Source organism: Ascidiella aspersa, chromosome 3 (genome assembly GCF_963924565.1).
Source record: "Ascidiella aspersa chromosome 3, kaAscAspe10.2, whole genome shotgun sequence".
NCBI lineage: Eukaryota > Metazoa > Chordata > Ascidiacea > Phlebobranchia > Ascidiidae > Ascidiella > Ascidiella aspersa.
This window is the reverse complement of record NC_139449.1, coordinates 17,464,364-17,701,146: the sequence shown is the minus strand read 5'-3', so window position 1 is coordinate 17,701,146 and position 236,783 is coordinate 17,464,364. Positions and strand designations below refer to the sequence as shown.

The window sequence follows — 236,783 nt, the reverse complement described above, 5'->3', positions numbered from 1 at the left end:
TACGACCCAAGAGAGTTAGACCGCGGGACGACCATATGTTTAAAATTGTAAAGTTCAGTGAAAACAACTCTGATTGGAATTTCTACACCGAGATAGAGGAATGACGTGTTAGGCCATGCCAGACCTTTGTCTGCATAGGGTTTATGTTTACTTAACCGTTTAGGACCTACAAAGAACGCAAGGGATTTTTCCATATTAACTGCGCAATCTGACATTTCAGTAAACAGATTAATAACACGAAACACCTGATTAAAATCAATTTGGTCGCCTCTGAGAAATATTAACGTGTCATCAGCGAGGAGCGACACTTTAAATTCGGTGTTGTTAAGTTTTATTCCTTGAAAGGCATCATCGCGCAGTGCCTTTGCCAGACAATCTATACATAGTAAAAACAGTGTTGGTGATAGGGGATCACCCTGTCTGGCCCCTCGTTCTATTATAATCTCTTCTGATAAAAAAAATTGTTATTTGTTATTCTGCAAGATGGACGAGAGTAGCAACATTTTATCCAGTTTATTAATTTATTCCCAAACCCAAACGCGTTTAGAGCAGAATAAATAAAATCCCAACTTATTGTATCGAACGCTTTGTAAATGTCCGAGCTAAGTACCGCTCGTGGAGTTTCATAAAAACTGCAGGAGTCCATGATGTCAAAAAGGATACGGAGATTATCGCCTATGTCATCCCCTTCATAAAACCATTTTGGTCTTGACTAATCAAGAGTTATATATGTTTTAATTCTGCTGCTAATAACTTTGGACATTATTTTATAATCAGCGTTTAATAACGAAATAGGACGGTAATTGGTTGTAAGTAAGGGGTCTTTCTGTGGTTTCGGTATTAAGGTCACGACCCCTTGTGCCTGACTCTGGCTAAATTTACCAATATTCTCAGTGTAGAACCAAGCTTCGCAAAACAAAGATTTTATATCTGGCCAAAACGTTTGGTAAAATTCAACTGGCAGTGACTTATTTTTTGGCATTGTGTTAATTGCAGACTTAATTTCGGCCGTTGGGATAGGCTCTTCGGTCTTTTCTATAGCTGGGAACGGGAAGCGTTTAATTTCGGGAGGTTCGGGTTTGATAGGTTAAGGTCGATTTGTGATTGGACGCATTTCGTATTGCGTATTTTGTATAGGCCTCCAAAAAAGCTCGATAATTCTGTTAATATTGCTTTTTGTCAACGATTTTATGGTCAGACAAAATACCTGTGACAATGCTGGCGTCTATAATGTTGGTCAATAGTGATTTTGAGGTTAGAAAGAAGTCTATACGAGACGCTGGTTTTGTTTGAATTCTCGAGTACTTTCTTTTTACCTCATGCACATGCCGAAAAGCATCATACAGTTCGAATGAATTCATGTGAGCCTGCAGAGTGGCCCGTGATCTTTTGTTTGTATGCGGGGCCCATGACTTTTATCCAAACTCGCATTTAGAATAATATTAAAATCACCTCTTACAACCATGTCGCCGTCAGTATAGCTGTGATAAGGTCTGCAAAAAAGTTGTCAAAAAAGGCTGGTTTATCATTGTTTGGCCCGTAAATATTTGTTAATGTTAATTGCTTATCACCAAGTTTAATGGTGAATATGAGATACCTCCCGCTTGGGTCAGCTGTCAATTGATTAATAGAATACGTTAAGTTTTTGGAAAATAAAATGGCTACCCCCTTGCTGCGATTTGTACAATGTGACCAAACAATTTCTTCTCCCCATTCCATCTGCCAAAGTTTCTCATCCCCAAGGGTACAATGTGTTTACTGTATTAAGGTTATATGGCATTTTTTGTCTCTAATATACCGTTTGGACGGATCACAGATTCCCGCAACGTTAAATGACGCAATAGTAATAGACATTAGGCAAAAAAAATGCACAAAAAAAGGAGATTCACAAAAATAATACAAATACAATTGGGCTATCATTCTATTCCGCCCCAAGTTCTATGTCACCGTCATATTCCAGTCCACATGGGCATCGAAACGGTTTACTTGGTTCGATACATTCGTTGGATTTTTTCCCGCAACTACAGTTGATTAATTTATAGTAACATGAGCTATTGGAGCACTCTTTGCTCATTGCGAGATTCGGAACTGAATTAAATGTATTACACACACATGCAATTGAGTACCTGTTACATTGAACGCATTCAAATATGTTGTCCTCAGTGGCGTAGCCAGCCGAAACTTTTTTTGGGGGGGGCCAAAAAGTTTAACTTTTTGTTTAGCTTTTGTCATTGTATTTACCGCCGTAACGATCACAATAACAATGTTAGCAAACCGTTTCGAGCAGCAACTGACTGAGTGTTAACGCAATACTCCATTTCCAAGAAAACCATTCAAACAGCAAAAACTGACTTTTAAGTAGTAAAACTACATTAATGTATAGCAAATCTAATATTAACTACATCGTTTGTGACGTAACAGTGCATGACAATTGAAGGTGTGGCATGCCTGTGATCGACTGTTGTGGTACTGCTCACAAATGCTAAAAAACAAAGTATTAACAGTAAAATATTTATAAATTTGGGGGGGGGGGGGCATGGCCCCTCAGGCCCCCCCTGGCTACGCCTATGGTTGTCCTTCGTCACAAACTCCGGTTAAAATTGTTTGCAGCACGGCATCCAACGCATCACCGCTGTACATTTCGGGCAGCTGATAGCCTTTTCCTGGGTTGGCACCAAAATTGTAGTTTCTTCGTCGCAGCATGCTTTGGATATGTTGAACTCATGTTTGCACTTGTAGCAATAGAATTGGGTTGCTTCTGGTGCCAGGCAACTTTCGGTGTGGCATTCTAGGCATACAAGTGAGATCGGCGTTTCACAAATGCTTTGTGATTTGCTGTTTGGTAGCAATTCGGGACTTCCTCGAACTCTCGTTTTAGGATTCGGGCTATTTATGATTGGTTTACCAGTATGCTCAATGCTAGAACGGCCCGGTGAAAACCTTTTTTCGTTGTCGGAGCTGTTTTCTGGGATTTCAATGTTGCTTAGGGTATCCTGGTTGTTTGTCTTATCTCTCCCCGCTTCTCTTCCACTGCTTGGCAACTTCTTATCAGTAGCTGGTTGCGTAGTTTGGCGCGCCGCAGGTGAACTGGTTCTGATGAGCTTTGACCTGTTTTCATTTTCCACTCTTCCGCCATTGTTTCTTTGTAGTTCTGGAAAATCATTTTTTCTTTAAAATTGGGCAATTCGCTTGCTTGTGTCCAGCGTCACCACAATACTCTCATGTAAATTGTTGTCCATGATAAGTTACGTAAAATTCTAAGCTATTAACTCTTATGTAGCTTGGAATTGGGTTTTCCGACAAATCTGTCTTGTTCATAGTGGCTATACGCATTCCCGATAGCAATCCAACCTTGTCTTTTTGGTGTATCATTTTTTTAACTTCTCCATAGTGTTGACTCAATGTTTCTGCGATTATGTCATCTTGAAACGGTATTGGAACCCAACCAATTCCCACGTTGATAAGGCCACTCTCATAAAGTCGAACATTTTTAATGTAGGATATTCCAGCCAGCTTTACTTTGTAATCGACTTGTGCAGGTCACGTCCACCTGCGTTCCTTTCATTTCTGCAATTCCAAGTACTTTACTGATAGGAAAATCAGCCTCTTTCAATAACTCCATAACTCGTCTCGTTTAAGCATTCTTTCAGATTTAAAACTTAGACAGTTTGGCCTTTTCACCGCACTCCCTGCGCTTTTTACTGCCGCTTGTGCATAGCTCGTACTCGCCTTCTCCATTTAAATGTGCACTCCTCAAGTGTCTATAGTGGAATGGGGTCAAACAGACAGAGTAGGACCCTTTTTTTAATTTATTGCGGCGCCGCGAGTGTTGATTATAGTTTAAGGGCGCGGTTACCCAGAAAAGTTTGGGAACATCAGCTGGGCTAAGACATAATATACACCTATTTCAGATTTGCGATGAGCGCAATAATTTTTGCATTAACGTAGTTGAAATAGACAAAAATACAGTTTGGGAGGTGGGCATGGTCACGTGCTCCCCCTTGGATCCGCCCCTGCATCGACCCATGCGCTTTGACTAATAAGAAATAGCTAAGAAAGTGAGATAAAACGTATAGTCCAATAAGCCTCGCATCAAAATAAAACATTTTAAACACATGCAAACGAAAACAGATTACTTTACGAACACAGAAACTATAACCTAGTTTTTGAAGCTAGGTACGGTAGTCGTTCAAGCGAGACGAGTTCGAAACACCTAACCTGGGAACTGGCAAGGATCGATTTATTTGTCAATGAAGTTTGGAGTTGCTTGGCATGTTATTTTGTGGTTGCCAAAGATGTAAAACTACAATGTACAATATCGAAACCGGCGATGGTATAGAATCCTACCACAGCGTAGAAACAATTATTAAAGCAACGCACAATATTTGGGTTGAGATGTCGGTTATTTTTTGGGTGAGGATGGGTCAAGTATTAATTTTTAATAATATTGCTTAACCTACCCAAACGCTAACCCGCATCCTAACCCAAACAATACGCGTTGTGGTAGGATTCTAGACCAGTGCCTCGAAACCTTGGAATCTAATCTAATTTAGCAGTTTTAGAATCGCTATAATTTTTGTGTTTTATTGTGAATTGTTGCACCTAATTTAAATACGCAAATGATAAGTTTGGATAAAGGCTTTTCGCTGTGATGACACATTCATAGTACTTGCTTTAAATTTAGCAATGAATTGTGACGTCAGCAATTTTTAGGTGACCAATTACTTAGCCTGAATTGAGTTCATTGTGGTACATTGCAGTTGCACTCACTATGTTGCAAAACATTTGGTTTTGGCAAAAACCTGGTAATTGTATCATGTTTTTTTAGTTATACATTATAGTTTGTAACACAACTGCTTCAAATTGTAGTGGTTTAGAATGTTAGGCAGCCTTTAAAAGATTGTCTTTAAATTATCATACATATATGTTCTGTGATTAATTGCTCTCATTATATGGTGTAATATGAATAATCCCCACTCAAAAAATAAGTTGAATAATTATTAAAAAAATTGCTAAAATTTGATATTATGGATTCTTATTCAAGATTTAAAACCTATTTTTGTATAATTCCCCTGGTATTCTACTTTTCAACATTTCCAGTGGTAACACTTTGGGTAGGTCAAACCAAAGGTGAAAATAGCTTATAGCATCAAACTAAATCGACTTCAGTAGTCACAAACTCTTTTTTGCAGCTTTAATCGATTTAATATTATTCTTAACCAAATTTTAAGTAACTTGTAACTTTAAAACAAAAATAAATTTCTGGCAACACATTCTGTTTTCTTTACTTAATATTAGGTTAGATATTTAATGCAAGCAATTTAATGCAAGCAAAGGTGATATGTTGATCCTCTACTAGTGATCCATAAGAAGTCCAATCTGTTTTTTTGTCTTGTGTGATTATGACGTCGAAAATGCAGCTAGAATCCGCAGGTGATTTTAAATTACACAGTGATGTAAGATAATGATTAGACCACACTTAAGTATTTACTTCTTAAAGTATGACAATGTACCCAAGTTTCTTTCAATAGGCCAAACCTGCACAATTTTTTTTATTTTTATGTGTACGTATATCTTAAATAAAACTAAATTTGGCCACTGATTTGTTGACCTAACTGTTTAAAATTTAAATCATAAAAGTAAAAACATTGTTTTGATGCAAGACTGAAAAAAATCACTAAAAAGCATCAATGTAATCCATGTTATTTAGCTTGAATTCATATTTTGCGCTGGCTTTTTTCATCTTTTTTATAAACAAAAATTGTCATACAGGACTTGGTTATTAACGTTAAGGTTATACAACAGCAATGCTTCTGTGGTGTATTATGCCATTAATATTTGGAGCTGTTTTTACACCAGACTGCCTTTATCCCTCATCTAGAAATCATGCCGGACAAGTAATTATGTTTAAATTGTCAGCTTACGCAAAAATGTTACAGGTGAATTGTTACGCCTAACTTTTTTCGGTGCCTAACTGCACAAAAATACAGACAAACCCAAAATATAAATACTATAAGCACCATAATAAATATGTTTTCTTTTGATGCTAGTGCTGCCTTCCATCTGTCTAGCGAATTCGTAACTTTCTGTTTAGATCTTCTAAATGATTTTGCCAAAAGCAGTAGAAGTGGAAGGAGGCATGCCATTCCAGAACTTACGATTGACGGTACAATTGCAACAAAGCTCTTATCTGACAAACTTGCAACAATGAGCGTGGATGGTAAGTAAAACTGTAAACTTTGTGGGTAGATGTACATAATTCAGTGGAAACATTCCTTGTCTTCATAAACTTTGAGTTAATGACCAGAAAAATATGAATAAAACTAAAAAGGTTGGTTAAGATTGTATTTAAGTTTTTTAAGATGTCCGGTGTTTATTATTACATTCATAATTTTTTCCTTTTTGTAACAAAATGCAAAAAATATTAGCGATCGTTTTGGCCTGTTTAGAGAAATTTTGTCGGCATAAAAGCCTGAAAGGCTTTTGTCGCCCTACCGTTGAATTTATTTATGCCTGATTTCCATTGCGTATTTGTTCAAGGGACCTATTTTATGGCACCAGGTGTTTTACTGTGTCCTTTTTTACAAAACGGGATTCACGGAATCCACCCATAGTCATCCTATTCCTTTTCGTAGAGTCAAGTCAACAGATTTTAGAAACTTCTACAGTGTGATGGCATTTATACAGTGAATAAAAATTTGATTAAATGTAGTCTTAGCAATATTGTTAGTATGCCAGATCTATATTAAATCTATCTGATATCGGATGAAAGGTGTGTAAGTGAGGAAGAAAGAGGGTTATTTTCATTTTACCAATGTGTAAGGTGTGGCTTTTTTGTGGCAAATCACATAATATGTATTGCTTTTGGTCTCTGACTGGTTGGCCGCCCCTGACTTAGTGGGACTGGTTGAGCAACCTTGTTTTGACACTATGTCTAAAAGCAATAGTTCAGCAAAAAATAAGTTTCCCTATTGTTTGGTTATAATGATTTATTAAATGAAACTTCAACACCAAATTTTTTGTTGAAGTGTTGACCAGACTTTTGCAAAATGGTTTTGGCCGTACCTATGTCCATCTATAATTGTTTACTTTATATTTATTTGTGCCTAAACGTAAGAACATTGTTTCTGTAAATCTGCGTCAAGTTTCCTCCGAATTTAGGACTAAAAGGTTTATAGTTGAAAAGCTTTGAACATGGGTTAACTTATCTGCATTTTAACATTACCAAAATTTTTATTTAGAACCATCCAAGGCTAAAGACAAAAGTAATGAAGATAAAAGTAAAGCATCGTAAGAATTTCAACACAAATGAAAAACACTATTAAACTTCACAGTGGCAGAGATGCCCATTGCCCATACCACAGCCCTCTTCAAACTTTTAGTACAATAAGTACAATTTTACATTTTTTTTATTGCTGGAATTGTTTATGCAATTACTTTTGTTGTACTTCTTTCTTTGTTGATGTAAAGACGGCAAGGTTTACAGTGTTTGGCTTTTATGTAGAGTAGTTTACTGCTAAACAGAACTGTGTTTAAAACTTTGTCTGCTAAAGACAATATACATTTGTTCTTATCGTAGTAAATACTGATCTAACTAGGCTTCAATATAGAATTTGTTTAACTAATTAGCAAGTGCCGCATTATTTGCTAAATTTGGTTGGAAAATTAAAGCTTACAGTAAAATAATCCACCAGAACATAACTCTTTATTCTGAGATTTTTTTACATAAATCATCTTGCTTGGTTGTATTTCTAAAACCACTCTATGACCCATTGGCGATTCCTGTCTGTAAATTTGTTTTATCCAGAAGTGACAATGCATTTTTAATGATGTTGCTCTAAGAGTCTTGTCTTACATCCAAGTAGTACCAAAATGCATACTTAACACTATACACACATATATCAATTGCTTGACCTATTTTTATTTTTTTGTCAAGTTTTATTATTGTGTTGATTCTTCACTACTTTTTTCCACAGCTGTGAAAGTTAAGTTGCAAAGTCAAATGTTACAAGTATTCAAGCTTATTTTGCAATTATTTTTATGTTTAATTTATGCTGCTTTTTTTTACAGTGTTTTATTTAGAAATGCCCTTACTGTATTGAACGTTATTTGACTGTGAGTTTGATTTTACAATATACACCGCCAATTAATAAAATAGAGACCAAAATACAGTATGCAATTTTCTAATCTATAGACCAATACCAAATGCGTTTAAGCACCCGCGAGATATTGTAGTTTATATAATGAATAAATATGGCCTGTGTATTGTGTATTGATGGTTGGCTACATCCCAAGTAAATTTAGGTTTTAATCGATTGGCCAGTCGCACGTGGGTGGAGTCCCAGCTATACCATAGCATAAAAGATTGGCTGCATTGCATGGTCTGGTCCAATCGATTTATCGATTAGGGCCTTACGTTTTTTTTTCAGCCATGTGCCAAGTAACGAAAAACGTGTGCTGGGTGGCTCATAAGCCGTTTTTTTCGAGCAGACGAAGAAATGAACCGCTCACGTTTTCGCAATCCGTTTGCTCCCATGTAAGTTTTTGGAAAGAAAACCCATGCCTCAGGCGCCAATGTGGTTCGTAACTTGCTCTACGGCGTACGCGTTAAAAGCCTTCCACTCATCGAGACGACAACCCTTTTACAATTGCTGATTGTCGTGTCCTTAAACTAAAATAAAACTTTTTGATGTTTGACTGCTGTAACACAGTCAACGGAAGTGAGGCGAGGTAAAGTTTTGGTCAAAACGGTTGTTTGTACCACGTTTTTTCGATTGCCTGGTTCGCTTCACCGCAACAGACTGTAGGCTATATTACAGTTCACGATAGCCCCACGTGTTTTCACATTATTTACTCAATGCTGAATAAAACGATACAGCGGTACCAAATCGGAAATGGTTTGTGTTTCAAGACAACAATACATCACCTATAAATATATATTTGGCTAATAACAGAGACCCTTGTACTGTATGGCTAGCTAGACAAATGTAAATAAGCATGACGTTAACCCAGGTTAGGTTAAGGTCAAAAGGAGGACACGCCCCAGTCTGGTGGGCGACGTCATCGGGGATTCTACTCGGAACTATTCCTTTTTCTGATATTGTACAATTGTTTTATCGATTGTCACAAACCGGTACTTTTATCGGTCGAATGTACCTATTTCTGTGATACAAGATCATTACACTGGGGCTAAGCTTCAGCAATTGATTAAAAACAAGAATGTTGGTGACGCCATAAACACTACTGGTTTACGGAGGCAAATTTCAATACCAAAAGTGTTGGATTGGTTCTTGCTCATCGTTCTACTAAAAAATTTAGTTAACATTGTTTGTTTTTTCGTTCAACAAAATATGAGGCCTACGTTTTCGTTTAACAAGTAGTAGGTCTACACGTCGACTCCTCAGAAAATCTCTTGCGACTTCCAGGTTTGAAACCACTGCATTAGAGTAGATAGCTATAGAACTAGGCTATATAAAATATGGATTTCCAATAAAGCCACCACATGAGTTGAAATCGCATTGATCGTGGAAGTAAGATTCTGTATGTCTATAAATAATGTCGTGGCCGTCAAACGAACTCATACAAATCAAATTAGAAAATCGCGTAGGCCTACTTATACTTTATGGATTGGTATAGCAGTCTAGCTGGCCGTTTTATTAAATTATCATGCTTATGTTATCTTGCATTTTAATTTGTTGCCAAGAAACTTTTAAATAAGAAAATACGATAGGCGACTCTTCATAAAGCATTTCAGCTGCTGCGTATTCGTTTGACTGGGATTGGGGCGTAAATTTGACTATAAACCAAGATAATTGCTTCTGGGGTTAATAGGCCTAGGTCATATAATAACCTACTTCTCCACCAGGTTCGTCACCTTGTTTGTTTTGGGGGCATGTTTTTTCAGAGATTACGTCACAAGTTACGCCGTAACGTGACGTCACAAAGTTACATATAAACGTAGTTAATAAAGAACTAACCTTAAACACACCACACAGTTCAATTATTTTGTTTAAGTTTTAGGTTTGGAGAGGTGCTAATTTCAATAGAAAAGCTATTGCAAAGATGTTATAAACTCGCGCAAAGCAACAAAACAATTTTAAATATTCTAAGTTAAAAAACTTTAATTTTCGATTGACACTTTTTGGCTAAAACGAGCTTATCAAAATGAATAAAGACCTACTACAATCATAACGCCGATTCACGAGAAGCGCGAGAATTATGCAAAATAGGCAAAAATACAGTTTGGCCGGGCATGTCTACGCTCCCCCTCACCTGGATCAGCCTCTGTTATCTACATACGAAAGAAAAAAAAACTTGCTTCACCTCCTAAATAAATATATCTAAAGTTCGTAATAAACCTTTTTTCCGTTTAGTGATTAAACTTCACAATTTTCTGGTTGTAGGATACGTTTCTTTAAATATAATCACCCTTGTTATTCATGATACCGGAAGTCATCGCAGATCAACCGAATCGGTCAATCAATGATGCAAGCAAGGCAGCCTAGAAAAACAACCAGCCGCTGCATTGAGGTTAGAACTTACGACCTCTGGCCACACGGGGACAGTCGCTCTACCAACTGAGCTGCACAGGCTCAAAGGGAGCGAGTCGAGAAATACCATGACGCCAACGCTTTCTACATGGTGTTAGTTTCCTTTGTACTATCATACTCGAGCCGTAATGGTTGCTCAAAAATCATCTTCAGAAAGGCTAGATCACAGTTGTTGAACACATATGTTTGTGTATTTTTCATTCATTTTTATCCATGACGATTTAGTTTGTTTCAAAGATTAATTGCACGTGCAATGCTATGCGAGTCGAAGCACAATCTTAATTATAGCTAGAGTATAGTAAGCCTAATTCATTTATTTACAATAAGATGATACTAATTTCTCAAACAAGGCTAGTCAAACAATAATAACAAAAGGTGTAAATGTGCCAAAATGCCCAACACTACCGGTATGAATAATGCAACCAACCAATCAGGCCAGGTTCACGTTATGATTTATTTAAAAACTGTGAATGGCATAACCTACATCCTTTCGTTCAAGTAATATTTGAATTTACAACGTTCAAGTGTCTTTTATTGCACATAATCTCCCAGTATGCCTTTTTGAAGATAATAGACTACTTTCTTCAATAAGTTTGTACTCGATTTTATTTTCTTAAAAAGTTAAACTAGCCTAATACCCGTGTAATCTACAAGGAAATTATAGGTTTTTCTGACTAAAAAACTGGTCCCGTCAAGTCATTCACAAAATGATGTTAAGTCAAAGTCAAGTCATTTTAACAAATAGCAAGTCAAGTGCCAGTCCAAGTTAGTAGTTACGAAAGTCAATTCCAAATCACAGCATTGGCATAAAAATAATAAAATGGCGAACACGTCCCATTCTCACCAATATTTCGCACAGCAAATGCAAAATCCGAAACAATTGGCAGGTTAACATTTTATTACATTTAAAAATTGACCCAATTTTACTAAAAGTAATCAATTAAAGCACCTTAACTTTATCGAGTTATTTGTTAACTGACTTATGTTAAATCATCTTAAAACAGTCAAGTCATTGACTTATATCATGGGTTGTAAAACTTTTTAGCGGAGCATCCTTATCATTTATCTGCATGTATGTCGTAGCACTTAAAACTAGTAAATTAAAAACACAAAACTCGAGTGTTTGTAGATTTGGAGAACACAACTTTGGTCCATCTGCAATAAAAGTAGAACTGCGAAAATACACTTTCGGTTGATTATTCACTATAGTTGGCGTAATACAGGGTTTCCTAAACTGGTGATGGGTGAACCAACAGATAGGGGTGAATAAAGGTTGAATGGTTTGTTTCAATTTGTTGTTTGTACGTATTGCAGTCTAAAAACATATGCATTTTAGAATAAAATTTAAAAAAAAGTTAAAATTCAGCTAAAAATTAGTTATACGGAAAGCAACTTTAAATATTGTTATAGTAAGCGTGTGATTTCCATTTTTACTAATTCTAAATATTCTGTCGGGAACACACAATAAGACTTAAAAAGCAACAATGCCTAAAGCAGAAAAATCAATAAAAATATAGTATTAAGACCAACGACATACCGGTAATACAGTCAAATACGCAGTAATTAATATCCACGACAGAATAAAAACTTATTCGTCCGAATAAGATATAAACCTGTCGGAATAAGGCCTAAATGTCCAATATAACGCCTGAAATTGTAGGGAGAGGGTATGGGGCGATTGGGGGCCATCGGTCTGACATCGACCGTTTTGGTGTCGACGGTTGGGCGCCCTAGTTTGAAAAGCGCCGCTGTTATATCACCGGATTTTTTGTCTCTGTTTGGGGTTATTGGTGGGTAATATGGGTTGGGTTAAAAAATGAGTTAAGAGTTGAAACTATTAGGGGAGTTCGTGATGAACTTAGGGTTGGGGTTAGGTAAACTGTTGTGTAGGCCTGATGCTGGCCATTTAGCTCTTATTACGACGGGTTTAGGACTTATTCCGATTAGACGGTAATACGACTATAATATATTACACCTATTTTGGTTTTATTCCGAAATATGTTTTATTCCGGCGTTTATGTTGTTCTTACTTTGGTCTTATGGCTGAAGTGGAGTCCATTCTGTTTAACCGTTTTGTTGTTGAAATTTAACCGTTTTGTTTGTTGAAACAGATGATTGCGTTTGAAGCTTTATGTTGAGGATGGTTTTTATTGCAATACACAGCTGCACAGTATATTGTGAGATGTATACACTATTATCATACACATCATGGGCATATCCAGGGGTGCCGAGGCGATGCCACCCAAAAAACTATACATTTTTCGTATATTAATTGGATAAATGCAAACAAATACTACATGCCTTTGTAGTAATCAAAGTAATCTTTCGAATAACAAAATCTGCCTGAATCCGAATGGTGAAAACAAACGATTCTGGTTGCACATCAATGATGAAGATTAAACTAAGTATAGAACTTAGCAAACCGAAAATCAGTTTGTTTGTATGTAATAAAAAGATAAATATATTTCGCTATAAAGCATCTTCAGTATCTAAAAACATAACACAACATAAGTCAAGAATACGCTATAAAAACCTAAACCAACTGTTCTAGGCAAGTGGTGCACTACGCAAGCCGCAACTGCCAACTAAATGACGATGCAATCAAGAGGCTTTATTGTTTGTTTTAGCAAAACATACTACGTACCTAGAATCCTCCAGAAAAGATATTGCTAACTGGTAATATACTGCCTTAACAACGTAGTGACGCAGAATGGCAGTTGTTTTTACAATCAACGAGATGGCATAACAACCGGCAATAACCATTCTGTTTCCATAGCCAACATCACTATGCACTACGTTATACAAAGTGCTTATAAGACCCTTAAGAAAGCGCAATTGTTCAAAAGGTTTGTCGATGACATAATTTGGCTTTCTTTTGGTCAAGAAACCACTGATGAAATACGTTCATGTTTGGAGCAGGTATTCGAGCAAAACAACTTAAAGCTCACTTTCAGAACAATCAACACTGCTACTGATGGTAATCAACTGGAGTTTTTAGATGTTCTCCATGTTACAAAAACGTCTTCACCATGTGGTTTCATCACAAAAGACTACACCAAACCGACAGCCTCTGATCGCTGTTTTATTAACGGCAGATCTCATCACCCACCCTCTGTTTTCAAGGGAGTAGTTTTTGGGGAAGCTACCCGCCTAAGGCGACTGAATGAACTCGACGACGATTATCAACAAAGTTTGCGTCGCCTTCAAACTAAATGCTTAAAATCCAATTTTCCTAAGGGTGTAGTGCGTAAAATTATAGGTTTGGCAACGCTTTGGAAGGAACGTTTCGGGCCTTTGAAAAAAGTTAGAACTCCAAAGAAAATTCTTTGGGCGACCGGATTTCCCAATTAACAAAGAAAGAGAGGTCTTACCAACAGAACGTCATGGTGACGTACAAAAGGCCTCATACCCTCGCCAACAAGTTCACAAAGTTCCGCATGCTGGCGCAAGCGTCATCTAACATCGTGCAAGACAAAGAGTTGCCCAAATCCAATGGATGTGGCCACTGTGGTCTTTGTGGTCATCACGGCAAATTACAAACAATGGTTTTTCCCACAAATAAACTGATCACACAGAGTAAAACCATAAAACTACATCAATGTTTAAACTGTAAATTTTCGGTATTTACGTGGCGTCTTGTGTTATATGTAATGAACAATATGTTGGCCAAACTAAAAATTCGTTCTCCACCAGATTGAATAGGCACAGATGGACGTGGAAAACCTTTTCTTTGTCGAAAGACGGGGACAAAGCTGCTCTTTTAAAACATTATGCTTCCTACCATGCCCACATTTTTGCCTCCAAGCCACCTTTAAGTAATTGTTCAAAGGTGACTTTTGTAGAGCAACCCGAGATCAACCAACTAGACCTGTGCGAGGACAAATGGCTAAACGCACATTTCTTCGAAAATGTTTAAAAGCCAGGGTTTTACCAGTGTTGTAAACAAGTCATTTTGAAATGACTTAAGTCCCAGTCAAGTTATTTGTAAAATAACTTAAGTCCAAGTCAAGTCTTTTCAAATAAATAACAAGTCAAGTCCCAGTCCAAGTCATCAGTTGCGCAAGTCAAGTCCCAGTCAAGTCATAATTAGAGCAAGTCAACTTCAAGTCATGTCTTTGTCATAAAAATAAAACGTTAAACTATTAGAATTTTTAAACTTGCATGATTATTAACAATAACTCAACTAAAAAATAAGAAAAAAGGAACATATAGCGACAATTTGTTTTTCGTGCAAAAATTGGACGAATAGCTCAATTTTATAAAAAAAAAACATACTTAAAGAAATGCTTTATTTCAACCCAAGTCATTTGTTCAAAAAACTTAATTCAAGTCAAGTCATTTGTCCGAAAGACTTAAGTCAAGTCAAGTCATTTTGCCCAAATGACTTAAGTCAAGTAAAGTCATTTAAAAACAGTGACTTAAGTGCACTTCAGTCAAGTCATCGACTTAAATCATTACAACACTGGGTTTTACTGCCTTCCAACAATAAAATAGGCATAGACTTCGATCTGCTGTTAATACAACAAGAACGCAGAATCAGGAAACAGCTTGCAACTTCGCCTGTAGAAGCAAAGAAGCCTATAACACACAAAAGTAGCAATGTGCCCAAGGTGCTTCAGAAACGTTTTAGGCAAAATTTTATCTTACATTATGATAAAAAGTATTACCATCTTTGGCTTAAACAGAAACAAATGCGACAAATTTTCTGTAAATGCAAACCTTCCGCAAGAAATGACAGAAACAAAAGAGATACTCGCAGATATCGCGCTCGCAAAGCGTCCAAGAAACACCGATGTACTATTGAGAGGGCTTCAAACTCCATTTTAAACAAATCTGATATTGTACTGACAGCCAATGACAAATTGCTTCTGCTCAAAGGATTAAACTTTGTGCCAACGCCAAGGTGGTCACAAACGATCGAGGAAATTGAATGGGCAAGCGCTATGCAGCATATTCGAAGAATCGAATGGTCCTACGGTTTTCGAAATGAAGAAGAAAACGATCAGCATTCCCCCTTGTGGATATACCAAGAAAACTTAAGATCGTAAAAACATCTCGACCGGAATCATCCCTACTGCTACTTGACGAGAAAACCATCGCCTACACCGACTGTGTCAAAGCCAAGGTTAGAAACTTAGGAACCCTTGTTAATGAGTTTTACCATAAACACAACAATTTAAATCAAGCGCTTCGCATAGGCGTGCAAAAATTACAAGCATTGGTTAATAATTGCGAAATAGTTATCTGTAAAACGGACAAAGATGGGAAGATTGTTATCCTAAGGCACTCCGATTATGAAGAAATTATGAAAAAGGCTTTTAAAGCATTCGACAAATTACCAAGCAGTTACTACTTTGACTCTGGGTAAGCATCTTGACAATATTAGAAAGCACTGCGATGCAATTCTTATACGTCTTCATACTAAAGGTATCATGAATGACGATTTTTTATACCGGACAGCAGGCATTAAAATGATACATGGTCGATACCAACATGTTCCGGGTCTCCACGCCAAACAATTTTGCAATATAAGTCCTGCTTACGCCTACCCTCTTTTCAAATGCCATAAATACCCCCTGAAGATCTTCCGTACATTTCCATACATAATATACAAGTGCGATTGCTAGTTTCAGCTGGCAATATTACCACCTCACGGGTAACAGCGTTTCTAGAGTTTTTGTTAAAACCGATTAGCGTTGTGTTTTGCAAATCCAAAGTGGATGAGTATTGCATGCTGGCGTAAGCGTCCTCTAACATCGTGCAAGACAAAGAGTTGCCCAAATCCAATGGATGTGGCCACTGTGGTCTTTGTGGTCATCACGGCAAATTACAAACAATGTTTTTTTCCACAAATAAACTTATCACACAGAGTAAAACCATAAAACTACATCAATGTTTAAACTGTAAAAATTTCGGTATTTACGTGGGGTCTTGTGTTATATGTAATGAACAATATGTTGGCCAAACTAAAAATTCGTTATCCACCAGATGGAATAGCCACAGAGGGACGTGGAAAACCTTTTCTTTGTCGAAAGACGGGGACAAAGCTGCTCTTTTAAAACATTATGCTTCCTACCATGCCCACATTTTTGCCTTCAAGCCACCTTTAAGTAATTGTTTCAAGGTGACTTTTGTAGAGCAACCCGAGGTCAACCAACTAGACCTGTGCGAGGACAAATGGCTTAACCTTATAAATGCTAGCATAAACATCCAAAAAATGATTTTACCTCGTTTTAAATAGTGTTTTATTTTGCTGTTTTACTTTGTTTTGTTTAGTTTTCTCTATTTGCCCTCTCTTTTTTATTTTCCACCTCATGGCGCGCATTTATCTGTCTTATCAGTTTACGTCACTTTACTGATTGCATCGTCATTTAGTTGCAGCAGTTGCGGCTTGCGTAGTGCACCACTTGCCTAGAACAGTTGGTTTAGGTTTTTATAGCGTATTCTTGACTTCTGTTGTGTTATGTTTTTAGATACTGAAGATGCTTTATAGCGAAATATATTTATCTTTTTGTTACATACAAACAAACTGATTTTCGGTTTGCTAAGTTCTATACTTAGTTTAATCTTCATGCCTTTGTAGTATGTTTTAAAAGGGGTTAATGGAATGCAGAATTCTTTAATAGGGAAAAAAAGTTTAAGAAACGCTGCTGTAGTAGTTGCGGCCAGTTAACGTCACAAGGAAAAGTAAAACTTATTTGTTACAAAAAACGGCTGCCAAAGGCCAAAAAGTAGTGTCGAAACAAAACGTTGGTAATGGTGAAAAGATTTAATAGTTTACTACGTATAATAGCATTCCAAAAACAGTGATTTTTAATGTTTAGCAGCAAGTTATAAACATGTACAGCATGGAGGTTTTAGCTTAAACGCGAGACGGGGATGCGAGCATTTTTTGAGCAATTTATATTTCAAGGTATCACTGCCTTTGATCCCCAATCATTGTTGAAATTCCTATATTATTTTTGGTCTCTGTCACCAGTCAATATTGTTCTGCTTTTTAATGTTAATTAGAAATAAAAAAAGAGTCCTGCAATTTTTCTTATATATTATTTTAGAATTAAAATAGGTAAAAACTATAAAAATGGCTATTCAATATAGATATCTGCATTATTTGAATTTCAATTTTTTTTTATCTATTTGTCTACGATATTGACAAGTGTTGGAAATGTCTGCTAGGTCAAAAAATTGTTCGCTCAAAAACCAAGATTTGAATAACTCAGATTTTGTCTACACGTATTTTGGAAAGATTGATAACTGGTTGTCATAATACAGTGCTCATAATAGTGCAAAATCAAATTTATTGCATTTACTTTTAAATTGAACGGAGTTAAATACTGCGCAACATATTTAATTATTGTTATTGCATACGTAAAAATGATAAACGCAGTTTATTAAACTTACACTGCGATGGTTTCATTACCACAATTATATAACATTTTGATCGATAATTGGTATTCTACAACATGCCAAAAATTATTGCGTTTTAGTAACTTTGTACGTGTTTTCTTAAATACTTCACTTGCCATGCCCACAATATTATAGCGGATTAATTGCCTTGCTCTGTTATAGTAGACCTGCAGTCCCCGTTGGTAAATCAGGACTCTTTCCATTGAGCGTCTTGAGGCAAGCTGTAGCCTATTTGCTGACGAGCTTTCTGCAGTATCTCAGCAATATAAAGGGTAGCCTCGTGTGAAACCGCTGGTGATTGCTTGAGTCCTGTCAACACAACACAATTTAACTCTTAGCTTGCTAGTCACACAATCCAGACTCGTAAAGCAGGGCTTTCGTATTGTTGTCGTTACATAGCATTTAGGAAAAGTTGCGATCGACATCAGATAATGATAGGTGAGGCCAAAACATCCAACAAACTGATGTTTTACCGCACTTATTAGCACTTAAACCGGCTACTGTGTTTAGGACAAGGCAGTGGTGACTAAACTTGCAACTGAATGAGCGGCGAACAATAAGGACGTAAAACACATTGTCTTTATTATATGTAAAACGTTATCTAAATTCTAAACTTCTAAGAAATTTTCTAAGAATTAGCAGAAAGCGGATTGTAATTAAATTGCAATCAAACCACGTTCATGTTGTGCGTGACTGCGCAAACGTTCAAGCATATCTTTCTCTTTAGGCGAAAAATTTCGCATCCAAGTTTTGAAAAATACACTCATGCAAGCAACATCTTTCGAGCTTGAGAAACAAATCGCTCATTTGCTTTGATAACCGTTTTCTAACGGATCGAAACTATATGTAACCTAAGAATATTATTAAGGCAAACCCAAAAGGCTTGGATTTTATCACGATTTTATCATGTCACCTTTTTACACTAAAGAATGGCTACAATAACATTATGAGAAATAAACACAGTCAAGTTACTTTCAATTAACGTGGTCAGTTAGTTTTAACGAATTACGTGCAATCTACAGTGTAGCTCTTTGTCCAACTTTGTTGTAAAATTTTGTAAGAGCCTCTTCATGCTAGGGTAGAGCAACATGTCCCTGTCAATAACTAATAAAACCCTGTTGGTATAACCAGTGGTATCGATGATATAGATATTGCCACCATATACTATTTAACGTTAACAATTTACAGTTTGCTGCCTCATCAGCGTCGAAATTGGTACTGCGCATGCGCACACGTCGGACTTTTACCTAGTCTTACTCGAGTCCCGAGTCTGACGCCATGTGGTATTGATGTAACAGTTGCACTTTGTTAAGGTGATATAACGTACACGTTGAATCATTTGGCGTTCCTTGAAAATCATCCAGCGTGCCAGGGGTTTCCGACCCCTGGACTGTAGGCCCACCATGTCGTTAAACCCTTTGTCTAGACGTAATGGCGATAATATTGATAAGGCCCAAATGGATCTACATATGTTGCTAGAAGTTTATATATGTGTCTGAACTTTAGCCCTCTGACAAAAAAGCAGTGCTGGACTACTCACCTAAATGCTTGTGAAGGCGGGAAAAACATTTTTGCAGCGAATCCTGCGTGCAGCCATTTGGTTGTAGATAGTACAGGGAAATTCGCAATCATTTTTACTATTTGAAAAAGGCCACTCACTCCCTTCTTGGCGATGTAATGTTAAAAAGAGTGTATTACAGAGTTTTTGACCATGCGAAATTGTAGCTTATTGTGAGATAGCTAAATAACGTTGTACTAAATGATAAGTTTTTGCAAATACTGCCCGTGTACCTAAAAAGACGAGCAGGCTACCTAAATATATTAATTGGATACATAAAGAATAATTTAAATTTCCCCTATTGCCCTACACTAATAAGGTTAATCAGAGATGCCAAACAAGTGCTAAAGAAAAACTGATGGAAGGTGTATTAGGAATTTTGGTTTCAAGCTGTGATGTATTTTTAACTTACGGCAAGCAATTTCGTAGTGCAATGTCGAATCACAAACAACAAACATAAAAGGCTATTCGAGTTATACTTGGATTGATTCACATCGCGAGAATTAGGCTATGTCATACGCACTGATTATATGGCAGTGCTCCGCAAACTTTTTTACATGGGATAATATCTAAACCAGTCGAAGGGCAATTCAATTGACCATGGTTATAATGATAGCTATCGCAAAATTATTCTCTTTAAGCATATCCCAAGACAGGAGTCGGCAACCTACGGCCCACCAACGTAATTCATCTGGCCCGCCGCCTCTTTGACAAACTAGGCGCGACTTCATTTCAAATACTTTGTGACCATTTTAACTTCGCAAGTGCGAGTTCTATTACACTTTCCATTTCTATTATGGCGGATTATGTGTGGATTTCAATTTTAAACCACACAAACTCTTTTTTCGCGCTTGGCGCCAACAAAGTACTGCCTCTTTGAATGTAATCAAACACGTCTTTAAGTGCACAAAAAATCCGAGGCCCGTTGTTTTAACATTTTAATGACACAATTCTGTCTTAAGACAATCCTGTCTTAAGACCACGTGTTTAGTGTGTGCACACTGCTCGGCGCAGATGTTGCGCTAATCGTGGAATAATAACACCTGGGAAAAACGATTTTCGTTTAGTATTGCAGGTAGCGAACCACGTGCTTGTAATTTAACGTGATAGCTTACATTGAACTTAGGAAACTGCGCTGCTAATAGTACAAACACGATTCTACCAAAATCCACCACACATATATTACCGTCTTGGTTGAGTTTTTCGCCCGAAGTTAACGATTGCACACTAAGCGGTTTCGACGCACGTGTTGGCTTTGCGTCTGACGTAAATTATGTGTCTGATTATTTTTTTACTACGTCATTATGCATTATGGTCATACGGAAAATAGGGGAATTCCCCCAGTTGAAATTTTTTGTCAGTATTTATAGCAACATAGCAAAACTTGCGGAGAAAATGACACATACCTCCTAGAATACAGCTTCTCACAGTTGATGCTTCATATTGAAGACCCTGACAGTTTGTGAAGTGAAACGAGCCTTTAGTTGGTAAGTCGGGAAGCTTAAAGGCAAATTCTTCAGATTTTTCGTTTTGCAGATGAAGGGTCATCTTTACTGGACACCACATCGGATCATGTATCTGTAATAATTAACATACTGAGAGCTAAAGTGACTGGCGGTTTAGAAACCCTGTAGAATATGTAATACAATCATAAGAATCTATAAAACCAAATATACTCCACAATGGCTTTCATAAATGAGAAAAACAATTGCATACATTTCATTCAATAGGCCAATTGTAATGCACATTAGGTAAATAAATATTTCACAAAACTACTATATTAATTGGTCTCTTGTGTAGGCATTGGCGAGTTACAAGGGGTTTTTTTGGTCTTTTTCTCATTTGTGGGGCGCTGAACGCACATAAGGGAGCGTTACGTAAATGCACTTTCTGCAAAATTTTATCAGTACACTTAAAAATAGAAGTTACCAGTACTGTTACATGTAACATTTAAGCTTGTCATGTTTTATATTGTTTACCGGTGCTGCTAAAAAGTCATTTTGAGTACCAGTCAAGTTACAAAAATGGCTAAAGTGTAAGTCCACCCTCCATCAAAATGGGTAATTGGACGTAGCCTAGAGCCCTGGACAATATCATGCAAGCTTGTACCTTTGGCTTAAAATAAGGCATTTTGAAGAATATTATAGCTACAGAATTAAAATCTTACATCCAAACAGTAAAATCTATATTTGTGCAAAAACTCCAGGACAATGAAAGAAGTACAATAGTTTTTAATGTACGAACAACTGCAATTAATCTCATCATGAGGCAAATAATAACAAATTCCTTTTGGATAAAAAATCTCTAAAAAAATATTGTACTGATGTTAATATGAAATTAGTAGAATGTCTTAACTTGCTGTGTTTTTGCTTACTTCTTTTTTATTACATTTTGTATAATCGGACATATACAAAAAACAAACGCATGACAGAAACCATCCCATTGGCATTGGGTTCCTGCTGAACTTATTTAACACTAGGTGTGCAACCCTTTTTTACTGGCGATTGAAATGTGTTTTTTAGGTACAACATTTATTTAATATAAATACATATATAATCATAAATATGCATTTTGTTTTTTAATACCATATTATGCGAAAATTAATAATAAGTTTCAGTTTACACCAATTTTACATTTTTTTCCCTACAATTTTATTTATTTTCATATAATAATGAAATTTTTAATTGGGTAATATCTAGTAAAAAAGTTTACCAAGAAGTAAAACTATTTTTTTTTAATTAGTAAACAAAATTACCCTAACATATCCTTTGGTACCACACACAAGAGCTTCCCTGGGCATATGACTGCGTAGGGTAGTATTTAGAACAGCAGTCCTGTTGTTGCTGTATTGCAATACTATGTTGGCTTCTGCATCAACGCCAGTCTACGAAACACAATAAAATGCTTTAATAAAATCAACTAAATAGTTCATTGCTGAAAAGCAAACAATATAACAATATAAAACCAGTATTTTAACAAACCTAAATAACTTACAATCATAAAGCACTTCAAAACTTTAATGGGAAAAGTTTTTCAAAATTACCCCGAGAAAAGGTTTTTAAACTTCCCCAAAGCAGAAGTTGGTAAAATTGGTTTCCAAACTGAAGTTTAGAGCTACATTATTATAAATGTGTTCATAATATATACTGCAGTAATATTACCTCCAACAAACACCCGCTTGTTGTTTGGCTTAATGGCTTTTCATCATTGTAGATAAACTGAGCAAGCTGGACTGGATAAATACCTATACAAAACTTGAATATTGATAGAAAAATGCATCAGTTTTCCAAATATATACTAATACATGTAATTTTCAGTACCAAGGTCCAGTAGTGCACCACCTGCTGCTTCCTTTTCACGGACTCTTGGAACTGGTGTTTCAAAATAAGCACCAAAAGAAGCCCAAACATAACGCACTTCACCCAGTATGCCATCATTAATCATTTCTTTTAGTTTGATATACAGTGGGAATGTTCTGCTCCAAATAGCCTGTATATATATAAATGCATAAAATAAAAATTAAAAAAATATAATTATACATTAAAAGTAAAGAGCCATTATACAAACTGACATCCAGTTTCTTTCACATCTGTATTAGCATTAGTTGTAACAATATGATAAATGGTGGTTTACATACCTCCATAAGAAAAAGGTTTTTTGATTTGGCCAAATCTAGCAATGATTTTGTTTCACCAACATTGACACACAATGGTTTTTCACAAAGCAAATTCTTTCCATTTTCAAGAAACATTTTACTAATAGCATAGTGAGAAGTGTTAAATGTACCAACATACACCACATCTGAAAAGACAAAATGTATATACCAGAGAGTGCTGGGTACCAGTAATACCATACAATTATCCGCCTTTGATTAGAGATATTCAAAGTAAAATATTGGATCCTTAGAAGTGAATCTAAATTAAATTTGAAACAATTTTGAGGTTTATATTGGGCAATTCGAATCAATATAATGTTTTGTCAATAAAATATACCTTATTTTTAAGTGTCAATCAAAAGTTATAAGGCAAGCAATCAAAGTGTAATGCCAGGTGCAGATATTCACAATTTCCTCATGGGCGTTGAAAGGCAAAAGTAACATTCTATAGTATAACGTTAAAAGTCTGCTATGGGGTTACTTCAAGGTCAACCTTAGGCCAATATTTAGCAAGGTTACACCACAGCATAATTGTCAAGTAATTTTTATGCATTACCAGAAATAGTAAGTTCTATTCTTTGCAGCATAATGCTTAACTGTTTTAACAGATCAGTTTGTAGTAGCAAAACTAAAAGACAGTAATATTGTCTTAATAAACAACTAAATTAGTGAAGAGCTCATTGTGTTGCACTGCTCTTACAATGTGGGCAAAAAATTAAGTTTGGGCAACAACCTGATGACCTGTTGCTTTGTTTTGTGTAGATATGCATAAGGTAAACAATTCTTAAAATGGTAGTTTTAAATAATGGTAATTATTTGAAATTTAATTTTATTAATGTTCCAACTACAATATAACTAAGTTAGCACATAGTTTTGCAATTCATTTCTGTGCTTTGAACATCTCTAATTTTGATACATGTTGTTGAACTTGATAATTAATTGCAAAGCCAAAAAGGTTAAGTAGATTAACATCAACTTGATTAAGACACAATTCAAGCTTCATGTTAAGTTAATGTGTCTTAATCAAGATGATGTCGATCTACTCGACCTTTTTGGCTTTGCAATTCATTATCAAGCTACATTACAGATCCATGCATTGTGTACCCAAATTTGTTGAACTTAACTGCAATAAAAAATTTATGTTTAAACTTTACGGTTGTAATGCTTGCTGAAGATTAATTTCATTAAGCTCAAAATAGTTTAGTTAAATTGTGTTTATACTTTCATTTATCAGTTATCAAGTTGACAACGTTTGACAACAATTTTTGGCAAAAAATTTGTCCCAGTCCGCAATTGACAATATTTACACTTTCAAGTCGTTTCGACCCTTAATTTAAAATCTTTGGTGCCCCATGATTTACATATTTAAATAATTTTTTTCGAAAAGAACCATTGGATTATTATATAATACTAAATAACGGTTCAATAAAAACATAACTACTATATATTTACCAATGGAATTGTCTTTTGCTAGCTCTTCATAACTCCCATAAGCTTTTGGAATGTCATGACTTTTTGCAAATTCTTCTGCCCGTTTCAAATTGCTTGCAGCAATGGCACCAATCTAACAAAAAAAATTAAATTTATTTCTCCTTTTACACAAAAAAATCACCAAAATCTTACTGCAATTTTACGAATGTTTTTAATAGCTTGCAATATATTTCATTTGCTTTTTTTATCTCAAGACTTGGGATTTTTTATCTGAACTAGATTTGAAAAAATAGTTAAAGTAAAAAAAAAGTGAAACCATTTGCAGTACAACTAATTGAGAAGAAATTGCTATACAATTCTACATGAATCATTAATGTTGGTATTTTTGGGGCAGCGTAATAATATAAACAATATTTATCTGTATTGGCTTAATAAGAAAATTTTTATTTATTTCTGTTTAAATGGCCTAATAATTCACAGTAATTCAATGTGGAATTTGGTCTAAAGTTGTACATAAAACAGACAATATTTTTTTAGACATACACTTTTTGAGATGAAATGTCACTTTGGAAATAAAAGTTTTAATGAGGCAAAGGTTGATGAAAATAATTCACATAAAATAAGTTTAATTTAGACCCAACAGCAAGATGGATTAATGGTAGAAACATGCAAAATTAAATGTTGGATTTTATGGAGCAATTCTCAATCTGCAGTTTTTCTTTGTAGTTCAGTGTGGTATGTGTTCAGAATTTGTATAGGTAATAGGCTGAAAAGCTCTGCTTGCAAATTATGACAATAATGTTTATTGTTTAACCAGTTTACCATATAAAAACTCATTTTAGGCTTTTATAATACTTGTAACCTTATCTAATATTATTATCGTTGATATGGTGTAAGTCAAAAGTTATGGCAAACTACCAACATGTCTTTGGCCATTTTCCTTTTCTCCTTTAAAATGAGTTACAATCTGCAGTAAAAGTGCATTAGCCTAGAACTAAATATAATTATTCCACGAGTTATTGCTCAAGTCAACATGTGAACATTGTAAAGTATGACACCAAGCCTAATTGTCAACAACAAAATTAAAGAAATATTGAATAGTACATTCCTTCTTTTATGATCTGTCTTGTACAAGATGTGAATTGCAACAAAAACAAACAAAAATGTATGTAAACAATTCAGATTAACCAAATCGGAAATTATTATTTTTAAAGTTAAATACCAACTCAGTCGGTTTGGCCATAACCTTTTGTCTATACACTAAGGTTTACGACTATTTAGGGTATACAACTTAAAATTGCCTTAGCTTCGATTTCTTAAAAACTACTAAGTCACCTATTTATACACACCTTGTGTTCTTCTTTTGATAAAGCATTTAAAGCAACAACAAAGTCATTGGAAATTTTTCCGGCAGCACAAATTCCCCAATTAATAGTTTTTCCACCCATTATATTTTTCCTTTATAATATAAAAATAATATTAATTATTAACCTTGTTAACTAAAGTGTAACCTGGCAATGAGCGATGCAATGTCTTGTGTTTACAGAACTATTTAAGCATTACAAAAAATATGTAGGTTAGGATTTACTTATAATAGCTCCTGGCAAACATTTATGTAATACCACAACATTTATACCCTACAAAACTTGCTTATATTCGCGTAGGGTGTTACAGAAAAGCTTAGCAGAGAACCAATGAAGTTTAAGATTTAGGGTATTACCCCGATAAAGAAAATGGAGGAAAAAAACGTAACACGACTTGTTTTATTTGCACGAAACTGATAATCCGAGACTAATCACAAAATGGGTTAACAAGTACTATTAGCCCTGCTAATACGTCAATGTTTTTGCTGTGTGTTTCCATCAAACTGTCAACATACTGACAGACGCGCAAATAAGTTGTTTCGTTTTTAACGCATATGGAAACAAGAAATTACTTATGAATTATTTCCTGATGTGGACCGTATAATCGCATATATATATAAGGTTAGCCAAAAAAATTCATTGGCTAACATAATTATCAGCACGGCGAGTAGGTAAACTGAGATTCGCGGCAGTTATTGAATTTGAGCTAAGGAAGGTCCAAAACAATGTAAACAGCTCATTTCTTACGAAATTAAAAATCATGTTTCCCAAGGGCGAGAAAATAATGTCAAAACGAAACGTTGGTTATGGTGGAAATATTTAATTGTATGCTCCCTACTGAGCCATGAAATTTCATTGGTCAATACTGTGATCAGTCCTACTAAAGTAAACGTTGCCCTTGTAAGTTTAAATTTATTTCTCTCTCAAATAAACGTCTGAAACGATTCTTTTAATCAACCTTACAGAATATATCTTCTGAGTGCAATTAAAATGAAATTGATCGCGAATCCCCCGCATTTCTCACGGGTTTGCGTACATTGTCTAAACAACAAAAATGCAACGTTTTCTTAAATCAGCATGAAGTATTTTGATTATTTTTTTGCGATTTTGCAACGTATATCACTTTTTTCAGTTAAGTGAGATATATCTCTCTTTAGCAGCCTCTACCTTATTTTAGATTATCAGTGTTGTAATGACTTCAGTCAATGATTTGATTTTTTTTGACCAAAATAACTTGTCTTGACTTATGAAATAAATAAGTTGCGTATTCGTTATTTTAGTTGACTTATTGCTCACAGTTGGACGAGTTATGAGTCGAACCGAATTCGAACCGGAACTTTATGAATCGCTTTTGGGCCATCTTTCCCGAATATGAACCGAGTCAAAGTATAGCGATCGAAATTTTATGAGAGAAAATGAATATTTAATAATTAAAAGAATGCTTTTGAATTTTTTATATAGCCTATTTTAATAATGAGCTGCTTGTTTTTTATTACATCACGAAACTTAGATTATATGGCCGATACGATTCAATAGTTATTCTCTACATTAATTGACCTACATTTTTAGGTTAAACCACGCAACTCATATTGTGTCCGAACAGGAACTTTATAAACCTATAGCTGTTTGAAAATAAATTTTGTCACACCGGAACTAACCTGGAACTTTGAATTAATTGCTCCGAAACGAAACCGGATTCCGACAAAATGTTTGAACCCGAACCGAATCTCTGAACCGGAGCAGTCAAACAGTTCGACTCCCTGCTTTTATGTCAATGACATGACAAACTCAGAAAGGTCTTTGTGGGCCGCACAAAATGTTCACTGAGAATTGTATTATAAAAATGTTAGAACAACTTTTAATCAGGCGGACCTCTGATCTTTTTTTTCACTTAAAATCGTGTTTAATTACATTTAAGGAGGCAGTAAAGTGCTGGCGCAAATGAAAAGTGTAATAAAACTACTTTGAAGAAACGTGATAACTTTAATAGCTAATCTTGTTTAGTGTTTAGTAACCTTTCTAAGTCAGGGCTCACGTGGCGAGCGAAGCGAGCGCGATTTTTTTTTTTTGGTATACCGGTATTTCTTTTAAATTTCTTGCAAGTTTTTATTACATTGCCGAAAATAAAAATTGTTAAAAAATATATGTCCAATATTTTTGAATACGTTTTCCGGTAAGGTAACGTTTGAACATGACCGATATAGCCTATACCCTTTCGTAACAAAACAGCAATTAATCATAAAACGCTTTCTAAGATATAGCTATAGAATCTAGCAGGGGTAGCCAATCAAGTCGATGGCGATTAACCGGTCGATCGGGTCGAAAATGTGTTACGTCATTCCAGTAGCTGTCGCACACAAGCGGAATATTAAAATTACCAATTGTTGTCTGTACAAGCCTATAAAGTTCTTTGACGTAACAAATTGACCTCCATCGCTGAAATAAGGCCTAAATGACCCAAATAACGCCTGAAACTGTCGGGAAAGGGTGGGACCATAGGTCGATCGGGGGGCGTAGGTCGGCTGTTTTGGTGGCGACGTTTGGACGCCCTGGTTTCACCGGCACAGTCAGGGCGCCGCTGTTTCGGCACCGGATTTTCGGCCATGTTTGAGGTTACAAAAGGAGTTAGGGTTGACATTTGTAGGGGAGGTAACGATGTACCTAGGGGTGGGGTTTGGGGTTGTTGTATAGGTCTGATTCTGGTCATTTAGGTCTTATTCCGACGAGTTAGGGACTTTCAAATTTAGACGGTACTGTGACATTTAGGTATTAGTCCTATTTTGGTCTTATTTCGAACTGTGTTTTATTCCGACATTTATGTTGTTCTTATTTAGGTCTTATGATTGGAGTCTAGACATGCTATTTCTTTGGGGAAGCTCTTGGCACAGTTGCAACTAGTTTAAAGTTTACGCCCTTGAGCAAACGTAGATACAAATGCTATATTTAGAAACTAAAAACAAACACACTAACAGTAACGCAGGATTCTGCGGTCTAAACTTTAATTTAAATGGAATGACGAACGCATGTTTTTCGTCCCCTCGCTTATTTTCTATCAATGAACAAAACGACAACCTACCGACAAAAATAAATAATACATTTATTGAAAAATGTCATGAAATACAAAATAATGAACTTTTCAGCGTCTTTTCAGCGTCTTTTCAGCGCCGGGCGAATGGTTGTGATCCGTGTGATCAAATTGTCTTTAGAGAAATATCTCAAGATCACTCAAAACAAGAGTGGATTGACTTGCAACTGGTTGGGGATGTTGCAAGTGTGCAGCCAAGCTTCCACCTTCTGTTCCTCTTGGTCAGTCAACCTGTATAGGTGCGGGGTTCGACCGCACAACTGACGGATATCTTCGTTTGTAATCAGTGGCAGGTCGTCTGTAAACTCGTCAACAAAATCCAGCAGTTGTGGCACCAGATTGAAAAAGCTGACATCGTCTGACTGAAAATCAAAGAAGAGTTTAATGCCATACAATATTGAATTAGCACTAATGAGTGAATGTTTTACCTTTATTTTCCCTAATCGCCGTGCACCACCGAAAACGCACGGGACAAGGTTAAAAGGTTTCGCCAGTTCCTTTATTTTATCCAGGAAATCAACCTCTTTCAAGATTCTCTTCCGCATCCTTGTCGGCTTCCTCATCTTGCCGACGACCGAGGATGAGGTGCAGCGATGCTCAGGGTCATCCTGGATCTTGAACAACTTCTCCCTTGTCAAGGCTCTTTGCATGTTTGCCATCCAATCTTCCACTTTTTTCTTATCCAGTTTTGGTATATCATGGAAAGTTGGAGACTCAGAAATTGGAGTCGGCGTAATTTTGGGCACCATTTTAAGCGCAGCACACAAGTCTTTCGGTGTAATCTGATGATTGGGTCCACAACGCTTGGACACCGATCATTCTAACTTGCTTGGCTGTCGCAGTTTTGACTGGTTCTTTACCACAATTTGAGCCTTGTGATTGATTGGCGCACCAGGTTTCGAGGAAGAATCAACTTTGTGTGGTGCAAGTTGGTGGACAAAGTTTAGAAGTAGAACCACTGGGTGCTTTGTGAGAGCTGGCAGCTGACAACTGAGACTCACTTTTATCACTCTCTTAATTGTGTTTGGTGTCCACAGTTTGGAGTGAGATCCAGCAGCAGCAAGTTTTTTTGTCTTGGCTGTCTCCGCAAGATTTGACGAAACAATAGATCTATCTTCTGTGGATTTTTTAGATCTTGCCTTCTTCGCCAGCCGCTGTGCATCCTCTTTCGCCTGTTCCACCAACTCCTCTTGGTAGTACCGCTCCCAGTCTTCTTCAGTGGGAGACTGGCGAACGCTTTTCTCCTTTGGTAGTTGATTAATAGCTTTCATAATGTCATCAACCACAAGCAGTATATCTTTGCTCGTTGTGTCTCCGGGATTTGAACGAAATAAATTTATGTCCTGTCTTTTGCAATCTGCCCTCTTTGCCAGTCGTTGTGCGTCCTCTTTCGCCTGTTTCGCCAACTCCTCTTGGTAGTAGCGCTCCCAATCTTCTTCGGTGGGAGTTGTTTTAACACTTTCCTCAATCGGCAATTTGGTAATTGCTTTAATAATATCGTCATTGCTGAATTTTGGAATTTTTACAAAATGGTGCTTCCTTTTGGACCATTCCTGAAGCCAATATTCGTGACGACAATATGGGACTTACGAAGTACTGGGCGCAGTCGTTTTGCTACTACGGAAAAAGTTATCAGTTTTATTTGCTTTTTTCGAACTTCTTTGACCAGCCCTTGCTGGAAGAGTAGCAGTTTGTGTTCCTTTGTTAAAACTCGACCTGGGTTTTCGCGCCGGCAACATTCGAACAGTTCCAAAAATGGTTTGAGTGAATGTGGTTGCGCTTTGTCGTTTTTTTAGGGTTCCAGTGTCCGATGTAGGTTGATCACTCGGCTGAGTTTGAGTTGTTGTTTGTGTGCTTACAGGCGAGCTGTCAAGTTCTACAGTCTGGGTGTAAAGAGTCATAGCAGCACTTTTGGAAGTCTGTGTAGACATTGACGCTGAGATCATTTGATGTTGGAAGGTCTGAGTTGAAGTGGACACAACAAGTGACTTTAAACTTTTCGAAACCTGTCCACCAGTTTGGGTGGAAGTAGGGGCGGTTTTCGAAGTAGAAGTCTGTGTGGATGCGGGTTTAACAACGGATTGGGAAGTTTGGGTTTGAATTTACTTGAGAATCGGATTTACGGTTTGGATGCGGGTGGGAATAAAACATTTTCTGATGGTCTGCGTTGGAATTGGCGTTGCAACAAACTGCAAGGTTTGACTGGCGACGGATAGGGATTTCAACGATTTAGTCTGAATAGAGACGTGTGTCCTTATCGCGTTGACCGTCTGGGTTGAGCAGGTTTGGGTAATTGGACGTTTCATGGACGATTTGTAAGGTTGAATCGTGCAGTGAATGAAGACCTGCTGCGGTGTTTTAGATACGGCCTGGATATTTTGGCTGCTATCCGGTGATGGGATTAAGATATCCTGTGCCCTACGCTGCCTCAGTTTAGTTAGAAGAGCATTAGCCTTGGTCGAGACGTTCCTTTCAAAGTGAGCAAGGAATATTTCAAACATGTCGGGGGCGATGATCAAACGCACGCGTGGTCCTTTGGTCGGGATTCCTGTTTGAAGAAACACAACCATGGCAGCAGGTAACAGGAACGGTTCGAATGGTAACTTCAGAGCAGGTTTGTCAATGGACTTCACGGTGACATTTGATATACCTGTAAATACACACAGATATATTTATTTAAGGTTTACACCTATGACTTATGCAAAAATTAAAATAAAATCCCCACGCAATTACCTCGCAATCCTATATATTCGAATTTCTTTCTTGCCGGAATGCAAATTGTCAATATCCTATCGTTGTTTGGGTTGCTTGAAATCTTTGTGGAAAAATATGGTAGGTACAAATCAACAAACTTAATTAGACCAATTAAATTAAACCAAAAAATGGTATTCCTACATTGAAAGTCTAGTCATAGCAAATGCTTACGCAGAAACGTAGGGGAAAAAATGGTAAACCATCTATACATGTGCCACGCTAACTGTTAGGTTCTAAACTCACGGTTGGAAACAATAAACTAAAACATCCATTTTTTGTTAGATTCCAAGTCAATTTTTTCATAATTTCTAAGAATTTAAAGTAATATTATACTTTAGTTCGAACTTCAAACATTAACCTTAAGGCTTAAAACGATACTTCTGATCAGTGCTGTATTGAAATGCTTTATTATTCTAATGTTATCAAGGGTTATAGTTCTTTAAAATTAAAATGAATGTTTGCCTCGTATATAAATATCGCAATTTCCAAAACAACATATTAAATCGCAGTAAATTTTGTCATTAAAACAAGACTTTTAAAATATGAATAGGTATTCAAGACAGAAGCACGACATTACATTTTTTTCTATCACTTTTTACAAGTCGACATTATGATTTTGCGTTTAGTTTCGTATATCCTAGCAGGCCTACAGTTGGTTTGTCGCTGCCCAAAATACTCATTTTGAAGCCACTGAAGGCCCACTACGTAAAACAACTACAAAACAGGGCGGATCCAAGATATTTGTTTTGAGTCGGAGGCATTAGAATGACGTCATAAAGGTACGTCATGAAACTTTTTTTTTCTACCTTTTGTATTAAACGAACTCGTGCGCAAGCATGAAGCTAAAATCCAGATGGCGAAACGTTTACCTTAGACCAGAGGTTCCCAACGTGGGCGGTACCGCCCGTGGGCTTTGGCAAGTTACAAGGGGGCGTTTTAAGTTTTTGTCTTATTTGGGGGGCGCTGAACGCACATAAAGGGGCGTTACGTAACATTTTATAAACAGTTTAAATAAATCGTAACAAACAGCACTGTAATACCCTATGTAACATTTAGGCTTAAATGGCAACTTTCGTACTGCGAACTTGAAGAAGTTTTCCAACCATTGTTAACTTCTGACGTAATAATTGGCTTTCTTGTAAGGTTGTTGGTTGTTGTTGCGTTTCACCATTTTATACGCCGCAAAATTGTTTTCTTTATTTAAAGTCTTGGTGCAGAAATTTCCAGTGCTCCGCAACAGATGTGCCGCGTAACCATGTCAGATATGCCGCGACGTTCCCGGAGGTTGTGTTACTTGTTATTTGTAAGGGTACTGTTTAATAATCAATTGAATTAACGTAGGTATAGCATATCAAGGCCGTTTTAATATTATGCGATAATCCCCAGGTGTAATTTTCTGAACTTTCCATAATATTTAAAACTTTTTGAAACCTGTTATCTTCTATCACCGGAAATCAAATATCAAAATATTTTTTTCATTGACAACAAATATTCGAAATTTTACACCAATGTCAAGATTAACCATACGCTCAAAACCCATAAAATACAACAGTCGTAAATATACTATTGGCATTATTGTGCAACTAGCCTTGGCAGCTGTTTCGAATAATAAATTATGCCAAAAAATAAAAAAACACCAGGGCCAGGTTTCATTTTTCGAATGCTATTAAAAGCCTTCTGTTATATAATCAGTTGGGCGAATATTTTTTGACCTAAAAATTAAGAAATTTTGACCTGAAAAATAAAAAAATTGTCAAATTTTGACCTAAAAATAATTTGTTTTGACAAAATGTTTATCTGTTAGAAATAAATTGATTTAAATAACTTAGGCGTCGTTATTCACACGTTTTTTATAACGTATATTGGTCTAATGAAGATTAATACGGTTGAAAAGACTTTGAATATAAATCAAAACTATTTTTTTTTTAAACGACTTTTGATAAAAAAAATTTGACAAATTTTGACCTAACGTGTAGATTTTGACTTCTTTTGACAAGTCAAAAAATATTTGCCCTAATAATCAGCTATTACAAGGGGGTAGGCTACAGTTTTGTAGAACTTTGGCCGGCTTAAGAAATTTTAGAGGGTCTTCAAATCCGCGATATCAGAAAACAAATAGATTAAATAGATTAAATTTTCGGAGCCTCCGGCGCGCTCAATCATCATTCGCTTTATTGTTTTCTCTCTGTTGGTGTGCCGCAAGTGAAAAAAGATTGCGTAGTAATATTCTAGACCAGCGCAAGCAATCTTTTATGTTGAGCTAACGATAAAACTAGATTGCATTATCAAGTTAAATTATCCGCAGTGTTGTGTTATGTTTTAGTATATGCATGAAACAAAATTATATTGAATCGTCAGCCATTTTAATTGCGGTAGCGCAGACTGCACCAGTGTATACCTTAACGCAATTATTGTTGTATGTAAATTATATGCCTTAATTTTTTAAGTTATCTACCTATACGTCAATAATTTAGGGGGGGGGGGGGCGATATGAAATAATATGAAGCCCAAGGGGGCACTAGTATAAAAAAGGTTGGGAAACACTGCCTTAGGCGCATAAAAGATTAACACTATATCATCTCCACAGCTGAATGGCGGCAGCCGCAATCACGCAAAAAGTTCGAACGAAACAAATAAGCAATAGGCTACATTATGTTAATCTTGTAGTAAAATTTGGATAAGTGCTACTTACGATACAATAGCAATATTACAAATTTGAATAAAAAGAATACATTAAGTAGGTCAGGGTGATCCAAGGTTGACAGCATTGAGGGCCACAATATTTCTTGCACCACATGTAGCCCGCGGGCCTAGGTTTGGACCACCGTAAACTATGGTAAATGTTGAAGGTAAAAATTGTATTTTGAAGGGAGTCTAAGTCCACACAGGCTGTTGACACCGAGAAAGGGTGAAATTTGACATGGCGCCTTGATGCCGAAAACACTGCACGCAATAATGTAAAACATACTACAAAACGATAATATACGCACGATTCGCGAAAAAAATTGCGTTTACATATAATTAAAGTTGAAAAATATAGTTGACAGGCCCTCAAAGTTTACCACGCGGGTCTGAACCACGGTGAGACAAATTGTTAGCAACACTCAGCCAAATCAAAGAGATTATAATAATCTCTTTGGCCAATAACAATACAATATATGCACAGCATTCACGCGGCCCACAACTACATGATGAAACAAAAAATTAAAAAACAGCCCGCGGCCCACTTAAAAAACTCTGCGGTATAGATGGTGAAAATCTAAAATTTGTGTTCGCTGCCCGTCCCGCAATTTAATAAGTTGTTCGCAAGCTGCGCTGCACCGCAAATTATTTTCGAAATCTTAAGCAGCGCTGAACTGCAAAATTTGAACACTATAAGCAATATATTCCTACACCATTACAAACACCTAAAAAGATAGTTCAAACATAAAGGTACGGACAAAAGCTTACTTTTTATTGATGAAACATCCATGTGTAAACTGCTTCCTATTTCACTTCAATTAACTAAAACAACAACATTCGCGGTATGAGGCACGACAAAGTTGTGTTTTTACTTAATTGTCGCGGCAAAATGCTTAGACTTAATTATTACGCGGCGCTGTGCGGTAATTTGACCAAACCGCGCAAGCGGCCGCATACGCTGCGCGATCGACATCTTTACTCTGCGGCCCACATTTTGCCGACCACTGTCCTATAGTAGATAACGTTTATTTTCAGAAGGCTATAGCTAGCAAACATCTCATTCAAAAGTTTAGCCGCATCCTACAATCATACTCTTTTTTAAAGAAACTTTAAGGTAAAGCAGCTAATTCGATCAAACATCTGAAACACTGGTGTAACTTATGCTCTACCTTTAAGTCTTTTTTAAGTGAACCGTTTCCGAGAGGCACAATTCTTCGTAGAAAGGATACAAACCTAAACAACGAATTGTAACTAAAATATCGCTGATCAAACTTAAGTGTAGATTATGTGAAATTACATGGCTATCGCAACAAAAACATGCAAATATATATAACGTTTGCGTTAAGTTGAAATATATTTACCTTTGTACGAGAACACATCCACATCCACCCTCAAAGAGTGCAATGAACACTACAACACTGACCAACAACATAACGATGTTAAAAGCTAGGTTGGTCTACAGTTTTTCCGATGAGTCCGGGACCATTGAATAGAAACATTTCTGCAGAACCTGGAAATCATTCGCAGGCTGCTTTGGTTCGAACGTATTGCCGAACAACCCATTGAAGGGCGCAAACAGTTTCGAGTGGATTCGAATAAAAAACATAGCTTTCGCATCTGCCATAAATTTCTGTCGTTCCCGACAAAAGACACTGAACGAATATGTAAGAAAATGTAAAAAAAACTTGCCCTGGCAAAAGCCATTGTTTCAAGTCGCTTGTGACGTAACAAAATCTTTAGGAAACTACCGAATTTAGACAACTTTTCAGAAATTTCAGTTAAATATTTTACAAATACTGCATAACACAACAATTAAATTAAAGAAATAACACAGTTTATTATTTTGGGAATTTTGTGGTACTTGTGCATCGCAAGAATAAAACCAGGCACAAGTAATAAGTTATTGAGCGCTGAATAAAAATATTGGCACGCTGTTTTTAAAACTTGCATACTGCATTTTTGTTAGTTTTTTGTTTTGTAGTTAACACAGATTGGCTGAAAACCTCAGAAATGGTCCGTTAAAATTGGTTGTAATTTTTACTAATTTTTTTTTACCAATTATTGAGTAGTAGCCTACGTCAACAAAAACTCACCTGGCCTGCTCTATAGTAGCCTATACAGATGTGCCATTTGTAATAAACTATATTGAGACGTTCTGCGATGTCTCCTGATACTCGGCGCCCAGGTAGTAATCGAAAAATTAAATAGTCAATCACTCCATTCACTGGGGAACAATTTTGCAAAAAAAATTGTTGACTTTGATTTTGCACTTGATTTAGGCTGATTTCAAAAACACCGCCAGTTTTCCTCTACCACGTCAAGTTTTTGCTCTACAGCATATATCCAAAATAAGCTAGTTTTTACGAATTTAGCCGTATTGCTTTTGGATACGTAATAGGAATGCACAAGCTAATCATATAGTAAGTCATATACAAGAAGGGCCAAATTATTAAGGAAAAAAGGCACAGGAATTTATTTAGGTCGATACACGTTTAAAAAGCTCGTTAAATGCGCAACATGGACACACAAAGTTCCCCTGCTATTTGTGTATGTGCGAGAGCAGATCACGAGATCAGCACTGTGTGGAGAAGAACTGGCCTCACAGATCTGACCTTAAACCTGGTCATCCCATTGTTCTACATGAGCCACTTGTTGACATAGATGTACATAAAGCTCGGACCAGGGACGCCGGATCGATTTCAGGGCAAGGGGGCGACTTTTTTGGTTAAGGGCAACATAGACCGCAGGCGAGCGTAGCGATCCGAATTATTGGGGGGACTCCGGGGGCACTCCCGCGGAAAATTTCTTGCGGCCACGCTCTCTAGATTGGCTTAAAATGGTACCAAAAATGTTTTAACAAATGTCAACCATGTCATTTTTTTATGATTTCCGTCGCATAATATTTAACGTTGTGAAAACAATATATAATTTTTCATGAAAAGGGCACTTCACCCCCCCCCCCTATTGGTGCCTAGCTCACAAATTTGACCTGATAGAGAAAATTTGATGTCATTATTAGATTCAGCGCCCAAAAGTTAGTTAACAATTGTTAAATCGAAGTCAACAAAAATTGTGTTCCCCAGTGAATTATGAACAAACACCATGTAAAGCAGTTCGTTAACTTTTCGTGCACAACTACACAAAACAACACTTAAACATGATATAAAAAGCAGGTTTCTGCCCCAACTTAACTTTTGCCCATATAGTAAGAACACAACGAACTCTTCACAAATTGAGTTCTTTTCAAGGCAGCCTATACTGTTGCGTTTTAGTTTTACTTTACTCTAAACCAGTGGTTGTTTACCTATGCTACCCAGTCGAGCCCCTATGTTATTCTGCCAGCTTTCACAGAACCCCAAACTTTTGCTCAGTATCCATTTTCTTTCTTTCCAAAACGGAGAAGATCCAGGATTTTGTTTTGGGGAAAGTTGAAGGTTTTTAAGGATAAAGGTATGTCAGATGTGCTGCCATACAACAATTAATCTGGAAAATACCTATTGTTCTCTAGCGAACCCATACGTAAAAATGCAGCTGAAACTTGGCATAATAATAATTTTGCGTTTATTTGGGTTAAATTGACAAAACATTTAGTTCAACGGATAATTATAACAAGGTTAAAATTTAATTTGAAATAATGGCATTCATAGTATAACTTAACACAATTTGCATCGTCAGTTTTATGAGTTGCATAATATATAAGCTCTAAGGGACTGAATAAATTCCCTTAAAATAGGCAAAAACATGAAAAAAAGATCGAAAGTTCGCACAGAGTGAAAAAATTATATTTATACATAGGTTGGCAAAAACATAGTTTTGGCATGACCATGGCAGATTTCAAAAACAAATTGTGATATAGGTTTAAGTAAGCTGTGTAATAATGTTTCAGAGGACGTTCCCGTTAAACCCCTGAAACAGTTCGACCCCAGGGGTTAGATCAAACCCAGGTTAAAAACACTGCTCTAAATGGATTCGTTAATAAGCCGGTCAAATTATTTATAAGAATACCGAGTTACTGTCAATAATGCGCTACCATAATACCTAACAATTACGTTGTTCGTAAGTTCGACAAATATTTCCATTCGTGCATATATTCCTCGCTTTGAGTTCGGGGTTGACCTTGGAAAAAGCCTGTAGCCCATTTTGTCCAGCACGTTTTACAATGGAATGTTTCTTTTGCAACTTTACGCATTTGAAGGAAATTGCGAAATCTCTGCACCTGGCATTGCACGTCGGTCGCTCGTCCAATAACAGTTGATTGACTAGCCCAATAGGAATCCACCCATAAAACCGAGATAAGAACAACATCAACTGCCAGAATATGACCAAAATCGGACTAATACCTAAAGTCGTAGTATTGTATAAATCGGAATGAGTCCTAAACCCGTCGGAATAAGACCTAAATGACCAGAATCAGGCCTAATCAATACTTTCACCTAACCAAACCACAACCCTGAGTATATCACTAACTTACCTAATAATTTCAACCCTAACCCACAAAAACAAAAATTGGATTCGAATCTAATGATCCGATATTCTACTTTGAACATCCCTAACAAGTGGACGTATACAACAAAAACTCTAAAACAAACATTATTATAATCAATGTAAATAAAAAGTGCACCTTGTACGTATTAAAAAACTTGTTTACTGATCAAAAGTTTTTATTCATTTTCTCCTATGTTTCTGTTTTCGTGGAAAACATGACCACATTTGCATTAGGGAGCGGGCAAGTGCGAAATCTTAGCATGACAACAATTTTGTTTGTTAAGTTTTTGCGCACATGTTCGGGAGCAGCAGATTTGTTAAGTTACTTGTTTTACGACTTAATTTTGAGACGTCGTCTCTGAAAATTTCCCCGGTTTAACTTTAAAACCAATTTTTATGATTACCTTGTTATGGCATTTTTGATGACATAAAACTTGCTCCACACAAACACCACTTTACAAATCAGAAAGTTTATTTACAGATATTGCCTTTTTACATTACAACGATTTTAAAAACATACAGACCTAACCATTTGTCGCAAACATTGTGCAAGATTGACAAACGACTCTCTATTGAAAACAATTGAACAGTGGATAAAAACAACCACAGCGCTATTGACAAATAGAGTCCTGACAAAGCCATAGAGCGACGTTATCATATTTAAATGTGAATCTTTAAGACCTGGATCTGGAACGGGACTTTGAAACACTTCGTTTGTTGACACTATCACCGTTTACTGCAGAACGCTTCTCGCTTCCCGATTTGCGACCCCGCGAATCCGAACGTGAACGCCTGTCTCGAGATTTGGAACGGGACCGCGATTTCACACTCCTTGAAAAATATAATTAAATTAAATTTCCAAACATAAGAACTAATGGGTGAAGTTTCATTTAAGGTATACTATCATAAATAAAAATGTTTATCGTAATGGTATGCTATGACAGTTTCGCAACAATCTTTGAAATATTAAAGCCTTATTTTGCAAGATTTCGTAATTTTAATAGCAGGAGGCATAAACATAGTCACTATAGTTTTTTAATTGAATTATTATAAGCGCACACGTACCGAGAGCGGCTTCTTGATGCACTTCTGCGTCTCGGAGATCGACTCTTGGAACGCGAATAACTTCTGGATCTTCTTCTTTTGTGTGAGCGTGATCTTGATCGAGAACGAGAGTTCGATCGCCGACTTCTACGTCTATCACTTCTGAAAATATTCATCAATGTCAGACATTGTGACCATGAAATACTTGTTAGTTGTTTACTTAATACGAAATTATTAAAACTGTTGCATTGGATAAAACCACTTTAGGTGAAAAATTCTTATTTAAAGTTTTGCATTTCTCATTGCATAAGTGCTTAATTGCCTTGGGAGCAAAGTAATGATATAGGAAATAAATATTTTAAATTACAAAAAGTATGTTGTTCAACTTAATGAATATATCTATTTCTATTCAGGAGTAAGCCAGTCAGCAGTCTCAAGTTTCTCAATCATCGGAGAGAATCTCTAGTTCTCCAAAAGAGTCTCCAATCTCAATATCGCAGATCTCAAATTCTATACCCTGAATGACATTAGGGCAAGCCTGTCAGTGTTTTGTTTCTTTTGTTAATGTCAAAGGCAAAGTCAAATTTTTGCAAAATTATTACCTACAGTATTTTTCTTAAAATCATACTATACACGATGCAACTTTCTAAATATATTTTCAACAGTTATTAAGCAGCAAGAACCACATTTAATTTTAGATGCACCTATTTTAATTTTACATGTTGAGCAAAATGGTCTACTTTCTACTATTAAAGGATAGAAAGTTTGCAAAAAAATGTTTATAACTTTTTTAACAATTACTGGTATAATTATTATTCGAAATACCGTTTAGCAAAGAACATTTACATTTATATGTCATAAAACTATCATACCCTCCTCGTGAATTCCTCCTATGATAAAGGTCACAGTCATATGCATAGTGGCCAGTTTCTCCACAGTTATAGCAGCGGTCATTAGGATGAAAGGATCTCCTGGAACCCCTATCACGCTCCCTGCCTCGTTCACCAAATTCCCGTCCTCCTCTTGGGCCACCATGGGACCATTCAACACGGATGCGTCGACCATGCAACTCTCTAAAAAGGAATACATATACAATATATAAATTCTAAAGTAGACAAAAAAAGCTTTAATGCGATATACAATAAAATAAGCTCTTTGGGTACTTATTTATTTTCTCCAACTTTGCACCAGAAGAGCTTCTTTTAAGTATACTATGCCTAGTAGCAGCATATTTATCTAACAAAGTATCTTCAGAATTTTGTATAAAGGTGTATCTTGTAAAGCAGGGAATATCCGACATGTGTTAAAATGCTACTTGCCACAAGCCCGAGGTAAGGTATTTAAATAACTTTTTTGGTGCTATCCTATTATGTTGTGGCTCCATGTTAGTCTCTTAATAAAAAAGTGCTATGGATATAATGCATTTACCAACTTACTAATAACTTTGTATACCACACAAATAGAAAATTCAAAAATACATAAAAAAATGCAAAACAAATTTATGCCTTAACATGAGGCAATAGAATAAGTAATATTGCTGTTTTCGGTCAAACCTATACATGCAATTTTTTTCACAAGGATTCTTAAATTGCTCAACTATTTATATAGAGTAGAAATTTCTTAATATTAATATGGTAAACAATTCGTATGCCATTTAGCCAACAGGTGTATGGTTGCACGTAAACCATTGTTTACGTCTGTGTATGCAGGGTTGGGCTTAAGCACTCGCCCACTCGCCAATGCGAGTGCAAGTCACTCCGGACGAGTGCTGATTGACACCCACACGCACGACTGGCGAGAAATTTTGCACCACTTCTTACCGAAATATTACTTAGCGCGGGTTATTTTGTTAACCACTAAGGAGCAAATACATTCAACACTGCACACATAATAAGGTTAATCGGAGTCACCTTTGAAGCTCTTAATAAAGATTCTTTGTCCCGTTGTATGATCATAATAAAGACTCATTGTCTCGTTTAAAAAATCGTTTACCAGTAAACAATCAAAGACGTTATTGCTGCAGTGGTAAATAGTTATAAAGTTTATTGTTTAACTTGAACGTTGTTAATTTTTAAATGTTTAAGCCAGTCGTTGACGCCTTTGGAAAAGTTTACTTTACCTGCGATGTACCCAGCGATAAAAAGTTTACTTTTCTGAATTGTTTGTTAAGAAAACAATAAGCAATTGCTGCAGTTCTTGGTAACAATAAGTTTGAATGCAAATGTATAATATTGTTTGTAAGCAGTGATTTTTAAGATGTTTTGAGGGACCGGAATGGCCTACTGAGCACTACGGTATTTTAAAATATCGTAACTACAGCTGAGAATCAGCAATAAGTCTCTGTAAGTATATTGTTGCGATCTCTTAAGTTCATAACGGACAACCAAGCCAAAGATTAAAAAATACTTGTCTGTAAATATTTTATATCGCGATTATGTTTAGATACAAATCGAAACCATTGCGGCCGCCCTTGGAAAATTGAAACAACCCACGTCGCACAGCACAGAACCTTTGGTATATGGTTGTTAACTGTGCGAAAGAATGGTTTAGTTGTAAATTTATAATTATTTTGTGATTACTTGCTGTTCAACCAGTAACTATATAGTGTTAGGCAAAATGTGGCGTTTTGTTTGTGAAGCAAAGCAACCTGCGGTGAAACGTCCTTTAAGCACAGAAAAACCTGAATACGAAAAAAAGAGCGCAAGCATTTAAAAACAAGGGAAAACAGGCAGGCAGTGGCTACTAAATTGTTAGTGTTCTTTTTTTCATTAAAGACTGTACAAAATATCTCGGCTAAAAACATTGTTTTAAGAGTAAACTGCTTATGGGTCATTAATTTGTTTATCCATGTAGGGAAATAAACGATCAGAATTTTATAAAAACTAATGTTTACATATAGAAACCATAAGACAGGTTAACGACAACCCAAGAAATGACCGCGATAGGGCAGTTATTTGTAGACAGCGTGCCAACAAATTTGGCGAGTGTTATTTCATCTGGGCGAGTGCTGATTGATAGCCGCTCGCCACGCTGGCGAGTGTAATTTTTTTCTTAGGAACAACCCTGGTATGGTCGCACGTAAACCATTGTTTAAGTTTATATATATATATATTGCTATTTCCCAAGTTTGGAATGCACAATTTAGCTTACATATATAAAGTAGTCTTATTTTTAAGGCTCCAGTGTTATCATGGCATTACTCATTTAAAAAAAACATTTGTGTGATCATTCAATTCTTGTCAGCTGAATCTTTATTATTTTGTGTAAAATATCACTAAGAAAATATGTAATGTACTTCATATTGTTTTATTAAGGTAAGTGTTGATTAACACAAGGTTGTGTGAAAATCTAATGTCCATAATAAAATTGGTCTTTATGCACTTTATATGCAAAAAAGGTATTTTTTTTCAACTTGGGCAGTTATGAATTTGTAAATGAAGCACCAATTCCGAATTGAAATCAAACTTGAATGATGACTCTTTTGAACAGAGTGCAAGATTTTTTGAATTGTCCTCAATAGGTTAAATCGGTTAAATGTGAACCTGTTAGGTCGACTTTTAGAGGTAACTATGACTGAATATAAATATTCAAGTATATAGGTATTAATATTTTTACTAGTGTGCGCTGGATATATGAAGCAAGCACAAGGATTATGTTAAATATTCACAGGCATAACTTTGGGGCATTAAATTCTAAAAAGTTTAAAACGCGAGGTCTATATCCCCCATGCATGAGCATTGAGCAGTGTGGCCAAGGTCGTAAGTTTTAATATTTGCCACATAAACAATAACTTAACTGGAGTATTTTTATTTCTATGAGCTAGAAAATGACTTGAGTCATTTAGACAAATGACTTGACTTGGACTTTAGGCATTGCATCAAATAACTTAAATTAAGTGTTTTTTAATTTGAATACAATGAAACATACCTCCCATCCAAACCCTTTATCGCATCTTCTGCATCGCGATAATCATCAAATTCTACATAAGCAAAGCCAGGTGGGCTTTTGGCTACCCAGACATTTGCTAGTCGCCCATAATATTCAAACTCATACTCCAGATCTCCTCTGGTTGTGCTGGAAGAAAGATTGCCGACGTACACCTTTGTATCACGATGGGACATATTGATTTACCCTGTTTTTAATTGCAAGAAATCACAGGAATCTGCCAAACAATAATTACCGGAAGACTTTAAGAGGAAGATGAATTCAGGTCAGTTTTTTAATATATATGTGTTATAATACACCAAACGCATGAAGTTTTATGTTATAGCCCAGGTTGGTCCAAGGTTGACAGAATGGTGGGCCACAATATTTTTTGCGTATTGTTTGTAGACCAGGGCTGCGGACTCGGGAGAGGGATATTGCATATATAGTTTGCATCTGATGAATAAAATTTAGCGGTTAAAGGCTCTGGACTATTTGGCATTTGCTTGCTTGTACCATACAGCAAGAAGTTTAAAACCAACAGTGCAGCACACTAAAATCGTACAGGTTGAATAGCAGAGAGTGGAAAATTGTCCTCCCATCAGTGGATTGCTGTATGTCCACCCTATTTTGGTTACAAAACCAGACATGACACTCACCAAACACACAAAAAATCTGCGAAAATTTGGCAAATTTGTAATTTAGAGCAGTGTTTTTTCAAAGTGACACAAATACTAATATGAGCCATGTCTTCGTGTTGCATCTGTGTTTTTAAAATTCCGAAAAAATTGGTACTGCAGAGTGCGAAGCAAACACATCAAACATACCTAATTTTAAAGTTGTAACTATGGATCAAGTTCCACTGTAGTTATGTGACCATTTTATCTTTATTTAGTCTATAGCAGGGGTTGGCAACCTATGGCCCGCCGCCTCTTTGACAAACTAGGCATGATTCCATTTTAAATACTTTTTAACTATTTTAACAACTTAAGTGCAAAAAATTTTTTGAATGATCCTTTTCCATTCGATTTGTTTATGTTTTGACGCTTTCTTTTGAAATATAGATCAGCACTTCTTTACCGTTGTGCCGTGAAAGGCTGCAAAGTGCGTTACGGACAAACGGAAAACGTATTCACAAATATTGGACATATATTTTTTAGCATTTTTTTATTTTTTACTGTCAGCAATGTAGGCTAATGAAAACTTGCAAGAAATGGCGTTATACCAAAATAAAATCGCGCTCGCCATGTGTGCCCAGGAATTAAAAGGTTGACAAACACTCAACTAGATTAACTAATGTTATTGCGTTTCCTCAAAGTAGTTTTATTACACTTTTCATTAGTAGTATGGATGACGATGTGTGGAGTCGGATTTTAAATCAAACAAACGCATTTTTTTTCGCGGCCCGCGACTACAAAAAGGTTGCCGACCCCTGGTCTATAGTTTCACTATGCTGATATGCTTTGCACGCTCACTTCAAGTGTCACCCTAGGCAAATTCTATGCTGTAAATTAATTTAACCTATTGGAAGAGGCTATTTGCCGGGTAACATTAGTGCAAATTTTAAACGTCATAAAAGGGTAGAAAAACTTTGGCGCTGGTCTAATATCTTAACACAATAAACATTATTTGGGTTAGGATGTGGGTTGGCGTTTAGTTAGGTTAAACAATATTGTTAAATAAATATTAAGCACTGGTCTAAAATCCTACCACAGGGAAGATAATTTGGGTTAGTGTTTGGGTAGGTAAAGCAGCACTATGAAATAATAAAGATAATAATACTTAAAACACTAACCGACAGTCGACACCTCAACCCAAATATTGTGCGTTAATTTAATAATTGTTTCAACATTGTGGTGGAATTCTAGGTGCTCTTTCACTATTGTACGTGAAAAGTTATGCAGAAAAAAATAATAATAATATCGCATACCACAACGCATATTGTTTGGGTTAGGGTTAGCGTTTGGGTGAGGATGGGTCAAGTTATTATTAATAATAAACATAATATTACTTGACCCACCCTCACCCAAACGCTAACCCGCACCCTAACCCAAACAATATGTGTTGTGGTAAACGGCATTTGAAGAAAATTTTTTTTTTATTAATTTTTACGTACAATAGTGAAAGAGCGCCGAATTCTAAACCGGCGTCTTGGTTTTAGTTGCAAACTAATTCTACAGTCATTTATCAAACTTTGAATTTTGTACTTCGGAGACCGGCTCATTCTTCCATAAATGTAAAATGGATCGTTTACCGTACCGTACTTCGAATTTAAGTTTTGGTAAATAGCCACTTCCTAAACTATTTTAGTCGGGTTAATGGTCTCTTTCGAAACAAGCAATGTATTTTAAAATTCCATACTTTGCCCCGTGCTGCTTGGCGCGACAAATTGCATATTTAATTTCGCGTTTGGCCCCTGGAAGAAATCCAACACCGAAGCTTAGTAGACATTTATTAGTTCTAACTTCTAACCTCGTTTCGAGATTTTTCTTTCAACCTGATTAATTGTCACAATTGGATGCTCTCACGTGACAAAGATATCGTTTGAAAGCGGGAATACCAGAAAACGTACAAAAATATTTTATTGTTTGAACTTTGAATATTTGCCATTTTATATGGGTTTAAATACAATTAATTTATATCTAAGTTAAATTCATATTTATTGAAAGGAAAGAACTGTTACTCAGTTTTTGCTATATCTTGAAAAGGTGTCATCAATGTGGTCTGTAAGAATCAAAAATATGCTTTTATTATGCGATAAAGTTAAATGTAAAATATGTTTTAGTTCTGAATTAATTTTGCTTTCATTAAAAACTGATAATATATGAATTATTCCAAAGTTGACTGAGGTCAAGGGCGACACCAAGCCTATTTGTTTCGAATTTCTATGAGCCATATAATACATTTATTTTCCAACATCACAGCGAAGGATTTAGGATTAGGAGTTTGATTTTGTGTTTAAGCTTTGTAATTCAGATTGTTTCTAGACACATTTAACATTATACTGCCTGATTTTTAAAACTGGTCTAGAATTCTACCATTTTGTTTTTTTTACAGTAAAGAAACGAGTTGTGCAAATTAAAATTGTAAGGAAGAAATAAAAAAGGGAGAGTAAATATAGATCTCACCAAATAACCTATGTGTATCCTGATGCTATTTACATAGATTTATGAAATAAATCTTTTAAAATAATGCAAATATGGAAAATTAAAACTAATTCAAATCAAATAAATAATTGCGTGGCGATTCTGTCTAATAACTTGTTCCTAATATTAATAATAAATACTTGACCCATCCAAACTCTAATTAATGCTAACTAGCAACCTAACCCAAATAATGTTAGCAATATAAACACCCGGGCGAGAATGTGGTACGATTGTAGACCAGCGCAGAGTTTTTATATTTCTTTGTAGAAGTTTTTCCTTGCACAGTAGTCAGATTTTTTGGCCAATTATGATATATATAAGGATGTTTGTTATAATGCAGATCCTAACTTTTTAAAAAAAACATTGTTTTTATTTCAGTATTAATTTTTAGTATGGGTGCATGCACTTAATGTCGTGTAAGTTTATTACATTTGAAAAAATACTGCATTTGTTTGCATTAAATCTTCAAAATGCCTGTTCGTCTATGGAAATGTTTTCCAAGCTTTCGCTGCAACAGGTGGGTTACCTTTATCCAATACATATGCATGAATCCTTTCTCACTATTATTTTTACCATCTATGTATTCTACATATGCAGCAGAATATTTAGCTTTATGTTTTAAGCCCCATTTGCATGCCAAAACTTGATAAAATTGTTAAATTGATCATTGGCAGTCTGCATTTCATGGCACTTCACGCTGAGATTTTGGGTGTGCAGCACCAAACTTTGAGGTGTGCAGGTGTGCAATTAGGGTTTTATGTCCATATTAATTTTGGAATCTAGTACAACTCAACCTTTTTCAGGAATTAATGTGTGAAAGTTGCTAATAAATGTATGTGCAAGTTGCTAAAAGTGTGCACACAAATTTTTTTTCAAAGAATATTAGGTGTGTACCTGCACCAGAAAGGCGACTGCATTTATGGTGATCAGTAATCAACTACTCTTATATTTTTTAGGCAAATTGACAGCATTGACAAACGCCACTGTTCTTTAATGGTTGTACCAGATGATGTTTTGCGATACTCCCGGACACTTGAGGAGTTACTTCTAGATTCAAACCAGATCAAAGATTTGCCAAAAGTAAATTACTATTTATTAATAATAACCCTTTTTCTAAATCCATTCTTGAACTTTGAGTCATTAAGATCTCTTTATGTCAGTACACCAATATTCTGTTAAAAGTCTGCATCATAAATTCATATATTGTGGTGAACTCAGTATGTTTGTAGTACAACTGGTGTCAGATGAGTTCAAAAATGCTGATCAGTATTGAAACTCTTTATTTATTCTACAGAGTTTCTACCGCATGAACAAGCTTCGCAAACTAGGATTAAGTGATAATGAAATTCAAATTCTGGGACAAGATGTTGCACTTTTTGTTTGCTTAGTAGACTTTGACATAAGCAGGAATGGTATGTATTCACTTAAAAGTGTATCATTATTTCACAATGTTTAAATGCAAAATATGATTACCGGTATTTAGTGTGTAAAGTGTACTGTATATATATAGGAGATACTAGAAAGATAAACAAAACTGAACTTTTATTGCCCACTATTAATGATAAACATTTCAGTAGACCCACTATGTTTTTTGAAATATGCTCACTTTGTAAAACTTTTTTTTGTCAGATTTGGCTGAAATACCTGAAACAATTAAATTTTGTAAATCTTTGGAGGTGCTTGATCTTAGTGGAAATCCTCTAACCAAGTAGGTGCAATACACTATTTAATTATATATGCTACATAAAACTGGAGATTATATAAAACTTATTGCAATGTTTGGTCTAAAACTGAATTAGTTAAATCCTTAGAGGCCATGATTTAGATTAAATAATGTTAATCTGTGTTAAAAAAACCTTATTAAACATGAAAAATATATTTGTTTTCTAGTTAAACCTTTTGTGTTAAACAGTGGTTACATCTTTAATGTCATACATTTTTACATTAAGACTTCCGGATGGAATCTGTGACCTATTTAATTTAAAACACCTCAATCTTAATGACATCTCTCTCATTCGCCTTCCCCAGGATGTTGGAAAGTAAGTATTGAAAATTCAGGCTAGTCATATAAATTTATTTGTCCAATAGAAGATAAGTCAACTTCTAATTTTCCTAAATCTAAATTGGGACACAAACTGCTCTGTCTATAAACAAATCTTGACAGGTTATCTAGAAGTTGGTGTAAGTTTAGACTGTATTAGTGTTTTTAAGTGTTAGATAGAACACCAATACCTTTACAAAATTTATGTTAATTTTGTTTCGAAAGCATTCTCCAACATTTAGCTTTAAGAATTTTAATTTGTTACTTAATTGACGGCCAGTCCCAATAATAATCCTGTTCATTTTCAATGGTTTAAAGTCTGACCAAGCTGCAAACCCTGGAGTGTCGTGAAAATCTACTGCCATCAATTCCCTACAACTTGTGTGGCATTGCGGTACTAGAGCAACTCGACCTTGGCAACAATGAACTTGAGGATTTGCCAGACAGCATCAACCAACTTAAAAGCTTGCGTGAGCTCTGGCTGGATGGAAACCATCTTACTGTTTTACCAGAGGTTAGTTAAGATTCATAGTTCTATCTAATTGTGAAGCAAAGTTTTGCAAAGATCTGTTTAACCTTTTTTGGCTCACTTGAAGACAAGGGATAAGACCGGCTGAAAGGATTAAGGCAATTTAGAAAAAAAACTATTATTGATTGTTTAAATTGTGTTTTATTGTTAGAAAATGTTTGAAACTCTTGTGATTGTAACTGTGCAAGTTTAAGAACAGCCATAGTATACCATAAAATTTGTCCCTTTCAAGGTAAGTGGCTGGTCTTTCATTTATCATTAAAATGACTTTATGAAAAGATTTTCTGTCAAACAGATATTTAGCCATCCAAATATGCTTTTGTTTGTGGGGAGTTGGTATGTGTTGTATCTTTCTGGCATAACAATATTATAGAAGCACCATTATTTTTGAGAAACTCAAGTTTGTTATGATAATGATTTACTTTGTAATCTTTTGTGGTTTTACTTTGTGTATATACATATATTTATCACCTGACCCATATAACCATCTTCCTGTTGTAGTCGTAACTGCCAGGTCTACTCCAGGGTTTACTAAACTAAGGCCTGCAGGCTGGATTTGACCCGCAGAGTTCATTTTACCGGCCTGCTGCATATTTTTTATAGAAATAAACTACCGTTGACGATACAATTCCACACTAAGATTAACAAAATTCTAAACTGAAATTAACAATTTATTAAGGCTTACTACAGTTTTTGTGAAAAAAGTTTTATCGGTCTATTAAATTTTCCTATAAAGCTAAAATTGGATTATCCAATATATTATTACAGTTTATAACCATTAAAATTGGCTTATACTTAATTAGAGCATCGGAAAGCTGCACAACCTTGTATGTTTGGACATCAGTGAGAACAAACTTGAAACAGTACCAGAGAGTATTGGCAATCTGAGCTCCATCACAGACCTTACGTTGTCGCACAATTTTATCGAAGTACTTCCAGAATCAATAGGTGGGTATTTCTAAATTGTTGAAATCCAAATAATTATTTCCTCTATTTATTAACAAGTTTTGTTTACATATAGGGCAAAATATTAAAACATTTCTAAAGAAAGCAATCGGTAGTTGCAATTTTTATCCAATTACATAGTGTCAGCATTTTTTTTTTCAAAATTGTGTAAGTAGATATTTCTAATTTTGCATTTTATATGTTTTTTTTTTAATTTCTATTTTGAATATTATATGAAATTGTCGCCATCTCTTATGTTAGATGGTTAAAAGCGCTCATTTTGTTGGTTATGTCACAAATGTCTTCTACCCTTCTAGTATTTAAACATGTCCGGTAATTCCTGATTATGTGTTTTGCTGTATAACCTGTGTAGTATTTGCAGCAGCACTTTGCTGAACTGTTGTACATATTACAATAGGGTGACAGCCTGGTTGCTATCCTTCATAATGACGCAGGTTGCAATAGGTTGATTCATTATCTTGTGGATATATTTGTGATTAAACAATGACTGTTGTAATCCCAACAACTGTGTGTCTTTTTAATAACTAATGATGATAAGTTAGGCATTTCATTTTTATTTCTCCATTAGTTTAATTTTTTTTAAACAATTTCCTGCATTTTAAATATACCAGTTTTTATTATAAATCAAAAAAGAAAACTGTGAATTCCAAAATATTCTAATTTACTATTTTCTGAAGAACAACTTTTCTGAAATGTAATTTTTAAATAAACAAGATGTAGTATTTACATTCTGGAAAATATTGTAAATCAGACTAACCAAGTGTTTCCGTGTGCTTACAGGCAACCTGAAAATGTTGTCTATCCTAAAAGCTGACCAGAATCGTCTGACCAAGTTGGCACCTTCAATTGGCAAGTGCTCAAACATAACTGAGATGATGTTAACAGAAAACAATCTATCTGAGCTACCCTCTAGTATAGGCAACCTGCTTAAAATGACAACTCTGAATGTGGACCGCAATCAACTTGAGTACTTACCGGTTGAGGTAAATTTTCGATCCTAATTGTTAAAATTTTGTCAGTACTTGTATATTTTTACTGGACTTTAATTATTATCTATTTTCCTAACAGGATGTCCTAATGTTTTTAAGTGAGCCGAAATAGTAGATTAGATAATTATAAGTAATTTATTTTCTTAACAATATATAGCTGTGTTCTTAATTTAAAGCCAATGAGATGTAAAAAAATGAGATAAATTTGTTGGTGTGTTCTTAAAAAAGCAAGTAACACACCTCTGGGAACGTCATAGCACACATGGCATGGTCTCGCGGCACACCGGTTGCGGAGCGCAAGTTTAACCAAAATGCATATTTTGCAGAGACTTTTAGTATACAACAACAATGCCTTTACTTAAAATATAAATCTATCTTCTAACATCTGCATAAAATGTCTGACGTTGATACTTCACATTGCTGTACTACTGCTGTTCAAAAGTTTATAACACAAATCAATGTTTTTTGATTTCCATGACTATGTTTTTTGCACATTCAAACATAGTTGATGAACATTTAATATCAAGAGCAGTACTTGGTTGGCATGGTACTGGTTTGGAATTATTTTTAACGTTTGTTATTTTTAATAAAGCTGTTTTACATCTATCTATTTTACTGAAAACCTTTAATAAATTTTGTAGCTTGGCAACTGCGAACAGCTGAACATTCTTTCAGTTCGTGACAACATCCTTACCGCTATTCCAAGCGAACTGGCAAAAGCTCAAAACCTAAGAGTACTTGATGTGAGCGGAAATAAACTGGACCACCTTCCAATTTCACTTGCATCACTAAAGCTTAAGGGTATACCACAAACTGTTAATGTTTTAACTTATATTTATACCTAATTTAACTTTCTAGAAATTTGGTAATGTAAGCAACTGCTTTTTGTTAGACTATAATATAACCTCGAAACACTTTTGTTGAAATGCACAAAAATACCATAAATATGTATTGTGTAAATTGCTGGCACATCTATAATATATTATATATAGGTAGTTTTGCTTAATATTTTTAAACATTCTAGCAGTTCTGTAAAATATGTAGAACTGTGTTGTTTATTATAGCATTATGGCTTTCTGAAAATCAATCACAATCCCTTCTCAAGTTTCAAACAGAAGACCGGGGTCCCATGGGTGAAGTCCTAACTTGCTTCCTTTTGCCCCAGCAACCCTCACACAGCATGGGTAAATTTCTTCACACTTATAATATACCTAGAATAATAAAAATAATTTATTTTCTATGGAAATTTTAATTAAACATTTATAAGAATAAAACATTTTTTTTGTTTTGTTTAATAATTTTAATATTTCTGGTTGTAATAAACAAGCTCTGAATTCATATAATTTGAATCACGAATTCATTTTACATTTGATTGTCTGTAGAAGCATTTTTACAACAGCGTTTTAATTGCATATTATAACGAACATTTTTTTATAATTTTAATTGCCGTTTTAAAAAGAGACATGTGGTGGTTAAGTCGTTTGGTTTTGGTTTATAAGACATAGCAAGTAATTAAGTAAATAAGATCTTTGAATTATAAATTTCCAACTATTGTCGTAATATGTTAGCCAAATAAAGAAGGGTAATAATTAATTAATCATTAACTTGTTTATTTCCAAGTGTGTAATATGGTTGTTGCAAGTGTCCGTTTATGTAATAATTTAAAAATTGTAAATGATTAGATCACTGAATCTGAGTTGTATAATGGCAACAACTTCCAATTTGTTTTTTACCTTTTATACCAAACTTGTTAATGAATTGGATAAAGTTCAACTCAATCAACAGGTTAGAATTAATTTGTCCCTAAAGTACATGACGTCCATAAAAGGTGCGCGTGAATAAGATATTTCGACCCAACTTGGTTTCGATTTGCCCTTAAATAAGCGAAAGCACCCTCGTAAAATTCCAGTCACAAAACAATCCGTCAGGCCCGTTAATTGCTTGGCTCGTAAGTGAGAAAAAGCAGAACCGGCTGTAAATTTGAAGCTGTGTTACTCTGCCCAGTCATGCGTATCCCACGCGTTGTGGTGGGTGGGAACTGGCAAGGTGTAAGAATTGCGGCCTCGCAAAATAACATAAGGTGATGGATGTTTACTGCAGTCGTATTTTCTCTACATTGGACAAAGTATAATTGAATTTAATACCTGAAAAGATGGATACTTATATGATAATACTAATATTTGCCGTCATTATTATATGGCAATTAGGGCTTACAAGAAACAAAAGATTAAATTATTTGGTATTGTTTTGGGATTTCGATTTTTCTCCAAATTGTGTTTGATTACGACATTTCAGCCCGATTAAATTGTCACCCGCTGTCTGCGGAATTGTGAATGTGACACCACGTACCTGTTCTGCTTTGTGTTGCGAGCGTTTAGGGTTCACAACTCGCTACCATGTGCGTTTGTCATTATGTGACATAACGACTTTTTGTCCTAAATTTATTTATTTTTACCTGACAGATGGCGAAAGCCAACAGAAATAACAAATTCAATGTGATCTGCCCGCTGATTGGGATTTTTAACGGTTTGAAAAGCTATTCGTGTTTGTTAAACTCGTTTTTGATTAGTAACTTTTCATTAGTAGTTGTGTGAGCAATTAAACTGACAGCAAGACTGCAGAATTGCCCTAGGAAGTACAATGCCCCAAGTTTTAAAACAATTGTGCAAGGGTTTGAAAAAAGGCTGGTGTCCACCCGTGGAGTGCCCAAGGTCTGTCTCTAAACCAAATTGTTAACGTTTCTGTGTCATGTCAGGCATTGCACTGCATTTCAAATCGCATAGCCGCCTTTCGACCCTTAAGGATTGTATCTAACCTTGAAATACAAAATATCTCATTATTGTATTTTCCGTAACCAAAGAAAATATTTAAGTTCTTTTTTTCTCGGTTGTCTTTAGAAGGTTCTTCAAACAGTGGCCCATAACAACTTTATAATTGGCTTTAGTTTTATTGTTTTTAAAACCCCAAAATCGTTTAAATGGTGACTTTCAGCCTAAATTTAAACTTATTTAGACCTCATTTAAACGACTAACGCACTCCTGTGTTCTAAAATAAGATATTTTTTCCTAAGATTTCTTTTATATTTTTAGTTTTTTATAATTTGTATGTTTTCATTTTTATTCCTAATTTTTTCTATACATGTAATAAGTGAGATTGGTCTTTTGACTTTTTGCAAACATTTTAGTAAGATGTAGTAAGACATTTGTTGAGAAAGGCATAGCATTTTAAAGTTTTACCTGCACTTGGAAAGTTTAACGACATGCAAGTTTAACTGGTTACCTATCTCGTTATTTTCTTGCAGTAAACTTGCTTAACGGCAGCGTGGCAACCCAAGATGACCTGAGCAGCATAGGAAGGCAGCAACAGCAACAGAAGCGAATCACCTTCCACGAGGACCAACTTCCCGACATCGACACAGAGGGGGTAACTGTTTACTTTAGCCCTTATTCACACCCCTTTGATTTTGTTTGTTTTACCGTTTCTGTAATCGTAAAAAAATCATTCAGTTTTTGTTAAAATTAAAAAAAAGTTGTCACCTCTCTGTTTGTCATTGGGTAAATACAACTTAAATATCTGACAGTTTACCTTTTTTTCCCCGAAGTATCTTATTATTGTTGCAATAAAAAATAGTTATAACACAAAAACATGTACAATTTTGGACATTAATCACTTTATTGTTCATCTCCGTTTCTCTTTTGTATTAACAGCAGGGAGTGTTGCAACGCCACCTGACCCCTCACCCCAAGGAACTAAAGAAACATCAGCAAAGCGAGGTCCTACAGCGGCACCGGCAACTTGCCGAGGCTGCCAAGTCAGCTCAAGGTGAGGCAATTTGTGGTTGCCCATACGCAATTGGTTTGCCCATAAAATTTCGTTAGCCTATTGTGTGAAAAATGTTGGTTGAAGTAAAACTTGCAGCTGAAGGTCGAAAAACCGGCAGTGGCCTGTTTGCGACCCACGGTTGTGTATTTGCCAAAACGTGATCACGTTCAGCGTTGTTCTTCAATAATGCATAATGGACTAGAATTTTATACAAGGAACCCACTTACCTGTTGTCAGCTTATGGTTTTCGATGTCAAGCCAACAACCGCCAAAGCCTACTTATATTATAAATACCCTTTGTTTTGACAGCATTGTTTCCAGCGTGATCACGTTCAGTATGACAAATACGCCCAAACGCAAGTGCCGTTCGGCTTGTTACTGCAAAGAAATCCTCTATTCTGTTTTAAAATAAGCAAGACACATTTATTGTAATAAATAATTATGAGTGGATTTTTTAAGGAAATTTAGTAAACGGACTCCAGCCATAAGACCGAGTTAAAAACAACACCAACGTCAGAATAAAACACAATTCGGAATAAGGCCAAAATAGAACTAATACCTTATGGTATTAATACCGTCTAAATCGGAATAAGTTCTAAATTCGTCGGAATAAGACCTGAAAGGTCAGAATCAAGCCTAAACAACACATTAACTAACTCCAAACCCCAGCCCTAAGTACATCACCAACTCCCCTAATATTTTCAACACTAACCAATTTTCTAACCCCATCCACTACCCACCAATAACCCCAAACAGGACCAAAAATCCGGTGCCTAAACAGCGAAATTTGGCCGTTTAGGCCTTTTTCCGATGATTTTAGGACTTTTTCCGATAAATTTAGGCCGTATTCCGATGATTTTAGGACTTATTCCGATGAATTTAGGCCTTATTCCGATAAATTTAGGCCGTATTCCGATAAATTTAGGCCCTTTTTCGATGAATTTAGGCCCTATTTCGATGAATTTAAGCCTTATTCCGATGAATTTAGGACTTATTCCGACAGACTTAGGTCTTATTTAGACGATTTTGATTTTATGATATTACTGCGTATTTTACTGTTTTATGTCGTTGGTCTTAATACTATGGTTTTAGAGATGTTTTTAAGGTCTTATTATGTGTTCCCTTAGTCAACGTCGTTTTGTATGTACACTCATTTTTCAATTGTTAACAGATGAATACGTATATTTGTTTCTCCAGTGGAAGCTGCCAATAAAGACATCGACACGAACGCAGACCAACAGCCATTAGTGGAGACAAACGACCACAGCTTCTTGGAAAAAACCCAAGTGGAGAACCCTGTTCCGAAGCGTAGAGCACAGTTGATTGACCCCAAGGAAGCTGGTGGGTATCGTTCGATGGTATAGAATAGATAGACACTGGAAAAAATACAAGTCCTACTTACAGATACCGCTCCTGATTGCTTACCGTCCGGGTGGAAATTTCACATTAACTACTAAACTAGTGGTTTTCGACCATTTTGCTTGTGCGACCCCCTATTGAGTTGTCCCTAAGTTACAAGCCCCTCCTCCCAAATTAAACGAGTCTATACTGATTGAAATCTGTGATTTGTCATGTAATTAAAACAAACGTAATGGTGACGCCATAAACATCATTGGTTCACACGCCCAAATGACGTTAAAACATTTAGACGTATGTGTTCCTTGACTTTTTTTTTATTGTTTTGTTTTAGCAAATTTTACTTCGCAAACCGCAAACAACCCTTGCGACCCCAAGTTAAAAAAAACTGTACTTCCTTTATTAAAGAATTTCCATCTTTAAACGATTTTTTTACGAATTCACGCGTCGCGTTAAACAATTTCAAATTGATATGTCATATTCAACTCTTTCCGAGATTTGTTATGTTTAATAAAAAGTCCTGATAGAGTTCAACGAAAGGTAGGTTATCAAGTTATATTTTAGCTTCTAAAATGACGCGCGGCCTGAGGATTGCTACACAGTAAGTAAACTTTTGCTTCATCTGTATCACGCGTACTAAAGGTGGTTTACCTACCCACCAAAATGCCGCTAGATTTGGCTCACTTTAACCTAACTAAGTCATAAGGTTGTATCTAATTAATTCGTGCAATAACCTCTTGCTTTCGTGAAATGTGTACAAATTCGTTATTCGTACTGTTGTTTAGATGGAGAGTCGGAAAAAGCAGCTCTACTCGCAAGTGAGCAGCCAGCCGCTTTCGATAGCGAGCACAGCGCAGATGAGGTAACATACGTTTGATTATGGCCTTAAAACTAAAACTAAAATTTAAAATAATATTTGCTAGTAATATCTCTCTCTCTTTGTTAACCATATAAACTCTCGTGAAACCTATGTTCCAAAACCGCCTTGTCGCAACGCTAATGCAATTTTGTCGTTAAAACCCCTTTGGGAGGTCTAAAATTGCAACGAAATCCGATAGAAACAGTTAACCTTTAGATAGCTTTTGTTGTTCGAAACGCGTATGAATGGTTCGATATCCGATGGCACTTCTGTCGAACTTACCCCACCATCCTTTAAAATATGAAATTTCAATGATTGATTTAATTTTATGTGATTTAACTATGAATCTTTTAATAACAATCGTCAACAGTTTTATCAAAAATACTTGTGATAAGCATTTTGCGGAGTCTCTTCGGTTTACCTTTAGTTGTTGACTTGCACATGAAACTCTAATCTTAAACTTTCTTGACCAATAATTTTTCTTTTAAATAAACGGTGCTCAGCCACCTTGAGCGTTTATTGTGGACCCATCTTTTCCTATATTTTTTACCGATCGTTAAGTATTTCATATGTTTCAGAGTAATTAGTTATTGAATATGTTACTCTAAAAAAAGTCCCTATAGTTTGTTTCTCAAATGTATTGTACCTGCCTTTAGCTCAACAACTTTTCAGGATTGGTGTCAGAGACTGTTATTGCTCAATATTATTTCCTTACATTGTCTTTAAATGAAGTTAGAATGAAAATCAGCAAAGATTACCGAATGTTTAAAACGGCCCAATCGCCATACGAATATAGCTTTTGAATTGCATTTTAAAGTCAACGTTTTTAATTAGGATTTGTTCAAAACAGAAACATCCACACGAAGTTATCTACTTTTGTATGTATTTGCTCGATGCAAGTATCAGAATTTTAGTGCGGCCTTTGTGCGACGTGTTTAGATGCTAGGTCTGCTTTGAAAAATCAAATATCGAAGGTGATTACACACCGTGATTGTCATTATTATCTGATTTATGTTTAATAACCCAAACGAATCGCTTCGAAAAATTGAGAGGATCGGGTTGCTGGTGTTTATTTGACGAACTTTTCGAGACCGCTAAGAAGTTATTAACGACTGCGCAAACGAATTGTTTGGGCGATAATATATCACGTCACTTAGCTTGGTTATTACGTTGCCTTACGTTTCACCAGATCACCTCGACAAACATTGAGTGGACTCAACGAATTAATGTCTAAATGCAATTGTCAAAGGAGCATTTTAAATATTTTCGCAGAGCTATAGTGTGTCGAAAACTGGGTTCTTAGTGTTTATGTTAAACATACTGGTCTACGTTCTTAAACCTTTGCTCGCAACCTAAAGTAAAGCGAAATATACATTTATAGTTCAAATTAATAGCAGTGGAAAAGTTGTTTTTTTCGAACCTTTGAGGTTGGTAGACACAGAAATACTATAAGAAACGCTGTATCAGTAGAAAGAAATATATTTAGTCCCAGAGTTACTAAGTTTTGTGCGACTATCAGTGTACTAAGTATGATGCCACTAGTGTTACTAAGAATGCTGCCATCAGTGTAACTAAGTATGCTGCAATCAGTGTTACTAAGTATGCTGCAATCAGTTTTACTAAGTATGCTGCCATCAGTTTTGCTAAGTATGCTGCCACCAGTTCTACTGAGTATGTTGCCAACCAGTGTTACTGAGTATGCTGCCATCAGTTTTGCTAAGTATGCTGCAATCAGTTTTACTAAGTATGCTGCCATCAGTCTTACTAAGTATGCTGCCACCAGTGTTACTAAGTATGCTGCCACCAGTGTTACTAAGTATGCTGCCACCAGTGTTACTAAGTATGATGCCACCAGTGTTAATAAGTATGCTGCAATCAGTGTTACTAAGTATGCTGCAATCAGTTTTACTAAGTATGCTGCCATCAGTTTTGCTAAGTATGCTGACACCAGGTTTACTGAGTATGTTGCCACCAGTGTTACTGAGTATGCTGCAATCAGTTTTACTAAGTATGCTGCCAATCAGTTTTACTAAGTATGCTGCCATCAGTCTTACTAAGTAGGCTGCCACCAGTGTTACTGAGTATGCTTCCATCAGTTTTACTAAGTATGCTGCCACCAGTTTTACTGAGTATGCTGCCATAAGTGTTACTAAGTACGCTGCCACCAGTGTTACTAAGTATATATGCTGCAATCAGTTTTACTAAGTATGCTGCCATCAGTTTTACTAAGTATGCTGCCACCAGTGTTACTAAGTATGCTGCCATCAGTGTTACTAAGCATGCTGCCATCTGTGTTACTAAGCATGCTGCCATCTGTGTTACTAAGTATGCTGCCATCAGTGTTACTAAGCATGCTGCCATCTGTGTTACTAAGTATGCTGCCATCTGTGTTACTAAGTATGCTGCCATCAGTTTTACTGAGTATGCTGCCATCAGTGTTACTGAGTATGCTGCCACCAGTGTTACTGAGTATGCTTCCAACAGTGTTACTGAGTATGCTGCCACCAGTTTTACTAAGTATGCTGCCACCAGTTTTACTAACTATGCTGCCACCAGTTTTACTAAGTATGCTGCCACCAGTTTTACTAAGTATGCTGCCATCAGTTTTACTAAGTATTCTGCCACCAGTGTTACTAAGTATGCTGCCACCAGTGTTACTAAGTATGCTGCCACCAGTGTTACTAAGTATGCTGCCACCAGTGTTACTAAGTATGCTGCCATCAGTGTTACTAAGTATGCTGCCATCAGTTTTACTAAGTATTCTGCCACCAGTGTTACTGAGTATGCTGCCATCAGTTTTACTAAGTATGCTGCAATCAGATTTACTAAGTATGCTGCCATCAGTTTTACTAAGTATGCTGCAATCAGATTTACTAAGTATGCTGCCATCAGTTTTACTAAGTATTCTGCCACCAGTTTTACTAAGTATGCTGCCACCAGTGTTACTAAGTATGCTGCCACCAGTGTTACTAAGTATGCTGCCACCAGTGTTACTAAGTATGCTGCCATCAGTGTTACTAAGTATGCTGCCACCAGTTTTACTAAGTATGCTGCCACCAGTGTTACTAAGTATGCTGCCACCAGTGTTACTAAGTATTCTGCCATCAGTTTTACTAAGTATGCTGCCATCACTTTACTAAGTATGCTGCCACCAGTGTTACTAAGTATGCTGCCACCAGTGTTACTAAGTATGCTGCCACCAGTGTTACTAAGTATGATGCCACCAGTGTTACTAAGTATGCTGCAATCAGTGTTACTAAGTATGCTGCAATCAGTTTTACTAAGTATGCTGCCATCAGTTTTACTGAGTATGCTGACACCAGTTTTACTGAGTATGTTGCCACCAGTGTTACTGAGTATGCTGCCATCAGTTTTACTAAGTATGCTGCAATCAGTTTTACTAAGTATTCTGCCACCAGTGTTACTGAGTATGCTGCCATCAGTTTTACTAAGTATGCTGCCACCAGTTTTACTAAGTATTCTGCCACCAGTGTTACTGAGTATGCTGCCATCAGTTTTACTAAGTATGCTGCCACCAGTTTTACTAAGTATGCTGCCACCAGTTTTACTAAGTATGCTGCCACCAGTTTTACTAAGTATGCTGCCACCAGTGTTACTAAGGATGCTGCCACCAGTGTTACTAAGTATGCTGCCACCAGTGTTACTAAGTATGCTGCCACCAGTGTTACTAAGTATGCTGCCATCAGTGTTACTAAGTATGCTGCCATCAGTTTTACTAAGTATGCTGCCACCAGTGTTACTAAGTATGCTGCCACCAGTGTTACTAAGTATGCTGCCACCAGTGTTACTAAGTATGCTGCCACCAGTGTTACTAAGTATGCTGCCACCAGTGTTACTAAGTATGCTGCCACCAGTGTTACTAAGTATGCTGCCACCAGTGTTACTAAGTATGCTGCCACCAGTGTTACTAAGTATGCTGCCACCAGTGTTACTAAGTATGCTGCGACCAGTGTTACGAAGTATGCTGCGACCAGTTTTACTAAGTATGCTGCCACCAGTGTTACTAAGTATGCTGCCACCAGTGTTACTAAGTATGCTGCCACCAGTTTTACTAAGTATGCTGCCACCAGTGTTACTAAGTATGCTGCCATCAGTTTTACTAAGTATTCTTCCCTCAGTTTTACTAAGTATGCTGCCATCAGTTTTACTAAGTATGCTGCAATCAGATTTACTAAGTATGCTGCCATCAGTTTTACTAAGTATTCTGCCATCAGTTTTACTAAGTATGCTGCAATCAGATTTACTAAGTATGCTGCCATCAGTTTTACTAAGTATTCTGCCACCAGTTTTACTAAGTATGCTGCCACCAGTTTTACTAAGTATGCTGCCACCAGTTTTACTAAGTATGCTGCCACCAGTTTTACTAAGTATGCTGCCACCAGTGTTACTAAGTATGCTGCCACCAGTGTTACTAAGTATGCTGCCACCAGTGTTACTAAGTATGCTGCCACCAGTGTTACTAAGTATGCTGCCACCAGTGTTACTAAGTATGCTGCCACCAGTGTTACGAAGTATGCTGCCACCAGTTTTACTAAGTATGCTGCCACCAGTTTTACTAAGTATGCTGCCACCAGTGTTACTAAGTATGCTGCCACCAGTGTTACTAAGTATGCTGCCACCAGTTTTACTAAGTATGCTGCCACCAGTGTTACTAAGTATGCTGCCATCAGTTTTACTAAGTATTCTTCCCTCAGTTTTACTAAGTATGCTGCCATCAGTTTAAAAATGACCATGAAAGCTATTTGTGTATGTTGTAAACGGCTTATGTAATGAGTTGCAAATTTTTGAATATGTCTCCTATACTGTATGATAAAACTTCTACAATATTATTTGCAGTAAACCTGTATAGAAGTGGGCGTTTCAGAGAGACATATTGCTGATTAAGAAAAAAATAATAATGTAAATGACTTGCAATAAAAGTTACTATTTTATTTCGAATAATGATCTGATGCTTTAATTCTGACCCGACTTAAACTCTGATTTGTCTCTACCTGGATTTCACTTGCTTCTCGTAATTTTCTTTGTCGTAACCTCTTACTAACACATTCCAACGATTTGGGCAAAGTTCGACGACAAGGAGGTGACATTCGAGGCGCCTTCTGACGAGGACAAGGAGGAACAGCCCCGGGAGGATCGCTTGCATCGAAAGGACACGCCCCACTACAAGAGAGACATGAAGATTACCGAAAGCACCAAGCCCGACTCGGTGGTAGCGCTATTACGGAATCAGTCCATGAAAGGTTCGGGCTTGAAACTAAGTAGTTTAAAACTCGATGCTAAGTTGTATCGGTCCTCGTCGAATACTGAAAATGCTGTATAGGAGTTCGTTAATAATCCTGTTTTTTTAGAATGCTGTAATAAACGATTAGTAATTGGAATTTATTTAACTAAGATGATGTGTTCGCTTTTCCTCGCCAAGCTATAAATATTTTATTGTAGATCTTGGTTTTGTTTCGATTAAACTATTGTTTTGAAACAAACCATATTATCATTAATCTTAATTTTACTTACAACACTTGAAGCTGAAATAGTTTTTTTAGTTTTCTTTGTAGGCATCTTTCATTAAACGAGCAATAATACACACCGTTACTAAATTTTATTTTATTCAAAATGTAAGTGTTTCATAATGCTGTTTAATAATGTTTCGTTGATGTTCAGAGCCACGAGAAAACGGAGACGGCACCGAAACCGAACTATTCCTTGACCAAGTAGGTTTAATAACTGGAAATATAATATAATTTAAATGCTTAATTAATCAGTAAAATCCGTTAAATTATCTTAGATATTTTAGCTTTCATGTATACGCAATTACCAAGTTAATTTTCAAAAAGTGTTTTTGAGCAAGAAAGGGGAATTTATAAGAAATGTACATAATCCCCCCATAAGCTTTCTTTGCAAAGACAAGACCAATTACATTAGAGAACGTTTTACTGGATTAAACCCCACCTTTACATTATCAAATTCTAAATATCTAACGTTTAGCGTGATTACGGCCTTGATGTTGTTAATCAAGACTACAATTATTTTTTACAACAAATCCGTGTCCCTGCGGCCATGTACTTACTCGAAGCCAATTTTCAATTATTCGAAGATCGAGCTTATAATTGAGCGTGAGGGAGGAGGTCTAGGTCTGAGCATCGCTGGGGGCAAAGGATCAACACCTTTCGTGGAAGAGGACGACGGTATCTTTATTTCGCGCGTCACTCCAAACGGGGCAGCGCATCTGGCAGGGGTCCGAGTCGGAGACAAACTTCTTGCGGTAAGTGGAAATTTACCGAACTGCGGTTACCTGTAAATGATCAGGAGGTATTAATGTGTCGGCCATCCGGACTTCTATATTTTTGAGCGTTTTTATGTGTCCTTGTCTAATAATGTTTAATCGCGATGCGCAAAAGAAATGCTATGTTATTAGAAATACCAGGCTCTACGTGCACTGTCACTCTTGTCTCTTATTTAACACCCAAGCATTTTCAAACAACTTTTAAATGTCGTTATGAGGCAATTCTATACAACTACTCGAAAACGTCGGGTCTTCGTGTCGGAAAACGTTCGCATCCGCCAAACGGTCGTTGTGCTGTGTTGCCGCCACAAAACTTCGGTCACTACATATCTGCCGCGCCTACTTTTTTTAACAGAGCGGAATGTCACAGCCATGTTCCGACATGGTTTGTTCCGACGAATGCCCGAGATTGTTTTTGACGTAATTGCGCTCTAATCGGGAATTAGTCGGCCTCAATCGGATTAGGCGAAATTCTGGAATAACAGACTATGCTCAAGGAGCGATTGGTCGTACAGTATTGCCGCCTTAAAGCTCTCATCTGCGATCTGTACTGGTCAGCAATCAATATGTTTAATCTGTACTTCACATTTTTAACCCAGTCACTCGTACATGTATATAACCACGTTTAAAATAGTAGTAAATTGTATATAATTAATTAGGCGATTTTTTTAAAGGGATATAATGAGTAAAAAAATCTTTACAAACCTACCTATATTAAAATATTTTAAATATGTGAAAACATATGATAAATATGTAAAAAAAAATTTGTGAGAATTAGAATAAAACTAGGACACACTGGTAGAAGAAGCGATCGTATCCACAAGCCCAACTTTGTTTCGTAATGTCGCCATTGCAAGTTTCCACCACCGTTGTGCTTACATCCCGCACTTTGCTCACAGGTTGGTAGCGTTGTCGTGACCGATGTTGAACACGGGGTGGCAGTAGAGGCACTAAAAAACAGCGAGGATTCCGTTCCTCTGCTTGTTGAGCGATGGTCAAGAAGAAAGGTTAGTTGACAGAAGTTTTTTTTATATTGTTTGTACTGCTTCATTCGAGACTTATAACAATATATATTAATGTCCTCGTCTAAGCATTAATATTATCCGCCAAAAAATAATCTTATAATTTTCTGGACGGTTTCTGAGTTAATACATATTAGCTTGTGTATAGAAAGCTGAAACAAAAATGCACAATTTCAAAATTACTCAAAATACGTTGCTTTATTATTTCAAAGAAAAAAAAAGTCGTAATGTCTTTCATTTAATTAAATTGTTGACCAAATCCTTTCACTTTCTGACTCGTAGGTAACGTTTGACAATAAAGAAACAATAAATATATATATAGTTTTTATATTCAAAAATAAGTCCTAGTTGAAATAACGCAAACATAATATTTTAATAAAAGTGTCGTGACTAGTTGATGGCTGGCCTTTTACTTTCAAGGATGTTGGCAGCTTATGGACTGACCATCTTTATATTCAACAGAAGCTATCACGCAGCAAAAAATATCAATACTTATTAATAGTTACACAAAGCAGAGCTATTAGTTACGTAGGAAAACACGCATTGCCGATCGTCAGATAATTAAAAAAAATCATTTTCTGCGTCTTTATCTTCACTGTTATACGATGTGATCAGACAAGTATTCTGAATAAAAATTGCAAATAAACATATGCGCGAAAACTCAACTTCTATGTTTTCTGAATTAAAATTACGAATAATAAAATAAATATACTCATGCGCTGAAACTGAATTTCTCTGTTTTGGATTATACATCCTTAAACAGCTCAGTATATAAACCGTTCTTTATTTTAGGTGGGCCCACCCGACGAGGAAGTGGATTCCCAAGAAGAGGAGGTCTCGGAACAAGAGGAGGATTTGGTGGAGGGCCAGCTAGAGGAGAACGGCGACATTCATCCGGACGACTCAATTGTGATCGACGGCAAGAAGCAAACCGTGTCTTTTGCTCCCGAGCCTGAACTAAAAGTGCAAGGGGAGGTAAGTTTTTTTTATTGACAGTTGCCTGAAAAGAGTGAGAGTTTTCGTATCGACCAACTAACGAAAATAATGCTTCTCTTGTTTTAAAGTAAGTGTTGTGATGTTAATTTCAGCTTAGGTTAATGAAAATTTACACGTTTTAGACCTCTCACTTTAAAGAGGCTTCATTCATTCAACACATTGATGTTTTGTCTATAACTTTTGTATTCCACGGCTAACTGTACCCCAGCAATAGGAACGAAATTAAAATAATATAAACTTTAATTTGGAAAAACGCCCAAATTTGCCAAAACTTGAATTCGGAATAAGACCTATACCTGAATAAGAATTAAACGGCTAGAATAAGATTCCTATTGTGTAAAACTGTACCTCCAACTTCATTCCTTAACCCGACCCATAGAATTTTGCAATGAAGCTGGAGTTTATTTACACTAAATAAAAAAGGACTGTATACGCATTTCACAGCGATAAATCAAGCATTCTTTCTTTTCTGGCTAAAAACGTCGAGTTGGCTCAGTTTATGGCTGTTGGTTGCATGCGTTGATATCCGGTGTTGGTATAACAGCGGCATCATTAACTGAAGCAGATTTCTCAAAAATGCTTTGATGCGCGTTTCGGATTACATGCGCGTTTCGGATTTGATGCGCGTTTCGGATACATTGTCAATTATGTTTTCCACAGCTGCGGTGCTAAAGTTGCGATAATCGTAGGCGTAGCATAATAACACCCAGGAAAAAAGATTCTCGTTTTGTATATCAAATGGTGAACAGCGAGCTCGTAATTAATCGTAGGTCCGTGAATGGATTTTTTGAAACTCCGCTGATAATAATTAACAGTGGAATTCTGGATCTTTCAAAAGCACACATATTTCGCTGTCTTTGTTTTTTTCAACTAAAGTGTAAGATCACACACTAAGTGGTTTCGCAGCGGGCGCCTGAGGACAATGAACTATATATCTATAACGATTCAGCAGCACATACTGGAGTTTTTGATGTGTTTGCCCTAAAGTAGTTCTCTGCATAATATACCGAGATCTCTTCAACGGCGCCATTGAGAACTTTCTAGAAGCTCCAAAAATCTTTATTTTGTGTAGTAGTACACAAGTCGTCTTCATAGATTAATCTTTCTTGTCAGACCGGTCTTTTGTCTTTGCCACCTGCTTCGCTTGCCGCAGAAATGAAAACACAAAAACGTCGGTTGCTTAACATGGCTTTTAACATATTGGTTATAGTATAGGCTCTGATCTTTTGTCATTTTGAGCGGTTTTCTCAGAAGCAGTCGACGGTTTACGGTATAAAATGCTGCCGACAGATCCACTAGGGAAGCTCCTGTGATGAAACCTTCTTCAAACTCAGTCTCAGTGTTTTGTGTGAGGTTAAAGAGCTGAGATTCTGGCTAAATAAATGATATTGATTTTTCTAAAAAAAGTAAGTTTAGGTTTATTAATATTCGTTTTTTTCTCTTGGCATTAGACCTATACCGCCACCTTACGTCGCACAATGAATGGTCTCGGTTTCTCGATCGCCGGAGGAACAGGTTCGACTCCGTTCCGTCCTAACGACGCCGGCATCTTTGTGTCGAAAGTGGTGGAGGGTGGTCAGGCGGATGTGGATGGCAAGATGCAATATGGGGACAAGGTTTTATCGGTGAGCGCTGAATAATAACGCAGGCCTAGCTTTGTCGATAAAAAGTTTGCAACGGTGTTTCGTATATCCTTTAAGTAGAAAATAAAGTTCAAACTTGATTTAAGCTTTTATTTGACAATCTAAAACAATATTCTTATTTGCCAACCACTTAGTTTACAATTTGGTGATTTCACAGATTAACGGTATCGACATGACCACGGCCTCCCATGACGACGCAGTGAGGTTACTCAAACAAATCAGTCCCGACATTGCGCTCGTGCTCTACAGGTAAATTTCAACACTTCATTTTGTTTTACTATCAGTGATAATGTGAAATGCATATATTAAATTTGTAAGATATATTAATCTAATTGCTTTTAAAGGCAAAACATATCCCCTGAAACAAATGTATAAAGCTGATTGGTTTTGCAAAAGAAAGCAGTTTAGTCTTAGAATAAAAACATCAAAGACAGCTGAAAACCTCGCCAACTGAAATCACATTAATCGTTTTTGTTTATCGGGTGAATTTATACAAGCCGTGTTAGGTCAATCTGACAAAATTTTAAGCCGCAATTTATATATGATAAAAACATAAAAATTAAATAACGTAGTGTAGTCCAAAAATTGGATAAAGGTTTACGCTGTCAATGTTTTGGAAAATATCATTTTGAAAGAGCAAACTATAGACGCGCTGTCGTTTAACAAACGAAACAGCGGTAACAAAGCAAGTCGATATGGCACAGACTGTATTTTTCACACATGCCTATATCGTGAACAGGGAAGACTTCTACTACGCGCAACCCGCCACTGATCCGCAGGTGGGCGCACCGGAGCAGCTCCAGCTTGTCAACAACAGCAACTCGAATAACGCGAACGGCATGGCGGAGTATGACGCGCCTGTGATAGCGCCGCGGGCGTTTGTCGACGAAGAAGAGCAGATGTTAAGATTCCAGGACTCCGGAAGATATCCCATTGAGGTAGGTCGAAGTTGGCCTGTCCGTACTGTAATCAGTTATATATTCAAGAAGAAGTTTTGACTAAGGTTACTACACAGGTTATTATATATAAACTACAAGCGACGGGCTTTCCGACTTTGCCCAGGCTAAGTGGTGTATTTAACAGGTTTAATTTAATTGAACGGATAAACGATAATGTTTACAATTGCTATATATCTTTCTTGCGTCGCCCCTAATATTTTCTAAGGGTTTTTTGGTCTTTGTTTGTTTTTTTCAGGCAAGTAAAGGTATTGCAGAAGCCTAAAAATTCACGATAAAAATGTAAAACATGTACCTAAAATTGTGCTATACCAGGAGCGCGTCGATTATGTTATATAAACATAATTTTTTTGGCTAGCTTTTTTAGGCCTTTTCATGCACCTCTCTGTGAGTTTTGTTTTCTGAAAAACACCTTTACTCAAAATGCTGTCTTTGCGACTTGCGAGTTGTTTCTGTTATTATCTAAGCCCGGCGTGTGGTCGTTTTGCCAACTTCCGAGTGACCTTGACGAAATCGAGATGTCAAGTGTCCGTGCTTGACCGGGTTAATAGCCTCTTTTACGCCTAACGCCAATGTCAATAAAACCTTCCTGGCGTCTTGGTGGTAATGTAAACCTGGCGATGTTAAAGCTGCCGAGGTCGTTGGCTGTGCGCCTCTAATGCATACTAAGGTGAAGAAAACTGTCTCTCGCCCTCTACTTTTCTCTCTTGTAACTTACTTTCTTCTTCATTTAGTGCACAGCCTGTTTTGTAAACGGGTCTATATGTGTTTTTGTTTTTGTTTTTTTATATATTGTATTTTATATAAAAAAAAATTATTTTTAATTGTGCTATGTCCTATTATTTAATAACGATGCTCACCAACAGGAGATCGACTTGGTCCGTGGCCAAGGTCCGCTCGGGTTGAGCATAGTCGGAGGTCGTGATCACAACAGTCATCCCTTCGGTATCAGCGAGCCGGGTATTTTCGTGTCAAAGGTAAGGCAGGTTTCTTAAAGTCGTATTGCATACGAAAATCACATGTAAACCGCCAAAGAACAGCAATATAATTCGGCGAACGGTGTAAGAAAGCTGTGTCTTTTGTTTAAACCAGTCACTGTACGCTTTGTTAAATAAAATGAAAACTTTTAGAAAAAAATTATACTATACTAGATGAAAAAACTGGTGTTGATCAGGTTTAATAGGGTATCTATCAGTTTGAATCCTATGTCGTCTTAAACTTGGTATAAACTTAATCTTTTCGCGCCCCCCCCCCAAAAAAAAGAAATATAACTGAGTTGCTGTGCTAACCAGCTTATATAGTGACATGATTCTCAAAAATGCAGATCCAACCCGACGGCGCAGCTGCCCTCAGCAATCTACGCATCGGCGACCGAATTCTTGAGGTGAACGCAAGCGACCTGCGACACGCGACACACGACGAGGGAGTGAACGCTCTTCTATCTAGCGGCGCGGATATGAGGTTGCTGGTGCGCCACGACCCCCCTCCCCCCAACATGAAGGTGACTTGGTCTGTTGCGTAAACTCGACACCAAATTAAGCATTTGGCGTTCGTTCGATCCTGTTTATTCATTTGTCAGTGTTGCTCCGTATGGTACAGCGATAACCAACTAATAATAATCGGATTTTGCCAGCAAGAACACTTATCTTCTTACACTACTCACATTAGGGTTTGTCAAATGCGATAGGCAGCAATTAAGTGGCAAAATTGCAATTTACGCGAAAAGCAATCCGTCTGTAATACCAACTTATTGTTGGATCAAGAGAAATACAACTATATAAAGATTGAAATTGCGCCTTTGTTTACCATTGTTATATGATGGGCTCGATACACAGCTGTGTATTTGCAAGTCGTGTACGTTCAGTTTGCAGCAGGATAATCACCTTGTCTAGCACCAGAAAACGGCAGAGACGACGAAGTGGCTGGAATGTACTACGAGGTTGTTTTACCAGCCATACTCTTGTAAAACTAAAAATATTTTTTTCTTAATAAATAAAATCTACGTTTGTTCTATTCGATCTCACTTTTACTGCCAGTGGATAATCGAAGGATTTCGCGAGGAGCCCATACAACAGCAATGAAACTATGTTGGCATCTTTGACACAATTCAAATTGATATGGTTGATTAAGAGCCTACTTTTGGCTGAAGTATTATTAGTCTCCCGTGGATGAAATTCTAATAACCTTTGTTTTATTTTTTCCCTTTTGTGTCAGTTCGCAGCTTATTCCCCATGAGATGGTAACGTAGGAACGTATTATGCCCAGGCGTTCGGTGCCACTTGTAATAACGTCGTATATCGATCAACAAGAATTTTGATTTGGGTCGTCTGCCGTTGTCTTTGGCGATCTTAGGCGTCTTCACTTAATACATGGAAGCAACCATCAAAAAAGTTAATTGCCCTGCATAGCATTGTGACACGCTGCAATATTGTTTGAACCTGTGGTTGTGAGAATCGAAAACGTTTAAAACCAATGTGCTTTAATTGTAATAAAGCACTGTCACGACTTATTTTTGTTGCAGGAAATTTTCATGTCGCGCATGCCAAGCGAGAAGCTAGGCATCAGCATCAGGGGTGGGGTCAAAGGTCACCCAGGCAACCCGCTCGACGAAACCGATGAGGGCATTTTCATTTCGAAGGTATTGTTAAAGAAATGCTTCGTGTGTGTTACGTGCTTTGCAGTTTTGTTTTCAAAAGTTTTTTTCCTAAGGATTTTTTTAATGTAGACATTTCGCTATAAAACACACATTTACACTGTGTTTCGTTAGAACCGCGTCATGTTTTGATAAAATTTTGATACAAGTGCGCAGACAAAAAAGTTTATTGTGTATTGTAGTATATTATGTTGGTAAAATTTGTAATGGTTGTGGGTAAACTCGGCAGTCCGCCATCAGGTTTGGCAATAGATAGGCAATGCGTGCGTAAGTCGTATTTTAATATGACTGAATTGTCTTTCAAGTTCTAAAAGTGACACGATTAGGTATTTTTCGTAATATGTAAAATAATAAAAACAGATTTTTCTCTTTGCACCTATACATGATCATCGCACTTAAAGTCTTATATAGAGGGGTGCCTTTGACTTCTTTTTCTTGGCTGCTTTGTAGACCGCGCCTTAACCTACGACTTAATGCGCATGAATGTTTATGAGTTTAGTCAAAAACGTACAATGTGTCCCATGTAAGCTGGGCAACAGAAACACTTTATTTTAAAATCGCTTTTTTAGATAAACCCAGTTGGTGCAGCAAGCCGCGACGGACGTTTTTCAGTGGGCGATCGGATCCTGGAAGTAAATAACCAGTCCTTGCTGGGATGCACACACGCGGAGGCCGTTCGTACCTTAAGGTCGATTGGCGACGAGGCATCATTCCTTCTCTGCAAAGGCTACGACCCTTCAGAAGTTTCCGTGTGTGGCTTGCAGGCCTCCCATCCCGCCAATCAACTACAAGAGGTAGGTCACATGCACGTTTGTTTTCAATTGCTTTTGCTTTCGCAGAAGCGCACAGTTTTTCGGCTGCAGTTTTTTTACAACATGCATCACACAAATTTTTTTTATCACAAAAAGGTTTAGCACCAATTTTAGCTTAAAATTTGCCGAAATTACTCGTATTATTTAGCTGAAAACACCTATTTAATATGCAGAATATTGATTCACAAGTTAAATTATTTAATTAACTAAGCCTGTGCCCACGCTTTCAATCAATTGACCAGCACTACAAGCTTGCAATACAAACTAAATAAATATTCAATCAAGCAGTTGTGGCTTTACCTGGGTATGATTGGTTATGAATGTAACAAATGGGTTGTCAACGTATACCTTGAAAAATGATACCAGATGAATGCAATGGTTTGCTTTACAAGTATGATGTGAATAAAATTGTGATATGTGGCGCAAGCCGTAACGTACTAAATGGACACTTAAACTGTGTTTATTTGACATAACGGAGCACGCTGTTTACGTGAGTAAATGAACTGTTAATCCTCCTTGTATTTCCGCTAGTACATTCGAATTTGCTCAGCTAAATCACCTCGACGCCGTCAGTACTCACACCAGCCTCGGTGGCATATTTCAGTCCGACCGTCTCGCCACTCAATTAATCGTGAACAAAAAGTCCTAATGTTATTAGCGATATAGCTTACGTCGCCGTCACAATGGAAACCGAACACCCTGCTGTTTTTGGCTCGCTTAGAAATGGATAAATAAAATATCTCGCTATTGTTCCTCCCCTGAAAGCCCCTTTCTTTTTCTCGGCCTATGGTCTTATGATTGATTCGGTTAGTTGACATTAAAACAAGAAACAATAGTTTTGTGCCCTAGTCTTACTCGGCACAAGTTTGCTAAATAAGTTTTTTTGAAAGACACTATCGTAGCCCGTTCTGTGCTACTTATAAATCTAGTATCAGTTTGCTATTGAAAAAACATTTTTTATCGATTTACTATAGGTAAGACAGTGCAGATCTATGGTTAAAATTCATTGGTTTACAACGAAAGTTGTCTGCTTAAAGCTTCAAAACAACGATTTAGGAACTTTTCACCTTTTTCAAGGTTAACGTTTTAAAATATAGTCAAACATATTCCAATTTAATAGTTACTGTTTCATAGTTTTAAATGAATAGCCGAAAAATAAGCCACTTCATCCAAGTAACCACTGTTCTGTTATAATGAAATTTTATCTCTGGTAGAGCCTATGACCTACCTTAAAACGCTTAGCATAAGGAAGTATTAAGCACTTCAGACATGTAGATTAAACAATTTTATCTTGGAATGTATAATAACTGCTTAGTAATATCTACTTGTTGCTTAGTTTACAGGCAAGTTTGCTTTTAAGTAACAAATGGTTCAAGGTTTAGCGTTATCCGTATACCTAAGTCTACAAATCTATAATCTGCTTATTATAACAAATTAAAAAACATAGGTCACGTTCTATAAATATATTTTTAAACGCGTATGCAGAGATGAATTTAGGTGTGTTCCAAATCAACGTTTTTTAACAAAACACATGTCAGTCATGTCACCTTAGAACAGTGGTTCTCAAACTTTGTGCCCTGGAGGATTCTCTAACCCATTTGAACACTCATCGCATAAAGTTTCGCAGAATATTTTTTAAATTCAGTGTGGCGCGATCTTTTATTGTATTATTGTGAAATGAATAGGCGCACTTTTCAGTTTTTCGAGAAAAGCAGCAGTCCCGCACAGCAAAAGTGGGTTCAAAAGGGTTCACAAGCGAGAAACGTGGCCGCTGAAAAGCTGGTTAGTCGCTTTCATCGACAATCAATTCGTCTGAGCACCTCAACCGAGCGGCGCACAAGGGTGGCCTCGTCGCAACCAGAGTTGACACTTGAAACCGCGCTCCTTTTGTTACCACATTTTGCTCAACCATTGCCTTTTATACACAGCAATACGTCACACTAACTCTTTCGTTGAGTGAACAATGGCGAGCAAACTCTCGCCTGCTGTCTGTCCAGGCACCGCTGCGTTAAACAGCTTTGATTTAGCTCCTGTTTAGGTATTGTGCCAATTGATGAATTATAGTTGACGTCCTTAAGTTGTCATGAGGTTGTCAAGACTGATAGATTAGAGAAGAAGTTAGATTCAGCCCGCTGTATTTTAAAAACATTGTAGGTCTCACTCGAACCGTTTTAACCTAGAGCATCAAAAACAGTGTTGTCTATCACATCTTTTCTACTGTTACTTTTTTAAGTTTATTTTTGCATGGATCAGCCAATTCCTTGGTTTAAATAATATTTTGGTGATTGTGATGGGCGGAGCAGAAATCACTGGCGTGTAATATTCTTCAGCACAAAATGATTTGCATTGCACACGTGGCGCAGTTGAAATCTCAAAATACTTTTCAGCAAATGGTTCTTGAGGTTGTCATTCCTGACCGGCTGTTTGTTGTTATGTCTTGCGTCAACTGGACCATTGTTATGCATTGACAGAGTAAAGAAGTCAGGTTCAGTGCGTATGTACTCATCAGCGATGCCACTAGACTAAATATTGCCAGAAATATCGAACTGTGTATCCGTTGACGCCCCCTACATGTCAGTAGCTGTCAACCTGTTGTCAAGCATAATAAGATTTAAGCATGACCCCATTGACACATTTTCAGTCCGCACGATAATGAGATCGATAGTTATCTGTCGCTCATGTGCGTTACTTTTGTAATTATTGGTCATATATTGCTCTGTCACTAATTTATACATAACATCTGTCACGCAATATTTCTTCGTCTTCGCTAAGGTTTTATTAGGGCCTATCATAAGAAACCCGAGCAAAATGATTAGGATTTTGATCAAAGGATACTCTTAAACCTTGCCAATACGTGCCCATGGAAAGTTAGTTTTTTAACAGATTGACTTGAGTTGACAAGCGACATGCTACATATTGTTTTATTGTTTAAGACATTTATTAAATTCAAATGGATCATACAAGTTCGTTTCGACGTGTACTTAGTAATAATTACAGTAGGGTTTTCGATCATGAGAGTATTTCGATTTCATGCTGTTTAGTAAATATCAGAAACCATTGAAATGCCTAGTTTTGTTTTCATACTATTCTATTTGTCTGTAAATTTAATATTTTGTTGTTATATGGCAAAATTTCATTGGATTGTAATAAATTTGGCCTTAAAACGAGATACCTGTACCTATTTGTATAATACATTCCTAGTAAGATTGGTTATGCTGAATACACCTCAATCATGAGCGTCAAATAGAAAAAATTAATTTCAATGATTCGTTTTGTAATGTCTTGTGTCTGATATAAGCAACAATATGTTAATTATTGCTGATCCCATAGAGCCCATGAGGCTGCCTTGTTGTTGTGTGGTGTTTTGGCTGTTACCGCAATTTTGGGATGGATGTCGGTTTTAGGAAACGCACGTAAATGTATGCAAAATGAATTAATAATGCTGTAGTCGGGAAAACTGAATGTAATACGGGAGGGATATTATCTTATTATGGTCTAACATATTGATTTTCTTTGTTAGAAGGAATACAAGCGCTCCTTGGTAAACATAACACGATGGTAGGTTTTTGGATTCCATTTGATTTTGGCATATATTTTTGTCGTTAAAAATGTGATGTTTCTTTTAGGTTTTAGTGAGTAGGTTTGCAAACTTTTTATTTACTGAGATGTAAGTATGCACACGGCGTTCGACCCACTATCGTCTGATTGGTTATTTTTATGGAGTACTCCCGTGCAGTCATTAGGTCAAACATGTTTCGCACAAACCCTTTGTTTAGATCAACGATTTGGAGACATGATTCGCAAATGCGTTAACTCGTTAGGCCAGCTTACTTTCAACTATTTTGTCCAACCTAGTATCAGCTATTTACCAACTAGTTTAGACCCACATTTTTTGTGTTTCGAGGATTTTGCCAGGATATATTTTGTAAAATATTTGGGGTAACCATATCAATTAAGCGCCGAGAATTTATGACACGTTCTAAATTTTATACCTTTTTCGATTAAACCAATAATATAACTCATGATGTACAACGTAATATATAAGGGAGATCTTTGTCCGAGCCTACGAAATATATCATTTTTATTTCATTTTTGACAATTATCAGTTTAGTTTGGAAATTTAACATGATTAAACAGGGCTGCTATTTCGCTATGGCATACAGTGTTTTATGTCCTTCAGTATTTTCATTACGTCGTATGTTTACTGAAAAGTTTCCATAATTTTCTCCTTTTTATTTTTTTTTTTTAATATTGCTTAAGTTATAAGCTGTTTTTTTGCAATTCTAGTTAGATGTTGTAACCGCCACATTTCTCGAACTGTGTTTCAGTTGATAACTCCTGAAGGCCAACCATTACCGTTTGATATCGCGCCATTTTTTTCCTTAAAGATTGTTTGATGTGGCAGGCCCGTGCTTTCCAAGGCAGGTGTTTGGGGACCGTCCTGATTTTGGTTTCACCCAAGGACGTAAATTATTGATAGAAGTTGCGCAACTTCTGCCTAAACGCCCTCACGTAACCTTGTTATGAAATTATTTTTTATATGCCCTGCGTTAGCTGGAATTTGAGGGATGGTTTGAAGGTTATTTCAAATTTTGGAGCATAATAGTTGGAGGTGGAAGTAAGACTTAGTAAAAATATTGAAGCCTATACAGAAGCCCACCAATTTCTTTGTTTGAAAATAAAGTAAATGCTTTCTTTGCCTGCTTGGTTCGTACAAAAGTGTTTGAAATTATTTTGCTTTTGTTATATTTAAATGGAAATTTGTGTTCAACGTATGTTATGCAGCAGTACACGTGTTTTAGTGTAAATTTTAATAAATATATAAGATACACATACTAATCTTGTAGTAATCACAAAAGGGTTTTCGTCTTTTTTAGCCTCAAACCATACTTCACAAATTATGGAATCATGCCGATGTTTTTTTAGGGGAATTCTCTTTACAGAGCCTTACCGTGTTAGGTATAATTAAATTATTGTACCATCGTTGCATCGACTTTCGGCTTTTTGTGGGATAAACTTTTTTCATTAATCCGTATAGTGAAGTACTGGCATAAGTGCAGGACGGCGTTAACCATTTCTGGCAGTGATGTAATGTGTAATTAACGTGCCGCATATAGCAGCAGTTCATGGCTGTTGGAGCAGTCAAAAGCGAGCCTACTTTACCTCGGTCCCCACACCTCGTCGCACCACCTCTCTTTTGCTTCTTTACCCAGCAAACCTCACAGACTAGAGGGGCGAGCGCATAGCATGAACAGAGAAAGGGTTTATTATAGGAGAGAAATCGAGGAGCGTCGTTGGTCTGCTCACTTTACTTGTCACCGTACGAGTGGACGTCTATAGCGGCACCTTCGTTTACATAGAGGGCTGCCGCCTCTGGTGCTGCGTGCCCTAATGCATATAGGTTTCGCGGCGTTCTATGTCCAAATCCTATATAGGACTGGCCCCTCGCTAAAAGGCTGTGCTCATTAATGGCACTGCCCTTTTTTTGTAAACGCTGAATGGGATATGCATAATGCATGCGCTATAACAAAAAACTACGGTCGCTGTAGCAGTTTACATTCAATGCTAATGGAGAGTCGCATTTTTGCTTTATTTCTTCATGAGATTCGTGCTATGCTGTCATATGACACAGACTGACTTTGAGGCCGAATGCACATTTGTTAGTTCACAGGAATGCAAATGTGAGTTAAGAGAGTTTGCTTTGTATGCAGTAAGTTGCGCAGGTATACTCCTCTTATATGAAAGCCTTAGCTTTTTGTTGTATGAATGTAAGGTTTACAACGGTAATTTATGAGAAAACATTGTGCATAAAACAACGACGACCAGGTTTTAGAAGTTTCTCGTCCTTTCCTCAGTATTTTTCCTTTGCTGGTTTTGTACAAGTAATCCCGCAGCGATCATATCTTCTGACAGTGACAGACTCAATTCTGGCCTAAACAGAAAGCATCGTTGTTTGTCTCCGCATGGCTCTCGTTTTTGGTCAATTTAGTAGGCAGTTGTAAAATTCTCTATTTAACCTGTGTCCTTATGAAACTGTACTCAATTTGGATCGTAAAGGAGCCTGCCTTATGGTAATGGTACGAAAACAGGGTTCCTTCACCTTCGAGCTTAGGGAAAAGAAGCGTTTTTAATTACATTGTGTTGTCATATAATGTGTAAAGTCGTTTGAAATAGACAAAGGTTTAAATATTTATACGTTAAGTTTATTATGTAATAATGCCTCACCTGTTTAGACATTAATAATTTTTCGCATAGGTTTATTTGTTTTTTCTTTTACAATTTTTCAAAAGTTGTTTATTACACTCTGTGTGTTGATAATTTCCAAACAGATATTTCTAAAAAATTCACCCAAATCTCTAAATTGTTTTTCTTTACGAGCGAACGAACTTGCCTGAATGGCACGGCATGGAGTGGGCGCTGAATCGGCTAGCAATCGGGTTGTGTTGGTGCTGATAATCATCGCTCACCAGCTTGCGCTGCTTCTAACATACCCGAGGCTATAACGTCCTTGGTATCACATGCCGATTGTCGACCCATTCCCGCTCTTGGAATGTCCTCTCTATTATAGTGTTTTTGGTACTCTCGGTATTTCGGGTTCCGCCAAAACGTGACCGTTCTTTTCTCTGCTTACTCTGCCTTCGTCGCAAGCAAAGAAATGCCGCTTGTTGGTAATTTTAAAGTTTATTCTTTGCACGGGATTTACTAATGTTAAAAAGATTATGTAGAGTCCATCATTAAACTAGATGTGTCCTATATGTATTTTCCCTACTAGAAAGACCGCAGCTCTGTTTCTTTTCAATATTTGTCTTTTTCTTCCTGATTGGTTATACAGTCTAAAAATATGGTTAAAATATTTTAACGACCAGCCTCGTATAATACCACGGAACTAATCCAGTACTATGTGCTTGTAACCTAATATTTAAACTTTAACATCCTTTTAAGAAGTGAAAACAACTTTCAGGAAAGTAATTAGTTTCACATTCTTTATTTGTTTAGATAGGTTAGGGTAGGCAACTATAGATTTTTCGAAATTTATACAAGATTTATTTTTACGTAAACAGCGTATTAGGTTTCTCGAATTTTCAGCAGCTTTCCGTTGTAGAAATATCGCTTATCTGAATATCCGATATTAAAATAATACTACGGGATTATCTGCCAAAGCTGGCACCTCCATTATACACCATAGTTGACGACAGCTGGTCGTAAACTTAAAAGTAAACATACAACGCCATTGATCTTGTGTTCTTTAACGCCGAGATGAGACTTGGAATTTGTGCAAATCGCTGCCCCATGTACCTTTTTCAGGTAATCGATGCCGCCAAAGTGATTGGAAAGGGCCGCTTTTTGTCGATAAATTGATCGCAACTAGCGCGTTGGCTGGCTTTTGGAAGGTCTCTTCTTTGAAAAGGTGGCTTACAGATATATTCGTGACTCAACTGCTTTACCTCTTGGCAGCAAGTCACTTACAATATTAAGCAAGTTTGCAGGTACTACTTGTTAGACAGGCGAGTCGGATTTGCATGACAAGGTTGCAGTATTGAGACTCAAGAATACCTGTGACTACCAAACTTTCGGCCTGGTCAAAGCCTTTACATACTAGTTGTGAAATCGTGTACTGTCACTTAAAAAAAGTGAACCTATTGCTATGTTGGACCGAAAACATTTTGTTCATTTGTTTACTTTTATTTGTTGATTGTTGATACACACATATGACTTTGTACTATTAGGTTAAAAGTGCAGGTCACGTCGTGTATTTTGAAATTTCGGCACAACTAATGTGTTTTCAATACCATTTCTCTATACCACTCCATTTTTGTATAATTCTTAAGGAGCATGTGCAGTTACCAAAATGTCAACGAGGTTCGTTCAAAGCCAGTCTGCGACTAGCCCGGAATACGTCGAACTTTTGGCGTCCACCGGAAACAATAGCCTAGCTAATACAAGCCTAAGCTGACGAAAGAGCCTCATGTATGCAGCGGTCCAATACATCCTGCAAGGCGCTTAGGGGAGACAGTGGCGAAATCGTGTGAATGTCATCTTCAGGAAAGGGCAAGTGAAATACGAAATGGGCGCAATCGCACACAGTTGGCATTTTCCTTGTCTTATCGTTTTTTAATTTACACAGGATGAGATATTTGCTGAATCTTTTCGCACTCATATCTGCGCCAGAGAACTAAGAACAGTGTAAATACAATTCCTTATTTACATTTTCTACAGCTGTTAGCGTGCAACTTCAGTTGAAAGAAAATTGTTGCTATACAAATTTAGTTTGATCGACACTGTTTTGTTGTTAAAATAAGTTTGTCTGTCCAATTTGTAGAATACCGACTTTAAGATGATGGAAAAATTGTTGATTAATCGTTGTAGAATGCAACTCCTTATTGGACAAACATGACTTTTGTAACTTTTGCTGCAAAGAGAGCTTACTCGGCTTTAGCGTGTTGGTTTACCGTAAAGTGCTGCCTAATATCTGAAGTTTAAGCGTACGAATTTTTCTTTCTATTTTATCTTTATCATTAAGGAATTATATCGATTACTTGCCAAAATATTCTGCCCGTGTATGACTAATTTTTTATTACCCAAGGAGTAGGATCCTTGACCGCGTCATATAGGTGTCACCGTTCACAGCGATCTTAAAAAGAAATTCATCGATTGGCTTCGTTCAACATTGTATAGAATGTCCGTTTTGTATTTTGAGTTGTTTGGCAGCATTTATATGTATGCCCTGGATTATTTTTATCGGGCTACAATTCCTTTAGACTACAGATTAGTATTGATGTGCAGCTAATTTCGTAAGTGTGCCGTTTGACCTATTTTTCGAATCTATGTTGAAAGCATATTAATTTTTATATTCGTTTGCTTATATGTAAAAGTTTAGGTCGTATTTAATGTTTGTTTTCGAACAACTTTATTCCATTTCGAACATTGTATTCACCCTTAAAAAAACATTGCTATAAAATGTAAACCATTAGCAATGTTTGCAAAGGGATTTAAAAATAGTAACATGTTTCTATATGTTTTGCTGAAGTTAAAAAAATTTAACCCGTATCCGACTAATACTGTACGGACATTATTAGAAGTTGCGCGCACCATAAAAGCTTGTTTTATTGGCTTTCATATTTTACTCCTGTTGTCCATTCCGTTAAGCATTGTTTACGCCGTAAATTGTATCTTTTATGTGATTTAAGGCTTCGTCAATGTTGTTGCAGCAGTTCACACACTTGTTTTTAGAAAGTTTCGTCAAAAGGGACAGCTTAAAAAGCCTATTCAGCAGTTATGTCGCCATCTGTTACAAACCACGTTTTATAAGCAATAACGACGAAATGTCATAATGTTAGTGTGGTTTTCGCAGAACGTGTCAATATGTTTTTGACTTTGCAACTTATTGTTTATATTGCATCTTATCGATGCTTAATCGATTTTTTCTTTTTATAAAGAAGAAAATAAACAAGCCCTATGTGCTGCCGCCGTAAAGTCGCGCACGACAATCTTTTTGTTGGGTATTGGTTTCGAATAGCCGAAGCCTTTGGCAACAACATTAGGAGCAACAGAGCACTTGTGGTGTGCGATTTCCCTCAATGGTCACACTCGGCTTGTCACGCTCTTACAATTACGCTAGAACGCGATTCTCCGTGAATCGGGCTTCGTTTTTTTCACGGCTCGAAGAACGCGACAAATGCCGTCAAATAGTTTTAAAATGCTAAGCCGCTCGTTACCACCAGTTATGCTCTTGTACAGTCATTACCGCGTTATTTTGCTTACAGGCGTATGTTGGGTGATATGCCTTTATCTGATAGAAGCTTTTAATATTGTCCTATCAATGCTTTAATGACGTTGTAGTTTTACTTCAAACTTTACGGATGGTTTTTTGTAATATAAGCAACAAGACGGAGCCTTTTTAGGCCTATGGTAAAAACCCATTGTGTCGCACATCGCACTTAAAATGTTAGTTTAAGTGCGAGCGAAGTCATGCCTTGATATAATAATTTGTGGATGAATGCCTGTCAATTAATTTAAACTTTATTATAATGTTTGGGAAAGGGTAATTATAAATTCGTTGTTTTGTTTTAGGGTTGATGCAATTTACGACATTTTGCAAAAGAGAAATAAAAAAAAGGATTGTGTCAATATATAGCGTAGTCGATTGTCATGGCTTGATGTACGTATTTCTAGAGAGCGTTTTCCCCTTATTGTAAGTTTCTAAAGGCAGTATAGCTCCGCCATTAAACCACGCGACACGTGACTTGTGACAGAAAAGTAAAAAGTTAATTGAATTTCTCGCGACAAGCAAACAGCTTTACTCCATAACCTGGTCTGGCGCTTGTCAAACACTGAACAGATAAATCAACACCACGCAGCTGTGACCTGGAGATCAAGGCCACCCTCTGCCTGTGTAAACGCTAGTCTTTAGTTAACCAGAGGCCAACTTCTTTCCATTGCACTTAACACCCAACACTCTCTTAGCAATCTCGTTGCGCATTTAGCAGAACAATAGTAGAAGTGGCGACGATTATAATTTGTATCTTGACTGTTTAGGTTTTGGTTTGTGAGTGTTTGTGTATTATTTTAGTTATGAAAATAGATATTTATATAGATATAGTGAAAGAGGTTAGTTGTGTTACTAAAGATAAGATAAACATTTTTTTGGTGTTTATTGCTACCATACTAAAAATAATATCTAGCTAATTACATTTACATGTTCTGCTATTCAATTTTTTTGCATATTCTGCTATTTAAATTTTTACATGTTCTGCTATTGTGTAGCGATAAGATATATGATGGTTGTGTAAGTTAGCCTTGTCCAACTGGTTTAAAAGTTGAATAAGTGTTTTGGGTTTGCCTGCTATCAGCAACAATGGGAAATACATTCTCTCGTAAGTACCAGCCATCGAAAACTGACAAGTCAAAGGAAGAGTTGTCTGAGGCTGAATCGCTAGAACTAAGCCAAGAAAAAAATAAATTAAATAAGAAGTCAGTAAAACCTACGCAGAGTTCAGATGATGCCCCTCCTACAAGCTTTGGCCAAAGCTTAAGAAGATCTTTCCGCAAACGAAATCCATTTAGGAAAAGCAAAAGGGAATCCAAACATAAAGGAAAGAATGGGGTCACAGTTGAGGAGGAAAACAATGGCTCAATGAATCATCCTAAAATTGTTATTACATCTCCAAGTGATGTAGAGGTCTCGATGGACTCTGAAAGTCCAAAGAAGCGGATTGAAATAACACAGGAGAATGTCCCTGCTGATCAGGAGCAACCTGAAATAGTGGGAATTGACATAGAAGACAATGACAACTTAGATAGTTCCACATTTGACACTACACCAGAAACTGGCGATCTTGCATCGGAATGTGTTAATGCTGTAATGTCTGCCCATGCGGAAATTGATGGAAAGAAAGTTTCCTCTAAGCTAAAAACGGATGAGGTGAAAGAGAGTGACACAATCACTTTTGCAATAACCAAAGCAGATGCTCCCACAACCGGAATACGCTCTGATGTGCATTTGCCTCCAACTGATGACACCGCTGTTGAGTCTAGTAATAATGATACTGCAGAGGTAGTAACTTCAGTTGATAGCAGGGTAGTTGTGCATGTGGAGGAACAACCTCAGGAATCCAATATTTATGATACTATGGATAACAATGGTTCAAAATTGACTGAGGTAATTAGTCTGATGAGTTATTGTGAATCATTAATATGGTATTTGTGTATGTGATGTGAATGGCTGACATTGACACATTTAACCACCATCAATGCTTTACAAAATAATTCTTCGCAATTTTAAGTAGATATGTTTATGTAAGCACAGTGATTCCTAAATTTGTGGTCATTAATTGCTTATGATTCTAATTCTTAGTTTGTGTAATTACTGTGCATACATAGTCTCATATTGAACATGATTTATCACACCCACTGCTTTAAACACAATTGAATTGCAAGCTATCAAAAACACCAAAGATTGGCAATTTTGCATACATTTATTGCATTGCACTGGTTTATGTAATTAATCAATTGCGTAAATTTATTGCATGGGGCTTTAATCAGGAATCGGCTGGCACATTTGCCAATCCACTTTTGACTGCCCTATCCGATAGCTCGTCATCTATCGACCAAGATTTGTCACCTGAGGATATATCAAGGCTGCAGCAAGTATGAATCCAGTTCCCGGTTGCATGTTTGTTGCCAAGTTGCATGTCAGTGCATGATTGCATCTCCTGTGTTGTTTATTAATCTGTTAATAGGGCTTGACTAGATTATGAAGGAATTCTTTATTTATAGCAAATTGACAAGATATTTGCTTTGCATTTTGAAATGTGCTTTACAAATAATATTTATAGTTTTACTAATACATATCAACTTCAAATTTTATTTTTATTTTGCTAGCCTTTATTTTTTAATACCATGGCTGAAATATGACTTTGTGTCTCTTAGTTGCAGGAAATGTAAGCATAATACATCAAAGTTTATATATTATATTGGTTTTATTTTAACAAATAGTGGTATTAATTGACAAGTCTGCCATGATAGAAACAATTAGGATTTCTAGTTAATTTATATCTGATACTACATTAATAGGACTTGCATGCCCTATTTAATGTTTTTTCTACTGATGGTAGACGTATAATGTAAATTAAATTATGGACACATTGGAATTAGAATATGCCTGTATGTAGCATTGTGATTATTGTTCATATATACCATGCCATTTGTTGATAAGCCTTTTTGTTGTTAATATTTGTTTCCAGGCAACATCTCACAACTAACTTTTTTTCTGTGATATGTTTGAATTAGTTGTTCGCATGTATATTTCCTGTAAAATGGGAGTTTGTTGTGACAGTGGTACTAAGCTGAAAGGGTTTTCAGTTTTTAGCATTCTAACAAACTACAGTTTAAACTTACTTTTCAATAAAATAAAAGTTGTAAATACTAGTCTAAATGCTTTTGTTATTTTTGTGACTGTGATTAACATACACTCCAGTCTGTAGGATGTTAAATTAGCTTTAACCAAGTAAGATATTTAACAAGTAGTTACTTATAAATACGTTATACCAAACTGTTAAGTTTACAACACAGAAGTATGGTTACAAAAAATAATATCAAACCTCCATTGCCATCATTAGCTACCAAGCAATCACAATTTTTCAAAAAAAATTGTATAAAGGCATAAAAGTTTAACTTTTGTCAGGAGTCACAGATGATGAAGGAACAGGAAGCCTGGGAGAAGGAGGAAATTGCAAAGAAGGAAGAACAAGAGAGATTCCTTCAAGAGAATGATGAGCCACAACTAGATGAACCTTTCCAAAATGGATTTGTAAGTGTTCTAAGATTCATAAATGGCGTTTCTATTTTTTATTATAATTCTTCAGTTGTTTGTTGGTAGATTTTCCTGTAATAGGATGTTTCCTAATTTTGATCTAGTACTTTAAATTATTATGTTTATTCCAAAGAAATCGGTCTCATTTGATGAGCAATCGGAGGATCGAATAAGTCCACTTCCAGCTCCAAAGTCAGCTCCTCCTGTTTCGTCCAAACCAACTAGCTACAAAGAATTTGCAGATGTCCCAAGTTCATACAAGGGAAGGTCGAATGTAAGTTGCAAATGGTTAATAAAATTAACCACCTTAATGAGTCTTTGTATGGATTTAGCCGATCTAGAAATGCACCATGTTATTTTCACACAAAAAAGTTTATATTTTTTTAAGCGCTCTAATTATTCAAATAAAATTTGGAAGGATAGTAAAGTGAAACAACACTTTGCTGACTGTTGACAGACATTGGTTAATGTCAACCTGGTCAACATTTTGAAATATTACCTAAGTTACGCTTTATAAAAGAAGCACTGTTTACTTTAAAAAACAAACAAAAAACACAGGTGGACAGCTCTGAAACTGGAAGCGAAGTATCGCCTAGATCATACTCGCAAACTTCCGACGTTGATTTTACAGAGGTAAATAACTGTATATTATATGTGGTTACAAAATTGTCAGTTAATTTCAAACCTTTTCCTTTGTTCATAAACAGATATCTGAGAAAAAGGTTGAGCTTGGTAGTGGTGCAATGGCTGACCTGGCCAGACAGCCTCTCAGTTATAGAGAACTGAGTGGAATACCTTTGAGACAAGCTTCTCCAACCAACGAGGAAGATAACAAACCAGAACCACGTCGCAGAAGGCGCAGTCGTCAGGCTTCCAAAGGTGCTGCCGATGCAGTGAAAAAGCCCCAGCCTTTCAATATACCAGAGAATCAGGTGGATGAGCGTAGTGTGAGTCCGTCTTCTCCCCCTCCAGTTGCTCCACGTCCCAAACACCGTGCAAGCGCCAAAGCACCCCCGCTGCCCCCCAAAACAGCCAAGTCCCCCACACCTCCGGGCACCAACCAGGTGGGGAATCTTGAATGTGTCAATTGCGGTGCTTTTTCTGCTATTTTTTTAATAAGTTCAGTTTTAACACACTAATATCTTTCTATATGTAACTCTACTGCTTATCGGTCTCACCCCTCCAATTTTAACATTTCATGTTTTACACAAGGTTTAAAGCATGTAACCAACAGTACACCTGTGTTTGGGTGGGCTGAATGCTTATGTATAAGATAAATGTTGTCCTTTATCTGCATGTTCGCCTAAATGGGAACTTAACAGTTAAATTAACATTGAAGTAGAAATGTTTCTTAATAGCTACATTGCACACACTGATTTGCTTGGTTTAAATTTCACTATCCTGAATTTAACGACCTGAGTGAGTGCGATTTTGTTTGTATCTTTCATTGTACTTTTTGCGTTATTTGATCTTACCTTGCATGTTACTGAAATAAACCAAAACCTTTTGCGTGTGTTTTTTGCTGCAAAGTGTGGCACTTGTTGTTCTACTAACTTTGTGCAGAGCATGTTTTTGTTTCCTAACAGGTGTATTGTTGTGCAGCATACCCTTTAAGTCTAAAAGAAAGGCAGTAAACTATGAAACTCATGTTATGTGCAATATTACAATCTTAAAGATATATTAACTGTTACTAAATACGAATGCAGTTGTATAATTGAATCTGCCTAACAGTAAAACAGGTGGTATTGGTGTACAAGTAAATTGCGCTATCTTTTTATGTAGACCTAAGATATATATTCTGTTTTAACCGTTAATAAATCACTGTAACCGATGTTTCATAATGTATTGTATTCTAATTGTAACCATGACTTTGCAGAAATCGTATATTGATTTGTACTTGTTATCATGTAGCTAAGACAATGCTGAGTTGAACGTGTTACCACGCGACTACTAATTGCTATTCATGCAACTTTGTTGAAAAAGTTGTGTTTTTTTCTGAGTCAATTATTCTCGCAAATATCTAAAACAGCAACAACAGCAGCTGTGTGTAAATCGCAGGAACGGATATCAGACGAGCCATACAAGAAGGCATCCTATCGTCTTTACGCCTCGTTACCGAGGCCTAGGTCGACTACACGTGCGGTCGAGGTGACGGTTGTGTTTGCCTGTAACCTTTAACTACTGACATACAGTAGAAGTCATTGCATTCTAGTTGATGTCGATTGTGTTTGTGTGTGTGTCATTGGCCATGCTACGGCATTTCAGGATTGTTTTTGTGTTGTTCCATCATTCTGACGGTTCCAGGCGCATTGTGTTCATCATGGTTTGTGATCGGCACTTTTTGTGCAAGTTATGTGTTTTCACCTTAAATAATGAGCAATAGTGTTAAACATTAGCGTGGATTTCTGCCTGTTGATTGTTTTTCTCATACAACCATTAAACGCTAAGTTTTCTAACCAGTTGGACGAAGATTCTTTGCTGTCCTCCTCTTGTCCCGCCTTATTTCAAAACAACGACGTCGTGGAGTCAACAATCCATAATTTTGTTGAAAAACAAAACACGCTTATTCAGTGTCCCCGACCTCTCAGTCATCCTATTAGTACAACCGACGTCTCGTTTACCCATCCTCAACCGCAAATGCAAGCAACACGTCGCATACAAAAGGCTACCAGACGCCAGAGGCCCGTGAGCATGTTTGAGGGACGCTTTGCGGGTTACTTGAGGCCACAAGTGCCCAGTTCAAACGCCAGCCTATGTATTCCGGTTAACTACGGAGGCTACTCCAGTTTGGCGACACAGGGAGACTCGTCGGTTGACAACAGACGCTCCTGGGCACACTTTCTTGACCACGGCGAGGTTTCAACATCTGATACTAGGACTCAAATGGAAGACCTTTTTTTGCGCAAGTTTCTTCCCTTGCATATGCAGCATCGTTCTCCTGACAACAACCGAGAAATGGAAATTCCGTCTTCTGTCCTTTGGTCGGCAACTGACGAGCTTCCTCCCACGGAAAAAGAACTCAAGTCGCCCAGTATAAAAATGAAACGAATAAGTTACCGCCAGTTTGCCGCTGTACCTGACACACAATTTAATGTCAGTTTAAACGTAAGAAGTCTCTCTGCCTGACTTTATAACCTTATCTCTTTCCTTTTCTGGTGTTTTTTTTCTTATCTTTAAAAATATATTTTGGTTAGTATGCCAAGTTATCAAAAAAAATTTATGTATAATTCTGTGGCCTAATAATTTTACCCAACACATTTTCATTTTTAGGCAAAAATTGTATTCTTTTCTAAGGGCATTCATCTTGCTTCCTGAGAAGTGTTTCGTAGCCACTAGTACTCAGATTTTGTTAATTTTTGTTACTTGGCTTTGTTTTATTTCGGGATTTCTTTTTCCCAGCCCGAGTCCCACCCGCTTTCACCAGCGGTACAAGTGGCCGCAAACGACTTCGACTGGAAAACGCCGCCTGAATCTTCTTTATGGCATGCCGTCAATGTTACTAAGGTGTGTGGTGCCGTGGGTCATCAGCAGTATTAAAACATTAAACAACATTGAGCAGGCCCCATAAGTCGCTGGTGCTCGACAGATTCTATTCATACACGTTGATTTCAGAGAAATTCATTTTCACTTGCTTACTGTATTGTAATTGATTTTCTAAACCCTAAGCAAACATCGCTATACCTTGTTATTTACGCAAGTGCATGCTGTGCTGGATTGGCATTGCCACAGACACTTTTACACTTTCACTGATCTTACAACTCTATCATCTGCGCCTGAATCAGCTTCAACGAAATTAGTCACACGATACTTAATGTTCTTTTTTCTCTTAACTTTGGCTAAATTTTTCAGAATGTTGCAAATATTCACTTTTCTATTTCTACCTTTTCCTATCAGACCGGTATCTTAGAATTGGAAGGAGATAAAGAACCCTCGTTAAGAGAGTCTAATCCAGAAAATCATAAGGAATCGCCTCAAGAAGGAGAGGATGAACTTGTAGCTGTGGTGGATCGAATTGCTTTTTTTGCATCTGCACCTGCAAACGTGACGTCACTTTTGCCGAGATCCAACCTCAACCACCTTGCCATTGACGTCACTCTCTCGCCACCTCCTTCACCCGGAGTTATTGAGGTTGCTAAGGTTCAACATCAGGTTTTTTCCTTTTACTTTCCTAGATACTTTTACTTGAAATTACGGGAATTTATTTTTTCGATTTTACTTTCTTTTTTTCATTTTTCCAACTTCTCTGTTGTCTTTAAAACTGTATTTTCGTTATTTTCATACAACGATTGTAAGGCTCTTAGCAGCCCATTCTATCTGAATTGGTTTTACATAAGCCATACTTTGATCCGATCAGCTATATGTACATTACTAACTAATATGACGATTTTACTTATATCTGTGAGAACAGCTCGGTCGTGTGAAAAATCATCCTTCATCATTGCACTAATTGTTTTTGTCAACTTTTCTAGTGATGTTTGTTGGTCGCACTAAGGATTAATGTACCAGTAGTTATCACAATTTTAAGTGGTAGTATAGAATAGTATAGAATTTCCCCCAACTAACATGTTTTAACCTAAAATAAAATACAATCTGAATCTGACTTAACCATTAATTGAATATCATATCTTTTAAGAATCAACATCAAATTTGAATAACGATTGTGAGTTTTATTGATTCAGAACTGACAAGAATGTCAGTTACTGTATGTATAGTTGAAACTAAAATTCAATTCGATTTCTGACAAAGACTTTAAAAGTGAAAGGAATATTGCCTGTTGTAACGTCTTTATAGGTTTCTGAAAAAAGAAAATAATACTAATTGCTAATTGTTTTTACGTTCACTGCCACATTGCGTTATCGGCCGGTTTCGTTCGTAAAGAATGTTAGAAACTTATTTATGAAAAAAAATATGAACGCGCGTTCTCCGCCGAACTCTCCTTCAAGAACTCTCTGTATCTTTAGCTCAACACTTTTAACAAACATGTTTCTTTGCTCTTCTGCAGACTGAAGGCTCCTCCGTGTCTCACGAACAGCTCTCGTTCCGTGACCGCCGTAAGTACTTTGAACAGGAGATCCACCAACAGTCCCTAAAGAAGAACACCGACCAGGACCAGAGTCCGGAGGGCAGCCTCTCGAGGAAAAAGATCAGCCTCGTCAGTGACCAGGACTTGCGCACTATAAAGCAAGAGGAAGGTGAATTTTGGTTGCTGTCACTTTTTAACGCAACATAATTATTAGGAAGCCTTTTTTACTTTGTCTCAGAAGTAAGTATTGTAAGGTTGTACTCTATACAACAATTATTTTCTCAAATCTTATACAACCAACCTGTTGTTCCATATTTTTATCACGTGCGCAGGTGTTCCCCCATAAACAATAAAATAAAACACGCGCTTAGCGAAACACGGAACCAACAGGTTTAATTAAATTGGGGTCGGGTAACCAAAAGGTTTAGGCCCACTGGTTTAAGGTGTCTTGAGGAATCAAATTGTTGATTGAGCTTATCCAATGGCTGCTCAAAATATTGCCTACTTCTTTAGCTACAGCAATTATGTGATTATTACATACTTAGGCACGTGACCATGACCCCGGTCTGTTTTTTTTTTCTATTTTAACCAAAAATTTAAACTCTACGTTTCCAAGTTATAATCGTCAACTTAATGTGCGCACATTCTTGCTATAAAACCACTCGTTTTCAGCTTGCATATAGCATTTGGTTTGGTTTGTTACACAAATTACAAAATATTTTTTTCACAGCGAAAAAATACGGCACGCTGTCCAAGGACGAGATTCGCAAGTCGATGGACTTTGACGAGGAAGAGGAGGATGAAGATGTTGCTAACCAGGTCTCATCCATGCCACCCGAGGCTCTCCAGGACTCCACTGTTGTGATCGAAGGCAAGCAGTACAAGGTCGAAAAGAAACCAGAAAAGCTGTAAGTATGCCGTTGTTGAGGCTACACCGCGGTGTAAGGTTAACCTTTCGATAGACATTATCTCTTTACAGTTACATCGGTTTAGTTAAAATCTATATTACCAATCCTGACCAAATTTACTAATTCTATTTGAATAAGTAGTGAAATGCAGGGCAAGCAGAGTTGTCTTTATCTAAGAAGAAAGAGTGTGGTATTTTTTTGTTATTGAGAATGTTACTATCAATTGATCAATCACCGCTATGCGCTTCAGTTTCTTTCGCCGTTCACGATTCTGTAAACACACACCCTTTCTTCTTACTGCGTGCGTCCGAACGAGATTAAATTGCCATCATATGGAATGCACTTTGTCTAATTCAATAGCTTTGTACATTGATGCATCGCCTTGAGACGGGTCCTCACCTAAATGCAAGAAGCCACCTTGACATATACAAATATAACTCGAAAGCAAGCACTGCTTGGGCATTCGGCATATTCTCCAATGCGAAAAACAACATTCCAATGCGAAAACCAATATTTAATTAATTGTTGTTTATTTACTTTTATCTTATTCATCATGTTTATTTAAATATTGGAGCATAATGGTTTGAGGTTGTAGTAAGACGTAATAAGAATATCAAAGGTTTCAAAATCATACCTAGTTCTGTATGGGCTTTGATATTCTTATTACGTTTTATTTAAATAGTTCCACAAATCACTATTCTTTGGCTCTGCTATCTCCTTTGACCATCAGGTACTTATTATTTAGAAGTGCAAGGGAGCGCCTTAATCCCAACTACAGCCGATCATTATCGGCATCAAGTGAAGAGGATATGATACGATCCTTGGAGCAAGATGTTAAGAGGGTGAGCTACGCTCTGGATGAAGAAGACGAGCCTCCTCTATCTCCAGGAGGAAGGTGGGTGTACTATTTGAGGATTAAAACTGAGAAGCAAATAAATTATTTTCTGGACGATATATTGAATGTTATATTTTCATTTTGCGTAAAATTCTATAGTGCTTTACCACCCAATCGTTTTTAGCACAACTTATTTTTAAGTTTTTACCTTCTTTTGTTTACTCAGTGTCCTCCAAGAGAGGTTAAAGATCACCTCACCTCAAGTGACGCAGGATACTTCCACCCAGGACCTCTCGCCCGCAGAGAAGAGGGCTTTGGATGCGGAGAAGCGTAAGCAGTGGCGACAGGCCAGGTGCGTAAAACTGAATTTTCAACATCAATGCGATTTGAATAGAGTATTAAACTAAACCTATTTTGGAACTAGGTTGTCTCGATTTACATATCTTTAAGATATAAAAAGTATATTGTGAACAGCAACGTTAGACCACTATAAATTTACAAGACGTGACGTTTATCAAATAACATGAGAGTAATTTATCACTGTCTATGCTGGTGACGGCTCTTCTCCAAATAACTGCAAACGACGGTGGTTTGTTTGAAAATTGTCATTTCTGCTGAACTTCATCAAACCTACATAATAACGCCTGGAGTCGTATACTATTTGCCCTGAGGGTAGTGTCATTCTACGAAATTATCTTGCTTTACCCAAGGGAAGAGTTAGAAACCGACATCGCCGCTTACAATTCGCTCAAGGCGAAGCGCTTCTACGTCAAAAGGTCACTTTCGAGTTCTATCTCAGCCGCCCCGACCAATGAATATCACGTCACAAACGTGAATGGCAACAGGTTGATTATTGTTCTTGTAGAAAGATGTCTTGCGTGTAAGGTCTGCTTGAATGTAATGTTGGTCGTGGTTCTCGTTGTGAAATTAGGGTTGATTGATAGCGCTTCGAAGCAGTGTCATCACGCTCATGCGCCAGGCCAAATTACGATCCTGTTTATTCGTCATACTACCTCTGTAGCACCAATTTAAGGTTTTCAAGATTCGTGAAATGCATCTATGGGAACACTCAGACGCCCACGTGGGCACGCACACAAAATATAACACGCATACAGACACAGAAGCACGGGCCGTACTCAGCACCTAAGCACACAGCCGCATTTGGCATGTACAGTTGCTCACACTCACACATCTAACGCAACCGTGTAAATACAAAGCGCCCTCGGCCGTCGCCCATACACCCGCACTACACATGGCACAACATACAACTTCCACCATGTGATAATATTTGTTTACACTTTTTACAGTAGAAAAGCTAACGGTTTGTCAACAAGGTTTTCGGTTGTATAGGAAACTATTTTAATTGTTTGGACTTCATGTTGATAAGCGGTAGCCCAGAGTTGTGCATGAAATCACTCGAAAATTTAAACTCTTTATATGTTGTATGTCACGGATGTGGATTGTTGTTGTTTGTCTATCCATTCAAGTTACCCTTCATTTCTTTAAATATATTACACCGAATGCCTTCGACGGGGCTTGTCGAATTGTCCGACGTAGTCGTATTAGTGTGCAAGCAAAGCAGGGTTAAAAAACAAGCTGGTTCGAACTCACGACCAAAGGCCGAGCCACTGCTACAGACAGAGCTAGGTCCAGTGGCAACTGGCCGAGAAACGGCCGTAGTATCATTTTCTGCTGATTTTGTTTGACTACATTTGAAGTGGAACGAAAGTTTTGTATTAGGCAACTGAACCATGCATTATACACATTACGTATACTCTTTGATTAACCCCTTTTAAAGTCGTTCTGACCAACGATAACAGCACAAATTATCCTGATTAGGTCGAATGATTGCTGCAAGACTTGCGAAGTCATCTGGTGTTCTATTACTAGCAATGTGTTTCGTTATCATTTGTCGGTACAACTTGCATGGGCAAGTGCGCAGAATAGACACAATAGTATAATAAATAGGTCGGTTAAGATATATTCAAACGCTAGATATTTGTCCGGGTCTGTAGTCTTAAGGCAATTAACCCGCAATATATTCCCGGATTTAGTTTTCCAATATTGTTTGGTAGATACGCACGATTCAGAAAATTACTCGCTTGATTCAGAAATTCTAACATATATCAGTAGAAGTTTTCTTTGCGAACAAACATACTGTTTTAAGGAATTACGGTGCGCCACCCATTTTTCCACAATTTCGGGCTCGAGGGGTTTCAAAAGATTCTTGATTATGACGAACATACCTTTACCTCGGACTTGTTAGTGGTCATGTTATATATACGTTGGGGGACGCAAACCGACTATTGTGTTATGCCACACAGCAATGTTTAACGTGTCATATCCGCGTAACCTGGACTTTGACTTCCAGGTTAAAGTCGTTGGAGGCAGACGCGCTCCAAGCGCAGATGGTGATGACCAAAGAGATGATGCAGCAAAAAGGAAGAAGAAGCGAGAGCATAGGAGGAACGGTGAGTGACTTTTCAACGTACGCCTTGTTGCTGCTGTAACCTTCTCTGCACCTTTCGTTTGTATTTTAACTGAAATATGTCAGGTTAAAATTCAATCTGCTAGGTGTTCGTCCGCTTTTATTTAGAGCAGATGTTCTCAAACTGTGCGTCTTTTCCAATTTCCAATGGCGCCGCACAATAATCCGGTTCTTATCTAAACTCAACTTCGGCTAAAATGCAAAAATATAATTGCATGTTACCGTACTTCTAATATTCTTGAGTAGTCAACTACTTTTATCGAGGTTCGGGGTATGAAAAGCAGCGGGTAAATCTGAATGGCCAGGAAGCCTTAATGTGTATTTTGCAGCAAGATATTGGTCAATAACACCACGGTGCATTATCTGCCTAGACGTAAATTAAAAAAAAACGGAGATATTTTTTTAAAAGTTTGAAGCTCTGCTTATATACATCACACTAAATTTAAAACAATCCTGTGAAAGACCACACTTGATTTATTATCCAAAACTTAGTTAATATCGTAAAAGTTCAGCAATCGTTTTGCTTGTTTTGTTTTTTGTGTATTAATAATATTAAAAACTATTAAAAATCCTATCGTTAAGTGCATAGCCAGATAAACAAACTTTTTAAAGGCGTCGCTAGAAAAATGTTTGAGAATCACTGTTTTGGAGATAGTGTTTTTTACAACAACAGCAATGACTGAAAAATGGTTAAAATCAATTTAGATTATTCTAACCATTTTATTCTGACGAATACTTTACTTTGGCAGACCGGTTAACTCCAGCTTCACATTCATGTTAATCGCCAACCCAGCCGGTGAAACTCAATCCCTTTTTATTGCCGCAAGGTGGAGAAAATGGTCGGACGATGGGGGGAAAGAGAATGCGACACTCCACTCACTTGCTCGCTCGATCTGTATTTTTGTTGCTTTTTTATACGGTGCTCATCACAAACGACGAAACTATAGGAGTAAGATAATTGGTGGACAGAGGCGAAATGTTTGCGCCTTTTCGCCTTTGTCGTTTGCTTTTAAATTTTTAGCTTTTCTGGACAAGTTTTTATCTGTCTTTAAACCAGCAGGGACGTCGGTTGGATTTCTTTCTTGTCTTCGCCCTGCCTACCCCCTTTCCAGCCAACTAACCGATCGCTTATGACGCCAGTATGTTAAGGGTGCTATTCTAAGTATTTGAAATACAAAAAACCTAACCGTCACGTAATTATATATATCGATATAACTTACTATGTAATAATTTGCTTTAATTTCTGTTTAATTACCGCGATAAGCGCACTTTCAAGCCAACCCCTTTTTCCTGCAATCCTCAAAATCAACTCACTTTATCGTTTATTTGGCATTAATTACCTATACAAAGAGCTTCTGCATCGAATAAGTAGCGGCTATGTAAGATCGCTTGCAAATCATCATCGCCAAATTTAAACCAAAGTGACAGCCGCAAGTTGTTTGTTTGTTTGTCTGTTTGCATCTACAACACCAAATATCGTGGTTGTAGTTTTTATTGAGGTTACTTCCTCATTGTGCTCCGTTTTTTGGCACATCGATTCATATAACTATATTGTCTATATAATATAATTGTTTTAACCCATTTTAGTCTTCGTTTGCTGTGTGTTTAATTTCCTTCCCATGTCGCGTCAACTTGCAGCGTATGCGTTGTTTTCATATCTTGTATTTCAATATGTACGTTTTCTCTCGCTTTTTTACAGTTTTAAGCCGTTTTTTAAACTCTTGTTAATTTTATTTGCGACCACAACGCAAAAGACCTACCCATATAGGAATGGTATGAAATATCCGGTTTTAACATTATTTTCTTATTGAAGAATGCTCTTTTGATCAGATACAGACGCTTCCCCAAAGTAGAGGATTTTAAAAGAGTAGCTTCTTTATACTTGCTCATTCATCGGTACGCCATATGTAGAATACGGGTTAAAACCAATTCAGTAGAACTATTTGTAGATCCATTGTCATTTTTCTATATTGGTTGAGTTGTGGAGCTTCTCCCGAATTCTTAGCTGTTGTGGGGAATGAAGGGGAGAACTTCGTGTATACCGATTTTATTCGTTGAGTTTCAGTCGTGGACGGCACATTTTCGCTTTTGTTCGGGCGCCACAAGCACCCACTAACAATAACTGCCCGTGTACATTTCGCAACTCGATTACAAGAAATGTTGAATAAAATTAACAACAATTAAAACACGAATTATGAAACTGGCCGCTCGGCTATTGAGTGTTTGTGATGTTAGTATACTGCTTGACAGGAGTGGGAATGACATTCGCAAGCTGGATTTAGGTTTCTTAGTAAAAAAGGCTATTGGGTATTGCGTGACGGACGCAAATTTTGCAAGGTGCGCAGAATACTTAACAAACAAGTTTTTCTATGCCTTTACTTTAATCGTATTTAAAATTCCTTCACTAGTGATTAAAGAGACACCTGATAAAAAATATTGTACGATAATATTCTTAATTTAGTTACTCCGTCACACTCTTTAGTGCTAAAACAATAAAAAACGTCAACCAGTTAACCCTTTAAATGTTAATTTTTATAATATTTACTCCAGAGGCGTTTCTGGAACTTTAGACGTACCGAAATTGTGTTCACCAATTCTACTTTTGGTGTTTGCTACAAAGATGTGATGGCTGCCATTATGATAAAGCTTACCAACTAAAATATAAGAGCGGAAGCAATGGCAAAACAGGAAAGTTGTTTTTTTGTACTGGGCAAAGTTGTTTTTGATAAGTGTTTAACAAATATGACACCCCTTTAAGTGGATTGCTGCATATCCATATAATTTTCGTTATGTAAAGGGGTTGAATATAGGCTCAGATAGGGAAATAGATTCGAGACCTAACAGAAGAAGCATATTGGGTGGAGTTGGACTCAAGTTTATTTTGTTGGCTGGCGTCAGACGTGTCATTGTCGACCTACTCCGCAGCCCTGATTTTAACTATGCCAGACAAAATTTCGCATTTTGCGCGAATCATATTTGACTTTAGGCCTACATAATGTTTGTTTTTAATTGGAGGCTAATTGGTAACATTTTTTGGCAAATTTGTATTATAAAAGGATAAACGTAAAACCTAGTATGTTTTTTACATGGTTACTGTGTAATTACCATGGAGCTGCGGATCAATGGCCCTCAAAACTTGTTTGACAAACCATCTATAAATTTTGTAAATTGGAACGAAATAAATGCATTACAGCCAAAGTGCAGCCAAGCAACATTTTGGGTTATGCATACAAAAGTTATAGTATTGATGTAAAGTAACTTATACTGTTTCAAAAACGATACCTGGATGTACTTGAAACTTTTTTAGGAATTTAATAGTTAATTTAGAAACGTATTTCACGGAAAACTGCTTCGCGTGTGCTGACATCAAACTTTAAAAAAAAATTCGTTGTATAGAAGCCACAAAAGTTTATTTTATAAACCAATGAACATTTTTTGTTTAATATAATAATAAATAAAACTAAATAAATTCAGTAATCTACGTTTCGGCATTGTTTAGTTGCACCGATCCACTTGAATTACGTTCTGGTTTATCTCCCTTTTTTCTCTTAACTCTTCGGTTTTGGAACCAGATTTTAACTTGTTTTTCGGTTAAAGTTAGAGCTTGGGCAATACGAATTCTTCGAAGGCGTGTAAGGTACATGTCAGAATGAAATTCTCGCTCAAGTTCTACGAGTTGATGTCCTGTGAAAGCCGTTCTCATGCGTTTTTTGTCAACCTCGGACTGGGTATTCTCACAAGCTACAGAAGCTTTAAACGATTGACTGGTGTATGATGAAGAAAGTTGTCCTGCAAGTGAATTGTGTAGAGAATTGTTGTCTTTGTGAAGACCCTGATCGTGTTTTCCATTGTCGGCGAAGTTCGGTATTCGAGGAGGTGTCCTTGGTTGTTTCGTGGTTGCTTGATTCCGGTAATCCATGAAGTTGGGTACTTGCCTGTCGCGACAATCAGTTCCGAGATGTGTCCCGGAAAATGGAAATTCAGACGGCTGATGTCCAGGTAATGAAGAAGTTAATCGCCCTGCTAAGCCCAAGGCCGACAAGGTGGCATAGGTAGCCGCAATCCTTTGATGATAGTTTAAAGGTAGGCCCAGTGTTGGACTTCCTGCCTTGACGAAAGTCTCGTGCGTCACATTATGCGCCAGATCTTGAGAACGCGACGTGGAATTTGAGTATGGAGTGAAAACTCTTGGCACAATGATATCGTTTGCTGTCTGATAAGTAGATAGTGGTTGCTTATTAGAGGTTGGTGCAGGGTAATGCATACGGACGTAGGGAAGTAACTTGTTATTTCCGCTCAAGTGCTCTCCAATGCAGGCCTGAAATACAATTATATTTTGGTAAATATCGAAAAACAAAAAAGTACACAAAGTGTAAATGTAATATACGGTAGTTTAAAGATTTTGTGTGGCTAAAGTGGAGCGCCGTAGTTTGCTCACATGGGTCCAGGTATTTTTATATTGGGATAGAGGGCTGTTTAGAGATGACGTGGCCCATTGACCCCTAAAAATAGCATTTGTTTGCTATTTGTAAAAGCCCAATGCGATTTTTAAGATGATTTTTGAAAAACAAGATGTAAGGCCTTAGACAACAGCTGTTTGGCCACACAGAAGCCACGTGTGAGTTAACGCGTTGCACAAACTTGCATATCATACATACCATATAGCTTACATCCTCTTCATTCTCGCATTGCGCAAAAGAATTTGATTAATTTACTTAGTTAGCCAGAATTTTATTTATAAGAAAAACTTGGCACCAGTATTTGGTGACATAAAAATGTTAATAAGAAAACTTGTGTTAAACTAAGTTGAAATATCTTTCATTTTAAGTTGAAAATTTTTACTTAAATATAGCATGAAACGCAATCCACCTTTAGGTTAAAAAAAATTCACTGCCTTATGTCGACCAGCGCTCTATCTATGTCGAAACGTTAGCACTATAAAAAACATGGATGTGCCCTCGAGCAAATAATGTGAAAAGTAGCATTTATCCATTTATAGAACGTTATATAGGTGTAACTTTATTACATACCTCTGTAGATAAACTTTCTTTGTTTGTAGAGTTAATGTCGTGGCATTCGGAAGTAAACTCACGCTTTATAAGAGATTCAATGGAAAAAGAATGTCGAATCGGAGAAATTTCACGATCATCGCAAGCCATATGAGGCACTTGCATTTTACTTATTTGTATTGCACCCTTTAGCATTATTAATTCTGAAATCAAAACATGTAAAACGTTTCATAAAACATTTTTCTGTAATGCTGAACGTTATATTTAGAACGAAAACCAAGTTTTACGACATTCCTATTCCTGGCGCCTTATTTCACTTTCGAATAAGATATTTGTTTTAACTATAATATATGCTAGTAATTTCCCTACGTTACACATAGCAATTTGTTTATATAAGCTAATACTTAGTTGTACAATTTTTGATTTAAAACGCCTACCCTGACCTTGCTTTTCTGCGTCTACATTTCTATGCGGCAGATAGCCCACACGTTATAAGATGTTGTCTTTGAACGCCTTTTCCTTTTTCGTTTCTGCTAATATAATAATTATAACGACTAAACATTGCAGTAAATTAGCTGTGTGAACATAGGCGCCTAAAGCGGCTTACGAAATGCAACCCGGGCGCCGTTATTCTTCCACATTGCATTTGAGGATGGATTAAAAAAATTAAGTGATTCAAAGGCCATTCGGTGCCTGGGAAAATGCTGACATCAAGGTCTCGTTGCACTGAGCAGGGTATAACACCAGCGCGCTACATAAGGCAGTTAGGCATTTACGACGCTCTCTGTTGTTAATCCGCCAATTGCCCCATTGTTTTTTCTCCGTTTGAATAGTTGGATCGATGGCATTAAAGCTAAATAACAATCTGCTGTCCGGTTCTCCTTAAAATCGCAAAGCGATTTATAATAAACCAGCATGCTATTTGTTCATAGCGGAAAGTATGTCCTCGGTGCGTTGTGTCGGCTTAAAACGTGCATTTTTATAGTGTGTTTTCCCACCAAAAAATATGTTCGCATGTTTTTTTTAAACCAATATATTTTAATAAATAATTTTTGTAGCACGAAATGTTTATACGACCTTCGTGGTTAAAATTGCATCACATCAATTTGGGTACACAGGTTCTTCTACTAGTATTGTTACTAGTCGATAAGTTCGCCGTTAAGGAAAGGGGAAAATACGATACATTTTTGCTTATATGCCACGGTGACATTATTTAAAGGGCTTATACAATGGCTTTTAAACTAGTGGCCATCTCTTTAACCAACAGTAGTTTGAGTCCACAAAAAAACATCGTAGCAGTTTGATCCAAGCGCCTAAAATCGTCGAATACGTTTATCTATAGGTAAACTTGTAAGTTGGGGAGATGTTAATTACGATAAAACAGTCATATTATATGTTAGTTATGTCGCTCATAAACTGCGATTCTCGCACAAAACATTGTATTGGGCTCAGATATCCAGCGCGATGCCATTTTATTGACAAAAAATACCTCGATTTCGATTAAGGAGCTAGAAATAGACCCCGAAGGGAGGTACCTGGTTGCCTCGTCAACGGTTGAAGGCAAAGAATTTAAATTTTGGACGTGTCGCCCCAAACAACGACATTCCCTTTGTTTTTTGAACAACTATTTACGAAACTAGCATTTATTGATAACTCGGAGTTATTTTGGGAGGTAATTATAATACAGTTGTGCAGGGTAATAATAATAAAAACCAGGGTCTCTCACATTCTAACCGAAATTCTCGTGCCAGTGTTTTATCGCACATGCATTCTTACAAGTTGTGTGACGCGTTTCGATATCTGCACCCAACAGCCCGTCAATAGGCTTCCGGTTAATCCCATGACCGCCACGTGTATTGATTTCTTTTTCATATCGGAGTCATCGCTAAATTACCTACAGTAAGTTCCGCAAATATCACACAAGCCATTAACTCAGATCAAAAAAATAGTACTCGAGTTCTCCTCGTGGCAGAGGATACTGGAAACTAAACACAAATCTCTCGCTAAATAACGATTAGGCCTAAATTAAAAGCACGAAGCGCGCAATACGTATAGGGACTATAGGTAGGCTTGCCATACGTCCCGGTTTAGCCGGGACAGTCCCGGTTTTAAGGCCTTGTCCCGGTGTCCCGGCCGGTTAACCAATTTGTCCCGGATTTTTCAATTTGAGATTTACCAAAAAAAAATTAAAAATGTAAAAATTCTTGAGTTAGCCATTTAGCAATTCTTTCTCAAAACTATAAAAGTAATACTTTTTTGTTTAACTCCATTTGTGGGGAATCATTTAGTTAACCCATTTCAGGCACAATAAGGAAAAAATAGTCAAGGGACAACCAACATATATGCTGTATATAACAATTAACGATTGTAGAAATTAAAATGTTTTATTTAGAAAAAAGTAAAATGTTTTTTTGACGTTACACACTATTTAGCACTCAAGCCAGGATATTACGCTATCCGTAACATTACTTAATAACATGTCAAATTGCCTTTTTAAATCATCGGCAAAAACACGCGGCTCAAACAAATGACGTACAGCATAATATGTAATAGTTCTAAGAGGCCAGCTTGATGGAATCCTACATTTTGTTTAACTTATGCTTGAGTATGATTTGGTCCAGGAATACGAATTTGTCAATGTACACAGCAGCGCCTTTTCCAACATGTACGTACGGCCTAATATGGTTGCTGCTTTCACGAGGGCCGATTCCTACTTTACTTATACAAAGTATTTATCCGACTCATTTTATTCACAATACAGAACATTACTCTCCGTTACAATTTAAATTAGGCTACTTAGACAGCCCACCCTTAAAAATAGGGGCCTGGAAAATACCTCCTGACAAAATATAAAACAACCGCAACCCCGTTAAGTTAATTACCTGCATTAAATCTTTTGTATTAGGTCTACATTAAGTTTATTTGCAGTTTTTAATATGCGTCCCGGATTTACGTTTCTAAAAAATGGCAAGCCTAGGACTAGGGAATCCATTAAACACAGCGCCAAAATAAAACTAGCAAACCACAGCCAACAGGAATATTTATAAGGGGCGATACAAGGCATTGAACGGGAATTAACGCTAACAAATAAATCCAACATGGTTAAACCGATAAGTTGGCCAACTTAAAACTGGAGCTAGATAACTTGATAGAAAAGCGTACACAAGGTGCAATTATTAGAAGCAGAGAAGGGTGAAAAAAAGCTGGGCAGAGAAGGGTGATAAAACCAAGTACTTTTTAAATTTAGAGAAACGCAACGTCCAAAAAAATCAATCAACCGCCTAAAAGTGTGTGATCAAATCCAAACAGAACAAAAGGATATTTTGAAAGAACTTGCCAATTGTTTTGAAAGTCTATACAAACGATGCAATTCCAAATAAACTTAAGCACAACTCAACGTACACTTATTATATCCGAGGCTAGGCGCGATACAGAAAGAATAGAACGAACGCCCAATCACGCTTGATGAAATTTTATCAGCAATTAACTCTATGCTGCGGAATAAGTCCCCGAGCCTTGATGGATTGCCAGTAGAATTTTATCAGACTTTTTGGCAAGAGTTAAAAAACTTGTTTTACGATGCTTGGATGTATACTGAAGAAACCGATAAATTCAGTAAGTCAAGCGTAAGGTGTTGTAACGTTGATCCCCAAGCCACATCAAGATATTTCGCTGATAACTAATTATCGCCCTATCTCTCTGTTTATTGCCGACTATGAAATTATATCATAAGTTATAAACAACAGAACAAAGCAATTATCGAGTACCTAATCAGTTGAGACCAAAATGGTTTTATGGAGGGCTGATGTATTGTGGATAGTTAATCTCCGCTTAATACTGTTTGAAATTACGGATTCCTCCGACGTTTATAAAATTCCAGGCTCCATTCTTCCTTGGACATTTACAAAGTGTTTGGCACTGTTGGTTGGGATTACATTAGGAAATTTTACCTACCTGTAAAAAAACAACAACAACTTTTTGTCGCGCGAATTTATAATCGAAAGAGGTGTCAAACATGACGACCCATTATCTCCCGACTCTTTTTTGCTATATGTATTAAATGTCTAGCAACGGCGTGGCGTAACGGTGAATTAGTTGCATTACAATTGAAGGACGACGAATTTCAAGTATCTATTCTCGCTGACGATATTTCGGAGACATGTCCGGATATAAAATTAGTATGCAAAAATCGCTTGCATTCCGTGTAGTATCAAATCGTTCTTCGACAGAAAAACCTTACGCGAACAAAGGCCTCGAGTGGCCAGAACACTCATTTAAGTACTTAGGTATAACAATTCAACTAAATAACCCAAATGCACCGTTTACGCTTAACTTTGGTCACAAGCCTAGATTTCATTCAAACTTTTTATATCCCAACAAGCCATTCCACTAACTGTTTGAAACTGTAAATGAGAATGATTTGCTAAACTGTTTACTGATTTGTGCTCGCTTTGTGATTTATCGATGTAAATACGCCAAAACTTTGCCTTCCTTAATGATAATCAAGAACACGGTGAAAACAGTGAAAAAATCAGAATACTATATTGCGCTATAGGAAATAGGTATCTCGCAGCTTTTTGAGTTAAATGGGCCAGTTTGTAAACGTATATCTGCACAAAAGTAAACGTATACCTGCACTCGCTTTTTATTAGGTGCTATCTATCTTTATTTCTCGTGCGTCTTTTCCTTTCGGCTTGTAACTTATTATTGCATAATAATGTACAGGTAGGTAAAATAAATAAAACTATTCTTTTTTTAACTTCACTGCATACCCTTGCAAATTGCTTAAACAAAATCCTTAAACAAACTATGTATAACATGTCTATGTTATTCCGGATCTGGGTAACCATAAAAAAAGTATCCTATGAACGACAGTAATACTTTATAGTTATGAAGGCGATATTTTCAGGTCTCATAATCTAGATATTCTGCTAAATTACGATTATATCGAAGAGTTACTGGTAGATCACTCACGAATGCCGATTATGATGTTATACTTGTGGACCTATTTGAAAAAAATGTGTATAATTTTTTACATGTTAATAATTTTTTTTTTACATTAATAAAGTCACTATGTGATGTCCCCCATCTATATATGGCACTATTTTCTGATGTTTTATTTCAACTAACAGTTCCTGAAATGTTTGGATTAAAAAAGAATTACTATTTGGTTAATAAATAGTTCCCCCTAAATGCTAATACTCGTTTCTAACCCTATGCACTGAGTCTATATTGATCTTATCTCCAGAAGTATACTTTATACAGTGGTCTCTAACTTATGGGTCGCGTCCCCATGTGGGGTCGCCTAGCCTTTTAACGGAGCCGCCATCACTCGCCGATTCCTGTAGTTTTAGTTTTTTCATTGCACTCGTTTAAACCACGGATATACTAAAAATGTTAAAATAAATGAAAAGAATCATGTTTTTATGTGTTTAAATCCTCGTGTTATTTAAACTTCTCATTTTAGTACACATGCGTAGCCACAGTTCTCTGAAATTGTGTATAATTTAAGCATCATAATCAATCGTTCGCGGTATTTAGTTCAATAATTTTTTAGAAAACAATCTAAGGTCGCATGTGAATGCTGTTTTCATTTTATGTAAATTGGGGTCAGTTAATAAAAAGCTTGGATACTGCCTTAATAAAACAACGAAAATAGCTATTTATTCTCCTCTTAATGAATTTGCAAGAAAACTAATTGTCTACACTGGCTGTAGTTTAAAAATACTCTTCATTTGTGTCAGATTTGTAGACAAAGAATAAAACATTTTTAAGCGCAATAGCAAACTCAATATTCTTATTTACAAACGATAAAAACGCGAAAAGAAAAGCATTGAGCATTTTTGTCAAAACATAAATGCAGAACTAAATAAAGTGAGCAAGCTTCAAAATCTTCAAACATATTCCAATCATGATGTATTTCTTTTCATTCTTGTCAGCGAATCAACATCATGTGGGCCACGCATGACTTCGACCTAATAGGCCTTCTATTTTAAAACATAGTTGAATTCGGTAATACAACCATCGTGGAATAATGGGCTTCTCCATTGCGTCGTGCGTTGGCAAGGACTTTACATTGAAGGACGACGTGACGAGCTAGACGAGCGATGGAAAAGAGATGAAAAGGAACAAAATAGTTGCGCAAAAGCAAAAGTCATTTTCATTCAGCGCATCGACAGATGACTCTTGCTCTTCCGTCTTCTGAGACGCAACCTCTTATTTTTATTTTTATTTGGTCGTTTCTTTGATGAGCGATGGGAAGCTGGGTAGGCAGAAGGGGCGGCGACACCAGGGCGACCCGTACCGCTCGTCGGTTTAAACACGGCTGCATAAAAAGCGGGAATTTGATTAGGCCTACAAGCATACCGAAATGATAAAAAAATGTGGATGGTGATTTGAGGCTGTAAACTAAAGTATCTCAGGTCTAAATTACAACTGACTTTACTATTCCCATATCTTGTGATAAATAGGGGATCACAAAACAAGAAATTAAACAAAAAAAATATATTGCGGTTATGTTTGTGTATGAAAGGAACCCCTACAAACAAGTTGGTTATTGGGGTTTAAACATGATAGATAGGTCTTAGGTCTAGATTCTAGAACACAGTGGCTCTTTGAGCGCTTAAAGGTCAGGTCGCAAAAGTACGATATCAGAAAATAGTGAGTTATTTTGTTACGCCCTAGACTTACACAAGGCGTACCCCCCGCCGTATAGGGTAACCTTTGCGTAACGGCGTTATAAAACGCGCGTTTTAAACGATTAAACTCCCAATCAAGCATTTACATAAAGTACATAAAGTAATACGTACTTCCTTTCTGTTTCATGACTTCATAGATCATTAAGCAGCATTTCTTGTATTCTCTTTTGCAAGCTCTTTGCATTACGCGATACCTTGTAAAATAAAACACAGAAAGAGTTGAATATTGGTTGGTACCTTCCACAAATGGAACTCAGTGATAGATTAATAGAGTTTCACTGAAGTTCGGTAAACCTTTCACAGAGGTTCGGTTGGGTTGCTTTAAATTTTGTGTTTATCGAAAATTTTACAAAACGAAACAAAGAATTAGAAGAACAAAGACATGACGAAATAAAAAAAGGTTGCTTTATTTACATTTCCTTTTATCCAGGAGAACGCACAATCGAATATCATTAAAAAAGTTGAGATTTGTTACTTTTAGCATCATTAAGTCTTCAAACTATGTTTCTTAACTAGGATTTTTGAATGTTATTAGTGTTTAGCTGACCTCTACAGCAGGGGTCGGGAAACCATGGTTCGCGAGCCATTTATGGCTCTTTTTGTGACGCCATATAGCTTTTTTGATAAAGAGATGTCGGCCGCAGATCAATCTAGCTATTATGTGCTAGCGTAATTTGAATAAAACTGCCCGCGGCCATAGCCCTTTTCGAATCTGTATTTATTATTTTTTTAAAACAAGACTAGTAGCAATTTTTTTCAGCGCTTGGCGCGAATTATATTTTTCAGTTGGTGGCGATCAGTCCGTTTGACAGAATCTCTTATTGTTTGACAGAATCCTCTTATTGTAGAAATCTCTTATAAAGGGTCATGTTCGTTTTTCTAACAAACTAGAGGTTGAAACATGTTAAAGGACTCTCATCGAAATACAACAAAAGTATTCCACTTTATGGCTTCCCGGTAAAAGGGTTCCCACCCCTGCTCTACAGTGCACAACCGTAGGCCATATTTCGTTCCATTTTTTATTCTTTGATCTGTATATTGTGAAATTGCAGTAACGTGATGTCAGTAACATGTATTCAAGTTTACCTGTTGTACGGATTCCAGCCTCTGCCGTACAGTTTTGCTTGTCGCTCACAAATTTCAGCAGCTGCATGAGGAACCATGCGCTTTTTTGTAGACGGCGTCGAGAGTGAAATAGCCGCATTGCAACACGCAGTCGCAATCCACGACTTGACTTCTTCTCTCGGTGGATTTTTATCTAAACAAAACACAACTGTAATTAATAATGCTTATAAATCGGAGCCAAGTGACCTGCCAAGAGCTATAGCAGTAGCCTTGACTGGAAAATATCCTGAGCTAAACCAAAAAGCAAGTTACACACTGATTGCGTTAATTAAATATTAATTTACTAAAATGTTTTAGAAAAGGTTAATTTTGAAGTGGTATTTGTAAGAGTTATGGCCATTCGTAAGTAGCATACAGAGTTATTTGATGCCCGGGGCTACAAGTTAGTATATGATACTGAAAGTAAGACTATTTGACAACATTATCGTAATAGCAAGTAAAAGAAACAGGGTGATTACATACTCGCTTCTTTACTTTGTATTTCAACTATATTGTGGTAGTAATTCGGTGCATACCTTATATTCCGATAAGAGCATCTGTGTTTATGTAAACAAAAATCCTTACCAAATAAAAAAAATCACTTGAAATGTCGTTTTTTAAGCTAAGTATATATTGTATATTTTACTTATTTGCAATTGTGGTATAGTATTTTTACACGAAGTTGCATGCATAATCACCATCAATTACCTGCTGGACGTGGCTTCTTGGTTCTAACAAAAAAGAACAGAAGATTAATAAACGAAATGCGGACTGATTAACAACCAAATTATGGTTGCATGAAAATGCATATAGGGTATGACAGTAAAAATTTCACCAAATATAAAATATAAATAGACCTAGGTGGAAAACTAAATATGTTAAAATAAGTTTTACGATTAAAAAACGTTTCAAGATAATTTCATTTAGTTGATTATTTTCCTTCTGTTTAAACAATACTGCGGTACATTTAATCAGAAGTCACCTCAAACGGCATTTTTTTAAGAGAACCAGTTATTAAAATGTTAAGTGTCTTCGACCGTCGTCACAAACCTCTTGCGCGCACACACGGTCTTGTAGAGCGCCTTATTCACCTTTCCCGGAGTGGCTACGCCGTCACTGGTTGGTGCCAGACCCTCATCCATGAAGGCAACACGGTCGGTGAAGTCAATAACAGTGGCTCTGTTGACAAAAACTGATATTTCTAATTACCTGTAGAAAAATACCCTGATCCCAACTGAACTCCGAGTTAAGTATCGATAAGCTGGTGAAAAATGTTAGTATATTTTCTTTAATTTACATATGAAAATGGCTGAAACCGTTTATAGGGTGAGATTAGCTTTAAACTGTGAAGCGTTTCAGGAAGATTGTCTGACGCACCTGAACTTATAAAAACCGTTTTCGTGCACAGTCCCTGGATACACCTGTTTTTTGTTTCGGTAACACTAATTCCTTTTACGTTTCATTTGCTGGTAGCCAAAAAAGGTTGACCGCTAATGACCGCAAACGATGCTTGACGTTTCACTAACTCAGACTTGCGCATTTACCTTACGTAAACACATCCGCATGAAGGCGCAATCCACTTGACGAGCAACTTTGTCTTGTTCTTGGTGTCGCCTTCAACAGCGGCGGTGGGACAGTTGGGAACAATCCTAACGCCGTCTACTTGCTGCAATATTCCCGCCCCACACGTTGCGTCATCTGGTTTTAAAAGTAAGTCGATGGTATAGGCAACTTCGAATTTTTAGAACTACTGCTAGGTTAAGGAAGATCCACTTAAAACAAGATTTTTTTGCCTCACAGCTGTATTTAGCCAATTCCTATCTTTTGTATGAGATATAGCACTGTTGGAAAACAAATAGTATGTGAATAATAAAAAAATTTGGAGAACGCACAATTATGGGTATCTACAATGATGTTTCAATGTTAAGCGATAGTTCGTGCTTGAATATTTTGTTTATTTCATACCAAACCGTTTCCTGCCTTTGCCGGATGTTCCCGCAGGCGCCGCCTTAAGGTCAATCAGTACGGCTTTAAACGGCTTCGACTTGCTTCTGGCTTTGACCAAAACTGAAAGTATGACAAATATCTATAAATATAAAACTAAAAAAACAGCGCTAAGTACAAGTATTTTTGTGACCCGACTTAAAAGTAGCGCGCGAGACGGGGTCAATCACACACGCAAATTACACAAGTCGCGCGGCTGACAAACATATTTTTAAAGTGAGCCTTAAATCGCGTCGTTATCGTCAATCTTCGCATTTGTATTAGACGGCTAAGCTCTGGCAAATTGGATAAATCATTTTGAATGCACAGTCACTTACCGTCAACAGAATTTGTTGAGAGGAAAGAACAAGATTACATTTTTGTCACGCACACATAAAACAACGCCAAGGTTTTTTCCGTGCCTTTATCTGAACAAACAGAGTCGACTCGGTGTCGTAAGGCTGTAAACTCAGCGGCGCCGTATCTTGTTTCTCGGCCGCCGGCCTGTCGTCTGGTCCGACACCAAAATTACGACCGCGAATATCGCAGAGATGTTGTTGTCTCATGAACAATTTACTTCGATCAACGGTCCGTCATTTTTTCTCTGAAATGCCTCATCCACATCGCGTAAGCCTCTAGCGCTTTAATATTTACGACGCTGAAAATGAACTTTCTACCAAAGCAATTACGCGGGTACCGAGCATAGGAGGTTAAGTGTCATAGTAAATACGAGTAATAACCCAATCGACTGTCATGTTGGCGCTACACCACTAGAGGTGCGTGTATTAGTTCTGCAGGCACAGCGATGTATTTCAATTTCGCAAAGCTTGACAAATATAAAGCACCACTTAGACAATCAATCGTTAGTTTTGAAACTGATAATAGGAAAGGGACTTCGTGCTAGTTTTCACCTAATATTTAAATAAAGCTGTCGGAATATGATTCAACAAGTTTAGTGGCTACCTATTTATGACACACATTTATTTCCTCATGGCAATACAATCCCCTCGCAAAGTAATCCATCAATGTCAAACCAGGATATAGACACGACGGAATCGGTTGGGCGAATCTTGGAACTTGCCTCTCAAACCTAAACCTGCCATCTCAAAATTTTCCCAAGTTAAAAAAGGAAATATTACTGAATTTGTTATTAAAATTCTGAAATGCTGTGTTTGACCGACGAGTCGGAAGTAGTCACTCAATATGGGATGTTGAAGATAATGAGGTGCCTCTGCATGTGATGACAACGTTTTTGTTGTATAAGTTTAATATAACAAGTGATGATCGAACATATCCACAAACATTTTTTGAGGTAATAAATTGATTTTATAACAAAAATCGTCAGTGTCAAATTTAATATAGCACAGGGAAAAGAAAAAACTTTTATATATTTTTAAATGTGTATATGTCAATGAAGTGTCAATAAAAAAACAAGCCTTTGTAGCTAAAATAATGTTTTGGGGAAAGACAAAAGAAAAATACTGTTAACATTCCGAAAACAAAAGCACAACTCTAAAACAATTTTACGAGGAGAATTACTTTCTGTTTTTCAAGATCGTTTTACAAGATTTAAAAAAATTGTAATTTTAGTCGCTTCCACTTATTTTGCGGAATAAACAACCGAGAGACCGACGCCGGAAAATCACTTGAAGAGGCGTCGGGATTCTGCTCTGAAAGTGGCGCAACCACTTTCCAAAAAGATAAAAAAAATCGGTATTAGACTGCACAACTATGTTAACCTGTTCGCCGTGTTCGGGGTGTAATTTTGAATTGGGACGTAAAGTTGGCCAAATATGGAATAGCCGCTTCCGTAGTACTTAAACAGCGTCACCTAACGGAGTGAGCGTAGGCGCCATACCCCGACATTTTTGACTGAATTTCGCGGCTTTCGGCGAACCGTGACTCCTTAAGTACGACCGGGTCAAAATGAAAGGCGTGGGCAGATTGCGGCAAGAAACCCGACCCTCAAGAAAAAGCCTTGCAAATCGCGCGCCGGCGTCTTTCAAGACACTCTGTCTGTTTACGCCCCTGTGTTTTTCGACTGAGGCTTGGTCGACGAAAATCCTGGGTTTTGTTTGGGTCGTGTGCCGGCGCCCGCCGCGAGATGCCAGTGTATCGATCAACATAAGGCGATAATCAGATGTGCAAACAAGACCTGGTCGACCGCCAGTTATTGGCCTGTAGTTACAAGCAGGCGTGCCGTGAAAGTACCAGAAGTTCTCTCATCGTTAGCGAGACTTTATGAGATCTGTTGAGCCACTTCGTCGCCAACGAGCTAGCTGGAGCGTGCAGCGACGGCGCCGGGCCCGGCAGCAGTCGAAAGGGTAGCTTTAAAGGAAAGTGCAGCCTAATTAAGTCGATCGTCACGCAGCAGTTTGTTTGCTGAAATAGCTAATCTCTTGGGCTTTTACTTGACACTACTGTCTATTATCAGAAGTAACGCGATTTGAAGGCAAATAATTGGGCAAAAACTATACGATGTTGTTTGATGTAATCATATCACTCATAAGGAAACAGGTAAACTTATGTAGCAGTTTTTGTAACAGCTGACGGTACAAAATGATTTGGGTATTATACGAAATTTATCTTACTCAATCCAATACTTTGACATGATTTTCCAAAATTGTTTATTGTGTATTGATTATTATACACCAGACGATGCAATTAAAATGGCGATTAACAAACTACACTGTGGAGGTGGCGTATGGTATGCGTAATAAACCGTTTAATTGCCGGCTCTCTTATAAGCCTTGATTAGACCGGTAAATTAAATTGACTTTTAAGTGACAGCAAGACTTCGATTATTATGTAAGTTTTCTGCGTCTGCCAAATTAGAAAGTGAAACTATTCTTCAGATATTTCAATGTAATTAAAACTAAACTGTTTCGGCTACACGTCATTCCAGTTGAATTTAATAATTCCAAGACAATATGGGTGGGCTAAGGCGAGATTCCTGCATTGGCGAGACTACTGTGATTTCTTTTTTGCTAGGGCCCGTCTAACTTAGTCGGAGAAAGTCACCCGAAAGACCGCAAAATGGAAATTGACGAGTCCAGGGGCTTATGACGCGCGCATTTAAAAGCCTGTAGCGACAAACCCAAAACACTTCATAAACTGCGGGTATGGGACAAATGCTGTCTGGTTCCACATTCGAAGTGCTTTATCAAGGCCGCGTCAAAATTTGATGTCTTTGTTTACTTAGTTCACGGCGATAGCACAAAAACGACGCTCGATCGGACGCGTACAATACAGCGACAAACTTTGCTGTCGGCAATGACGTCATATCTTTGGCCAACCGGGTTTTTAACCGCGATAAAATTCTCCAGGTGATAATTGCGTATCTTTCAGCCATCATTCAAAACGTAATTAATCAGGTCTGCTTCAACTAGATGCACTTCAGATCAACTGGAGCACAAGCGAAACCTCACGCAGCACAGATTGGGCATGAAGGTGTCCAATCTGTCAACGCCATGGGGTCGAAGTGATTTGCATACATACTTACCAAAATAGGCTTAGCTGAAAACTGTTCAAGTGTTCATACACAAGTTACCACTCTCAAAGTGTAAATCGTCATTTAAAAAACAACTTCAATGTGCGTACAATGCGTTGTCGTTAAAATTGCCGAAAATAAAGTGATATGGTAAAATTAGATAGAAGCAACAAATAATAAAATCAATAATTATTATGCAAACAAATACAGTAACCGTTATAACGGATTTATTATTCCTAACCGTAGGTTTCTTTATATATAAAAAGCTGTGTGTGTAGGGAACAAGTCCGAAATAAGACACGGATTTGTAGACAGGAGTTTCTCATTTAGTTTTTTGCTCGCAATCTGTGATTCTGATTAAATTTGACACTCCTGGATTTGAGAGTATGGCGACCCTCAATGAATAGTTTTCGAAAGATTAACCGATAAAAACGCTAAGCAATTGAGAATTTGGCTTCTTTGCTTAATTTATCGCTAAAGATTTCCCGTCTACCTGAGTGTTTTATCGACCCACAGACGCCAAACTCTTGCGGTATTACTATGAATTGCTAGAAAGATCAAACGCCAACGTTTCGGGTACAGCACAAAGGATATCTGATGTAGATAGCAATGCTTCTCGTTTTAAGATGGAATATCTATATTCACATACAAATCAGGTGCTTTATCTAAATTATAAGAAAATGGGTATGAATGTTTGGTCACCAGTTGTCACAAGATAAAACACTATAACTGGACTGTTTTCTTAATGTATTTTCATTATAAAATATCATTATAAAATTGGCATCATGAACTCGTTTACATTAATCCAGATCGCCAGATGACGCAAGACAAACTGACACTAGACCCGAATTTGCGAGCTAATTGTCAACATCATATATGATCGTTTGCATAGAAGCCTTTCTGGCTGGGGCGCAAACGCATAGTATTTTTTTTAAAGAGCTAACCGACGTTGATAAACTTAAAGCACGACTAATCCGTAGCTGCATTTAAACTGAATCACAAAAAGCATTACCCGCGAATAGCTACTCACTTTTGTATTTCTTTCCAGGCTTAAATCCCTTTCGGAGCTTTTTGAGCACCAGTTTATATAGTGGTCTTCTTCCCCGGTTCACCCCTTCTCTCATCATTTCGTCTTCCAATATTTCGTGAGGATCTGGACAGGGCTGACCTAAACGCATGAGCGGAGTATCTTGTTAGTTACCCAAATAAAAGTGTGGACAAAAGTGCGTTTAGCGTGACTAATTGTTTAAGTTATCTAGAGTGTCCTTTAGCCTATAGTATAGAGTTAGACTGTAGAATACACTCAAATATAGCTAAAGTTACTAAAAAGGCACTGTTCAAATAATGATATATAAAAACGATCTAAACAACGAAGAATTGACCCTAAGCACTTTTGTAAATATCTGCTAAGTTTACCAGAGAGAATACAAAAACAAAATAATCTTACCGATGTCAAGGTCGGTCTCACTAAATATCGGATTGCTCACTGATCCGATCAGCATCCCGTCAGATCCGTCGCTCTCGAGCGCGCACCGGCATACAGGACAACCGCTGGGGCCCTGTGCCAGTCGACTGCAATTCAACTCTGCAGCGGTGCAGTTTGGCTGTCGACATGCGGGTGTGTTGCTGCCGCCGCTATCGAACAAAGGGATTCTGCCCCCTGACGAAGCCGAATCTCCGAATTTAATCGGCACAGTTTGGTTTGCTGCGAAAGGGCAAGGCATGTGTGAGTGACATAAGCCTAATGCAGAAACCTGCTATGCTCCAAGTCTTACACAAAAGTTAAGGTTGTTTCATACAGGCAGATTGAATGAATTAACAAGCCTTACTTCCCGATCCCTCGCACTCGCACAGCGCGCATCCTTTGTCGTCTTTCCGCAGCTTAGAACTTTCGCATTTTAGTAGCTCAACAGTACAGCCGTGCAATAAGCAAGGATGCTGCGTCCTATTTGCGCTGTTACCTGCTGGTAGATAAAAACGCGTTAAGTGGGCGCACTATAGGCACAGGAAAAATAACTTTATGAAGGTTGTGAGCATGACATAAAGAAAACTTTTCTGATTTGAGGTAGACTCTGAATAACTTATGGGCGATACAACGTGAGCGATGATTAACTTACCGTCGCATTTACAAATGAAACAACCGTCTGCGTTTCGCATCAATCGCTTGTTGGCACACTTTAGATTCTCTGCTGTACACACGTGAAATGGACATCCTGTACCTGTTGAATATAACTTTACTGTAGTGAAGGTAAAGTGGTGCGCTAAACCCGCAAACTTTTTTGTTGTTTGTGCACGTTTAGCTGCTTAGTCTTTCTAATGCTTGAGAGCGTGTATCAAAATATATATTTACAAAAAAATCTTAACAATATTTACAATATAACATAAATAACTAGCCCGGGAAAATTTTTTTCGACATCATACTGTGAAACTTGTACATTAAAAATTGTATTCCGATCTTGGCTACGTAAAAACTATTTGGTTCTATGATCTTTCGGAACTGACGTTAAATTGGCAATTTTGTACCAAGTTGGCCTATCAAAAAATTCCGTTCAAACGTTCAAACAGCAGTAATAATAGAAATCATAAGCAAAATCTTGATTATTCTAACATCCTTATGAAACGTTTAGGCGAAGTTCGATCTGAAAAAAACATCATCAAGTTAATATGATTTTTTCACTTAAAACCGAGGAGCGAGCTGTCGAACGATGGGAACGAAATGTATTTCAACCGCAAACCGTAGCAACGAAATATCAACTATTTTTATTCAACCAATAAAGTAGTATGCCGGATAATGGCGGTTACAGACCTACGTCTGTAGACTGCGGCTTACAGGTCAAAGGAAATGTCTCAGTGTATAGCGTTGTTGCGGATTGCAACGTGAGTTAATGCTGCGATTACCTCGAATCATTAATTCACTTCGCGCCTTTTACAATAAAACTTTTTATACGGTACAAGGGCATTTCATGCATGTCGACATTTTTTGAATCCAATGTTTAAGGAATCACATTACGCATTGCTAGCACATATAAGAACTACGAGAAGAAAATAAGATACAACATGTTGATACTTAAAGAAGCCATCCTAGCATAATCCACTATACGGTGACATAGTTTGGCCGTACAAGCATCCTACTTAGAGCGACCACGTCGCAGCAAAGCAGTAAACCGTCGTGAAAAAAAGGTCAAGGAAATAAGAATTGCGATAGCGACTGATAAATCAAGTCGTAAAAATAGATTGAATAAGTTCAGTCATTCACAATAGCATAGAAACGACTTTACACACTAGTATTATCACGAATATGGAGTGCTTGTGGTAGCCAACTTACAAATACATATGTCAAAAAAACTAGAAACTGTTACATGGAGAAATCACATTATAAGCCATGGGCATGACAAAACCAACAGAATGCAACTAAAAATAAAACGACGATATGCATTTTACAGTCTCCTAAATACATGTCTGACTTTAAAGTAAATACCGATGGCTGATATAAAAACAACCAAGGCAAACAAAGCTTGATTCTACAAAGCCATAAATTTAGTAGTTTATATCCCCTTCTGTTTTAACAGGTGCCCATTTACTGGTCAACTGCTATCTCCAAAGTCAAAGCATTTGGTATAGCCATTTTCAGTTTGCGGGTAGACGCGTCACGTAGCTGGGAAGTGGCTGAGCGTCTGGAAAGATCTGTTATGAAAATTGGAAAGGGCGAAATACATGTGTGAAATGGAAGAAAGCCAAATCTTTCCTTTGTTTCGGGGGCGGTTGTTTGCTGCACAATTGGTGTCAGCAACTGCCGGAGCAAGGCGACGTGCCTCCAGCAGTCAAGTGCATATAAATAATGCAAAATCGCTTCCGAATGTGCTTGACATGGAACGACGTAATTCTTTTCGACTGGTCTCCCAAACAAACATATGACGTGTGAAATTTTCGGTGGAAAAATCCCCTTATATAGAAAGTCTTGTGATACTATGATATTTAGCCTTTTAACCATTTTGATGAATTATTGTTAAATCGCGTCTAAAAGTGTAGCTTAAGTTTGCCGGTTGCACTTATCTGGTAGAAGGAAAATTATTTGCAAATTTGTTTAATCGACTAGCAAGTCCGTCCAAGAAGTCTATTAACATGTATTAGGAAATTCATATTATAAGAACAAACTATTTGCACAACCCAGGCAAAATGTTCTTCCGCTTGGCCTTGACATGCGAAAAATTTGGTCTATTATTTCTCCTATATTGCAAATGCTATTTACGGTGGTACATGAGAACGCGCGAGACGTCTGGTATTTGCACAGATTGTTTATTGCAGGCTTCATGTTTGGACACGTGTTTAAGCGTCTCCAGCTCGATCAAATTGCCGTCTGCTGCAACAAGCGCGAAGAGTTTAACGTGGCGAGTCCCACCGGCCCCGTCGTGGAGGGGAAGCGGTCGACCAAGGCAAGCCGGCAATTAGAAAACGCCCTGTTTCCCGCGCGCGTTCGACAGCTGTGTGGGCGAGCTCTTTCGTCTGTCGCCGTCGCAGCGACTTCGGCGTCCAGGTGCTCGATTGACTATTCTCCAACGCTTGTTATAAATCTGGTGGTCGTATTTATATATTCAAGATTTTGGGTCTGCACGTATAGAGCGTTTACATAGAAGTTGCAGCATCAATCGTGATTCATGGAATACTATTTCAATTTTACCTTAAATGTTTCCAACGAAATTAGAGCATGTATTTTGTGAATCTTAAGGCGCAGACTTGATTTGTCTTTATACAATTATGCATTTGGGCGAAGTGACTAACCCAAAAAATAAAATTTGGCCATATTGTATAAGCTCGGCACATTTGACGGAAAACAACATAATAAAGGTGGTTAATGTCATCCTTACCTGCTTGCGTCAGCTAATTGGTTTCACTGTGTGAATCTAACAAACGTCGCACACCACGCGGCCGTGACTTCACAAACAATGGCTGCTCCGCGTCAATTTCGGCTGTTTGCCAAAGCGTGATGTCACAGAAGTTCCCCTCCCACTTGGAGTACGAGCCGACAATTTTCTCCCCTTGTTTCCGGACTTTGTTAACGCAGATTGAGAAAGCGCCAAAGCGCCTTTTAAATATTTCAGCTTGGTAAAACGCATTTAGTATAAGCTATCTTTTTAAAAACAAGTTTACGCCCTCACTATCACGCAGCAATAATGGGAATTTTGAAACACGTCCGAAATCGTACACTGGATGACGAAAGTTAAACTAAGTGGGCCTATGGTATAAACCTAAGCTTCAATATAATTAATACTCTATGTATCATCTAATTAAACTGAATAATCAAACAGCTTTACCCCACTAACTAAGTTACCTATGTTCACCAGCCTTTACAAAAAAAACGACACGACGTTTAATGCCAATATTTCCCCACCCCTCACCCAATCTAAAGTGTGGTGTAGCCGCTGCGCAGATCGAATTGCTTTTAGTCAGGATTCGGCAAAACAGGCCGCCGCTTAAGAGTGAACAGGTGTTAGGCAAGAAATAATTTCGCAAAGCTAAGCAAACACATCTGGCTGGCTTTGTGACACACAGATGTTTAAGCGTCCCGAAAGAGCGCCGCATTGTCATTATATCGCCATCCAAAGAACCACTGCCCTTTCAACAAAACTTGCCAGCACAAAACGTGACGAAGTCTGTAAGGTTTAAGGCAACCAACAACGTCGGCCCAATATTATGTGTGTTAGAACTTGGTGTATAAGAGTCAAAGGAGTTAATTTGAGCAAGGTTAATAGAAATCATATGTATTAGCCTTCGTGTAACACCAACGCCAGCTCGTAATGTTGTTAGTTTCTACACATTTTTTAACTCAATTGACTGTGGGTTTAAAATTTCACACAATAAAAATAAAACAAATACACCAAAATTAAACGAACAATAAGATATGTTTCTTACCTTGGCACCATGCGGATATTGCCATATAACAAAGAAAGTATATTATCCCAATCCTGGAAACTTGCATCGCTGACTGCTTTGATTCAGTAAACAGCTAAATCCAATCGTTTATATCAGATGAGTACCACCTTAGGACGTTCGGTCTGCATTGGTCTTCAAAGTCAATAATAGTATGCTGTAGATTGGCGCAACTGCTAACTAAATAAAATTAAGAAGCTATTTCAATATAAAACGGTTGATTTGCGTTTGAAGGCTATGATTTAGAGTAGACCCTAGTCCGCCCGCGGGTCCCAACCAAATCGTTTGGTTGATCACAAATCCAATAAACACGACAGTAAAACTAGTCTAAACTATCCTGACACCCAAAACAATTTTGATTTCCTGGGTTCGGTTCCACAACTCAAAGCTTACTGGCTTCTTGAGTAAGGTGTAGCTGTTTAGAAACCGTGAGACAAGTTGAACCATACAAAACAAAGTGCCACAATAGATAACGATTTGCTGTTTTATACATACACACGGTATCGAGTAAAACAGACATGACATCCCTAAGTCAAAACCTTCTTTTTATACATTTATCTTCTTAGATTAGATAACAGTCTGGTTGTAACTGAAACAACTTTAAACAATTCAACCGTCAAGAAAAAGAGATACCCAGTCGCGAGTGTGAGCTGTCCAGCAGCAGTTAAAATCGCCGGCGCCATAAACAAATATGCACTTGGCAGTGCATTTCTGGCCCAGATAAATCAGCTGATCTGGATAATAGCTTACCAATTAACACGGCAACAGAACGCTCGCGCAAGCCCGATCAAGCAGTAAGCCGTCTGTCTGGCTGCCGTCTTTGAATATAAACAAGACGCTTGTGGTCGTTCACAGAGAGAAAAAAGCTCGCCGATCGGTTCATAAAATGTATTTGCAAACGGTTCCGGTATTAATTTGCCTAACCTTCGAATGTGATGGTGATTAAAATAAGACCTGACACAGCATGGTTGTGAGTGTTAATTACCCACCATAAATAATTAATTATTAAAAAAATTGGACAATTTTCAAGATTCGGCAAAAAATAACTGGAAATATGTTTTTTGTATGTTAGTTTCTTTATAAATTCGCGAACTAGAGATTTTTAGAGGGGTGCTATGAGCCAGTGATTTATGAGTAATTTATCGTTGGTTGCACAAAAAGAAATATTGTTGAGATATTTTTGAGATCAGACATGAGAGCCCTCGGTAGACTTGAGAGGCGTATCCCCCTTTTCCCAAATGGGCAATTGTTCAAACATGATAAATCATTTTGGTCTAGGTTAAGGATAAAAATCTACTAAAATAAAATTAATTTTAAAACTAATTATAATTATTTTTTACTCAACGTGATCAAACTGGTTAAAACTGAAAAGCCCTTAGGTTTAAAGAGATTGGTGACCCCTGTAGTGGGGAATTAACCACGTAGGCGAACTTGGCGCGCCGGAATTGGTTTGGGAAATGGTATCTCCAAAAGTTGTGACGATATTAAATTGAAAATTTGTATATTCAAAAATATCATTTGTTAACTTTTTGTTTTAAGAGATTAAATAGAATTTCGAAAAAAAATTATTAAAATAACCGACCATAAAATACTATGGATTAGGATTTTGAAAATCAACGAAGTGGTAAGGATTATGTACCTTGTTTGTTAATTCAAATTCGTATTAGTGCATGCCCCAAAAAGAAATATTTAATTGTATTAGTACCGTACAAAGAAAATAGAAACAATCGATTTGTTTTACTAAATAGCCTATGTAGTGACTAATTTTGTTTTGTTTTACTAAGTATTTGGTCGTTAAGCTTGTTATTCGGATTTATTCCATGTGGCGGCGATGATCATTTTAAGATCAAGTCGATGTTTTTTTTACCATTGTACATATTCGGGAGATTGCACCAGGTAAACTTGACTACGGTAATAAGCCTTATACATCCATTACCCAGGATAATCGATTAAGCGCTTAGCCATTTGAAGAGTAACCTTCACACTAAGTTGAAGATTAAACCGACTGTCGGTCAAAACCTTAAAATTTTTCATAGCGACGAGATAGTTTTCTATAATTATGTCGTGTCAACGTTTGATAAAATAAGATTTAAGTATTTTTTAGAACAAAAATTCAAGAAAAAAATCTAAAAAGCAACTTAGTGAAAAAATGCTGGTAAGAAGCGACACCGAACAGTGAAAGTTGTGCGACAGTTCAACTGTAAACTGATTAGTGCCCCTTTAACAAAAAAATAAAGACAAAGTGCGACGTTTAATGGTGGAAGTTGTTGTAGCGCAATCACCGCCAAATACAAAAGCAGTCAAATGAACCTAAATCTGCCCACACAAATTTAAAAACCGTTAAGTATTGTTTTTATTTGTTACAGCGTTAAGGTTGACAGAGAGCGTTTTCTTTTTGTTTGTAGAAATTAAATTGAAAACTTAATAACAAGTTTAGAACCGAAAAGAAATAGAAATTCTGCAGGTGAATAATGCCTCAAAATAAGAAAGTAAATAATCCTCAGCTTCCCTTCTCTATTTGGGATAGTAAAAGTGGATACTTACCAGTCCTGGATAGTCAGTTCACAAGGTGAATCTTTAACTTTTTATCTTAAAAATATGTCTGATTTACAGGCGTTCATTTGCTACTGTGGAAAATATGGCAGACACATGCAAAGCTAGTTTTTGTTTCAACAGACCAAAATTGAACGACCTTATAAAATAAAGTTTTTACCCTGATTTTCCTATACACTTTATTAGAAGGGTACACTTTTGACCCAGTCACCCTAATTTTTTTAGTGATCTTTAGTACTTTTCACATTATGTTTATTTGTATAAGAGAGTTATGTATATTGATTTTACTGTACACCTAGAAAGCTAGAACATAGTTAGTCATTTGAAATAATTGACATAAAATTGCAAATAACATCAGTTAATCTACCTTTTTGCAATATAAAATACTTATTTTGCCTGTTAACTTTGTATGATGCTAAAAGCACCTTAAACCAGAAGCACAAATTTCGACAATGGTTTAGAATCCTACCACACATTCAAAAAATTATTAAATTAACACACATTATTTGAGTTAGAGTCGGGTTTGGGTTAGGGTGTGTCAAGTATTAATATTATTAGATTTATTCTCCCAGTTTGCGATTTCAATCCTGACAACTGGTTTTCACACCACACTTAACAAAAGTGGTAGTATTCTAGACTTGCACCAAAAAATATTAAGTTTAAAAGAAAGTCCGAAAAATATTTGTTTTTAAGGAAAGCTATACAATGTTTACATATTGAAAGAGATTTCTACAAAAAGTGTCATGAAATGCAGACTCGATGCAGATGGATGCATTTTGTTTTTTTGTGTTATATCTCTATGAAAGTAAAAATTCTATTCCTCTGTAATTTTGAATTTTGAATTTTATACTTGGACAGAGAAAGTGAATTCTCTACAAATGAAGTGAAGATATTCAAGCAGAATGAAATGCATTGGATGGGGATCATTGGTGAGAAGGCAGCTAAGACACAAGAAAATCTTCAACAGTTATACAAGGAAACTGATTTATATATTGAAACCTGCTATGAGAACGTGCTTAGTACTATGGAAGATATTTTGTAAGTATTTTTATAATAATTTGTTAGTTTAGAAGTGTCACAAATTGCGTTATTTTGTATATGCTACATTGTAATACCAGATGTTGCACTAAACTGTTATCTACCACTGACCGATAAGGTGTGGTATTGTAGTTTACATAAACGATAATAAAGTATATATATATAAAGTTTTTTTCTATTCCAGTTTAAGGTGGTGTAATTTTAATAGTATATATTATTCTGAATTATTGCACTTCTGGATTCTTTAAAGATATTGTTGATACTCGATAATGTATCTGCTATTACTTGTTAAACTCTTTTGTTATTTGAAAATAAACTTAAGGAGAAGAAATGGTATCTAGCGCCATACCCGCAGTATACACATATTTATATTCAACATTATTGTTTGACAGAAATAAGGAGAAGCCAGTGACTGATATTCCTAAAACTCCCCACACAAAGAGGAAACCAAAATCAAGAGTTAAGAGATTAACCCGAGTAACAAACATTGAGGTTTCAAATGGAACTTTCAGGAGGTTGGTTACATTTGTTTTTGTCTTTTTAGAATGTTGTGTATGTTAAAATAATTATGATGTAGTTTTTGTTTTCTGTGTATGTTAAAAAAGTATATATTATTCATTCTGAAATATTGCACTTCTGGATTTTCCAAAAAATGAGCAATCCTCATAAAATACATTCTACACGGATACATGTCTTGACAGAATCTTGTTGACAAGCATTTTTCCCTAAATTCTTCATTTTTTGGTTGCGCCCCTGAAGTTAAATGATGTGTTCGCCTGAGAAATTTTTTAACATTTCCATGTTTAGATGATAAATAAGACTATTAAGTAATAAATTAGTCAATAAAAAGTTGCGACGAAGGCTCAAAATTTTTGTGACATGCATACATAAGGGGCATGCTAAAGTAGTAACTGGGGCCTTGGGGTGCATTTGTCTGCTTTTCTTACTCGGTTACATAGATAAGCTGTTTTGGGCAAACTTGTGTGCCATGTTGCAGCACAAAATTAGATTGAAAAACGCCCCCAAAAAATTGGGGAGAAATTGGGAGAAATTTTTAAAACATATTGCTTGAAATGTAGATATTTATAATCAAATTTAATAGAGTCACATTACATGGCAACATGCCATAGTGTACAATATCAGTCATAAATTTTGACCATATATGTCACTGAATAACAATTAGAGTCCAGTGGGTCCAAAAACAACAACCAAATTTTGCCTAAGGGCACAGACGCATGTTAATCAGCTCTTGCTTCGAGCGTTTAGCACTCAATTTGGTGAGATGGTATTGCAAAATCCAAACCCTGAGTTAAGTAATTGCAAAGTATGGTTTTTGATTTTGCCAAAAGTTTTTTTAACTAATAATTTTTAATTGTTCTGCATCTTGGTCCATTTAGTTCTTCAGGACATTCCCACAATATATTTTTCAGCAGACTTAAACAATATATAACTGCAAAATTGTTCATTGCATTGCGTGAAAGGCTAAATTGTAATCACACTCCAACTCTTATATATTAGTATTTTTTTTATAAAAAACTTAAACTTAAATAATGTTTCAATAACATAACTAATTTTGTAAGATCAATGCGCAATAAATCAAATGTTCTTGCTGAAAATCTTGAGGAGATCGGACAACTTACAACTGTATCTAATAAGAATGCAAAAAACAAGAGAACAACTTTTAAGGAAGTGGAGAGGTTTGTTTAGTCCTTTGTAATTTAATCAATAAAATTTATTTTTAAGAAATGTTATTAATTTAAAGTGTTCTTCAAATTTTACAATAGCCATCTGTAGTAATTTTTGTTATTTTATTATTTCAAGTCCTGCAACTGATGAATTACAAAGTGGTGATGCACAAATCGAATTAGAGGTGTGGAAAATATTTTTTACTGTCATTTACCTATTTTATGGAATACTATTGCTCTTTTCCAGACAATAATCACCCTGGTTGTCTTGATTATTATAATGCTTGCTTTGGATATATTAAAAAATATTCTACATTTCTGATGCTTAAGTTAGTTTTTTTGCAAAGTGAAGTTTTTATTCATGTTTTTGTATATACAGGACTCTCCCAAAGTTCAGACATTGATAGAATATCACGAGAAGAAAATTACTGAGGCAAATCTATTTTCACCTGATTTTCTTGACACAAGGTAAATTAATCATTGTTAGGCCATTTTTCTCTTTTTTACAATTCTTTTCACTCAATGAAGATTCTGTTTAAACCATTAAACAGAGAAGGAACTGATATGGAAGTATCTGCTCAACCCAAGGCTGTTGAGGACAGTTTGGATGCTGAGGTCAAAAATAACTCGGAGTTGAAAGAAGACCTTCAGTCACTGAACAGCTTATCAACGCTTCAGCCAAAAACTAGGCGTACGTTTATTACATGTTTCATTATAACACCGTGTTCACATCTTTTTTAATTCTTTTCTTTTTGAAACAATTTAAATATTTGCCATGTATGTGGATCGGTTTAGCCAAAAAACATAAGGTAATAATTTTGATCCAAATACATTTTTATTATCAAAAAGACTGGTTGTATTTGCAGGCACTTCAAATGCAAGGAGATCAATCTTAAAATCTTTTTCAGGTAAATAAGTATTTTTTTATTGATGTGTTAAGTGTAACTATAGAATAATTTCAACCCACAGCAAAGAAACAGAAACCAAAAGAGAAACAAAAGGCAAACCAAAAAAAAATAAGTACAATATTGCGAGATTCTGTTGAGAATTTGGATCATCATAATATGCTGGACAAAGCACTGCGGAATAGTGGAGGTTAGTTTTTCTTGGGTTGAATATTGGAATATTGTCTTATTTATATAATAATAGTATTGTAATTATATAAACATTATAAAATAAATGGCCTTAATAAACCATTTAACAGCTGGTTGATTTCTAGCATCATGCCTTATCATTTATTAATTTTTAACTACTATAGGTCAAAATGAATGTTCTCAGCTTCAAAGTATGAAAGACAATATAGCCGTCATTGAAATAAATGAATTGCGTTCAAAGCATGTAAATGAACCTACGTTACATGAAGAAGCGAGTTTACAGGTATTGTTTCATTACATGAATAAAGTACATACGTTTATTACAAAGAATAGTGCCTAAATTAAGTATCCTAACGTGTCTTTAGCATTCGGTTTCTATGGACACTTCAAGTTCTGTTTGCTCCTCTTCTGCTGCGACAATCGACATAGAAGATGCCAATAACTTTTTGGTAATTAACGAGTTGTTCTCCTCCATTTAGATATTAAAACCTTCCTTCGACTTGTGTTTATTAAATATAAAAATATTTTTCATTGCTAATGCTATTTAGTTGCCTTTACGGTGGTACTTAGTCGTTGATTACAATACAATACCCAAACTTTTTTTACTACATATTTTAATCTATTTTACGTCAAAAAATGTTTTTTTGCAGGCTGCAACACCGAATGATAGGAATTTATCAAATTCCATTCTTCTGGTTGTTTCGGAATCTGATGAAGACGAGGAGTAAGTGAACTAAGAAACATTTTTTGTTGTTGGTTTATTCAGGTTGCTCATTCTTTTAAGTTTTCTTCAATAATAAGGCGATGTGATTCAAACAAGATGGAAAAATATTTCTTTTGTTTTTCTGTTTATGAATAAAAGTAGACAAGCAAACGAGATATTTCCAGTACTGTGCCTTAAACCTTCGTGTGATTGTAGCCTATTGTATTGACATTTGTATCATTTTTTCACATTTTGCAGCTTTGGCGACGTGGAACAAGGATCAACATCACTGACCAACGCGATGGTCAACTCCTTCGCAAAGAAGGACAATCACGTAAAAAAGTCAATATCTCGCAATGTTAGAAGATCAACAAGAGCCTCAACCAGAGTACTCGGTACTAAACGCCATACTATTATCCGTTTTTGTATTTTTTTTTTATAATTTATGCGATAATACATTATTGTTATGTAACTATGGTTATATAAAGCCAATCTTTGTACAGGTGGATTGGCTGCCAAAAGGCTTTCAACAAGACAGAGTATGCGCCGTCGAACGGAAACAGCTGATCAAATTGTGGAGCAGGTATATATAGCAATAAAATACGCCGAAGTGCGACTAACTGCTTCGTGGAATATGCGTTGTTAAAATTGAGTCAATGTCTAAAAACACTTGTCGATGTAACTAATCGACAACTCACATGTAGGTTAACGAGAACACCACTGAACCTGATACATCATCACAAACGGAAGAAACTGAAAAAGATGAAAACGATGTTGACGTTGTTGAAATGAAAAACCACTCCCCGGATGCTGGTAATGTTGGTATTGCTAATAAAATTAATATAATATATATTTCGAATTAACAATTGTTTTTGATATAGCACATTTTTGTCGAGAAACGTAAAAAAAATAACGTTTTACATAATGTACGTTTATTTTGTTTTTTTTGTGTTCTTTTGATAACCTGATGCCAACAAGGTACAAACCACCAGGGTCTATCTATTGCTACGCCTCCATAACTTTGTTAAGTCATGTAATTGAACCTGAAGGTAACTTTTTATTGCAGAAAGCAGATCTGAGCAGCGAAGGATCGCTCGGCCGAAAATTGCCAAACCTGTTGTTAGACCAAAGCCTCGCAAGCACCACCCACCCGTTGCAAGATCCGGTAAACCAATTTCTTTATTTTTCTGTCAAAGGGTTAAAAATATTATCACATTTGTTGCCTTTTGTTCCGCCCATGAAAAGTCTTATACAGAACTCCTGGGACCTTTATCGTTTAACAACGCAACCTATAGTTATCAAACCACATTTGTAAGTAGTGCCTTGTACATCGTTAAGTCTTGTTTTGCCTTGCACAACGAAAAAACTAGGCTAAGTCAAAATTCAACTGTAGGTTGCCGGGCACCCACTCGTCTAAATGAACCCTTTTTCCTTTTTAGCTGGCGCACAGAAAAGATGTCGAGCAGTCTTGACGCATAACTCGTCCATAAATGCGGGAAACCGAAGTCTCGTGAAAACTCCAAGCCCGCCAAAACAAAAGGTAAACTTTTTGTTCTTCAATCGTTCAATCTAAAACTAATAATTTTTCAATCGTAAAACTAAATGCAGAAGTAGATAATGCGTATATGTGAACAATATCATGTAGTGTCTGCACCCTTTTGTTTCGCTTTCTAAATCGTGACGTTTTACTTGTTAATTCCCTTAGAACTTGCTTATCTGAATAACCGCTTTCCGTAGCATTATAATTGATATTTCTGTTTCCCATTTACACAGAAGTTAAGTGCTGATTGGGCCAGCACACCGTCCGCGGTAGCTAGCATTACGCGTAGTAAGGTAGAGTATATGTTTTCGTTTTGCCTGCAGCATGTGTTGTCGAATATAAAGAATTGGCTGTTAACATACACAAGTGTTACTCTATTAACAATATTTATATAGTCTAATGTGAGGTTATTTTTATCTTTTATGGTAAAAAAGATAAAAATAACCTCACATTAGACTAAAAAAAAAAAATATAATACCTAATGTGAGGTATTTTTTATCTTTTATGGCTGTGTTTGTGCATGACACCGTAAACTGCTGTGGGTTTATAGTGCTTTATTGGATTTTTACATTAAATTATGCTAACTTTACTAACCAATGTCTTAATAAATCAGAAATCGTTTTATAATGCTCCCAGGACTAGTCAAACTTTTTCATATACTACATTTTTCTAGTTAATGATATCTTTTAACGTATTTTTCTAGTTTCTTACAACTTTGCAACATCCACTATACTTGATTTTAAGTGAACCAGTGATCTGTAGATTAAGGGCAATTTTGAATTGTAATGAATATTTATTCTGACTTTCAATAGTTCTTATGAAATCAAGTAACGCACAGGGTTTCCCTCCTTTTCAGAAATTGAAGATCAGCAGCAAAAAGCCGACTTCGTTCCTTAACCGCTCCACAGCTGCCAGTCGTGCCAAAGTTACCCCCGGGCGTTCAACCCCGAACAAGTCCCGGCTCTTCCCCTTGATTCCAAGGACCCCGACATCTTCCAACATTAACAACACCGTTAAGTCTTTCCTTCTTCGCAACACGCCCGACAAAATCAGCAGGGAGGCGAGTACAGATTTTCAATAAAAAATAAAAAATTAAAGTAAGTTATTTCTAACCGTACCCAGTGTAATGTACATAAGCCCTAATAAAATTTTTTTTTCGGTTGCTACGGAGTGTTGCATGCTATATTTACAAAAAAGAAAAAGTAAGGACTACACGTTTACTAATTAATTTTATTTTTCCTAATATATTGTTTGTAATTAGAAAGGGCTGAAAATTCACTGCGCTCTCTTCTCCATAAAAAAGGGTACTTGAGTTCAATTATTTGTATTTTACAACACGAGCTTTTTGCTGACGTTCAATAATTTTACTAGTTGGCATTTTTTCAGTTTTACTTTAATCCGCTGATCGTTTTGTAAAAAAATCTCTTGAATATCAAAAGGATGAGCTTGAGGCCAAAAAGCAAGCTATGGAGGATAAAAGTCGCAAAGAAGAAGAACGACAAAAGAAAATCGAGGAGGAGAAGCAAGCCAAGCTTTTAGAACAAAAACGGTACAATCCCGTTATTTTCGTGTTTTAAAAAAGAATAGATTCCGCTTATGGCGCCTTTGATACCAATTGTCAAACGACAGAGCTTTGACTGCAATCATACCAGGGATTCTTAATCTTTTTTTGGCTCGGGTGGACCACAGTAGGCAAATAATTTCAAAAATTACGTCACAACAGAAATAGAAAAACAAGTTAAATGGAGTCGTAATACATCGAGTGCAAAACCGTTTTATTTTTAATTTAACTGTTTTCTTTGATAATCTGATTACTTCTTAAATATTCACTAATATTTTAATTAGAAGTTCATGGACACCCTAAAACTAGTTCAAGGACCCCCAAGGGGTCCATGGACCCCAGTTAAAGAAACCCTGCATCATTCAATTGGCGTAAAGAAAACGATAGAAATATACTTGAGCGTTTGAACCACTTTGCATTATTATTTAAACGCTGAAGCTTTGTGCAGGAAACGCGAGGAGCGTGCGAAGAGGGCAAACCACTTGCGCGAGATGCGGGAAAAGGCCGACCGCGAGAAACAGGACAAGATCCAGGATCGCTGGATTCAAAAGATTGCCGAAGCCGATCGCACCAAGACGCTCCGCAGGGAGGAGGAATCTGCCAGGGTGCAGAGGCAGAGGGAAAAGCTGGTGAGTGAGCGTCAGTGTTTGTCACTAGTTACGTTTTGCGAAAACAATAGGCACCTAACGTACAACAAATTACATGTGGAGCATAATGGTTGAGAGGTTGTAGTAAGACGTAATAATAATATCAAAGCCCATACAGAAGAAGGTATCGTTTTGAACGTTTCGAATAACTCTTTATTCATTTTCAACATCAACAGATGATACCTACTTCTGTATGGGCTTTGATAAATTAAATGTGCAATTCCATTAAAAATCTCAGAAATTCTTTGCTTAATTTTTTAGGCAAAGGCAGAGGCGCGACGAAAGGAGGAAGAAGCTGAGAAAATAACCAGATTTAAAGAGCAGGTAACGTATGATTGCAGCCTATTTTCTGTTTGTTGTTCAACCGGTAATACACTGCTATATTTTACAATAGGAAGAAGAACGTGAGAAACGGCTTCGACAACTTTATAACGAAAAGAAGCAACAGGAAGAACATAAATTGAAGGAAAGGTAAATCCCTATAGTCATCTTTAATGTTTTGTATTTTGTATATTATGCTTCGTGATCAGTTGCTGACTTCGTTTATTCTTTAGAGTTTAGTTTAGACTTATTAAACTTAAATTTGTTTTTTAAAGGCGATTAGAAGAAGAGAAACGCGAAGAGCAAAAAAGACAGGAAGAAGAAAACATTCGGGTGAGAAATTGGCTGCTTAACGTGGTCTAAAAAAATATTTTATTGAGTATTAAATTGCAAGCCAAAATCCTCACAAACAAATATTTCAGCTCCAAAAGTTGGAAGAAGAACAGAAAGCTGTCAGAGAGGAGGAACGTCTTCGCAAGAAGAGGGAGCACGATGAACAAGAGAGAGCACGCAGAAAAAAGGAAGTGGAAGCTGCTGCCGATATCGCTTCAAAGAAAAGAAAACAGGAGGAAATGACCAGGTTGAAGGTTGGTCTACTGGTGATTTAACAAAACATTTTTTCATTGTAATATTCAATTTAAAGTGAGTCTTACATTTTATCAACAAACGAAGCCGTAGCGAACGTAACTACGCCTTTTCTTTGTTTGTTATTCACTCTTGTTACTTTTCATCACAGGAGCAGCGCGAGGAAGCTCGAAAAGAGCGTGAAGCCGCTCGTCAGCTTCGAATGGAAGAGAAGAGGCTGGAGAAAGAGGCGGAAAAGCGCAAAAAGGAGGAGCAGAAGAGACTGAGAGAGGAACAGCGAAGAGCTAGAGAAGAAGAAAAGAGGCAGCGTGAAGAGAGCCTTCGCCAGGTAACACCCATTTTGGGCGAATATTATCCATTAGTTTTAATAAATTTATTTAGGAATAGTTTTTGACTTTTGTTCAAAAATAATAATTTTCAAGGTATACTATTGACTTTACAGTCGCCGAGTATCAAACCTAAAACTTTAGATGAAAAGAATGAAAGACACACACAAACATGTGTTTAATAACATCTGTGATCTAGCCCCTCGGAAGTTGCTTTATGACCAACGAGTACTAACAAAATGTGCAAGTATTGGCGCATGGTTGTTTCTCGACTCGCTCCTCTCTGAGCCTGCATAGCTCAGTTGGTAGAGCGACGGTCCCGGCTTGACCGGAGGTCGTGAGTTCGAACCTCACTGCAGGCCAGTTGTTTTTCTGGCTTGCTCTGCTTGCATCATAGATCGACAGATTCGGCGAGTCTGCGATGGCTTTTCGGTGTACTAAAACTTTAGAGTTTCACTTAAAAAATTAAAAGTTTTACGTAAGTTGTTTGTTTATCTAGCAACAAGAGGAAGAAGAGAAAGCCCGTGAACAGGAAGCTGCAATGCGAAACGAAGAAGAAATGTTGAGGTTAAGGGAGGAAAAGGAACGGCAGAAGGTGTCGAGTATTGTTTTTTTGCGACACCTAATTTTACAATCTCTTAACTGGCACAACGCGGTTCATGATATTTTTGTTGTCGTGTTCAGGTAGAAGAAGAGGCAAAGAGACAAGCGGCCAAAAAGAAGAAGGACCTTATGCGCAAAAAGATTGAAGCGGAACGTAAAGTCCTTGAGGAAGAAAAGAAACAGGTGACAAGCTTGACAATTCTTAAAAAAATATTTTTATAAATATACATTATTTGGCCCGTCAGCAAGCTGAAAAAGGGAAACACATACAGCCTAAGGTTTTTGTTGTTGATCCATAACGAGATAGGTGTTAGGAACTCTCCCTAAAAAGTTGCCAGAAAATTTTCGTGTCTAGGATGTCACAATGAAGCCATCCAATAAATAGATACGACTTACAGTTGTTGACCACTGCGTTAGGGCAACATGTGGTATATTACTATCAGTCTATGTCACTGAAATTGTTGTTAAGCGTTTCTTGGCCAAAAACGCTTGCATTCACCAAATCCCAGACAATTGTAATCGCGCATTGGAGAAAGATTATGATATAAAACCTTTAAAAACACAACGTTGACTAATCTGTAATTGTAAATTGGCATTTATTTTTTCTAACAGGCTTTCCGCTAATGGAGACTTGCTATAATTAAAATAACATTTCTGATATATTATTAGCGCCCAGTGCTTCTATGAAAATAATTCCAATTTAACGCTTGTTTCGTGACCAACCAGGATTACGCATTTTTTTTATTTACCTAGATTTACTAAGTAAGCGGCAAACGGCATCTGTGAAGTCAACCGAAACCTTTTTTGATCAGTGTTTACTTAATTTTTATTATTGAATGCAACTTTTATATTTGCAAATTATTATCTCGCAGAAACGCATTCGTGATGAGCAAGAGCGTCTTCGCATCCTACGCGAGGAAAGAGAGTATGACCGGAAGATGAAGGTACTGTTTTTCCTATTAAAATTCTGGCCTTCAATTCGGTGATTTTTTTCTTTAAAGCTTTCTAAAAGCCTCCTCTATTTTAACTTTCCATTAGTTTGTGATTCGCCAGTTTCTACTCAAATACCGGAATATGTCATGTTATACAATATAGGAAGCCAAACAGAAACTGGCAGAGTTGGAAGCCGAGAAACATCAAATAAACAGCACCTTCACGATGCAGACACCCAAGTCCCACCATAACGCCACCGCCAGTCAAAACGTGAGTAGCTGACATTGCGTTATTTGCCCTTTAGGCTTAGTTGGAATTTCTAAGGTAAAATTGAAAAAAATTATATTTTAACTCTCATACTTAGGACGCCTCGATGAACAACTACAACATGACCCCGCGTGGCCCAGACCGACCTCTGCTGCCCTCCACATCCACCGACTACAACATCCAAGATATGAGAAGTGATGACAGCACTGACAACGAAGACGAACCGAAAAAGCAAGTTCCCAAGTGGGCAAAAGGTAGGAGATTAAAGCTTGTAAGGTTTTTTGGTTGATGTTACATGTTACATTGACCTAAATGTTTAGAAGGCTGATGTTTACCTGCTAATTTTTCAGCCTTGACAGCTAATTTTTTTTAAAGATTTTTTTCTAAATTAACCACAATTGTTGAACAAAATATTGCTCTTTTCTGTACCCGAGTGCCTCGTAGCATTGTATTAACAGGGCTTTAAATACTCTACTTATGACAAACTTTGTTGTATCACATTTTGCGAGGAAGATCTCAATCAAAAAGTTTAAGGACTGTTTTTTTAAATGTTGAATTGTTTAGTCGAACGTTTTTTGCAATAAAATGTTACTCTTACTTTACTTGATTTCAAATGATTTGAAACAAGGGCGAAGGTAAAACATTACGACGTTTTTTCAGGACGAAACCGCCTCGAGGGCAAACAAATAAAACACGATGCAGGGATTGTGTTTAATTTTTGCGTGTAGTTCAAAGTATTAAAAAAATGTATAAAAGTGGTGCATAGCCTTATTATCGCTCATCTGTGACAAGACTGTATAGTCGTTGTCTTATGTCATACTATGTTTGCTCAATATAAAATCCTTCAGTAGTATGGATCATTTGGTTTAGGGCCCTCAAATAGCAAACGCTTAAAAACAGCGGTGTTTAACACCTAACTCTGATCGGTAACCTATTTACAGGTGGTGCTCTCTCTTCTGCCCTTATCCAGCAACACTGCAACAACTTATCCTTGGTTGATCGGATATTCTCCGGCCTACTGGGCGAGGTTAATCTCGCTGTAATCTTCCCCTCCAAAAGCAGGGAGCGCTACTTCAAACGAACAAGTTCTGCGCATTGGAGCTCGCCTATTATGCCTCCCGGACATACAAGCTTCACCAGTCAGTGCAAGGGCTTTTAAATGCACCCTTGTCGAAAAATGCATTATTTTGACCAATGAATTATTTTACGCAGCAGATTCTCAAGCCGACTGAAATGGATAGTAACAATTTTAGCTCTCTTTTTATGAGGTGTCAGCACGGTCACTAACCACATCAGATTTTATATTATTGTTTGATGTCTAATTAGTTTAAAAATTCGATTTGTTTTTTATAGACCATTGATGCTGATTACATATTTATATTCTACCGTAAGCTAATTATATTGCTAAGTTGGTGTTATGTCATATTATACCTGATTCACTAAAGGTTTGTGATAGTAACTACCTATTAAATGTCATGGTGTGGCAATTTGTCTTTTTAGATTTTAGTTGTCTCAAAAGTGATTTTATTTGTATTTTACAAAAGTACTGCCTTTAAAAGTTTAGTCTTGGGATATTGGTTTTACGGAGAATACTGTTAAAAATACTACTTTTCTTTGATTTGTTGTATTTATGTATATTGTCACTCTTTCCAGTAAACTTTTGTATATCTGTAATGGCATGTGATTTGATTTGTTTATTTTAAAAGCTAAAAAAAATTCAACTGAAAAACTGGAAAAGTAAGTCATGTCAAGTAGTAATTTGCTAAACCTAACATGTTGCAAAACTCCTAAAAATTGTATGTTTCTTTTGTATTTGTCATTGGCCATTTTCTTATTTCTTTGTGAATAAACTTGCTTCTATAGCTTGCAGGCATTTGCTTCCAATTAAATAAACCATGATTCAGTAAAACACTTCAACTATGCTTCTAATATATAATTGTTCGTACAAATAGTTTGATATAGTATCAATTTAAATAAATTGGTGTTTGGTGAAATGAGGAGTACAAAACAGTTTTCAAAGTGAATTATTATATAGGGTTGCGGGTACTAAATGAATGTAGCAAGCATTGGCATCATGGTTGTTTCTCGACTCGCTCCCCTCTGAGCCTGTGTAGCTCAGTTGGTAAAGGGACTTTCTGGTATGGCAGGTGGTCAGGAACTTAAACTCACTGCAGGCAAGTTTTTTTTTTTAGCCTGCCTTGCTTGTAGCGTTGATTGACAGATTCAGTTAGTCTGCCATTGCGCTAAGTGTATATTTTCTCATAAACATATGACCGTGAAAATATTTTTTGTTTAATATTATGAAAAATTATTATTCCCAGATTACAAACACGTATTTTATATTCGTTTTACTAAAATAAGTTAACCCGAAATTTGACACTGAGGTAAAGAAATACTGGTTAACTAACAAATTATGTCTAGTTATTAGAATCGGGGTCTAAATGCAACATATTATCAGAAGTTAATTGTTACAGCCATGGAGAAGTTTCGAATAAAGTTGGTAATATCAACAAACATGTCAAACAAAACGCCTTGTAGCATCAGCTTAATGTTTGTCATTAATGGATTTGTCTTCTTTATTTGTATCTATCTCAATTATATCTGACCGAAAAGTAATATTATAATCTTTTAGGATTGGCGATTCTGCAAGTGTTTTCACTTCTTCATATCGTCCTTCAGCATCCAGCCGTTGCATTTCTTTAATAAGTTCGGTTTCCTTCATTTGTGGATAAAGTGTGTAATAGCTCGCACAAAACCCACAAAGTGAAGCTGTTGACAAAGCCATAATTCTTAACAACGTTGGACCAAACAGCATCTCTGCGAGCCCAAAAGCCTTGTCATTTGAAATCATCAAAACAGCATTAGGAGCAGCAGAACTTTAAATTTAGCTTTTGCTTTAGTGAAGTTACAAAACTGCACAAATCAAAACTGTATTTTTAACCAATGCACGCATGAATAGGTTTCTTATATTTTAGTGCTCTATGAGGCATAGAGTTCAAAAGAACATTTTTTATGTGTATACTTTCCTGTTATATCTGCCAAATTCCTGTAATATCTGCCAAGACAATAAAAAAAATAATTATACAAATACATGTGGCACTTATATGGATGGGGCCTAACTAAACTTGACGCGCTATACTTTTTAGAGTTCCGGAATTTATTATTCTGCTTAGCCTTAATTATTACCTAATCATTGTTTTTGCATACCTTTATTTTGATAAACATATAGATATAGATATATATATTACTATTTAGCCATATTTACCATTAACAATGGAGCCAACAAGTTGAAATTTCTACGTGTCACTTTTATTCTCAGTACCAGACTGTCCCAAACAGTCAGGCTTTTAAAGACTGTTTAGGCGCCCCGGTCATACACCCAAGTTGCCCCGCTTTGGCATTCGGTTATCCAGCATTTTAAATAAGTGTTATATAGATATTAGTGAAAAGAACCGTTTGAGGTAATCTTCTATAAAATTGGTTTCATTTTTTGTGACCGAGCGATTTTTCATATTACTATATAAAAAAATATAAGCGACCGTCGAAACTTTGTTTTTCTTAACCGTTGAGTGTTACACGTCTGGTTTATACATGCTTTTCTCAAATAGTTCCTTTATTGCTTCATAAATATCTGCTGAGAGACCGGCTGGATAAAAATTAGGTCCAGGAACTAGTATTAGCGGATACATGAAGGCCTAATGGAAATGCGAGGGTAGGCTGTATTTAAGAAGTACGGTAATTAAATTTTAAAAGATAAGAGATTAATTAGAAAAAAATGTTTTTGCACTAAATGTATTTCGACTTTATTTCACTTTCACATTTTTGGACGGAAATCAGTAGATTTCTAAAGTCTATTTGTATTTTTGCGGCAATTCATGACGTCATATCTGAAAATTGCTCGCCAACCGTGGTCCACGCTAAGCCCCCCAAAAATAAGAGTCCGCGGTAAAAAAAGTTTAAAACCCCCTGGGCTAGTTAAATAAAATGTAGCAAATATTTTTCAAACAGCACCATTTTAAACATAAAGCTAGACTACCGGTACCCTGTAACCTAACTTCCCAAGTTGTGACGACGTGCGAGAGACTTGTTTTTTTAAACGTTCGGATAAGATTCAACCTATTTATGAATATTCCGATTACTTTCGGTTCGACTCTTAAAAATCATTAAAAAATAAGCTATAACCGATTCATAAACATGTTTCCCGTTTTCGACATTTAAGAAATTCAAGTAGGTCTATAGCATATTTTAGTGTTTGTTTTTATCAGAGCTCCGCAACCTTTTGTCCCTTACGACAGGGGTCGGCAACCTTTTTTGCACTGCGGACCAGTTATAAATCTGAAATTTTGTCACGGAGTGGCCTTTAAAAAAACTGTTCAGTAAAGGAAATTTATTACAACTTTTTCAATGCAAACTTTAAGCTTGTTTTACCGCAACATGATGCTCGTATCTGGGAATTATTAAAGTTAATGAAACCCGCGTGCGGCTTGTTTTCGGACCGTCAAGCAATTAAACTCTTGGCCTCTTTTATAGGCCTTAAAATGTTTTATTGAATAAGTTACACTTGTATACCATTATCACCTATCCCAACTCTTACCAGCTTGTCAGAATAAGGATAATTAAAGCATTCATTTAAATTTTAAAATAAGTCACACATTTCGGATCTATTTTTTGTACAGGCCCCAAACGACACTTTTTGTTGCCATACTAGACGAAAAGACTAAATATTAAAATATAATGACAATACAAAAAACGTATACGAACCACAGACTGACACCTGGAAAGTATAGGATATAGTTATAATTATTCGTACAAGGCTTGCCAAATTTTTTACACCAAATTAAAAAAAATCTGTTTTTTTAACGTGGTTGATGTCACAAAATAAATTCATCATTTTGGCTTTCTTCTATCATTTTTGTATAGGTTTGCTAAAGCTAATTAAACTATATACATGTTTTTCGTAACCTTTTCTGCTTAAATATCAAAATAATAAATCTTTTTATTATGTGACATTGTTTATAAACATTGTTTGCATGAATTTATTGTATTTCACTTGAACATAAAAAAACATGATATTTTAGCCCATTTTTTGATACATTGTACGTCATGAGGAGATTTTGTAATAAAAATATGCATTTTTGGATGTTGTGAACGTGCTATGCAACTCATATGGCCACAGCACACTGGTTGTTTTCAACCTCACGCAAGCTTGATACTAATTGTTATTTTTCATCAGACCAATCAACCATGGAGTATATTTACACGAAAGTTAATATATTCGGAATATAAAAATACAGTTAATTGTTATTTACTTTTGTCCGGCTTTTTACGTACAGTTCGGGTTTAAATCAAAATTTAATCTGGAAACCCTGCTACGGACCGGTAACGAACTCCTCGCGGACCGGCACCGGCGGTTGCCGACCACTGCCTTACGACACACAAACAGATTTAGATTTCTTGGCAGCACACCTACAAAAAATAACCCAAAACGACAATAAACACATGGGCAAATAACCAATGCAGCCGGAGGGCGAATCTCAAAATTTTGACGTATTATATTCCCTTATCGTCGGCTTTAACATCCTGAAGCAATCTGATCAATTCTTGGACTTGCCTCGGTTGGCCCTAACGATGACTATAATCAGAGATTTATTAAGGTTTTAAATGAAATTAGGAAATTGAAACTCATTTAAAGACTGCAAAATGCACATGTACTCAAATGTTCAAACAGTCTTATAGTACCAACCAATATAAAGATAAAAATGTGCGGACTGAGGCGGATAATAAGAACCAAAATTCCTATCATTTTACATCGAAGTTGCACGGGTATAAGCGTATGTATAATATTTTCCGGGTTTAAGAAGGTAACATCCGTTTTTTGTTCGATTTACTGCTTACAATCAAAATCCCTGCCCAAACTGTACGCTTTTCGTACAGTTAGAGCTATATTTAGACTGCAGCTTTAGAAAAGCGCAAGCAAAAAAGTATTTTTACATCGCGGCCACCGGTTGCGGGGCACTGTTTTAGGGTAAAAGCGGGTATACGCCCTATACTACAGGTGCTACAGAAACTTCCAGCTAAGTTTAGCAAAAACATTGAGAAAACCAACTATTAAATCTGGTCCTTTTATTAAATCTTCGTTTCACGAGAAAAAAGTGCGAAAGCAAATTATATTCAAGAAAATTGTCATCAAAAACAAACATTGCACAAGTAGATTTCACATGGCAGACAGATTTCATTACACAATGGCTTCATGGAAATGCGGTCTATGTAATGCTTAAAACTTTTATAAAAAACAAAATGTTGTTGTAAAATGCAGCACCGTAAAGTGGCAATGGGAGTGGGTTCTACATATCCCATAAAAGGTTATGTTATTTATTAACAGCCAGACAAATTAACAGGTGATAAATTTTTTAGCAATAAAAGAAAATAAATTGAGAGTTAATATAACAATGTTTTTTCAGCGAAAATGAAAATACTCATTTAGCAATATTATACCTAGTACCTAATTTACAAGTGTCTATAGATGTGCCGTGTCGAAGCATTATGTTACTAAAAGCATTTGTTCCACGTCTAGAGTCTGTATATGAGCGACACTCGGCAAAAGGTCTGATTATCACCAGGTATAAATAAAAGGAATGCCCTTATTTTGAAAGCACTGCAGCGTCAGTATCTTGGTCGATCCAATTACAAAAATGTCACCAACGTAGCGTACCAATTTGGTCAAAAACGAAGCACAGTGCAATACAAATCAAATCGATTGCTCAAAACAACTTTTTTAGACAGCGCTTGTATTTACAAAATTGCAACCATGGAATGATGTTAAAGTTGGACAACGGCGTCACGTGACAGCCAAAGCGCGTGGCGTTGACATCACGGAATCGGATGACGTATCGTCACGTGGTTCTTGGCTGAAGGCGTTGAACTTGCTAAGCATGAGGGTCTCCATGTCAACTGCTTCGTCTTTTTCTCTGTGGCAACAAGTTGAAAGTTTACCAAAAACATTTTTAATTATAAATTACGAAAAATGCGCACAAAATTATTGTTTCCAATCATACTTAAGTCTTTGTTCTTCGAGTAGTCCGACTAATTCATCTCTTTGTTCCACAACATCCAACATTTTTCGGAGAATTTCCTTTTCCTGGGCCAACTCGGCAGAAGTCTTTCGCTTATCTGAAAATAGTATCAAGGTTGAGAACAATTTTTTTTAAATGATGTTAGCCTTTTAATTCTCCTAATTTTATTACTAAGCATTTTAAATAATATACGTAAAAATGACGACATCTTATCTTTATTGTCGTATATTTGTTTAGAATTGGATAACAAAATGTTGGATTTCGGATTACAAAACCAATCGTACCGAACTCTGCGCAAATTAGCCATTGTTTGTAATTAGGTGTGGATTTAACTAACTTACTTGATTTTAGTTTACTTACTAAAGTAAATTTTCAAATATTTAAATTTTTACAATGTTGTAGACGCAATATTTACACGTATAACATAAAATGTCATGCATGTCATGTTTACTAAAACATTTTTATTAAAGCGTGTAAATCTGGATTATTTTTTCAGGAGCTTTAAAGTGAGAAAATATATACGATTTCTGGCGATTAACTTGAAGAACAACTCACCATCCATTGCCATCCTTTCTCTAAGATCTTGCTGTAGCTGACTTTGAACGTCTTCAAGTTGTAGTTCGCGTTGACTGAAAAACAAAACGTAAGCGACTTCTTGAGCAGTAGACTGACTTAGCTATAAATTGGACTGAGTAAAACCGATTGTAAGGTAGTTAATTTGTAGAAAAGCGAAAATCAGTCGTAATCTCACACTTACTAAATCATAAGTTCATTTTCGTATCGGAGTAGGGCATTTTTATCTTGCACGAGCCGAAACCACTCTTGCATACACTGTGAGTCGTCTCGCTCCGTATCGTCTGTACAAATACAAACAGGTTAACATCAACACAAACCAGCAAACTCTAATCGTAGGGTATTTCTTAAAGACAACGCTGTGCTCTAAAGCTACCAAAATTGCAGCAAAGTTAACTAAACGGAAACCAAACTCTGCACGCATTTTTCCTCTCACCTCCGTCGTCTCGAAGCAGCTTTTCAAGAGTAACTCCCCTTTCCTCCAATTCTCGTTGCTTCACTTCGACCTCCTCCAACTGGCGCTGAATTACCTGATATCCAACAATTATATGAGGAAGTCGGTATAAATAATAATTAGGTGTAAACAATATGTATATTATGGTTTTTAATAGGCAACTATGTGTTGATGTACAAGCTTAAGTATAAGTATACATTGTTAAATATTAAAACATTGTTAAATATTAAAAGAAAAACTTGCTTCAGTTCATTGGTTTTGAAAACGTCAAAAATGTATTTTGAAAAGTTATATATTTATTGTATATAACATTAAATACGGTCAAAATGTCTGTCTTGTTCTCGTCTAGTGGCAATTCTACTATTAAGCAGTTTTTGAAAAGCGCAAGTAAAAAATCGTCCTGCAACATAGCGGCACACCGGTTGCGAAATATCGTATTGGTTTGGAAGTATGAACACTGTTTTACAATGTTTAAAGGGAACTTGAACCATGAACATATTCCGACCTTTTTACGTACTTGATATTCATACAGTACTTCAGTAATCCACAGGTACACACAATGAGTTTTATTTCTAACCCAAAATAATTGACAGACACTCCAAACCTGTGCTCTCCTAAGACGTTTCTGAGCCTCCATCTTTGCTTGTCGCCTTGCTGCGATCTGGACTCTCCTGGTTATCTTAGCGTCGATCTCAGCCGCGGTTAGTCCGCTTATCGTGTTACTGCGTTTCTTGCTGCTGCTTCCTTTTCGCCAACGTGGGTCTAGGTAAGCAAAAACAACTGTAAATTTCACCCCTGCGTAGGTTATCGCAGAAGCTTGTTTAGAAAAACGCTTTGCCTACATTTTTTTAATTAATTACGCAAGTTTAGGGCCCACAGTGTAAAACTTATAAATAAAAAAAGTCTAAAATATGTACCGCAGTTCAAATAAAACATATATTACTTAGTATAATATGCTTTACAACGCTGGGAAAATTTTTACATTTATATCGTTTAGACTAGAACACTACAATACTCGAATGTGTGTTCTTTTGTTATACGTCACTTACCGTCTTCGGCACTGTCGAGCGTGCTTGATCTTTCCTTTATCCTTCTTACGTTCACACTTTCTCCAGGGATGTCTGGTAGAAGTCGGACTCGTTCTCCTCTTAAGATCGCTCGTTCGCGCTCTGCGTGGATCAAATCCAGATTTTTGAAAAACTTTTCGATTTCTATAAGTTGCTGCTGGGAATGCATCAAATGTTTTACTAGTGGTAATTTTCTTTCTTAAACTTTTCAAATTCTTTATGAAATCAATTAAATATAAATGTATGCTTTACCAAAAGCGGAATTAGGTGTTATTGATTACATTGTATAGTGTGACAGAGTTGAGGTTAAGTATTTACTTGGAGTGCAGTGACTTTATCCAGATAAATAATTAATTAACACTTATTATTAAAAATCAAGGCGATATCTGTATACTGATATTGATATTACGACCTGCCTTAACAACATATGTACCAAAGCATTGGTTCTTAAACTGGGGTCCATGGACCCTTGGGGGTACGTCAACTAGTTTTAGGGGGTCCATGAAGGCCTGACTGAAAAATTAGTGTATATTTGGAAAGTCATCACTTTTTCAAAGAAAATAGTTTAATTGAATATAAAAGGCTTTTGCACGGATTGTTTTTATACTCTGTTTCACTTACATATGTTTTTCTCGAAAGCAACAGATTTCTGACGTCTATTTGCAATGTAAGATTAATTTATGTCATCTGTAAAAAAATCTTGCCTACCATGGTTCACGCGAAGTAAAATATTTATTTAAACCACCGCAGTAATAAAAGTTTAAAAACCACTGTACCAAGAGGATATATAATTTGCCAGCTACGGGTCTGGTAGATCGGCTAAAGTTATCTTTGAAATTTGGCAAAAGTCTTATACTACATTTAATCAGTCGAACCTCTGCGAATATATAAACGAAACAAAAATCACAAGCCACTCAATAAGGCAAAATTTGTGACTTACAGCATGCTAAACAAGTACTAGGCCTGCAATCGCTACGGCTTTCGCTGACTACAAATATCCGCGTCCCGTGCGACCGACGGGGAATACAAAGCACTCGAACGGCTTTAGACAAACACTGCGCAGAGCGTACAACGGTACGAGCACCATATCCAGGTGGATATCGATTGGCATAGCACTTTCTCGCTGGTGAAAGCGATATCATTCAAGGGGTTAAAGTGACAAGGCGGGTCTAAACGTGCCTTTAGTTGTTATTAAGGCATGTTTTGTTGGGCGACAAGGGGCGTATTTTTCGCGTATCCGATTTGTCCTAGCGCGACGGCTGATATAACGTCAAGCGGTACTTTATGATTGTATCGCAAATTGTTTGCAGCATTTGGTAGGCGTGTCTGTTAAATCAAGGCACATTCCCAAATTATTTAGTACTTATCGAACAGGCTAACTTTTGTGCTATTAAAAAAATAGATATTCTTTTCATCTGCTGACGCCTTTCGTTGGATATTACACAATTTCTGTGCCACAAGCGCATTTTAGTGGAAAATAAAACTTGTTCTTTAAAAGTTTACAGTCAATCGTACAAAGTAAAAAGTAAAACCAACCACTCTGTACTAAGTCAAATCAACCCCACTACAGATGTAGTACACATACTACGAGAAAAACTAATATATCAGCTCACCTGATTGGACAGGATATTTTCGTTCGAGTGTTGTCATACCATCAACCTCGTAGACTTGTGAGGAACGCTTCAGCTTATCTTTCTTCTTGGGAGACAATCGGAAAAGTGACTTTGTTCCCTAAATGAAAACGAATGTGTTAAAAATGGACGTGTTGTATAGATACTATAAGTACTGTTCTTACTTTGGGATTAGTTTGCTTCTTAGCTCCACCACTTTCAGTTCCCGACCCTGTAGTCACTGTAGATTCTGCTTTGCTTTTGCCTAAGATAAAATTCCGAAACAGGACACTTAAAGATTTAATAGGTGCTAAATTTGTTGTTGACTGAAAATAAAGTAACTTACACACAATGCAAAAACGTTTAGCATGCGGATATTATAAAATAAAGTATGAATCTATAAGAGCACTCTTAATTCCGTTATAACAAGACAGTTTTCCTAAAACGTGGTTAAGTATGAACTCACTTCTTCTAAGTTTTCCCCGCTTCTTTTTCTTTTCAGCGCTTTTCTGTTTAGGAGTTGACTCGATGGGAGATGTGGTTTCGGTCGACTTCTGTAAGCTCTTTGCAGCCAGGTTAGGAATGGGGAGGGCTCGTCGCATCTTGTGCTCGACAGGAGCTACATAAACCCCGGTTTGAAGTTGATTTTTTTTTTTTGGGGGGGGGGGGAGATTTTTGGAGAAGCCACACGACAATTTTTTTTTTTCCTTTCTTTTTTGGAAATTCCCTAAGTTGAATATTCGGGACCCCTTTTTGGATTTATGAATACGCCCCTGCTTCCAAGCCAACCATAACTAATTGTTAAAAAGTTACTTTTGTTCCATAACCTCATGTTAACAACCTAGAACTGTCCTAGGAAAAAAAGTTTAACCTTATAAATGCTAGCATTGATATTCAAAAATTGATTTTACCTCTCATTAAAAAGTGTTGTACTAGCTGTTTTATTGTATTTTGTTAAATTTTCTTTAATATTTCGGCCCACGCGCTTTTTATCTGTGTTATCAGTTTGATACGTCAATTTTACTGATTGCATCGTCATTTAGTGGCAGCAGTTATGACTTACGTAGTGCACCACTTGCTTAGAACAGTTGGTTGGATTTTTTATTGACTTATTGCATACATCTTGATTTATATTGTGTTGTTTTTAAATACTTATGACCCTTTTAGGAGCTAAATATTTTTATCATATAAAATCCAAACAAACTCATTTTCAGGTTACTAAGTTCCGTACTTAGGTTAATCTTTATCATTGATGCGTAACCAGAATCGTTTGTTTTTCACCATTCGGATTCAGGCTGATTGCCTTTGCAACAGTTGAGCCATTTTAACCGCTAAAATGAGTTTAGTGCAAAATTCTATTTAGAATTATATATTGTCAAAACAATGTTTTTTAAAGTAATTTAAATCGGGGAAATTTATAGAAATATTAGCACCTCAAGAGATTTTCGTACCTTCCGTATCTTTTTTTTTGTGCATTCTCCTTAGCTTTTGTCGGAACGAGTTCTTTCGCTTTGGTTTTGGAGAATCTCCGCTGTAAGAAATATCGCAAGACGCTGATTGGGTGGACGGGGGGTTGCTATCGTCTGCTGTTGTAGGCGGCGTCTGTTGCACTCTAAAGTCGACTTCATCTGCAACAAACAATACTCATTTTCCGAAAAAAAAAAAAAAAAAAAAGCACAGTAATATTGTGACAACGCAGTCTGGAACACAAAGTATTAGCTACAATACTAAATAACACGCCGCTGAAATATAAACCATTGTGCCGCCGTTTAATCTCGTTTATGTTGTGTTCTTTATTTTAGCAAGTTGAGAAAACCGAACTAAGACGTTCGTTTATTCAGTAAAGCAAAGTAAAAGTAAGGATATTCACCAATAGAAGACGAGCTTTTGGCAGCGTCCGATTTTCTCCTGACCGTCTGAGCTTTTAATTTTTCAACTCGTTGTTGGACTCGAAGCTGCGTACAAATTAGAATTGCACAAGGTTTATTAAATTACTTGTGCAATATGATATAAAATAATGCAGTGTTTTTTTTCTGAAACGTTAAAGCATTAACAAACCTTTAAGCAATATTTTGTTTGCATTTAAAAATAATATTTGTTTTTTGATGAAGGCTCGTGTCTCTGGTTATATTCCTATTAAACGCAAAGGCGTTCAGGAATAAATGAACGAGTCAGTAGCGGTTTACGTCCATTTCTCGGTCTCCCTGTCATCACTAAGAGTGCAGACGCTATCACGGAGGTAGGGGCCAAGTCAAACTCGCATGGCAGTAGGGATTTTTTCATTATTACTTAAAAACAGTTTTCGCCGAGAAAAATCAAGTTTCAACTGATCCAGGCGGTTGCTAAACAGTAATTATTCCGTTTTTCCTGTCCAGTAAATAAACACACCTCTCTTGCCCTGAGCTGTTCGTCTACTGACGACAAAACATGTGCTGAACTTTGTGGAGATTGCGGGGATCCGGTTGGCGACAGCGCTTCCAAGTGGGCGATCTACAATGTAAATAACCAAATACGCATGAAGAACATCATGTCACGCACGCAATAAGTTAACTGAAGCGACAAAAGTAAAATTAATTGTATTTGAATGAGGTGTTTTGGGGGCGGTAAAATACTTTACCCCCCGAAAATGTAAATTATAAATCGCCGAGTAAACGTACCAGAATAAAGAACCGCCGAAAAAGTCACATAATAAGTACCAGAATAAAGAACCGCCGAAAAAGTCACAGGATAACGACTGTTACCTTGGGTAGAGCTGGAAGTGATCTCCTGTTGAGCGTGCTATTAGCTGAAGTTGGCGGAGTTGGAGGAAGGCGGCGGTTGGCAGACAACTGGGATTCCTCGGGAAAAGAAGTTGGTTGATCCGATCTGGCGTCTAGAAACAACATTAAGGTATTAATATCATGTTTTTCGTCTATTCCAAGAACCTAAGGGGCTACGATGGTTCGATTGGATTTTTTTTGTAAATCGTTTTGCGTTTTGTTTAAACTTGTTTTCATGATACTTGCAATTAAAAAGAAGAAACGTTTGTTCCGTTTTATTTTCATGAAAAATTTTGTTATGGCATTAAATTATGACATTGCAGTTCGTCAAATATGACACAGCAAACAGTTTTAAGTATTGCGTAGTAAACCACCGTGTTGATATAAGAGCAGTAGGCAAAGTGGTGTGATAGTATATAGATAGATACAACACCCCCCGTCTACTATTTTAAGTAATCTATCAGTAGCAAAAGGGAAATGAGACGATGAAGCACTAACCTTATAACTACCACTAAAAGTGTTACGCCTATAAATATTATGACTGGCAGAGATATTTTTGATTAGTTTGTTGTTGGCGTGTTTAAAAAAAACAAATATCTTTCCCATATTATATTAGGTTAATGGTTTCTTGGTATTACAGGAAAGTGATTTATGGGATCATAAACAAATCAAATGATAATCAAGGTATATTATTTTTAAGTTTATCTGCGATCTTATTGACTACGATTTGTAACATTAAAGAAAGAATATCGCGATAAAAAAGTTTAAGCAAACTCAATCCCAATAACTTAAACCCAGAATTAAGTCCAGAAGCAAAAGGCGATGTGAAATTCAACAAGCCACAAACATTGATTATGAAAGAGTACGTGTTCTCTTGCAGTGGGCTTTGTATGAGTGTTGAGTTTGCAATTGTACGAAAAATATAACATTAACGAAAACGTTGGGCGTTGTCTGTTTTATCGACATTAAAGAGTATATGGCGGCAGCACTTGTCGCGTACTTTAAACATTCCAATAAGGCGGCGGTAGTTAGAAGTTGATCCAGTTTCACCGCGTTCACATATACAGTGAAGATCGCCAGTAAACATCGCAGGCAGTAACCTAGGTAAATTCACGGTGTTTTGTGTCTTTACAGAATACGATATTTTAGGATACTGGACAACTTTCTAGCGCAGGTGAAAGTTAACAAAATAGTATTGCATTTACTCACTTTGTAGACACGCAGGAAAAAACAGTTCAGGTTTTTTTTAAACTCCAATTTAAAATTGGATATAAAACATAGTGCTGGTGTGAATATTTAATCTGACATTTTCAGAATAGCCACCACACTAAAAGAACAAATTGATGTTACACAGATGAGGAAACACGGTAACGCAAAAACCATCATGATGGCATGGAGTCTTTTCGAAACGTTTGTGAATGAATAGCGAAAATGCCGATAGTTAGAAATAATATGCCTTTCGTATTTTTATTAAATAAATCAAGATATAATTAATTCCACTGTTTTTTGTGCTTTGTAAATGACAGCAAGTTCACTTATGATTACACGATGCCGAAAACATCAAATTTTTGTATGGCGCATACACAACAGACTCGCCGAAATTGCAATAATTTCTGATCTTTTGTACAATTTGCATGACGGTGGGCTGGGCGGGACGCACTGGCCGTGGGAAGACGCCTCTGGCCCCGGGGCAGATCTGACGGTCATGACGTCACAGTCAAACGCGCCAAAAGCGAAATGATTTAATTCTGCCAATCGAATACCGAATATTTTGATGGCGCGATAACGATGTAGCCTCAACGAGTAAGTTACTCACATTTTACCATTGTAGCGCCATAGCTGTCTTTCAATTTTTTAAACTTTGCAACGTTTTTTAGATTAAACGAAAAAATAACACCGGAAAAGTCATTTAAATTGTGTGATATTGTCGATAAGTTTATCAGGCAAAATTAGGTTGCTAAGCAATTTTGAAACAAATAAGACAATTGCAAAGTACTAAAATGGCTAATACATCTAACACGAGAAGTAAATTGTTTCCTAATGAATGTGCATGATGCTGCACAGGGAAACGAAGCGCAGGTGACCAAGAAAGCTAAATGTTTATGACAGACACACTTCTTCCGAGAAAATACGTGGCGACGAGAGGTCTACGCGTGCCAGCGTCACTGCATAGTCTGTTAGAGAAGTTAAACTGTCCGTAAGGGTTTGTTTTAAGTGGTCGTGCTTATGTCCGTGCAAAGTAGTGTATATTTGAAATATTATAATCTGTTATTTCAGAAAAAGAATATTGTAAGCTTTGTATGAGATATGCATGACAGGGTTTTAAAATAGCACTACGTGTGCCAGTGATGAACAAGCGGTACTTTATTTGAACATCAACTTTGTTTGTCGAGTCGCAGATTACGTAGTTTCCATGAAGTATGAAGTCGAATGCGATTTTTAGGCGCAACGTTTTGCTTGTTTTAAAAAGCAGTTAAAGCTTAAGCGTATATTTGGTTAGCCGCACATTTATACAAGGAACTAAATGGGTATTTTGTACCAACATTGGAGATCTACAGGAGTGGGTTTGAGAGTACGATAAAAATGCCAGTTGACTTAACGTTAAAATGTACTTGGTCAAAAGCCCTTGATCGTCTGAACAAGGTCGAAAATGCTTGAATGCCTTGAGATTTTTTATTATTAGGAAACAAGTAACGTATGTTTTAGCTTTTAGAAAACAATGCCCTCGGTTCTATAAAATTGACTATCGATTAAAGGATGCTCTTTAAAAGTGAAATATTAAGTTTATTAGCAATTTTTCTCGTTACTCGAAGCGAGGGAATTCCTGCACCTCAAGTCAAAACGACGCTGAAGCGGGTGAAACTGCGAAGCGGGAGCTCTACAAAGCCTCCGTCCTGGTGGCGCAAACCTGACAGGAGTTTAACACTTGGGGATAGAAACAGATATTTTAACGTTCGAAAGATGGTCGGTAGAGGTATGTTTACGGAAGACATTTTTGGAACAAGTTTAAATCTATTTTATATGTTTGAATTGTTTTAATTACGATCAGCCAAACGTAAAAGTTACATGGACGTCGTTGTAAAATAAACCAGTTTTCGATTGTGAGTAATCATATAACGTAGAATTAAACTTGTGTAGAGATTAAAAAGGGCAGTTTTATTGGCGTTTCAGTCTTTTACCAAACAAATACCACTTTTTACATAGAATTACGAAGAAATACTAAATATGTATAGCCACTATTCAAAAAAGGACCGAACGACAAAAATGTGACTAGCACTTCTCTCCCAATCAAAAATTAATATGTGTAGGTTGTGTTCTATGCCATAGTGTTGGGTTGTTGCCTCGCGAACTATGCCTAAATGCATTGAATGTTGCAGGTTTTCCCACAACTTGTGCCAGTCGTGTGGACTTCGGTTTGCCGCGCTGCTGCGATGGCCAGGACGCCAACTGCTATACTGCGGCTGGATGCTTCTGCGATATCGCCTGCCACATGTTTTTCGGCGACTGCTGCCCGGATCACAGAGACCAGTGCTACGATGAACTGAAGCTCTGTCTTTTCGGTAAGTCGCCGAAATGACGAAACAAATCAGAACTAAACGTGTAAAGAGCAAGCAATGTTGTTCCACGACAGCTTAACGACGTTGTTAGCTACCATTATTACGCATATTAAGATTGTTCTTCTAAGTTCGCGCCTTCGCTGCCGCGATTGATTTAATCGCCTATCTCTGCCAAAAAATCGGTATAAAGATAAAGCTCTCTGTCAAATAAAATATAAGTAGTAATAGACTGATAAACAAATGACTGTTAAACTAAATATCACTTCTATGTTTACAGAAAAGCAAACGACCAGAGTTACACCGAGGCGAAATTTCCCTAATCCAGACCACTTGAAACCAAATGCGTGCTGTGGATCACGAGCTTACAGCATTGCTCAAAAGACATGCTGCTCAGGAAATCTAGTAAACGAGTCTGAGGCAAACTGTGAATGAATAATGTCTTTCCAAAATCGGGCAAGAAAAAAAGATGAGGAAGAACAGGATTTGAACTGATTCGAGCCGCGAACGATGAAGCGGCTTTTTATCACAAAGGTGGTGGAGCGGCAAACCATTGTGGGATATTATACTGACACATATTTCGCCTCTGAGTATAATTACAAAGGCATGTGTCGTATTTGTCAGCGGTAATATTAATGGCTTGTCTGTAGCCAATTGGAGCTATGGTTCTTATACTGAGGTACCTGGGGAGTTTTAAGGGGGCCGCGTAACATCATCAATTTTATAACTGATTATTTTTTTAGGCGAAAATTTTTCTCATTGAGTCTAATGATAGATAATACAATATTTATTTGAAAGCGTGAATTTATTATTTTTATTGGTTTTAAAAATAGGCTGGGGACCTATATTATTTCAAGGAAGCACAAGGGAACGGCAAGGTGAAAAAGTTTGAGCACAATTCAGTATACTTAAAAGAAAGCAAAATTTCCCAACGACCGCCAATGGTGTCCTAGCAGATTACTGGGTTGCTTACGACCATGTAAATAAATATTTATTCATGTTGTACTTCCCTTTAGTCATTATGTACTTTCTCTTTTATGTATATATAGCAAAACTTGCAATAAACACCCCTTTGTTCACTTATGTTATTTCAACTGGCCGTTTGTGTTTTTAACTGGTTGCGTCTGCGTTTCTTCCCAAACCACAGTGAAAGAATACCATGCAGTTAACAACGACTTACCGTTCTCCGCTATCTGCAAATCGTCCAGCTGGTTAAGAACATGTCGTGTGCCCGGGGGCGACGCTAGAGGGCTTGTGGTGTGGTCAGGGCGTCTTGTTAGTGGCGTCTGAGCCATGGGAGTAAAAAATTGGTCGCTGTCGGAATCGTAGCGAGAGGCCGGTGACAGCCCAAGTTGGGCTGAAGTGGTGACAAGCGAATCCAGTGGAGAGGCTTCGGTGATTTGAATACCGACTCCAGGAGTTCTAAGGCAGAAAAAACATGAAAAATTGACTTTAAAGTGCTAAATTTTTGACTAATTAGGTTTGCTTAGCCTTGCAACGATCGCAATAAAAGTATTTTGTTCATTGCAGAACGGAATCATGGCGTACATTGGACACGCCGTGCTTAATTACAATTAGAAAGTCGCAAAACACCACATCTAGAAAATCATGTTAAACGTTTGTTTATCAAGATAATTTTTTTTCTGTAAAAATAAAACAACTTGGGAGCATAATGGTTAGAGGTTGTAGTAAGACGTAATAAGAATATCAAAGCCCATACAGAAGTAGGTATCTTTTGAACGTTTCGAATAACTCTTCATTCGACACGTTCAAAACAACTTGCAATCCGCATATTTTAGTAAAACCTGACACCGGATTTTTTTTAAGAATTCAAATAAATATGACGAACACCCCTGTGGTACCAACCTGGTCAATAAACGTACGCTATTATATAGTATACTAACGTCGTAAAAAAATAAGTTTATTGTAAACACTTACTGAGGCGGTGCACTGGGTTCGGTGGGAGAGTCGTCGACGTCGGAACCGAATTCAGGTTTGGCCGGCAAGGTTCGGTCGGCCGGGGCGTCCCCACCAGCGCCCACTGGCGGCGCGTCGGCAGTTTCAGGTTTCGTCTGCCTGAACCACTTGTTGCGCTCGCTAAGTCGTGACTTCAACCGGTGCTCAAGACTGTGTGGTAATTAAAGCCGAAAATTAACCTAAAAATGTCGGTTCCAGGGCTAGCTCCAAACTTTATATTCTAAGTGGATTTAATGTGGCAAAGAGAAATTATACCTTACACAGGGGTGTTCAAATGATTTCTGCCATGATCCACCACAGCCAAACCTGACAACATGATGATCCACCAAATACGAATAGTAAACATATTGGACACGCTTTAATTTTTATGGTGCTTTACTTATGTAAACCCGATAAGTTTTATAGTTAATCTTGTTTAGTGTTTGTTAACCTTTGTAAGTCTTGGCGAACGTGGCGAGCGAAGCGAGCGTGATTTTTTTAGGTACACCGGCATTTCTTTTAAATTTCTTGCAAGTGTTTATTACATTGCCGAAAATACAAAATGTTAAAAATATATGTCCAATATTTTTGAATGCGTTTTCCATTAACGGTAAAGAAGCGCTGATCTAGTTCAAAAGACCGCATCAAAACGTTAACAAGCCGGACGTACAAAGATGATTCGCGCAAAGCGGGAAAACTTTTTGCACTAACGTAGTTAAAATAGTCAAAAAGTATTTGAAATGGACTCGTATCTAGTTTGTCAAATAGGCGGCGGGCCGAATGAATTACATTGGCGGGGCGCATCCGGCCCGCGGGTTGTAGGTTGCTGACCCCTGTTTTAGACTTTAGGCCTTACAATAGCATCGAATTGGGGCTTTCTGTCGTTGACCGATATCCTCAATAGCTTACAAAGATTAGCATTTGGGAGTCTCGTTCTATGCTTGATTTTTTACAAAATTCATTAACACTGAAAATTGATATTCACATGAAAACACTGTAGAAAGTTTGTTTTTTAAGACTACATTAGAAGATCCGCACAAAACGCTGAAAAGATCCGGAACCGGATCGCGATCCGCCATTTGAACATGACCGCCTTACGACATCCGCAATATATACAAGGCAGCGAAACAAACCCCCTTGTTTCCGCAAAATACTAGGAGATTGTACTTTACATTTACATACTGCTTATTATCCGGAAAATCGGCTATAGCTCAAAACTTATCGTTGTTAAACCGTTAAATCAATTGTAACAAACCGGAAAAAATTAAAGAGGGGTCATCTTTTTTTAAAAAAAGGTGAAATACCTGTCGAAAGAGGATGTTCTCTCGGGAGGAGGGCGTGGTTTCCTTGCACTCTCGTCAGCAAAGATATCGCGACCTGGGTTGTAGGCCGATATAAAGGACTCAGCGTATGACGCATCTGGTGGCTGACTCGCCTGCTCTGTCGCCAACGTTTCGTCTAGACATGGGTTTTGTGTCAAATTGTTGTCTACTCTATTCGAATACTAAAATTAGCACAGTTTTTTAAACTAATCAATGTTGAACCCGTTTATAAAGGCGACAGTCAATTAAAAGTCTAAATCGCTTACTAAGCACTAGAAATATCCTTGGGCTCGAATATGTTGTTTATTTGGGTAATTGGAATTCTATTTAAAACACGTGTTTAACGCCAAAGGTTGTTTTTAATTTATATATACGCACAGGGCAACAATTTATTACCGAAAAGCTTTTTCCTAATCACAATGGCAATCGAATGATAAACCGCGAGCGCCTAACGTGTAACGCCAGGTGCATAGATGATTTAATTAAATAAACTATGATAGAAATATAGTACTGAATCCATCATTAAAAGCAGGTTTACTATCTTCCAAGACCAAAACATAAGCACGTTTTTCTGTGATGACAAGGGCGGATCTAGGCTTTTGATTTTTTCAGGAATGATGTGTTACGCCATACCGTGACATAACAGTAACACCTAAATCACTTCTTCTCAGGAGATCAGTTTCAAAGACTATTTACGGAAATAAAAAAAATACCATAAGGTTTAGAACTCACCAGGTAGATTAGACCACACGCTCGTGTTATCATTCCTCGCTGAGGTGCCTGCTCGAAGAAGGACACTGTTTGTCGTCTTTGCTCCTGCGACCCAACCTGTCATGGCGGCGGTTGCCTGAACAGTGGTTCGCTGGTTTGAAGAATCTTCAAGGAGTTCAGTGACATCGAGCGTTGCTGTGTTAAATTCAGATGCCGATCTTTAAACACAAAAAATAGAATAATTAAATATTTTTTCTTCTGGCACCCGTAGCACACTGGGTAGAATCAAGTCAAGAATTAGAAACTTTTAAAATTAAATAAATGCAACGGTTGTCAAAATAACTATTGACTTTAGCAAAACAACGCAGAAAATCCTATTCTAAATCACTTATAAATATAATATAATCAAATAATCATCCTTCTTACGATGAAGAGCTTTCGGAAGAGAGCTCGACGTCCTCTTCGCCAGTCAGGCCGTCGGAAAATGCAAGATCGTCGTCTTCGTTGGTGCTATTTCCACCAACCGGATTCTGGAGGAGATACTGATGAACCCTGTCCATCGTGTCTTCCTTTCGTAAAACATTCGTTACGCCCGGTTCAAGCTTATTTGACTCCACTGACGAGCCACCTGCCTTTGAGTGACTTGGATTTTTTTGAAAGGGGTTGCTGAACTCCACCACTGGGTCTTCATCTTCCATGACCAGTTCTTTTTCTTCATTGGTGCTAGTCTTTTTATCGGGAATGTCTACCTCCTCTCTATTGTTCCGAGATTCTTCGTCTGGGATGAGAACTTTATCTTCTTGCGTCGGACTACTCAGAAGGTTAAAAATAGTGCGCGGTTTCTTTACGGGTTGCGATTCAGCCACAACGGCTTCAGTAGGAAGGATATTGGTGTCAACCGCTTTGGCGACTTGTTTTTCTTCCAAACCAGGAGGAGGAAAATTGGGGAGACTGGATTGCGACGCTGTGCTAAGAGAGCTGAGCAAGTAATCTGCAAAACCATGCGACAAAAGAGTTGCAAAAACATTTCACAAAATAGTTAAGTATTTGCAAATCTATTTATTCAGTCAACTAAATCGACACAAGGGACAAAGTATGATTTTGTAAAAACTAACCGTCCAATGAATCGTTGTCACTCGAGCGATCACCAACATGTTCGTGAGGTTCTTCCACCTTCTAAACAAACAAACAAACAAACAAACAAACAAAAAGATTTAAAAGATGCTAGCCGATTTTAACCACTATATTGGCAACTTTTAAAGGTGAGATTCTTAAGTATGGACCTTTACTTACCATTGTGGTTTCTTCGGTAGGTTTCTCACTTTCTTGCTTTTGTGGGACGTCCTTCAAAAGCGACAGGCAATCCTTGTTGTCATCCACGTGTGACACCGAAGAAGACGAAGACATGGAAATAGTCTGTAAAAAAAGGAGCTGTTATTGTTAAAAATATCTTTGAAATTTGATTTAGGTCATCCTAAAAGCGAACAAGTGGTTTGACCATAATTTAAGTCACAAATTTTTGTTTCTTTGCTAGAGGGTTTACATTGTAAATAACTTACTATTAACATTACCTTTTTCTCATTGTCTGAATCAGATGAATCTGAAGTAGTACCCAGTTCTGTTGATGAAAATACAGAAGTAAACTATCTGCAGTGGCATACGTAATGATCAACAAAAAATCACGTTAACTGAAAACGAAGATGCTGTGCATGAAGCATGCTCTTACGAACTACAAGCGTTAGCTGAAAGCGGCAGCTAAATCTAAACAGGTAATAAACACAAACAACGTCCAGGCAACATAACAAAAAATTAAAAAAATAAAAACATAGTAGCAAGATGTTGAACAATCGGCCCCAAGAAGTACAGTGGATGCAACTAAATCATGCAATAAACATAACCCAGGATAGTACTGCCAGGCACCGTGATTACAAACATAAGAAAGCCGTTGAACTGCACAAATGTTAGTTGCGACAGTCAACCTGAAATGAAAACAAACAAGTGTGTTTCGCAAACAAAAACTTGACAACACCACAACTAAAAACAACATTTGTAACGGCAGGCGACAGTCCAAAGAACACATCACCAAATGCCGCCATCAGTGCCGACGACATCTTACCGCGATTATGGCGGCCGTTTTCGGGAACTTGTGCCTCAGCTATCTTGTGGTTTGCTTCGGAACCCATGCAGCCCGACAGCCACTTGTGGATTGCCTCGTGCATCGAGCTGTCCTTCGGGTTCGATTCTTCGTCGTTGCTAAGCATCGTTAGCTCATTCTTCGGTAAGTAGCTGACCGGACATTTAGCTGGGTTAGAGTTGACGGCTAACTGATTTCGTTGGACTTCCATTTCGGCCACTGAGAGAAACAAGCACTCACGAGGCTCGAAGCCATCAATAGGTTGGGGCTCCTTGCTGTCGGCAAGTGCCACCCCTTGAAAAAGTTGCCGAAATGCCGCATCGGACTCGGGAAGCGTGAATTTGCCGGGTCGGCAAGATCGGGGCAGTGTGTTCGGCTTCGACGCACGGATTGAAACCCTTGGAGTCGCGACTGGTTTCAAGGGGATTTCCCCGTCGGAGCCAAAGTCAACATCTGCCATACTAACATTACTACTGCTGCTACTGTTAGTGGCTGAATCATCATTCTCTCCGTAGATAGGACTGGGATCTTCTGATATTTCTAAAAAAACATCGAAATCGACTTGTTCAAGATTCAACAAAGACATCGTAGAAAGTGGAACCACATTTTCCTCAGAACAACCGCTTGTTTTGTTCAACTCCTTGATTATAGACACAAGCAACTAAAGCAGCATATAAGAACCAAAAGTAGATCAACCAAACCAAATATTCTGGTAAAAGTTAAATGCAAAAGAGAGCAAGGCCTAAATATTGTACTACATACCGAATTCCAGAAAAAAAGTTTTTCAAACAACACAAAATCAGAATGTATTATTTTCGTTAAAAATGAAATAAAAATTAAAACTGATAACTTATCTCCGTAGTAAACTAAATTAAGTCGGTAATAAATCAAAATAATTTAACCTTGGCTTGGCAAACAAACATCGTTACAATAAATAAATAAATATTTCTTACTACAGTAACCCATAAAAACAAAGTTCTAAATTCAGCCTTAAAGACAGGGAATCCAGGATATTACTGATAAAAATAAAACAAAATTAAAATCATTGCTTTTGTGTTTTAAAAAGACTCGAATTAGGACTTTAACGTCAGTAAAAGTTCCGTTTTAACGGTCGCAAAGCAAAACGCAAGCGGCATGCAATGCAACTGCACCCGTGTCTCGAATACCTTCTTTAACAGGGGTCAAGGGTCGCCGCAGGGTCGAGAAATTAAATTACTATGGTCCAGATCGTCTGCAAAATAAATCGACTTGAAACTAAACGCGTGGTTTGCTCTCCAGTCTACAGGTCTAGGGTATTGCCACTGCATTAAACTTCGTGAGCTAAAAAGCAAGAAACGCAAACAAACTTCTGTGTTCAAACGAAAATGTTTGAATCAAGCAACACACCAAAACCAAGTGTTGGCTTGTTTGTTCTTGTGTGGCAAACGGTACAAAAACAGTGATACATTTTCGGCCCGACCGACTAAGGTATTTTTGTTAGGTGGATTAAAATGGTTAGTAAAAGTCTACATGTATTTAAATTATTGATGATTAAAGTTGCATTCTTGTAATCACTATAGAAGTTAAAAAATTACCCAAAGACCTGAGTTCAAGCCAATTCAAACCGGTCAAAAGAGGTTAGTGATTAAGTCGAGTGCTGTATGTGTCAGTAAGTTCAGGCAAAAGGGTGATGTAGCAAGTAACGTTCACCGAGGAAAGGTGGTCACCCTTAATATACCTTCGCCGCTCAGATCGGCCATCGTGTTCAAATCGTCCATTTCACTTTCTTCCTGGCAATTAGTCGCCGGCTCTGGCTTTTCAATGTACGAACCGTCGTGCAGCCAATATATGACGGTAACATCTCCACCACCTTGCGTTTTTACGGTGATGGACGTTAAACAAAAACAATTTCGCGGGCAAACAAAAATTTTCGCAAGCTCGTACAATTATTCAGCAGTGAAAACATGGTTAAATTAAAAACATATTGAAATGCTAAGATTAAATTATACCTTATTGCTTTCGTTGCAAGTTAAGTCTCGAAATTAGGCAAGTTGCGTCAATGAACATCCACTACAATTACATTGGTGGGGTAGCTAAGCTTATCGAACATGTAAAAACACATATATGCTACTAATGGCTGCAAAATACGCAGATACGTAGGTCACGGGCATCATGATCAAGTGTACTCGCGCTGATAACTCCACTATGCAAGAAAAATCATTTTACCTCTGGAAGATGATTCAGAAGCGGATCTGCCCCTTGAACCGAAATCACTGTCGTTGGTAAAATTGTTGTCGCCGAGCTGATTCGCTTCCCTTAGCATCGCCTCCCAGTCGATATCATCGTCAGACGACTCGCTAAACAAAAAATATGCACTATTTTTTTTGGTTTCAAAAAATCCAAGCAAATCCAGTTGTATAATAAATAGGTAACGTATAGTAGAAAATTAGTATAACATCACGGAAAATGCTAAAACAACAAACGCAACCCATCTAAAAATATATACTACCGCCAGAAAACGCAATCGCAAAAAATACTGCCAACAGTTTTGCCTTTTACCATACATTAACTTTACGGATTGGTTTTCAACCCAACAGCCGTATTTTAATGCGAAGTTCTTCTGCGGCCAGGATCAAATAGATCTCAAGGATACACCAAAAACATTTGTCGGGGCAACGCAACAATTTATTCGTGAAGGTAAGTTTTAGTTAACATTAAATCAAAGAACCACGACTATAGCAGCTAGTGCACAAAGGACTGCACAGAAATCCAACCTCATAAAGTCGTCGATGTCGTAGTCGTCTTCCGCCTCTTCTTCGTCTATCCTTTCTTGAATAACAGCGGACGCCCCTGTGCTGAGGTTGTGCTGGTTGACGGCCTCTTCAGAGAGCTGGCGCTGCGGCTGGTTGATCATCGACATCCGGATGTTCTCTAGTTCGATCCGCTCTGGGGTACGGCGGGAGCCCGTCGTCAAGGATGGATGACGGAGCTTCACTGCTCCTGTTTTGAGGGGAGCAGGAATAAAGGTAATGTGGCTGCGTCGGGCAACGGGGTTCGGCGCATGCGCGGGAGAAACATGCACAGAGCAATTTAGATAAGGCTTTTTGCAAAAACATTACCATTCGAATTGCGAATGCCTTTGTTGTATAGAAAAACGTCACCTTATTGTTTGTTAACACAGAGATCGACACATGCGTGACAGCGACGGCCCATGCGTGAAACGTGCATAAGCAAAGCAAAAAAGTCAAAGTTTGTATTTCAGCTTTTTTAAGGCACCAGTAGTACACGATTATAAGGAAAGTTTAATCCAAAATGATTTAAGCTGACAGTTACACAATCGGGAAGATTTTACATTGCAGCATGCAAAGGAATGTTATAACTCGCTAAGAAAATTGAAACGCATTACGTCAGGTTGGTATGAGCACAGAAATGATCCCAGTCAGGTTACGATCGCGTGGCAGGCAAAGCCCAGAGGCAAAAGCAACAAAGTTCACAAAAAAAGTAGAACGAAACGAAAAGTTTGTTTTGAGTTTACACAAAGACGGCTTAACGCTGGACATCGATGAATTGCGCCTTGGCGTGGAGACACATAAGTTTGTTTCGATGCTTTTTCCGAACTCAAGAAGAAAGTGTAGCTAACGTCCAAAATAAAGAATGAATGGCAAATAAATCAAGAAACGATTCAACATTCATATAAAGCCCACATGAGGCCGTGTGGAACAATGAAGGCACAACCCAAATAGTTTCAACCAAGCGACAAAAGGAAAACTTCAATGGCAGGCCAAATGAAAGAAACGAGGCGTCGGTGGCATATATTTAAATGTCGTGTAGGTACTACGTCAGAGCTTCCTGTGTGTGCGTGCACTGAGGTCAGCGAAAGGGTTCTAAAAGTGAGAAAAAGGCCAACTGAAGGTTCTGATGGCCAATGAGAAGACGGTATCCATATAAGGGGTGAGCCGCGATGAACTGTGGGTAATCCTAATAATTCCGCAATGGAGTTGGGTTAAGATAAGAAAAAGGCAAACTTGAATGACAGGTCCTGGTTGTAACAACATTTTGTTCACGAACGTGTGATATAGATTTCATGTTTGACACACTGATCATTGTCTGTTTGTGCTACCAGTACCAATGTGGCGTCTGTAAATACGATAATAAAGAACCGATTTTTTTCATTTTTTCTTTATCGAAATATCGAATTACGATGCCTATCCTACGAACACCATGACACGATTCTGGATTAAGATATAGCTATAAAGTTAACAGGTCTTATAAAAGCCGAACGCACGCAACGAAATACCACTTAAACGTTTGGTTTTACCTTAATTTAATTCGTAGTGCACACTATTCACGTAACAACGTACGCATTTGTTTTACTTTCGGATCACTTGCTGGACTAAGTGAGGAAATAACAAGACAATGCTACTATTTTGAAGGGCTTTTAAAATTTGATTTTAGATAAAGTTGTGATATTGCTTCGTTTAGAATATAGACAAATCATTTTACTTAGAAACTAAATCTACACCAACAATTTGTTTACAGCAAACGGTTTAGTCATGTAGCCCTGAGGCCAAAGTGCGAATAATACGGCAGCGCTGCTGGAAAATATGTCGCATTTACAATATTTAATGAATTATACAAAACAGTCAACCTTTACGGTTTACGTCGTATTTATTTTTTAAACCATGAAGCTAAGTTTAAGCCAGTAATAGCGCTAAAATACAATGTTTTATAAAGGCGATCAGTAAAAGTAAATACACATTTCGTTTGAAATTAGGAAAATCATAATTGATAATTATCAAATTGAACTAAACCCATATCTGCCTGAAAAGTAAAGGAATGTATAAGAGAAAGTAACTTTGAAAAACGCAAAGTCAAATGATGGGCTTCGGCAAAAATCACTTGAGTAGGTTTATGCAAATTACAGTCATGCGGTTCTCTCGTCCGGTTCAAATTTACGTCAAAGGGCGATAACTGAGTACTTGTAAAACCAGAAACAGTCTAGACGCGCAGAGCAACGCACGAGTGCGCATCTGAGGGGTCGAGCATTAAATCCACCGCACATTATTGTTAACAGGCATGAAAATGTAGTCATAAATAACAAAAGAATAATGGAAGGCAGGTTTTAAAGAGTGAATTTGTTTTAACATTCGCTTTATCGTATACTAACATATCTTAAATAAAATGAGGAAGAAATCAGATGGAACTTCAAAGTAACTTTTTATAAATAGCTCTATGCAACAAACGGATAATATTTGGCCAGCGCAACTACCTTGGCAAAACACAAGCTATTATTTGTATACAAAATACGGCGGCGGCAAAAGTGTACATACTAGGGCGACGAAAAAGCTTTTATACAAAAATATTAAAATTTTCGAAGAGCAGAACGCAAGTATTTGCTATGGTGGCCAATATCCTAATCACAAGATAAAAAGTAAAAAAAATAAATAAAAATTGTGTCAAACAAAGTTTCAAAGAAACATTTTTGCTAAGAAATTTTCTTATTTTGTTTCCTTATTCTTCTACATAGTTTATTTGGTCGTTAATTGCTAAAGGACAGGGAAATTGTATAGCTAGTAAAAATGTACAAGGTTTGGTTAAAGTGTATATTATAATACCACGATTAACAAAAACACAATGGAGCATCGAAATCCGCAAAAATGGTGCTAACAAATAAAAATGCTGCACATTTTTTATGTATATGTTGTATCGAAAGTGCACTGAAAGAATAAGGCACATTATTTTCGGGTGTAGGTAAAGAAATATGACGAAACTTTATATACAAATCAGTGTTTTGGAACTTATGAATAACAAAGGCACAGTAAATTCATATTGGAACGTTAGAAATGGCTAAGTTAATAATAGCTTACTTGTTAGTAAATCTTAAATAATTGCACTTGATCAAAACGCAAGTTTGCAATATACAGTCGAACTGCCGTCATCACAGTGGCTAATATTCACAGGTTTGGAACGCATGCAGGTTCGGGTTGGACACTTAGCAAAGAAGTGAAAAAGGAGTAGATACGTTAAACTATAGGTATTCGGGCTCATTGATACAGTAACAGGGGCGTATAAAAATATGGAATAGGCAGTTACATCAGTTGTGCTACTACAAAACGATAATAGTAATACAATATTAGTTTTTATAGGTGGTACCATACTTTACAAGCGTCCGAATGGGGAGGTAACAGGCAATATTTTTAAGCTGAATGAAGAGAGTGTGTCCAAATTACATTCAACTTCCACGCAAGCATAGTACTATACGGCATGAAGCAAACAAATAACAATCAAACGCCATGCAAATTATCGCCTATTTGGTTCGTGAAACATGCTACAGAATATTAGGTGATGTGAAAGGGTGAGAATTACGCCAGTAATAGGCAGGATAAGCCAGTCGCAGACGAGTTGGCGCGGGGTCGGGGAGAAGGGAAGACGTCCGGAGAGTCTTGAAAATTGCGAGTAGATATTTCGGAGCAATCGCAGCAGAAAGTACTTGGATGGAATAGGCGTAGATTCCGAAATGGGAACTTTTGAAACACCAGCGACCTGGATTGGTGGTTTAAATTGGTCTGAAATAATCGAGTCTTCATCCAGATTGTTGGAGATATCCAGCGTACTTAAATCAGAGGCCGAAAAGTTGTGTTTGGATATGACATTTCTGTCAAACGTCGCTTCCGACTTAATTAGGGCCGGTATGTCACATGCCGAGGAGCTGATTCTCAACTCAAAGCGGTCATGTTGGAGTTGGCATTGCAAATTATTGGAGACTCCTCTATTAGATAGCGAAAATCTAGAGTCATCAAATCCCCATCGACGAACCACCGGAAAGTCGGAACTTCTCCTATTCTTTAGTTTCAAGTCCAAATCATCCAGTCCGAAGCGCTTGACACGCGGAAAATCAGATTTTCGTCGGTTTAATTGGGTTATTTTTGTCAACTTATTGTCAGGTTTGAAGTCAAGCGATCGTTTATTAAAAGTGAGTTTCTCTGATGCTCCAGTTGCGGTTGAAGTTTGTTTCAATATCCTCAGTGGGGTTTGTTTTGTCTGTGTAGACGCGTTGCCGATGGTTTCTTTAACGCGAGCGCGTCGCTTTATACCGAAGAGTCCAAAAACGAAGAACAGGCACGTGGTGGCGACAGATAGCGACGTCTGAATCATCGAAATCGCTACAGTGAAGAGCAGGAGAAAAAGGCAACGGAAAAACATCCAGCCCACACCTTTGCACCGGCACATAAGAGAAGTTTGGTTTGTTTGTTGTCAGTTGGGGGCGTGGTAATTAACGTACTTAACTTGTCGTTGCAACCGACATACATGGCGCCATGAAGAGCATTCTGCATTTTAACTGATATGGCCTTAAAAAAGGCCGTTTATTTCACAATATCGTGATTACACGAGAAATGGCTTTTGTGCATTGTGTAGTGAGCTAATCAAACAACCGGTGCTTTGAAATTGTGCGTTTAACTACTGTGAAGTGAAACATGTCATGCAACTCCAACATTACAATTGACAAACACACTTCAAACAACAAATTTACAGATGCTATCTCGAGATAATTAAACATATTAACATCGCAAAATTGATTACAATAAGAGCAAATTACATTGGGAGGAAATGACTTACCCTCATTCTTCAATGTCGTCAAAGTGTTGGATGCCTTGTTCGTTATGGAGTCGGTGGCTTCCGCGCGTTTTTGGTCGGCAGTTTTGAACGCGCCAGAGTGGGCCATGTAGTGAGCTTTGCAAAAAAATTTACCTGGGCAACAATTACAAAGCATTAAAAATATTTGATATTTTAGTATAGTAAGGAACCACTAAACAGCAAGAGGCCGTTTTCTTTTTCTTTTCTTGCAAAAATAAAGTAAAACGCACATTTACATACAATTTGAGGTGTTTTGATTTGACCTTTAACCAATTTTTTTTCAACAGACACACCCCGTGTCAACGTGTCTCATCATTTCTGTCAAACCAATAACGAAAAACACTTTTACGGGCCGAATCTGCAAATTTCGAACCTGTGTCGGACAGGAACTCGTAGTTTCCCCTCCTAAGCGTGACGCCGCAATGGCTGCAGACAAAGCACTGGCGGTGGAAGAACAGGCCCTCCGCGCTCATCCGCTCGACGATGTAGATGCGGCGCTCGCAGAAGTAACACTTGTCGCTCATTGACTCGTCGGGAATCTGGCGAAAAATACAAGTTGACGAGTCGACGCTTACCACGTAGCAGTATTTTTTTGTCAGTTTGTAACAATGCCAGATTTCGAACGTTTTCGGGACAAGTTAGACGTTTCTTAACGTTAGACCGAACCATGCATATCGCTGTTAGCACTATAGGGCAAATGGGAAAAGTATAATTATAATTAACCTTGACTAATTTATGCGCTTTTGCATGACGGCAAAAATATGAGGCATTTGTGAATTGCCATAACATCGAAATTAATGTGAATTAGTGTTGGTCCAGAAATGCACAAAAACACCACAATCAACGAGCAAAGCGACTAGAAACATGGACCAAACAAGTGGTTCTTAAAGATTTTTTCATATTCCTCCCTTCCAAGCTCAAACACTGTAAATTCAACCAAATGATACTATATTCAATATAGCATCACTGATTTAACCGATTATTAAATTACTTCATTTTTTATCCATTTTTTCTCCCAATTCCTCCCCAAATTCCTAAGGGAGCCAAAGTTACTCGTTTTGAGAACAACTGGACTAACCGATACTTGTTTGGACGTTACGCGTTCCGAGTAGGGTTTAGCAAGAGGTGCGTTCTGCTCAAACTGCGACATGAGCTGGCTTGAAAGTGCGCTGATCCGGTTGCTGGTACGCTGGCTGTTCACATTAACGTTGTTCTGACCGGAAGCCGTTAGTTCTGGATCCTTGTTGCGCAGTTGAACCACGGTTCCGCCGACATTTAATGTACCCGCCGACTCGATTCTATAAAAAATGAAAGAGATAAAAATATTACGGGAGTGATTTAGTTTTCATTGATACAATGACTGGAGATCTTCCCTAGCTAGCCTTTCCACTTGAATGGCGTGAAATATTTTGAAGACGGATTATGGTTCGCCTTTTCAATAATTCAGCAATTTTTTATATATTCATGTTCAGTAAAGGTTTTACCCTTCATATCATAGAAAACATAATGTTCTGTGAAAGTAACCCATAAGCCATTAAACGACTTTCGATTAACTGCTTATAACACAGTAGAATGCTTAATACAGTCATGGAACTAAAATGATATACACTACAGTCATTACAGTTAATAACAAAAAAACGAAGCATACCCTTCGTTTTCCTTGTTTTCATGGATAACTTCAGTCGCCAACGAGCTATTCTCTTTCTTTTTAAAAAAGCCGCCCAGTTTCTTTTTCTTTGCCGGATCATCGTGCTTGCTCTTTATAGAAATAATTTTTTTTAGCTGAATTTTTAACATCACTAGGACGCGTGATAACAGTAAATTACTGTGTTGTTTGTTAGATGGTTTTATAGTAGTTAAACACATAGTAATAGTTCAAATGCTTGGTTTTTTCAAAAAAAAAATTAGAATTGTCGACAGTGGTTGAACGACTACAACAAATATTCATGATTGTAACCATTTAATGTTACACTTATTATTATTAATCCTGGTCCTTTAACAAGTGAAAACTACTAAATGTCTTATACGCTATGTTTACAAATCTTAGCTGTCAAAAATGAAACCAAGATGGCATTTATATCATGCAAGCGACTAATAATTGACTTTATATCGCTTTCATACTAAAACGACAAAGCGAAATCTTGGTGCCAGTCAAACTCACCTTTTCCGACTTGCGCTTGATGTGGTTGGTAAATCGGATGAGCAGACCGACTGGAGAAGTGGAGCTTAGCGGGCTCTTTGGTGGTTCTAGCGAGTCATTCTTAACTGCTTGCTCGCCACGCTTGTGGTCGTGGGCCGGCGTTTCGTTCTTGAAGACCTCATAGAACTAAAACGACAAATGAAAATCAATCTCGCCGTTATAATCTGTTGATACCCCTATTTTTACAACACAATATGCACACGAACCTTGAGAAAATTCTAACAAACATTTCAGTAAAGTCAGCCTCTGTTTTTTGTTTTTTTTAAAGTTGCCATTACCTGTGATATGTAGGTGACCATGACAAGCTTGTCGACCTCTTGGCACGAAGCCATCTCCTTGCCAGTCATCACTGGCGAGATACCAAAGTACTTTTCGGCGACGTCGAATGCCTGAACAGGGGACGACAGAATTCATTTAGATAACTATAGAATCCGTGATTTCACCTACGGTAACCGAAAATCGGCAAGCATTGTACTGTTTGCTTCAAAGGGAATATAGATTTCAGCAAACTCTACGATAACGTACAATAAATGTGACGTTTTTATAAAGTGGTCTCACTAGTTGATTGTTTTCTTCCACTTTTGCGGGGTCGAGGTCCTCCCAACTGATGAGATCTGGACGAAACTGATGTATAATGGCCGACAGCGCCAGTCCGCTCTTCCAAGATGACGTCATGTCCCTGATAACTATGTCATCGTAGTGGGCGGTGATGCGGCGGCACCAAGTCAGCAGCTTGTTGGAACGAACAAGCGACACTGTTGAAAAAAATATTGCAATCTTTGTTGAAATGTGGGTAAAACAATATTAGCAAAATATTAAATTTTAATACCTTGTTTTTTGTAGTGTAGGGCAACAAGGTGAGATTTAGTGGGTAAGCCGGTGTTGTAGCAAGTTTTACTTGACTTAAGTCACTGTTTTCAAATGACTTGACTTGACTTAAGTATTTTAACCAAAATGACTTGACTAGACTTAAGTCATTTTGCCAAATAACTCGGTATTAATTAAATTAATTGTTTTTTATTTAAATTTATCTCAAGTTTTGCACATTAAACACTTTTAGTGCTGTGTATTACGTTTGCGTTACTTTGCATTTAAATTGTTGCTTATAATCGGACGAGTTTACCAAATTTAATAGTTTAATTTCATGTGAATGACATGACTTGAAATTGACTTGATCTCATGAGTTGACTGGGGCTTGACTTGGGGAACCGATGACTTCAACTGGGACTTTGACTTGTTTACAACAATGGTGTTAAGGCAGGGGCGGGCAACATACGGACCGCGGGCCGGGTGCGGCCCGCGACGGGATTTTGAGCGGCCCGCAGACAGTTTCCGGTCTTACATAATAATGTGGCCCGCGACAACATTCTGCCACAATAAACTACTTGCTTACTACGTCAAATAATAGTGATTGTTAGTTATTCTTTAGTGTTTTGTTTCGGGTAAAATTAGAAGACTCCAGCCATTCGATTGAAATAAGAACAACATCAACATTAGAAAAAAACCTAGTTCGGAATAACACAAAAATGAACAGAATCAAGCCTAAAAAAAACTTTAACGAACCTTTAACGCCATCCCTCAGTACATCATTAACTCCCCTAAAAATGTCAACCCTAACCAAGATCTAAACCCCCCCATTACCCACCAATAACCCCCCAAAAAGGGCCAAAAAAATCACTTAATAAAAAAGCGACACCCTTCAACTAGTGCCCAAAACGTCGACAATAAAACTGCCGATGCCAAACCCGTGGCCCCCGATCGCCCATACCCTCGCCATATAGCTTCAGTGGTTATTTTGGCCATTTAGGCATTATTCCGATGAATTTAGGACTTATTTTGATTTGATGTCTTATGCAGACAATTAAGTTCTCATTCTGTGGTGGGTATTACTGCGTATTTCGTTTTATTATGTCGTTGGTGTTAATACTATGGTATTATCGATTTTTCTGCTTTAATGTTTTGTGGCTTTTTAGGTCTTGTTATGTGTTCCCAAATTAGATTTAGAATTTACAATAAATAGTTTCCTTTGGATTTTCGCAAGAAACGTAAAGTTGACAAGGAGTGTCGCGAATTTACCAAGGACTGGATGCCAAAGTATTTTTTCACTTAATTTGGCAAGAAAGCAGTATGTTTGCTGTGCAATGAAAGTGTTGCCGTGTTTAAAGAATACAACATTATGCGACAAAACATGCAGGCTATGGCCGTACAATTAATACATCGATCACGCATCCGGCCCGCCAAGTATTTTTTTCCCATATCAGGCCCGCCTACTGGAGAAGTTGTCCGCCCCTGGTGTAAGGGGTAGCGAAATTAAGTTAAAAAGCATTAATCAAGAAACATCAAAAATGAGTGAATTTCGGAAATCAATAGATTGGAAAAACACCCGTGATACTTAATTCAATTTCCGGAAGTTACAAGATGCGCTTACAAACCCATTTTGGATAAACAAAATATAGACCATCTGACCTTTTCGTGTGAGTGCTTGGTTTAGGTGGGGATGCTTCTTTTCCTCCTCGACCTGCATATCGATCTTATGCTGTCTCTTCTCGATCAAGGCTTCCTCTTCGTCCTCGTCCCGGTTGAAAGCGATGTCGCGATCCGACAAATAGAGGCGACGAACTTGCTTCACAGAAACCTTTGTCCTGTTGAGGTTTGTGTAGCGAGTCGACGGATCTGCATTTACCATGTGAAATAAAACCACGTCGCAGTTGTTAATGTACAGTTTTGTTAAGCTTCTACTACCAAAGGTTTCAAATCAAGCACAGAATTGTTAAAAGCCGGTGTTTACATAAAAGAATCGTTGGGCAGAAATTGTCAAAGCAGCAGAAACATTTCGTTAATAGTGTCATTCAGGCGCATTAAAACAAATTAAACATTAGGAAAACGAAAGTCATTCAAGACTATACTGTAGGGCAAACGTAAAGTAAATTCACTTTCAAATTTGTGGATCTTTAGTTTAGTTGCGTGTAGGCTGTACAGCTAAGTTTAAAAAACAACCAAGTACGTCTAAACAATTAATCAAAAATCAATAACTTTTTTATAATTTGTTTTTAATGAATTGTGATATTGGGAATGCCCCGTGCCCTACTGGACACTGGTACAGTTCAAATGCTAATAGTTGTATTTTACCGATCGTGTACTTGGCCCAGTTCTTGGCAGTGTTTTGTGGTGTGCTGTGGTGGAGCAATCTGTAGACAGATTCCCTTTCAGCCAACGCTTCCAATTCAATCAAGTTGCTGTCGGCCGTGACTAAGTTAAAAAAAAAAAGTAAAGTAAAACGTTTCATAAAAATACATTCAAGGTTTTGGCCAATTATGAAACGACTGTTAAGCCGCACACATGGTGTGGCATCTGAAATCGAAAGAAAGAAATCGCTATCAGTTTGATTGACCTAAATACTAGATATAAAAAGCAAGTTTCTTTATGGTATCTATATTATATAGAATTGTATGAGAATCTAAAAATCAAAACCGTAAATTTGCGGTTTAAAAAATTGAAGCGTTAGTTAAGCTTAAACAAAATAAAAAATCGTAACAAAGTAGCATTGCTTAACCTTTACGCCAGGGGTTCTCAAACTGGGGTCCATGGTCCCCTTGGGGGTCCGTGAACTAGTTTTAGGGGGTCCATGAAGGCCTAATTAAAGAACTAGTGTATACAAAGAAAACACTTTAATTAAAAATTAAACGGTTTTGCACTGAATGTATAGTTAGACTCCATTTAACTTTCACATTTTTCGGACCGAAATAAACGTTAAGAAGTCTATTTGTATTGTGACGTCATATTATGACATCATTTAGGAGCATTTCTTGCCTACCGGGGTCCATGCAAAGCAAAAAAAACTTTTAGGAGTCCGCGGTAAAAAAAGTTTAAGAACCCCTGCTTTAGGCGAAAGCGAGCCTTTAACATGCAAATCGAAACGAAGAACCTACAATATGTTATTATTAGGTACAACTGCAATTCCAATAAATAACGCAGGTTCTTAGGTTTTGGAGATAAATCAATATAAAAGTTATGGTTAGGAAAGACGCAATAATTATTAAGTCTGCATAACACGCCTTGGGCACAAGCTTTAACACAAAAAGCAAAGATCGCCTTTGTCGCTTGATATGGCTGATTGGTTTCCTAGTTTACAATGCCACGAATATTACACCATCTATACTGCAGCTGTTTACAAAGTCAGCTAAATCCGACGCTTGGTGTGAAGGAAAGGTATTTACGACAGTAATGAGTGAGCGTCGAAAAAAATATTTGCCGTAGCCGTTATATGCGTGTAATGTCGATTAGAACGTTTTTCGCCGACCTTTCTAGATACATATTTAGAAAAGTGAAGAAAGATTAAATATATGGGTTAAACCTAAACAATCTAAGCAGTTTCATTAAAGGTCCTTATGTTACTTTTATACGATGTCAACACAGCACCAATCTGCAACTTACAACAAACACGAGCATGCTTATGTGTAAAAATAGCTAACCCTGGAACTAACCGATGTTGTTATTGTTAATGGCTCCTCTTTCTAAACAGAGACGTCTAACCATCCAAACCAGATCGAAAGCTGCGAGAAAACCCCTGGCACAGCCTGTTCCCATCGGCCAGAAAGGCTGTAAAAACAATAGGTTTAATAACTAAGAGATATACTAAATAACCAGTTTAATTATTACGTGTAAATTATATCACGTTTATTTGTTGCATATACCACAATGTCTAGTAATATGACAATATGAGTTAATATAGAGTTTCATTAAAATAAACAAATTAAATGTTGTTTCGCACAGGTTTCCTTACTTTTTCTACGAACAAGAGTATTCTTTTAATTTAAATCTTATAAATTGAGCGATTGAAAAAATATATATATTATTTCCCGTACAATTGATCTTACAGAAATTATACTACCCGACTAATTTTACAAGTATATCGTCAAAGTTTAGGGCGCGAAATGTTGCAGAATGCAGGTTAAAAAAGATTGAAACCGCGTAATAAGCCTGGTTAGTCCGAAAATAGTTATCTTGATTTAAACGGCCGGGAATATATCTGGGTTCATTTGCAGAGTTGAAAAGTAAAAACTCTACAGTTAAACAGGTATTACATTTAATAAAACTGTATCTAACCTCTAGTAAACTATCGCCGACCAGACATGACAGCAGCTTCCTGCCTTTCACTTCTTGAAACATGGCAGCGTTTTCAGCGGCGTACCTGTTCATTCAAACAACACAAACATACGATTACGTTTGCAAAGAACGTATAGCATTGGATAAAAGTAATATGAAAACATTAAGTTGCGCTCGCGGAATAATGGCGATCGTAAGAGGGAACGAACTAAAAAAAGAAAGCACGAAAAAATCATCAGCGCAATGTTTTTTGGCCTAAATGTAGAAAATGCCATTTGGACTTCGCACATTTAATCAGCTCTTAACCAATTGTGAAATTGTTACACCAACAGTAAATTCCACCATAATTAGGAGATATGGGAAACTGAAAGTAATGCAAGGCCTTTAAAATATTAAATACTAAACTATTGGTAGTTCAGCCAAAGTTCGCAATTTGAAACACTACAGTTTGAAGGTGTTTGGTGAAAATAGCGATGTTTAACAGTTCCATTTTTACCGTATTGATCAAACAAGCAACCACCTAAGGACTACGCACGAAAAAAGTGATTTAATAATACAGTGTGTGAACTTACATGCAAGTGAAGTCGAACAGTGCGATGTCGGGTTGGCCGTACTGGTTGATTGCAAATTCGAGGTTTGGAAGCTTGTAATTGGTGGAAAAGTCGGCCGCCTCACGCGCGTAGACGCCCAATGCCTCTTGGTCGACGTTAGCATAGCACAGAAGCTTTTCCGTATCGTCATAGTCCTTCATCGAACAAAAGGTTTAAAACAAGGGAGCTATACGATATGTATATTTTATGCTCAGCAGGTGACTTGTATAAACGCATCGGCGTGCAACTCTGAGACTTTATTACAAACCATCGATTTAACCCGTCTTTATTTCGATAAATAAATTACGATGCTAAAAAGAAAGGCACACAATCTCAGTTTCAGTACTAGTAAAGTAATAAGTATCAATAACAACAAAGCAATCCGTTAGTTTATCATACGCACTGTCATCAATTTCGCACTGACACAGGGATGACATTTATACCGCAACCATAGTACAGCGCGTTATCGATTTTGCCATTGTAGAATAATTGCGACAAAAAAAATCCTGTAAATTTAGCACAGCTCGGTTTCAACAACTACATGTGATAGTAGAGTTTTAATGCTTACACGGTATCCCCTTCTACATCATGACCTTCAGTGTTATCTGATTCTACAAACCTGCTTTAGTACACCCTTGGTGATAAGGCTGTGCTTTTTAACTGTCATAACGAAGTAATGGGTTTCCCCTTTGTAATACACGATGTTCTCCAGGTCAATATTTGTTTTATCTAGAAGATCCTGAAATCATGAAAAAGTAATATTTCGTGATCATTGATTACGAAAAAGCAGTAGATAAACGTGGGAGTATCTCTTTGCCAGATAAACAAAAAACGAATAACGACCAAATCAACATGAAACACATAAAATATGTTTCAGGGGCACAATATTGTTTACCATGTATTGCTTTAGATCTAAATATTTCTACACGCAATAAAATAAAATACGTCGAAACGTTCTTAATGGCGTATAATGTTCAATAGTAATGAATCAGCAGCATGAGTAAAATATAAGTAACCTGGCCTGACCGAAATGACCACATGTGTAAAATCAACTGGATTAAACGTAGGAAAAATTTGTAATAACTGTGATGCAATTACATATTGAAAACGGCAATCACATTCAAAAAGACCAGTGGTTACAATATTGATAAAGGTTTCCAATTTTTTAATTAAAAGAATAATCAATACTACTTGTTTTAGATCGCAACTCAGGCAAAACTAAATAACAGAAGTTGTGCCTAATGGAAGAGAACATGGAACTTATATGAAATAGGTAAAGGTAACTTTAAACATGTTAAATGTAAATTCACACCTTGAAGAACTGCTGATTAAATATGTAGGCGACTCCACTTATTTCTTGGACTTTAGCCTCGGCTGTGGTACGGCGGTTAATAAAGTTTACTGTAAGGCCGATTGCGAGCTTGCCACGAAACTCTTTTCTTTTAAACCCTTTAAAAAAATATTTTGTTAAAAGTATAGAGTTATATTAAAATATAACAAACAACTGTTATTTATGGAAAGACAATGATATGGAAGACAATAGACGTGGGAATACTAAAGACGCTATTATGGAAACTATTAAACACAATTTACAGTTTAAAGATTTCGGTCTTGTCACCTTGAAGCGTGTTTCTTTTTCCGTCTGCACCAACAATTACATCGAATTCAAAATTTGAAATGTGATGATTGCTTGGAGACACAGTCGCCGACCATCCTTAATGTAAAATAATAATTGTCAATGCCATTTTAGAGTTACGAAATAACATATAGAACATGACGGGTATATTCGACTATGATTTTCTTCATTAGGATGAACCACTTTGGAAGTAGCACTGGCTGTTAAAATATATTACGACGCTCCCATTACCAGTGTAGTCCACCATACGCTGCTTGTAATATCATTTAAATACAACGCATAGAATGCACTTCATTTGACTTAACGAAGCTCTTTGTATGATGATGAGGTTGTGTTGACTGCTAAGCCCTCCACATAAGTGGTGTAGGCCTGAAGTCAAGAGCGCTTTTTATTAAACAAGGGGCAGAAACTAGGCCCTCTTGCTGCGGAAAGTAAAAACCTACGAGGCAAAGTTTGTATGTGGATAAATGCTAGCATTCTGAAACATTTCGTTTGGTGACATATCTTGGTATTTTTTCTACCTTTGTGCCATGTTGTACCGTCCTCACGAATAACATCGTCTACAGGACACGAAAGGTGTTCAAAGCCAACATTCACAACCACTTCGACCCCCAAAAGCAGAGTGACTTTAAGAAGAATTAGCTGAAGCTGGCGGATTGAGATGTGGTCGATAGCTCCTGCGCAGAACTTGCCGTGGAATATCTTTGCGCCTAGCGTCTTAACACAATGTAATTTGGGTATAAATACCACATAGTTGTGAAGTTTTTTTTTAAATGTACACTTTTACCACATAATGAAAGCTAAAAAGGAAAGGCGTGGATAAAATAATAAACATCTTGCATACAAATGAGTAATTCAGCCAATGGATGTATGCAATCCCGTATCAATACCACACCGCGCAGCCTTTGTAAGTACAAGAAACTAGTCCCTCTTGCTGCGGAATGTAAACACCTACGAGGCAAAGTTTGTATGTGGATAAATGCAAACTATAGCATTCTGAAAAATACAACACCGCGCAGCCTTGTTCAGACAACCGAAATCAGTTGGCATTTTCTAACAAGCAAGTAATGAAGTATTGTCACATGTGATTTTAAGCCTAGCACACTGGTCCCAAAATGATTAAGATCAAGTGTCTAGGTATTCCCAAGGGCTAATTAACCAACTGGTTGGTTGCAATCGATCCCTTGTCACGCGACTGATTTTTAGTAAGCTTCAAGTGTAATTATCTAAGACACGTTAGGTATATAGAATCTCAAACCATATTGTAAAAAAAATTGCATTAATTGCAGCGGCAATTAATTTACTTACCTTCAGGTCTGTAATAATAAAAGGCCACAGATGCAGAACATTGTTTCTTGAAAAGTTGTCTCTTTTTTCAACCACCACTGCTTTTACGCCAAGACATGCCATCTCTATTGCCGTGCGGAGTCCACATGGTCCAGCACCGATTATTAGCACCTATTGAAACAAAATTAGATTTTTTTAGGGAATCACCTTTTAGCGATATTATGTTAAATAGCTCAATCCTAAAACACTACAAATTGTCGCGGCTGAATATCTCCACAAAAGCAATAACAACCCATAAAATTAAACAACCAAAAAAATTAAACATGGTCATGGTCTCTGGTTAAGAATGAAAGTCAGTGTTTATGCTAGACCAGGGTTGACCAATCCGCGGCTAACGAGCCGCATGCGGCTTTTTAACTGGTTTTGTGCGGCCAGAGCATGACCCAACTATAATTTTTAACAACTTTTTAACATTTTTTTGCGCTTTAGGCATTAAAATTGTTACAAGTTCTCTCAAAATCAACAGCTGTTTTCAGGATTAATTGTTCTATAACGTCACGTTATGACGTAAATTTATCACATCTTCCCTAATGATTTTATGACCCATCAAACAAAAATTCTGGATCCGCTCCTGTTGCTAGACTCTAAAGCCGTTTACTGTATATTTAGAATTTTAAATTATACAAAGAATTAACAACAGTAGATTCGTGCACTTTCAATTGAAATAAGTTTAAAAGCCTCATCAAATATGATCGCAGTTTTCGCCCTTTAATTCGCTCCGCCATTTAAGGTAATGTAATTTACACGGCCTGATCAAATAGTACAAGTGCAAAACCCATATAAGGGCTGCGCATTTTACTTTGTTCAAGGCAAACAAAGGCGTTGTGACACAGCGCCAATCCATATCGACAATCTTTACACAACTAGACGAGTGCTTTTGCACAACCGGTAATGTTTACCAAGCACATGGCTCCTAAAAGACCAAAAACGGCTGGGTCGAATAAAAACACACAAGGGGCCTGTTTAACGTTAAACTCATAGGCTTGGGACAGGGTGGCAGAAGGACGCTGCCGTAAAAGGATATTTCAAAAAAGTTATACATTCACGAAATAAACTTTTGCATCACACTGTGTTCAAAAAGGTATTTAAGTCACTTTTGTTATTACGATTTGAAGATTAATGTATTTTTTCTGAAATGAAATATATCATTTTGATCTCATATTTCGCCATCCTTATATAGAATATATATATATATAAAAATAGATATTCGCATATAATTTTTATCGAGAACGTCAAACCTAGTGTTTGGTGCAATTTCGAACTGCGTGTTGTTTTTCAAAGGGTGGGCGAGTTTGTTATTTAACCCCGTCTGACGGAGCCTACAACCGCTTAATCTCGTGCAAAAGCTTCTGCAATATTGATGATCACGATCTTAGTCGAGGCTGTTTTAATTTTCTCTCAGACAACGTTATTTAGTGGCTTTGCGTAATTGCAATAAACAGAGCCGTTGTTTTTGTCTCATTTTCGAAAGCGGTACAACAACGCAATATAGTCACGTAGCAATTTTTTGCAAGCTAACTTTTAACAAGTTTAAAGTTTATAGTTCAAGGAAGGTTATCTTAAAGTTCAGTGATAATATTGGGTTGGCTGTCAAAATCTGCTGATAAAAGATAAAAGTAAGGGCACAAGCCAAACCACTTGAAACAACAATATGTATGGTACCACTGTCGTCATGAACGACGCAGTACTGCAATATAAGCATCACATTTGACGAGGGTACAGAGGCACGGCGTCGTTAAATATCACATAAGTACAATGCGGTACATTTTTACCAGGGTGTTGTGGTTGATCTGACAGACACAACAACTTTCATGTTAACTGTATTTCTATGTTGAAAACTAAAATGCTGAATAAAACAGCGTTATATAACTGAGTGTTAAGCCTGAAGGGATTTTTCAAGTTGACAACACAAAGTACGATTAAACCATCTCATACATGGCGACTGATGTATTTATAATTATATTTTTTTAGCATCCAAGTACAGCTTAATTGCTATGCAAAATGTCAATTACGCAAGTGCATAAAAACAAAGCAGTGGCGCGTTCAAAACGTTTTCTACATTTATTTAAGCCAAGGGTGCTGGCGTATGTAACATAAACGATTCATTAAAGACACCAGAAAAATATACAAACGTTTGTGGTCCATTCAATCCGAAACAATGGGACTTTTCTGATAATTGGTAGATAAAGAAAGGAGGGCATTATGTTATTTACGTAATATAACTATTGAAGTGTAGTTTAACTTGGAAAACAATGGACAGCCAGAACACAGATTCAACCCTGTGACAACATGTTTGAAAACCGTCGCAGAACAATAGTAAACCCGTTTTAACATGTACAATACAGGTGTATAAACCGGCACACTATGTCGAATAAACCGGCACACTACAAACTCGAAACATTTAATCAATTATTTTTAATGTCAGCACTCAGCACATTAGTCTTCGCCATATATCAACAGGCGGGGACAACGGCGGAAAGGAGAAACTAATCACAAACCTAGCGGACGTATCAAAGTTTGTCAAACAGACATTGTCGCAAATAAAATACAGATTAATGTGGATACATTCAGAACGCGACTACGGTTGAAATCTACGCAATCAGACTTACGCAATCTTCGATTAAACACAATAACTTATATATTTGTACGTTTTTGTTTGCAACAAGCAATTACAAACACAACAAATTTAGACGATTATGGATTGTGAACAGATCTTCAACGCATGACGAGGTGCTAAAAGCGAAAAGTGTCGGGCTAGTGATTTGCTATCTACAGAACCGGCTAAACTTTATACAATTATTTCAGGAGTAGACGAATTAGGCTGCGATGAAGCATATGATGATTCAAAACCGTGATGACGAATTTGGGGGAAGGTGCGTAAAAAGCACCAGCTTTAAACTTGGGAGTAACGAATAGTTAAATCTTATTGCGTAGCAGGAAACCAAAAAATGTAGATATTGTATCCACATCATACATATGTTCAAGGAGTTTGTTTTTTAACGTTCCTTAAACCAGATGGCTTCACAATAAACTTACAAATTAATACCAGGCGAAAACAATCGGCCATTATTTTTAAACAAACGGAAATCTTTAAAAGTTAAAAAACAACGCTTTGATCAAACCCTGGATGCATTTCATTGTAATTTTGTTGCCTGTTTTTAGGTTTGCTCACTAAGCCGTGTATTTAACATATTGTATACCCGTCAATATGTCTAAAAATATATATGGATTGTAAATTTTATCAAGTAGTTGCTGAAATTAACATATTAACGGCTTGCCCTGAAGTGCAAGTTTGAAACAAAAGCTGACAAAAAATGCGTGTGCCAAAACCACTAAAAGCTTTTCCAGGTACAACGGACGTTCTACCTCGCCTGAAGCGTTGGTAACAACACACGTGTGTAACAAGAGTTAACCTGAAGGACATGACTAATTTCAGACTTAGGTGGCTTTCACCAATATTCGTATGTTTATATGGTTATTTGAGTGAATGACCATATAGCAAATCTAAATCTAAACAAAATGAACACCAAAACTTATTTTGCCAGAAAGGCACTCTTGTCTGGATATACGTACTAACGTTTATATCTAAAATGAGATTGTTTTGCCTCTTTTGTATCATGTCATGCATCACAAGTATTTTATCAAAGCAATTTTAAAAAAGATTTCCCTTTTCTTAAAAATATTTCAATATGAAGAAAAATTAAATGTTATCTTTTAAAATAAAAATTCCATTTTTTGGTAAAAATGCATGCGGCTGCCATTCCCATTACCTTGTGACTTTCGCCAATTCTTTTTCCATCAGGTAAAGACGATTTTGGATTGACAAAATATTCTTTACCATAGAATCGTTTGTCTAACTTTTTCCAGAGCGACTCAGCCTTCCAAGAATCACTCAGTCGTTGCTTCAGGCGAGGGTAAAACAGGCAGTGGTCAGTGGATGAGTGCAGGGGAGGATACACAATGTCAATGGCTTGGCACAAATTATGGAATGTTGCAAAGATTTGATTGCATGTTTGAGCTTGAACAAACCTGAAAAAACACCACTAAAGTATAATCATTTATTAGAGGGTAACTGTAAAAAAACTTGAATAACAATTGGTCATACATTTTTCGCAATGATTTATTCAAGAGTTTATTCCGAGATTCTCAACTGAAAAGAATTCCCCACTAGGGGAGGAATTTTCTATTTCAAGGTGTGAAAAATTATAACTATACCAACTGTTTATCAACAGTGCTTGTAATAATGGTTCAAAGTTTTTTTTGTTAAATATTTTATTAGGCCAAGCTCCCAAGCACAACCCCTTATGTTTTACGCACATGCTGTTCTGCTTGAGCTATGTTCTAAACAAAAATAAACTCAAATCCGTTGTGGATTAATGTGGAAATGTAGTGGGGGGACGAGGCCTTGTACAATGTACACATTTGGGTTAATCCCTTAACAACTTTGTTTCTTAAATAATCTTGTTTTGTGCAAACTTGCAAATCTTTTTCGCCCACAGTGTCATCTTACCTCCCTAAATCATATTTTTTAAAACTGATGTGCCGAATTCATTAAGTGCAACCTCTTGTGGTTTCCAAAAGTAGTACAACTAATGTTAAAAATATTATGGCAGTTACAGTGTTGTAATAACTTGAGTCAGTGACCAAATGTGCCAGTTTAAAAAATTCTAATAGTTTAATGTTTTATTTTTATGACAAGGACGTGACTTGAAGTTGACCTGCTCTAATTATGACTTGACTGGGACTTGACTTGCATAACTGGTGACTTGGACTGGGACTTGTCATTTATTCAAAAATACTAGACTTGGACTTAAATTATTTTACAAATAAATTGACTGGGACTTAATTTCAAAATAACTTGTTTACAACACTGGGGAGTTATAACTAGAATGTATGCAATAAATTTGGTTTAAAAACTGTTCTTTGTAAACAAGTTCCAAAAATACAAACTAAAACTTAATAAGCTTACATTTTAGTTTATGGTGAAATGTTTCACCAGTTAGGAAAGTGCATAAATTCACCCATTTTAAAATCTAAAAAGTATTTTTTGAATGGAGACAAAACTTTTGACTGAAACATAGATTTTCTTATTATTATACTTTCATTGTTTTTATCAAAATAACATTCAGGAAAGTTGTTTACCAATAATTTGGTCTTAACATAATGGCTAAAAAGTTTGGATTTTAAGAGATTATACTCTCTTTGTATTGACATATTTGCAGGTTGTTTTTTAGAGATGATTTAGTTTTTAATATCATATAAAAGAGTCAACAGGAGAAAAAAGACTGGTTACTCTCTGTATGTATACTAAAACAAATACCAAACTTTTTAAATTACTACATTAAATATACAAAAAACACAGTTTAAAATAAAATTATTATTATTAAAAAACTCACTCATCAAACAACTTGCTAGGCACGCTTTTTTGTGTGGATTCTGCTAAAGCATTATTCTCTGCTCTGACCACCATAGTATTGTGATGAAAGATTTCACTTGTTTTCACACAAGTCGAAAATGCATAGCTGTTTTGGTATCAACACAGTTTACAGTGATATTGCACAGCTAGTTAAAACCTATACATGTAAAATAAGTATATAACTATTTTACAATTAAAATTTTTATGTGGACAGACAGACACAATGACTAAAATGTATATTCCTAAACAAAATGTAAAAAGTTCATGGAGAAGTAAATCTTCAAATTGAGAAGTAAAATTTAAAGCTAGATATAGAAAAACCCAAATAAGCGTTACCAATTGCACTTGTAGCTATTACTTATATAGCAATGTTTTTTGCCTGTTAGTTATCGTTAAAAGTTTGGATGCAGACTTATAAATGTTCATGCTAAAATGTTCACATGATTTTGAGAATTACTTTAACTGGAACTACCGAAAATGATATCAATAAAATTCCCAACACAAACCTTGCTTTTAACTTCAAAATACTACAAACAACTTGAATTAAATAAATAAACTGTATAACTTAGACTTGATAAATAACATTAATAACTTTAGGCTTTTACTAAATAACACTCAGCATGACCAAAACCAAATGTTTGCAAAAGATTGGCAAGGATGAAATTGTTTTCTATCCAAATATTTATACCCGATATTTCGGGTAAACAATTATGGACCTGATATACATTGTTCCATAAGTTAAACAAATAAAAATATAAATTTAAAGTTATATTAACATTTTTTATTAGGCTTGGTGGCATATTTTTTATCAATTAGCATTAAAAAAAAATAATGTTTTTAAATATAAACCAAATTATGTTTTCGAGAAATTGAGTTTTCAGATAAAAATATTCGGCACTTGTCTAGAATCCTGGTACCACATTTTGTCCGGGGGATTATATTGCTAACATTATTTGCATTATGGTACAAGTCAACGTTTGGGTTGGACAGGTATTATTATTATATTTATTCTGCCAAATGTATTTCTTTTAGACAACTCGTTTCGTTAATGGACTTGAAATATCTAAATTAATTTGGTATCTAACCAGGACTGATAGACCTACTATCCAAAAAAATCTAACATGTCGAATTGTTTAAATCTTATCTTATATTTTGCAAACAACACAATATTAATATTACACGGCACCTTTTGATTGTAAAATAACATACACTATAAAATATTACTCACAATTCACAGACATTCAGGGTTCAGACTTAGTCTGTTGTAAAGACTATGGTCAGACACCACCACGATTTTTTGGCGGTCTTTCACTAATGTACGTAAAAATTAATAAAAAAAAATTTTCTTCAAATGCCGCATACCACAACACATATTGTTTGGGTTAGGGTGCGGGTTAGCGTTTGGTTGAGGGTGGGTCAAGTTATTATTAATATTAAACATAATATTACTTGACCCACCCTCACCCAAACGCTAACCTGCACCCTAACCCAAACAATATGCGTTGTGGTATGCGGTATTATTATTTTTTTTTTGCATAACTTTTCACGTACAATAGTGAAAGAGCGCCGATTTTTTAATTTTGAATGACAAACTTAGAGAGCTTTCTCATTTATTTTAAAAGTATGTATATGTAATTTTCACATTGTATTAACTCTAACCGCATTAATTTACGTTCAATCGCGAATACATCAAAAACAGACAAAAATCAGCCTTAACTGTTTTATCATACTATACTACTTCATACAACGAATACCAACTACCATGTACCATGGTGCTGCACTAGTTTATGCTTTACTACAGATCCATTAAGAGCATTCAAGCGTTTCATCCGCCAAAACCACTTGCTTACAAAGAGGAAACGGTGCGACATATAGTGGAAAAACAATTTTTACATATAGTTTCGAAAAAAAAAATAGGCCATTCGATCGACAAAAAGTAAGAAGAAAGTGTTCTTTCGCAAAAATATATATTGTGTCGATCTGCAGCGTAGTTTAATGTTACAAATTTCATCGTCAAAACCAGCTGCCAAAACAGAGCGCCGTAACGGCGCCAGTCAAACGAGGTGCGTCCAAACGTCGGCAGCAAAACGGCCAAAGCCAGACCGACGGCCCCTGATCAACCCCTACCCCCTACCTACAGTTCCAGGCGTTATTTGGGTCCTTTAGGCCTTATTCCGATAAATTTAGGCCGCATTCCGGCAGATTTAGGTTTTATTAGACGATTTCGATTTTTGTACGGTACTGGTACTGCTAATTTGGCTTTATATGTCGTTGGTCTTAATACTATTATTATTTTATAGATATTTTTCTTAGGTATTGTTGCCTTTAGGCCTTATTGTGTGTTACCTTCTCAATGTTAGGCTCATATAAAAAAGCAAACATTCGCACTAAAATCGTTTATACAAATTAAGTACCGGTAGTAAAATTTTTATGAAAAAGTGCCATGGTGTAAATACGGTACCTTTGAGCCGACAAATATCTCTCAGACTGACAACATAGAAAGTAAAATTGTGAGACTACACTATAAAATAATCTTCACAGCAGCTTAGGCCTACAGACATTTTTTTGGAAAATTATTAGACAGAAGTGTTTAAATCCGCCAGCTAGACAGATTTACGGGATCTTAAACAATAAGCCAGAACACATTATAATTGAAGTTAACTAAATCTGTTTTTTTAAGTGATAACGGGCCTTGTCAATCAAACCAAAACCATCAAGCAAGGACACAAGACACATAGGTTAGTAACGTTTATAATTAAAAGAGTTGTACGTCACGTGCTTATTGGAGTAGGCTACACCAGTAATTCAATCTCTGCGTGAAACAAAAACATTTTAACTGCTAGGGCACTCTTATCACAGCCCCGGTCAATCTTTGCTGAAATTTTTTTTTTTTTTTTTTTTTTTTTTTATTGGTTAGAAACAGAAGTTTACAACGGTTAAAAACAAAGATTACAACGAAAAGGGTAGTTTGCGCATTACACGGTTATCGGGTACGATTAAATCGGTTACTATAACGGTTAAAGGCTGGGGAGAAGGAAGATGGAGCAGTATCGTGCTATACGATTTCTCCATCACAATTCTCGCCAGTACTCGTCGGGGTCCTTGGTTCTTCGTAGTAGATCTTTTTTGGGTTTGTGGTGTTTAGGCTTTGGCTTCTGTGTAGGGTCTTTCGGATTTTGTTCCTTGTCCTGTGGACTTACATGGGGTCTTTTAGTTGCTTCAGTTCTGGCCGGTGTATGTCGATTTGTGCTGTTTTGGGCTTGTGCGATTTGTTCCGGTGTTGATCCTTTTTCTTGTGTTGGGTGTGAGGAGGAGGGGGGGTCCTCCTTTCCATTTGTAGATATTTGGGTTTGTGCAGTTTGTTCCGGTGTTGATCCTTTTCTTTGTGAATCTGTTGACGATCTATTGACTTGTGCTGTGCTGGTAGATGGGGCATTTTCAGTTTAACTTGATAAACCTTTAACCAAATAGCTGCGCCGCCTTCACTGCAAAGCTGTGTAACACGTGAAATAGAACCCCACCTGGTGTCTCCACCATTATATATTACTTTATTATTTTCTACTCTGTGTTGTATCTTTTTTTTCGCCAAGACCGATTGACCACGTCACAAGTGACGTAGTTAATTGGTCTTGATTACCCCCGCCGCAGTTGGCAACTCTAAAAAGGGCGAAGACCTGGCCAAATTTTCATTTGTATAGCGCCCTCTAACGTTTACTATTAAAACCCTTCTTCCACTTAATGAAAATAATTCGTTATCCTCTACATATATCACATCCAACCATGGTATACCATTATAAGAGAACCACTTACATGCATGTATTGTGCCATGAACCCATTACTGTTGATAGAACCCATTACTGTTGATGATCGAATTTATGTCCGAGCTATACCCTATGGAGGAACTATTAGGATGCCGAACCATTAACAAAAAACGCCAAATTTTTGAAATTACCTCGTCCACGCAAAAATTTAAACAAAAACTATCTGATGACTTTAAAGATTACTCATACTATACATTCAAAGGACAACGTATAACAGTCTTCGCCCAGGATCCTCACCCACCGTGGGAACTTATTACTCTCCATCCTGTTCCTTCTGAATGGGAGAATATAGAAATTATGGAATGGCTCAAAGATTCTAAAATGGGAAACATAAAGCAAACGGAAAGATGCATGCACCCAAAGTACCCCAGCATACGGAACGCCTTTGTAAGAATATATCTCGAAAAAGCAAATCGTCATAACATCCCAAAAGAAATCACAATACAAGGCCAGAAAATCTCAATCCTACCATCTTGGGAACAGGAATCTTTGCTGAAATCAACTTGTTACTACAGTATTGGAGGGAAGCAAATAAAAAAAGGTATAGGCTAAGACTCATTTTTCGCACCTACCACATATTTCATATTTGTGGTGTTTATAGCTAATGTTTTTTTAATTTGTTTTACTTTAAAGGAATTTCCATGCCTACTTATTTTGTTCTGTAAGTTACATTATAATAATGAGAATAGCTTTGATAAACACCAGGACTGCGCTTTAACACGACTTCGACGTTTTTATATTTGGGCTTTTTATGAGTTGTCAAAGTTAATATAGTTGTTATACATAAATTGAAAATTTTTACATACTGGCCAAAAAAAGCTTTTGTACTTGTTCGGCGCGTTACATCACTTGGTTGATACGGCTGTAGTGCTACCACATTTTGTACTACTAAATTTTAATGCAAATATTTAGCTCCAAACAAGCTATCAATAAAAATAAAAAGTTAGCAAAAAGTGCAAAAAAACAGAAATTACATATATACACATAATTGGTTTAAAAAAGGTACAAACTACAGCAGGGTTGCCTCACAATTTTATGAAAAAAATCAGTCATTTAAACTTTAAAGCATTAAAAAATTTGTAGGTTTTAAAGACCTTACATTTGATCGCCCGATGATTTTTGAAAATAATTAGAAACAAAATAGAATAATATAAATGCCAAATGCCATGGTCAACACATTTAAAATATATATTTAGTTTTTTAACAGCTCTTTTAAATATGTTCATAACTTAAGCTAAGCATAAAATAATTTCAAGGACTTTTTAAGACGTAAATCAACTCAAAGACATTGTGGCAACCCTGCACGGGGCACATTCTAAGGAGGGAAATGCTGAAGCTTTTTTGGCATACTGACAACTAGAATCTATTAAAAGGCACTAAAAACGATTTAGATGAAAATAAAATACTGCGGCGAAATACAACATCATAGGTACTGCAAAAGTAATAAAACCTATATGATTGTGTAAAACTAGCGTACAGTACATAATAAAAATAACAACGTGATACTGCATGACTACGTTTGCGTAACAATAAATTTGATATTTAGAAAATAGTTGTACATGGCAGTGAATGGCCAACTTGTAGATAATTTGATCACTCCAGAAGTTGTCGGCTTTCAATGAACATCGAATATGCTTCCTTACAAGACAATAAGCTAAAATAAACTTCTTGTAAAATAGGGCTACTTTGTTTTCTTGACAGCTTGGCCCAGCTCGACCATTCGGACGCGTTGTGCAAATGTGAGCGAACACAAGGTTTCACTAATGTTTTTGTCGACCGGTGATACCTGCACCACCATCAGTGTCTTGCTTTCCTTACCTAAGCAAGACAAAGGTTGGTACAAGAACAATATTTTTGGACGACCAGATTTTTTATCAATGTTTGTGAACACCAGTCGTTTTAATGTTCTATTTTCTAATATGCTGTTCAACATAAGCTACTGTGGGTTTGTTATTATTTTATTAATTTTTTAAAAAGGTTGTTTACAAAGTTTTACTTATAGTTATCCTAATAGTACACTATGGCGTGACATTGAACTCAACTGGTTTGAACGCTAATTGGACTGATTCGGGTTACCAATTTTTATATGATTGATAGTACTAACTTAATGAATCCTGGAGCAGGTAAGTGAGCTTGGAGTTGCGAAAAGGCACGTGCGACTGCTTGTTGCGTAAGGCGTGTATAACATCTCCAAGCGAGGATAGACTCTTGTTGATGTTTTGAGCTTCCTTTAGTCGATCGCCGGAAGCTCCGCTCTTGGATATTCGCTCAGATCCGGCAAGATCAATCAGGTTGAGCTTACCTGACCAAAATACTTGACTTAAGACAGCAGTTGTAAGTGTTGTGAACAAGTCATTTTGAAATGCCAACTTGTTTGTGTAATTTTTCCCAACTTTTTGAATACAATCTTACGTGTGTAAAACATAAATCAGTAATTTTCTTGGTCAGAAAAAGTTTTCTGTTTTATCCTCCTTTGATTACTAGTTGTTTTACCCTTTTTAACAGTCGTTTTTACCATTAGTATTTTTTGTATAAATAATTAAATGCAAGATTTGAGGTTAATCTAACCAATGTTGTTTTGGAGGTAAACGACAGTTATTCCATTTCACTTCTATTCTTGTTACATGCTGATACAGACGATATCTTTGATTAAAATCGTTTTTGAGCATTTGTAAGCTGACTTTACGTTTTAAGATTTTTACGCCGTCAATTTGGCTTAAATTACCAAACGATTTCGACGCTATGTTAAAATAAAAACGTAGGTTTAAATCTTATAGCCACCTAATCCGGGACAAAACAAATGTTAAATGAGATCTATAGAAAACTCAACACGTGATAAAACCAACCGAAAGATTCGCTTCCCGTGGTCTTATTAACTCCCTTGACGTTGATCATTAGTACAGCGTGTGATCTTGAACTGTGCTCGTTCATGTCAGTAGAGGCTGTTGCACGGTTTGTCCTTCCCGTGTAAAAAAGCTTAACAAGAACCACAATTATACCAAGTCACAGCGGAAATAAAAACAAAACGTAGTTTGTAGTCCACCAACACAGCTTGATATGCTAGAATTTTAGGGCGGGGCAGTAAGTAGATTTTACCAGAAGTCGGAGTTTCGAATGTTCTTATAAAAAAACGAACTAACACAAATTTTAATGTAATGGCTTGTTACGACTGGTCTGGGTATGATTTTATCTTTTATGCAAAAGTCCAGTGGTAATATGATTTAAAAGCATCTAAAAACAGAACATATGTCGACATAAACTTCTGTTGTAATTTTTTTATATTCACCCGATTAACGTCCTGCTGTTCTTTGACTGCTTTGTGCGTTAGTCCTTGAACAAAGAGGCTTCCATCAATGTTCATCTTGATATCAAGTTTCTGTTGGTCTTTTGGAGGACATAACAGATCTCTATGGGAAGGAAAGTACATAAACAGATTTTTGTGCATATTTATTTTAGACAATATAGAAAAGATTTGCAGTATCTCTTGTTAATATTAGCTTTTACGATACATGTGCAGAATAAGCAAATACATTAGGCAAGAGGTTCTCAACCAGGGGTGACTTCCCCACTTGTGGCGAAGTTTTAAGAGGATTATTTATATTTGTGTAAGAAATCGTACTTTGGGTTGTATTGCTGGGTTGATCAATGATAAAAAGGAACGGGTGGTTCAAAATAGAAATGTACAGGGCTGTACGAAGTAATATTCAAAACATCAATATCTTGCTTCCAAAAATATCGCTTAGCATCGTTAATTAAAAAAAAAACAATTATCAATTGTAACCAAATAAACGCACATAAATACATATTATGCATATCGGTGCAAGTTATGAGCAGACCACAGGTTTGTCGCATGCTAAACAAATCTTAGGTCTAACAGTAGAGTTCTTATTATTGTGTCACAATGTGCTTTCTGTTGTTAACGAATACATAGGTTGTTTTCATTAAACTATAATTTAGCAAAATTGTTAATAAAAAATTGTACAAATATAGCGCCAGAAGCTTAGCCTTAGAGGCGACTCATATTCTCTTTGTTTTAACGTATTTTCAGGTGCTGTTTTTCTTAAAAGGGAATTTGGTTTTGAATAGCAGTTAAAGGGGACCGGATAAAAAAGGTTGAGAACCACTGCAATAGGAAAAAATGTGCCAAGGCAATACTTCAAAGATTCGTTGTAGATCTCGACAAGAGACAAGCTGACAGTGTAGTCCCAATCTTGGGACCGATCTTCGATCATAGAAAACAAATCGCCCAAAGCTCGCTGATTGATTCCGGGCTGTGATTGTGTGCCCTGATATCAAAGGAGTTATTTTACAAAGCAAACTTTTATTTATGCGCCAAATTTGTTGTTCAAAGATACCGGAAAAACACTAAAAAAAATCTCTAAAAAATCTAAAAAAAAATGGATCCTCTAAAATGGATAACATGTACACTACAAGCACATAAAACCACCTCCATAGTGTACGTCTTCCCCGAACCAGTTTGACCGTAAGCGAAGATGCAAACGTGGTAACCATCCATGCATGACGTCACCAGTGCTTGTACCTCCTGATAAATCTGTTGGCGAAATATAACGTCAACAATACAAAGGATTAAGAAGAAATTAGTAGAACACGTGCGATTAAGGAAATGAACATTCTTTTTTTTAAACCAGTGGCCTAAAATCTTATAAAATAAAAGGAAATGAAAACATTTGGTAACTAACAAAAATTTCAAGCTTGATAAACGCGTCTCAAAACAAAATAAAATATAATGAAATGTATAGGACACCAATCGTCTCTACTACGAAATTCCATTAATTTAAAAATGTACGGTAAGTACACCTTAAAAATATTTTAATAAATGTGTATAAAGCAGTGGTTCTGCCGCGGCTTAGAGTGCCGCATGCGGCTCCTAACCGTATTTTTAGCGGCTCCCGCATTAGGGTTCAAAAAATAAAATGATTTTTTAGAAGCATATTAGCACACGTTCGCTCAACAACAGCAAGCGTTTTAAGATCAATTGTTTGATTACGTAATTTGTGACGTGAAACCTGACCCCTGCACATTACATACCGCGATGGGGAAACAACTTTCGAAGAAAGCTTGCCTTCTTAGGAAGTAGCCTTAATAGGACGTTTCAGAGTAAAAAGGGAAAACATTTTGCCTTATTTGCTTTTTTTGTTTTGTTATTAATTAAAATTCACTTTAAATAACTTGCTCAAGATCATTTTGCGATCGACTTTTGTGCAAATTTGGCTCCTAATCTTACAAAGGTTGAGAACCACTGGTATAGAGAAATATTTTATCATAAAAAAGCGCGTGAATCTAAACGTAACCCTACGAATGAGCCAATTCGGGCTTATATTGAATAAACGATGTTGCACCCACAACATCCGAAGTTCAGTATTCGTTTTTAAGGTTTTGACATTCGAGGGTATTCCAGGGGATATGTCAGTACGTCATTTACATTAATTAGAATTATAACATTGCTGTCATAAAGAAACAAACGCATATGTCACCTCTTCCTGGGTGGATTCCGGTGCAAAAACTTGATCGAGTTCGAAGGTCTGCTGTCTTCCTCGTTGCGTGTTGTTAACGGTCACCAGCCCGTTGTCATCGCCGTCGTATGCGAGAACAATTTTCGACGCGGGACCGTCCTCCTGAATGCGGGGTCGGGCTCGAACGTACACGCGGATGTTACCTGAATGTATCGTAATTATTCTAGGTCAAAATTTCTAAGGTATAGAGTAGACACAACCAGGCAAGTTCATTGAAAGAACAATAATTATAGCAATCGTTGCGTTAATTTAGTCAGCGATATTTTTTTTGGGTAAATCACGGCAAAGGTCGATTAACTGAAATCGCTTTTTCTACGTAAATAAATATTTCAAAATAATGAATCACATAATTAATATTTAACGCAACAAAATCCTATATTAGTATAAATACCGAAGCTGGTCAATCTGTGAATAAGACAAACCTCTTAATTCGACCAGTTGGTTGTGATATTTCTTGCGCAATTTCATTTCCTTGCGATACTTGCGAACGAGATCCTTATTGTTTTCGTTCACTTCATAAAGAGCTTCATTTATCTGCATTGACAAAATACGTAATAAGTTGTTGCTTAAGATATTGTATTCGCCATTCACATAATAAAGAGTCAAGGTGGAATTTAGGGTGGTAAAGTTTTTTGTGGTAGACAAAATCGCACCTGTTTTACAGCTTGCTTTACTGATTGCTTTATCAGGTCTGGAAATTTATCCACTTCCCTCTTCAGAAAAGCATTGTCATGATTAAGTTGTTTAAGCGCTTGGGTGAAAAACCTGAAAAACAATTTTAATGCGTTAAAACAAAACACACGTGTTAAAACAAATAAAAATATATGTTTCTTACTTGTTCTAATAAATTTAAGATCAGTAAGGTTAACATAAAACAACACTGTTTAAGTTTTGCAAACGTTAAAATAGAAGTGCCAAAAAAGCAAAACAAAATGAAAGCAACAATTTGTATAAAAAATCTTAAGGCAAAGACGTAGAGTGGCCTGAAATAGTTACATACTTTACGGCTTTTTGTAGAACTGTTGCTTTGGTTTGAAGGTTTTGGGTTGTAATTGCAGTTGATGCTTTGAGCTTAATTACTTCATGTTTATGATTTTCTTTAGTGTTTTTCATTTCACTTAAATGACGTTCTTCCTCACAAGACAGTGTTTTTTCGAGCTTAGAAATCTAAAAAAATATATATTAAAAGAGGAAACTTGTATGAATAAAAAGTTTAACTTATCCGGTTAAAACCTGTGAAAGTAGGTCACCAACTTGTGATGACAGTTCGCTAGTTTTTCTCTTCTCGTTTTGAAGAGAATGTTGAGCAGTATTTAAGTGTATACGTAAATCTCCGCTTTCTCTTTCCTTTTCAGCCAAAGCGGACGTCGATTTTCCAGTTAGAAGAGAAATCTGAATAAGTGTGATACAACTGCTTTTTAATACTATTGCAATCAGAGGCGTATCCATAAAACTAAAAAGGATGTGTCCCGATTTTTCAACTTAAGGAATTCCCTATTTTTCGTCTGACGTTAATGAATAATGACGTCATAAAATAGTGATTGTAATGACGTCAAAATAATAAAGAACTAATCGGAAAACAGCCAATTAACATCCAGCAAAATCGAACAAGTGCGTCGTCCACACTTCTACATGGCGCCATCTGCAAAACCGCGAAGGGTGCAATCCTTAACTTCAGGCGAAAAACGAAACCAAAACCGTTTCCCGAGTTCCATGTACGAGACTACGCTAAATTACAAGCACGTTTTTTGCCACCTGCAATACTAAACGAAGATTGTTATTAGGCCACGATTAGCGCAATATGTGCGCGGTGTGCCAAGTTAGTGTTCTAATTCACCTTAAATACAAGCTGCGGTTGAGGGAAAATAAGTTGCGTCAACTTAAGGCGAAAGAGAAAAAATATATCCTGCGTTTACATTCGACCCTTTTGCAAACAAGAGACGAAAAACAGTGTTTTGCGTTAGATTTTTTCGTTTCGCATTAGCTTAAGACGCGTGGCCTTACATTAAAAAACAATTACATTAAAAAAACACTGTCGCTTCGGACAGCGAGTTATAACTGACAAAATCAAAGAAAAAACGATACCACCACTTACAAAATGTGTGGGGGGGGGGGGGTCCAAACACCAAAACCTCCCCCATGAATACGCCACTGATTGCAATCTAAATACGCTGTGAATGATACGCTTTGCACAAAAACTGCAAGCCTTTTTCAGCAAATAGTTTACACCAGGGGTCGGCAACCTACGGCCCGCGGGATGTAATTCATCCGGCCCGTCGCCTCTTTGATAAATTAGACACGAGTCTATTTCACAAACGACTATTTTCACAATTCAACTACCTAATTGCAAAAAATTTTCGCGCTCCGCGCGAACGTTTTTTCTACGTCCGTTTGGTTCACGCTTAGATGCTGCCTTTTCAACTAGACCAGCGATTTTTACCGTTGCGCCGTGGAAGACTGGCAAGTGCGTCGCGCAAAAACGGAAAACGTATTAAAAAATATTGGACATATATTTTTTAACATTTTTTATTTTTATTTTTGGCAATGTAATAAAAACTTGCAAGAAATTGAAAGAAATACCGGTGTACCCCCCCAAAAAAAAATCGCGCTCGCTTCGCTCGCCAGCTGCGCCTTGACTTAAAAGGTGAACAAACCTTAAGCTACATTAACTTTCAATTTTATCGCGTTCCTTCAAAGTAGTTTTATTACACTTTTCATTAGTAGTATGGATGACGACTTGTGAACTCGAATTTTGAACCAAACAAACGCTTTTTTTTTCGCGCTTTGGGTCAACACTTTACTGCCTCTGTAAATGTAATCAAAGCGTTTTAGGTGCAAAAAAATCCGAGCCCCACCTGATTCACAGTTGTTCTAACATTCCAATAACACAATTCTTAGTTATCATTTTGTGCGGCCCGCAAAGACCTTTCTGAGTTTGGTTTTGGCCCGGACTAGAAAAAGGTTGCCGACCCCTGGTTTACACCTATAATGTGAAGGTCGAGCTAACCTGATTTTCATAATTCTTAATTTCAATTCTGCAGCTGTCAAGGTTTTCATTCAATTGTTCAACCTTGGCCATTTGCTCTGACAATTTTGCCTTCCCCTCAATAAGTTGTTCAGAAGTGGATATTAGCAGCTGTTCCTTCTTTTTCAATTCCACAGAAACTTTTTCAATCTAAAAATATATGTTCTTAATTTATTCCCAGTACAGCATGCTTTTTTTGAAAATAAAATATTCAAAAAGTAAATATTATGTTGGTGCCTATGAATGATATGTTTGTTAATTTACAGCAAAATATAGTTTAGCATATACCATGGTTTTATGCGTATCCAACTGGGATTTTAGCTGGCCTTTTTCTTCTTTTATTTCTTCAATTTGTGCAGCGGATTTTTTTAAGTTTTCATCTAATCTAAGATTCAAATAAAACACAATAAAGGTCTTAATAATTCGAATCTAAGTAGAAAATAGGTAACTTATTATGTGTATTGTATAAACTAAATTAAGTTTATCATATTATTTTGAAGCAAAAAAATCTAAAGTTGTATAACAAATCTTACCTTTTATATGCTCTATCAGCTTCTTGCTTTAATTCCTTGTAGACCTGGTCAGCATATTCAAGGTCATTCTTCATTTGCCGTTCATTCCTTTGCATGACATCCTTAAGGTCGTCATAGCTTTCTTGAGCCTTTACCCTCTGCTTCTGTGTTAAAGATCTTGCCTCCAGTAATTCCACTTCAACTATCCGTAACTTTTCTTTGGCATCAACCTTTTGTTTGGCAAGGTTGTTTTCGAGGGCTTGTACAGTAGCAAGCAACTCTTCATTCCGGAATTTGACATTTATGCTTTCAGACTCCATATCTTGCATCCGTTCAAGCTGAGAACGGAGACCGACTAACTCTCTTTGTAAGCTTTAAAAAACAATATAGAAAACTTTTACAATAACCAGTGTGGCTCAGTTATCAAGGCTAATTGCAAAAGCAACACAAAAAAAATAACAGACTTTGTATCAACTTAAAGAAGTGTTGCAAATCATTTGCAAATGATTTCTATATTGTATTAGTCACTCTATGTGCTCAAGACTTAGATTATTATTGTAACTACAAAGGTGACATTCAAATATGGGGGATAAAGTGCAGTGAAACATATATTAAATTACTTTTCAATTTTGGTGGTAAGTTGGTTGTTGTCTTCACTGAGCCTGCTAACGGCTTGATTTGAATTTGTTTCTTGGTTAGAAAGACGTGAAACCATTTGTGCTTCAGCTGATTCTTTAGCCATTCTGATCTGTTTTATTAGCAAAAAGTCAATAAACATTTGCAAAAAAGAAAAAAAAGCATTTAAATCGTGTTTTAAAAATAAGACAATGTAGTAGACTTGATAGAAAAAAGTAACTTGAGTTAAATATACCCTTTCCTTTTCTTCTGAAAGTAGTTTAAGCTCTTCTTTTTGTTTTTTGAGCATGTATGTCAATTCTTTTTCCTTTGATGAACTGTTTCTATTACATAAGTCAATATATTTAGAATAAAATGCAACAAATCAATCAAATATTTATTCACAATTTACCTTTTACAGGTTTGCAATTCATCACGTAAGTTATGAAGCTTCTCCTGGAGTCTGCTATCGGACACTTTGCAATGGGCCTGAATAAAATTGGTTTAGTGACGAAATATATATATAACTAACTAACAAAAAAATAACAACAATTTATGGATTACTTATCTAGTATTTTTTTAGACTACTACTTAATCATCATTGTTTGTGTTTTATTCTACTGATACCATTTTTGTAATGGTGAATATAAGACAAAGGCAAATAGGTCACCAAACTATCAAACTAAACTGGACCTGCTCTGCTTTGAGAACAGGGCCAAGCTGAACAGCATAATCTAAAATGCACCAGCTTACATTCCACTTGATCATCATCTACTTAGCACATATTTATTTTATGGTAAAACAATACTATATCATGGTAAAAATGCCATTAATGGGAATAATAAAACGATTTGATAACATATTTTGATTTATCCAACATGGAATTAAGCAAAAACTTTTGAATATGGTCATATATATAGGTAATTCTAGGACTATAGGTAACTCTAGGACTATAGGTAACTCTAGGACTTGAAAAATCCAACTTTAATACCGAACAACACAGCAAAAATACTAGTTGATGAGGTTGACATTTTTTGGTTGGCAAACTAATTTTTTTTAATTAGTCTTAGTTTTACAATCTCTAAATTTTATAAAATATCCTTCACTAAAGTGTAGTGTGTTAATATTTAAACATATTAACAAACTTGTATTTTATTTTTAGTTTAGTATTTAGTTTAAGCTTGCAAAAAGACATGCAAAAAAATGTATTTAAAACAATCATTGAAATAAAATTGAAAAAAAACTCTCTGAGACTGAGAGTAAGCTTCTCGAATACTTTTTCTTAAATTCAAATTAATTTATATGAGCAATTGTTTTATAAACCAATGCTTTTTGCAATAATTTTTAAATTTATACTGTGCTTGATATAAGACACATTGTTTGTTTGGACAAATCAAAGCATTAAATAATAACAACACAACTGAAAGTGTTTAGTTTTTGGTATACAGCATTTATTAAAAAAAAAAACTAAATTTGACAAAAAAATACATGCTAAAATAATTTTTTTAAAAGGATAAATTTAAGCAACAGTTTTTACTTGAATAAAATAAAACACCCACATGGTCATTTTTAATTCTTGTTAGTTCATCTTTATTTTGTTTAATCAATTCTTCAAGTTGTTCTGTAGTTTCAACATATTTTCTAAACAAACAAGAAAGCAAAACGGGGGTTTATGCTATGGGCATAAAATGAACTATTCACAAACGCATTCACAATTCATTAAGCATTATAGCAGTAAACAAATCGAAATAATAAAATGCAAACAAACATAACAAGAAATTCATCATGTTTGAGTTACTTGTAATGTTGAAATAACCAATGTATCATATACAATTAAACATATATATCCAAATTGAATTCAAATAATTTTATTGAACATTTTAGTCTATATATTACTTTACATCTTACCGTTGCTCACTGTCATATTTATCTTTAAGAAGACGATGTTCATTTATAAGAACTTCCATTTCCTAAAACCGAAAAGATTAAAAAATAAATTAAAACCTTTTCATTTTAAAGTATTTCCATTCATACCGCAGGCACCCTTGTCGGTTGGCCTTGTTGAAATTCCAAAGAAGCACCTTCTTGTAATTGGTCTTCCAGCTGCTCAGATTTTAAACGGACAGTAGTTTATATTTTAATCATAATAATAATAAAAATATATAACAACAATCTGGGATGCATGAAGTGTGTTAAATAATAGGTAAAAAATGTTAATTTACAAGCTACATGAGGCTGGGGCTCACTAAAACAAGCCAATAGCCACTCTAATTGATTTTGCTACGAGGCAGGCCAGACTAGAAAAACCTAGCCTGAGAACTTTAGTAAGTTTATTTAACCGAGTGCAACAAAAAATAATTGTTACAGTAGATATAAAAAATAAAAAAAATGGTAAGAATAGTTAGCTGTATGGGCAATTGGATAAAATACCATTATTATACATCATCTTCAGCTGAGGTTTTTTGGTTTATATCCAACTATATCATGAATATTAAAATAAGTAAAAAAAAAAAAAAAAAAAAAAAAATATTTTGACAACATAAACGTTATTTGAAGAAAAAGCAACATTAATGTAATGCTATTAGCACACTTACATCAACAATTTTGTTTTCTAAATTTTCTTGCAAGGTGATTAACTTGTTTTGTAAGTGAGCCTTTTCATCATGTAGACGTTCAACATGTGATACAAGCTTCAAATGTCCATGATCACCTCCTTCTTCAATTAAATCCTAAAAAAGTTATTTTCAATCTCTTAAAATGGCAATCAAAATGCAAGAAGGTTAGCAACATGTAGATTGTACAACAAAGGAAACTTAGAATTAACTGTTAAGAATATTATTAACTAGATTGGAAAATGTAGTGTGTATAGATAATATATTTATTTTCAGGCTTCAATTGATTATATTAGAAGAATTTACAGCCATCCCCAGGTTTATAAAGTACTCCTATGTAAAGATATGTTGCAAAACTTTTATGCAAAATTCAATTCATATCCAAAGTAGAACAAGTTATTCAAATCGTTTTGTCATTTCAGAATGTATATTGTTCAAGGTCAAATGCGACTATAAACACCCATATGCATTTTTCTGTTAAATTCTAGCAATGACAGGCTTGTAACAATCAAAACTTTTGGTACAGTCTATCTTTACTTAACTTATAACTAGGGATGTTCAAAGTAGAATCCCAAGGTATTCTAGAATAATAGGTTTTCGAATCTAGAAACGAATCCTACTATATTTTTATTAAATTATTTAACCTCGATTTTGTTTGGGGAAGGGAATAATCTTAATCTACCCCTACAGGGCCACAATCACAGCAATAAATCGCCAAAACAATTTGCTAACGTGTGTACTTTATAATAAAAAAAAATCTCAAAGTTATTATTGACATAACGAATACTTGACAATTACACTGTGCATAACTGCTTAACCTTGCTGAATACTGGCCTAAAGTTGACCTTAAGTAGGCCTATAGCGCATTTTGTGGACGGCCAGCATGTTTTACAATGTGAAGTTACTTTTGCAACTTAACGCATTTAGGGAAATTACAAACTCCGCAACTGGCATTACATGTTAGTCGCTCGCCCAATACACTTGATTGACACTTAATTATTAGACGAACGTTATCGAGAGATGCGAAGTAATTGGTCACCCGAAAAAACGCTGACACTGCACTGCCAGGTTACATTTCAAACAAGCACTATAAATTGGTCACTGCAGAGACAGGCCAACTTACCACACGCGTTTGTACAATTAGGTGCAACAATCGGCGGCAAATCATTAAATTATATCGGCAAAATTGGATTCGAATCCAGCTGGGATTTGAATCCAAGGATTCGATATTCTACTTTGAACATCCCTACTTATAACATATAAGCAACATCGTGCTGTATTATGATTTAAGTGAAATCAAAAGGCATAATCTGTTTCTGTTATATTCCTAGCAAAGACAAAATGAAAGGTGAATACTAGACATATTCCCTACAAAACAGTTATTTATACAGTTTTAAGCAAAAACAAACAAACTTGGAGATCCAGGATAAGGTTGTGTTTGTCCCGTAGTGATTCCTTGTGCGCTTTTTGCAAAATTTTTGTTCTTGATTTCTTAGAGGTTTCCTCGCGCTTGAGTTTAGTTTTTACAACCTGAAGTTGCTTTTGTAGATCCTGTTAATAAATGTAAGTTACTAAAATTACCCTTCAAATGACTAAAACAAAATACCATGAATAAGATTGTAAATGTAAATTACTTGATTAAATTTGTCTTGATTAAACAAACAAATTTAAATAATACAAAACACTTTGTATATTGCACAACTCGTACATTTCCAGAAAACAGAAATTCTAGGAGAAATACATTTTAGTTGGGAAGTCATTTTAAACTGACCTTAGACTATAAATTCAATATATTTTTAAATTTATATGTTTTTTTTTATCTATCTTTGTTTATAGGTTTTTCTTTATCTAGCTTCTATAAATTTAAAATGACATTAAAATAGTAAAGATAACTTTTTATACAAAGGTAATGTATTTTTTTTTAAATCTGTGAATTATTCTTAAGATACAACTTATAACACATTTTATAATTTAAATAATTAAAAACTTAAAAATGAATAAAGCTATAATTTAACTGTTTACTTTTGTTTATACATTATTAAAAGTTTAATTACAGTTGTGGTAAACATTTATACAACAAAAGCATTTATTTTTGTAAATTACTGTATTTGTATAGTTCTAAATTGGGTGATCAGCTGAACCTATATAAAGATGATTTATACTTTGACCTGATAAAGCACGGTTGTGCGAAAGCTTGTCACGAATTCAATACAACTAGTCTTTATATAGCGCCATCTAAAAGCATTGATCTTACTTAAAAATTGATTCATGTTTAATTTCTATTTGAGATATTAAAGCAAACCTTAATCATAAATCAGGTATTTTACCTATGAATAATCAATATAATTACCACAATGGTTAATCGCAAATCATCTCTCTGCTTTGACATTAGGTCTAGCTCTCGTTGCAAAATTCTAAATTCCATTTCACTTGGTTGAGTTCCTTCTGATTCAGACTCTGTGTCACTTGGACTTGAAATATCTGTAGTGAAAATAGTAAAATATGTTGTTCATAATACACAGCAATTAAAGAAGCATATAATAGAAAAGGTAACTTTAATTCATATTGCCTTTGATAAATTTTATGTTGAACAATTGTATAATTGTTTTAAACTTTATGTTTAACAAAAAATGAATTGTTTTGAGATAAGATTTAACTTCTAATCAGAATCGTCTAGAATAAAATTTACTTTCAATTTATAACTTAAAATTTACTTTCAATTTATAATTTTGCATTATTAAAGCATTTACCAGCAAGAGTGTCATCATCATCATCATCATCCAAACCAAGGTCCCTCAAGAATATTTGTCTCTTTAAAGGTGAAGGTTTTGGCCGCTGTGGTGACAAAGTATAGTTGTCTTCTCGCAGGGGCTTTGGTGTTTTGAACTATAGAAATAAAAGTTAAGCGTCAAACATAATTTTGTATACAATCTATAGCGGACGACATAAAAGTTTTTTTATTAATCAATTTATAGCAGTGGGTCTTAAACTAGGGTCAGTCTGGAGGTGGACACACACATACGAATTAAAAATAACTCAGATGTACCCCTCCAAGAAAATGCGGACTAGCCCAAAGGTCTGGGAGGGACTTTCAAGAGGTCTTCACATCTAGTATTTATTCTGCGAGTGCAAACCCAACATTTTTACTAAAGAAATTTGCATGCACACCTGAATTGGTAGGGGAAAACCGGGACCTATGATCAGGCCGGACCGATGAGCCACCCCCAATAACTTTAATATTTTAACACTTTAGCGCCTCTAACTTAGTTAGCTCTTTCAAGCATGTTATAATGGCTTCCTAACAACAAAATCAGCAGGATTGATCGTATGTCGTAAAATTTAGGTGGAAAAATACATTTTGTCAGGTTGAAACTAAATTTTTTGGTGTTTACTATTTTTGTTTTATGTGTTTCAAACAGTTATTATTAAAATTATCTTTACTTAGTATACAAAGAAGGGACATTACTCTTTCAGATTAGCCGGTATTTTACAAACTTGAAAGTTTTTATAAACGTTTTTTTTTGCTAAGCCAGTCAACATTAGTGGTGCGGGACCAATGAGACAATAAAAACAGGGACCGTTGAGCCACTGGTCTCTTGGTAACTGCGGCCAATGTAACACATATTATTAATATTAACAGTTGAAATAACATAATACAAGATTTCTGTTAAAAAAATATTGCAGAAATACTATGTGGCACCTTTGGGATAACATCTAGTTGCTTTTAAAATGTCTCAATACAGGTAAGAAAATGTAAAATATACCACAATAAGGACTTATAAAGTTCATTATTAAAATGGAATTTTTGTTCTGCATGGCTTTTGGAAAAAATGTAGCTGTTTAGTTTGTTTATTGGTCTAATCATTGAGTTTTTACCCATTACTTTCTCTTTGAGCTGTTGATAGTTTTGGTTTTGTCAAATAACTTTTTAATACATTTTACAGGCATTTACAAACATTGACATGGAATCTCTTGCAAATAACAACTATTTGCACCATAAGATGTTGGCCATGTCTAATTGCCAAGTTGGATTTCAAGAGCCTGATTTTTAGTTTTCTGTTCCAAGCCTAAAAATGCCCCCTCTTTAGATGAAAAAGATGTGTTTAAAGGCTTTTTTTATCTACTACCATGCCTGTTAGAACCACAAGTCTGATTCAAAAAAGATTGCAGCAAAAACGTAAAGTAAAGGATTATAACAGTTTCTTCAACTGCAAAAATTAATAGTTATGTTGTTGTGTATAAGTATAAAGATAATAAGCATTATTATGTAGGTGATTTGTTATGATAAAGATGGTGATTTTTAGGTATATTTTTAGGTAAGGACAATAAAAGCGGATTGTTGAGTCCTCAATGAAATATATTCTGTGCAACTTTCTGAGTACCAATGCTGCTTCCAAATGAAAACTTGTATTTTTATTTGAAATGTTGTTTTTCGTCTATTAAATATAACATTTTAAAGCAATGTGCTGTTTGACTTGGTTTTTAAAGAAAAATTAACCTTTAAATAGCGTATCTCAAGGGTCCCTTTTGGTTCAACGGAGCCGACTATGAGGGTCCCTTGAGCCATTTTAAAGACCCCAACGTTTCAGTTTCTCAATTAAAAGGTTTGAATGTGAACCATTCAAAACTTCAACACAGTCAACCTAAAGCTCTAAAGCACCATTTGTCCAATTATTAGCCACAACGGGTTATTAACGCAAAAGTTACGGCCGAAAGTTCAAAAAGTGGCTCACAGGTCCCGGTTTTCCCCTACATTTCACACTTAAACTAAAAAAAATAGTGGTAGAATTTTTAACCTAAGGTGTGCTAACTAACATAGTTCAATGCCCCAAAATGTCGTTATGCAAAGATCTCAGCATGAAGTGCCATGAAACACAGACTGGCTGTACATTATGTTTTAAAATATTTGGCTGATAAACATCCGAGGGCAATATATGCTTTTGCTACCAGGCATATTAATACTAAAAGAAAGCTCTTCTGGTAGTCTTATTTTCTTCGGCGTTTTGGCTTCCTAATGATGAGACGGGCTCAAATACAAAATGTGCACATTGTTCGCACAATGTTAACTTGTCATATGTGCACGAACCAAAACGTTCACATTGTGCGCACAAGGTGCACTTGCGAGATATGCACAGTTCAGTGCTGATTTGAAGGTGCACACTGTGCACTTGCTATATTTGCACCAAATGTGCACTAAATCTGCATCTAATGTGTACCTTACATGAATTTGATGTGCTCTTAATGTGCATGTGCGCCGAAAGTGGCTAAAAAGGTTCACACTTTGTGTTCACTGATTACTTTTTCCACCGCTTGTGGTAAGGCGGTATTTGTCCGGCAGCTGATTATTATCGAACTTAAAATCAGACAGACAGGCAGATGTAGGATTTGTGGCTAATTCTTACCAGAAGATATACAGATAAAAGAAAAACGATCTCCGTGGAGAAGAACCGGGAAGTTCTCGCCAGATTTTTCGTTACTTAAAATTGTATGTGGAATTCTGCAATATAATTTACAAACACGAAAGGCAATATTTTAATGTAAAACAATGCTATGGCATGCCACGTCGTCGTCAGATAATGTCACTTGCAGGGCTGTTAAACAAGTATTGATTGCTCAAAATGTTTGACGAAAAGGAAAATGAATACATTCAGGTGCAGGGCTAACAACTTAACTTTTGCAGTAAAAGTTTTTATGTTAACGTGGCTAAGAAATAGGTTTGCAATGTGCAATTAATTAATGTGGAAAAAATTTGCAAACCAAAGCTAGGAACGTTTTTCAGTTTGTGTTTGATTCTTTATCTTTTTGGATGATGCATAAATGTATGCCTTTACTTTTTATTCTCAGTAATTTTATTTCTCTGTAATCTAACATTACATATTTTTTTATGTTTCTGTAGCATTTTTCTACGTTCGTCTTCAATTTCCCTTCAGTGTAATCGATTTTTAATTTTTTTATTTCGATAGCCTTTTATTATTTGTTCATTTTTCATTTATTTTTACTATAATTCCATTTTCCTTTATCGTTTGAGGTTATATTTAATTTTTTTCTGTTGCATTTTTATATTACCTATATCTATCGATAATATTTTGTTTATAATCTTGCTTAAAGTATTTCGCAAATATTGCTGTTGCAGTTTAGGTTGAGCTTTTTGTTTAGATATTTTGTATTCAACCATTTCCATTTTTTATATTACGATTGGTTTACGCCCTGTAGTGAGTATTTATTTGTTCCCTTAATTGTTTTTGTGCTATATGCGTGCCGTGACGCCTTCAATTTTCTGGCTTTGTAAAATAAACTTTTGTGTTAAAGTTTTTTTTTAATTTACGGAACTATGGCCTGACTTAACGTTGTACAATCACTCATTTTAAATGTATTTCATAATAAAAATGCTTGTATTTTTTTTAAATGCAGTGAATCAGAGAGGTCGATAGAGCCACTAATTACGAAAGTTATTTTTAGGAGTCATTGATCATTTAAAAAACAAACAATCTAAGCTGACGTATCGCTATTCAATGTTCAACTAATTCTAACATTTTTTGTTCTAAGTTAAAAAAATTAAAAAGCAATATTGCAGTCGAATTAGGTTCCCAAAACTTGACATTTTATTCCGATAACCAATATCGTGGACAAAAGGTTTTGCAATCCGATACCCAATGACGTCATAACCATGCCCACATAAGCAGAGTAGATAAAATTATGAACGTTTAAAATTTTTTTACAGGCTTCAAGGCTAAATTTGCAGGTTTATTTATCTCCAGTTGTTTAGTTACTTTTTTAGTAAATTTACCCCATATAATCAAAAATCCATACAATTGGGACTCAATTAAATATAATATAATATAATTATAAAAAGAATCAATAGAAAAATAACATGCATAATAAATCCACTCCATATAATCGGTAATCCATAGAATTGGGACACAATTAAAAAATATATAATAAAAAAAGAATTGCACGAAAGATAACAAGCATTACTTGATCTTCTCAATACAAAAACATCATCGAAAAAATCGTTTCGTATGAAGTTATTTATTTTACTGTATAACGTGCACTGGTACATTGTAAGTTGCACATTGAGCGATAGTGAACAATGTACACTTAATTGCCACATATCGCAAGTGCACATTGTGCGCACAATGTGCACGTTTTGGTTTGAGTACATATGGCAAGTGCACAATGTGCACGTTTTGGTTTTGAGTCCTATTGCTAATGATGCCTTCCTGCAGGAATACAACAACAGTCAACGCCAGGTAAATTAAAACGATTTTGTATCTAAAGGAAAGAAGGGTCGACTTCACTTTTTTCTTGCTATACTTAGTTTGTATTTAACATTGTTTAACAATAAAAATCTTTAAATATCCTCTGGCACAAATAGATTTATAACAATTCATTAACAAAAATAAGGACCTTACCACCAGTATTCGATCCGACGCCATTTAGTGCAGCTAATATATTACCGGGAAAAGTTGTTTTATTATTTTTTATCATTAGCACACAAGCTTTGTTTTAATAGGGAAGTCCCCTGTAAAATAAATAATACGTCAAGAATAGTTAAGTTGGACAACGCCATTAACCTAAACCAAAACAAAAAACAGTGCTTTAATTTCAACGTGATTAATTGAACAGAAAAAAATGTCCCAAATACTTAGTTTATTTTAAACATGATTTTATTGCAATTTAAAATAAATTATCAACTACATTTTTAAATTTCTACTCGAACCACAAACACCCTGCGAATTATTTGTTTTATTATTAATTAACACGCAAAGAAACGTAAAGATTGCATAAGCTGATAGCTGACTAGTGACTACGTATTCTCACACTGTAAAGTTTTGGATAAAAATATTTTCATGGTAAGAACAACGAGCATTATTATGTTTAATTGAAGTGTTTTTTGTATGAACATGTATAACCAGTTACTTTTCTAGTGTATGCTTATTCACAGTGTTGTAAACAAGTCATTTTAAAATGACTTAAGTCCCAGTCAAGTTAAGTCCAAGTCAAGTCTTTTTGAATAAATAACAAGTCCCAATCCAAGTCATCAGTTGCGCAAGTCAAGTCCCAGTCAAGTCATAATTTGAGCAAGTCAACTTCAAGTCCTGTCCCATAAAAATAAAACGTTAAACTATTAGAATTTTTTTAAACTCGCATAAATATGAACAATAACTGAACCAAAAAATAAGGAAAACGGAACATATAGCAAGTAATTTGTTTTTTGTGCCAAAATTGGGACAAATAGCTCAATTTTATAAATAAAATACTTAAAGAAATGATTTATTTCAATCCAAGTCATTTGTTAAAAAAACTCAAGTCAAGTCAAGTCATTTGTCTGAAAGACTTAAGTCAAGTCAAGTAATTTTGCCCAAATGACTTAAGTCAAGTCAAGTCATTTAAAAACAGTGACTTAAGTGCACTTAAGTCAAGTCACTTAAAAGGATGTTGTTAAATGCACCAACATATTAAATACACAATATATATATGAAGTATTAATACAGACTTTTTATCAGAGTTTATTTTATTTCAAGGCAAACAACCTTATAAAAGTCATATTGGCTGGAGCTCAGCTGGTTGGCAGAGCATTTACGAGAGCTGTGCGGAAGGAATTCTCTGGTATATATATTTTTAATTGTTTTTTAGTTTGCTTTAATAGAGAATCTTAAACCCTCAATCTTAAATCTAATGCTTAGTTTGTTTTCATTATCTTGATAGTCTTCTGTGATGAAGTCTCACAACTAAGTTATATAAAATTGGATGGTACACTAATTCATTTTTTATATAGACACGTATTTATAGGTTATATTAAACCAATAGGGGATTCTAATGCAGTGGTTATTGAACATTTTAAGCTTGTGGCTCACCAACAGAAAGTCACAGCAAATTTTGTACAAACTTTGATTTTAAATGTAGTGCTTGTTACATGGCAAGCCAATAGTTATCTGATGAATAGTTTACATTAGGATGTGTATGCTTTTCTGCATGCAAAGTATGGCAGTTCTCCACAAGTCTTGCTGGTGCATGTCTGAAAAAATGAGGGTGATGGGGTTTAAGTAAGGTCAAAAGTGCAACCCAGTGCAGCATATTATAGGAAAATCGGGTGTCATTTTTCATTATTGGGGGGGATAGGTTGGGTTTGTTGAAAAACACCCAAAGGTGCACTTGTCATACTTTCCACAGTGGCCTGCATGCATATAGGCAGGGGCGTATCGAGAAATTCAAAAAGGGGGGGGGTTCTGAATTTTCAACTTAGGGAATTCCCCGTTGTATTTTCGTCTGACGTTAATCAACATCTGATATTAACACAGAAAACAAACAGCAAGAAACATCAGCACCGTTTAACTCAAAGTTTTCAGAAAAAAAAAAGCGGAAACCGCTTGAATTATATTATTAATTGTCGAACACACACTTGCTGATTAGCCAACCCGAACGAATAACGAAAGGCAAAAAAAACTATCTAGCGTTTACGGTCGACCAAACAAAAGACGAAAAACGGCGTTTCGCGTTTGAAATTTGTTTCGCATTAGCTTAAAGACGCGTGACCCAATTACATTTAAAAACACGCAGCTTCGGACGGTGAGTAAAACTCTGACAAAAACGAACAAAAAACGATTATGTCACTTACGAAAAGGGGTGTCCGAACCCCCCAACCTCTACCCCCCCTGGATACGCCACTGCATATAGGTTATTTCCTTGTATCACATAATCTTTCCACACTATTATGCTCTTAGAAAAACTCTTATATTGTAGCTTGATAATGAATTGCAAAGCCAAAAATGTTGAGTAGAACAGCATCCTCTTGATTAAGACGTTTCAATACGAGCTTTTATCAGCTTCATTTAATGTGGGTCTTAATCAAGATGTTGTCAATCTAATAATCTTTTGGCTTTGCTATTCATTATCAAGCTACATTACAGATCCGTGCATAGTGTACACTGTTATATTGTTTTAGTAGCATATATTTTACCATACTAATGTCTCTTTTAGACTTATTCATGGTGTTCAGGTTATCCCGCAAGTGTAAAATTATATTAGGGAGCTTACTGGCTTACTTCATCAGGCCCGATTTAGGGACATTTGGTAGACGTCTTCGTGATTTGTGTCCCTAAAACATCTATTTAAAACAAACTGTCTTAACTATATTGTATTGTGTAAATTATTTTAGTAATCACTTATTGTTTTAGCTGCTAGCCATACTGCTGAACGGGCTGGTGGGGGAGAACAGGGTGCAATGTCTGCCGCATCATCCAGTTTGCTGGGTATGACCCTGGATGAGGCCAAGCAGATATTAAACATTACTAATATCAACAATGCAGAAGAAGTAACCAAGGTGTTTTAAACTGTGATAATTTTTCGATTTGAAAATGTAAACAACATTTTTTCTAGCACTAAAACCTTTTTTTGTATTAGAACTACGACCATTTGATGAAGGTCAATGAAAAATCCACTGGCGGCTCTTTTTATCTACAATCAAAAGTATGAAATGTGGCTTGATGTTACCAAGGTAAAACTTATTTAAATGGTGTCTATTGTTTTATGAAGGTTTATCGGGCAAAGGAAAGAATTGATTCTGAAAATTCTAATCAGACAAATACGGAACCTAAAGCTCAAGGCAAAACCAATGCTGAGGAGACATGAAAACATTCGGAATTAATAAACAGATGTTATGCAAGCCAGATAAGAGAACAGAGACATGAGATGCTTTCCCGTTTAAACTCGACAATGTTTTATATTTGTTGGAACTCATTCCAAGAACAAATATTTTGTGATATATTACAGACTTATCACACTTGGTTTACAACCGTATTACTATGCCTAAGCATAAAAATAAATAAAAGAATCAAGTAAAAAAAAAAGATTTGTAAAAGCAAAGTAATCTATTAATTACTATTATTATTTAATGTTTTCTAATTTACAACTGGTACTTGTGTGATTAAGGCTATCTATTAAATGTTGTTTTATTTCATGTTTTTATTCAACATGTAATGCTAATTAACCGTTGCATATCTGTTTTTTGAAATGACCCAACTTTAACCAAGTGACTGTGATTGTTCTTCTGAAATTAACTCCTAACAGTAGCTTACAGGCCCTACACAATCTCAATAATTATATGTTAAAAAATTCGTAAATATTTAAAGGATTTTGGGGTACTGCCTTCACAAAAGCATGCGCTATCTGTTTCACAAAAAATACACCCGGGCCATAGGCAACAAACGTGGATGCTGTAGAGTCGGAGCCGGACTTTTAACTATCTGAAGTCATCTCGAAACAATTCAACTGGCCGCCGTGAGAAAAAGAAAGACAATTGATGCGGCCGTTAACAACTAAAAGGTTGTGCAGCCCTGTTCTAGAGCAAACTCGGGCGCAAAATACGTAACTGAAATTTTGTCTAGTCGCGCAAAGCCAAAAAATATTTAATGGAAATAAAGGCAGTTTCGTTTAATTAAAAAAATAGACTTCGTAAAGTTGATGAGTCACACGACAAAACTTACCATAGTAAGCACAGCATCTTTAGAATGAAAGAATAACATTAGATCGGATAAAAGTTCGCGCAGAGCATTTACATATGGTTAAACTTGGATAAAAGTGTGGTTTTCGGCCTTCTGGCTCTGTGATGCAGCAATGATATTAAACAAAAACTTCTGTCACATAAATTAAATACAGGACAAAGAATGAACCGCGATTAGCCTACGCGGTTTGCAACTTCTCATAAATTCGTGACGCTTTTAAACAATACCCTGATCTAGAATTTCTGATCAACATTTCTAATCTCCGATCAAACTAGGAAGAGCACAAACGTTTTAGCCAGACATACCAAAAAGTGTCGGTAAAAATGAGTGAAAAGCCTTGGGGAAACTCACAGGACAAGTAGTGAAAAATGTTTTTCGGTAATATTTTAATTTATATTGCGCCTTCGTCGCAGACGACGTGTGGATGTTTTACACATTGCTTAAAGTTGGCGGAATTGCTGCAAATATATCCGAAAATTGGGGAAATTGAAGTCGCTCCATTTGCAACGTTTTCGTTTTCTTAAATTGGGGCATTTTCAGCACTTCAAAATAGTAAAACTTATACAGGAAGCCTTGCCGCTCTAAAGGTCTACATAGTTATTCATTTTGTTAATTTTATCGTTCGTTCTTTTGTTTGATAGAGCACCAAGTTTTACGCATAAGCATGATTCTTACAAAATAAACCAAGTGTTTTGGGTTATTAACGTCACTTCTCCATAACGTCACGTTTAGATGTAACTTTGTGGCGTCGACGTCACAACTCTCAATCTGACTTTTCTCTCCGTGCCTGCAATAAGACCTGGACAACTAGATTTATTTTAGCGTTTTAAAATTAGATTATAATTAAAATTAGAGCATTTTAGTTTTTCCAAATTAGATTAGAATTAGATCGTTTTGAATTTTCTCAAATTACAGTAGACTAAAAAATTACCGAATTCCTAATAAATCAAATTTCAACTAGAATGTGTACTATAGAATCACGTTTTATTACATCCAACCAATTTAGTTTAATCGAATTTATTCTTATAAGTACGTGAATGGTAAATATGTGTGTGCCATTTTTTATGCTTTTTGGACTGTAAAAATTACATACAAGTCGTTCCAATCCACAAAATTTAATTGAAATTCTGTGTTTGAACTAAGAGACTAAAAATGCCGTTGGACAAACTACCGGTAGCATTTTTTATAAAATCCAAATTAGATTAGAATTAGAGCACACAAGCAATTCACAAATTAGATTGGAATTAGAATTAGCTGCATTTTGCTCTATTTAATTCAATGAATTAGAAAACTAGAGTTATCTAGTTGTCCAAGTCTGCCTGCCAGTGGCTGTGCGCCTATACAACGGACGCATTGAAATCAACCTAAACTAGGGTCAATTTTACGCGTTCGTGCAGTGGGGTTTATACGTAGGCCTACCAGGCCACAATAGTATTTCTAATGCCATTGGGATGATATGCACAGGACTAACAAACCAACGACTTATAAAGTAGAATGCCGGGTAACCCAGCAAGTTTACGTAAGATAACTATCGCTCTTGTATCTCACCAACACTCATGTCTTGCAATTAGCGCAAGATTTACCGCGTTGTGGACATCCTCAAAATTACTGCGTGCGGTCAAAATGAGTGTTTGTCCAGTAATGAAAAACTGCAAAATAATTTAGCTTTATTTTTAATAATAGTTTCTTTTAACTATTCAGAGACTTTAATCTTAGTAGATGTGAGATTAATATACGTTGTAGGCTCCATTATAGTATCATTGATTATGATAGGCCTAATACCATATCGTATGTTCTCTTTTAGGAGGATGGGTCCTCTTTTTTTAAATAAAATTAAATGGTCCTTCGAGAACGCTCAAAAAAGCCCAAATGTCCTCTGTTTTCGCATTTCGAGTTAGTTGCTTATACTTTCAACAAGACTTTTAGGCGAAACGTTGTATTTATTTCCTAAAAATTACTGCAGGGCCTACCCATGAAACATGCTGAATTGACCATTAACGGTTAATTAAGGTAAACCGCTTCATATTATGGATATTCTTATAAACTAAATGGTATTCTAATAAACTAAAACATGCTAAAACGTGACGTAGACTTAGGAAAAGTTAGTAAGTTGCAATATTTTAACTCTAACAGATAGCTAAGCGGAGATGCAAACGATCAAAGTTAAAAACGGTTAAAACCACTGCACCGGTAATTCTAGTCGCAGTGGTTCTCAAACTAGGGTCCGCGGTCATTTTAGGGTCCGCGAGACCGTTTTCTGGGGCCGCAAAGCACCTAACAAAAAATCAACATGCCGCTCACGAAGAAAACATTTTTTTTGTGCTATAAAATTTTCAGGAAACTTAACCAAAGCCTAACAAACACAATCATAATAACTATGCCGTACAGGCCTAATTGTGGCACAAAAAAGAAAGCCACACACAGGCTCGACCAATACGCGCAAAGTAACATTACGCTAACCCTAGTGGTAGGAGGTGCTGGTAGGCCTACCGCGCACGTTGGAAAATCCGAATAGAGATCATGTTAAATAAAATGTCACAGGAAAACAGTAAAAAATCATGTGCTTCGGGTAACGCACACTTTTCGGGCTACATAATATGTTTTTAAGTCGATGACACAAAATACCTGACAGGGTGTCTCTTAATAGAACCCCCCCCTGGAATTTCAAAATGCGATTATTAGTATTAATTGTAAGTGTAATATGTATTACTTATGAAGGTTAAAAATAAATATGGTGTTGCTCCAGGCATAGTATATTTAAAATAGGTTCTGGGATATATATAAACGTTGGTTAAAAAAAATATATATGTCGAAGATTAAAAATATTATACATTATGCATTGCCCCCAGTGGCGTATCTAGGGGGCGGGAATTCTTATGCCCCTTTTTGTAAGTGATATTATCGTTTTTTGTTCGTTTTTGTCATGGTTTAACATACTGTTCGAAGCGGCGTGCTTTTTAAAGTAATTGGGTTGATCACGCGACTTAATCTCATGCGAAACCAAAATCGAGCGTAAAACCCCGTTTTTCGTCTTTTGTTTGTTTAAAGGTTAACACTTTCTCTTTCGTTATTTGTTTAGATTGGCTAATTAGCAAGTGTGTATTCGACCATTGACAACGCTAAGTCAAACCTGCTTTCTTTATTTCTCGCTAAAACACGTGGAGTTATACGCAGTATGTTCCTCGCTATTCAGTCTCTGCGCTAATATCCGATGTTGGTGGAACATCGACATTTGTTTAACTGAAGCAGATTCTTAAAAGGAGGTATAATGGTGACTGGTCGTGTGCGTTTCGAAGTCTCCATTTTGAAGTAATGATAGTTAACGCAAAATTATGCTCTTTAAGCATACCGGTACTCAATGGGCACAACTTATTTCCCCTCAACCGCAGCTTGTAATTTATCTGACTTGGCACACAGCTCGGAGCAGATGTTGCGTGGCATAATAACTCCCGGAAAAAACGTTCTTCGTTTAGAATTGCAGGTGGTGAAAGGCGTACTTGTAATTTAGCGCTAGTTCCGTTCATGGAACTTAAAAACTGCGCTGCTGATAGTCGAATTATGTATGATTCTACCACAATTAATCACACATATTTCACGGCCTTGTTTTTATTTGTTTTTTCGCCGGAAGTTAACGATTGCACAGACTCCAGCCATAAGACCGAGATAAGAACAACACCAACGTCCGAATAAAACACACTTCGGAATAAGGCCAAAATAGGACTAATACCTGACGGTATTAGTAAGGTCTAAATCGGAATAAGTCCTAAATCCGTCGGAATAAGACCTAAAAAGTCAAATCAGGCCCGAACAACACATTAACTAACCCCAAACCCCACCCCTAAGTGCATCACTAACTCCCCTAATGATTTCAACACTAACCCATTTTCTAACCCCACCTATTACCTACCAATCACCCCAAACAGAACCAAAAATCCGGTGCCAGACTAGGGCAGGGGCGGGCAGCTTTTCCAGTCGGCGGGCCGGTTATGGTTCATTTTTTTCAGTCGGTTGGGCCGGCTTCAAGTTCATTGGCAAAATAGCTTGTAACTTCTAAATCTAATTTTAACCACAAAGAAAACAAATAACCAAAGAATAACTATAACAGTCACTATTATTTGACGTGGAAAGCATAGTTGGGATTGCGGCAGACTGCTGCCGCGGGCCACATTATAATGTAAGACCGGAAACTGTCTGCGGGCCGCTCAAAATCCCATCGCGGGCCGGGTCCGGCCCGTGGGCGGTATGTTGCCCGCCCCTGGACTAGGGCGTCCAAACCTTGGCACCATAACGGCCTATGCCAGACCGATGGCCCCCGATCGTCTCATACCCTCTATACCCACAGGTTCGGGCGTTATTTCGGCCATTTAGGCCTTCTTCCGATGAATTTAGGCCTTATTCCGATGAATGTAGGCCTTATTGAGTTGAATTTAGGCCTTTTCCGATGAATTTAGGCCTTATTCCGATGAATTTAGGCCTTATTGAGTTGAATTTAGTCCTGATTCCGATGAATTAGGACTTATTCCGATGAATTTAAGACTAGTATCGATGAATTTAGGCCTTATTCCGGTGAATTTAGGTTAAAATTTAACTAGAAAGTTGTTGTTTAGTATTTTTTAATTGATTTAGGATGATTTTAATGTGCTGAATCTGAAAATAACATTGGTTTTGCTTCATCAGGCCAACTTTATTTACCCCACAATTCATTTTTTTTTACTTTTTTCGTTGTGCTGTAATTAAAACTATAAGAATAACTTTGTTTTTTGTAAGTTATTTTATCTTAGATCTTGAACATGTCACACGTTTTACTTGGTTAAATTAGTAGTTTTTTGTAAAAGTGATTAGATTATAATGCTTTCAACTAGAAAATCTTGCCGAAATAGGACTGACATATTCTGCTATATCTGCGGTGAATATTCACTCGTACAAGAAACCCAGTCACAACTTTCATAAAGCAAACTTACCACGCTTATTTTGGTATTAAACTTGGTGACCAGGACAAAACCTGGACTCCTCATATGGTGTGCAAGTCATGCACTGAATACCTGCGTCAGTGGAGTAAAGGTAAGAAAACCAGTCTAAAATTTGGAATACCTATGTTATGAAGGGAGCCCAGGAACCATGTCTCGGACTGTTATTTTTGCAGCATTGATATTACTGGGATCAATAGAATCATCACTTTATCGCAACAGGCAACAAGAGTTCCTCCATTTTTATAGACAACGAATAGACACTGTTTTTCAATCATTATCACAACCAACCCTAAAAATTACAGAAGAACAAATGAAAGTGATCGAAAAGTTGGTCGTTCGTGTTTATTTCAAAAGTAGCAACGAAACTGGAGTTAATGAATTAAGAAAAGAAATGCTGTCAACAAAGAGGTTGTCCGTAGATAGACTAGCACCAACATCAGCAGCTTTACTAAACCACGTTAAAAGGGCAACCTATCCAGCTGGTTACGTTTGGGGGCAGTCCTTAACTCCTCAGCAAATTTTACCAGACGCTACTCAATGGGGTTGGTGTTGGAAAAGCAATCAGTTGGTTCCATTGCCTGTCGGAAATTCGACCGTCTCACAGGTTTGCTTGGGGTGGGTATTAAAGGACCGGCCATTGATGTTATTGAAACTCTGTGCTGTGACCGAGGGAACCGAATGATGACGTGTCGTTCAGGAAGGACTTGTCCAGAAGGCACTCTAGCAAAAGCAAGGTCTGGATTGCTTCCAGTGCTCCAGCGTCCCGAGGTAAAACTGTCGGGGTCTTCATACAAGAGCGACAGGTTGTTAGTTGATGCCCAGTTGGAAAAGGTTTCTCCATCGCGATTGCTGGTCTGGTACCCCCAGTCCATGTGGTGACAATTAAAGTCACCTTCATACAGGCAAGGGGCAGGGAGTATGGGCAGCGAATTTATCTCGAGTGCTACAGGTGGCGGCTTGTAGACGTGAACGTAAGTGGTTCCTTGTACTTCAACAGCATGCCATTCAATGTCGCTTGCTTTAGGGCAGCTTGCTTTGATGGTGTAGTTAAAGCAATTTTAAACAAATGTGGCAATTCCATGTTTCCGGCTAGTGGTATGATCCGCAAGGCGATATTGTTGAATCTTTAGCCTAGCATCTGTGTCGCAGTGGGTTTCTTGGAGTAGAATCAAGACTGCATCATGTTCTTCGGCCAGTCTTGTGATTACCAGCTTTTAGCGTTGGTGAGGCCCTTTACATTCAACTGGAGAACCGACATTCTCTCATCTTTGACAATTGTCCGCCCTGAAAAGGGCGCAATGTGGAATTCGTGGATGTGGTTCGACGTTGAAGCACTTTACGTTTTCATATCTTCGCATAAGTAGCAAGTTTCGTTTCTCAGGACTGTTTCTCAGATTAACTCTGATAGGCTCTGATACTTACGGGGACGACCACGTGAAGGTACTTGCTTTCTTCCCATTTTTTATTTACTGACTTTAACATAAATGTATTGTTTTTTTATTTACCAATATATACATATATCGTCACAACCGGCATGCTGTTGATTTATCGCTAATTGATATCTTATTTACACAGTTTTTCATCTTTTGATTATTAAATTATACGAAATTGAGAGACCTTGATGTATCATTTATTGTTGCTTTAGTTACAGCCTACATGCGACTAACTTGAGCGTTTTTTTAATATTATAGTCTACATTTACTGAACACATATTTTCGTCTATGTTTAAACCGTAAGACGAAAATTTTAACGTCTGCTGTGAAGTAATTTTGAAAATATGTGCAATTTCGACGACCGATGACGTCACTATGACGTCATAATTCGAGTGAAGATGTTAAAAGAATTCCGGAGAACAAAAACGCGAAATCAAAACTATTAAAGTGATAAGATTGAAGGGATATCTTGATTAATAAGACGAAATTCCTATTCTAGCGATGACATAATCAAAACGTAAAATAGCCCCAACTTAAAAAAAATTATACGTCATAAAATTAAAAAATATATATTTTTTGAAATATTTTTTTATTCTCGTTTGTTTGAGACCAATCGCAGCTAATTTTGCTGAAGCTAAAATTTAGGGGTTTGGGGGGTCATACGGGGGGAAAGTACATCGAAATCATGTTGGATCCGGGCAAAAATCAAGATAAAACGTCAAAATGAACATGTGTGCCAAAAATCTGACGTCTATCAATCGTTTGCATGCCAGAAGGTTTTTTTGACACATAGCTCCCCCACTATTTAGGTATTGTTGCTTTTTAGGTCTTATTGTGTTTTCCCGATTGCACACTGTAGTTTCGCAGCTGGCGCCTGACAGGATTGTCGACGACGCACGTGCTCGCTTTTGCCGACGTATTTGGCTGTTTCTGATTTGTTTTGTTTTTATGACGTTTTGCAATCACCATTCTATGACGTCATACTGTCACTGTTTTATGACGTCATAATTGATTAATGTCAGACGAAATATAGGGGAATTCCCTAAGTTAAAAATTCAGGATCCCTTTTTGATTTTCTGGTACGTCCGTGATTGCCCTACCCTGAAATTTTTTCTGCAGGTTCCGATAAAGATGACAAAGATGCATTAAGTAGAATTATATAAAGTAGAATTAAATGCGAACCGCCAATCCCGCTCGCTATTGGTGTTGGTCACACATCAGTGGACACTGGTCACGTGTATTGTGACGACATAAGGCAACAATGCCTAACCCACGCGACAATTTTTGCATTCTGTTAATTTGTACATGTCCGCCAGGTTGGAAAGTAAGGCCAGTTGCCCACTCAGCCGCGGTCATAGCGGAACGTTGAGTGTAAAATCACCGTAAAAAGCGGTCGGCCACGAAAAATGGCTCAAACGCGGAAACTTCCGTCGCGCTAATGGATTTCATTTTAGTACCGTACCTACTTTTGAGCCGTGCAAACTTTACAAATAACCTTATTGCAGACGCACAATTCCAGGCTGCTAAACTGTCTTTCCCGCGTAAAATATAAGGGCGCTGGTCCTACCACAGCCCACCGCGTTCAAAAATTATTAAATCAACGCACAATATTTGCGTTATTGTTTTGGTAAAGGTTAGCAACGGTCAAGTATTATTATATTTGTGATTTAACAATAATACTTCAACCACCCAAATGCTAACCTGCACCCTAAACCAAATAATATGCGTTGTGGTAGGATTTTAGACCAGCGCCTCCAAATATTGTTAGAAACATAAATCCCCGGACGAAAATGTTGTAGGATTCTATTAACAGGGCCATATTTATCCTTACATATTTATGCCTTCCTTGCAATTTGAACTTCGTTTCGTTAGTTTTAAAATTAAATTTGGTAGGAGTTTAGACCAGCGCCAATATAAGTATCTGGCATATCCGTGAATGTGAGTGATTCAAATTCTTTTATGCCAATCAATTGATCAAAGTGTTGTGATCTTGTTTTGTTCTTCCTTATTCAGTTACAGTGGCCTGAATGAGGGAATATTTAGAAATTATTTTTGCAAACGTTTTTTTCCCTTTTGGTTCAAGTATTTTCCCATTTGACGTAAATATTTTCATCCCAAGGGCGCCATGCACACTATGACATAATGTTCCGCTGTGCAGATTGAAACATTGTAGAATGACAAAGTATCATTGTGCCAAGCAATTTGATACTTGCAATAAATTTCAAAATTGTGACAAAAAACAACTTTCATGTGCTAGTGCTATATATTTTAGTTATATTGCCAAACTAATGTTTAGCTTAGTGGCTCTCCAACAATTTTCGCAGTGACCAAAATACTAAGCTAAACTAACACCAATGCTTTGGTGAACCAATTCTGTTATACTGAAGTTTTTGTGAGAAAAGCTGCAAATAAAACGAATGACTTTTAAAAGCTGTACAGTGTACAGTACACTAACCCCTTAAGGTAGTAGCTGTGCTTTACCAGTCTGACAAATTTGCATGCCTTTAAACTTGTTCAAAATCTTTCTTATTAGGCGGTGTATCTCTAGATCTGAGGTTGTAAATTATTTACCAAAATATTCATAATTAAGAACACTATTACACAATACTCACCCCAGGGGCAAAACCCACACGCTAACCACAACACCAAACGGTTTAAAATATCCAATTTAAAATAAAAAAATGTGCTCCTTAAAAACTAAATTTTGTAAGGGCGGTCACCTTGCCACGCAGTTGTTTGTTTGTTGGATCAGCGAATATATTTTAGCGAACTCATCAGCCAACCACCTTGCTATCTATATCATTCATGTGAATAAACAAACTGCTTGGATTTTTAAAAAGAGTTAGCAAAATTTCAATTACATTTAAAAAAAATTAGATCTAATTTACAAAGAAATTTTAGTTAGCGCTTCCCTAGTAAACTTAACAGTGTGAAATACCGTGAAATACCAGTTGGTATAACTTTAGTCTGCATGAACGTATACTTAATTGAGGATTGATTGAATGATTTGTGGTTTATTCAGCAATCAACAATGTAGTTTAACCAGACTTTTGATGCACTAAAATTCATATGCTAAAAAATAGTTTATACTTTATATATTTATGTATATATATTCATTTACCTTTGCTTTAACCCACTAAAATCATTTTTTTGTGTTGCCTTATTTAAACAAGTGATCCTTTTCACTGGTTTATAAACAATTATGTCCAATTAATAGATTATAATAATTATCAAGGTGAATTTCACTTACAGAAAACTCATAAAGTATGTCAAATGATACCAGGCGATTAGCTGTTCCCCAAAACAGTGATTCTTATAATGCTTTTTGTATAATACAATCACAATCCCTTTTGAATTCAAATGGCATAAGGCTGGATAATCGCAATTCGTCTGAAATACGTGGAATATTTTTGGAAAGTGGAACGATTTCTCAAGCAAAAGGATCATGCTATTGTGAAATGGGAAACACTAAAGTGATTTGCTCCGTTTTCGGTCCAAAAGATATTGAACAGCGAGATGAATTTCAAATGCAAGGAAAAATTAAATGCGAATTTAAATTTGCACCCTTTTCTTGTCAGAAAAGGTGTGGCCATGTTCCAGAATTGAATGAGAGGGAATACTCTGATATAATAGTGCAATCCCTAACTTCTTCTGTACGGCTTCATTGTTACCCTAAATCACAAATAGATATTTATATAATGGTCTTAGAAAATGATGGTTCCATAATTGCGGCTGCTATAATGGCTGCATCTATAGCATTAGCAGATGCTTGCATTGAGCAATATGACATTATTACAGCAGCTACTCTTCGTGTTTATGGCAATGACAATTTCCTGGAAGATCCAACATTTAAAGAAGAATATTATGACAAAGAGTTTACTACTGCTGATGGCACTAATGATTTAAACCATGGAACTGTTACTGTTGCTCTGTTGCCGACTTTAAATCAGGTCTGTGGATTAATGACCGATGGTCATTTAGAGAGTGACATTCTTGTTGAAGCTATTCAACTTTGTACTAAAACTGCCCAAAACCTTTACAGTATAGTTAGATCATGTTTAATATCATCTGTTGACCCAATAAAAATTCACAAATGATTTTTTCATGTAGTGCAAACTCTTAAAACATTGCTTAAATTTAAAAACTGTTTTGTTTGGAAACTTTGGATGATGTGTATGTGCTCCAATATCTATTGTATTATTATATATATATATATATATATATATATATATATTTATATGTTGGCAATTTTGTTTTCATGACTACAGACTACTGTTCTTAAAAATATTTTCTTCTTATTTTGTGTATTTTTGATCATACACAAATAGGGTTTTATAGAGCCATCATCTAAGTTGGAATGTTAATCAACATCATTGTGTTTAATTTGGATTAGTTATCCACTATGCAAGCAAGCAAGGAATTTATTGTTAACTTTGCTGCTGGCTGTGCAGGTATGTCATGTAACATATGTCATATATATTTCTATTTTTGGGCCTTTTTATTATTACAAAGAAGCTCAACATAAAAACCCTTGTTCGAAAAAATGTTTCCTTAGACAAACAAGAAATGTTTAATTCAACAGTGCTATACAGTTTTAACATATATAAACAGGTATCATGGACTAAATGGTTTGCAAAGCCCTGGTTTAGACTATAGCTTGCATTCTGGCACATTCCAGTGGTTACCTAAAAGCTAGCACCGTACTTTGACCTCTTGATAAATTACCCAGCCCCTTAAACATGACTGGCTTAACACTTTCTAAACCACGGGTCTAAATGGCAGGGCTAGGGGGAGGGTACATGAAGGGTTAGAAAATGTGGATGTGAAGGATTCACTGAGAAGACCCAACTAGCAAAACAGTCAATCCCTCATTTGAGTTTACCATAAATTTATTTAGTTTTAGGAGCATAATGGTTGGAGGTTGTAGTAAGACGTAATAAGAATATCAAAGCCCATACAGAAGTAGGCATCATTTTGAACGTTTCGAATAACTTTTTATTCATTTTCAACAAGGCTTTGATATTCTTAAATAGATTTAGTTTTAGGTTTTCTTAAGAGATACTTACCTATTCTACACGGTGATGCAAAGTTGTACATTGCGCCAGGTGGGTGAATGTCGTGTCCAATTAAGCTACGTTTCACTTTATTGAGTTTTTTTACAATGACGCTTGCAGAATGAACAAAGGGGGCTATATAAGAGAAAATACCTTGAGACATTATTTTATATATTAGCCAGTTAAACATAAATTTGTCCGTTTTATTTATGGTGCATTTTCCAAAACGTGAACAAAGAAGTCCACAAAGCATTGAGAGCTCTTGAAAGGTTGAAAGCCACTGGTTTGGGGTATTCTTTGGAGGCCCATAAATATTGTCCTAAAATATGAATTAACATAGACGGATGACGGAGGTACTTTATTGTAAGGCAGTGGTTTTCAACCTGGGGGTCGCGACCCGGGGTTGTTTGCCTTTTCTCTGGGGGTTGCGAAGACGACAATAAAATACCAATCACTATTACGATAATGCCAATTAATTAACATAAAAAATATCTGTATGATATGAGTGAATGTTGTTGATAGTAAATGTTCAAACAGTATGCAGCCAGGAAGCAATTTGCGAAATTGACTGACTTTAACAGTGTAGGCTTACTATTTAGCTCCCGGTATCAATCACAGGAACTGTACACACTTTTACGTTTAATAAAGATCTTGTACACACCAGTCCTCAAAATTTGTCAAACAACTAAGCGAAAACTCTAACCTGTAATCCAATTTGCAATTACTTATATTGCACTATGTTTTTTCTTGGATTAAATAAAGACAGAAATCACTAGCTAAACAGGTGTTTACTGTACTGCAAAATTATTATCAAGATAAATATATGGGTATGATGTCAAAGGAAAGCCAGATCCTAAGGTGTCCTCTGGCAACAACAGCGCCACGCATAGACAAGCTTGTCGCCAAGATGCAACATCAGCCATATCACTAATGTTGGTGATAAATTTAATAAATTTAACAGAGTGGTATTATAATTTGTGTTATTTTTAATTTTTTTTTGTGTTTTGTGCTATTGCGCATACATAAGTGTATTACATAGGTCTGAAACAAAATTTTTGAATGGGCTTGTTAGTTACATTGGGTTGTTAAAATGGGTCGCTGTATGAAAAAGGTTGAAAACCACTGTTGGAAGGCAACTCAAAATCATAAATTATATGTTTTGCTATTATGCTCACAACATTATCAGTTCAATGATCATTGCAGTAGTAGGAAGCCATAGTAGCCATAAGCTTCACATAAATAGACTTCTACTTTTTAATACAGCAGTTCTTAAAATGGCTACTGAGAGAGCATATACTCCACCCATTTACTTGATTCAAAATATGGTGGATACAAAAAAATTCTGCACACCTTCTAGGACTCAAGGTTGTCTTGTGTTGTCTTACTCGCGTCCCTAAGTTTGATTCCAGCAAAACAAACTGACTCCGTTGAATCCAGTTCTAACTCCTCAACCCCGATTCTTGTTTGCTGAGTCTGGACCCAAAAATTTGTGGCAACATTAAAAATATTTTTTTGTATTTCTGATCTTTTCTATTTAGTATGCAAAAGGCCTCCAGTTTAATATGATTAAATTTCTCTTGGGCTGGTACTGAACAGGAGTAGTCAAAATATAGACAAGTGTCTATTTGACAACCTGAAACTTACTACTGGCCTACAAAATATTTAATACATGTAACATTAATCAGCCAATTATGTTGTGGTATTATTTTTTATTATCCAGGTGGAACAGCATGTGTATACAGCGGTCAACCTCTGGATACTATCAAAGTCAAACTACAAACTTTTCCTGGCATGTACTCTAACATGTTTAGCTGTTTAAAACAAACACTGAAACAGGAAGGCTTGTCTGGTTTGTACAAGGGATCTGTCCCTGCCTTGGTGTGCAATGTTTCCGAAAATGCAGTTCTTTTTGTTGCACTTGGTGTCATGAAAAATCAGATAGCTTCATTCACTAACAAGCGACCAGAAAACTTAAGGTTTATATTTGAATGTTAGGTAAAGGTTTTTTGTTAGGGGAAGCAATGGTGATTCTTTTGGTTTATACTCAAATATGAAATTAAAAATGTTGTTTAGTAACTTGGAAAATGCATGTGCTGGAAGTCTTGCCTCTATATTTTCTGCAATGGTGGTTTGCCCAACAGAACTAATCAAATGCAGGATGCAGGCAATGACAGAACTACAAAGCACTGGAAAAGTTTTAAAGACCTCGCTGTAAATATATATATAATTATCTATATAGTCCTACCTACACAATAGTGTCTCTCTTAGTTTTTACTATGTGCACAGATGCTAAAACTTTTGCATGTTTGCTGAACTTAGTGTGCAAAGTGCCTAAATTAAAAAATATAAAAGTGATATCTGTTGATCTCCAGTTATTAGATCCATTTTTGATTGTAAATTTTTCCTGGATCAGCCCTTGTTTAACAGTTAACACATGTTTTAACAACAAAAATGGAAATATATTCTATTATGGTCCACTAAGAACTTTTTACGTCTGACTCTGGCCAGCCACATGGAAAAGTTCCCACCCCTCTATTAAAAGGACTATTTAAGGAAAGCGATTATTGTACAGTTATGGTTTAGAACTATATTTGCTTTAAACTGTAAAATAGGCTGTTCATTGCACTCTTGTGTGAGGGCCAGACAATATGCAATTTTTAGACAAGCTTAGACCACCCTGTTCAATATGATGCCTAAAAAATATGTTTTTATAATAAAAAAATAAGCAAACTAATTTAGGCTTACTTATTCTTACATTGTTTTCGATTCAGTGGGCCCTTTGGTGTGTTGAAGTCTATGATTAAGAATGAGGGAGTTTTATCCCCCATGCAAGGACTAACGAGCACGTGGCTAAGAGAAATGCCAGGTTATTTTCTCTTTTTTTATGGGTATGAGGTCACAAGGAGTTTGTTTACTCCAGTTGGAAAAACAAAGGATGATATTGGTAAGTATATTTGCAAGATACTTTTTCGGTATATATAATTATATATCTCAAAACTTTATTGTTCAATAACTTCCACCAGGCATACTTGGAACTGTGTTGGCTGGTGGTACAGCTGGATTGTTTTTGTGGGTTGCAATTTTTCCAATTGATGTGGTCAAATCCAGAATTCAAGTTTTGTCAGCCGCTGGAAAGCAACAAGGGTTTAATAAAACCCTAGTGTACATCCTCCGAAATGAAGGTACAAAAATTGTGTTTTCTTTTCACAGTACTTCATGACTAAGTAATTCAAGTATGTACCATAAATTCGAATAGTTTGAACACATGCATTAAAATTATTTTGAAACACCAAACAAAGGTTTGTATGTTCAATGCATTAAAATTAACTATACAACAACAATTTATTCCTTTACAGTTTGCGATATCTGGGTTAGCTTGGATGGGCACTAATTTAATGTTTCAGGATGAGTTGTACTTCAGCAACAACAGGCACACCCAATTACAATCCTATTATTACACATTGAGTATTATTATTTCACAGCAACAAAAGAAACAAATTAGGGATCTGTCCCAGTTAATAATGTATCTAATCGATTTGCTGTTATTTCTTTGGTATCGGATTAAAATGTATTGGACATCCCTATAGCTGCCAGAACCAATCTGAAGATTAGCATCTGAAAGCTGATGTCTGTCTGAGTGCCTGGCCTATAATTATTAAAAGGGCGTTTTTTAAGACCTAAAACTAAAAAAAAACATACTTTTACGTTACAGGGCGTATCAAGAAATCTAAAAAGGAAGTGTCCCGATTTTTCAACTGAGAAATTCCCCAATTTTCCGTCTGACGTTAATAAATACTGACGTCATAAAATGGTTACTAGTATTACTTCATAAAAAAGTGATTTCAATAACGTCATAAATAGAAAAAACTGATCAGAAAGACCCAAGCACATTGGTTCAAAGCGAACACGTGCGTTGTGCAATTGTTAACGTACGGTACTACCCTAAAAGCAAGTTCCATGTACGGTACTAGCCTAAAAGCAAGTTCCATGTACGGTAATACCCTAAATTAAAAAAAGCATGTCTTTCGCCACCTGCAATACCGAAGATTTTTTCCCGGGTGTTTTTATGTCATGATTAGCGCAACATCTGCGCCGAGCTGTGTCCAAGTCAGCTAAAACACAAGCTGCGGTTGAGAGAAAATAAATTTCGTCAATCGTGTTATTTCTATTGATATATTTTAGACAGTATCTTTTATCTTTGTCATAACCAAAACATTCGGGAACACGGTATTATTGCCTGGAGCAATAAAATCGTGCCCTACAATGCTACATTTAATTTTAAAAACCCGAAACGATAAACGGACAGTTATCAAGAGCCATCCTGCAAAAGTTTGCAAATTTGTCGAATTTTAGTTGGCGGGCATATGACGTCACAATTACGTCATAATTCATGTATTCTTTAGAAACGTCCCTTATAAAAAATATTTTTTTGATATTAATACTAGCCCATAAAAATAGGATCACGAGCCAATAAAAATAGGCCACGGGCCTGTAGTTGGACCACGCTGATCCATTGAATCACTCAAGCTAACTAAATGAAACAACTTGTTAGAAACACAATACGAAGAAACAGCTAGAGTATTACCGTTCAACGACACGTTGCCGTTGGATTTTTGTTGACCTTAATCTATTTTTGTTTTACCGTTTGTAAAGTAAAACATTTCAGAAAAAATACGAAACAAATCAAGAGACAATTACTTGATTTTTGTGTTATAGGATTTGATAATAATTTTAACCTTTAGTCGTTGGAACATTACTAGTAGCTGGTCGACGAATTTAGTACAAGAGTAAATCGGACAATTAAAAGCATTTAAGGCCTTCGTCAGCCGGATACCCCCGAACTTAAGATGACTCTTGAGTTGTTACTGTATTTTTGAGTGTTTTTTTTAATTATAACCATTTTATTTTGTTTTAGGTGTTACTGCTCTATACAGCGGTATCTTGCCTTGTGTAATACGTACATATCCGGCCAATGGTGCTCTGTTTTTAGCATATGAGTGGACAAGAAAACATTTTGGACAAGCAATTGGGTTATAGCATCATTTTACAAAAATGTAGCAAATTAAGGTGCTATTTTATTTCTCGAACTTCGCTTTTAATTTTTTTTTTAAATGTCTTTCTTTGTTTGTTGTACAACTTCACATCATTTTAAGCTGTATTGTTTTATTTTAAGCTGTTTCTGTTTTAATGAGGTGTCCATGCTATTAATGTTAAACCTTTATTCTGCATTTTGTTGCAAAAAAAGTAATTGTTTTTCCACTTTTACCATTTTGAAACGTCCTATTACACATAGTATTGTTAAGTATCATTCATTTCTTTGAATGGGGTTAAGGACGTTATATCTACCTTCAATGAGTCACTTTTGTGTGATCTCTAAGCGTTTCCGGTTATTAAGATTTAAATCTGACTGGAGTAGCAAGCGGCCCAAAAAACGCATATCTGTTGTTTGGTTTCAAGTTGATATGCAAATTTATCAATTGTGTTTGTAAGTGTCGAAACTTTGATCCAATGTTTCTTAAACTGCTGAATGGTTTACGTCAGGGTAGTAAAGTTTTTGCAACGGTAAACCAACTGAGACTGGGATAGGCGAAAAAAGGTGGTGAAATAAATATTTTATATTTACCTTGCGCCAATTTAAATGCTCTAACCCCCCAAAAAAAACTTGCAACAACTGTTACTCATGCCTATCACGCACAAGTGGGCCTATAGTTGTTCATATCGCTTTTGCATTTGGTTGAATGAAATACAGTACTCTGTGGTACAAGCAAACAAAATTGAAACCGGTTTATGAAACACTACTCAAATAAACTGGCAAACGTAATTTACATCAAGTGTTTGTCAAACATGTTTGCTGCTTCAATTGCCAATTGATCTAGCAAATAAATACAGGACTGACTATGTATTTATTAGGAGTAACGTCTTAGAAATGTCGAAGTTATTTTTTACACAATGTCAAATTTAGGTAGCCTATCCAGTATTCAAAACGAGAACAGTTGGGCAATAAAACACAAACTTGCTTTTGGCGTTAAAATGGCATTTATTTTAAGCCACCTGAACTAAAAACACAATGGATAGTATTCAAAACTGTGCCTAAAATCGAGCGGCAAGAACAATTGAACAACATTTAAGTATTTAACATGCTTTTCATGTCTAATGCAAAATATGTTATATATTCGCGGTAAGATAGTATGCGTTGAAGTCTCGCATGTCTATTAGGTTCACACGAGAGCGCTGCTGCACACAGATTGAAAATCACAGGTCTACGGAATAAAAAAGGTTGAACCACTTAATTTAAATAGATTAGATTGACAAAACTTTGTTTTTGAAATAACTACGGAAAAAGTTGAGTGAAAATACTTTCGGGATAAGTTGTTGTAATTTTGAAATATGTCATTATACTGGTCATGCAAAGTTCTCACAAATGCGTTTATACATATTAGTTTTGACAACGTTTGCTTTTCGATTGTGCCATGAAAAGGGATTCCTTACTGGGGGTCTATAAAACACTTATTCCCGGTGACTTATTTTAAAGGTTCACAGGATTTTTTTTAATAATGGAGCAGTTTTAAAACTAACTTTGTTAAGGACCGTTATCTGTGTAGGCTTCTTCTGGATGGTGGTCCATTGACAAGAGTAAAAACGTTTTTCATCCACACCAGGGACGGGCAACTTCTCCAGTCGGCGGGCCTGATATGGGAAAATAAAGTAGCCTACTTGGCGGGCCGGATTCCTAATCGATACATTAAATGCACTGCCATAGCCTACATCATTGCTTCTTAAACTTTTTTAGTTTCGTCCACCCCTAGCATCTCTCTCCAGATTTCATTCACCCTTGTCTCATGGCATGATAAAACTGTCTTGCACACCTACGAAAAGCAATTCGGAATTTTTAATTAAATATCACTGAGACAACTTAAAAATAGTGAAGTTTGTTGTCGGTCACGCGAAGCGCGAAAAAAATTGGATTGAATTGGTTGAATTCGCGCTAAACTGTAAAATCAGGAGGCTTTTCGCAAAACATTTCGTCCCCTGATTGCTAGCCTGTCATCCAATTATATAAAATATGGATAAAAAATAGATCGAACGGGGGATGACTTTAATCGTTTATCTATAAGTTAGAAAAATTATAATTAAATAAGGCCGTTATACCTTCGATGATATGAAAACATGCAATGGTACTCAAAGAGACTTGCTCAACAAAGTAAACATAATTAGATAACAGAAGATTCGCAAATTTTTTTTGGCAGTTTTAATGTTAAAGTTGGCAAAAACAGAGTTTGTACAGCGCTGTACAACCAAAACGATACCATTAGAATCATAGCAAAAAAATTAACTTAGAGCTCGCCTCCCCCCCCTACGAATTGTTTGGAGCCCCCGTAGAAACCTTTTTAAACCGGCAATTCAGCATCTTTCATGGCTTAAGTATTTTTCGGAAATAAATGCAGCCTCGCCTTAAAAGTCTTGCTAAAAGTATTAGCATTTTTTGAGCGTCCTCGGAGTACCATTCAGTTTTCTAAGGAAAAGGGTACAAATCTTCCTAAAAGAGGACATATGGTAGGTCTAACTTATACACTCAGTGCAAACCAACTTAACTATTACAATAAGCAAAAAAACACCACAAATCAACAGTTCAGTAGTCGATTTTCTTTCAGAGAGTTGTTTACTGGTTCACCCTTATTCACCCCTTTTGGTTGGTTCACCCCTGCAATAATGTTATTCACCCTGGGGTGAACCATTCATCACTGTAAGAAACACTGGCCTACATGATTTGTCGAATAATGGCGGCTAATACTGTTCTCTTTAAACAGGGCTTTCGTTGCACAGCAAGCATACTGCTTTCTTGCCGACTTGGGTAAAAAAGTTCTTGGGCATCCAATCCTTGTTAAATTCGCAACTTTACGTTTTTTGAGAAAATCCAAGGGAAAATATTGATTGTAAATCTAATTTGGGAACAAAGCAACAATACTTCAAGCAGAAAAATCAATAATACCATAGTATAACACAAACGACATAACAAAGCCAAATACGCAGCAATACCCACGACTGAATAAGAACTTAATCGTCTGAATAAAAGACAAACATCTGTCCTTAGGCCACAATAACGCCTGAAACTGTAGGAAGAGGGTATGGGACGATCGGGAGCCCTGGGTATGGCATCGGCCGTTTTGGTGTTGACGTTTGGGCGCCCTAGTTTGAAGGGCGCCGTTATGGCGCTTCTGTTTGAGCACCTGATTTCTGGCCCTGTGTGGGGTTATTGGTGGGCAATGAGTGGGGACGTGGGGTTAGGGTTGTAGTTAGCAGGGTTAGTGATGCTTAGGCAAAATGTTTTATAGCGGTTATTCTGGTCATTTAGGTCTTACTACGACGGGTTTATGACTTTTTCCGATTTAGTCAGTATTACGACTGATGTTGTTTTTATTTCGATCTTATGGCCTCTAGTTTTAACCCAGAACAAAGAACTAAAGAATAACTAACAACCACTATAGCCGGGTCCGGCCCGCGGGCCGTATGTTGCCCGGCCCTGATCCACACAGTTAACTTTGAACCCCCTTGAATCTGCCACTAATGATTTTAAACAACACAACCATCAAATTGAAATTTTAAAATGTATAGTTATCACCAAAACTAATAAACAAAAGCGAACCCATACCAAACTACCTGATCTCATATCATATATTAGGTCTATTACCATGCTGACTGGAGTGTTCAATAAATACATGGCACTATCTATTGAAGGGTACAAAACTTTTGAGATACAATACTCTATTTGTGACATAATAACCCAATATGTCTTATAATCGTTATTGTGGGGTATGAACTAGTTTTTCATAACGGTTAATAGTTCTTGCTGGGTGTACAAGTTCTTCAGTAAACGTAAAAGTGTGTACTGTTCAAAAAAGGTTGACGAGCACCGTTATAAAGTAATGCACAATGATCAAAATAGCAAAGTATTACACTAAAAAGTCAAACTTTTAATAAAATACCAATTGACAAAGAGTTGCATAGGTTTTATTTTTCTGCAGATTTGTAATGCTGGATAATCCTCTCTGCTTCTCGTTTACCGGAAAGAAAAGCTCCATGTACAGTTGAATAATAGGATTCATGTGTTGCTTCGCCAGCAAACAACAATTGCAAAGGTTTTTTTGCTGCTGATAAAGGCAGAGGCTCTGCTAATGCTATTCTATCTTGTTCATTACTTGATTGAGAGGTAAAGCTGTAAGAACCTTTTGCATATTTGTTGGAATGCCACCTAGTTACATATACATAACTAGGACCCTGAATGTCGTTTTTTCCTGTAAACGTGATTATCCACTTAATTAAAATGTTAAATGGTACAATTATAAATTGACCTCAAAATACTGTCACAGTAGTAATAAGATTAAATATACCAGTAAATTTGAGAATAGTTTCATGGCAAACTTTTCCGATTTCCACCTCACTGAGTGATTCAATCAATCTCGCTTTTTCTCCTGCAATCCAACCCTAAAATATAAACAAGTTAAAAATTGGTAAATAGTTTACTATTGCAGTGTACTGTACTGACTACTAAAAATTGTCGATTGCTTTTTTGGTCTCTTATCACATTGAATCCATTGATGGCACGTTGCCAGTCATTCTTTTGTGCATCAAACTTATTGTCTCTCCATAAGATACAAATTTGATCAACATCCTCATTCCAAAATGGTTGATCATAATACAATATCACTTTATTTACTAAACCAAAACCAATTCTGCTTAAAAACACATAAACCCGTTACTTCTAACATTTGCTTTACCAAGGTAAATAATTAACCAGCACCAATATGCATATTTATTAAACTAACTTACCGCTGAATAGCATTAATCTTGTGTTGAGGCAATGTAGGCCTAAAAAAACTGTGATGTTTGTCCTTAAGACATCCCAGAGGAAGTGTAACCACTACATGGTCAGCTTGTAACAGTTTATCTTTTCCTTCAGTGCAATACTTAATTTTTATTGGATGTGGGCCTGTATGACCCCATTCAACACAGGTGACCTCACAATTAAAAAGTACACCTTCTTTTGGAATGCATTTTTGAATTTCTAGTGGAACACTTTGATACCCATCTTTGAAAGTCATTGATTCTCCTGGAATAACTTTATAATCAGTGTATGCAGAAAGTGGAAGGTCATTTAAACTGTCACAGCCATCCATCAAACAACATTGTGTGTTCATAAAATAAAAAACATTATTGAGTATCTTTAACTTGGTTTTACAGAACCCAGCACAATATTTATCCCAGGCTTCTTTGACATATGACAGTACTGATTGCTTTCTGTTTAGATTTTGAATACCAACATATTTAAGTATGTCTTGAAACTGTTGAATACCCCTCTTAACCATGTTCTCATCTTCCTGTGAAAGAGGTTTACTATCTTCACTAAAATATATTGATTTTTCAAACCTGTAAACATTTACAATTTATTCAGGTTTATTTGTGATTATCACTTCTATAAATATTTTTTTTTTAAAGTATTTTTTTTTATTAACAACTTCACCCGCTATTTTGGCAAACTTGAATACAATGAGTTTCAATAAACTGCCACATTGGATTTGAAATATTACCGTACATCCAATTTGCACCTTTTTCGAATGAAAACATACCTGAATGAGATTTATGTTCAGGGTCAATTTTTACAGAAATGCTATTGATAAAAGTTAAATATATTTGAAAACTAACCCTGATTAATTGTGTGCACTCTTCCCCCAACTTTATCAACTGCTTCAACTACTGTGATATTACAAAATCCACTTTCAAAAAGTGTTTTTGCAGCGGACAGACCACTTACTCCAGCACCAATTACTACAATTTTGCAATCATATTCCACATGATCCATTATAAATTGCCTAATTACAGGTGTTTAGTGGTTTATTCTGATCTGTAAGAAATATCAACAGGTAAAATCGAAGTGAGGTGCAAAAAACAAGGAAGAAAAAGATTTAACAAGGCATAAAATAAACTTAAGAATCAAAAACACTTCATTTTCATATTGTGATTGAGAAAATGGTGTTTTACAGTAATACATCAGACTTTATGAAACAACGAAGGAAATGACAGTTCAAAATAAAATTGCTTTTTATTAAAAAACAAGCACAGGATTAAACCAGGAAATTAAAGCCTGTAGAATCTCAAAAAAATAATAATAACTTACTACTTAACAATGCAACAAGTTGGTAGCAATCAAACCTAAAAAATAAAAACAGAAAGAACTTTTTTTGGCGCTGGTCTAGAATCCTACCACAACGCACATTATTTGGGTTAGTGAGTATTATTATTGAATGATGAATATAATAATACTTGACCCATCCCACCCTAGCGCTTACTCCACCTATTGTGCGTTGATTTTATAATTGTGGTGGGATTCTAAACAAGCGCCCTTTTTTAATATCTAGTGTGCACCTGCCACAGAATGCAGACTTGGTTGTATGAGCTCCACAGAATTTTAAGTTTACATTTTAAACATATTTACAATGGCAATTAAACTGTATGTGAGGTTAAAAACATTTCACAATCTGGTTTATAGAGCTTATTAAAAGTTGTGGTTCAGTTTCTATGCGACCAAAAATGTTTCAAAACTAGTTTATATATTTTGGAACATAGTGTTGGGAGCTTGGAGGTTGTAGTAAGAAGTAGTATGAATATTATTTTAGCACATACAGAAGTAAGTATCATTTTGAACGTTTTAAATAACTTTCAATTCATTTTCAACATTAATTAATATTCTTACTACAACCTCCAACCACTATATTTTCAACATCGATGTTGAAATTGAATAAAGAGTTATTCGAAACGTTCAAAATCATACCTACTTCTGTATGGGCTTTCATATTCTTATCAGTTTATATATATTTATAGCAAGAAAGCGACAAAACAACGTCCAACAAACATTTTACTGTTAGGAAAACGTTTTTTATTGGACTATTTAAACTACCCACATTGTTTTGTCCTATAGTGTAAACTCCCAGCACCGTTTCTAAAACGACATATATTACCTCAATTGTAACTATCTTAAAACGTTGAACATAAACATTTAAGGCGCTGGTCTAGAACAGTGCTCCGCAACCGGTGTGCCGCGAGACCATGTCAGGTGTGCCGCCACGTTCCTGTATGTGTGTTACTTGCGTTTTTTAATTGTACTTTGTACAGCAGATTATAACAAAAATGATACATCAAGGCAGACATTTTAACTTTATGCAATAATCAATGTAAATTTTCCTTAATATATAAAACTATGACCTATGTTACGTTGAATCGTCGGAAGCCAAATTTTAAAACATCTTTTTAACTAACTCAATAACAGGAGTATATTTCAGAAAATGATTTCTAACCACGATATAATTAGATCTAAAATTGTCGAAAAAAATGGCTAAACCTGTCGGAATAAACCTAAAGTTGATGAAAATAAGGCCTAAATTGACAAAAATGGCTAAAAATGTAACAAGAGGGCAGAGGCGTAGCTAGGGTGGGTGCGGGGGGGGGGGTACATATGACCCCGGGCGCCAAAATGAGGCTTACAAAATTTTCACAAGCAAAAAACGATTATAAGCAAGATCGCTCCAGCGGCTGCGTGGCAGACGTCATCTGATACGCCACCCATACTGATGCTGTTGCCAGCCATTCACAGCAGCCAAGATGCTGATTCTGCGTGCAGCTGGTTTCGTCTAGCTCAGTGTTTTTACCCTTTATTAAACCGCCCCCCTTGGTAATTGTCTGCGCTTTGCGCCTTCCTACAACAACCAATTATTGGGTATTTTTGAATTATTAGTTAGACAACATAAAAAATAGTAAAGTGTATCGTTGGTCGCGCGTAGCGAAAAATATTCAGTTTATTTGGTTGAATTAGCTAAAAACAGGTTCGTGTCTCCGTGCATGTTTTTAGCCTGTTATCATACATAAAATAGTTGGAAAGGGGCATAACTTTTATCGTTTATCTATAAGTTAGCCAAACTATAATTTGCATAGGACCGTTATATCTTCTATGCACGTTATATCTTCGCAAAACATGCAAAGGTACTCACAGACACTTTGTGCTAAAAACAATTGTCAACGAAACAGGAAAAAAAAAAGTTAACAAGAGGGACCTTTTTTTAAGTTTTAATCGTAAAGTTGGGCAAAAAAACAGAGTTTGTACAGGCGTAGTTGTGGTGCCCGACCCAATTGCACAACTTACAACTATACCATAATGTTCCGACTAAACATAGCCGTAATTGGTCGTAAAATGTAGCAATCATAGTCCAGCAACTGAAAAACTATTAAAAATTATTTAGTAGCAAAGCTCGCAAATCCACGAACAATGTCTTCAGTCATCTACACGTGTAATTTTATTGTACAGTATAGGATGTCATAAAAAAACAGAATGAGCACCAAACTAAACCATTAAAATCACTACATAAAGTCAAACATTGAATTAGAGCTCGCGCCCACAAACAGGCACAAACACTGTCAATTCCTCACCATAGAAAAACACAAAGTATTATATTTTTTGTTTGGTACTTCGATGCACTTCGCTGACAAAAAACAAACCTAGATGAAAAATAGTCGACAAGATTTATAAAATACGTAAAACTGCAATAGACACATCTGCGCCAAAAGCCAAGACTCGTTTCGTGATGGTTTGAGCCGAGCTGCTGTAAAACAAGCCCAAACAAAATGCTCGATCTGGGGTATTTATCTCAACAGAAGAAACAGGCGACGTAAGAGAATGCCTGGTGAACTGATAAAAGATGTATGACTTTTATCAGAAGAAGAAATTGTGCGCGTTTTAAAGAATCTATTTGATCGGCTTGGGACAGGATTTTCTCAGTGATCTTGCTATTCTTAGCGTTAAAAGAGAAACATTGGAAACAACAGATTTCGATGACGTGATTGACCAGTTTGCGACAGTGAAATCAAGAACAATAAATCGACTCGGGACTCGACGAAATCGCACATTTCACCGGAGTCGAACTCGAGACTCGGGAGTCGGGTTATTTTTAACCAACTTCGCAGTTCTGGCTAGTTGGTTACCAACGTAATCTGTCAAACAGTCCTGTAAATCTGTTAAGCAATTATAATACACCAATCAGTGAGAGCAATTGATAGCAAAACAATTTATTTATTACAAATAAAGGGCTTACATTACTACGTTTCCGACCCCTTCGACGATGCCTATAGGAATCTGTTAAAATGTACACGTTACGTCAAAATCTATTGCACATACGTCGTTTACAAAGTTAAAAAAATACTATAGTCAGCTTTTGTAAAGCTTTTCAAAAAGTTCCAACGTATAGAATTGAAACTCAGCTATTTTAGTATGTCTGGGGAAGGCGTCGAGCCTTTGTATAAGTCGGCTGCGCATTAGTTGTAATAGGATGCTTCGTGTTGCGTGTTAGAAAATAGATTCTTCGTGTTGTCTGTAAGAAATGGCTTCATTGACATCTGTGAAGTCTCCCAACATACGTCTTAACACATCGGTTAGTTTTGGTATGTAGGGCAACGTAACAAACCCATCTTTTTTCACAAAACTAACCTGCGTGGCAACAGAATTCGGTCGGTCGTGGAACATCCAGTTGGGGTAACCGTTGGACTTCAGGGCTTCGTGTACCTTTTTAAGTTCCACCCTGACGAAGGCGGCTTGTATAGGTTGCCGAAACGTTGGTTAACAATTACAATTACCAGAGGAGCTGTTTTTGATTAACTCTATGTTACGTCACAATACTGCAAATTACAGAACTGGTAAAGTTCTAAATTTGATGGACAAGCACTAAGCAGTCAACATCTTGCATTTTGCAATTAAGATATAAACTTGCAATAAATATGACGGAGCGGCAGGAGTGTTGATGTGGACGGGCGGTTGAGAACAACTGAATTGTAGATTGCCCTGCATTAACGCAGTGAACGTCACGCCAATTTTGGGGCATTGTGACTTACGAACCGTTAGTCCTAACCAACAAGTTTAACCACACAAAAATTAATGTTAAATACAACAGTTAAGACACATATTCGTGACACGAATTGGAAATGTGTTCAACCATTTAGTTAGCGCTAGGGTTAGTGATGTAGGTAATAATAATAATGATAATAACGCGGTAGTGATGTAATGGTTGTACTTTCGTAAGGTGATATAACATGAGCGTTGGATCAATTAGCGTGCCCTGAAAAGTCATCTCGCGTGCTACTTGTGTTGCCAACCCCTTGGTACATAAGGTGACATTCGACGTAATACTAAAAACACAAATTAGTCTCGCCCAACGAATCTTCAACAATGGTGTAGCCTATAGTGTATACAATCGGATTCATTTAACGTAATGGGTACTTCTCTGTAGGATAAGGACATGTTGCTGCTGGATATCTAGCGTCTCGATGTTTCCAAAAATAGTTTTGTGTTATAATGGAATATTTGCTTAAGTTAGAAATAAATGAATAACCATTTAGCTGTGACGGCCGTATTGATAGTCTTTTTATTTTTCACAGCCGCCAGTAGAAAATTTTTGACGTCATAACGTTTTGACGTAATAACAAAATTTTAGTGAAAACTTTAAACTAAAAGTTGTTTATACAAATAGTGATGGTTATATATGCGCCTAACCTGCACATTGGACGTTAGTACGCCGATTAAAGTGAGCCAAAACATTCTTTTTTTTAGAATCCATATGTCAAAACATTTAATAATTCAAACTTAATAATTTGAAAAAAAAATAGATTATAGGGTCAATATGGGATATATTATAAAAATATAAAACAATAATGCAGTTTTATTGCCATTTCATCTGTAAATCATCCATACAAAAAATAACTAAAGGTGTTGACAAAAGAATAAATTTTGACCTATAGAAAGTGCCACACAATTGAACATTTTTTTTATTTAAGCCTTAGGTTGCATGGCTAGAAACAGGGCTGTGGAGTCGGAGTCGGAATCGGAGTCGGGATTCCGAACTCAAGGAGTCGGTTTGTTTAGCTGAAGTCGGACTCGGGACTCAAGTAAGACCACATAAAACTACCCGAGTCCCGAATCCGACATGCGTATGTGCAGCACCAAATTTAAAACTGATAACTGGAAATTGTAAAGGTGGAATAGCATATGGTTGAATATTTTCCAACATGTATTGTGAGTGAATGAATTATACGACACCCCTATAAGTCGATTACTGAATATCCAAGTTATTTTAGCTACGTAAATCGGCAAAATACTGGCTGTGGAGTCTGGGTCGGACTCGGGACTCGACGAAATCGCACATTTCACCGGAGTCGAACTCGAGACTCGGGAGTCGGGTTATTTTTAACCAACTTCGCAGTTCTGGCTAGTTGGTTACCAACGTAATCTGTCAAACAGTCCTGTAAATCTGTTAAGCAATTATAATACACCAATCAGTGAGAGCAATTGATAGCAAAACAATTTATTTATTACAAATAAAGGGCTTACATTACTACGTTTCCGACCCCTTCGACGATGCCTATAGGAATCTGTTAAAATGTACACGTTACGTCAAAATCTATTGCACATACGTCGTTTACAAAGTTAAAAAAAATACTATAGTCAGCTTTTGTAAAGCTTTTCAAAAAGTTCCAACGTATAGAATTGAAACTCAGCTATTTTAGTATGTCTGGGGAAGGCGTCGAGCCTTTGTATAAGTCGGCTGCGCATTCGTTGTAATAGGATGCTTCGTGTTGCGTGTTAGAAAATAGATTCTTCGTGTTGTGTGTAAGAAATGGCTTCATTGACATCTGTAGGCCTAGTTGTTGTCGATGCCACCAAACCGAAAGTAAAGACACTTTTTACTCTGTCAAACGTTTTCGTATTTGTAAGTCTGTTCCGCTTCAAATTATTAAGAATTCCATATTGGTGATGGTGAGTTTAAAATTCAATGAGAACCTGTGGCCTAAACCAGATATTTTTTGGTGCGAATAAAAGTATGTATTGGCAATATTAATAACCAGCAGGATAGAAACCTAAATCATTAGAGGTACCGGTATTTAATAAAACTTATCCCGTGCTTTGTTAAGTATTGATTGATCACCAAACAATTTTTTGCAGATATTTTGGAAACGGCGCCAAATTCGCTAATGGACAGGGGTCGGCAACCTACAGCCCGCGGGCCGATCAGGCCCGCCGATGTAATTCATCCAGCCCGCCGCCTCTTTGACAAATTATAGACGCTATTTCACATACTTTTTGAGTATTTTAACTATATGAGTGCGAAAAATTTTCGCGCTTTGCGTGAATGATCTTTCTGCGTCCGTTTTGCTTACGTTTTGTGAAGATCAGCAATTCTTTATCGTTGCGCGCTGGACAGCTGCCAAAGTGCGTCGCGGTAAAAGGAAAATGTATTTAAAATGTTGGACATATTTTTTTTGATATTTTTTTATTTTTTATTTTCGGCAATGTAATAAAAACTTGAATTTTAAAGAAATTAAAAAAAGAAATGCCGAACTGGTTCGTAAAGATTTGTTTCGGGTTAGGTTCGACTCCATACATGGTTGGTCGCAAAAAATATATTTGCGATATTTGGATAACGTTTTAGCTGACTAATCTTTAACATGCAAGTTAAGGAATGTTTTGCTTAACAACTTAACAGGGGAATACCCGTAATTTGTCACATTTACCAAAAAATGTGTTAAGTTTGTGTTACGCTCTTGAAGTGTTAAAGTGCACCAGGGCATGTTATCAGACAGTTTAAGAACCACTGTGCTACCGGGTTACTCACTTTGGACCAGGGGTTCTTAACCTATTTTGTATGTTTTACCCATTTAACAAAGATGAATATCAGATTCAGATTTACCCCCAATATATGAAATGATGCTCACATATTAAAAAACGAAAGTAACAAATTACGGCGCTCTTTTACTATTGTACGTGAAAAGTTATGCAAAAAAAAAAAATAATACCGCATACCACAGCGCATATTGTTTGGGTGAG

The 236,783-nt window shown here is 36.5% G+C and overlaps 14 protein-coding genes, 1 long non-coding RNA gene and 1 pseudogene across 24 annotated transcripts; 7 read left to right on the top strand and 9 right to left on the bottom strand.

Annotated features, from left to right (window-relative positions):
• Window positions 1-2,594: 2,594 nt before the first annotated feature.
• Window positions 2,595-3,738, bottom strand: LOC146160490 (uncharacterized; annotated as a pseudogene).
• Window positions 3,739-5,297: 1,559 nt separating this feature from the next.
• On the top strand, window positions 5,298-8,148 carry LOC146160489 (uncharacterized). Its single transcript, XR_014494711.1, has 3 exons — window positions 5,298-5,433; window positions 6,095-6,220; window positions 7,242-8,148. It is a non-coding gene; the product is annotated as an uncharacterized LOC146160489 (long non-coding RNA).
• A 5,081-nt stretch (window positions 8,149-13,229) lies between these two features.
• LOC146160488 (uncharacterized) lies at window positions 13,230-13,901 on the top strand (the record flags this gene model as incomplete). The annotated part of the gene is made up of 1 exon (XM_083384955.1): window positions 13,230-13,901. A coding segment is annotated over one exon (672 nt), but the record flags the coding sequence as incomplete, so codon positions are not given.
• A 3,929-nt stretch (window positions 13,902-17,830) lies between these two features.
• LOC146160487 (trans-1,2-dihydrobenzene-1,2-diol dehydrogenase-like) lies at window positions 17,831-26,106 on the bottom strand. Its single transcript, XM_083384506.1, has 8 exons — window positions 25,951-26,106; window positions 24,623-24,734; window positions 23,153-23,316; window positions 22,836-23,004; window positions 22,677-22,759; window positions 22,271-22,399; window positions 20,922-21,093; window positions 17,831-18,266 (listed from the first exon to the last, which is right to left on the bottom strand). Exons 1-8 carry the CDS (start codon window positions 26,047-26,049, stop codon window positions 18,145-18,147), a joined length of 1,050 nt encoding a protein of 349 aa, XP_083240632.1. The 5' UTR covers window positions 26,050-26,106; the 3' UTR covers window positions 17,831-18,144.
• Window positions 26,107-39,660: 13,554 nt separating this feature from the next.
• On the bottom strand, window positions 39,661-44,781 carry LOC146160486 (serine/arginine-rich splicing factor 7-like). 2 transcript variants are annotated; one of them, XM_083383589.1, is made up of 4 exons: window positions 43,943-44,084; window positions 40,888-41,088; window positions 40,037-40,177; window positions 39,661-39,802 (listed from the first exon to the last, which is right to left on the bottom strand). In XM_083383589.1, exons 1-4 carry the CDS (start codon window positions 43,947-43,949, stop codon window positions 39,795-39,797), a joined length of 357 nt encoding a protein of 118 aa, XP_083239715.1. In that variant the 5' UTR covers window positions 43,950-44,084; the 3' UTR covers window positions 39,661-39,794. The 2 variants fall into 2 exon arrangements, with proteins under 2 accessions (XP_083239715.1, XP_083239714.1); XM_083383588.1 differs by lacking the exons at window positions 39,661-39,802; window positions 40,037-40,177 and adding an exon at window positions 40,185-40,532 and having other exon boundaries at window positions 43,943-44,781.
• A 2,682-nt stretch (window positions 44,782-47,463) lies between these two features.
• Window positions 47,464-96,782, top strand: LOC146160485 (protein scribble homolog). 6 transcript variants are annotated; one of them, XM_083384449.1, is made up of 39 exons: window positions 47,464-47,602; window positions 48,042-48,165; window positions 48,380-48,497; window positions 48,715-48,793; window positions 49,035-49,124; window positions 49,445-49,640; window positions 50,459-50,603; window positions 51,402-51,604; window positions 52,252-52,411; window positions 52,675-52,794; window positions 54,912-55,033; window positions 55,318-55,432; window positions 56,630-56,773; window positions 57,574-57,650; window positions 62,734-62,908; window positions 63,327-63,376; window positions 63,760-63,927; window positions 64,848-64,955; window positions 65,763-65,945; window positions 67,418-67,591; window positions 67,767-67,858; window positions 68,349-68,547; window positions 69,432-69,542; window positions 69,890-70,066; window positions 71,087-71,203; window positions 71,788-72,012; window positions 84,073-84,177; window positions 85,214-85,339; window positions 85,476-85,616; window positions 85,901-85,975; window positions 86,050-86,406; window positions 87,401-87,490; window positions 89,237-89,479; window positions 90,345-90,534; window positions 91,096-91,273; window positions 92,019-92,168; window positions 92,335-92,460; window positions 94,480-94,579; window positions 95,346-96,782. In XM_083384449.1, exons 1-39 carry the CDS (start codon window positions 47,556-47,558, stop codon window positions 95,352-95,354), a joined length of 5,409 nt encoding a protein of 1,802 aa, XP_083240575.1. In that variant the 5' UTR covers window positions 47,464-47,555; the 3' UTR covers window positions 95,355-96,782. The 6 variants fall into 6 exon arrangements, with proteins under 6 accessions (XP_083240575.1, XP_083240574.1, XP_083240576.1 ...); XM_083384448.1 differs by having other exon boundaries at window positions 89,237-89,491; XM_083384450.1 differs by lacking the exon at window positions 84,073-84,177 and having other exon boundaries at window positions 89,237-89,491.
• Window positions 96,783-98,074: 1,292 nt separating this feature from the next.
• On the bottom strand, window positions 98,075-99,770 carry LOC146160484 (uncharacterized). The gene is made up of 2 exons (XM_083384954.1): window positions 99,627-99,770; window positions 98,075-98,914 (listed from the first exon to the last, which is right to left on the bottom strand). The coding sequence occupies exons 1-2, from the start codon at window positions 99,768-99,770 to the stop codon at window positions 98,075-98,077; spliced, it is 984 nt and encodes a 327-aa protein (XP_083241080.1).
• A 5,488-nt stretch (window positions 99,771-105,258) lies between these two features.
• On the bottom strand, window positions 105,259-119,588 carry LOC146160483 (uncharacterized). Of its 2 annotated transcripts, none has more exons than XM_083384071.1 (12): window positions 118,791-119,588; window positions 114,998-115,099; window positions 114,710-114,844; window positions 114,328-114,585; window positions 113,911-114,048; window positions 109,373-109,474; window positions 108,952-109,105; window positions 108,458-108,586; window positions 108,116-108,138; window positions 107,390-107,561; window positions 106,415-106,497; window positions 105,259-105,930 (listed from the first exon to the last, which is right to left on the bottom strand). In XM_083384071.1, the coding sequence occupies exons 1-12, from the start codon at window positions 118,855-118,857 to the stop codon at window positions 105,770-105,772; spliced, it is 1,524 nt and encodes a 507-aa protein (XP_083240197.1). In that variant the 5' UTR covers window positions 118,858-119,588; the 3' UTR covers window positions 105,259-105,769. The 2 variants fall into 2 exon arrangements, with proteins under 2 accessions (XP_083240197.1, XP_083240198.1); XM_083384072.1 differs by having other exon boundaries at window positions 105,299-105,930; window positions 114,710-114,841.
• A 1,648-nt stretch (window positions 119,589-121,236) lies between these two features.
• On the top strand, window positions 121,237-134,526 carry LOC146160482 (uncharacterized). The gene is made up of 32 exons (XM_083384953.1): window positions 121,237-121,377; window positions 122,220-122,399; window positions 122,792-122,914; window positions 123,980-124,096; window positions 124,221-124,269; window positions 124,464-124,552; window positions 124,636-124,775; window positions 124,951-124,992; window positions 125,054-125,179; window positions 125,343-125,461; window positions 125,544-125,627; window positions 125,829-125,902; window positions 126,140-126,276; window positions 126,385-126,464; window positions 126,586-126,694; window positions 126,948-127,046; window positions 127,321-127,421; window positions 127,655-127,714; window positions 128,278-128,481; window positions 128,861-128,970; window positions 129,431-129,611; window positions 129,891-129,953; window positions 130,024-130,100; window positions 130,226-130,283; window positions 130,373-130,537; window positions 130,687-130,863; window positions 131,361-131,456; window positions 131,546-131,647; window positions 132,337-132,408; window positions 132,560-132,667; window positions 132,762-132,918; window positions 133,606-134,526. Exons 1-32 carry the CDS (start codon window positions 121,280-121,282, stop codon window positions 133,821-133,823), a joined length of 3,615 nt encoding a protein of 1,204 aa, XP_083241079.1. The 5' UTR covers window positions 121,237-121,279; the 3' UTR covers window positions 133,824-134,526.
• A 4,252-nt stretch (window positions 134,527-138,778) lies between these two features.
• Window positions 138,779-179,939, bottom strand: LOC146160480 (uncharacterized). The gene is made up of 44 exons (XM_083385790.1): window positions 179,767-179,939; window positions 178,141-178,399; window positions 174,332-174,481; window positions 173,545-173,740; window positions 173,006-173,101; window positions 172,700-172,836; window positions 172,007-172,126; window positions 171,370-171,542; window positions 170,798-170,882; window positions 170,176-170,290; window positions 168,821-168,940; window positions 168,158-168,364; window positions 166,250-166,446; window positions 165,970-166,080; window positions 165,653-165,817; window positions 165,140-165,249; window positions 164,570-164,789; window positions 163,865-164,030; window positions 163,474-163,605; window positions 158,631-158,856; window positions 158,083-158,213; window positions 157,595-157,726; window positions 155,315-155,361; window positions 155,037-155,159; window positions 154,859-154,919; window positions 154,170-154,734; window positions 153,765-153,961; window positions 153,015-153,168; window positions 151,693-151,881; window positions 150,935-151,176; window positions 146,183-146,313; window positions 145,830-145,931; window positions 145,312-145,396; window positions 144,893-145,069; window positions 143,908-144,060; window positions 143,627-143,706; window positions 143,445-143,562; window positions 141,814-141,933; window positions 141,369-141,526; window positions 140,747-140,840; window positions 140,495-140,594; window positions 140,293-140,366; window positions 139,720-139,834; window positions 138,779-139,632 (listed from the first exon to the last, which is right to left on the bottom strand). The coding sequence occupies exons 1-44, from the start codon at window positions 179,838-179,840 to the stop codon at window positions 139,503-139,505; spliced, it is 6,537 nt and encodes a 2,178-aa protein (XP_083241916.1). The 5' UTR covers window positions 179,841-179,939; the 3' UTR covers window positions 138,779-139,502.
• Window positions 155,418-157,530, bottom strand: LOC146160481 (uncharacterized). The gene has a single exon (XM_083385791.1). The coding sequence runs from the start codon at window positions 156,461-156,463 to the stop codon at window positions 155,705-155,707; it is 759 nt and encodes a 252-aa protein (XP_083241917.1). The 5' UTR covers window positions 156,464-157,530; the 3' UTR covers window positions 155,418-155,704.
• Window positions 179,940-184,501: 4,562 nt separating the features above from the next.
• On the bottom strand, window positions 184,502-200,472 carry LOC146160479 (uncharacterized). Its single transcript, XM_083384951.1, has 25 exons — window positions 200,404-200,472; window positions 198,656-198,791; window positions 198,256-198,386; window positions 197,319-197,456; window positions 195,888-196,022; window positions 195,328-195,396; window positions 195,202-195,263; window positions 194,853-194,934; window positions 193,706-193,782; window positions 193,550-193,637; window positions 193,299-193,426; window positions 192,700-193,050; window positions 192,455-192,551; window positions 192,149-192,316; window positions 190,375-190,533; window positions 190,142-190,308; window positions 189,795-189,906; window positions 189,564-189,675; window positions 189,103-189,284; window positions 188,055-188,159; window positions 187,763-187,893; window positions 186,894-187,014; window positions 186,454-186,583; window positions 185,712-185,909; window positions 184,502-185,425 (listed from the first exon to the last, which is right to left on the bottom strand). Exons 1-25 carry the CDS (start codon window positions 200,470-200,472, stop codon window positions 185,289-185,291), a joined length of 3,285 nt encoding a protein of 1,094 aa, XP_083241077.1. The 3' UTR covers window positions 184,502-185,288.
• Window positions 200,473-203,041: 2,569 nt separating this feature from the next.
• Window positions 203,042-207,001, top strand: LOC146160478 (mitochondrial import inner membrane translocase subunit tim16-B-like). Its single transcript, XM_083384950.1, has 5 exons — window positions 203,042-203,155; window positions 204,431-204,515; window positions 206,084-206,229; window positions 206,310-206,375; window positions 206,442-207,001. The coding sequence occupies exons 1-5, from the start codon at window positions 203,042-203,044 to the stop codon at window positions 206,535-206,537; spliced, it is 507 nt and encodes a 168-aa protein (XP_083241076.1). The 3' UTR covers window positions 206,538-207,001.
• Window positions 207,002-217,044: 10,043 nt separating this feature from the next.
• Window positions 217,045-217,991, top strand: LOC146160477 (exosome complex component MTR3-like). Its single transcript, XM_083385470.1, has one exon. The coding sequence runs from the start codon at window positions 217,079-217,081 to the stop codon at window positions 217,907-217,909; it is 831 nt and encodes a 276-aa protein (XP_083241596.1). The 5' UTR covers window positions 217,045-217,078; the 3' UTR covers window positions 217,910-217,991.
• A 100-nt stretch (window positions 217,992-218,091) lies between these two features.
• LOC146160476 (mitochondrial ornithine transporter 1-like) lies at window positions 218,092-224,747 on the top strand. Its single transcript, XM_083384154.1, has 6 exons — window positions 218,092-218,263; window positions 220,587-220,842; window positions 220,940-221,077; window positions 221,638-221,810; window positions 221,890-222,048; window positions 223,782-224,747. The coding sequence occupies exons 1-6, from the start codon at window positions 218,215-218,217 to the stop codon at window positions 223,901-223,903; spliced, it is 897 nt and encodes a 298-aa protein (XP_083240280.1). The 5' UTR covers window positions 218,092-218,214; the 3' UTR covers window positions 223,904-224,747.
• A 2,224-nt stretch (window positions 224,748-226,971) lies between these two features.
• On the bottom strand, window positions 226,972-229,762 carry LOC146160475 (spermine oxidase-like). 3 transcript variants are annotated; one of them, XM_083384157.1, is made up of 6 exons: window positions 229,568-229,762; window positions 229,386-229,491; window positions 228,695-229,291; window positions 228,411-228,600; window positions 228,256-228,349; window positions 226,972-228,159 (listed from the first exon to the last, which is right to left on the bottom strand). In XM_083384157.1, exons 1-6 carry the CDS (start codon window positions 229,722-229,724, stop codon window positions 227,876-227,878), a joined length of 1,428 nt encoding a protein of 475 aa, XP_083240283.1. In that variant the 5' UTR covers window positions 229,725-229,762; the 3' UTR covers window positions 226,972-227,875. The 3 variants fall into 3 exon arrangements, with proteins under 3 accessions (XP_083240283.1, XP_083240284.1, XP_083240285.1); XM_083384158.1 differs by having other exon boundaries at window positions 228,411-228,597; XM_083384159.1 differs by having other exon boundaries at window positions 227,890-228,116.
• Window positions 229,763-236,783: the final 7,021 nt, after the last annotated feature.

What these genes read in the sequence shown, in the direction of transcription:
- LOC146160487 (XM_083384506.1), bottom strand. Translation starts at nt 26,049, where the DNA reads ATGGGTGGAAAAACTATTAATTGGGGAATTTGTGCTGCCGGAAAAATT. An exon ending in AAAACCTTTTTCTTATGGAG is followed by an intron (nt 23,005 to 23,152) that starts GTATGTAAACCA and finishes ATATATATACAG; the next exon opens with GCTATTTGGAGCAGAACATT. An exon ending in GTACCAAAGGATATGTTAGG is followed by an intron (nt 21,094 to 22,270) that starts GTAATTTTGTTT and finishes TAATTATTACAG; the next exon opens with ATACATGATCCGATGTGGTG.
- LOC146160486 (XM_083383588.1), bottom strand. Translation starts at nt 44,136, where the DNA reads ATGTCCCATCGTGATACAAAGGTGTACGTCGGCAATCTTTCTTCCAGC. An exon ending in ATAAAGGGTTTGGATGGGAG is followed by an intron (nt 41,089 to 43,942) that starts GTATGTTTCATT and finishes ATTCCTTTTTAG; the next exon opens with AGAGTTGCATGGTCGACGCA.
- LOC146160485 (XM_083384448.1), top strand. Translation starts at nt 47,556, where the DNA reads ATGCCTGTTCGTCTATGGAAATGTTTTCCAAGCTTTCGCTGCAACAG. An exon ending in CCGCCAATCAACTACAAGAG is followed by an intron (nt 72,013 to 84,072) that starts GTAGGTCACATG and finishes GGCTTTAATCAG; the next exon opens with GAATCGGCTGGCACATTTGC. An exon ending in CGACTACACGTGCGGTCGAG is followed by an intron (nt 87,491 to 89,236) that starts GTGACGGTTGTG and finishes TTTTCCTATCAG; the next exon opens with ACCGGTATCTTAGAATTGGA.
- LOC146160484 (XM_083384954.1), bottom strand. Translation starts at nt 99,770, where the DNA reads ATGCAAGTGCCTCATATGGCTTGCGATGATCGTGAAATTTCTCCGATT. An exon ending in AAGAAAGTTTATCTACAGAG is followed by an intron (nt 98,915 to 99,626) that starts GTATGTAATAAA and finishes ATTGTATTTCAG; the next exon opens with GCCTGCATTGGAGAGCACTT.
- LOC146160483 (XM_083384071.1), bottom strand. Translation starts at nt 118,857, where the DNA reads ATGCAAGTTTCCAGGATTGGGATAATATACTTTCTTTGTTATATGGCA. An exon ending in GCCTGGAAAGAAATACAAAA is followed by an intron (nt 109,475 to 113,910) that starts GTGAGTAGCTAT and finishes TCATACTTTCAG; the next exon opens with TTTTGGTCAAAGCCAGAAGC. An exon ending in GGCTGGAATCCGTACAACAG is followed by an intron (nt 106,498 to 107,389) that starts GTAAACTTGAAT and finishes TTATTTTACAAG; the next exon opens with GTATCGCGTAATGCAAAGAG.
- LOC146160482 (XM_083384953.1), top strand. Translation starts at nt 121,280, where the DNA reads ATGCCTCAAAATAAGAAAGTAAATAATCCTCAGCTTCCCTTCTCTATT. An exon ending in AAACCACTCCCCGGATGCTG is followed by an intron (nt 126,695 to 126,947) that starts GTAATGTTGGTA and finishes TTTTTATTGCAG; the next exon opens with AAAGCAGATCTGAGCAGCGA. An exon ending in ACGCCACCGCCAGTCAAAAC is followed by an intron (nt 132,668 to 132,761) that starts GTGAGTAGCTGA and finishes TCTCATACTTAG; the next exon opens with GACGCCTCGATGAACAACTA.
- LOC146160481 (XM_083385791.1), bottom strand. Translation starts at nt 156,463, where the DNA reads ATGTCTTTGTTGAATCTTGAACAAGTCGATTTCGATGTTTTTTTAGAA.
- LOC146160480 (XM_083385790.1), bottom strand. Translation starts at nt 179,840, where the DNA reads ATGGTGGTCAGAGCAGAGAATAATGCTTTAGCAGAATCCACACAAAAA. An exon ending in TTTGCAGATAGCGGAGAACG is followed by an intron (nt 146,314 to 150,934) that starts GTAAGTCGTTGT and finishes TGTTGTTTCTAG; the next exon opens with ACGCCAGATCGGATCAACCA. An exon ending in GCTGCTTCGAGACGACGGAG is followed by an intron (nt 140,595 to 140,746) that starts GTGAGAGGAAAA and finishes GTATTTGTACAG; the next exon opens with ACGATACGGAGCGAGACGAC.
- LOC146160479 (XM_083384951.1), bottom strand. Translation starts at nt 200,472, where the DNA reads ATGGCTCAAGGGACCCTCATAGTCGGCTCCGTTGAACCAAAAGGGACC. An exon ending in TGATGATGACACTCTTGCTG is followed by an intron (nt 198,387 to 198,655) that starts GTAAATGCTTTA and finishes TTTTCACTACAG; the next exon opens with ATATTTCAAGTCCAAGTGAC. An exon ending in TGGATACGCATAAAACCATG is followed by an intron (nt 192,317 to 192,454) that starts GTATATGCTAAA and finishes ATATATTTTTAG; the next exon opens with ATTGAAAAAGTTTCTGTGGA.
- LOC146160478 (XM_083384950.1), top strand. Translation starts at nt 203,042, where the DNA reads ATGTGCACGTTTTGGTTTGAGTACATATGGCAAGTGCACAATGTGCAC. An exon ending in ATGCAGAAGAAGTAACCAAG is followed by an intron (nt 206,230 to 206,309) that starts GTGTTTTAAACT and finishes TTTTTGTATTAG; the next exon opens with AACTACGACCATTTGATGAA. An exon ending in CTTTTTATCTACAATCAAAA is followed by an intron (nt 206,376 to 206,441) that starts GTATGAAATGTG and finishes TGTTTTATGAAG; the next exon opens with GTTTATCGGGCAAAGGAAAG.
- LOC146160477 (XM_083385470.1), top strand. Translation starts at nt 217,079, where the DNA reads ATGTCAAATGATACCAGGCGATTAGCTGTTCCCCAAAACAGTGATTCT.
- LOC146160476 (XM_083384154.1), top strand. Translation starts at nt 218,215, where the DNA reads ATGCAAGCAAGCAAGGAATTTATTGTTAACTTTGCTGCTGGCTGTGCA. An exon ending in CTTTGCTGCTGGCTGTGCAG is followed by an intron (nt 218,264 to 220,586) that starts GTATGTCATGTA and finishes TTTATTATCCAG; the next exon opens with GTGGAACAGCATGTGTATAC. An exon ending in AAAAACAAAGGATGATATTG is followed by an intron (nt 221,811 to 221,889) that starts GTAAGTATATTT and finishes AACTTCCACCAG; the next exon opens with GCATACTTGGAACTGTGTTG.
- LOC146160475 (XM_083384157.1), bottom strand. Translation starts at nt 229,724, where the DNA reads ATGGATCATGTGGAATATGATTGCAAAATTGTAGTAATTGGTGCTGGA. An exon ending in CAAGTTTGCCAAAATAGCGG is followed by an intron (nt 229,292 to 229,385) that starts GTGAAGTTGTTA and finishes AAATGTTTACAG; the next exon opens with GTTTGAAAAATCAATATATT. An exon ending in AACTATTCTCAAATTTACTG is followed by an intron (nt 228,160 to 228,255) that starts GTATATTTAATC and finishes TCACGTTTACAG; the next exon opens with GAAAAAACGACATTCAGGGT.